This window comes from Sinohyriopsis cumingii, chromosome 17 (assembly GCF_028554795.1).
Source record: "Sinohyriopsis cumingii isolate HCF-2022 chromosome 17, ASM2855479v2, whole genome shotgun sequence".
In the NCBI taxonomy this organism is placed as follows: domain Eukaryota; kingdom Metazoa; phylum Mollusca; class Bivalvia; order Unionida; family Unionidae; genus Sinohyriopsis; species Sinohyriopsis cumingii.
The window spans coordinates 13543112-13757936 of NC_142977.1; the positions used below are offsets into that span (position 1 = coordinate 13543112).

Here is a 214825-nt window from a genome sequence, read left to right on the forward strand (position 1 = left end):
GCAAAAAGTAAGGGAACGACGTTCCCACCGCACTACACCTCTGGTAATTGTTATAGCTATATTAGGTTAAGAATTTTCCGGTTTAGACATATATGCGTTTTTTTATATATATAAAAAAACGTCATTTTATCCATATTCACTGGGTGGGGGTTGGGTGAATGGGAACGAGCCCCCTGCCCCCACCTTATCTAAAGCAGGGATACATTAACATACATTGATAAAGATACATGCGTATCTTATCTAAAGCATAGATACATTATCATGTATTGATACATACATATCATGCACAAAGCATATATACATTATCAGAAACTGATACATTATCATAATAGATACATTATCATACATTGATACATATCATACATATTTAAACGATTTAAACTGTTATCATACATACATACACGGGGCCCCGAGTGGTCTAAAGCGCTGTCCGTTACGGATCACTGCCATCTCACCTCTGACTGCGTGGGTTCGAGTCTCGGATTCGGCAAATGTGGGTGTGTGAGAAAGCTTGCCAGTAGCTTCTCGTGGGTCGATGCTTCTTTCCGGGGATTTCCCGGGTTCTTCCTCCACCATTAATACTGGCCGCCATGTCTAGCCTATCGTGTGCTGAAAAATGGCGTTAAACCCTACAACAACAACATACATACATACATACATACTTGTAATAACACAGGAAACACACATACATATGTACATACTCATGAGGAAAATATATTATTTGTTTTTAAATTACTGCGTCGACATGGATCCGACGCACATTTTAGCCTCACAGAAATAGCTTAAGTAGTTCGAATGAGTTTGAGGACTTTAGTTGTGGAAATGGTCTCATTGATGACAGGGAGTTCAAGTAGTCACAGGTGTGTCCGCTCTAGGCTGATCTCCGGACCTTCAGTGATGCACCCCAACTGTGTGATGATCGTATGTCTCATAATTCGCCAGGAAATTTAGGGTCTTTTTCCATTTTCGTGCTTGCTTGTGTAGCGTTCAGGTAACTGCTGTGCTAAATAATTCATTAAAATCATCATTTTTATTCTTTTTTATTATCTTTTTATTTTTTCCTGCAATTTATTTTTATTTGTGTAAGCAGCTGATCTTTCAGAGTCATGTTATAGAAATCTGCAATAACTTTCTTTATCATTCATTTATTGGTAATATTTTAAATATTCCTTTTAAGTAGCTCTGCTTCACATTTCCCACCATTTTTTTTAAACCTATGATGTCTTAACCTCTGCTCCTAAACTCACTCACGGTTGGATTACGCTGAGAATAGCTATATTTTTACCTCCTGTATTTTAGCATTAAACTTTTAAATTTGTGACACCTGTCACCTTGTTCCCCTCTTCCATTGTCCCAGAATATGTCATCGTCTTACGATGCTCTCTGATAATCCCAAACAAAAAATAGCTTTCACAAGTCTATAATTGGTCCCTGTTCAGTTTTTCGTGAGCGTGTGCTCTTAATCATAGTATCTCATCCATTAGACAACGAACCCAGTTTAAGACTGTTTAAATATATATATATATATATATATATATATATATATATATATATATATATATATATATATATATATATATATATATATATATATAATTGCAACTATTATAAATTTCTGTAATTTGATAATTACCGACCAAATTAATTGATAATTAATTGATAATTACCGACCAAATAAGAATAGCATAATTCTTCGTATTATGCAAGTGGCACTGTGCGCATTTCTTGTAAGAACTATTTGTAGATAATGGAGAATGCTGGCTGATCCGGCCCATGGCCAATTCGGCCCAAATAAATGGCCGATTCGGCCCAAATTACAGGCTGATTTGTTCCAATGCCAGGCAGATTCAGACTATGTGAAATATTAACAGAAAACAATAGAAAACACATGAATGATTTATTTTAGTAGCTGTTATTGTTTTCGCAATCATAGCAAGAGAATGAAAAAGGTTGATTTTCATCTTTTAAATTTACTTGACAGCTGTTAGAAAATTTCAAGCAGAAATCAGAACAAAATAGATATGGGCTATCGCAGTTAAACTTTTTAATCAAACTAATTTTTCAATGCTTCAGTAAAGAAAATATGTAATGCTAACTTTTCATAAATCAGGCCAGAATCCACGCTATGAAATAGTAATGCATACAGACTGACCCAATGTATTTATTAATTTCTCATGCAAATCGTGTTCACCTCGTATTAAGTTTTTAAAAAAATTACAAAGAGTTATTGATGAGTAAATCCACAGTATAACGAACTTCGCTGTTATCTTTCTATCTACTTTTATTGTTATATTGTTGTCTTTTGAGTAAAATCTCTAACCAGTAAACAAAAGTATTTTCATTTAAACTTTTGAAACCTTTGAAAATATTTAATTTAAAGCATATACTAAATAAAAATAAATATTAATTTCTGAATATATATATATATATATATATATATATATATATATATATATATATATATATATATATATATATATATATATATATTTCTGCATATTAATACACACATTCATAATATAATACCACTTCAATGTAACTGATGATCGCAAAGTTATTTCAAGTCAACGTTATATTTTGGTGTTCTAGAATTGTACTACAAATTCATTAAAATGGCAATTGATCTGAAAAATGCTTTAAATATAACAGTAGCCTTTTATAAGGGGCTTCTAGCCCAAACCTATTTTTCGTATTCGACAACAACACCCCCCCCCCATGGCTCCCTCAAGTTAGTCTAAACAAATACGAAAACAATTTTGTTGAGACAACAAAATTTATTTCCTAATCGTTTACCCGTCGAGGACACATTATTGAATTGTCACCGTCGTCAAACAAAATAGGGTTTTGATCCAGAAACCCCTTTTATGTAAGATTACTTATATATTTCACACAAAATTGCTAGAGAATATTATCTGATATTTCACACAAAATTGCTAGAGATTGGTAGCGATTCACTACAGCAACCAATCTACAAAAATCCACTGTACTAAAATTAACATATTTTTTTTTATATCCCAACGCTAAAATGTTGTTGCCATCAGAACAGTATCGCTCATCATATAAATTGCAGACCAGATTTTATTATGACCTCCGTCTTAATTTTGTGACAATTTTATTTTATTGCCATCATCTCAGCATGACCACTAAACCCATCTAACGCAGACTCATAATTATCAAATCCTACTACCTTATCAGTAGTAAATAGGGCCACTATAGCCTCAATGGGAATTAGCATTACAGACCCCTCCTGGGCCACTATAGCCTCAATGGAAATTTAACATGGAGAAAAATCGTGGGCCATTATAGCCTCAAGGGAATTGAACATAGAAAATAGTCTTGGGCTACTCTAGCCTCAAGGGGAATTGAACATGGGAAAAAGTCTTGGGCCACTCTAGCCTCAAAGGGAATTGAACATGGGGGAATAAAGTGTGGGTCTATCTAGGGACAAGGGGAATTGAACATATGGAAATTGAACATGGTGGGTCTGTATAGCGTCAAGGGGAATTGAACATGGTGGGATTGTCTAGGGACAATGATGGTAGAGGGTCAAACACAACAGAGACAGAGACATACATACAGTAGTACAAGCGTGAGATTTATATATAAAGCATTACCAAGACCTGAAATCTTGATGGGGTGTTCAAAAATTTGCATAATTGTAATGATGCTATAAATAGCTATAATCAAGGAAATGCTCAACGACAAAATGGATGTGACTAAAAGTAACGCTAAAATGACGAAATTGTCCCAGAATTTAAAGGAAAATAAACATATCCCCGAAAATTAAGTTACAACGGTTTAGAATAAAATGGATAAAATTAGTAACTACTTACAAAATCAACTTGTGTGACGATCGTCGATAAACACCCATGTATCTATTTATAGCTATAATCAGCTAAAATTCCTATGAAATTCCACTATCTATTTATAGCTCCAACTTGTGGGTTATTCCTTTGGAAAATCCCATTATCTTTTCATAGCCTCAGCTTGAGTGACGTTCCTGTTTATGAACTCTAGTACATATGTATAGCTACAACCTGTGGAAATCCCCAAGTCCATATTTATAGTCTCGAAATTTCCAGCGTCAGTGACGTCACTGTACTGAACACTAGGGGATAAGTGTCAACAGTGTTGCAAGTGGCTGACCTGAATACGCGCTACTGTAGGTAGGTAGGTAGAATGTATTTGATAGGGATAAAGGGAGTTTTATACGGACAAACAGAGACCAATAGACACACACACACACACACACACACACACAACGTACGCGCGCAGACATACGCACACACACACACACATACACACACAGAGAGAAGAGGAAAAAACAAACCCCAAATATACTATCAACACAGAAGGGAGATAATACAAACCCCAAATAAAACTATCCACACAAACGTACGCGAACGCATACAAACCCCAAATATACTATCAACACAGAGTGAAGAAGAAAACGTTTTTTGAAAGCACCTAAGCCCTCACCTGCAATGACCAACTCTGCCAAATACCTACACCCCACCCCCCACTCCCAACACTACAAAACCCATTTAACCCGTTATTTTATGGCATCAGTGTGTGATTTAGGAAACACCAAGACACAAAATGATGGATGAATAGACTGACTATTGTTTACGGACTTGCATGCCTAAAGAGCGTGCGTGAAGGAAAACGTCCTTCCATTTCAATTCTAACTAAAACGTGATCCAGAGGGAAAGAGAGAGGTGAAAGAGAACAATTTCATAAAGTGTGAGTAAAAACAAAACACGCCATCCTTATTATACAATGTCAAGACCAAGAGACACTTACGTTTTCTTTCTGGTCTATTCTCTTTTAGAAGGTAGTATGAAATTTCACATCAGGGCCACATTGTCAATTTTTCCATTTCCATGTCTTTACTGGCACAAGTTCTTCATCATCTTCAATTTCTTCTTCTTCTGAATCCCTCTTCTCTGTTTCATCTTGTTTCTGTTTCTTCTCTTTTCTCGTAGGGCACTCTGAATTCCAGTGTCCTTTCTCCTGACAACGATATTAGGTATCTTGACTTTTGTCTCTCTTTCTTAGACGAAGCAGGTATTCTGGAGACAAATACCCATTTACCTTTGCAGATATAGCAAACTTCATTAGCACACACTTTCGTATGACGCTCATCAAATCAACGACCAAAAGAGTAAGTTTTGTTGCCACTTTCGCATGTGAATTATGCTTTCGTATGACTTTTAGCAAATATTTGACCAGCAGGTCGATCTGTGCTGACTCTTCCATCTTCTTGATCGTTTGAGAGTGGAATGAATACTCTGACGCTAAGACACTCTCCTTATATACAGGGACCTGCTGCGTATGAAACCTAGTCAAATGTAATTTTGCAACAAGATGAAACGATTTCATTGAGGAAGTAAAAGGCAATGATGTACCGTATCGCCTCACACAAAACCTGAAGTGTTAGCTCAGATCCGTGTCAGCGATTTCGAAGACGACATAACTGAGCTTTCATCATTGCTCTCCATTTATGTCACAAAACCACGAGTCCTTATTCACGCCAAAAGAAATTTCGTTCGGTCCATAAAAAATAGTATCACATCTGAGAAACGCAAAAACGAACTTCCAGAAAACTGAGAACGACGGCTTACACCTACAACGTGAAATGTATGAGTTCAAGTAGTGCGTAAAACTTAGTCAAATTAAATTTTTATAGTCAAGACGAAACGATCTCTTTTCGAAGAAGAAAGCAGACACCAAGCGACAATGGCGATCCGTGTCACACAACACTTTTCAAAATGTATATGATCAGAGGTTTGTTCTAGCGATCTGCACGGTTAAATTAAATGTTGATGTATTTTGCAATAAGACGGACACAATTTCCATGGGATCGCCCATGGAACCATTGTTCGTGCATTAGTTTAATTTTTTAAAATATTTTTTTATATAAATCGCCTATAGGATAGACCCAGTAAAGCATGGCCATTCTCGTCACTGTGTGAATAGCTACTCAAGTCAATTCGAAGTGAACGCGGTAAGAAAATAAGTATAGCCAATGAAATGGCTTACAACGGGTGATGCTTTGTTTTGTTCTAGGACTGTGTGGCATAACAGTCCCTATGTTCTTGCGTTGTTACCATTACAGTGCAGACAGACTGAAATGTGAACTTACAAGCCCTCTTTGTGTGTGTTGTACCATTTCTTCTTACCACATCAAAATACTGAGCGTCACAGTATTGGTTCACGTTTTCAAGCTGACCATTTTTTTTTATATCTCACTTAAACATTTTAACATAACCGCTCACACTCACATCGGTAGAGTCAGAACAGACGTGTTACAGTATTGAGGGGCATGTTATCTTTTTTTTTTTCAAACTAATGAATTTGGGGTTTGTATCTTCATTGTAAAGAACCGAAAGTACAGTGAAACTCAAGGATGATGACCCAATCTGTCTGTTTATTGATGCGTGTATTTACTTAAGAAGAAATATGACCTCTAAAACACAAAGAGATACGGCAAGCATGATTAGAATGAACATAACGATGTTTTCCTTCACGCCCGTGTAATTTAGAGTTTCAATCCTCTTTGAAGACAAACTTGGTCTCCTTTTGTAGGGCTTGAAATAATAAAAAACCTGAAAAAATCTTAAGCACTTTGCTATAGATAATTTCATCAACAGACTAAACAACATAAATACCGTTACAACACTAGAAAGCCTTAAATCTTCTATCAAAAAGAAATGCATCAAAAAATTAAAGATTAACGATAACTAACCAATGAAACCGAATTTAACAAAGGCAGTGACATGTGAAGAAATGTCTCTCAGTTTGGAAAGGTAGGCGAATGTACTCTGTCATGCACCATCAACTTGAAAAAAAATTATAAACAGAGAGAAACCTGAATTCAAAATTCAGTTGTTGTTTTCTTCAAAATTGTTTCGTTTCTTTTTTCTTTTTTTGGAACAAATCTAAGCACTAATATAGAGTGGAAAAGGGAAAATGCACATACAAGCTTTGATATTTCTGAAAAAATGAGGGGATATTCCTAACGTTCATAACGACCTATGGACTTGGACTTGTCTGTGACTTATCCACAAAACAAGATGTACATATTTCTGGTCAAGCTGCAAGTGTGTGCGTGTTTTTGAAAATGGTAAAAATGGGATATACAGTTTTCTCGTGACACTTATAAAGTGAAGAGTCTGTGCAAGTGTCAAAAGCCAAAGTCATATAAGTTTTGTATTTTGTACGGCTTGTAAAGATTTCCACTTTAGAAAATGTGAAGTATCACAAGTTATTATCACAAACAGAAGTGGAACATAGGGGCTTGCAAGAAAGAAAATAACCCAGACAGTTGGTGTCATCAAGAGTGCTAGAGACGGTACCCGAACTTGCTTGCTTGCTTACTTGAATTAAAGTGATTTTCGCTCTAATGGAGCATATATCACTGGTTTAATAACGCACCGCGTGATTTTTAATTACTCCTGGGGAAGGAAAGAGAGCCTCATCTCCCAGGCTTTTATGTACTCACAGACTACTTTTAAATTTAGCCACTCAGGTGTAGGACTAACTAGTCCTTAACAACCTGACTAAAAGGCTTTAAACATGAGTGGGAATAGTCTCACCACACACTCATTTTTCTGTCCGAGCGTGGTAAAGGAGGAAAAAGGTGCTCAAAAAGACAGCCATGGGTGTTAAGTACTCAACAAAACGCTAGCCCGTACTTATTTCAAATCACGTCGTGTCACCAAAAAAGACGACGTGTATGACATCAAAGGCATTGTCAAACGCAGAAACCGTAAAGTGGGCAAACGACGTGTCAAAGAAGTCAAAGTACGTTGGAAAGGATATCCACCCAGTTTTCATTCTTGCATCGACGCTTCGCACTATAAAAAGAAGTGACCATCATGCCCTTTCACACAGATTTAGCTCCTTCACCCAATTCTTCTCTGCAAGATTTACAAACACAACCCTTGTGGGTGTGGTATGGAAAACGTGTGCCTAAAACGCAAATCGTCTTTTTCTGCCAAACCTTCGTGGTGTATTGTGTCATCGGTGCAGCCATTACCAATTTGAGTTTGCAACAAGGAGACAAACACTTGTGGACCATTGTATTGAGCAGTTACATCGGTTACCTGCTTCCTAATCCCTCCCTGAAATTCTCCTCGAACGGGAACAACGAGAACCTTGTGTCCAGTGTCAGTGCCAGTCACCACTCCAACAACAACCCCATTTTGGACGGAGACACTCCTCTAACTTCCAGTATCGCCTCGGAGAGCCACAAAACTCTGGAATTATGAGCAATAATAACCAATTTTACTTAACCTTACCCAGTGACAGTTCCATGGAGGTGTTTCCCAAGAACACGTTGTGCTGTTACACGGTCAAATTACCTCAGACCATCCAGTTAGATCACGAAGCCCATTGGGAAGTGGCTTCAGTGGAAATCATTCACCCAACACAAATCAAAAACATCACCGAAAAGCAAAACACTTTCGAGGTGGAAATCCTGAATGCCCAATTGGAGGAAGAAATCAACAAAATCGGGTTTTTAGGGGACACAAGACCAGCCAGAAATCCAGCCTTCATTATCTACACCTTGAAAATTCCTTCAGGTTATTATTTTAGTGGTGAACATTTAGTGGACACTATTGCGGACAGGTTCAACTTAGCCTTTGGCAAAGCACTGAACAGAGCCAAAAAAAGTGTGAAGATTGAGTACCATAAAGTGGCTCATCGTCTCGTGATCAAATTTCAAGATACGGACACATTGTCCCTCAGGTTCAATGGTAGTTTGTTTGAAATTTTGGGTGGACATGCAGAAATGGTCGCAAACAATATGAGCCCCAAGATCAAAAGTAATATGGATTTTTACAGAGCTTTTGGAAACCCGGTAGAACTGAACCAAGGACTTAATTTGATCTTTTGTGTATTCAGATGTGGTGGAGTACAACGTGGTGAGACACACCTCTGTTCCGTTACTGCGTGTCATTCCTTTCAAAGTGGATAGTACCACAAACAATGACCAGGAAGGTGCAAACACCTATCACGTACACCGTGAATTTGTACATCCTCACTATTTTCCCGTCAGTAAGTCGTATTTAGACACTGTCAACATTGCTATAAAAGGAGATCTGGGACAAAATATTCCATTCTCCAAAGGGAAAGTTACAGTGAAACTCCATTTTCGAAAACGGTTCTCTAACGAATTGTAAGTCAAGACAGCGAGGAGGGACATTTTCACCCTATAAAATCCGGCCAGATGCGTGTGGAATTTCAGTTTGCAGAAAATCTACGCGCAGATAATACGGTGAACGTCATCCTGTATGCTGAATTGGACAATACGATATAAACCAACAGTTTGAGAGAAGTCATTCTAGACTATTAGAAGTCATGGAAGACTTTTATCAATGTTTGTATAGTAGGGATTCTTTGGACATGGAATGTGAAGATCCTGAGGAAGGAGAACCCCAAGACAAAGACGAAGAAGTCATCATGATGAAGTCTAGAACAAGAATTACATTTAGTTTTCTGTTATGCTATAGTCTTGACAGAAAAAAAATTAAGGAATTGATGAAGAAAGATTGCTATGGATGTCATAACGATCATCCCAGTCAAATTCAACACGATAAATGCCTGATGCTGAGTCAAGAAGAAAAATTGGACGAGTATCTGGACGATGCTTGGAGTCTCATCTCGGACGAAGACGTGTTGCATCAGTGGTATAAAGACTTGCGTGAACATTCTTGTCCACCATTAACCACTCAAGAGATCGATCGTATCGAAGCTCTCCTGAATCACAGTGAGGAGACGAAACGAAGAAACGGTTATTTGTCAGACATTTTCAAGCAAAAAGTCAGGATCGAATTGATGACTTATTATTACCTGTGAAGAAGAAGAAGAAAACACACAAAACAATGGATACCTGGGAACTTTATTACCTTTTGAACCACAGTTCGTACACGGCTTCTTGGAATTCTGTCATCTGTGCTAAAGATGAACTCCCTCATTGCACACCTCAAAACCATCAAGCTTATGTGATCAACACGGACGACAGTCATCTCCCAGGAACCCACTGGGTAGCCGTCTACTTTCCTCAAGAAGGATGTGTGGAATATTTTGTTTCCTATGGACTGCCCCCTTTGGAAGACGATATCATTGACTTTATGAGAAGAAATGCTCAGACCACACGATTCAATAATGTGAAATAACAAGGCACATATTCCTTGGTGTGTGGACAGTACTGTGTGTATTTTCTGCATCATCGCAGCCTGGGCTATTCTTTAGAACATTTAGTGACTCATTTTGATGCTCGTCATTCTTCTAGAAACGATGTGAAAGTACATCGATGGTTTTGTGACCAGTATGCTTATCTTTTGTCTCTAACTAGGAAACGTAGTGTCCATCAATGGCCTAATGACTTCCGACAGTGGAAATCACAATTTCATTCACAACGCTGTCAGCCCTGTTTAAAGTAGAGTGTGAATTGAAAAAAGTGTTTGGTATTTGAAAAAAATGTTTGATGTTATAGTGTTGGATTATTGTTAAAAAAAATGTTAGAGTTGTTTGTTAGTATGAATAAAAAAATGTTGTGTTTTGAAGAAAAAAAATGCCTTTGTGGTTTGTTTGGCTATAGGAATGTTTGATTCATGCTCTTTGACTTCTCTCTATCCCTCCCATAACACTATTTGAACGTTCCGGCTCGAAAACCGTGTAGTAATGTTTTCCTTCACGTCCGCGCTTTGACCATAAAAACGGGTCAGTCTCCAGTCTGCCCATCCATTGTTAACTCATCCTCCTACGAAGATGTGCTCAAGATTAGCCAAGTTGAACGAGGCCTATGTGAATTTGCATAGGGTCATGACAAGTCTGATACCGAGACCTGAAGAGATAGACAATATCATAATGTTGAAAGTCACTGAAGACCTGAAAGAAGAGCTCTTCAAGGAGGAATTCAAGAAGGAGAAAGAAGAATGGATGGAGAAGTACAGACTTTATAAACAGCAGAGAGAGCAGCAACAGCAGCAGCATGAACCTGACAGAGGCTTTGTCAACAGTTGTATCGACACCAAAGAGTTCTTCTTCTCTTTTCCGAAGAAGCAGACCTTATCCTGTGAGAAAGCCTGTCGTCAGAGGAGGCCGCCATCTTATAACCTAAGCGATCGCCATAGCTTCAAGTTCCAAAATCAAATTCAGGGCTACCCCATACTCTCGAAAAGAAATAACATTCCATTGCCTATGATATGTTAGTCAGTTAGAAGAAAAAATACAGAAGTGAGTCTATCATCACATGATTTCTTTATCTTGGTTAGAAAGTGCGACTCTAAGTCCTTCGTTTCCGTCGCTTATCAAAATTTTAAAAATAGTAATGTTCTGTAAAAAAAGTGAGTAAGTGTTTCTTTTAGGTTTGTGCGTTTTTTTTTTGTTGGTGATAATATGGATATTGTAAGTTCGGGTACAACGAAATTAAAAGAATTAGGCCCAGAACTCGGTGTGGAGGGAAGAAATATACGCAACAGTAGCGGGAGCAAGAAATGCAGACCTAGCCAGTTAGCACTCCACCCACCTCGAGAACACAAATAACATCTAGTCAACAGCCGACTATACCTAACAAACAACCTGCCCCGGAAAGAGTGGTGGCAAAACAAAGGGCCAATTATGTTAGACAAACGGTATGGCAAACTCAGATGTAATTATCGGAGGCACTACGTTCTTTTCTGGGGCCCCGAGTGGCCGAGTGGTCTAAAGCGCTCTCCGTTACGGATCACTGTCATCTCACCTTTGTCTGCGTGGGTTCGAGTCTCGGATTCGGCTAATGTGGGTATGTGAGAAAGCTTGCCAGTAGCTTCTCGTGGGTCGGTGGTTCTTTCCGGGTTTTTCCCGGGTTCTTCCTCCACCATTAATACTGGCCACCATGTATAGCCTATCGCGTGCTGAAAAATGGCGTTAAACCCTACAACAACAACAACAACAACGTTCTTTTCTCACTCCGATACTACAGGCAATCTCAGCTGAAAGAACAACCACAACAACAATAAAAGCGACAGACACCATAGCAGGGGATTTGAAACTATCTACATCAATTAAAGAATTAGTATCAGAACCAGAAGAGGAAATTGAGGCGGTTGAGGAGGAAGAGGGGGACGCTGACCCTCGTTGAGAAGTACACCGAAATGGGACTAGATCAAGCATTGTATGACGTCAACAAAGCAGGGCAGTTTATTAGAGCCATACAATACGTTGCCTACAAATCTCTAGACACTTTTAAACCAAGACCTTCGCAATGGGGATTAGGGTCAGAGTTCTTCCCCAATTCTACAGACAAATCTACACTGGATACCCCCTCAGTCAACTGGTAGAAGCCGCTGCTTACATTGCCGCCCATCATGGCTACGCATTTCCTGATATCAAGAATCATGAGACTAGGAGTGCGGGAAAGAACGTGAAAGCAAAAGAGAGACGTGTTACCTTCTAATAGAAAAAACAACCTTTTTTAGGGCTCCAAAAGATTGCTTTTTATTAAATAGGGAACCATATTTGGCTTGGTATCCCTCCTTGACTAAACTCTTCTCGAAACAAACTTGACCCATTGGAACACCGCAACAAACTTAACTTTTTAAACCTAACAGTGACCAAACTGGTATATGTCTCTTAGACATAATAATTTAAATAAGATCAGTATGGCTATTGTTATGTACACTAAGTACTAATATTAGATAGATATGTTAGGAAGTAGGAAATTTAACAGACTCGTTAGATTTGAACTAATTGCACAAGTGGTTAACACATTATTGGTACTTTTTACTGTCCATTAGCAAAAAACGGGACTTGATTTGAAATAAGTACGGGCTAGCATTTTGTTGAGTACTTAACACCCATGGCTGTCTTTTTGAGCACCTTTTTTCCTCCTTTACCACGCTCGGACAGAAAAATGAGTGTGTGGTGAGACTATTCCCACTCATGTTTAAAGCCTTTCAGTCAGGTTGTTAAGGACTAGTTAGTCCTACACCTGAGTGGCTAAATTTAAAAGTAGTCTGTGAGTACATAAAAGCCTGGGAGATGAGGCTCTCTTTCCTTCCCCAGGAGTAATTAAAAATCACGCGGTGCGTTATTAAACCAGTGATATATGCTCCATTAGAGCGAAAATCACTTTAATTCAAGTAAGCAAGCAAGCAAGTTCGGATACCGTCTCTAGCACTCTTGATGACACCAACTGTCTGGGTTATTTTCTTTCTTGCAAGCCCCTATGTTCCACTTCTGTTTGTGATAATAACTTGTGATACTTCACATTTTCTAAAGTGGAAATCTTTACAAGCCGTACAAAATACAAAACTTATATGACTTTGGCTTTTGACACTTGCACAGACTCTTCACTTTATAAGTGTCACGAGAAAACTGTATATCCCATTTTTACCATTTTCAAAAACACGCACACACTTGCAGCTTGACCAGAAATATGTACATCTTGTTTTGTGGATAAGTCACAGACAAGTCCAAGTCCATAGGTCGTTATGAACGTTAGGAATATCCCCTCATTTTTTCAGAAATATCAAAGCTTGTATGTGCATTTTCCCTTTTCCACTCTATATTAGTGCTTAGATTTGTTCCAAAAAAAGAAAAAAGAAACGAAACAATTTTGAAGAAAACCACAACTGAATTTTGAATTCAGGTTTCTCTCTGTTTATAATTTTTTTTCAAGTTGATGGTGCATGACAGAGTACATTCGCCTACCTTTCCAAACTGAGAGACATTTCTTCACATGTCACTGCCTTTGTTAAATTCGGTTTCATTGGTTAGTTATCGTTAATCTTTAATTTTTTGATGCATTTCTTTTTGATAGAAGATTTAAGGCTTTCTAGTGTTGTAACGGTATTTATGTTGTTTAGTCTGTTGATGAAATTATCTATAGCAAAGTGTTTAAGATTTTTTCAGGTTTTTTATTATTTCAAGCCCTACAAAAGGAGACCAAGTTTGTCTTCAAAGAGGATTGAAACTCTAAATTACACGGGCGTGAAGGAAAACATCGTTATGTTCATTCTAATCATGCTTGCCGTATCTCTTTGTGTTTTAGAGGTCATATTTCTTCTTAAGTAAATACACGCATCAATAAACAGACAGATTGGGTCATCATCCTTGAGTTTCACTGTACTTTCGGTTCTTTACAATGAAGATACAAACCCCAAATTCATTAGTTTGAAAAAAAAAAAGATAACATGCCCCTCAATACTGTAACACGTCTGTTCTGACTCTACCGATGTGAGTGTGAGCGGTTATGTTAAAATGTTTAAGTGAGATATAAAAAAAAATGGTCAGCTTGAAAACGCGAACCAATACTGTGACGCTCAGTATTTTGATGTGGTAAGAAGAAATGGTACAACACACACAAAGAGGGCTTGTAAGTTCACATTTCAGTCTGTCTGCACTGTAATGGTAACAACGCAAGAACATAGGGACTGTTATGCCACACAGTCCTAGAACAAAACAAAGCATCACCCGTTGTAAGCCATTTCATTGGCTATACTTATTTTCTTACCGCGTTCACTTCGAATTGACTTGAGTAGCTATTCACACAGTGACGAGAATGGCCATGCTTTACTGGGTCTATCCTATAGGCGATTTATATAAAAAAATGTTTTAAAAAATTAAACTAATGCACGAACAATGGTTCCATGGGCGATCCCATGGAAATTGTGTCCGTCTTATTGCAAAATACATCAACATTTAATTTAACCGTGCAGATCGCTAGAACAAACCTCTGATCATATACATTTTGAAAAGTGTTGTGTGACACGGATCGCCATTGTCGCTTGGTGTCTGCTTTCTTCTTCGAAAAGAGATCGTTTCGTCTTGACTATAAAAATTTAATTTGACTAAGTTTTACGCACTACTTGAACTCATACATTTCACGTTGTAGGTGTAAGCCGTCGTTCTCAGTTTTCTGGAAGTTCGTTTTTGCGTTTCTCAGATGTGATACTATTTTTTATGGACCGAACGAAATTTCTTTTGGCGTGAATAAGGACTCGTGGTTTTGTGACATAAATGGAGAGCAATGATGAAAGCTCAGTTATGTCGTCTTCGAAATCGCTGACACGGATCTGAGCTAACACTTCAGGTTTTGTGTGAGGCGATACGGTACATCATTGCCTTTTACTTCCTCAATGAAATCGTTTCATCTTGTTGCAAAATTACATTTGACTAGGTTTCATACGCAGCAGGTCCCTGTATATAAGGAGAGTGTCTTAGCGTCAGAGTATTCATTCCACTCTCAAACGATCAAGAAGATGGAAGAGTCAGCACAGATCGACCTGCTGGTCAAATATTTGCTAAAAGTCATACGAAAGCATAATTCACATGCGAAAGTGGCAACAAAACTTACTCTTTTGGTCGTTGATTTGATGAGCGTCATACGAAAGTGTGTGCTAATGAAGTTTGCTATATCTGCAAAGGTAAATGGGTATTTGTCTCCAGAATACCTGCTTCGTCTAAGAAAGAGAGACAAAAGTCAAGATACCTAATATCGTTGTCAGGAGAAAGGACACTAGAATTCAGAGTGCCATACGAGAAAAGAGAAGAAACAGAAACAAGACGAAACAGAGAAGAGGGATTCAGAAGAAGAAGAAATTGAAGATGATGAAGAACTTGTGCCAGTAAAGACATGGAAATGGAAAAATTGACAATGTGGCCCTGATGTGAAATTTCATACTACCTTCTAAAAGAGAATAGACCAGAAAGAAAACGTAAGTGTCTCTTGGTCTTGACATTGTATAATAAGGATGGCGTGTTTTGTTTTTACTCACACTTTATGAAATTGTTCTCTTTCACCTCTCTCTTTCCCTCTGGATCACGTTTTAGTTAGAATTGAAATGGAAGGACGTTTTCCTTCACGCACGCTCTTTAGGCATGCAAGTCCGTAAACAATAGTCAGTCTATTCATCCATCATTTTGTGTCTTGGTGTTTCCTAAATCACACACTGATGCCATAAAATAACGGGTTAAATGGGTTTTGTAGTGTTGGGAGTGGGGGGTGGGGTGTAGGTATTTGGCAGAGTTGGTCATTGCAGGTGAGGGCTTAGGTGCTTTCAAAAAACGTTTTCTTCTTCACTCTGTGTTGATAGTATATTTGGGGTTTGTATGCGTTCGCGTACGTTTGTGTGGATAGTTTTATTTGGGGTTTGTATTATCTCCCTTCTGTGTTGATAGTATATTTGGGGTTTGTTTTTTCCTCTTCTCTCTGTGTGTGTATGTGTGTGTGTGTGTGCGTATGTCTGCGCGCGTACGTTGTGTGTGTGTGTGTGTGTCTATTGGTCTCTGTTTGTCCGTATAAAACTCCCTTTATCCCTATCAAATACATTCTACCTACCTACCTACAGTAGCGCGTATTCAGGTCAGCCACTTGCAACACTGTTGACACTTATCCCCTAGTGTTCAGTACAGTGACGTCACTGACGCTGGAAATTTCGAGACTATAAATATGGACTTGGGGATTTCCACAGGTTGTAGCTATACATATGTACTAGAGTTCATAAACAGGAACGTCACTCAAGCTGAGGCTATAAAAAGATAATGGGATTTTCCAAAGGAATAACCCACAAGTTGGAGCTATAAATAGATAGTGGAATTTCATAGGAATTTTAGCTGATTATAGCTATAAATAGATACATGGGTGTTTATCGACGATCGTCACACAAGTTGATTTTGTAAGTAGTTACTAATTTTATCCATTTTATTCTAAACCGTTGTAACTTAATTTTCGGGGATATGTTTATTTTCCTTTAAATTCTGGGACAATTTCGTCATTTTAGCGTTACTTTTAGTCACATCCATTTTGTCGTTGAGCATTTCCTTGATTATAGCTATTTATAGCATCATTACAATTATGCAAACTTTTGAACACCCCATCAAGATTTCAGGTCTTGGTAATGCTTTATATATAAATCTCACGCTTGTACTACTGTATGTATGTCTCTGTCTCTGTTGTGTTTGACCCTCTACCATCATTGTCCCTAGACAATCCCACCATGTTCAATTCCCCTTGACGCTATACAGACCCACCATGTTCAATTTCCATATGTTCAATTCCTCTTGTCCCTAGATAGACCCACACTTTATTCCCCCATGTTCAATTCCCCTTGAGGCTAGAGTGGCCCAAGACTTTTTCCCATGTTCAATTCCCCTTGAGGCTAGAGTAGCCCAAGACTATTTCCCATGTTAAATTCCCCTTGAGGCTATAGTGGCCCACGATTTTTCTCCATGTTAAATTTCCATTGAGGCTATAGTGGCCGGTGGGGGGGGGGGTCTGTAATGCTAATTCCCATTGAGGCTATAGTGGCCCTATTTACTACTCTTATCTACCACATTTCTTTTTATTCTCTTGGCTCGTTTCTTAGCCTTATTATCTGATAATTTTAGACAGTACATTTTACTACGCAATCCGACGAACTCCATTATAATTTTCATAGCAACTTCATCTTAAAACTTTCCTATTACTTTTTTTTATTATAATCACAGTGAAATCGACTATTTGTTGGATAATCTGAAAGATCAAATAGATCCCGGTGTTCGTAAAATTCTTTGTAAATACCGTTAGATTTTATGTTGTACATCAACGTATCAATAAATAGCAATTCCGCATCAGGCATCATTATGAAACTGGTACATTAACGTCTTTGATATCTCAAGCACTTCCATACCGACATAAACTGGTTTATTCAACTTTAAGTTTGTTTTCCTCTTGTGTATCACGATAAGATTTTCATTAAAAAAATATTCATACTAACAAAATTATCAGAAGCTACAAGTTTATAAAGACGTTCAGCGTTTTTAACAATCTCGATTCTATTGTTTTCCCTGGTCTTTCCGAAGACACCATTTTTTATGAGCTTGAAGAAGTTTTTCTCATGTAGTATTAGAGTCGATACAATCTTCCATCCAACAAGATTGAATTAAACTTTAACACACGATGAACTTTCTTAGTATCAGACCATGATCAAGTGTCTGTTTCAGATTTTTATAATGCAAAATATAGCTCCGTTTGTCAAGAAGATTTGGAACTAGTTTTCGAACAACAGATTTACTACTAGTGCTAGACGAATAATTTTGCTGTTTTTCTGATAACAAACTATAATAAATTAGCATTGATTCTGGACTAAATGGATAATCGTTATGTGCGTCATGAAGATCAGCGGGATAGTCAAGATCAACTTTAATAAAGTAACCAATATCATCAGGTAGAGTTTTGTCCGTTTCTTTGTAAAACTGATCCGGACTGATCCATCTGAAACCATCATGCGACATCGGCTCAGACATTGGATAGCCATAAAGACTATTAATGTTCAAATGAACTATGAAAAACGACGTCAATGCCTTATCATAGTTGCTCATGTACTTGTTATTAGCTTTTGCATAGTTTTTGTTGTGACGCTTATTCCATCTCTGATTCCACATCCTATGAAACAAAACATGTCAGGATCTGTCAGCATTTCCAGTTTTATTTTGCTATGCTTGAGTAATGAGTCCCAAACTTAATCCCGGTGCTGAGTAATACCAGGCTAGGTCAAGTCCATAGGTATCAGCGCTGACTTTTCTGAAATTTTCAAATATATCTGCGATCAGATACAGTTCATGATAATCACCGAAGGTTTTAAAATGAAATTTATTCCACATTTGCTTAGTGTACGCATAGTCGTTATCGTTGACACTTTCAAGATTTAATCGAGATAAAACTTTCCTAGTCAGGTAAACTTGTTTCATTTAATCTATTCCAGTTGTAAAGATACACGTTAGGAAAGATACCATGTCTTGTAGGTAAACAGGCATTTGTTTCACCAAAATGCTCTGTCAAATTATCAAACTTTCCACAAACTTTCACAAGCTCGTCTAACGATGCCACCATCAACTGAAGACTATCAATAAATCTTAACTTGCCGAGTGTCACTGACATATACTTTTCCGTTTTATTTGCGATGCATTTTATTGTATCGTTGTTATTGATTTTTAGGCGGTTAATTATATCTTTGTCGCCGAACGTCTCAGCGATAATATGAGAATCGAATCAACGGAAATTACGACCAACAACAGGAACGAAATCTGGTGCTGAATATTTAAGATTGCATTTGTCATGAGCTGGACCGCGATATTTACAGGTTATATGACAATGAGATTTTACTCTGTCTTGGTCAAGCTCATACATTCAATTTCAACATTCAATTTCGACCACACATCGTTTGAATTAGTCCACACAACACTCACACTGGAGCAATGGTCAGTCCATTTTTTCTGCCTATACCGCCCTCCTCCTAGTAGGAAAAACAAGCTGACTGAATCTCTCTTTTTGGAGCAGATTCCGAATCTCCTAGAATATGGAAATTCGATAGGTGGCAACCTGATTATTCTTGGAGATTTCAACTTTCACTTTGACTGTCCCGGAAACCCAAACACATCAAAATTCCTAGATTCTATTAATGTTTTCAACCTCAATCAGTCAGTTCACCAACCCACCTATAAACATGTCACATTTTAGACTGGATTCTTCATAGACCTGATAATAACATTCTACGGTCCTCCCTGGTATCCCATGAACTTCCATCAGACCACCTCTGTATTATATGCGATCTTGACATATCAGTCCCTAACCCTCCACCTTTATCTGCTACTAAGAGCAACGTCCGTATGATAAATAGAACCAAACTAATGCATGACATCCAAGCAAACCTAACAACTTGCTTACCTCCTACAGCAGAACAACTCGATAACTGCCTGCGTTCATTGCTCGACAAACATGCCCCAGCTACCAAGTGCAAAGTATCAATTCAAAAGTGTTCTCCATGGTACAGCAGTGTTAGGGACCAGCTTCGCACTGCTAAAAGAGACCGCCGTAAAGCTGAGAGGTTTTGACTTTCCACCAGACTCACTATTCATAAGCAAATCTATGAAGCCGCTAAAAAGAATGTCACAGATATAGTCCATGCAGTGAAATCAGCCCACTACACTACTAAGATCATGGAAAGTTACAGCTGCAAAGAGCTCTTAGAGATTACAAACAAGCTAATGTCAAGGAACCAATGTACACGACTTCCAATTACCTTCTCTCCAGTCGACCTTCCGGACATGTTTGCAAATTTCTTCCGTGACCAAGTACAAACCATTAGAGATAAGTTTGACACCACAATTTCAATTGATTCGTCGTCACCATATAGTTGGGATACAGAATTTCAGCGGCAACCATTAGCAGCATTTGAACCTGTCTCTATGTATTTCGTACGTACAATCGGGATGATGAGTGCACCAAAGTCATGTGAACTTGATCCAATTCCAACATCACTGCTGCTTGAGTGCTTAGATCCAGTATTGCCTTCACTAACTGATGTTATTAATACCTCTCTCTTCAAAAATGCCGTTGTAAAGCCTCTGCTGAATAAACCAACACTAGACCATAACGATTTAAAGAACTACCGCCCAGTTTCTATTCTCCCATTCATATAAAAACATCTTAGAAAATGTTGTTCTATCCCAGCTTGTATCTCATCTGAATTCAAACAGTCTTTTTAGCAATGTACAATCTGCATATCGCCCTTGCCACAGTACTGAAACCACTCTCATAAAAGTAGTTAATGACATTCTCTCTGCTTTGGATAGCGGAAAGGTTACAGTCCTCACCCTCCTTGATTTGTCTGCAGCATTTGACACAGTAGACCATGATATATTACTTCACCCCATCTCCAACATCTATTTGGCATTCATGATACAGCCTTACTGTGGTTCAAGTCCTACTTGATCAACAGGACACAAATTGTGTCTGCAAATGGAATACACTCCAGCACAGTTAATCTATATTGTGGTGTTCCACAGGGGTCTGTTCTTGGACCTGTTCTCTTCATTCTATTCACTCAGCCGCTCTCAAGTGTCATATATCATCATCCAGTGTCTCACTCACTCATTCCAAGTATGAAAACAAAGTCATATGGACAACGTTCTTTTGCATACCAGGGTCCAGCAACGTGGAATGAATTGTCCACTGAACGTAGACACAAAAGACACAGTGATCCCATCCAAGAGTGCTCTTAAAACTCACTTACTTCGACTGCAAGAACAAACTTAAAGACCTAATAATGTTTCCTACCTTAAATATTTTCAGTATGTTTTTATGTTTTCTAATTTCATGGTGTTTGTATTTTGTAATCATATCATTATATATGTTTTTTATGTTATAGGTGTTGTTTAATGTTGCAAAGCGCTTAGAGCTTCTAAAGATTAGGCGCTATACAAAGTTCTCATTATTATTATTATTGTTATTATTATTATTATTATTATTATTATTATACGTAAACGCCTGCTCGCAGATGTGATATGTTTTTGCTTAAATTCTATTTCTTGTTTTACGTTTAGAGAGTTCATTTTCGTTGTTCTACCGAGCTACATCATGATGACATCAACTTCGTTAATGAGATTTTTAATCAGCCACAAAGCAGGACTTTCTTCCAATGTTGACATGGTGGTAAAGTTTTTTAAAAAAGGTTTTGATATACGTTTATCAACAGCACATACAATTTTATATACGACCCCACATGGAACATCTTCTTGTACTTTTCTTGTTGGGGATTTATCAGGGTTATTTTGTGATCCTTGCACCAGAAACAGAATCGACTCAGAATCGTAATATATTATGACAGGAACTTTCATATTGTGTCTGTAGTTCGTAAACTGTAATATATTTTCATCTTTACCTGGCATAGATATCCGCTGTACGTTAGAACAATACTCGAGATGACTATCTAATATCAGCTGAGATTTGCATCCATGTAAACATCTTACGTAGAAATATTTCTTTTCTTTATGCTTGTTGTACTGCCCACCAACCAACCTGTTAAAGTTTTTGATCCAGACATAGTGGTTTTACAGAACATCAAGTTTATTGTTGCTTGTTCGGATTTCGCGAGATCTGATGTGGCTTGATCGCTGATATATCTTGGATAAATCTTTTGTGTATCATCTACTCCAAAAACATTAATACCTCCTGGTGAAAGTAAAATGTTTTGTTTCTCAAATTTTGGAATTTGATATTCAGAAACGGGAAATACAATTCCGGAATAGTTTAGATTGTTAGAATGATAAATTTAATTTGATACTCTGTCGGCGTACTTATCAACCGGGAACAACGCTGATAATAACGCCCACTGGAAACATTTGTTGTCTTTGTTCTTGACATTGATACAACATTGTTAGTTTTTAATTTTATTTGGCAGATCGACATATAAACTACCTCGCAATGGATTATGTTTCATATTGTGAAATAAAATTTCTGTTATTTTTTCGAATCTTCAATCCGATCCAGATGTTGTATATTCTTCTGTTTTTCTGTTTCTCTTGAAATATATCATTTGACAATGACATCAAATTTGTTTCGATCAAAACTCGGCGAGATAGCGATGTAATGTAATGATCAGCAAGTTCTTCGAATTGCTGTTGAGATGACTGTATCTGATCAGATTGCCGATCCAATGATATACTCATCTTTGAAAAACGAACACGAAGTTGCACAATAATTTTTAATCCGCTATGCTTTGCAAGTTCAGATTTTACTTTTGGTTGAAGTAGATTAAATAGATTTGTTGATGAGAAATTTGTTAGTAAAAGTTGATTATCAAATATAAAGCTGTTGTTAAATCCATCAACTGTTGTTGCATATATTTGTGGCTGATATCTTGTCACGAACAAACTTCGTTTTGTGATATCTGCAAGTTTCAACATCATATAATATAATGTTTTATATTTCTCAAATAGTAGGATACGAAATTGCCAATTAGAGATTTGAAATATATATAGTTTATCAAGGAAAATTTATATAAAAAACCTATCATCGTTAACGGTCTTGACAGGTGCCAGAAAATATTAGGGTGTCATCCAAATATAACTTGTTTGCCGTAAATGAACTTGGTGTTGATTTAAATCTCAGAATGAAAACTGCAATCGGGATTATAACATCAGAAGGATATAAGCTGTAAGTAAAAGTAGAAGATGATATTGAATATAATGATATGTTTTTGTGTGATTTTATCTGGACATTGTTCAATGACGATATTCCGACTGGAATGAAAAATGATCATATCAATGATCAGGTAACCTACAATAACGTTGCTAATTTGTCTTTGAAAGAGGAGTTTAAATCTCATCCAATATATGATCTTTACAAGGCTAACACAAATGATGTTGTCAGAAACATCAGAACAAAAAAATATTGGTAATATCAGTAATATGGGTTATTTAAAATAATGATCAGATGAAAAAATACTAATTTTATTTGTTATCTCTCACACCGTTTCGTTTATGAGGTATTTCATGGACCTTTTCCCCACGGTCTTGTAATTGATCACATCAACGGTATTAGGACAGATAATCATCTCGAAAATATTGATATTGTTATTTCTAAAGAAAATAATATGAGAGGACGATTCAATTTTTTTAAAAAAATCTCTCAAGATCTGTTATAGCAACAAACTCTGCCACAGGAGAAGAAATATTATTTCTGTCAATGATATCAGCTGCAAAACACTTTAACATTAATACTCGATCAATCAAATTTGTAGCAGATGGTACCACAAAATCCGCTTTCTCAAAAACAACTTTTGATAGAATCTTCTTTCGATATTCACTTACCGTTTAAGATATTTGCAACAACTCTGCCAAACAGCAATTAACATATTTATCTAGCGCTTCTCTGTCGCACTCAATCCAGACCTTACCGTATTGCAGCACATGATCTTGTTCAATCTTGCTGAGCAAATTTAAATTATTTTTTCTCGTTCTACTTCAAAATGGGCCAATGCATTAACATCACCGCGAAACATATAGCCTCTTCAAGTTGATATTTGTTTACAACATTAGCTAGAGTGACAAACCGTTCCGTGTTATTCAACTATTTGACACAAAATTAGAGTGTTTCACACTCCACTCACTGATCGACCTTTTGAATATCCCTACAATTTTCTCTGGTAAGGCAACAATGTGTCCATTTCACGACAGTTTTCCTGTTATATCTAACAAATATTTGTATATATATCATTTTCAAGTTCCAATACTTCAGAATCTGTTAACAGTACCTCAACTACCGAATAAGGATCGTATCCAACGATAAGATTAACATATTTGTGTTCTGTTTTAATTATTGCTCATGAAAACTGTAACCGCGTGAAACAGCAGGTTCATATTTAAGATTTTAGCTCTGACAATACTTCTTACTTCATCTCGCATTTTTATTATTCATTTTAGATATAAAACAATTATGTGTAATGTCGCTGATAAAGTATAGGTTTCAACAATTGTCTGATCTTCGAGCTGATATTGATAAAATTGAAGATTGTAACCGACTGATAATAACACATCAACATGTAGAACAATCACAAGTTTATCTCGAAACATATGTTTCCTGTACCAGATGATCAACTTACAGGTAAAACAGGTATTATACCTAAACATGAACAAGTTTATGTTGCAACGCAATCACCATTTAATGTCAAATATCATCTTGCCAAAAAGATTGAAAAATTGATTTTAATGTCATAGAGTATCAGATATTTTGGGAGATGCTGAAGCCGTTTATGTGTGTTGGACAACTTTAAATTTATGGTCATCAAAAATATATAAAATTCGATTTTATTTTTGCAAAGATTTTTAAACTTCTTGACAGATTTAACAGAAGAACGAATACAGTATCTGATTTCGTTGTGTAGACCTGTCAAATGCAAATCTATTCTTCTAAAATACGAGAATATCTACAAGAATCTAATCGGATCGCAAGCAATCTAGTCAAAGATCTTTGACTGAACTAGTTGAAATCCAGCTGTTAAAACTATCTCCGTAACCATTTGACCAAACTTCGTTTACCACGTCTTTTTATCACTCGTTCGATAACAAATATCTTGTGATGTTCACTAAGTTCTTGCTCGTAGAAATTTTATGACATCTTCATTCGCAAGATCTCTTAGCTTGTGCGTTACAGGTATTGTTGTTAAAATATTGTCAACGACAAATACTTCCTCAGACCAGTTCGAGGTAAAACCTTCTTCAAATTTTAAAAAAAATGAAATTCTGACACGATCACCAACGCTAAACTTGCGTCTGCGATATATGTTCTCGTTTGCATTAATATGATTTTTTTATAGCAACATTCGGTGACATACTTGATCAGCGTGCGGATAATGTCGTATAATAGCATCATAGTAATCTGATATCATCGCTGGCTGATCACCAATATACATGTATCTGCTGGTGTTGTTTGCTGTAAGATATTTGTAAATATTTGTAAATCGTACGATTTTCGCGCTCGACGATAACACTATTTCCTTCATAACCGGTAACATATTTTTTATGTCGTTTTGTTTCAGAAACTGATCCAACCGCTTGGTAAAAAGCTCTGATCTATGGTCAGTTCAGATTTTATTTGGTTTTCGCTCCGTCTTATCAATAATATCTTCTAATGCATTTTTATCTTTGATCCAGTTTTATCAACAACAGGAAAGTAAAAACATATTTGCTAATGACATCAAACAGATACCTCTTGTTATCGTTGTACTGTGCAATGTTCTGCATATATGCGAGATCTATAGCCCAGATATCATCAACTGCGCTTGCGACGACATTCCGTCATAGAAACGTTTTTTTTAGGTCTGTGAAGTTCATGAACCAAAACACTATGTGTTCCACTGTTGATGATGCATCAGAGAGCTTTTCACTCCGACGCCAAGTTTATATTTTGTACAATGAAACCCTGTACTAATTTTCTGTCGAACCATTCTTGCATAATATCCGGTTTCATCTCTTGTAGTTCGTCTAGAATTACACGATCACAATCAAGTTTATCGTCAACATGATCACTTGTAACAAATATCATGACACATCGCAATTGCATCAACTGCATTATAAAGTTCTTGTCCCGGGAACGGATTGTCATCTCCATCGAGTTGCTGATCGAATTGATTTCATGGTCCGATTTATTTATGTCCTGGCAATGTCCAACCACCACTAGGTTTCGGTAATTTGCCAATAAATGTATGTATATCCAGCTATCCAATCGTGATCCAATTGCCACTCGATGATTATTTTGTTCCAGGCATAGATCTTTTTTTCACATCATCGCAATTACATTTCATTATTTTTAGTCGCTTACTAAAATAACTTCATCGTCGGACGTCATTGTTGGAGTTCTAGCACTTCTGGTTTGTATTGCACAACCACCGTTACCGGTTATTCCATCACCGGATTTAACTTGCTTAAGAAACATATTCTTTTTCTTACCACCGACAACACAGACACTTTTCAACATTTTTCTGCTCTTGAAAGTTGTTTCTGTTGTTTCATTTGTGTTATCGGTTTTAGTTCTGCATTTGAGACAATATGTTTTTATTTTTTATACTTAATATCAGATAAAATTAATACTTGATCGCTTTATGATCATTGCTGACACTAGGAAACGGGTTAAATTGCAGAATAAATTTTAAAAAGTTAACTGGTTCGCCATCAGACTTGGACATCTGCAAGATAAACATAACGCAAAAATAACCACAAACTCAAGTTCCAATTGGCTGAGGCTGATTAGAGTTATAGTTTATTTTTTATTTTTTTTAAGATGTACTTTTTGATAGCATCACTCGGTGGAAGACCAAACGAGTCAAAGTAGCTGTTGTTGTAAAGAGCTATCCAATGCGTTCCAGATTCGTCTTTGATATTTTGTATATTGATGACACAACTTTGATTAGTTTCTGTTGATCTATTTGCTAACTCATCTTTTGAAAATACTCCGATAAATCCGCTTAAATCATTAAGTTTATCAGCAATCTCAAACTTATTTAACGCGGACGATTTCATCTTCTGGTTCCCGGTAGCATCATTCCTCGGCTACGACATCCACGAGTCCGTCTTCGCATTGGGTATACCTGCATTTGGCGTCTTTGCACTCCACGTCCTATCCCTAACAGCTTTGGTAATAGACTTTCAGCTCTCCATGCTAGCAGTGGGCCTAGAAATCCGCCCCTGACCTCCTTGCGGTTAGTTCTTGTGGTTCTCCTTTTCTTCTCATAGGAGTTTTTCGTGCTCGTGTTGTCAGGATTGTTTATAATCATTGATCAGATAAAATTGAATTGTAATCCATTTATAGTAATTGTTTTATACCGTCTCCGGATACAGCTTTATTTTGTCGCTCCTGATATTGCATCTGCCGCTTCCGCTATACCTAACGTTCCAGGAACAGGTAATATCTTTGGCAATAATGTTTGTACTAAAGTAGCTATCGTTGTTCTGATTGATCCACCAAGGATCCCTTTAAATCTGGCAAATGCTTTTATTTGTGCCACCGACAAATCAAATATAAAAGGTTTACCATTTAACATTTTGTTTATCTGTCGTTGTGTAATAAATAATTTTGTTAATATTCCTGGAACTCACCGAGTTTTGAAATCTATTTTTAATGAAACAGGTTTTGTTTTAGCTATAGCTCGTGCTAGATTTGTATTTGACCTTGTGACATGTTAATGTCGTGCAAAATATATTTCATTATGAATTTTATCAGATAAAATTTAATGTTCTTGGACTCTACACTTCGACAGTCATCCTGTCCCGTATAGCGTCAAGTATTATGAATCTGTCAGATGTTCCAAGCACATAAGCGTAATAATTATAAACTGGAGCCTCTCCTAACGTCCATGTAACTTCTATATCAGCGGCTGATCAAATAGCTCGTTTGCTGTGCTCGCTAACTTCATCATGAAATATCTGGTAAAGAGATCGAAACTCTTCAACATATGTACGAGATCCACTGTCAACGTCCTGATACTTTGTATCGCCTTCATCAGATACATATCAACACGAGATAAAAATGGTTTTTGCATCATCTCCAAAATTGCATTCGATCGCTCGTTCAGGATATTGCCTAGAGTTTATTCTGACAAATATTGGTCTGACGTCAGCGTTATCAAAAAGGGAGCAATTTTGTTGTTGATTATTACGTCGTTGCTGTAGTTGAAATACAGAAAATATATGTCTTGGTAACAGTTCGCTTGGCGCTGTTGCTATTCGCCATGTGTTATCGGTCGAACTTGTTACAGCTATTTGGTAAACCTTATGCTGTTCGAAATATATTTTTCTGCTGTAAGCGGCTAACATTGTTTCAAGTTCTGTTGGTTTTGAGATGGATACAACAACTCGTGGCATCCATAACGCCAATCTTGAAATCACAAACTGACAATTATTAGCAGGATCACCAGCAGCAGCAGTAGTTCTCATTCGACAAACGCTTTGATCTGTCAAGTATAAGCGTATGTTTTATTCCACGAAATACCTTGTTATAGTTGAGGAAAACCCCATATATTGTGCTCATTTATAACATCTTCGTGATTTTATTTGGTTCCGTTAGAACACGCTTTTCGTTTAGGGTAACCTTCGTTGCATGTTCGATTTTTGATAGTGGTGTTATTTATAATACGATTTGCCACCACTAACATTGCAGTTCCATCATCTGCAGCTGCAGGTGGAGTAATTTCAAGAAAATTACAAAGATTTGTAAGCGATGTCCTTATTGCATTTTCATCAACAGTTACAGCTGGTTCATCAATTACAAATGTAGCCTTTGCTCTTAGAAAATCTGTTACCATAACTAATCGAATAGCAGTATCAGCTTCAGCACCAAGTGCATCAAAATAAGCAGATTTGTTTGAAAATGCATTTCCACTTCCAGTATCTTTGAACCACGTCATGTTTGTTGAAATATATCTCGATTAATCATCGCTGAATGACACAATGTTAAGAATAGTGCTTGGAACTGGCAAGTGCATATAAATATCTTCTACTGTTTGATTAGCAAGTTGATATCGTGCGCTTTTAAACAAGCTCCGTCCGTTATTAGCAACTTATGCATTGACACCAACATCACCATTTACATTTGTTTTTATTCTACCTTGAACTTTAAGTGCGGCTTTGTGAGCGAGCAGAAAAACATCTTCGTCTCCTGTATTATATATTCTGATGCCCATCTCGTTAGTCTCATTAGAATTCTCGCTGAGATATTCAATATTCTCAAACTCCGTTGCAGATTCGTCTATGGTTATCTCATCGACAAGGCCAAGATAATTTGTATAGACATTTTTAATGTAATCCTCAGACAAAATCGTGATTATTTTACAACCACCTAAAACGCAGCTACATCAGGTTTTGGTCTAGCTCGTGTTAATAACTTTCTAATAATATTTTCTCCCGCCGGAGACAACAAATTTGTTGTTGTTGTTAGCATTGCACGTGCTGTTTCTGATGATGGTGCTATTTCAGAAATAACCTGTTTTATATCCGGACCGCTTAGTGTCCTTTGATTTTATCAGCAATCTCGTACTGATAAATACCAACTTTGATAACTTCGATTAAAAAAAATGAAATGTTTGCGCTGTTCGATGTTATCTGAGATGAGTCGAGTAACAGCGTCATCGACGATATATTATTTTGTTATTCGCAGATAAAAAAAATAATAACGTGTTTGCGTCAGCAAATTAATTCACTACATCGATTATATGATAATCGATTATACCGCAATACGGGTAGCTACATCCGGAGACACAGTGACTAGCAAGCTAAACATTGGATCAAATAAAATGACAACACCATAGTATCCTGAATCTCCATTTGATCTGACAAATAAATCTTACGTCGACGTGGCAGCAAATAATGCAGTTGCTGTTGCAGGTACATCCGCTGATGCTCTTTACGTTAAGCGAACTGGATTGTACCAATCACAGGAGCCATCGACACGGTAGCAAATAAAATAACAATATACGTTGCTGTTGCTGTATCAGATCTTGTAAATAAACTGTACGTTGATAGTGTTGTTGTCGGCAGCACAAAACGAGCTAGCAGTAATATTGGTTATATTCCATATCTTGCTGATTTGACATAAAATTGTTGGGGTTTTGTTGCAAAGGCATCAACACAATATCCTGGAAATAATCCTAATTATGCTTTCGCGTTTAACAGCGTCATATCTGGAGGTCCCGAGTGGACGACCGACGGAGAAACAAGGAATTTTTTGATCAAAATTCAGTGCCCGGTAGCTGTTGTCGTATGGAAATTTCAGCTTCGAGGACGACTAAATGTTAGTATTGGCCGCATGTACAACTGGAGATTTGAGGGATCGACATATAATACAACATCGACAACGTTATACAACGCAACAGGTGTTTATATCTCAACCAGTTTACAGTTTACTATAGCTGATGATAACACGGTTAACAAGTATCCTTAGTTTCGGATATATAGCGTCAACGCAGAAACTAGTTACCCTGGTCTGACAATGTTTCAGTGGTACGTGATCGACGACCTAGCATAGGTCGTTGTGATTTAGTGTAGATGTAATTTATAAATGTATGTTGATCTTCCGTCGATCAGAATTGCAAAAGAGTTTTACGACGTTATATTTGATCCTGAAACAGAAATGTTGGTGGTAGCCAATATTGATCAACCAGACCCAGAGATTGCAAATGAGGCACGAGCAGCAAGTATAATTGCTAAACTGAAATATTTAACGTTAGAATCACCCGATTTAATAGATAACTAGAATAATTTTGTCAGAGTTGCAAGTATGAGATGTCCACATCTTTAAAAAAAAGCTATCCGAGAATTTGATATTATCAGTAAATATTGTCATCCAAACGACTGTGAGGAGCATTGACTAAAAGTTGAGTCGCTGTTGACAAAGACGTTGCTCGAAATTAACACACAAAAATTTTATAACTATTAACAGATCTAACCGTGTAAAAGCAAACCCTCACGGCGGATAATAATCCAGAACAAGATCGGATACAAAAGGTTCACGATGAACTTAACGAACTATCTGAAATATATATATATATAAAAATACATTAACAAAAAATCGCAGGATAAGTGACAGTTTTGTTAAATGCAGAATATTTCGCGAGAATGGTATGGACTATCCTAATAAAAAAAAGAAACATTACTCGAGGTAGCAGATTATTATGATAAACTTGCTATGATCGTAAAAGAGCTCGTTAAAGCTATTGACAAACTTTATAATCCAATATCGCAAAATAAATACCCAAAAATTACAGTAGAAGATGAGCTAAAAAATGTTACGTTAATAAGTCAATATTTTCTCATGGAAACTTTATCAAAATGTTAGAACCTGATTCTCTTAACAGCGGTAAAATTAATTTGTATTTGTTTTGTCATGACGATGAGAGTTATATTATTGCAAAAGCTAAAACGTTAAAAATATCTCGAGAAATCTCCAGCAATTTTGTGTAAAATATCAGATATATAAATTGCTAGCAATTACATATTCTCTAGCAATTTTGTATGAAATGTATCAGTAGTCTTATATAAGGGGTGTTTCTGGATCAAACCATATTTGTTTGACGACGGCGACGATTCAATAACATATCATCGACAGGTAAACGATTATGAAATAAATTGTGTTGCCTCAACAAAGTTGTTTTTATATTTGTTAAGACTAACTTGAGGGGGCATGGAGGGGGGAGTATTATGATGTCGTCCAATACAAAATAGGGTTTTGGGTCAGAAACGCCCTTATAAAAGACTACTATACCGGCGTTGGTCAAAAGGGTTTTGCCGATTCATGGTCAGATTATCCCACTAATAGTGTTTGCAGTTAAATTAATCAAGGACACATTGATTAAACTAAGTAATAAACAAACGGTGATAATTTAAGTTAAGATGGTATCCGAGGATAAACTAAGGAGATGCCAGCTGAAAAAGACGAGGACGTGCCAGGGGGGATTGATTGCCCTGTGGAAATCCTACACTGAGAAACGGACCTCCATCAGTCAGCTGCTGAAGTCACGTGCCAGCATTTATGGATCATAGTTTCTCCATTGCTATATTATGTCAAATTATTTAAAATAATAATATGCTATTTTTTTATATCTCTACTCTTGTATAGCATCCATTTTCAATAATAACATGCATACATTTAAATATTACATAATGACTATTCAGCTAATGAAAATCACTTACGGCGCTCATTTTCTTTATATATAGGGTTTATGATGCATACGTAAATAGTCTACATAAATCTATTTTTAAAGGCATTAAAATACTCAGACCTGTATTAATATATTCAGACCTGTATTAATAACATATTCAGACCTGTATTAACATACTTAGACCTGTATTAACGAGGTCCACAATATTATCAGAATATAGACGTCTGATATTGTATCGAGTTAAATCTCAACTTTACCAAGACCACAGTTTAATTGTTAGCATATATGTGTTATCTAGCACTAATAGTATATAGTACAGTGCACAAAACATATTAATGTTGTTGTTGTTGAGTTTAATTATAGTGGCGTGCGCACAGTTGTGCATGTGCCAATTTTTTCTGACTGCACCGCAGCCTGTTAGTTGTTCCTGAGAAAGGGAATGGTGCCACCTCCCCCAGGCTTTTATGGGTTCAAGCAACCCTGATAGTTTGGCCTCAATCTGTGGGTCCATAAAGGTCTCTTACAGTTAAATGGTTGGCTGTCATTAGTGGGAGGGAGAGCTCGGGAACGGTTCTCGTTGCTGTTCGCATCGCTGGTTTCTTATTGCATTTGCCTATTGACATATTAATTCTAAATAAATGTAACATATTCAGTCCAATACGTATAGACACATTTTGAAAAATCACTGCACGAGCTTGGATTTTATAACTTTTGTTTATGTTTGTAATTGTATTATTTCTCAATTAAAAAACGATTTAAATTTTGCAGAAATGTGAATGAGCTGCTTTAAAAATATTTTGCTATTAAAAAATTTAAATTCACAATGCAAGATAAACAGTCTTATGTTATTTCATTTCATTATATATAACAACCCCACCATCGTTTTTTTTTTTTTTCTTCTCCTTAAATGCAGATTTGAACTGCTCAACGTATCTGGGAATAATGAGAAATATCGTAATTCAAACATACGTAAATTTAATTTTAAATCCCAGACGAAACTTAATAATATTTCAAATGGTCCGAATCAGCCCGCCATTAGGTCTCAAATCATAGTTCGACTCAGCCAGTAATGTTGGCCGAATAAGCCTGGTCCAAATCATCGTGGTCCGAATCACCCTGTTACTAATATTCGAATAGTATGTACCTAATTTTTGGTACATAATTATTATTTGAAAATTTAAAATGAATTTTATTTTTTAGCAAAAAGGGCATGATTTAGGTATCTCTAAAAAAAAAATGTTATCAACAATACCATGACCAAAGTTGATGTCTGGATGTCTGGCTTCGGCATCGTTCTTCTGTTGGCTCATTATATACACCAAGCATTTTACAGACATATTGCAGTGATGTAAGCGACCCAACAAAGTGCGGTTAGTAATTTAAACATATCACACATTATCGCACCGACACTTCTTCGTGTTCTTTTATTAGATCAAGAAAAAGAAGCATATCTCTTAAAATTGTCACCACTCAATTAAAAATAAATATATATTTTTTCATGCTCAAATGCACAGACATCAAAAATTAGGTAAGAAAATTTTGCTTTCATTACGTCATCTTGAGCTGTAGGAACCTTTTTTCGGCCTAATGTGGTGCTTTGTTTGTATTCGTAATTCAGATACGCATGCCACCGGCACAAGCTTATATCAGTAATAAAAAAAGGGGGAAACTCGTGATAGCACTCTTCTCGACTTTAGATTATAGTATTTGCACACGCTGGTTTATTTGTACACCCAACCGATTTAGAAAACTGAAAGCCTAAAAGAGACAACAAATGCACAAAATTTAGTCATTTCATTCATCAATTTATAATTTCTGACCTTATTGTCTCCAGGGGGTCCATAACACTGTCAAGCTATTGGCGGAAAGATAAGTTCAGAACGACCTAACTTATAACATTCAGCAAACGATATAAAGTGAAGAAATGGATAATTTTAATGTGGTATGGTAAATAAACAAAGGGCAGGATAAAGCCTGGAACGCTGTATCATCATGGTACTAAACGGTACTTATTAAATCTGTTCTAGGGTCGCCGCTAGGCTTCGCATATAAAGAATTTTGAAAGTGGCGCAATTTTTTTTTACTGACTGGCGAAAGTTGCTGGGTGATTTACCTAGCAACGTTTACTTTACACCCAGCTACTTTATATTTGGATTGTGGTCGTACTGCAAACATGATCTTAAACTTTAAGAAGGGTAAATACCAAATTTTCACCTCAGCTGAATGTGCCATTAGTTCAGGAACTCTATAAATCCATTCAGTAAGACGAGTACATGAAAATTCTTCTTGGCTATAATAAACTAATAAAGTTGTACTCGGCCAGGTAGAAATATAAAAGCTGACAATGTTAGATAAAATGTTTACATTTAAGAACTTAACTAATTTACTGCCACAGAATAACTCATTTGTGGGTTGTTTCAAATTGTGGAAAAGTTAAAAAGAATTTTTGAATTTTGTGTTCATTTTAGCCATTTGAGCATTTATTAGCTGCAGTTTCTTATGCGTTCTTTATACTTATATAGCTTGGCTATCACTGCAGGTACCAATATCGGGGCCACGAGTGGCCGAGTGGTCTAAAGCGCTCTCCATTACGGATCACTACCATCTCACCTCTGTCTGCGTGAGTTCGAGTCTCGGATTTGGCCAATGTGGGTATGTGAGAAAGCTTGCCAGTAGCTTCTCGAGTGTCGGTGGTTCTTTCCGGGGATTTCCCAGGTTCTTCCTCCACCATTAATACTGGCCGCCATGTATAGCCTATCATGTGCTGAAAAATGGCGTTAAATCCAACAACAACAACAACCAGGTACCAATATCAGGTGCTGAGGCAGTGATCCCATTGTCATTGTCACTAATTTTAGTTTGTCTATTTTCTACTGGCACTTAATACATAGAAATTACATTAATATTGACCATTGGTCATTTTTACCTTCATTGACCAAAGTATTTAGCACGACAAAGTCCATTCTTCTTTATTTCTTTAATTATCACATCCGCAGAGTTAGTTCAAAACATGAGATAATCTTGATCATTTAGAACCTTGACATATGATTTGGGTGTTAAAATGAAGCATCCATGAAGACTTGGAGGACTTGACCAATTGTTGACACTAAGCACAAACTTGCATACACTTATGTTTTTTAACACTTATTACAGCACATTGCAGAAGTTTCACTTGACTCTTCTGACATTAGTTATGGGCTGTTTGCAACAGTGAATGAATTTCTGTAGGTCTGCATATATGTAATTGTATGTGTATATGCTTTTTCTATTAAGTTTACATGGAATGTTATTAAGTCCAAATTATTTACTAATTCCAAATATGAATAACATAGAAAACATAATCATACGACTACAGAATTGTTGCTAAAAGGAGGAAAACTTAATAATATACTCTTTGTACCTGAATTAGTTTATCAGTGATTGCTGGGAAATAAATTGTAAAACAAGACAACCTTCAAATGTGCAGCTTTATGGTCTGTTGCATGTATAAAAGAATGTGATTACATACTTCTCTTGAAGCATCATGCTTGAAAACTAATAATATTAGTTTAGGTACATTGGGCAAGAGGCCTTCATCAGGAAAAGGGTAAAAGCACACAGCCATAAAGGAAAGAAAAAAAGAGATGGTACCCATGTCTGCTGGGTACAATAAGGTATCAGATATTGAAATTACAAACTTCAAAATAATTTCAGCAAAGCTCTTGATAAGAATTTAGAAGTAAATTGTGCAAGTAACTGAACAACTCGAAATATACACTTACCATACTGGACTGAATTTTAATGATGAAGACATTTGTCATGGCTGCATCAGTCTTAGTGACCAAGATTAATTCCATGCGTATGTGATTATATGGCTCTGTTTTCATTTCAGTCTGGCACAGATTATTCAAACTGCCCTGATAGCTTAGTTCAAATTGATAAAATGCACGAGCATAACAAAATTGGCTTTTCCTATGGCATGAGCAACATGCTGGCAACTTTGGAATCAATACTTTAAATGAAATTATTTTGCAAAATTTTAATGCATGTAAAATATTTTCTCTTTGTGTTGTTGGTCAGTTTGTTTGCATTAAATGTGCAGATTATCTAGAACAATTTTGGTGTTTGTATTTGCAGAACATACAGACAGGAAAATTTCATTAAATAAAGAAGAACAGAGCTCCCTCATTATAAGACTATCCATGGGAGCCATAGACTTTATCACCTTATAGTGAGATCATCTTATAATGAAATAGTGTTCCCTCATTATAATGTTGTTCATGGGAGTTATAGAGTTTATTACTTTATAGTGTGACTGCCTTAAAATGAAGTATATGTACATACTATTATTGGGCCCCGAGTGGTCTAAAGCGCCCTTCATTACGAATCACTGCCATCTCATCTGTCTGCGGCGGTTCAAGTCTAAGATTCAGCCAATGTGAGAAAGCTTGCCAGTAGCTTCTGATGGGTCGGTAGTTCTTTCCGGGGTTTTCCTGGGTTCTTCCTCTACCATTAATACTGGCCGCCATGTATAGCCTATCGTGTGCTGAAAAATGGTGTTAAACCCCCACAACAACAACAACAATATACTAGTGAGATTGCTTTATAATGAAATACAGTTCTCCCATATAATGCTGTCTGTGGGAGCTGTAGAGTACATTGCCTTATAGTGAGACTTATAATGAAGTGCATTATTCACCTAATTATAGCACTGTTCATGGGAACCATAGAGTATACCACCTTATAGTTAGTTTTAGAGTATACTACCTTATTGTGATATTGCCTTATAATGAAGTACTGTACTCTTAATGCTGTCATTGCGAGTCTTAGAATTTATCACCTTATAGTAAGACCACTTTATGATGAAGTATATGATAGATACAATTTTACTAGTGCTGCTTAAATAACTGTGTCAGTACTCCTTACTAACCTTATTACATTGACAGTGTTATAACAAAGAGCCTTATAGTGAGGGAGTATGGTAGTATTCAGTGCTGTAAAAATAATAGTTACACACTGCACAATCCGCTTTGATTGAACACTTGTGTATTTAGAAAGATAAAAATAACATTTCATGGGGATCTGAGGAGAAGGTTAAGTTGGGACTGTTTGAAGATACATAAACAGGAGTTGCTACTGTACAAGCAGAATCAAATATTTGGATATAACCCTAATTAAATAGTTCAGAAAGGACAAAAGCAAAAGTGGTAAAATGTTTTATTTTAATAAATGTGCATGTTCTATATAATAAAACTATTTTTTTTATTTATTTAGAGTATGTTGCTTGAGATATTAATTGCCTATGACAGTACAGTATGGGTCACTCTTGCTCTGATTTAGCAGGATGGCTATTACTAATTAAACCTCATCTAAAACTTGTCTGAAAGGTAGAATTGCGAGGTAGTAGTATTTCTCCTCAGGCATTATGATTGGGTAAGTATTCTTGAAGAAACATACTCTATTAGAAAAATTGGTTTTCCATATAGGAATTTCAGGTGTACCTGCTGTTTGCCATGTTCTTTACTAAACTTTTAGTAATAGATCTGATCTTGTTGACAACTTAGAATGTTCTAGAAATGAACTTTTGATCCTTGTCCTGGTCATCTTATAGTATCTTAGGGTTTTATATTATGGTCGTTTATATTAGAATTACTCATTCCTACTTGAACATCTGACTAGTGGATACTGTTTTTCTAGTTTTAGTCAGTTTCAATTTGAGAGGTTTTATTTGTTTATTTAAATTATTCACTGGCATTACAAAGTGCTCAATAGTTTGGCACTAATTGAGTATTTTGGAATTATTGTGAATTGATTTAGACACATTTTTGGAGTATATCATTGTGATACATCGAGACAGTTTGCACATCAATCAACGCTGTTAAGGTTATTGGTACATCAGCACATTCAATATGGGAATTTATTCAGAGTACTCCATACTTTTGGACTTAATTTCATTCACAGGACTCTCAGTTCTTTCCAAATGTTCACTTTATATTCAAGGGAAAAAATTTATTTGTTGAATTTTACAAAAGGTGTTACTTTTCAATCTTTTCTGTTCCTTAGTTAAAACCATAAAGTCATAACAACACATGCAGTGCAGGATTTTATAGTGACATTACAAATATGCACGTGGATGGACAGGATCTTATGGTAACATTACATACATACACATGCAGTGGGCAGGATCATATGCATGGACCAGATCTCATGGTGGCATTACACACATGCACATTGATGGATCAGATCTTCTCATGTCTCACCTAGCATGAGAAATTCAGTGTAGTATTATATCAGTTTAATATTCATTTGTCTTTCCTTCCCTGCAGATTTTGCACTGTTGTTGATGTGAAACTGAGATACGAGATGACATACTGAATTCGCTTTCGAACCAAAACCTCCAAGAGGATGGCAGAAAACCGTGATGATGATGAACTTAGCATTCCTCGTGCTGCACTGAATAAAATGATCAAAGAACTGATTCCAAATGTGAGAGTGGCAAATGATGCAAGAGAACTGATCTTGAACTGCTGCACAGAATTTATTCATCTTGTCTCCTCAGAGGCAAATGACATTTGCAACAAGCTGAACAAGAAAACTATCTCACCTGATCATGTGTTGGCAGGTAACATGTACTCTTAATTGACAATTTTGATATACCCACCATAAGGTAGAATATGTTATGATGTTATCTGTTCATCCATCTGTATGAAAACAATTTCGTTGCTGTAAATTGTCCACAATCTACTTTTACCAGGCTTTGTGAATGGCCTGCACTTGGGGTAAGTAAGAATCGTATTCATTTTGGAGTTGAAAGGTCATTATGACTGAATGCAGAAACAATGGTTTCTGTACATTAACCTTTGTTCTCCACAGACTAAACTTTTCAAAATTTGTGGATGGCTTGGTCTTGGGATAAGAAAAACCCAATCAGTTTTGGGTACAAAGTTCAAGGTCACAGTGATAAAAAGAAGACAAATGGTTTCTGCATAAGAACTTCTGTTCTATTGCACAGACCTAGATTAAACTTGTGGATGTCTTGCACTTGCAGTAACAAAGAACCTGATTCATTTTGGAGTAAAAAGGTCAGAGGTCATTGTCACAATGAAAGAAGGAATATTTTGTTCTACATGACTAACCTTGACCAAAGCTCATGGAGGACATATCAGTAAGGTATGGAGATGTCCATTTGTTCTGGGACAAAATGGTCTAAGGTCATGGGCAATGTGGTGTAAACAAAAAGGTCTTTTACAGAAAAACATTTATTCATGAGTAAATTCCTCAAACAAACTTTTTGGACAGCTCCATTGGTCTGTTGGGTAGGGCATCTGCCCCAGATGCAGGAGGTTGTGGGTTCGAACCCTGGCCGAGTCATACCAAAGACTTATAAAAATGGTACTAACAGCTGCCTTGCTAGGCGCTCAGCATTAAGAGGTTAGTGTTAGGACTGGTTGACCTGGTGTCAGGATAATTTGACTGGGTGGGACATCATGCTACATGTCTGTGGCATGATGCCCCTGTACTTGACATCACTGTAAACTGCGACACTGCACACATCGTAGCGATATGACTGGAAAATTGTTAAAGCTATGTTTAAAATCTAAATCACACAAATCACACACTTTTTGGATGTCTGGTACCCTGTGTAATAAAGCAGCCTATACATTCTGGAATCTGTAGGTCATAGGTCATGGTCAGGTTAATTCAGATAAGAAAATGATTGTTCCTGCACATCAACCTTCATTCAAGACAGCATGCCAAAATCAAAGATCCCAGTCAACAAGACCCATTGGGTCTCTGGAGTCAACCACACTGTACTAGCTTCTTCATAGAGAACATGAGGGGAACATATAAGTTACTGTTCCTTGTACTTCTGCATATTGACAACTTTCAAGGGACCGAGGTTATCTTTCTTTTCTTTACTTTTCAGTGTAATGATCCTTACTTAGTGATGGATGGTTAACAAAAAATTTTGCATGAATTTTTACCTTAATTTTGTATTGCATTGACCCTTAATTATGTAATATTATACATTTTTCATAACAGTAAAATCTCTATTATCTCATAAACAGTATCCTTAAAATTCTTAATATTGCAAATAGTATGACGTGGTTCTTACATCATTGAAAAATCTTGAGTTGCCATGAAAATTCTTGAGAATTTTGAAAACGTTGATTTTATTATTTAATTTGTTGAACAACTCTTTTCATTTTTCCAAAACTTACTTATTTCAGGGAATACAGATTTTTGAAAATGAATAAAGTATTTCACTTTTTTAAATTAAGAGCTATTTGTGCCGTTTGAAAAATAACGTAAAAATAAATAAGTGATCTCACATAAAACACTGTTTTGTTTATTAGATGTGTATGGTTAAGAATCCCATTATACTATAAATAATAATGTGCTTGCCGTTACTTATCACTGCCATCTCACCTCTGTCTGCTTGGGTTTGAGTCTCGGGATTGGCCACTTGGGTATGTGAGAAAGCTGCCAGTAGCTTCCAGTGGTTCTTTCTCCACATGTTATATTGGCCACCATTGGCCTATCTTGGGCGGAGAAATGGTGTTAAACTCAAAACAACAACAACAAACCATGTACCCTGTATAAGGTGACCTCATATATAACACGGTCCCTTTTAATGGTGTATATGGTAATGAATGCCATTAAACTATCAACAATGTACCCAGTATAAGGTGACCTCATATATAACACGGTTCCTTTTAATGGTATATATGGTAATGAATGCCATTAAACTATCAACAATGTACCCAGTATAAGGTGTCCTCATATATAACACGGTTCCTTTTAATGGTATATATGGTAATGAATGCCATTAAACTTTCAACAATGTACCCAGTATAAGGTGACCTCATATATAACACGGTCCCTTTAAATGGTGTATATGGTAATGATTGCCATTAAACTTTCAACAATGTACCCAGTATACGGTGACTTCATATATAACACGGTTCCTTTTAATGGTGGATATGGTAATGAATGCCATTAAACTATCAACAATGTACCCAGTATAAGGTGTCCTCATATATAACACGGTTCCTTTTAATGGTGTATATGGTAATGATTGCCATTAAACTTTCAACAATGTACCCAGTATAAGGTGACCTCATATATAACACGGTTCCTTTTAATGGTGTATATGGTAATGATTGCCATTAAACTTTCAACAGTGTACCCAGTATAAGGTGTCCTAATATTTAATGTGGTTCATTTTAAAGGTGTATATGGTAATGAATGCCGTTATGCAGTGTATAATATGCCCAGTCTAAGGTGACCTGACATATATCACAGCTCCTTTTATATGTATGTGGTACTGTAACTGAAGGATTAATGGAAACCATTACTGTGTTACGTGCAAGGTTGTCTTATACAGAGTATATTGTATGTATTGCATACACCATTATTACGTAAATTGTCTCAACCATGTAGGAACAGTGTTCAAATTTAAACAATTTTACTTGGATGCAGTGGCTTGCCGCTTCTCTCTGGTGTTCAGAACTGGCCTAACAATATTGTCCAAGACAGTTTCAAAGCTTGTTTCTTCAAACTCTCCTATATGATTTAAAGCCCTTCAACTCACTATGATCCAAATAATAATCTGTGTTTACTTAAGCTACCCATGATCTACGAAGTAAGGAAAAGCCCTTCATTTGTGTCTAAATTTAACCTATCAAGTAAGGAAAAGTCCTTCCTTTGTGTCTAAATTTAGCCTATCATGTTGCATGGTAGTAGGGTTACAGAGCTATTTTATCGATGTTGCATGTATATGGTAGCTGAGTGATTAATGGAAGCCATTACTGTTATTTACTTAGTATAAGACAGCCTTTCAAATAACACCATTCCTTTTATATGGTGGGTATGGTAAATGATCCCATTAAATTATATTACATACGGCAATCTTGTACATAACATGTACGCTGTTATGGTTCCCTGAACAGTGTTATAATGTTATAATATTTCTCTCTTCCTTTTTCTGGTAAAGCACTGGACAGCCTTGGATTTGGAGCCTACAAGGAAGACGCTATGGCAGTGTTGGAAGAGACAAAAGCAGTGGTAGCAAAACGGAGGCGAGGAAGTGCGCGTCTAGCAAACCTGGGAATACCAGAAGAAGAATTAATACGACAACAAGAGGAACTTTTTGCAAAAGTATGACAAGACAGTATGAAACTAATCTAATAATTAAATTTAATTATTGCAGGGAGCTGCGGCATCTCCTCTAGCCAAGGTTCCAATATGATAACCCTATTTAATTTTAGGAAAGTGGTAACAATGCCAGACCACATGAGCCAAAGGTCACAAGTACCCCGATCAGCCCTGCTGTGGTGTGCCTCAGGGCAGAGTACTTCATTCTAATTGCCTCATATTGTATAGCCTTGCATGTGTTGATATGTTGATCCCCTACCCCCCCCCCCCCCCCCAACCAACCAATCACAGTGAACATAATTATAGCATCATGCGCATATTTCTAGTCAAAAGGTGTTGAGGATAGGAAAGGATGTGGTCAGAGTGAAAATTTCATCTTTCATCATGGCAGAATAACATAAGTCAAAATTAAATTTCTAAACTTATGGTTATTTTAGATCAGAGAATGAATGTTTGAAACCTATTTTTCTTTCTCAGTATAGATGGTGTGGGCAATGATAGTTACGTTGGTAGAATGTTAGGCTTACAATCCAAGGATTGAGGGTTTGATACCTGCCCATACAAGTCCTGGTCAGCTGCCTCATTGTGTCATTGGGAAAGACAATTGGCTCCTATTTCATCTGTACGATATAGTCAATATTGTGTTAGGAGTGCCTTTAGAAGCAATGAAAACAAAGTCTCTGTAAAGGGACATTAAATAATGAAGATTATTAGATACAAATCATTAAAACTTAGCATAACAATAAACTATAATTAAATACAACTTTGCATAACAACGTACAGCGCTTAAATATAACTTTGCATAACAACAGACTGTACTTAAATACAACTTTGCATAACAGTGTACTGCACTTAAATATAATGGTGCTTAACAATAGATTGCACATAAATATAACTTCATTTTACAATGGACTGCAGTCAAATCTTCTGATTTTGCAGGCAAGACAAGAACAAGCTCAGCTAGAACAACAGGAGTGGTTAAAAGTACAAGAAGCTCTGCAACAACAACAGTTACAACAACAACAGCAGCTGCTGCTGCAACAACAGCAACAACAAAAACAAGGAGAGGATGATGATGATTATTCTTAAGGAATGGCGTTGCTGAGATTTAAAACTATTGACGTGCAGATTCTCATTTGTACATAGTACATGCTGTTGTTACAGAAATGGTAGCGTAGCAAACCTCCATTGGTACATGCAGATAGGCACAAGGTGGAGTACTGATAAAAGGAAAAACTGATTTTGGCCTCAAGTACAAATCAGAATTGTTCTTTAGCGAGTCTAAAAGATCACCAGTCAACTGAAAGTACAAGTATGCCAGACAAGCAGTCTATTTTTTTACTTTTTTTTAACTACAGGACTATGATTTTGTTATGTTTGTAAATACAATGGAATGTTTTGTGTACCATTCATGTACCAGATGCAGAATACGTACTTAATTATAAATTCGGTCCAGCGGCAGACTGCACAGACTCAGATCTGCCAGTGCATTATGCACTTACAAGCAAGTATAAGTATTACTTATTCAGATTAAGATGAAATCTCTTAGGCTTTTTCAATCTTTCAGTGATTTTTCAGATCGAAATGCTGGTGAAAGTAACCTTGACTGTCTTCAGAAATGTTTTCCATTCACATGAACAAATTGTCACTCCTTTTCAGTTCATGGTTTAAGAGATTAGAATTTATTAGTTGTTGTGCTTCATGCAATGGTTCAAGTATTTTAGTGATGTTGTTCATTGGGATTAAGCCTACTGCATAAAATGAGACATGTCTTCGCAAAGATTAAATATTTTTGAAAACACATCTCACTTGAATGAAGAATCAGTTTGAATAAGTATTGAATCTTGTTTGTATATTCTAGTGTCAGTTATTATTCACTCCTTTATTTTCATTAATGCCAGTGTTTTAATACTCTGTGCTTTTTCTCATTTCTCTCTATCCATATGACACTACTTATTGATCTAAGGCAGTAAGTGGAAATTACTGCTACCTGATACAGTATTGATATGTGTGCATTGAAATAATAAAAATCGCATTATAATTATTTTTTAAACAAGGTAAAATAAAACAAACACTTGTAAAAATTGATATTTTATCACTGGATTACAGAAATTACATTGATTTGTCAAACAACTTTGTTGATCTCTAGGAATATAACACAATAAGAAAGGTGGGGGGGGGCTTTATCATGTCGCAAATTTATTATTGGGTAACATTTAAATTTATGGATACACCAGCAATAAAATCCATGAAAATTGGTATCCCATGAAAATTAGTAATACTACAGTAAAAGGTGATCTCAATGTGGGGGTAATCACATTAAGTAATACACCGATCTGATCAGAAATGACAGGTGATCTCTCAAAATCAGCTGTCTTTCGAGGCACTTTTTTAAAACTATTAAATGGGATGAAGATTTTGTTATGGGCATGGCATTTTTATTTGGTGCATAATATGCATAAAATATAGCAGTCCATGCATAAATGGATAGCATTTGCTATTGGCCATGGTTTTAAAAAAAAAACTTACTCTTGTAAATTAGACATGTCTCATTCCTTGTGGTACATGCTGACAAAAAAAATATAAAAAATATAAAAAATCCATTTTTTATTTTAAAAAATGACAAAAATGGAACAAAGATAACGCACTTCTGAATGTATTATATTTTGTTAGGTATGTTTGCTTTTATTGTATTTTTGAAGAAGGATATTCTTTCAGAGTATGGCTTTTCACAAATATTACATATTGAATTATTATGTGCACAGTCCATTCATGCTTAATTATTATGTGCACAGTTTCTCTTCTGTTTTGGATGAATTGAATTGAAACTTGGCATTCATTGTAGTCATGACCTACAAATTGTCACATCTTTCATTTATTTTTTCTCAAGAGTTGATAAGAGTACTGAGGTTATATTCTCTAATTACAAATAATAAAAATATTTAATAAACTGCCACTAGAACAAGCAATTTAATTTTTGTTCGTTTCCTAAATTTCACCAAAAATTTACAGTACAGTGATTGACATTCCATTTTGAATTAACCATGTAATGTCAACATTACCTGCCACTAGCTTCAGTTTCTATTTGGTTTAAATACATGTCAACTCTGGTGTAAAGACATCTATACATGTTCATTCATGTGCTTTTATGAAGGTTATTTCAAAATAGTTGTAAAAAAAAATTCACTTATTTTTTAGTGAAGCTTTGCATATTTACAATTCATTTGGGGGGCCCCGAGTGGTCTAAAGTGCTCTTCGTTACGGATCACTGCCATCTCACCTCTGTCTGCGGCGGCTCGAGTCTCGGATTCAGCCAATATGGGTATGTGAGAAAGCTTGCCAGTAGCTTCTCGTGGGTCAGTGGTTCTTTCCGGGGTTTTCCTGGGTTCTTCCTCCACCATTAATATTGGCTGCCATGTATAGCCTATCGTGTGCTGAAAAATGGCGTTAAACCCCACAACAACAAAAACAACAACAACAATTCATTTGCTTGTTCTAGTGTCAGTTGATTAAAAAAATGTAATCTTTGTACTCCTATCAACAACAATTAATTACAATATCTAGTTTGTGCTGTCTTCATTTGAAGTCATGTGGCTTGGATATATGGTGCGGTGGTCACAATGGTCACATACTTCTTAAGAACAATGATTCCAGCAGACATAAAAACAACATTAATCGCTGGTTTTTATCAACTCATTATAGTACCTCTATTTTGACTTTTTATTTTATTGTTTGATGTCTTTTATGCCGTATCATTGACAGTATATATGTTTGAATTTATGTATGTACTTATGTACATAGTTTAAAATAACATCATCACAATACTGGCCAGTGAAAGCTAAAATGTTTACTTTTAATTTAGTTTGAATGCTAAAATGTAAAGATAAACAAGGGACCCAGTGGACACAAGGTCACTCACCTGGCAGACATCTGCCCAATAACCAATAATGAGCATTCGGGTAAGAAATGCTTTGTTTTCCAATGCTGTTGATTGCATAAAAACAAGTGTTTCAAGGTTTCTCTAGTTTATCCTTAGCGACATTTAATGGCACATCGACAGCGTTGTACAGTATAGAAAGGACCGTATACTAGGATGATTTGACAACATTGTGTGTCCAGTATTGAAAGACCTGTATGCCAGGATGATTTGTGTCCACGTTGGTAGAACTTGGTTCGGAAGTTTGTTTGTTTTTTAAAATAAAGTTAAGTACATGTTATATGTTTAATGGTGAAATGGCATCATTTGTACAAAACATAACACCATTTATGCAAGGATGTTTTCTGTATAAATTTGGTCTAATTTTGTTTGATAGATTTAAAAAATTTGTTTGAAATGTTTTCTATTCACAGTATTTGGATGAGAGACAACATCTCCAAGCTAAAAAACTGCATCCTCAACCAAAATCACACATTTTGAGCAAATATGTAAACAAAAACTTTTACAAATACCTTATGTAAAATTTCAGAATTTCATATATGAACTTGTTCTTTCTCCCTTGGATTTTTTCTATTCATCCTTCCTTTTAGATTGACATGGAAGAGAATTTGTGTTACTGTGCTAAAATTTTAAGGGTTTCCCACAAATAACCTAGCTTTTCATATTTACAAAGAGTGGATAACCAGTCTACTTTTGTTACTCCAAATCTTTCAAAGGCTTATTGCCTGATTGGATAGTACATAAAATCCATTTCTGTAATGAGGATCAACTCAAACAAAAACTGGCCTTTGATATATTTTAGGGGGATTATCCATTGGATAGTTAAAAGCAAACTATTTTTCACCAACATCAAGAGAACAGTAGTGAAGCAGATTACATCATTTTGGTTCCATACGATTCTTCAAATATAGGAATTCCAAACAGTTATGTTTTGAAGATTGAAACATAAGTTACCAATTTATGCACAAAAAACAATCAAAAAATACTTCCTACTGAAATACAGTCGTATTTAACATTTTTTTTATAACAGTTGTGCAACATCTAGGTTCTCGCAATAAATGTTCAGTGACCTTTGACAATTTATGTTTAATTTTATTTCATTGTTTACTTTTTTCTTTCCCTTTCTCTCTCTGTGTATTTAGGGTTAACCTGAATTTGCTATAGCGTGTCAGTAAGGATAATGGATGATTTAATGAGAATGAATTGCCATGCATTAAGGGACCCAGTTAAAAGAAGTGATATTTTTATACATCAAGATACACATTTTATAAAAAGACTGGAGATTAACTTGTGGTTGCAAATGTATCTTCAATTCCTTTACATAAATTCAACTCAAAATTACAGGTTTACACTTATGTGGGTATGTGAGAAAGCTTGCCTATGTCTTTGAAAAAATGTTACTGTAGGGGTAGAAAAGTAGGAGTAGGTGGGCTCCTTGTGCAGGTAAAAAGTTGTAAAGATGCTAAAAGAAGGGAAAGCTTGGAAATGCAGGAAATAGGGTCTTTTTTCTAGATTGCTCTAGAAAAAGCATAACCCTCTTTAGTTTGTTTTGCGCATAATCATGACCATCAGATACCAATTGGTGTGAATACTTTGAACAGATAAAATTTTAGGTAAAGAAATGGAAATGTACATTCTAGATGATTTAAATATAGACCTGAATGATCAAAAAAGAAAGAATTGATATTTATTGCTTCTTTCCGTACAGAACAATTAGTAAATGAACTTCTAGATTACCGTCTACCTTTACAACACTTACAGACCATAATTACACCAATACAAAAGAAAATGTTCTGGAAGCAATGTTCCAAAGATTGGTTCATGTGACCACTATTCTGTTTTTCTACAATACAAACTTAAGTCAATAAGAAAACCAAGAAAAATAATATCTATTAATCCATTACTTATAGCTCTTTCCAAGACTTGGATACCATTCAGCTCCATGGAGTACAGTCCAAATCTTTGAAAATATTGATGGTGTTTTAGGTATTTGACTGAATCTTTTGATGGAAGCAGCAAACAAACATGTCTTTTTAAAACAAAAATGATAAATAAAGACCACCAGCCATGTTTTGACCTTCCCAGAAATTTGAGATGCAGTGACCATTTAAAATCTTTTGGAAATCGAACCAGATATAAAATTTGGAGGAATAAAATTAATAAAATGAGTACACAAGAGATTTTACAGAGTTTGGCAAATAATAAAATGTTACACCGCAATCACGAGGGCATTGATACCAATGGTCCAATTAATATCTCAAATATTTTTATTCAAACTGCTGATAAAATTGAAGAACTTCAAATTTCCTCTGATAATCACAGTTCTCTTCTGAATAACTCCTGAATGATAAAAAGTTTAGAATGTCCAAAATTAGCCCCGAGTTTGTCCAAAAATATATTTAAAAATGGATGGTTATACACCAACAGGAATTAGTATAAGCAAAGCCTGAAATGTGGGTCACAATAACTTACTTTTATTATATAGGTGTTGTACTCATCAATATGCATCCAATCACGAAATTTCATATATCAAGGTATGAAAGTGTATATACAGATTGCAAAGAACTTGAACAGTGAGCTAATATATATATATATATATATATATATATATATATATATATATATATATATATATATATATATATATATATATCTGTGTGTGTATGGTTTTTATTCTTATTTGAATTATGCCCTCTATTTCCAAGTATGCATATTTTCATTTAACATTGGTTTTAAGCAATACTTTATCTTCAGGTAGTAAATTTTCTGAGTTCTATCTATATTATAAACATTTTTGGTGCATGTTTTAAAACTATCATATTTATATGCAGTGTATTTTGGCAATATTACTTAAAAGGAGAACAACGGTAGCTATACATTGTAATGAATTTTAAGTAACTAGATTACAGTATTGTAATTGCATGTTAGTACAAATTCTGAATCAACTACCCTTAATCAAGAATTTTTCTTTTTACTTTCTGAAAGTTCACCCCCAAAAATGGTATTTGAAAAGATTTCTAACTTGTTTGAAACAATGCCTGTACCATGTACATGAGAGCAAATGCACGTGTTTCAGGTTACTGTTAATCCTAATTTCTTTGTTGCCGATGAAACTTTATTGTAACTGTTTATAGACGACACACTGACGAATTAAAGTCAGTATATGAATGAACTGATCCCTATTTTTCTCAACTGAATCGACACAGCCAACATGCAAATGCATCTATTTTTCTAACGAGGGGTTTTCTTAATGTAACCACTCACTTTATAGCTTCATTACAACAGTCCATTGATAGGATTGCAAATATAAGGTTTTATTTATTTGTCTACATACTTTGTGTATTGTTAGGCATTGGTTAAATAGCATTTGCTTCAAAGATTTTTTTCTTTGTATATTTTCACACAAAGGAGTGAACTCAGAATACAACCTTGACTCAAACTCCACATTGTCCTGTACATTTCTGACCTACATAATTGTATTTTAAAGCTAAATCTTCAGTAACATAATATTTAGACTCTGCTTTCTATGAATTGTATATTTTCGTGAACATATTTGCCCAATGGTTTATGGAAAGAGGGAATAACATAGAGCTTCCCAGACACAGTGATGTCTGTCATGATTTCCCCATAACAGGTCCACTTATGGTTCCAAACTGATTTTTATGAAGAAAATAATGTACATGCAGCAGTTAAAATATTCATGTTACCGAATATATTCTTAAAACAAAAATTGCTATTTACACAATATCACGTTTCAAAACACAAATTTGCATGTTTTTATCATCAAAGGATAACTTGCGGAAATCGGGCAGTGATAGTTGCTAACTTATGCAGGAAAGGGTTAATGGTTAATCAGCTGTTAAAACATGCCTGCGAATGTGCAAGAGTTTGTCGGCACAATTGATATCAATACCAACTATCTGATTGCTTGAAGCCTACATTTCACCTTGGGCTGTAACATAACACTTGAACTAACCTGGCTAAGGCGAGGGAGCATCTAAAAAAGGACATTTATTCAATGTGCTTGAAAAAAAATCACAGGGCGAAGTCATTTTAGATTATCTAACAGAAGAAGGCGAGGTTTACATATTTTAGGCAACTTAGTCGCCCATTTTGCCTGGTAGCATTATCCCTTCTTCAGAAATGAAGCTAAACCCCAAAATTTAACCGGTCGGTGAAGCATACAAGTGAAAGCATTTTGTAAGAAGAATGTAGTGCTTAAGATGCATCCTATTGCCAAAGTTTCATGATTTTAGGTACAGAAAAAATTATAATGTGTGCCAAACCCTACCCCCACCCCAGCTAATTTGCAAAATCACCACCAAGAATCTACAAAATTGTACACTTATGTACAAAATTAAGCCCTTAAGCCCCATATCCTTGTGGTGGGGGGTGGGTGCCATTGAATCTACTCACAACAGTTGCCTAGGACCTTGAAAGAAAGAATGGCTGATATTTAGTGAGGGTGTATATATATGCAAATGTTTTCATCTGCACAGACAACAATGCTGACATGGGGGCGGGGGGGTTACACTAGTTGATCAATTCATCATAGGGGTGAGCTAAAATAAAAAAATGTAGAAAAAAAGCTGGGCCTGTTACACCATTAGACATAAAACAACAAATTTAAGTTGATGTATCTTTTTTATTTTAAGCAAAACCATGCAAAGATAAATATACAATGTGCTGCATCACTGGTACAGTAAAACCTGTCTTGAAAGACCACTGCTATGTGAGACCACCTGTCTTGACCATATTCTCAATGCACAGATTTACTGATTATATAGCATTGTGACCTGATGTGAGAGACCACCTGTCTTCAGAGACCATACTTTTTTGGCACATGAGAAGGTCTTTCAAGACAGGTTCTACTGTAATAACTGTTTTCTTCAGAAAACTAATCTCCTGAAAATTGTATGATGTGCAGCATCCAATCCAAAGATCACTACTGTACGAAATAAATTATACAATGAATCTAAGACAGGGCTTGTGTTCTGAGGAGCGTGATCACTTTTGCGCTATGTTGCATTCCTGAAATTGCTTCCAGGAGAGTCTCCCCAATCTTATTGTTCAAAACAAAGATTTTCAGATGTTTTCTCAGTGAATTTCACAATTTTTGTCCCAGATTTCATGGCAATCACCTTTCACAAATACTGACATATTTACAGGTTCTACCATTTTAATAAATGATGCTATATTCCGTAAACAATGTTGTAAATATTTGAAGAGAGTGAATAACTGTCCTCAACTTTACTGTTCACAGCTCTCCTGCATTTTATAAAAAACAAGCATTGCTTAGATCACTTCAGTATCACATAAAGTATCCAATCTAAGATCAATATCCAGTCTAGATCACAACTCTGACATATTGTATCCGATCTAAGATCACTGTTGTGTGATGTATCCAGTTTGAGTCGCTACTGTATGACATGCAGTATCCAATCTAAGATCAATTCTGAATGCTGTACAGTATCTAATATAAAATTGCTGTTTAATGACCTATACTATCCAATCCAAGATCACTATTGTATTACATACAGTATCCAATCCAAGATCACTGTTGTGTGACTACAGTATCCAATCATGACAAAGTATCCAGTCTATATCACTACTATATGTACAGTATCCAACCACTATTGCAAGCAATAAAGTATCTAGTCTAGATCACTATTGCAAGATGTACAGTAACCAATCAAAGATCACTATTGTATGATGTACAGTAGCCAGTCTAAGATCACTACTGTATGATGTAATCAATCTAAGATCACTACTGTATGATGTACAGTAATCAATCTAAGATCACAACAGTCTGATGTACAGTAACCAATCAAAAATCACTATTGTATGATGCTCAGCATCCAATATAAGAATATTATATGATGTACAGTAACCAATCAAAGATCACCATTGTATGATGTACAGTAACCAAACACAGATCGCCAATGCATAATTTACAGGATCCTATTTAAGATCACCACTGTATGGTGTACTGTATCTAATCTAAAACCACTGTATGGTGTACTGTATCTAATCTAAAACCACTGTATGGTGTACTGTATCTAATCTAAAACCACTGTATGGTGTACTGTATCTAATCTAAAACCACTTCAAATCTGGCTACAATTTAATACCTTGTCTGGACGTAACTAAAACAAGATGATTTAGATATCCTCATGACCGACATTAATCAAGGTTTTAATAAATTTGTAAACACTCCAATCATCTTGATGCATTCTCCAACCTGACTGTTAAGTAATGATCAAAATATTATAGAGGATTCATGTCACGAAATTTATTCAATGACTAAAGCTAAGGCTGTAATAAATTGTCAACCTTCAAGACTTGAGAATCCCATATAGGACGACAATAAATTCTTACATTTACAAATATAATTATAAAAACAATAATGAAACTGTAAATAACATAAGTATATTTTTACCACTGATTACCAATATTCTCCTTTGAATATAAATATGCGAATCAATACATCTTTATAGGACTACATTGAATCCAGGAAGGTTAATGTGTAAATTAAATACATCATTTTGAAGATCTTTAAACCAACGTTCTACATTAACGTTCCCATGTATTTAGCTGAGCAAAATAGGATCATTAAATTTTGTGCGGCATACAAGCTAAATACTGATACCTAGAAAACCCATATTGAAATAATGTACTTACTATGTGGTATTATGATTTAATAGCATCCAGTTTTTGGTGTCACTTAATGCAGTTTTAACCAAGTCAAATGCTTGTTGCAAAGACTAATGCAAAATGAATTATTATCAAGTAAATCAATTTCACAACTGATAATGATGTCAAAGGTGGCTGACCAATTAAACGTGGATTTTATAAATCTCACTGGATTATGATACAGAGGGCTGGTGCAAGTTGTGTTCTGCAGCCTGCTTGCACAGGGAGTCATTTTCAAATGGTTTCCTAACTGGAGAAGAAAAGGGATGCAAAATCAGACAAGGGAGCTGATACAGAACAAAATTTTTTTTTCTTCTTTATATTAAAACTTTTTTGTTTGGTCATAACTTGCATCAATTTCTTACAAGGTTTCTTACAGATGGGGGGGGGGGGCGCACCAAATGTCTGAGTCACACAGGGGATTGTTTTGCCTTGTGCCAGCTCTGATGATACATCAATCTTGCCAAACTTAAAAATACTCTTTAACCATACCATTTAGTCTATTTACATATGTCACCCATACTTGAATAATGCTTGAATAATATTTTGCCAAACCCTATCACTTTGTCTTGTTCTTGGGAACGCGTCCCATAAGATAAAATTCCTTGTTTGGTTTCATGTTTGTAAGATATGCCATTCTGTTTGATAATGCAAAAAGGGAAACAACTGCACCAATATCCCAAGCATCCTCACGACTCAGACCATGCTTCTCAAGGTTCTGGAATTTTTCCTCACTGAGTGGTTGACAGTGACAAAGATCTATTGCAAAATCCAAAATGCTTCGCTGACGGTCATCTACATCTGCTGTTCTCCAGTTAGCAGCTAACTGCAAAATAAATGTTGAAGCTTCAATCATTCCACTGAATGTAACATTCACTCCACCCCCATCAACCCCAAATGGGTTTAATCCCAGACCTTGTGATTCTAGATAAATCAGACCATTTAAGTGAAACTACTTTCTCATTTCTTGGCAGAATTCAGATGTAGACTAAAGAAACAGTTATTCTAAAAACCTTTAGCCATATGTATGTTGACATGGTTGTAGATAAGATACATCTATATGCATTACATCTTTCACAATGATCACCCAATTGATACTAAAATAATATTTACTACGTAGGTAAAAAACCAAAATATTAGAATACTTTATGTATAGCTGAATGCAAAATGTTTTACACAACTGACAGATGGCATCACAATATCCAAATACTTAAGATCAACCATTTTGGAATTATTCCCACAATATCCAGATACTAGAAATCACTAAAGATTCATTCCCACAATATCCAGATACTAGAAATCACTAAAGATTCATTCCCACAATATCTGAATACTAGAAATCAATCAAGATTCAATCCCACAAAATCCAGATACTATAAATCAATAAAGATTCATTCCCACAATATCCAGATACTAGAAATCACGAAAGATTCATTCCCACAATAACCAGATACTAGAAATCACTAAAGATTTATTCCCACAATATCCAGATACTAGAAATCACTAAAGATTCATTTCCACAATAACCAGATACTAGAAATCATTAAAGATTAATTCCCACAATATCCAGATACTAGAAATCATTAAAGATTCATTCCCACAATATCCAGATACTAGAAATCGCTAAAGATTTATTCCCACAATATCTAAATACTAGAAATCAATCAAGATTCATTCCCACAATATCCAGATACTAGAAATTACTAAAGATTCATTCCCACAATAACCAGATACTAGAAATCACTAAAGATTTATTCCCACAATATCCAGGTACTAGAAATCACTAAAGATTTATTCACACAATATCCAGATACTAGAAATCATTAAGATTAATTCCCACAATATCCAGATACTAGAAATCACTAAAGATTTATTCCCACAATATCCAGATACTAGAAATCACTAAAGATTCATTCCCACAATATCCAGATACTAGAAATCACTAAAGATTCATTTCCACAACATCCAAATATTATAAATCAATAAAGATTCATTCCCACAATATCCAAATACCAGAAATCAAGATTCATTCCCACAATATCCAAATATCAGAAATTAATTAAGATTCATTCCTACAATATCCAAATACTAGAAATCAATTAAGATTCATTTCAACAATATTCAGATAGTACAAATCAATTAAGATTAATTCCCAAAATATCCAAATGCTAGAAATAATACATTCATTCCACAATATCCAAACTGTAGAAATCAACCAAGATTAATTCCTAAAACATCCAAATACAGTAGCAAAAATCAATTAAGATTCATTCCCACAACATCAATATATTATAAATCAACGAAGATTCTTTCACACAATAGCCAAATAGTTGTTGTTGGGTTTAACGCCATTTTTCTGCACATAATAGGCTAAACCAAATGGTAGAAATCACTCATGATTAATTCCCACAATATACAAAAACCAAGCAAGGTTCAGTTCCCAAATATCCAAATAGTAGAAATCAACCAAGGTTCATTTCCACAATATCCAAAAACTAGACATCAAACAAGATTCATTCTCATTCCCACAATATTCAAATACTAAAACTCAACTAAAATATTCATTCCCACAATATCCACTTAGCAGAAATCAACCAAGATTCATATTCACACAATATCCAAATATTAGAAATCAATCAGATTTATTCCCACAAATTCCAAATAGTAGAAATCAAACAAGATTCATTCCCACAATATCCAAATACTAGAAATCAACCAAGAGTCATAGTCACATTATGTCCAAAAACTAGAAATCAACCAAATTCATTACCACAAAATCCGAATAGTAAAAATCAACAAAGATTATTTTGCACAATATCCAAATATTAGAAATCAAACAAGATTTATTCCCACAATATCCTGATAGTAGAAATCAATCAAGAGTCCTATTCACATTATATCCAAAAACTAGAAATCAACCAAGATTCCTTTCCAAAATATCCAAAAACTAGAAATTAACCAAGATTCCTTTCCAAAATATCCAAATAGTAGAAATCAACAAAGATTATTTCCCACAATATCCAAAAAGTAGAAATCAACAAAGATTCACTCCCATAATATCCAAGTAGAAGAAATCAAAGTAGAAATCAACCAAGATTCATTCCCATAATATCCAAGTAGAAAAATATTAATGAAGATTCTTCATCACAATATCCAAAAAGTAGAAATCAACCAAGATTCATTCCCACAATATCCAGCTTGTAGAAATCAATGAAGATTCTTCATCACATTATCCAAATAGTAGAAATCAACCAAGATTCATTCCAACAATATTCAAATACAAGAAACCAAGATTCATTTCCAAAATATCCAAATGGTAACGATCAACCAAAATTCATTCCTACAATAACCAGATACTAGAAATCAACCAAAATGAATTCACACAATATTCAATCAAGAAAAGTCAACCTGAATATAACTGACTTGAAAGTTTGATTTATGAAGACACAGAGCAAGAGAGTCAAAAAAGAAGAATAAAAATCAAATTCATGTCTTTGCCAATATAATGAAACAGCTTTGTGAAGAAAGACAAACAAATCTGCATAATTGAGCATATTTTTTTCAAAGATCAGAAACATAATTTTATAATTTTAATGAGCCATACCCTACACTATGCAAACAATTATATATCAAAAGCATGTGTGTCAATTCTGTTTGAATAATTAATTTGAAGCATTTCACCAACTTATTAACATAAAATTTTGTCAGGAAGGCTTTGACTTGATCAAGAATTATACATTCTGAATGAATGAGATTTCATTTACAAAGTAGTGTGTCAGGTGTCATAAAACATCAGTGTTGAGTAAAAACTCATTTTGCAAATGATTATCTGAAAACAGAAAATGTATGCATGAAACCTGTTTTTTAATTCAGTTGGTTATTTTGAAGTTTCATATGAACATAATCTCTTTTAACCAATAAGAAATAGCCCTTTAAATGTAAACATACAAATCTTGAGACTTTCAGCCAATCAGAAATGGTCTTTTAAATGTAAACAAACAAATCTTGACTTTCAGGCAATCAGAAATGGTCTTTCAAATGTAATACACAAAAAATCTCAAGAGTTTATATGAAGATACTGCTTTCAGCCAATCAGAATTAGGATCTTAAATGCAGCATAGGACCCAGTAGTAACTTGTTATTGCACTTCAGCACAATAGTGGCTGTATTGTGCCAACAATAGGTAAAGTTTTAAAAAAATGAAAAAATGAATAGTTTCATGTAGATTTTGAGTAAGATAAACCCTTCCAAATAAATGCAAGCATGAAACAAAAGATAAAATATATAACAGAAAGATGATAAAATTATATAAAATGAAAGATACCAATTTTTGGAATAAAATATTTCTTTGATATATACCTGATCATATTATCTCAAAAGTATTACCACTACATCACAAATGTAGCCCTCCCCCTGCCTAAAAGTTTAAGCTTTAAAAGCTAAAATGATTCCACCCACATAGGTGCCAAATCCTATGAATACTTCAGTTACTAATGGAGTGGGGGCCCCGAGTGGCCGAGTGGTCTAAAGCGGTCTCTGTTACGGATCACTACCATCTCACCTCTGTCTGCATATGTTCGAGTCTCGGATTCGGCTAATGTGGGTATGTGAGAAAGCTTGCCAGTAGCTTCTCGAGGGTCGGTGGTTCTTTCCGGGGATTTTCTGGGTTCTTCCTCAACCATTAATACTGGCTGCCATGCATAGCCTATCATGTGCTGAAAAATGGCGTTAAACCCTACAACAACAACAACAACAACAACAACTAATGGAGTGGAGTGCATGCTCTGTTATAGAATGTAACTGGTGGGAAGAAGTGAGAGTGTATTAGTATTAAAATTGGGTAAGTGTTGTCCAAGAAACATTTTACTCCAAAATTTGTTTCTTCTTCAAATAAATAACAGAAAGGAAGTGAAACCAACAATTTAAGTGAAATCAACAAGTTACTTAGTTACAAAGTAAACATTTAAGACTGAAACATTTACAGTACTGTGAATTAAATCCCAAATAATCCTAAATGTCCCATCACAAGTCCAAAAGTATAGAATATTTGGAATGAATTTAAATAGTCTTGAATGTCCTGATGTACCAATAGTCCTGAATGAACTGATGTATCACAATGAAGCAATCCAGACTGTTTCATCACAAAATATAATATTAATCCAGTCAACAAGCACACAGTAGTTCTAATGAATGATTTGAATAAATAATTCCTCTCAAATTAAATCTGAATATAACTGCAAACTCTAATCATATATTTCCAAAGACTGATATAAACAAGAATTATAAATTTGTTTATATTCAGTGGTAAGAATAGATGGGTTCATTCCACGCAGCTACCACTTACGAAATCTCACTGGATCCTATAGACAATATTGAGTGGGGCCCCAAATGGCCAATTGGTCTAAAGCGTTCTCCGTTACGGACCATGGCCATCTCACCTATGTCTGTGTGGGTTCGAGTCTCAGATTCAGCCAATGTGAGTATGTGAGAAAGCTTGCCAGTAGCTTCTCATGGGTCGGTGGTTCTTTCTGAGGTTTTCCTGGGTTCTTCCTCCACCATTAATACTGGCTGCCATGTATAGCCCATCGTGTGCTGAAAAATGGCATTGAACCTTAAAACAACAACAACAATATTGAGTTGAAGGGTCCAGCCTAAAATGAGGTTTACCATAAAAGTCTAACTGCCAAAGAGCAGGAACCTGTTTTTGGTAATGAAAGCTGTGGCTACCATGCATGACAATGATTTACTACAAGTAGGAAGCAGGTCTTATAGGTGAACCAATGAAGCTCTTGAAAGCAGTTATAATAGTGTTTTATTCAGCCAGGTTAGACCCCAAAGCAGGGGCCCCGAGTGGCCGAGTGGTCTAAAGTGCTCTCCATTATGGATCACTGCCATCTCACCTCTGTCTGGGTGGGTTTGAGTCTCAGATTCGGCCAATGTGGGTATGTGAGAAAGCCTGCCAGTAGCTTCTCGAGGGTCAGTGGTTCTTTCCGGGGATTTCCAGGTTCTTCCTCCACCATTAATAATGGCCGCCATGTATAGCCTATCGTGTGCTGAAAAATGGCATTAAACCCAACAATAACAACAACAACAAAGACCCCAAAGCAAATTCTACATTGGGCACAGATCCAACACCTTCATGTGTGTGAGATCTAAATTTTACAGATGATCGGATAGTCTATTTTTAAGTACTATATCCTCTCTTCTGTGATGACACATCATTTTAGAGACTTGAGGAATGGTGGCTTTTGATCATGATTGGATCTAACTGTTTCTCTTCACAGCTTCAAAGTAGGAAATTAGCAGATGCTTAAAGTGGAGAAACATGTTCACCCTCACATCACTGTGAAAAAGTTCTCCATTTTTCCTCATGTGCTTACAAAGTGGAGGGAGTTCTCAACCAAGCAATCCTCTGCACCACTTGTTGTAAGAACTGTTTGCTCTGGAGGACTTGTTTAATATGATCCAGGTTCAACAGTTCTAGATTCAGATGAAATAACTGTTATGGTGGTTGCTTGAGAAGATGAATAAATATCTCAAAGTTTCCTTAGGATTTTTACTACCTGATTTATTAAGTCAGCTATCCATGATATTTCCCACTTGAGATCAATAATCAGGATGAGTCGACACCCTTAATTCTCTTGGTCTTTTTTGTAGTTTCTTTGGAAGCAGAGGGTTTTTGTTGTTGTGGGGTTTAACACCATTTTTCAGCACACAATAGGCTATACATGGTGGCCAGTATTAATGGTGGAGGAAGAACCCAGGAAAACCCTGGAAAGAACCACCGACCCATGAGAAGCTACCGGCAAGCTTTCTCACATACCCACACTAGCTGAATCCGAGACTCAAACCAGTGCAGACAGAGGTGAGAAGGCAGTGATCTGTAACGAAGAGCACTTTAGACTACTCAGCCAATGGGGGCCCCAGGAAGCAGAGGGACTTGTAGGTAATGATACACATCAACTGTCCAGGGTTTTAGAACTGGAACTGGTGAGGAAAAGGTTGCGAGTTTCACATTCCACCCTGTCACAGATAGATCCACTCGTCGATCCCACCAAGCACATATACTACTTAAAATCAAGCAATCTCCATGTCTGTATTAGTTTATTCTTTTAGGACATAATGTCAACATGTGAAGTGTGCCCACGATATGACGAACTTGTACAAGGATCTGTCACTGATGACACCACCTTAGAAAATTCCAAACAAGAACTAAATGTTTTTGGGAATTTGGTTCCCCCTTGCCTTCTGAAATAATTTATCACACTGGAGCTGTCAGAGAGAATGAGAATTTCCTTTCCTTGTAGCTTCTCCTCCCATTAATGAAAGGCTTTTGGTATTGTATTCATTTCTAGGATATTGAGGATGTTGAGTGGACCACTGGCATCCTGGAATAATGAAGGACATGTGCACCTTGCTAGCATCTGTATAAATTAACTGTCAATTCCGGAGGTTGTTCCTGCAAAGGGGGAAATATTATATGCCAAGTCAAGTTCTACCATTTTCTGAGATGGACCTCATGGGTGGACAAAGTGGACACTATAGCTATAAACTAGCTATAGAAAACTTTTCTGTATGTATACAACTGAAGTAGAAATTTGCTGATCACTGCCATCTCACCTCTGTCCATATGGGTTCAAATCTCTGGCTCAGCCAATGTGGTTATGTGAAAAAGCTTCCCATGGGTCAGTGGTTCTTACCAGGGTATTCCCGGGTTCTTCCTCCACCAGTTATACTGGTGACCATGTAGAGCCTATCTCATGCTCTGAAACGCTAAAGAACAACAGAAATTGTACAGTAATACACATGCACCATTGACTAAACCACTACCACCCTGAGTTTTCTACAGCACAAAATTTACCTGCACAACAAAATAAAGTATGTTTGTGGGATCTGGCCAACAAAAAAAGAAAATCCCTGTATCAAGGGGAGATGACTCTGACTACCAACTATGTTGTTAGACAACAGTTTGCTTCATTGCTACAGATATTAGCCAGAAAGGACTGGATTTACGAGGCAGTGGTAGTGCTAATATGGCAATATCATCAACAAAAAAAAAAAAATAGTAAATATCAATGATGCAAATTATAATGTTCACAGTATCATACTAAATTTCAATGATGCTTATTATAATATTTAATGTATCATTAGAGCTTAATGATTTACATAATAATTCACAAAGTATCAACACAGATTATAATGCTCAATGTATCACACTAAATTTCAATGATGTAGATTATAATGCTAAATCTTAATCATGCAGATCATATAGCTCAAATTACCATACTAAATTTCAATGGTGTAGATTATAATGCTCAAATTACCATATTAAATTTCAATGGTGCAAATTATAATGCTCAATTTACCAAATTAAATTTCAATGGTACAAATTATAATGCTCAATTTACCACATTAAATTTCAATGGTACAAACTATAATGCGCAAATTGCCATATTAAATTTTAATGGTGTAGATTATAATGCTCAAATTAACACACTACATTTCAAGGTGTAATTCTGGTGGCCTAAGTGGTTAGAGCATTCACATCAGATATGGGAGGTTGTGGGTTCAAATCCCAGCTGAATCATACCAAAGATGAATGAAAATGGTACTAGCAGCCGCCTTGCTTGGTGCTCAGCGTTGAGAGGTTAGTGTTAAGATTGTCGGTTTGGTGTCAGAATAATGTGACTGGGTGGGACATGATGCTACATGTCTCAGCATGATGCCCCAGCGCTAAACATCACTATAAACTGGCACACTGCTTGGCACTCAGCATTAAGAGGTATGGACTGGTCAGCCTGGTGTCAGGATAATGTGACTGGGTCGGACACGGTGCTACATGTATGCAGCATGATGTCCCAGCGCTAAACATCACTATAAACTGGCACACTGCGGACATTGTATCAATATGACTGACAAACTGTTAAAGCTACATTAAAAATCCAAATCACATACAGAGAGAAATTACCACATTAAACTTCAATAGATTAGATTATAATACCTGATTGGACGGAAAATGAATCTCAGACTCAAAATTGAGGCCTGAAGATCATCAAGGTGTGAGAATTTACTTTTGCAGGCAGAATATAAGAAACAAACATTAAAAACAAATAAAAGAAAAGCTCCAGCTCATGAATGTTCATCATTTCCAGACTTGGGATTTCAACTTTTAACATCTTTCATCATAATTCAGTTAGAATCAAGTAACCTTCAAGTTCATATTGATTTTAGTCATCTCGACTAGATTTCAAAAATTTCAATGATATTGATTTACTCCCTTTTTTGTTTTGATACAAAGTTCATTCCTGTTCTTAATCGTTTGGCCTTCACTGCAAACATACATACATACCTGGTCTGCTAGGTGTGGATTCTTGGAGAATATCCTTTGAAGTGCTCCATGAGCAATGATGCAATATTGGCATTTATTTTCTGCTGATGTGGCTACTATTATCATCTCCTTGTCTGCTTTTGTCAGTGAACCTGTCAGTAGTTTGAGAAAATAATAAATAAATAAATTTAAAAATCATTCATGCTTTTTTAAGAGGACATAATTAGTTCATCCAGCCTACTTGTGTGCAAGCATATAAAACTCAAAAACTTGTTAATAAAGGACACTCCGAAGGCCATTAAATGTTCCCTTTGTTGCCAGAAATTTTATATATATATATATATATATATATGTGTGTGTGTGTGTGTATTTGTGACATATATTGGAGAACTGACCTTTATGAGTAGAGTTGCAGGTGTCCTTTATATGAAGTGTCTGCTTAGGCAGTTTCCAATGTATTTATTTGTTTGTCCATTCAATATTGATTGTGCATGTCTGTCCTTGCATCCAAGAATATCTTATTATCTTTAAATACTTTGACTATTGCGTGTCTAGAAATGAAAGTGTTTACAATGTTCTTTTTATATCTGTCTCCAAAAACTTAAACAATAATATAAAATTCAAATATAGCTAATGAAAATTATTTCCTATACTATCTATCATATATACTATATGCTGATAAAAAATTCTTATATTAAGATTAATATACACAGTTCTTGCTCATAAGTCATCACAGTGATATCAATCAGTTGCAAGATGTAATTATTAATAGGTGTGGTTCCTGCTTACTTTTTAAACTGCCAAAACTTGTGATGACATAAACACATATTCCAATTTTGGAATACGGCATACATTTTGAAGGTCAAATCAGGGACTTTCAGAGTGGTAATAAGCTCAGCCAATCATATGCAAGATTGCTTCACAAATATGCATAGCTCTTGCTCATTAATGACAGTCCAAGATCCCAATGATATAAACATACAATCAGATCACAGATAAGGCATCCAGAGTGGAAACAACTTCAGCCTAGATTATATCTTTAATATATGTAGATCTCGCTCATCACTCAACTGATCCTAGACCTTGAGGACACAAAACTACATTAATTTTTTAAGTCTGATAAAAATTGGATCAGAAATATGGTTACCAGAGGGGCAACATGCTCATCCAATCAAAGTCATCACATTAAAATGTATGCATCTTGGTCATTATCAAACAAGTATGAGATCTTGATGATATAAGCAATATATTCAATGACTGATCAAAACTGAATCCAAAATTATGACAAACAAGTGTACATAAACATAAACAAGACCTTGATGATGTATGCAATATATTTAATGACTGATCAAAATTGAATCAAAAATTATGACAAACAATTGTATGCTTCTGTATGCATTTCTCTTCTGTTTTACGTACACTGGCATGAATTTATACCTCCCCAATTTTCAGGTCTTGTGTCTATCAGTGACCTATATAGAAAACTACTTGTTTCTCATTGCAGTTTGTTTTCGATTTACTGAAGTAAATTTTACAATCGTCTTACTTCGTTTATTGTAACGGAAATAAATGTTTCACACACAATGAACTTCTGACATCAAGGAATAAATAAACACATTCAAGACTACCAATCATCCATTTAACAGAAAGCCTAAATTTTTAATTTAAATTTAATTTTAATTTAAATTGAAATTTTTCACTCACAGATATGAATCATCCTGTCAACAGGAGCATATGCTGAGTGGCTGACAACATAAAAACAAAAATCTGAAAATATACGAGTAACTCAAGCAAGAACATGATATCTTTGTGATTCATCCAAGTTCCGTACTTTTTCATCTTGTCTGTCAGCGGATTAAAGACATGACAAATGCTGTGCTCACAATGTTTGAGAAAATAAAACATTAGTGGTTGTCAATCCCATATTTCCAATGTTTACAAAGGTTACACTTGGTCTTACCCATGGTTGAAATCTGCAAGAAAAACTAGAGCAGACAAAATATAAAGGTGTTGCCCAACAGGCGCGCAGCTTTATGAACTCCCAGAGTGTACATGCAGAGCAACACACTATGACAATTTATCTGTAAAACTGTCAATGTGGCAGTTGATACTATTTATTATTTGGACACAAAAATATCATTTCTAGTAAAAGTTACCTGTAAAAAAGAACAGTAGACTGCTATACAGGTAATATCACCAAAGAATTTCTTACATTAACAACAAAGTATGTGCTTAGAGGTCTAAACAATGTTCACATAACTTATCAGTAAGGATCTGACTGTGGCAAAAAGTAAACAGCATTATTATATGCTCATTTTTTTCTCTGTTGACTTTATATTGTCAGAATCGTGCAGTATTTTTTTTATTGAACTTGCGTGCAATTCATACTGAACTCACATAAATAAAGAAACTACTTTCTATTTTAAAAAAATAATGGACGCAGATGCCAGCACTTTTGATTTATTTTATTTGTCTGTGGATGAACCAACTGAATGAACTAAAGCAGATGTTTCATGGACTGCCACATACAAACTGCTTTGCCACATTCCACATTAACTTTTTTGATACAATGTTTCGGATTTAGGCTAGCTATAGACGCCAGAGAGGGTCCTTACAAATAACATGCAAGTGACAAGGCATAAACTGTCTTCTTTAGCTGGTAATAAGAATGGCAAAAAATATACTTAGTTTTATATCCTGAATTTACTCAAAATGCACTTTCTTAGTTCTGCAAATCTGAATTACATGAGCTATGTCATGAGTTCTCAAACTTGATTACACATTTCGAAACTGTACTGTAATTTTGACTATATTCCAAGTGCAATTACATCCTCTTTACTGCACTCAAACTGAAATAAACATTACATTCCATAGTGTTGATAATTGCAATTGAAAGACTTCCTATTTTTCCCACATTATGATTTCAAACATTCAATGACAGAACAGAAACACACTTGCAGATGTCAACACTGTTGAAATCCGATGTACTTCATGTAGAATTGGCACAGAGAAATCCAGTCCTTAATCATGAAATTTTTTAGAATTAACAAAAACACCAAAATTTATTCATTCCAGATCAAATGGAACAATTGTTGCAGTGCGCATTCATTCACATTTTGACTCCAAATTTCAATTTTAAGTAGACCAAAACGACATTTTCTTTTGAAAGTTATGTCTAGAGCGTGACTAAGTTCAAATTTATCTGGGCGGAGTTATGTGCACATTAATAATGTTGTTGTTGTATAATGATAATCTGTGCTTGTGTATTTGGTTTGGAATATGGCATACATTCAGTTACTTTGTTTCTTGTAGAGTATTTAGTTTGGAATACGGCATACATTCAGTTGCTTTGTTTCTTGTAGTGTATTTACTTTGGAATAAGGCATACAGTCAGTTACTTTGTTTCTTGTAGTGTATTTAGTTTGGAATACGGCATACAGTCAGTTATTTTGTTTCTTGTAGTGTATTTAGTTTGGAATATGGCATACAGTCAGTTACTTTGTTTCTTGTAGTGTATTTAGTTTGGAATACAGCATACATTCAGTTACTTTGTTTCTCGGGGCCCCGAATGGCCAAGTGGTCTAAAGCACTCTCCGTTACGGATCACTGCCATCTCACCTATGTCTGCGCCGGTTCGAGTCTCAGCCAATGTAGGTATGTGAGAAAGCTTGCCAGTAGCTTCTCGTGGGTCGGTGGTTCTTTCCAGGGTTTTCCCGGGTTCTTCCTCCACCATTAATACTGGCTGCCATGTATAGCCTATCGTGCGCTGAAAAATGGCGTTAAGGACAACTTTGTTTCTTGTAGTGTATTTTTGTTTATATAATTAAGCCTTAGGTAAAATAAAAAAATGAGCATATAATAAAAAGGTTACTGCATTTGTATGGGAAAATATGAACTCGATTTGTCAGATGGATATACTGCACTCCCAAGGTCGTGAGTATATCATCCAAAAAACTTGTTCATATTTTCCCATACAAATGCAGTAACCTATAAATGTAATTGAATTTTCTATAACACACACAATACCTGCACATAAAATAAGTTACAGCAATGTGAGGGGATGCATTAGAGACTGATGCAGATACATACCAAGAATGCCTAAGTGTGCTAGAACAACAAGGTTACAATTCTAAAGAAAGACTGAGAACTTTTGGAAAATTGATATGGAGTATACTCCTCTTTGAAGAGAACAGTCCTCTAAATTGCTTTATGGTAGAAAACTCCCAGAATACTTTTATGTGAATTGCAAGGCCTCTGTCTGTAGAAAGCATGCTACTTGGCACTAGCGGAAGTAGTAACTGAAATATTCATGGGATCTGGTGCCAATCCCTTTATTAAATAGAGATTACTCTGTCTAAATGCCACATATGTAACATTTAGATTATCAGCAAAATTGTTCAGCTTGGGAGGGTTGGAGTTGCAAAGTAGTACTAGTTCTCCTAAGTTATTATGATTGGGAAATGTATTTTTTGAAGAAACTACCACAATTTTAACTTTAAAACATCTTTGCCAATTTTTGTGTAAATTATTATGAAGTTTCAACAACATTCAAACTAAATTTTAACAAATGATAATATGGTCTGAATTGTTTTCATCTTTGATATATACATAGCAATATTTTTTAAAAAAGAAGAAAGAAAAATAAATTTATGGGAATGAGTATTAGGCTAAACTTACGCTACAAATTGAGTAAAACAGCCTCTAACCTCTTTCTGCCATCACAATGTCATAATAGCTGATGAAAGCACGGAGTTCATCAGGACGGTGTGACATGGCTTTGAATACATTTGGCAAAAAGCCAGTCTGAAATGGAAAGAAGTCTTTGCTTAACATAATTCCTTATTAAGTTAAAAATATACAGTCATATATGAGAATGTAACAAGCTTTCTGGCTGGCTGAAATTAAAAATATATGAGATACATCTTGAAACTTGGATGCTAGTGGGTATTTTTTATGACTCTAACCATTACACAGCACTACAAACAATTACATTTACAAATAAAATTTATTATACTGTACAATTATATTGTTCACACTGTAATAATGTAGCCAACAATATTTGCAACATATTCACATCATTGCAACATTGTAACCATCGGTGTTGACAACATATTCACACCATTGTAACACTGTAGCCATCGGTACTGACAACACATGCACATCATTGTAACACTGTAGCCAAAAACATTTACAACACATTCACATTATTATAACACTGTAGCCATCAACATTTACAACACATTCACATCATTATAACACTGTAGCCATCAACATTTACAACACATTCATATTATTATAACACTTTAGCCATCAACAGTTACAACACATTCATATTATTATAACACTGTAGCCATCAACAATTACAACACATTCACATTATTATAACACTGTAGCAATCAACATTTACAACACATTCACATCACTGTAACACTGTAGCCATCAACATTTACAACACATTCACATCACTGTAACACTGTAGCCATCAACATTTACAACACATTCACATTATTATAACACTGTAGCCATCAACATTTACAACACATTCACATCACTGTAACACTGTAGCCATCAACATTTACAACACATTCACATTATTATAACACTGTAGCCATCAACATTTACAACACATTCACATCACTGTAACACTGTAGCCATCAACATTTACAACACATTCACATGATTATAACACTGTAGCCATCAACATTTACAACACATTCACATTATTATAACACTGTAGCCATCAACATTTACAACACATTCACATCATTGTAACACTGTAGCCATCAACATTTACAACATATTCACATCATTGTAACACTGTAGCCATCAACATTTACAACACATTCACATTATTATAACACTGTAGCCATCAACATTTACAACACATTCACATTATTATAACACTGTAGCCATCAACATTTACAACATATTCACATTATTATAACACTGTAGCCATCAACATTCACAACACATTCACATTTGTACTTAGTAAGACATGGGCATGTGTTGGATTGAATATGGTAAATTTGTGCTGAGGTGACACTCTACAATTTCATATTTTGCATAGGGATAGAATTTTAAAGAAACAGAATTTCCCCAGCTTTCCTCACTAGTTATACTGACTATTTATAATAGACCATGTATATCTTAGGTATAATTCAAAGAACCTTTAATTCCCTTTATTTTGGTGTATGATTGATGGGTGTAATATAGGTTATAGAGTATACAGTTTGGCCTTACTCCAGATGTGCACCTTTCAAAAAAGTGCTAGCTCCACTTGGTCATTTTCACTTCCTGAACTTCAGAGGTCAATTGTATAAAAAAGAGCAGATAACATTTTTACATATTATATATTTGGTAATTCATTCATTGCACTTTCAGAAGCTGGTATTGTCTAGTCTGGCAAAATTCATTTTCCCTATTTTAACAGATGTTATGGATAGTGTACTTTAGACTAAGTCTGGCTGACTTTTTAACACAAGGGAGCAGACATTTTAGTTAGCAGTGTGCTTAGATCATGTACAATTTCCAAAAGTACAATATCCAAAGAAATATCATCCACATTACATTAATGTAGCATATAGGTATGCCAACATTCTCTCCATTGTGCATGTTTTAAATGCAAACAGCTTCACCTTACATACGTCACTCTCTCAAAAGTACATAATAACTGGTGAGTGCCCCCTTACTAAGCAACCACCTACCATATTCAAGACAACACATGCCCATGCTTTACTTAGCTCCCATTTATCATGTTCAAGACAACACATGCCCATGCCTTACATAGCAACCATTTACCATATTCAAGACAACACAATCCCATGACTTACTAAGCTCCCATTTACCATATTCAAGACAAGACATGCCCATGCCTTACTAAACACTTATCTACCATATTCAACACAACACATGCAACTTACTAAGCTCCCATTTACCATATTCAACAGAACACATGCCCATGCCTTACTAAGCACCTATTTACCATATTCAAGACAACACAATCCCATTACTTACTAAGCTCCCATTTACCATATTCAAAACACATGCCCATGCCTTACTAAACACTTATCTACCATATTCAACACAACACATGCCTTACTAAGCTCCCACTTACCATATTCAAGACAACACATGCCCATGCCTTACTAAGCACCCATTTACCATATTCAAGACAACACATGCCCATGCCTTACTAAGCACCCATTTACAAAATCTGAACTCACAAAGAAAGAGACGAGCATTGAGACTGATCTGTAAAGGCAAGCACCATTGACCAAACAGCTAATCTGGGACCCAAAAAGCAAATAAAAAAGAAACAAAAACAAAATCTAAAAGATATACATTCATCTATGAGATATTAGCCTACACTGTTTTTTTCATTACATGTAAGGAGTTTTCTATCTTAACATTATAAGGATCAAGATTTACTGATCCAGCTTCACTAATTAATTACATTTCCCTGGTTCAGCTTCACTAATTACCTTTCCCTGGTTCAGATTCATTAATTACCTTTCCCTGGTTCAGCTTCTTTAATTAATTACCTTTCCCTGGTTCATAGTCATTAATTACCTTTTCCTCTACTGGTTTCAAGTATGACTGTAAATCATCTGGGAGACTGTTCAGGGGTGTTGGGGGAAAGCGGAATACATCATCTGACTGTCTTTTGCTGGATGTGTGAATTCCAGCATATAAGAGTCTGCCCTTGACACATTTCATCAAATCCTGAAAAATGTATATTGATAAGCATCTTTTTACAAACATTTGTAAGTAATCTTGAGTCTGCATGGAGCATTGACAAACTGTAAAGCCCACCATGAATATGATGTCAAGGTTAAACCTGATCAAAGCCAGTGAGGTTTTAAAAATGGGGCAGAGTGACTTGCTTGTGGTGGAATATTTTATTTGCCTAAATTCATCAATACACAAACTTTCATGATTCACTGGTCATTAATGTCTGAGAATCTGACCTAAATGATATTAAATCATCTTGTTTTGGTGGGATACAGTTGAACTCGCCAAAACTCATTAACAGTAACCTTATTTTGGTGGAATGCAGATGAACTCAGCAAATGTTACTAACACATAAATGTGCATGGCTCCACAACCATGTCCATGAAACTGACTTAACTACATTACAACTTAGCTACATTACAACCTAGCTACATTACAACTTAGCAACATTACAACTTGGCTACATTACAACTTAGCTTCTTACAACTTAGATTCAACTGCAAACTGCACAGACCCAGATCTGCTGTCAAATGTATTGGCAGATCTGGATGTGTATTGGTTGTTAGAACTAATCAGCAGATATTGATATAGGTGAAAACAGTGGAGGACAGACAGGAAAATAATGGGTATGTCATCTGTGGCAAGGCATACAATGATTCATCGATTATCTGGATGGGCAGTTATTACTCTGCCTTTCCTTTATACCTTCCCAACATTTCATTCAGAAGACCAGTGGAAACATTTAATTTAAGTATTAAACATATGTCGGCATTTTGTCTATCCCTTTATTTTTCTCCTACATGGTGATGTTTAACTGTAACTCGCGGAAAATGGTGACGTATTTCAGAAACAACAGTGTCCAGTTGCTTTCAAATTATTGTCACAAAAAAAAATGAAGGAAAATTCCAAAGCAGGCCAAAGCCTTGGCATTTTTTTTATTGGTATGTGGTGTAAACATGCTACTAAATGGATGAAAATCGAGAAAATAGTTTTTAACAGCAAGTCAAAACCCCTCACAATACATGAACCATTAGCTAAGTATAGAGTCTCATCATCATCATCAGTCTCCTGACCTAGTGTGGTCGTCGAAGCGCTGTGCTGCTGAACATCTGACCAGTTCCCTCCACTTGTCTCGATCATGTGCCAATGCCTGTGTCTCTGCAAAACTTTTCCGGTCCATTCTTTTTTCTCTGTCTACCTCTCCTTCTGCCACCCTGGACGCTGCCCTGCAGGACTGTTGTGGATAGACTGTTGGCTCTAGTGACATGGCCATAGCATTTCAGCTTTCTCTTTTTGACAGTGGTGAGGAGGTTCTCATATTGGCCTACTTCGCGCCTGATGGTGTTACGCACTTCCTCATTTGTGATGTGGTCCATGTAAGAGATGCCAAGGATGGTTCTGTAGCATCTCATTTCAAGTGACTGGATTCTTCGTTGTAATTCTGCTGTCAGGGCCCATGCCTCACACGAGTACAAAAAGACTGAGATGACTAGAGCTCGCAGTAGTAGAGTGTATAGACTGTAATTATAGACTGTATACATTTATCTATGGGGAATGCATTATAGGTGTTTTTAATCCACTATCTTCACTCTTAAGATACTACTGTCATTTCTGTATCAGCATTGCGTCAAGTACATAAAGTAAGTTCTGAAGGTGTGCACCCCTTTGAAGGTCGCATTTACTCAGTTTTGCGGAAACAATATCCTGAACATAATTATCGAAGTCTTCTATTATTAGTTACGTATTACATCTTACCAAGCAATTCCGGTCTTGAAAAATGCTCTTGAAAAGAAGCGTACTAACGTTTCGAAGCATTATTTATGCTTATCTTTTGTATTTCTCAACTCCTCTAAAGACACCGATACAGCTATAGCAACCTCCCTAAACGTCACGATGGAACTAGCCATTGGTAGCGACCATTGCATTTTGAGGGGGTAACAGGATGCCTTTCTAGTGTATCTGGTTCTAAAGGTTCTTGTTATTGTGCAATGACCGGATTAGGTCACGCGCGCGCGCGCGCGCGCGTGTGTGTGTGTGTGTGTGTGTGTGTGTGTACAAAATTTCAAAAGGGTTCTGATTTTCCTCGAAAGGGCACCAAAGCAAATGTATGCCTTTCTTGTGTGTCTGGTTCTAACATTTCTTGAATTAGTGCAGCGCCTGGATCAGGTCATGTGTGTGTGTATGTGTATGTGTGTGTGTGTGTGTGTGTGTGTGTGTATCTATGAAGTACAAATTAACTTGGGCCAGAGAACAATTAATTAGAATTATGGGGACAGGCGCGTATCAAATCGCCATACTGCCGTGATCGGTAATGTCTTTTCGAGGGGAGAATTTTATTCTTAATTAAGCATTCGTTTATTTAGCCAACAGAAGACTAGTGGAGACAAAAGCTAACTTCGATTCCATAGTGTAAATGTCAGAATTTAAAGATTGCAGAACACTGTTACTCAAACTACAAGGTCAAATTGGCCCCAGATTTGGCGTCTAGTAATAAAAAGGGAGCAAATATATTTAATCCTGACTGGTTACGCTAACTAAGGAGGCGTGTTTCCCACACAACATTTCCTAGTTTTAATATCGCCACATCGAAAATTTTAATTAGTCAAAGCTTTTCTGCAAGAGAAAATAAGTGTAAGAAAACCCCGAGACTAAATTGGGGAGAAATTCTCTCGTAAAACTGTTGTCCAAAAGGTCTGTTGTCGGGGAAAACCGACGAACAAATTTGGCGGTAAAAGAGAGGAACGCTGAAAGCTCAAAGGTATTTGTGACAATTGCATGTAATTTATTGATGCCCATATATAACGCTTTGCTGAAGTTATTTACTTATAGTTGCATGAATCTATTTGCCTCATATGTATATCAATTTGCTTTATGAAATATAACTGTGTTGAGTTTATGCATAGGAAGTCGTACATTAATCTTTAGACAAGTTTGACGAATTGTTTGAATTTATCGTCTTGTTTGCATAAGAATTAGGTTCTAAGAATTTCACGCATTACTTTAGTTAATATGATTTACGAGAATCCGTGTGAATTCACCGAATTTAGAAGATTTCACGTATGATTAAGGTTGAGTGTGTATTGACTGAAATAACGTAGTAAACTATTTAATGTATCTCATTCATTCACTTGTGTAAATAAACGCTGGCTTGGAACCGTTATGCCTCGTGTGGTGTTAATGTGTGGTGTTAATGCGTGATGAATTAGCTATTAGACTAACTAGGGTCATTATAGGACATGTGGAACCGACTGATAGCCTTATCATCTCTTTAGCACCGATAGTAAGATCTGATAACGAGAGGGGGATAAAGCAAGCCCTGTTATCATAAACAATAAAAAATTTAGGTTGTCTCTATTTTTTTTTTAATGGAGAAAATAGCTCCTGTGACGTATTATCTCTGAGACGTATCATGTGACGTATTATCTCTGAGACGTATTCTGAGACGTATCCTGAGACGTATAGTGAGACATATTATCCTGAGATCCAGATATCTGTGAATCTACGTACCACACACAGGTTGAGGACCGAAAGAGGCAAGACAGAGGGAAGTCGAAGGAACAACTACAGTGGAAGTGGAGTGAACCGGAGAAGCAGGTTATGCAATTGTACAAGGCATTGACTTCGATTGTTCACTCGATCATATGATGAACTAATTCTATCAGTAAAACAGATCGGCTACTTTATTTAAATATATTTGTGTTGTGTAATTCGGTGAAAGTTTTATTTCTAGAAGCAGAGTATATTCCTGATGTAATGAATTCTCACAGGTATTTTATGTAATTGATTAAATTGTTGTTTACTTGTACGGGGGCTCGTGTTGGTCTGTTCTATATATCTGCTCAGATCTCTATCTATTCCACCTATAAGTTTCACCACTTATATTTATATTTACCCGAACCGGGCAATAACATCGAGGGTGGTCAACCTCTAGATAACGAGAACCAAGGTACAATCCGCCAACCCACAAACCTCTTGCAAGAAAAGGGGACTTTGTGTAAGGTTTCTACAAGGTGGACCGTGGGTCGCGTACAGTGTGTTTGTGTGTGTGTGTGTGAAGGATTTAATTTCAAAAGGGCCCTGACTTTCCTCCAAAGGACACCAAAGCAAAAGTCTGAGTCTATTTACCCAAAATGTGCATGCCCCCATCCCTAGCCGGCCCTGTATTGTATCCCACACACACCGCAGGTTTTAATTTATTCATTTCTTTCTTCTTGTTTTTCCTCTCCTCATCCTCCTCTTCTTCTTTTTCACAAAATGGACCTTGGCAATCCAAAATGGACTCTCTATGTAGGTTTTGAGATCTATGAAATTGTCACTGCACGTCCTTCTCTTACACAAGAGAGTGCGTATACTTCAGCGACCTTCCCACACATCTTACTCGGACCTTCCTGGTATTAAGAATGTATTAACTTTGCAACGTTTTTACACTGGGACTAATATACACGCGAGTGTATAGTCCAGAGCTGTCCAACCCGCGGGCCGCGAGTTGATTTTAAATGGCCTGCCAGAGCTCGAGCAGCTGTATAGTCGATGCTTTTCAGTTTCCTGCTGCGGCCCTCGGCTTTAAGAAAAACATTTTTCAGTGGCCAATGGCGTCAAAAAGGTTGGACAGCACTGGTGTAGTCCATGGCCACGAACAGGGTAGAACAACTAGGACAAATTCCGCAACGGTCAGGGGGCCCACTGGCGTCATAATGTGTAATTCATACGGCCTACTGAATAATTTTTCCCAGGGCTTACAAATCCTGTGCGCCGCCCCGGTACGGTCTCGGCTTTATGCTTAAAAAGTAATTCCGATTGACCCCTTTCATATTCGTCTGAACAACTGATACTGAGGCTGAAAACTTTGCAAAATGATTGGGACAAAATTAGTCTATATATTTGAACATTCAAAAAAGAGAACACTCCAGAGAGTGAGTGTATCTGTTTCATTATCTATAGAGAAAAAGGAGGACATGTCCAGGAAAAAGAGGATATACGACAACCATAAACAACTAGAAAAATCGGAATTGACAGAACTATTTGGACAGAACCTTGTAGTTTCGCTTTTACATTGAGATGATTTTTTCCCAATGTCTATGATGGATACAGTAAGTAGTTTTTATCATGTTATGTATATTTGTTTTTTTTTGTTGTTTTTTTTTTTGTTTTTTTTTTTAAATCATTATATGCAGTAGATAATTGTATTTTGTACTTGACCTTGTCCAAAATCAACTTCACTGTGTTCCGGACTAGCGACACCGATCTTGTTTTCATTTTGGTAAACAAACAATACATAGCATATTATGACCATTATCTTGGTCTGAGTCAAGGGCATTATCTTTACCATGTTGTTTTATTATAATTTTACTGAGTTAAGGGCATTGTGTTTACCATGTTGTTTTATTATAATTTTACTGAGTCAAGAGCATTGTGTTTACCATGTTGTTTTATTATAATTTTACTGAGTCAAGGGCAGTATGTTTACCATGTTGTTTTATTATAATTTTACTGAGTCAAGGGTATTACGTTTACCATGTTGTTTCATTATAAATTTACTGAGTCAAGGGCATTACGTTTGCCATGTTGTTTCATTATAATTTTACTGAGTCAAGGGCATTACGTTTACCATATTGTTTTATTATAATTTTACTGAATCAAGGGTATTACGTTTACCATGTTGTTTCATTATAAATTTACTGAGTCAAGGGCATTACGTTTGCCATGTTGTTTCATTATAATTTTACTGAGTCAAGGGCATTACGTTTACCATATTGTTTAATTATAATTTTACTGAATCAAGGGCATTACGTTTACCATATTGTTTTATTATAATTTTACTGAGTCAAGGGCAGTATGTTTATCATGTTGTTTTATTATAATTTTACTGAGTCAAGGGCATTGTGTTTACCATGTTGTTTTATTATAATTTTACTGAGACAAGGGCAGTATGTTTACCATGTTGTTTTATTATAATTTTACTGAGTCAAGGGCATTACGTTTATCATGTTGCTTTATTATAATTTTACTAACTGAGTCAAGGGCATTATGTTTACCATGTTGTTTTATTATAATTTTACTAACTGGGTCTTCTAGAATGGAATTTCCCATTAAGTAACAGGTTTTTGTTTTGTTTTGTTTTGTTTTTTTTTAAAATAGAAAATTATAATTGTGACCCAGCTCAAGTAGACGGCTTTATAATCTCGTTTATCTAGAAATCATTTATTCGTGCTGTAAGATCTTGAAGCAAAGTCAGCCTTATTTTTGGTTTCAGTATTTGGTTTGGGCTAGAATTATTTATTCAAATTATTGTTCTCTTGAATTACATAGGGCTCAGTAATATTCTTTGATAGAGACATTAATTTGGAATGACAGTGAATTCAAACAAGTACATCTTGGATTATATTATTATGATTGATCAAGAGGCTGTTGGCACAGCATCACACATCAGGTCATTATTACATTAGTACATTCGATACAACATGTACATCAACATCTTCAGTGTTTGGAATACCACTGGAGTTTAATTAGGACTGGTGATAAAACGTTTTGTAATAATTATTAAATTAGAACAATAATAATTTTAAAGTTATTACCTACATGAAAATCGGTCCCTTATAGAAACTGACCACAGTATACATTCATAAAGAATTCTCGGCTTTAAAAATATGTCTGAAAACATCCGCTTCGATAAAATGAATTATATTTCCAGGATCTTTCAGACCGTATACTGGGGTTGATTTTTATATTTATTTCTTCCGATTTGAAACAAAGAACTGTTTTTTTTTAATTTATTATATCTGGCGCAGCCACTCAAAATTTATAAAGGTAAAATTATATATATTCGTGTATACTCAAAATCTATAAAGGTAAAATTATATATATTCGTGTATACTAAAAATCTGTAAAGGTAAAATTATTTATATTCGTGTATACTCAAAATCTATAAAGGTAAAATTATTTATATTCGTGTATAATCAAAATCTATAAAGGTAAAATGACATATATTCGTGTACACTACAAATCTATAGAGGTCAAATTATTTATATTCGTGTATAATCAAAATCTGTAAAGGTAAAAACATATATTCGTGTACACTAAAAATCTATAAAGGTAAAATCATGTACACAAAATAAACTGAGGAGAGCTATATTGATATGAATTTCTACTCGTCGCTATGTCCGAAGTTTCCAAGGCAATACTGAATACTGTCAACGCAGCAATTTGGCAAAATCTTTTTAATTTCCCAGTTTGTGAATAACTGAATCGGCAGGTTTATTGGAGAGAGAGAGAGAGAGAGAGAGAGAGAGAGAGAGAGAGAGAGAGAGAATGTGTGTTTGTATGTGTGTGTGTGTGTGTGTGTGTGTAAGTGTTTGTAAGTGTGTGAAACAGTGTGTGTGTGTGTGTGTGTCTGTGTGCGCGCGCGACTATCTTATTCCTACTTTAAAAAACAAATATAACACTTACGTTTTATTGCATATATTTCCTTGGAATAGAATTGCAATGAAATTTAAAAGAAAATCCCCAAAATATATTTTTTTGTGATGTTTTGCGTCAGTTAAAGTTCTCCAAGAAATCCATGAAGAAGTTAATGAAGACAATGCTTTTACTATTCAATACACACATAATATGAATCCATTTGTAATCTCATATGATTTATACTATTCAATACACACATAATATGAAATCCATTTGTAATCTCATATGATTTATACTATTCAATACACACATAATAGGAATCCATTTGTAATCTCATATGATTTATACTATTCACTATACACAGAATATGAATCCATTTGTAATCTCATATGATTTATACTATTCAATACACACATAATATGAATCCATTTGTAATCTCATGTGATTAAATTGAGAAGAACTTGCATTTCTTCTTATACTCGAAGATATCGTCTTTCAAGGGAAGTCAGCCATAGGAATCGAAATATTCGTTTTTTTGTCATGCATAGTTAATTTTTTTGGTCACTTTCCCTTCTGTGTATGCTACGACAAGTGCACCATTTTGGTCCTTTAACAAAACGCGACATTCATATAAAAGATAATCAGGGCAGACGGTGGGGGGGGGGGGGGCAACCGGGGATATATCGCCGGGGCCCTTGTCCGTAAGGGGGACTGGGCCGAACAACACATAAATTTATCAAAGAAATATTTTTGTAACAAGAACTAGAGGAGGTACGGAAGTTTCTTACCCCCAGGGCCCGTGATCGCAATCCATGGCCCTGATGGTAGTTGTATCGTTATGAAACGAACGCATTCCTTAAAAGATTTTATAATTTCTGAAAATTTAATTTTTCTCCGGGATTGTGAGTAAGAGATTTTGTCTTACCCTTGACGTTTTGTGTCATTTTGTTTACTATGATAGGTTGTTTTAATTGAAGAACATGCTTCTCTTTCGTCTTCCAAATCCCACACAATTAAAAACATTTTGAAAATGGAGGGTGGCAGTGTTCAGTTTCTTTGATTTCTAAATATGTAATAAGAAGCTGGATGCACTTATTCATTCTTGTGTCCAATGATGTTTGACTCGCTCTTTTGTAACAAGATGGTTGTAATTGGAACCCATCAACGTTTTTAATGATATCAGAGTCCGTCTTCTTGTAATAAGAAAGTGCGGGTGGTAATTAAAATCCATCAACCTTTCTAATGCCGTCGAAATCCACTGCACAATATAGTTTATAACCTAAGCCCTGGGTTGTGTTTAAATACACTGGTATATATTCCTGTAAATACTAGTTACGATTACATATCAAAAAGGCATCCCCAAAGTCCTTTTTTTTGCGATATATTCTAGTACACTGTTGTGACATACACACATAGGAAACATGGTAAAATCTCACAGGTTTTGATTACGCTGATGTATTGATAACGCTTAAATGTAATAGTTTGCGTCAGTGAATGTTCTAATACACAATTGTGACATGTAAAACGTTACGACTCTATGGTCATACACAAAGTAACTGAAGAAACAAAAACCAACAAATTTTGAAAAGACTCAAAAATTCATGCAAGAACAAATTTACATTTAAAAACTGAAAGTTTAAGTTTTCTTTCTTTTATTGCACATTTTACACACGACGTCTGCCACCACTTGGTATGAAAGGCATTCACATGTATTTACAAAATCGTTTGAAACAGTGGCATCGTGCTTCATTATTTACATATTTTAGAAGTATTTATTTATTTTGTTATTTTTTTTTTAAATTTATATATATATATATATATATATATATATATATATATATATATATATATATATATATATATGTATTACTTCAAACAATGTCATGGAACAAGCAGACCACTCTGACTAGATAAATGGTACTTATTTGTTTACTCGAATGGCTCCATTTTGTTTATCTGTAGATGATGATTACCAGTAAACTTTATCTAACCAATGATTCGTAAATGGCGATGATTAAAAAAGAAGGTAAATATTAGATCTTATTATATTGTAATTGTATTTACAATATAGAAAATAATTCCCGGTTGATAGATTATCCTGCTTGAATAGGTGTGTGATTTATATGACATATATGAATAAATAAATAAATAAATAAATAGTTTTGGTATTAAAAGTTTAATTTATTTTAATCCTGTATTTGCTATTTTTGTACACATACATACATACATACAGCACAAATCACACTCGTCACGTAGGCATTCCACACCGACTATTTCAGTAATGGGTGTATTTTTTTTTTTTTTTTTAAGAATTTGATTCTACATTCTTTTAAGTGGCAAGCTTTCACTTCATTTGGATTCGTATACATGGCCACCATTGTTGAAGTAATTAGCGATAGGTAATTTTCGTCTGGAAGTTTCTTGGTGACATTCAATAATCAGGACTGAATAGACTTTGGTTATATAAAATTAGCTTTAAATTTTAAAAGAACAATTTATTTAAAATGAATTATCGCAAATACATGACCCATGCGACTTGTACACACACACACACACACACACGATTGCTACCTAAAGAATTATAACTATTTGTCTGGTTTCTTAACGTTCTATAAATCAGGTTCCATAACTCTTTTTTGTTTTGATTCGAACGGAGTTGTTATTTTTGTCACAATGGCCGGGTACACAACTATTTTATTAATTTAACAATTTTTAATACCACTTACTTTAATACAGCCCAAGAAAGGAAATTCGGAACTACCTCAGCTTTTTCTGCCAAACAATTACAAAAAAATAAATACATGTAGTACTGAGTATGGTGCAACATATAAACAAGTTCTTGGACGGTAAGACACATAAGGCTTAGTAGTATAAATTTATCTTTATATTGATTAAATTTGTGAGTTATACAGTACTACAGTGGCGAACATTTTAAATTCCGCAAACAAATGTACCCTGTAAGAGTACCGTGTTCCAAAAAAGTAGCTGTCAGCACTGTCACTACTGTAGGGTTAGTCCTACATGTAAGACCTGGATGCTGTGATTTATGTTTTGGGCGTCAGCACTAAAACATAAATAACACGTGATACGTCTTACATGTAGGACTTGGTCCGAGTTTCCTCTGACCCTTGCCACCCCATTTTTGATATTTTGACGTTTATGTTGGGGTGTACTGTAGGGTCAGAGTCAATTCCCCATCGAAAAGTTGGAATTCGCCGACACCATTTGGTGTCGGCATGGGGTAGCCGCTTACTAGCCGGCCTAGCAAACTTTAACGAACTTTCACCGAGACATACATACATGAAATTGATAGGAATATTATTTATTTTCTCAGATATTGCGAGTAGAGCATTTGTTATATCTTTAATCAGCTGACAGACAAGTCTGAACAATAGCGTTGATGAAATTTGAACTGGAACTCGCCGTTTGTATTCCTAGTCACATGACTACACAAATCTAGCAACCTACATGTCATTGACATCAGAGGTCCAATAATCAACGCTGTAGTTACATCTCGTCTTTGAGCAGATTAAAGATATAACGAATGTTATATTCGATATTTTTGAGAAAATAATCCTATTCCTATCAATTTCATGCAGGTATATCTCGATGAACGGTCGTTTTAGCTTGCTAGACCAGCTAGTAAGCGGCTACCCTATGCTGACACCAAATGGTGTTGGTGAATTCCGACTTTTCAATAGGGAATTGATTCTGGCCATACACCCCAACATAAATATCCAAATATCAAAAAAAGGTGTGGCAAGGGTTAGAGGAAACTCAGACTAGTAGGACTAAGCAGCTTTCAGAGGACAAAAAATGAGTGCCAGTAAACACTAACCCAGCAATGCCGCATTGGTATTTTACACTTAGAATCTTGTAGATTGAACTCATGCTGTGCACAGGAGCTTGTATCTTTCCTTACAATTTACCTGTCATACATGTACTATATAATAACTACAAGGGAGGGCACTTCTGTCTTTCTCACATGACCCATTTAAGACTAAACACTGTTATTTCAAGCTACGTGTTGTGTAGCATAATAAATTTGGTACCAATGTTTAGCTCAAGCATTCGACTTTGTATGCATATCCAAAGTTTGGCTTACTATCATACGTTTAAGGAATGCCAGACCATTTTCCCAAGATACTGCTCAACATGGCTGTGATCGTGCCCACTTAATATGCAAGTGAAATCCAGCTGAATGGAATGCTGTCCTCTCATTGGTTAAAAGAAAATGAAGTCCTGCATTTATTTATAACTTATTTTCAGTTGGCCAATGAGAAGGTAGTATTCCATTCAGTGCATTGTTCATGCATATTAAACAGGCATGATCAGGGCCATGTAAAGCAAATTAAATATTCATTATTTTTCTACAGTTTATTACTAATATAGATTAAGCAGAGTCTGTAATTATTGAATGTCCTGCACCTTTAGTGTCATAAAAACCAAACACAAAAGAACCAAGCAAAATATCCAGATGAAAGTTATTGATTGCTATGGACTTTTACAGTGGTTGCCAGGTACTAAACTGGGTCAAGAGAAGAGGCTGTTTGGGTTGTTATAGCAGGTAACAGGGTAGTGTGTTTTCCATTAAACATACAGAATATTCTTTGTGACATCAAAATGTGGGACGTTTGATAAGGTTTGTACAGGATTAGACCTTTAGGTGGATATCATCCATAAATGCCCACATACTTTAATATTGATTTTCGCTGTATCAGAATAGTCAATTCTGAAAGTCTACATGACTTTTGCTGTAGGATCATATATATCAGTGCAAAAAAAAATCAGATAGCCTGAGGCCTGGGGCTCCTCTGATTTTAGATCGGGCCTGTCCTGTATTCTAAGTGAGGTGCCCATCGGGCTTGTAGAAAAAAATTTAATTTGTCTGAGGAAACATTAATCACGCTGATTAAATGTGTAAATGTATTTTCAAGATGTTGACCTACCCATAAAACAGTGCAATGTAAATAAGATCACCACTATGATACATGAAATTGAGATCCAGTTTTAATCAAATTGAAGCATGGCATGTCATGCTAAAAATATGAGTTTGTACTCCCAAACCCCAGTCATGGTCGTGTTTCGAGAAAACACAATTTATAAAAAAAAAGTACCCCCCCCAACCACCACCTTCATTATATGCCCAATACATGTAGCATGTGTAAATGGTAAACAGTTATGATTGGAGCTGATGTAAAACTATCTATTGGGCAGTTTAAATAGCAGCAATTAAAGGCAAAGAGGTCAGGTATCAGAAGTCTTGGAAACGCTTTATCACATGTATTTGGATGCAAATTTGTCATCTGAGATGCTGAAAATCTCTTACGCAGGAGTCCTCTGTATGCATGCAATAGCTGAGCAGCAAATTCAAAGGCTTGCCAGTCTTGCTTCGACTACCTGCAGAGTGGGTAAATGTGATGATCAGGTGGTCATTTTAGGTGTGCTTATATCAACATTGACAAAACTCAGTGGATGAAATACCCTCAGAAGTACATATTGTCGTTATAAGAGTACATCATAAGAACATGACGCAGTAGTTGGGAGGCAGGTTCAAAAACTTTGACTAGCTACTGACTGGTGGGAAAATGTGTTGAATTCAGAGACAAAGACCCAGAGATGTACATGTGGTCATTATAAGAGTACATCAAATGAACAACTTTATTTCTTGTTATTGTGTTCGTTTCTTAGTGTAGCTGAGTAAGTGCACGTGACCTAAAAAAATTAAGACATGATGAGATTTAGGCAAAATGCCATTTGCAAATTTGGATTAGTAGTTTGTGGTTAAATGGCAGATTGACAAAGATTGTAAAGAGACTCAGAAGAGTGATAAAGTTGCTTGAACTGATGGTTAGTTTGGAACAGTAGTTGAGTATAAGAAAGTGTGCAATGCGTGGCATGGAATAAGGCCTTTTATTGGATTGACAAAATTCAGTCTCAGTCTAATGGACAGACAAGAGCTCTATGTTAGTAGTGTACAGAATATGGAAAATTAAACTCGGTGACAACTACTGGTTCTTCTCATCTGGACATTTAGCAACTTCAGGTATGACCAATATGCGTATTAGAGGGGACTGCAACTTTTGCTGGTTGGACTCCTAGTTTTAAAGGCCCAGCGAGACCTCTGGTATAAACCACCATTTGACTTATTACATGTACCTAATTGGCTGACAATAGCTAGTGAGATGTGTTTGAAGGCTACAGTGGGTGAGCCCATTGTACTAGTTTGCATAGGTAGGATCAGGATGTTGAACAACCCATTATAGGTAAATCAAAGAGATGCTAGATATGTGTACATGTAAAAAGGTTATTACATATTATTGCCTTGATTGAGAATGTTTAAGCCATATATATTATATGTTTGACAAGTTTGTGAACAGCAGCAGTGTTTCTTTGAAGTTAGATTTTACTGGATATATAGAATGCAAAGCACGATCATTTCAGTTGTCAGAGTAGTGTTCAGGTGTAATTAATTTTTAAAGTCGATTTAGGAAGCAATTAGCCATTAGCAAAGCCCAACAAAAATAAATATCAGAACTATTGGTTTATGGAGTTTTACTTTGTGAAGCACACCAGCGTAAAAAGACAGAAAGAGAGGTGTGTGTGTGTGTGTGGGCTACTAATTTTTTGCACATAATGCAAACAACATATTGACATATGTCAACTTATTTCTGACCAGGATTCACTCAGAGAATCCAGCAGAGAAGTTTGAACACCATGACCATCCAATCCCTAGTGAGTGTAGGGGTGAACACTAATGACACTCACATTACTTTCAAACCCCTTTGAAGCATGTTGAATTTATATTAGAACTGTAGCTAATGCAATGTTGTGTGACAGTATTTAAAAGGGGACATTTTGGTCATGTGGAAATTGGAGTCTGGGCTTCTGGAATTTCAGTCAGGGCTTGTGGGTTTATTTAAGTCACCAACCCAGGGTCTCACCTCTGTCTGCGTGGGTTCGAGTCCAAGGCTCGGCTAGCGTGGGTACGTGGGAAAGCCTGCCAGTAGCTTCTCGTGGGTCGGTGGTTCTTACCTGGGTTTTCCAGGGTTCTTCCTCCACCATTAATACTGGCTGCCATGTATAGCCTATCTTGTGCTGAAAAATGGCGTTAAACCCTAGAACAACAAGAACAACCAACCCAGGGCTTGTCTCTAAATAAAAATTCATTGAGCACTGCTTATGTTGGGTAAGTTCAGTAAAAAATTGAAATGTGTTAAAATACTTGATTTTGCTAATATAATTTTATGAGATTTTTAATGCCTTTAGATAACTCACTTACCTTCATTTGCATCAAATGCTTCTCACTTGTCAAAGCAAAGATAAATTTAGAAAAATAGAACACATGCATGTTAGAATATGCTGATGTATTTTCAATGTAAAGGAGCAAAAAATGGTAATAAATATTACCAGGGGACTTGACAATAATCTATTTTTCTTAATATGTTTTTAGTTTACCTATGCATCCAAAAATTGTAAGTCTGTTAATGATAAGCCTGAGGTACCTGTTCAAAGGGCAGTAAGAATTATGGTGTGCAGATGAAACTGCATTTTTTTATCCATCCAAGTTGGAATTACTACCCTATAATTGGGTCATTTTGTTCGCTAAAATATTTGTTTTTACTGTTGGAAAAATGAATCAAAAGTTCATATTCCTAAAAAATCTTGATTTGATCTACATAACTCCATGCTCCATTATGGAATTCATTTATCTGATCTTCCATTATGGAATTCATTTATCTCCAGCTTCATTATGGAATTCATGCATCATATCTCCCATTATGAATTCATTATTCTCTTCTCCGATGGAATTAATTTATCTCACCTCCAATTATAGAATTCATTTATCAAATCTTCCTTTATGGAATTCATTTGTTTCACCTGCCATTATGGAATTCATTTATACCAAACACCATTATGAAATTAATTTATGTCATCTTCCATCATGGAATTTGTTTATCTCATCTTCCATTGTGAAATTCATTTATCACATCTTCCATCATGGAATTCAGTTATCTCATCTCCCGTTATAGAATTCATTTATAGCAGATTCCATTATTGAATTCATTTATATCATCATCCTTTTATGGAATTCATTTATCTCATATCCCATTATGAAATTTGTTTATCTCCTCTTCCATTGTGGAATTCATTTATCATGTATTTTATTATAGAATTCATTTATCTCATTTCCCTTTATGGAATTCATTTATCTTAAGTTATCTCCCATTGTGGAATTCACTTATATCCCATTATGGAATTCATTTACATGTATATCATCTCCCACAATGGAATTCATTTATCTCATCTTCCATTATGAAATTCATTTATCTCCAGCTCCATTATGAAATTCATATATCTCATCTCCCATTATGGAATTAATTTATCTCATCTCGCATTATGGAATTCATTTTTCTCATGTCCAGTTATGGAATTCATTTTTCTCACCTCTTTTACAAAAATGATGATAATATTTATAGTGGCTGCTTGAAATTAGTAAAAGTTAGGTGAGTATAGAAAGATGAAGGATGTATATTGAAGTGCTTTCCTTATGGTGGTTATCTTATGTATTGTGCCCCTGTAATTTCAATTGGTGTATTTTGTAATTTTCATCCGTAATTCCAGTTGGTGTATTTTGTATTGTGCCCCTGTAATTCCAGTTGGTGTAAGTATTTTGAAAGATGTTTTGAACTAAAGTATTCAGAGTTGTTGAATTATTTTTCAGAATCCAGATGAACTAAAGATTTACCTTGCTTCACATTCTGGCATGAATCACTCAGTTTTCAGAATTCAGATGAATTATAAATTCACTTTGCTGTTTGTTCTGCCATGAAACTGCAGCAATGGCACGACCAAGAGAGAAAACATCACTGCAGCAGACAAGTGCTGTATTCCAGCATAAGTGCAGTGCAGAGCAAGAAAAACTTAAACAGCTTTTAGCTGTGCAGCTGAGAAAAGATCTTAGCAGGTACATTCACTTACATGCCATCATAATTTTTAGCAGTATTTACTTCCAACAGGCAAATAAATTGCAGATTTTTACTTTACCATTTAGTTTTAGATTTTCCATATGTGTGGTACAGAATTGGAAATCATAGAATTCCTGTTGATCTGGAAGTTTCCAAAATTGTCACAGTTGCACATATAGATTAATGGGATATAATGGGATATATTAATGGGATATAATGGGATATATTAATGGGATATAGATTAATGGCAATTGATTTGCATATGCATGCAGATAAGCTCATCTTAGATAAGCAGCATTCACAATATCAAATTGATTTTGTTATGGTGTGATAATGCTTTAGGCTTTTTGATTGCTGGCGATGTAACTGGACACCATATTTGCTTTTTGATTGCTTGGAAATGTAATTGGACATCATGTTTGCTTTTTTAACTGAAGATTATATAAAATAGTCTCCAAATGAATAATCCTCTACTTTAAAGATTTATATTTGCGTAATCTTTTTTTCTGTTGGGTTAATCTTAACTGAAATAATTTAAAATTTGTGCATCCTTTATTACATCCATGGCAAAGATTTTTCCATTTGGGGATTGGTACTATGGTAGCACCCACTGTCTTATTACATAATTTCTGTAAGACAGTTAATGTAATCTGGGTCATTTCTAACCATTTTCTGTTATTCTTACAGATGAATCATTACAATTCACATATTTTTTCACAAAAATGATTTCAAACCCATTTACAGTTTATCAGCATGTGGAAAGGGGACAATCTTCTACTTGTTACATCAAGAATCGGGTATGACTTCCTTTGCTGTGTTTGACCCTAATTGTATAAAAAATTTGGTCAGATTGTTGAACATTGTGTGTGTGTGTGTGTGTGTGTGTGTGTTTGTATGTGTGTGTGTGTATTATGCATAAGTATGCTTAGCATAGGGGGTCATTATATTGAAGGTTCATTAAATAAACTTATTAAAGCAAGTGTCTTGAACATGCTTTAAAAATAAATGTATCATTTAGTGTCTTCTGTATGCACCTGGCAAATCATCTGTAAATGTACTGGTAAGCAAATTGAAAATTAATCTCTACATTTTTCCTTGTTTATTTCAGATTGTTTGAAGAAGAAATTTACACAGATCTTATGTTCCATATTAAGGGACAGGACATAAAAGCCCATAAGTTTATACTTAAGGCTCGGTAAGATAGGAAAAATAGTATATAATGGCTTATATATATATATATATATATATATATATATATATATATATATATAGGTATATTGTACTGTTTAATAGTTTATTGGTGGTTCTCCATGATTATATGTTATGTCTATCTATTTAATGTGATTGGCCTTGGTCAGTAATTGAGTTAAGGGTCTTCCTGACTAGTGACATTTATTTTGTACACATAGATAATATTTCTTCATGATTATTTATTAAATATTCAGGTCGTTATTAATGGACATAACATGTATACTTGAGTTTGAATGTTGGACATTGGTGTTCCCCTTGGAAATTCCTAGTGTGCCTGCTGTTTTATATGTTCTTTGCTAACTATTTAGTAACAAACCTGACCTTGTTTACAACTTAGAATATTCTGGAGATGAATTTGATGGGAAAATGATGCTAATTCTTCATGTCTTAGGTTTTTATATTAGGTTGATTATATTAGAATTGCTCATTCCTGCCTTAACATCCAAAGTGGAATCAGTCATATTTCTTTGTACAGTTTTCAATTTGTGATGATTTATTTATTTAAATTGTTCACTGGAATCACAAAGTGCTCATTAATAAATCTTGGACTAAATCATATTTTTTGGAATTATTGTGAATTCATTCAAGGACAGTTTGGATTATATCATTGTGATACAGCAAGAGTGTTGGCACATTAGCATATTTTAGGCTATTGGCATATTCTTTATTTGAATTTATTCTGTACACCACTGGAATTCATTCACATTACTGTAAGTACTTTTGAAATGTTCATTTTGTATTCTAGGGAAATAAATTATTTGCAAGACTTGTTGCATTGATAGTTTTTCTGTAATAATACACATCTCGATGGAAGAGGTGGAAAATCGATACAAAACGACACCTACCATATGCAGGTTATTTTAATCTTCAGCAGCCATCATTGATTATTAGTTGTTTGCCTTCTTGTTCTTTAAATTAAAAACTCATCTAAGACAGCTGCTGCAGGCGAAGGGACTTATTTTTGTTAGTAAAAAAAAAAAATACTTGATAACAACACTAACTCACCTTTGAAAACATTTTTAACACAAAGTGTTGTAGATCATGTATTGTATACAGAAGGTTTAATGTATTCTCTATTTCAGGTCTAGACAGATGTATGAAAAGCTTGTCAAATTGTCCTCCTGTCCAAATGACAGTGTTTTAACATTGGATGGACTAGATCCTACTACTGTCCGAGACTTTCTCAGGTGTGTTAATACATGAAAATGTTTATGTAATCTTTGCTATCAAGTGACCTTTTTATTTGCTGCTTTCGATCCTCACATCTGTATTCCTGTCTGTCTTTTTGCATATCCTTTATGACCATTACGGTGGCCTAGTGGTTAGAGTATCTGCCTCTGATGCGGGAGGTCACAGGATCGAACCCCGACCAAGTCATACCAAAGACTTATAAAAATGTTACTCACAGCTGCCTCGCTAGATGCTCAGCATTAGGAGGTTAGTGTTAGAACTGGTCGGCCTGATGTCAGGATAATGTAACTGGGTGGGACATGATGCTCCATGTCTGCGGCATGATGCCCCAGTGCTAGACATCACTATAAACTGCCACACTGCAGACATCGTAGTGATATGACTGAATTGTTAAAGCTACATTAAAAATCCAAATCACACACTCACATATCCTTTAAAATTAGCAACAATTTTTTAACTTGATTGCACAGTTTTTGTTTGTGTCCTCTGTAAATCACAACCAGTTTTAGGGCCAGGCAAATCTTCATGCATTTTCTGCATGTACTTGGACAGCAAATGTAATAAAAAAATTTTTTTGTTTTAAACATTCCACAATATTCCATTCAGTGTTGGAAAGCAAATGAATAGCAGGTTACATGTATGATTTAAATTGTGAAAAATTGGGAATACCGTTTCACTGTTCATTAGCTCATTGACACTAATATAACTAATAGTGTTTGTTTAAAATATATTACTCTCATGCAGATAAAAAACATGGCAATGGTATAAAGTTAAATCTCAGAAGTTTTATTTAAATCTCCATTGTGGATAAGAAGAAAACTTGCACACAGTCACATACAGGCCAATGTGCTGATCCCAGTTTTTGTAGTCAGGTACCAGAACTTTTGTAAGACTAATAGGAAACTAAATAACATTTCAGTACTTAAATGTTGCAGAACATATAAAAAAACAAATAAAGAATCTGTTTTGTGCTGGGTTATATTTTTTTAATACATAATTATGCACTTAAAACTGATCCCCAAGTTGATTCCCAGGGATGTATCTAGGACATGCGATCATGAAAATTTCCCCCTAAAACGAAAGATTTCTTCCCACAAAATTTTCAGTTCTGTGCAGGCAAAGTCATGAAAAAAAGAAAGAATTATGCACATTTTTTCATGAAGAATATGGTATTTGCTTTTTATTCTTTAAATATTAGTGTGAAAATTCTGATTGTCACTCAGCAGATTTGTTCTAGTGTAGTTGTGAAACACGTCACATATTTCCTGTATGTCACATGCTGGTATTTGACAGGTTACTAAAAATATTTATGGACAGCACATGTTTGATGCTGAGACTAGCTTGGCAGGACAATGCATTAAAAGGGAAAACCAATCAAAACTTGTGAACCTTTTTTACTTTAACAATGATACTTCTAATAACAGTAGAGTGCAGATGTTTCCATCAATAGGCACAGTGACGGTGAACAATTAAATTCTCAGTCTAATCACATACCAGATGATGCTAGTGATGCTGTGCCTAAAGACGGCAGTGCTGAAACTAAGGTTCAGTCAAATGTCAGAAAACTAAACAATGCTCGTTCAATTCAGACTAAGAAAAATTAACCATGGTTGGAACGAATGAAAAAATTGAGATAATTTGCAGTTGGTATGTAAAAACTGGCAAAGAAAGTTTATTCACACTTAATTGGACAGACATGTTGAATTAATAGCTCACAAACAGGTGATTTGTGTTTCAAAGTGAAAATTTTAAAATTACTTGCATGACAGCTATGATTTGACGTGCAGGAAATACCCGACACTGTTTTATGAGCTATAAGAACAGACAGAAGGGTGACTCAATTTGCAGCCCATGGTTTGACACTTTAATGGTACATGTGAAGAGAAAATATTATTAGATGACACATGACATGTATTTAGTCTTATAGTGTAATGTACAGAATATGTGACATGTATTTAGTGTTATTTTGATATGTACAGAACATGTGACATGTATTTAGTGTTATAGTGAAAAAATGTACAGAACACTTGACCTGTGTTTAGTTTTATTGTGAAATGTACAGAACACGTGACGTATTTAGTGTTATTGTGGAATGTACAGTACATGATATGTATTTAGTGTTATTGTAAAATCGACAGAACACGACATGTGTTTAGTATTATTGTAAAATAGACAGAACACATGACATGTATTTAGTGTTATTGTAAAATAGACAGAACACATGACATGTATTTAGTGTTATTGTGAAATGTACAGTATACGTGACATGTATTTACTGTTATAGTGAAAGGTACAGTATACGTGACATGTATTTACTGTTATAGTGAAAGAGACAGAATATGTGACATGTATTTAGTGATATAGTGAAATGTACAGTACATGTGACATGTATTTAGAGTTATTGTGAAATAGAACATGTGACATGTATTTAGTGTTTTAGTGAATTAGACAGAACACATGACATGTATTTAGTGTTATTGTGAAATGTACAGTACATGTGACATGTATTTAGTGTTATGGTGACTTAGACAGAACACATGACATTTACTATGTTGACCCCGATTTTAATATTCAATGGTGGCAGATGCCCACATTTACCTAATTCTAGATGCAAAACCCTGGATTCCTATATATGCAACTGGTAAATGTTAATGGTGCCCTTAAGTTTTGAGGAAAGACTTTCACTTTAATGGTTTTATTTTTAATAAAGGGTGGCATAGTCTGCCAATGCTTGTATGATATTTTTTATCGACAGGTGAGTAATATAGTTTATCAGCAGGTAAGTAATAGAGTTTATGAGCAGGTGAGTAATATAGTTTATCAATGGGTGAGTAATATAGTTTATCAACAGGTGAGTAATATAGTTTTAAGTTATCAACAGGTGAGTAATATAGTTTATGAGCAGGTGAGTAATATAGTTTATCAACAGGTGAGTAATATAGTTTGAGCAGGTGATTAATATATTTTATGAGCAGGTGAGTAATATAGTTTATCAACAGGGGAGTAATATAGTTTATCAGCAGTTGAGTAATATAGTTTGAGCAGGTGAGTAATATAGTTTATCAACAGGTGAGTAATATAGTTTATGAGCAGGTGATTAATATATTTTTTGAGCAGATGAGTAATACAGTTTATCAACAGGTGAGTAATATAGTTTATCAACAGGTGAGTAATATAGTTTATTATTATATCAGTGTGAAACTACATCTGTGTCCAAAATACACAAATATAATTCTTTTAAAACAATGTCTTACTCTTGCAATGCATGAAAAATATTTGGCAAAATGCATGCTTCCTGGGATTATATTTAAAGTGATCTTTTGAACTATTTAAAGAAATCCTTTCCAGAAAAGCTGCCGTCAGTGGAATAGGTCAAATATAATAGAAACATTTTCTGTTTAGAGAAAACTTTATCAAGCAGATAATGTAAACCAGTTTCCATTACAGATAAATGTATTCAACCGATTATGTAAACTGTTTCCATTACAGACAGATGTATACAACATATTATGTAAACCTGTTTCCATTACAAATCTGTTTTCATTACAGACAGCTGTATACAAAGATAACATAAACCTGTTTCCATTACAGAGTGCCATATGCAATAGATAATGTAAACCTGTTTCTATTACATATAGCTGTATACAACAGATAACGTAAGCCTGTTTCCATTACAAAGCTGTATGCAACAGATAATGTAAACCTGTTTCCATTACAGACAGCAATATAAAACAGATAATGTAAACCTGTTTCCATTACCAATAGCTTTATACAACAGATAATGTCAACTTGTTTCCATTTACAGAAAGCTGTATACAACAGATAATGCTGCTACTGCTGTGGAGGAATTCGATGAACATTTAAACAGAGTTATGATGCCAGGATTGGAGTCATGTCAGAATAATAGTGGTCTCTTAATGGGTTCTTGCAGTACAAAAATTGAAGAAATTCAAAGGAACCATAAACCTGGACAAGAATCTCATGTGGTTGGAGATGATGGATTTGGTTCTGTGATAGATGAATGTAAATCTCAGGAAAATGCTATTAGTGAGAACAAGTTGTCTCAGGATTTGGGATCAAGTAATAGATATATGGACCAGGCTACAGTCTGTGATAATGATCTCCCATCAAGAGAAGACATTAGTCTCATGAGAAATGTTAATGACAAAGTTAACATTGTGAACATTGTTGAGATAGATACTGATGAAACAAAGAGGGATGTTGCTGGAGATTTGCAAACTGTAACACACCAGAAATCTAGACAGAACTCAGATGGTGAGACAAGTACAGTAGAGTTGATTTTGAAAGGAATGAAAAGTGAATCACCTGATATTCAAAATTTGGAACAGTCACAGAATTGTTTAAAACTATTACATGAAACTGTTGACACTGCTGAAATGCCTGCTGACTCACTAAAAAGACCCGACAATGTCGTTAATGTTTCTTCTGTGACCGATAAGATAAAAATTCCCAAGAAAGAATGGAAAGAAAATTCAGAGGGGAAAAATACCTTACATGCAGAGGAGAACCAGGACATATCAGATGGAGGCAAATCGTCTTTGTCAGAGATAATTAAGCTTTCATACAACATCAAAGTGCCCTATGATGTGTGTAGTCAACTTGGAGAAGATCTGCTCAGAGCATTTCTGCAAGAGGTTGACTGTGATTGTAATGTGTCTGTTATGAGACAAGAATTTCTTACACACAGGTAAGTTGTTATACTCTATTATGAGACAAGAATTTCTTACAGGTAAGTTGTTATACTGTATCTTTTATGAGACAGGAATTTCTTACACACAGGTCAATTATTATACTGTATCTATTATGAGACAAACATTTCTTACAGGTAAATTATTATATTGTATCTTTTATGAGACAAGAATTTCTTACACACAGGTAAGTTATACAGTATCTGTTATAAAACAAGAATTTCTTACACACATGTAAGTGTTATACTGTATTATGACACAAGAATTTCTTACACACAGTTAAGTTGTTATACTGAATCTGTTATGAGACCAGAATGTCTTGCACACAGGTAAGTTGTTATACTGTATCTGTTATGAGACAAGAATTTCTTACAGGTAAATTATTATATTGTATCTGTTATGAGACAAGAATTTCTTACAAGTAAGTTGTTATACTGTATCTATTATGAGACAAAAGTTTCTTGCACACAGGTAAATTATTATACTGTATCTTTTATGAGACAAGCATTTCTTGCACACACATTATTGTAAATTATTGTATTGTATCTGTTACGAGGCAAGAATTCCTTACAGGTAATTTATATTCTATTTGAGTTTGAAGACAATTTAGTAAACAAGCATATTTTCATCAAATTACATCATGCAGTCTGCACTTAGTTCCTTTGTTGACATCCATTGATTCATACAAAATATTTTCAAATGTACCTGTAACCCTTGAAAGTGTGGGGTGTAAAGCGAAATGGCACAGATACTGTAAATTCATTTATTTTTATGGATATTATTGTTTGTGATTTTGTGAAAAATGAAATTTTTGATGGTGCTTACATTTTTGGACTTGGGAAGATCATTGTTTATTGAGCTTTTCTGGACTGGGAAAGATGTCCTATTCTTTCCCAAGTAAGATCATTGTTTATTGGGTCTTTCTGGATTGGGAAAAGTGTCTTGTTCTTTCCCAAGAAAGATCATTGTTATTGGGTGTTTCTGGACTGGGAAAGATACCCTATTCTTTCCCAAGAATGATCATTGTTTTTGACTGTTTCTGGACTGGGAAAGATGTTCTATTCTTTCCCAAGAAAGATCATTGTTTATTCAAATTATTGGGTCTTTAAATTCATGGCTTGTAGAACCCATACAATACACCAGAATTTTTACCCTCCAAAGAAGAGTAAATTCTCAATATTCGGTTATGTTTAGGTGTACTCTGTAAACTCACCATTAATTGGTCTCAGTTTACTTTTTGTTTGCAACTGAACGATGTAAATTCCCAATATTTAGTTATGTTTCTGTGCAGTTCATATTAAAAACTGAACAGAAACAATGTTGGATCACTTCTGTATCTTTCAGATGTATACTGGCTGCTAGATCAACCTACTTTCAGGCCATGCTGGGTGGAGGCTGGATAGAAAGTGATGCTGGTTCAATCACTTTAGAGGGGTAATGATGTAGTAACCAATTGTTCTCAAATTTCCATTGTTTTTGTCTTGAATAAGACATGAAACAAATGTTCAGTTTTATGACCTAACTAATATGTTATGTTCGTAATGTTTAATACAGGAAAACAAAGTTCTCATTAATAAAATACAGGGCCTAGTTGTTTTTGTGTAAGTTTTTCATAATTGTTTTAATGACTTTTCATGATGGAATTATAAAACAAGACTGTAATCAAACATAGGGTCTATGCTAGAACTGAAATTTAGTCTGCAAATTGCCCTATTTATTTGATTACAAGGGAAATTTTCGGAATATGCCAGGAATTTTATTTCTCCTTTGAAATTGATCCCCAGTCATATTACATTAGGAATATTAGCCTGCTACCTCACGAATCCAGCCCTACTAAAAGACGAAAATTGTCTTTAATTGTCTATCTCATATGGACCAAGGGCAATAACTGATGCCCATTACCTCGCCTTGCCACCACCAGGTGTTGCCTGTTTTTAGCTTCGCTGCAATTTTAGTAACATCATACAGTTTATCCTCTGACAAGCCAAGCCATTTTTGTGCTCAAATTGAATTTTCCAACATTACTTTTGGATTTATTGTGTAAATTAATCATTCTGCTGCTTGGTTGTGTACTTTCTTTTATACAATTTCTGCTAATTTGAATGATTTTGTCATTTTTAGGGACTTGGTCCATTTAAGACCATGTCACATTATGCTATTGTTGACCTCTGCAAGGTTGTTAGCATGACTTTGACTTTTTTGCTTGATCTTTTTGTAATGGAGTTGGTGTTTAGCAAGTTTTTTACATGCTGCAATGCTAATTTAGGCTTTCTTTTTCCCTTCTGTGTGTCATTTCAGGATGAAGGTCAAATAAATACTGGCATGCATAAATTCAAAGCATTGTCTATAAGTTTCAAATGTAATTTAAAGTTTGAATGTGGCACTGATTTTTTGGATCACTTCATTAGTAATGGGGAATATATTTATTATAGGGAGTTAGTAACATGATGAATTACTAATTTATGCTTTGCTTTCTCTTTTTGTGTCATTTTAGCAGAAGGTTATCTAAATGCTTTAATGTGTGGAAGTCTACCATAATGGTTGCATTGTATATGCTAAGTGTACATCATCTGTGACATGCAGCATGTGGTCAGTGGAGTCCAGTCTACCATGACTCTTGCTTTGTATATGCTAAGTGTACATCATCTGTGACATGCAGCATGTGGTCAGTGGAAGCCCTGGCTACCATGACTCTTGCTTTGTATATGCTAAGTGTACATCATCTGTGACATGCAACATGTGGTCAGTGGAAGTCCAGTCTACCATGATTCTTGCTTTGTATATGCTAAGTGTACATCATCTGTGACATGCAGCATGTGGTCAGTGGAAGCCCTGGCTACCATGACTCTTGCTTTGTATATGCTAAGTGTACATCATCTGTGACATGCAACATGTGGTCAGTGGAAGTCCAGTCTACCATGATTCTTGCTTTGTATATGCTAAGTGTACATCATCTGTGACATGCAACATGTGGTCAGTGGAAGTCCAGTCTACCATGACTCTTGCTTTGTATATGCTAAGTGTACATCGTCTGTGACATACAGTATGTGGTCAGAGGAAGCCCTGGCTACCATGACTCTTGCTTTGTATATGCTAAGTGTACATTGCCTTTGACATGCAACATGTGGTCAGTGGAAGTCCAGTCTATCATGACTCTTGCTTTGTATATGCTAAGTGTACATTGTCTGTGACATGCAGCATGTGGTCAGTGGAAGTCCAGGCTACCATGACTCTTGCTTTGTATATGCTAAGTGTACATCATATGTGACATGCAACATGTGGTCAGTATAAGTCCTGGCTACCATGACTCTTGCTTTGTATATGCTAAGTGCACATCATCTGTGACATGCAGCATGTGGTCAGTGGAAGCCCTGGCTACCATGACTCGTGCTTTGTATATGCTAAGTGTACATTGTCTGTGACATGCAGCATGTGATCGTTGGAAGTCCAGTCTACCATGATTCTTGCTTTGTATATGCTAAATGTACATCGTCTGTGACATGCAGCATGTGGTCAGTGGAAGCCCTGGCTACCATGACTCGTGCTTTGTATATGCTAAGTGTACACTGTCTGTGACATGCAGCATGTGGTCAGTGGAAGTCCAGCTACCATGACTCTTGCTTTATATATGCTAAGTATACAATGTCTGTGACATGCAGAATGTGGTCAGTGGAAGTCTAGGCTACCATGACTCTTGCTTTCTATATGCTAAGTGTACTTTGTGAGATGCAGCATGTGGTCAGTGGAAGTCCAGGATACAGTATTAGCTAGTTAGTCACATACTAATTTGCTAATCTATGTTTTGTTTTTGCTTCTTGAGTCATTTAAGGAAAATGTCTACTAAATTCATGAAATGCATATTCAAAGCAGTATTCCAGGGGTTGACAACCTACGGCATGCATGCCACAAGGTGGCACATCAAGAGTTTTTGTGTGGCATGTAAAGGGCAGCCAAAAATCTCAATTTTAGCAGTGTTATTCTCATACAGGTGGCACATGATCATTCATTTTATAATTAATCCAGAAAAAGTGGCACACTATGTAAAATAGGTTGCCGTCCCATGCAGTAGTCCATTCTGAATTGAAGGGAAGGACAGATGGAATAAGTCAAGGAAAACAACCTACAATTCATTGTTGGCTGTACCGATTCATTGGGTAATGTTACCCAATTTTAGGCAACCCAGTGGGCGTAAATACCTTCAGGCCTGTAAGTCAGGGTGCATGGTGTTATACAGGATCAATTTGATCCACCTCCTTATACCACTGCACAGCCACTGTTACCAGTTGCCCTGCTGTAACTGACCATCTAACTCAGGAGATCTTTTAAGAAGACAGCCCAGCCATCTAGTTTGTCACTTGCATTTCCAACTCATATGGGGGAGTGTTCTCCAAATTTAGGCAACTCAGTGGGTGTAAATCTTCCCTCATGTCTGAGCAAGGTATGTGGAACTATAGGGAATGTACTGGATCAGTTGAATCCAATATATAATAAAATCGCACTGTTGCCATCCATCCAGTTGTCACCGGCCAGCCATCCATTCCAACACAGGGACCTTTTCATTGAATCAGTCCAGCCAGCAAAGTGTGATGGTGATCCTAGTGAGCTGCATGCACTGTCTGTCAACCCAAACTCTCTTCAACTCAGATTGGATGGTTCCATATGATACAACTGAGAATAGGTTACTGTCCATCAATAACTAAACAGTCATCAATTGCTGGCTCTCTTCCATAGATAGGACAAGAATGGCAGCCATGCTATTCACATTCTAAAGCACTACTTGACACATACAGAGACAAGTAGTGACATGTGCAAATACCTTTTCCTTCTGGTGTAAGCTGGTACACAGGATATCACCCCTCAAGCCCTTGTTTCATGGCTGAAGTGGGTTCGCTTGGTGTACTCTGATGACTCACCAGATGATAGTCGCCTCATGAAGATTACAGCTCAGAAGCTTTGAGTCATCTCTGCGAGCCTCGTGTTTGAATGTAATGTTTTGGTCCGAGATATAATAGAAGCTGTTGGCTGGCATGCAGAGTCAACCTTCTCGAGTTTTTCTCTCAGAGATTTAGCGTCATAGAGGGAAACCTTACATCTGATTGACCCAGTGGTGGCAGCACAATTGGCCACCAGACCCAACTAGATCAATCAACACAGCCTGTTAGCTTTTGCTAAAGTCATCGTGAAATTTTGTAGGTAAGAAGATTTCATTATCCAGCCTCTTAACTGGATGTAAGGGTCACAGGGCAAGTGACCCCAGGATGTGTTGCTTAAAGTAATTAGGAGAATGGTTTATTGTTCACCTGGGGAATCCAGCTTTTCTTCCCCAGGATACTGGATGCTCAGCATCCCCTCCTCCTATTACTTATTCTCATAACATAATGTGATTGGGGAACATATTCAAAGGAGAAAGCAAATTTTTAAGTAAATAATGTGTCTCTGAGAATACTTACCCAATCACACTAGATCAATCAACACAGCCTGTTAGCTTTTGCTAAAGTCATCGTGAAATTTTGTAGGTAAGAAGATTTCATTATTCAGCTTCTTAACTGGATGTAAGGGTCACGGGGCAAGTGACCCCAAGATGTGTTGCTTAAAGTAATTAGGAGAATGGTTTATTGTTCACCTGGGGAATCCAGCTTTTCTTTCCCATGATACTGGATGCTGAGCATCCCCTCCTCCTATTACTTATTCTCGTAACATAATGTGATTGGGGAACATATTCAAAGGAGAAAGCAAATTTTAAAGTAAATAATGTGTCTCTGAGAATACTTACCCAATCACATTACTTAAAAACCATCTCAACCACCCTGTCGTGTGAGCATCTTTGTTAGAATATTGCTCAGCTAAAAACTAGCAACACCTGGTGGTAGCAAGGGGAGGTAATTTGCAAGAGTTAATGCCATTTGTCTATATGAGAGGGACAAGAAAAGGAAATTTTCATCTTTTAGTATGGCTGGATTCGCAAGGTAGGAGGCTAATATTCCTAACATAATGTGATTGGGTAAGTATTCTTGGAGAAACATAATAAGTATTCTCGGAGAAACATAGTTTACTTGAAAATTTAAGTGAAATAATCATAAGGCTTGCAATATAATGCGATTTTCATAATTAAGTTGAATTTTCGGCATGATTTTTTAAAGATTAATGTAAATTCTGCAAGTACACATAATAGAATAAACCTTGAAATGGTTTCAGAATTACCCCTGGTGTCATGGAACAATCCTTACTATACCTATACGGCGGGGTGTCTGAAGTCAGCGAGTCATGCACACTTGGGGAGCTCATCATGATGGCTGACATGTATGGGATGGAGGGACTCAAGGAGATTGTCAGTTTCAACCTCAGAATGGAATACTGTCATTTTTTCCACAGAGTAATTGCATTTTTCTTGTACTAAAAAATTTGAAGACATTTTAAGTTTCTTTATGACTTCCAAACTTTAAAGTAGGAAAATGTTCATGGCAGAAGGGTTTAATGAAGTATTTCAGTGAAAAGAGTGCAGTCTGGATAGTAAAATGGTATTATGCGTTTGCCTTGCGCAGCTTTAGTTCCAGGTATTATCCCAGCGTTGTGGCCTATTGGTTAGAGCATCAGCCTTGGATGCAGGAGGTCATGAGTTTGAATCCTGGCCGAGTCATACAAAAGACTTATAAAAGTGTTACTAGCAGCTGCCTCGTTTGACATTCAGCATTAAGAGGTTAGTGCTAGGATGATAAGGTCAAGTAAGTTTGACATAACCATAGTGTGTTGTGTGTCATCCATCATACTTATAGTAACATTTAATTGTTACCACTTTAAAGTCCCTGTTTTTTGTTTGACTTTGATCGTACTTGGAATATTGGGTTTGATAATGAATGAGATCCACTCATATTAATAAGGTGATCTTGCATCTGATTCTCTGACCTTCAGGAGGTCATATTTCTAATTTTTGATTTGATTTTTGAAATTTTGGAATACAGGTAAAACATGTTAAAACATGATTCTGCTTATAACGTGATGGCAGCATGGCTCCTATTTTTTCATTTAAATTGACCTCACTTTTTAACATCCTAAATACATGCGCTCGGAAAAGCAGATTATTCGTCTTCCTAGCAGTTTATATGATCAAGAGGTTAGATAAAACTGATGACATTGAAATTGCAATGCACATTTTCTACAGGTAAGTTTTTCAAAATATTTGTTAACGCGATCCCACTTATATCGCGATGTTATTCTTTGGACCACAAGCATTGCGTTGTAACAGGTTTTAGCTGTATATGCTTATATCATAAAGATTTGGATGAGTTCAATAATGATTGAGCTACACATGTGATGATGAGGTTATCTTGATGCTGACTGACTGAACCTCTTACCACTCTGGAAGCCATAGTTTCTTACCACTCTGGAAGCCATAGTTTCTTACCAGTCTGGAAGCCATAGTTTCTTACCACTCTGGAAGCCATAGTTGTGTTCTGATGTGAATAAGTGAAATCTTACCACTCTGGAAGCCATAGTTGTGTTCTGATGTGAATAAGTGAAATCTTACCACTCTGGAAGCCATAGTTGTGTTCTGATGTGAATAAGTGAAATCTTACCACTCTGGAAGCCATAGTTGTGTTCTGATCTGAATAAGTGAAATCTTACCACTCTGGAAGCCATAGTTGTGTTCTGATCTGAATAAGTGAAATCTATGCATTATAATGAAATGATCTTGTTCAGGTTGGAAGTGGCATGTGACCACTCTTGAGACTATTTCTGATTTGACTTTAATCCGAGTCCAAATATATGTTTATAACTTCAAGATCTCGGACAGATTTATAAGATCTTGGACAAGTTGGATAAAGAGTAAAAGCCACACATATTAATGAAATGATCTTGCATCAGAGTTGCTGAGCTTTTTATTTTTTATCGTTAAATGTGGGCTTATGTGATCAAGATCAAGAATGAGTTTATAATGAGTGAGATTCGTACACATTAATGAAATGATCTTGCATCTGATCATCTGAATTTGTTACTGCAATGGTGGTCATGTTTTTGACCAGGGCCCTGGGTGGCTGATTACTCTAAGGTACACATATTTACAGATCACTCACACATCACCTGTGTCAGTGTTTTTAGTCTCAGCTTGTGGGTGCATGAGAAATCTTACCAATAACTTCCTGTGGGTTGGTGGTTCTCTCCAGGGTCTTTCTTTATTCTTCCTCTGCCAAATATACTGGTTGCCATACATAGCCTGTGCTGAAAAATGGCCTTAAACACCAAACAATACCCCCAAAAAATCTCTCTCACAGATTAAAGATTGTACTCTAAAGGGTACCAGACTAACACTAGTTGATCATGTGACAAGCTTACTTTGTAAACAGTGGGCATCTCTAGTAAAAACTACAAATTGCCAGAATATGTTCTTGCAAAATGTCAGATATTCTCAGTTTAAATGGAAGTGTGAAAGCAATTTGATGTCCGACAGATTCAAATAAACATGGAAGTGTGAAAGCAATTTGAACAAATGAAAAGAGGGAGAGTCCTTTGATCACTACTTAGGAATTTGATGTCCGACAGATTCAAATAAACATGGAAGTGTGAAAGCAATTTGAACAAATGAAAAGAGGGAGAGTCCTTTGATCACTACTTAGGAATTTGATGTCCGACAGATTCAAATAAACATGGAAGTGTGAAAGCAGTTTGAACAAATGAAAAGAGGGAGAGTCCTTTGATCACTACTTAGGAATTTGATGTCTGACAGATTCAAATAAACATGGTCAATTTACATTCTCCTGCAGTAGTAAAAACAGAATTGATGGACATTTAATGATTGTCACCGAGTGATATTTACAGCGAGATACTTGTACCAGCCAATGTATTGACTATTAATAATCATCTTAAATAACATCAATACAAGTTTTATTTAATTAATTCCATAACATTCCTGTGATTTGTAATGAAAATATTAAAATTTAAAATTATTTACACCTTTCTTACTTTAAATGTTGTTATTATTCACAGAAGAGAAAGGTCACCCTCATTAGATTGCCACTTTTCTGCTGCTGAACAGGTGGTCTTATAAGAGGGGGACCACTGTAATTTGGATTTTCTTGTCCATGTGTCTGTCTATCCATCTATCTATCGTTCATGCTTTTGTTTTTGCTTTACAACAGAACTGTCCAGGATATCTGTATGAAACTTGGCATGTGAGTTGACTAGTGATCCAGGTGTGCCATTTTCTATTCACAATTTTTCAGTTTCATTATTTTTATTCATTTGTCCATCTTTCACTTTTGTTTCCAGATTAAAACTTGTGATGCTTTTCACTTCCCTGTAGTCTTTGTAAATACGAACTTCCTGTATATGGTCTCTGACAAATTTTTATACTTCCAAACTGATATTTTCGCAGGATTGGGTGTCTGAGATATAGATACCTCTGTATTTTTCATTATATTTCAAAATATTGCCAAAAAATGTGTTGTCCCTGTGGAACTAAGTCTCTAATTAAGGACTTTTTTTTTCCACAGCCCTGTACTGGATGTATAGCTGGAGTCCCTGAGGCCTTGACCTTGGCCATGATGTACAATCTAGAGGACCTGAATCAGAAGTGTGTAAAGTGGATCAGTAAACACATGGCTAAAGTTTGGCCTACAAAAAACTTTGCTTACCTGCCACAGGAAGTGCTGGAATATTGCTGCAGTCATGCTATTCTTGAGCTGGTAATTATTGAAATAAAAATCTGGTTTTAGCATCCTTGCACAAAAGTGCAATATAGTTTAATAGTAAGTTTTTGGTCTTTGATACAGCTTATGGTACACTGTCATGTTGTATACAGCTTATGGTCCACCTGTGGTGTTGTAGGCAGTTTATGGTACATGTGTGGTGTATGCAGCTTATGGCATGCCTGTGGTGTTGTGTACAGCTTATGGTACACCTGTGGTGTTGTGTGCAGGTTACGGTACATAATTTGTATGGATGCAGCTTATGGTATGCCTGTGGTGTTGTATGCAGCTTATGGTATGCATGTGGTGTTGTAGGCAGTTTATGGTATGCCTGTTTTGTTGGAGGCAGTTTATGGTATGCCTGTGTTGTTGTAGGCAGCTTACAGATTGCCTGTGGTGTTGTAGGCAGTTTATGGTATACATATGGACTTGTATGCAGCTAATGGTATGCCTGTGGTGTTGTAGGCAGTTTATGGTATGCCTGTGGTGTTGTAGGCAGCTTATGGTATGCATGTGGTGTTGTAGACAGCTTATGGTTTGCCTGTAGTGTTGTAGGCAGTTTATGGTATGCCTGTGGTGTTGTAGCCAATTTATGGTATGCCTGTGGTTTTGTATGCAGCTTATGATATGCCTGTGGTGTTGTATCCAGCTTATGGTATGCCTGTAGTGTTGTAGCCAGTGTATGGTATGCCTGTGGTGTTGTATGCAGCTTATGATATGCATGTGGTGTTGTATGCAGCTTATGGTATGCCTGTGGTGTTGTAGACAGTTTATGGTATGCCTTTGGTGTTGTATGCAGCTTATGGTTTGCCTGTCATGTTGTAGACAGTTTATGGAATGCCTGTGGTGGTGTAGACAGTTTATGGTATGCCTGTGGTGTTGTATGCAGCTTATGGTATGCCTGTTGTGTTGTATGCAGCTTATGGTATGCCTGTAGTGTTGTAGGCAGTTTATGGTATGCCTGTGGTGTTGTATGCAGCTTATGGTATGCCTTTGGTATTGGATGCAGCTTATGGTATGCCTGTGGTTTTGTATGCAGCTTATGGTATGCCTGTGGTGTTGTAGGCAGTTTATGGTATGCCTGTGGTGTTGTATGCAGCTTATGGTATGTCTGTGTTGTTGTATGCAGCTTACGGTACACACACATACAAACACACACACTTGTTTTCTCTACTTATATACTAATACATGGTTGACATGAAACAACACATTTTCATCCCAAGGTCTAGTTACATTTATGACAAAAATGGTGCTGCTAGGATATCCACTATGGCTGCCACAGCAGTCATCATAAAAACTTGTTACCATTACTCCTCCAGGTAAGGTCTAGTTACTTCTGTATAAATGGTGCTGCTAGGATATCCAGTATGGCTGCCACAGCAGTCATCGTGAAAATCTTGTTACCATTACTCCTCCAGGTCATATTTAGATATGGCTTTTACCAAAAGACTTATTATGATATCTGTTGCTGGTATGACATCAAGTATGGCCACCATCATGAAAATTTTATCACACTTCTTCAAACAGAAAGGCATGTCAACATGTTGTTTTCACCAAAACAAATCTTATGTCTAGTTGGTCCTAACTAATAATGTTATCAATCCAAAATCCTTTATGGCTGCTATGGCCACCATCTTGACATGGGTGTTTTCACCAGACATGTTTAGTTGGTTCAGAATGAAATGATGTTAATCTGACATCCGATATCACCAGTGGCAGCCGTCTTGAAATCTTATTGCTTCTCTTCCTGAATAGATTTCCATATTGAAATTGAGTTTCCAAAAATGAGACCTCTTACTTAGACTTAACAGAATGGTACTAATCTTACATGAGGCTTTTTCAATGGCTACTTTAAAAATCCTTGTATCCCTACTCCACCTGAATCAGTGGTCATATTGACATGGAATTTTCACCCAAAGATGTCTTACAGTGTCTAGTTGGTCCTAAATAACAGTGGCACTGTTCTTACATCCAGCACATTAACATTCTTGAAAATCTTGTTTTTGCTCAAGAATGTCAGAGATGGTGTTGGCATTCAACAGTTGCAAAAAATGAGTCTTATCTTGTATCATGGATTCCTGGATTATGTAATGTCCAGTCTTTGGCTAATTACTGGATGTAAATTGTGTGTGGTCTTAAGTGGTTAGGTATGGATCTAATCAAGCAGATCAGGACAGTAACACAAAGATCTGGTTAAAGATTCCATTTGCCAAATCGGATGAATTAGTACTTTTATGCAAAATGTCATGTAGATACATTTTGATCTTAATAAATTAAATGAAAGTTAAAGTAAGAAACAACATGGGTAGAGATTAATAATGTTTGTACTGCAAAATAATATATTTTGTTTTTATTAATGCAGGCAGTGTAGGTAGAATATAGTAACATTTCACAGGCAGTATAGGGAGAATATAGTGACATTTCACAGGCAGTATAGGGAGAATATAGTGACATTTCACAGGCAGAATAGGGAGAATATAGAGACATTTCACAGGCAGTATAGGGAGAATATAGTGATATTTCACAGGCAGTATAGGGAGAATATAGTGACATTTCACAGGCAGAATAGGGAGAATATAGTGACATTTCATAGGCAGTATAGGGAGAATATAGTGACATTTCACAGGCAGTATAGGGAGAATATATTGACATTTCACAGGCAGAATAGGGAGAATATAGTGACATTTCACAGGCAGTATAGGGAGAATATAGTGACATTTCACAGGCAGTATAGGGAGAATATAGTGACATTTCATAGGCAGTATAGGGAGAATATAGTAACATTTCATAGGCAGTATAGGGAGAATATAGTGACATTTCATAGGCAGTATAGGGAGAATATAGTGACATTTCACAGGCAGTATAGGGAGAATATATTGACATTTCACAGGCAGAATAGGGAGAATATAGTGACATTTCACAGGCAGTATAGGGAGAATATAGTGACATTTCACAGGCAGTATAGGGAGAATATAGTGACATTTCACAGGCAGTATAGGGAGAATATAGTGACATTTCATAGGCAGTATAGGGAGAATATAGTGACATTTCACAGGCAGTATAGGGAGAATATAGTGACATTTCACAGGCAGTATAGGGAGAATATAGTAACATTTCATAGGCAGTATAGGGAGAATATAGTGACATTTCATAGGCAGTATAGGGAGAATATAGTGACATTTCATAGGCAGTATAGGGAGAATATAGTGACATTTCACAGGGAGTATAGGGAGAATATAGTGATATTTCACAGGCAGTATAGGGAGAATATAGTGACATTTCACAGGCAGAATAGGGAGAATATAGTGACATTTCATAGGCAGTATAGGGAGAATATAGTGACATTTCACAGGCAGTATAGGGAGAATATAGTGACATTTTCACAGGCAGTATAGGGAGAATATAGTGACATTTCACAGGCAGTATAGGGAGAATATAGTGACATTTCACAGGCAGTATAGGGAGAATATAGTAACATTTCATAGGCATTCACTCATTAATGAATGTCTGGATGAGGATAGTATTAGTATTATCATCGCTTTTAAAAAGCATGGGTATAATTAAGATACATTTCTTTCTTTTCAGTCTGTGGACAATGTAATAGAAGTCATGTTGGACTGTAGAATACTGAATGACAAGACTCCACACCTGAAGTGGACTGAGACAATATTTGACATGATAATAAGATTAATGGATGCCACCATTGAGTTTTCTAGTCAACATTTCTTAGACATCATAACCAGCAAGATGTTTAGAGATATTGACAAGGTACAGCTGATCTTTATATTGTATGTTCTATTATTGCCTTTTCCTGTGGAAACTGTTTGCAAATCATACACTGTGGGAATCTAGATATTGATATATGCATTATCACAAAATCTCACTTTGAGTATAGTGCAAAGTGCAGCTTCAGTTATAATTGCTGTAACAGATTTACATGTGGTTGTGTTTAGTTTATCCATCTTAGCTATTTTGAGTAAGTACTTTTCCCACTTGTATCCTGACCTGAATATTACTCCTTAGTTTGGCTCCATGAATTTACAGTTTTTCATCCACAAGTTACCAATCATTATATATATATATATATATATATATATATATATATATATATATATATATATATATATATATATATATATGTGGCCACAATTGAGCAAAATTTACAGTCCCAGAATTTGATACTATATCTTTGCTTTCCTGCTCTTATTTCAGATCTCGTCACTGGCCAGGATACACGGTGGGGCCCCTCTTATGGAGTTGTGCATTCCCACTTCAGTTTACCCATCACTGGCCAAAACGCTTGGGTGGGGTCACACACCCTTTCCTTGCACATCAAATCCTCCTTCACCAGCCAAAATGCTCAGCGAGGACTATGGGATCACACCCCCCTCCTGCCTTCCTGCCTCGTCTACTTCTATCTCTGACTCACTGCTTTATATTCTAAAAACACATATGTATATGTATGACAGTTTGCTTTCCACGCAGCAGGGGTATCTTGCAGTAACACATGCTTTTCCTTAAAATTGCAACATCAGTATAGCTCAATGAGTATATCTTTTGTTCACCCTTGGTAATATCTTACTCTCAGACTGTTGATCTGACAGGTTATTGTGACAGCATTCTGACATTTTCATTTCTTACCTTGACTTTTCTTGTGATGTGCAGAATTCTTCTTAACCATCTCAGATGTACTGCCTACAATGTCACTGAACAATTTTTTTCCTTTGCTATGTCTCAACCTGGTTCATTTGTCTCACAGTCGGACACACATACCACTAGACTACAAGGTCTGGATCAGTTAGGCAGGTTGGTAAGCTTTATATATCTAGAGTGCTATAATAATAACAGTAATAATAATAACAATAATAAAAATATAAGATCATCATCATCATCGCTACACTCCCAGACCCTCATTCATCCTTAAATGTCATTCAGACTTGTCTATCGGAGCAGTCAAACCCCATTTCCAAAGTGGCCACCATCTACTGAAAACAGTAAGAGACCCCCAAATGTAACAGGAGGGGAGACAAATTCTAGCTATTCTGGTCGGGAATTGAACCCGGTTCATCTGTCTGACAGTACTGTGCACCTGCCACTAGACTAATTGGTCTGGACCAGATAGTGTAGTTAGTAAGTGGCTTCATATACCTAGATCACCACAGCACCATACAGAAACATTGAGAGGACCAGAGCAGGGATTTACAACTTTATAAAAGTATTCTTGACAACGGCATGTTGACTGAAAAATTGAACTTGCGATTGCAAGATTTCTGATTGCCCCAAACATAATATCCCAACATGAGCAAACAAAAAAGATTATATATGGGATATTTTAAGGAAATCGCATTATATGTTTTAACTTTTGTTTTCTTTTTATCTTTGATGGTTCCTTAAAACTATATGCTGATAAGTAAAGTTATAAAATATATACATGTAAATAATACATATTTGTATAATATATATATATATATATATATATATATATATATATATATATATATATATATATATATATAAGAAAGGGTTAGAATGCAGATAAAGCTAGAAGAGCAAATTAAAATAGATATGCACATTTGTGTATAGATGGGCAAATGGATAGGTAAAGAAAGGATTTGGAAATAGTTATATTTTTGAGAGAGAGAGAGAGAGAGAGATATGATAAGTAAAAAGACCTTGAACTGATCTTTTAGCCAGGGAGACCCATTAATATGCCATGATTGGAACTTTCTTGCATAGCATCATGCTGTTATTTTTCTTTAATTCAAGCTAAAGTTTTGCCTTTATAAGACTCATCTCGTGAACTATATCAACAGTAATAAAAACTATACTGTTTGTAATGATTTACTTTTGCTCCCAACTGATGCATTTGTTAACTTTTTTAAAATTTATTTCTTAACAAGTATCTTCTAGTCACCTTTGTTATGTATATTTTTTTAATGGTTATATGTTATGTTTATCTGTATTTTGTACTTGACCTTTGTCCAAAATCAAGTTAATGGTGTACCTGACCAGTGCTATTTATTTTGCAAACAACATAATATATAGCTAATATTTCTCAATGAGTATGGATTACATATTGAGATCATTATTAGCAGTAAACATGTTGACTTCAGTTAAAGATTCAGTCTTGATTCTGATATTAGAAAGTTTGGGAAAAGAAATTTTCCATTAGGTTGAGAGAGCATTTTCCGAAAATGGTAATTGTGACCTTGGTCTGGTGGAGAGGTATATACACTTGTTTACTAAAAAATGACTCTACCTTACCTTAACATCTGAAGCAGAACCAGTCTTTATGTTGTATTCAGTTTTTAATTTGGGTGGAATTATTGATTCAAATTATTATTCACTGGAATTACAAAGTGCTCAGTAATATTCTTGGACTTAAATATTATTTTGGAATTATGGAGAATTCATTCAAGAACATTTTGAATTATATTGTTGTGACACACCATAAGACTCTTAGCACATCACCATTTTCCCGGCTACTGGCACTTTAACAAATTCAAGACTACAGGCACATCAACACATTTGATATTGGAATTTATCTGGAACACAACTGGAAATCAATTGGAAATTCATATTTGTACTTGTAATGGAATTTTTAGGACTATTAGGGATTTTGTTCACAATACTGTAAGTTCTTTTTAGATTTTCACTTTTTCTTCAAGGGAAATATATTATTTGTAGAATTTTAAAAGAAACTTGTTGTTTTTCACTCTTTACTGCTACTTAGTTGAAGACAAGAGTCATCCCGGATCACTGCCATCTCACCTCTGTCTGTGTGGGTTCGAGTCCAAGGCTCGGCTAGCGTGGGTACGTGGGAAAGCCTGCCAGTAGCTTCTCATGGGTCGGTGGTTCTTCCCTGGGTTTTCCAGGGTTCTTCCTCCACCAGTTATACTGGCCGCCATGTATAGCCTATCTTGTGCTGAAAAATGGCGTTAAACCCTAGATCAACAACAACAACAACAAGAGTCATCATACCTTGAAACCAGTGTCATGCTTCCACATATTTTACAAGGCACCTATTGAGAATGAGAACACTTATTTTTATCTATTTAATTGTTTACCAAACAGAAAGTATCATGAATCGGTAACAATCATGTAAAACATAATAGTACTGAACAAATAACTCATGTGCTTGTGGAACAAATGTGAATAAAACAGCAATGAATATCGAGCAGTATGTAATATGGAAGAATGAGATTTGGTAAAAACTGAATGAAGCAAAATCTGCATCTAATATTTTTGGAAAAAAACATGGATGTACTTAATGCTGAGCATGGTTTGCACCGTGTAAGTTCTGTACACTGTTTGTGCAGGTCTCCAAATAAATTACAAAAGGCCCATGAATTATGATGTCTTTATTTACCTTTATTTTGATTTATGTTGGAAAAATAAAAAAAATATGACCATGCAAAATAATAAAATAAAACCAGTCATAGTTTAGAGCAGTTTATTGACATGGTTGTTGCACAAGAGCTGGTCACTTCTGTGTGACATATGGTGATTTTTCTCAAATTTGTCTTTACATTTTTTGTGTTGCTAAGTGTTGGGACACCTACAATATTATATTTTTTATTCATATATATATCTTGGGACATGAAACAATATTTTAAGAACAATTATTTCTATATGCAAATAGAAAAATTTCTATTTTATTATCAAATATCTTTTATGCCTTGTCATATGGAGCAACATTTTGTTGTCAGGATCACTTTAATTTTAAAATTATTTTCCATGATATTTAATGTTTACATTGGAGGTAAAAGTATTCTAGAGGCAATTTCAGTAACCATTGATTACATCTTGGTTATAATTGAGACAGCATTCATTTGAAAAACAAATTTATATTTTGTAATGGATACAAAGGTTAGCAAGGTATTTTAAGGACAGCATAAGAAAAACTTATCACATATATCCAATATTACGGGAGAAACAGTTTCATTGGTAGAGCATTGGACTCTTAATCCAAGGCTCTTGGGTTTGATACCTGCTCAGGTCGGCTGCCCTTATGAAAGGCACTTAGCTCCCATCACCTTGGCATGATGCCGCCAGTGATGTGATAAAAGTGCTGTTAAAACCAAACCAAAGAAATAATAAGCCAACACATGTTTTGGTCATCCAGATTCTCATATGACTCCGAGTTGTCTTTGTGACCTAGAGTCTAGTAAAGGTCAATACATTTAATTGTTGTTGAAAAGTGTAGGTCATATTCTTTTCTTTCTTGTTTCAATTGTTAAAAAAGATGCATCATCTTCAGTTAGCACTATATAAACATAATAATTTACTTTACAAGTGATAAAAAGTAATGATTTAGTGTCACAGTCTGACAGTTTGCACAATTTAAAAGTGTTTGAATGTAATGAGTTAGTGACACAGTCCAAAATTTAAACGCATATTTTCAGTCTGTTGACCAATTAATTAGACTGGCTTCCAGGTCATATTACAAAATAAACAAACTAAACATTCCAAATCCCTTGCCAAAAAAGTACTTTCATAGCAGATATTTTGGAGGTTCCTTAATTTTGTGTTTCCAATATTGCTGAGAGTGATTGTAGCTCAGGTGGTAGAACATCATGCTCATAATCCAAGGAGAGTCAACTACTGCAATGTATCCTTTGAAAAGGCACTTACCTCCCATTTCATCAACATGATATGCTTAAGATATTGTACTGGCGAAGAAGGTTTAAGTTGACACATTATGGTTCATTTAGACTTTGAAGCTGTGGTTTGTAGCAGCCACAGAGTCTGCTAACATTGGAACCCACATATAATAAACCATTCTCTTTCCTTACAGCAAGGCATGGCCTGTAATCTGGGTATCCTAGAGGATATCTTTGGCTCAGTGATAAGGTCCCTGTCTCCAGAAGTCGCCTGCAAGACATATCTGTCTCTACACAGATGGCAGGAAGCCTTCAGAAGTCATGATGGGAATGGGGAGAAACAGCCACAACTTTATAGTGAGGTAGGTACAGTAGCAATATTTTTGTTTCCTTTTGTTAAAATTTATAATTTTATATATTGTAATTCTGCTTTTCCATCTGTCATGCTGAAATTGAGCATTTTTATTTTGTAATTTTGCCCATCCATCTGTCATGCTAAAATTTAGCATTGCGTATATTGTCATTCTGTTCTTCCATCTGTGTGTATATAGTAATTCTGTTCATCTGTCTGTCATGCTAAAATTTAGCATTATGTATATTGTAACTCTGTTCATCTATCTGTCATGCTAAAAGTTAGCATTATGCATATTGTAATTTTGTTCATCCATCTGTCATGCTAAAATTTAGCATCATGTATATTGTAATTCTGTTAATCTGTCATGCTAAAATTTAGCATTGTCGCAATTCTGTTCGTCCATCTGTGTGTATATAGTAATTCTGTTCATCCATCTGTCATGCTAAAATTTAGCATTGTGTGTATTATAATTCTATACATCCATTACTCCACAACATTACTGACTTTTTTATATAAAATGTTTGGGACAGAACATTAAAAATGCAGTACAGTAGGAGAATAAACTTAATGAACTCTTGTTTAGCAGTTCACCAGGAGGGTGAGATATATAATTAAAACTATGTCATTGTGAGCAATGGAATTAACTGAGGTTTAAAGCCCCAATACCTCTTTTTTATAATTAATTTCACCATTCTTTCAATCTAACTAAAGTTTGGAATGAAGGAAATGATTTGTTAAAAAGTGTTCTGACATAAACCTGACCTTTCTTTTAAATAATCAAAAAGTTATCTTTAAACAACACTTAGATATTCAGTTCAGAAGTAAGACATGCAACCCCTTAATTCAGTCACTAAAGTTGATTATAATTCTGTTCTCTTTATGAGAATGCTTCAGTAATGATGTGATACACTTGACAAATTCTGTTGGTGACTAATAGCAACAATGTTCACATGTGACAGACAAATTGATTCAAGAGGGAATGAAGAGCTTGTTTTAATGATAACCTACACTGTCTGAAATAGCATGGTGTTGGCTTCTTATGTTTACAATGGTTACATCATCAAAAATCTTGTGTTCCAGCTTTCAACTGAAATCAGCAGACCCACAGATGTCACTGATCAACATCAGATTAATTCATACACGTGAAAGATAGCTGGGTTTCTTAGTTGGAGGGAGAAACTACATGGCTACAGCAATGTTATTACTTGTTTTTATTGGAAACCAACAATGTTTAGGACAAGTATCTTTCAAGATTCAGTACTATTCAGAAGATTTGGCATACATGACATTTTACACATAATGTTGGCATTATGGCTTTAAAGGATCTTTTAGGGTTACATGTACATAAAAGGAATGCAGTGCATTGGGTACAGTGTTTGCACATGATACAATTACAGAGCATGGACGAAACCCATTAGTGCTCAGAGGGGTGGAAAGTTTGTTGGTTTCAGCTGGTCTGATCTCATATTTGATTCATTGTCTCCAAGTTATGTCAGTTCTTAAGAGTTTAAATCATTCATTTGGAACTTTCAAAAGTGGAAATCTAAATGTTTACTGCAAGTATGTTGGCGTTATTTGGTACCAAATGGGTGAACATCCCCATTTCTGTCATACAGTTATCCTACTTGGTAAGCATGCAGTGGTGTTCTGAGCACTAAATATTCTCAGTCAAGTACCTTCCCACAAAGATAGGTGTAGGCCCTGTAAAAGCCTTGACAAGAATGGTGAACTTTACCATCTATTCTTGAATGAAGTAGATGCAATATTTAAGACCATTACATCTAACTGCACATCATGACTTTGTTAATAGGGGATAGCTCTGGCTTATAGGTGTAGAGTTGTATGGGTTTAACTGAGGAGCTGATCTGTCTACCAGTGCATGGCAGTGTCCATCTGTCCTCTACTAGCTAATTGACACAAGGTTATATTGGTTTAATTGAGCATCAGATCTTTGTACTTTTGTATGACAGTGTCTGTCTGTCTGTCCCTTTATTTTGAATTTAACATTTTTAGAAACAGTGTGTTATGTTTAACCAGCTAGGTACATTAGACGTTTTAATTGTAAGTATAACATGCCAAGTTTGGTTGCATTCTTTTGGTGACTTACTGGGTCTAAATTGAAACTGTTAAAGTTTTAACAGTGTCCTCCAATCCCAACGTAGGAGATAGATACCAGTATGACCCCTCATGATAGTAGGGAGCCATACCTTTTATTGTTTTCTGTTATCTGTAATGTTTTTCTGTCTTTCTGTTATCATTTAGATAAGCTATGGCCCAGATTGCCTCTCCTTATGCAATCATTTAGAAGAATTATAGCCCAGATTGACTGTCCTTCATTTATCATTTAGAGGAGCTATGGCCCAGATTGACTGTCCTTCTGTTATCATTTAGAGGAGCTATGGCCCAGATTGCCTGTCCTTCTGTTATCATTTAGAAGAATTATGGCCCAGATTGCCTGTCCTTATGTTATCATTTAGAAGAATTATGGCCCAGATTGCCTGTCCTTCTGTTATTATTTAGAGGAGCTTTGGCCCAGATTGCCTGTCCTTATGTTATTGTTTAGAAGAATTATAGCCCAGATTGCCTGTCCTTCTGTTATCATTTAGAAGAATTATAGCCCAGATTGACTGTCCTTCTGTTATCATTTAGGAGTTATGGCCCAGATTGCCTGTCCTTCTGTTATCATCTAGAAGAATTATGGCCCAGATTGCCTGTCCTTATGTTATCATTTAGAAGAATTATAGCCCAGATTGACTGTCCTTCTGTTATCATTTAGGAGTTATGGCCCAGATTGCCTGTCCTTCTGTTATCATCTAGAAGAATTATGGCCCAGATTGCCTGTCCTTATGTTATCATTTAGAAGAATTATGGCCCATATTCCCTGTCCTTCTGTTATTATTTAGAGGAGCTATGGCCCAGATTGCCTGTCCTATTGTTATTGTTTAGAAGAATTATAGCCCAGATTGCCTGTCCTTCTGTTATCATTTAGAAGAATTATAGCCCAGATTGACTGTCCTTCTGTTATCATTTAGGAGTTATGGCCCAGATTGCCTGTCCTTCTGTTATCATTTAGGAGTTATGGCCCAGATTGCCTGTCCTTCTGTTATCATCTAGAAGAATTATGGCCCAGATTGCCTGTCCTTATGTTATCATTTAGAAGAATTATAGCCCAGATTGCCTGTCCTTCTGTTATCATTTAGAGGAGTTATGGCCCAGATTGCCTGTCCTTCTGTTATCATTTATAAGAATTCTGGCCCAGATTACCTGTCCTTCTGTTATCATTTAGAGGCACTATGGCCCAGATTGCCTGACCTTCTGTTATCATTTAGAGGAGCTATGGCCCAGATTGCCTGTCCTTATGCTATCATTTAGAGGAGATATGGCCCAGATTGCCTGTCCTTATGCTATCATTTAGAAGAATTATGGCCCAGATTGCCTGTCCTTCTGGTTTTTATTTCTGCAGCTTTACTTTACTATGGATTGTTAAACTTAAAGCAAATCCAACATTCATTGGTGGGACCTTAAATGAGTCAGACTTCCAGCATTCCACATCGTTTTTCCAAGCAGTTATGGCCCCTGAATGCACCGTGTTCTAACTTCATTTTGCACACAGTTCTTCTGAAGCTCCTGCTGAACATATTGTAGCAGACATGACCCTTTGTCCTGCACCTATCACCAGTAGCTTGAGTGTGATATTATATTTATGAAACTCCACACAAAATGTCAATCTTTTTAACACAAATGCATGCAGACATAGAAAAATAGAAACCTTTATTAATGTTGATACAAAATGATCATCTATTTAAATTTTTCTATACCATGAAGGACTTTGAGAAGTTTGTGAGAGCATTATTTGCAAGATGTGAGAGTCACCTGAAGCTGTATATCCACCAGGCAGCCCACACAGCTGAGTGGGACCTATTGACAAAGGATATGCAGACCAGTCTCATGAAAGGTAACTTATTTCATTTAACTTCACTTGATGTAATAATTTAAATTAGCTTTAGCTAGTGTGTGAAGCAATTGCCTTTGATCAACATTTGAAACACACATTTGCATACATTTTAAAAAGAAGGCTTAGCTGTAGTGCATAATTTGATGGTGATATTTTTCAAGATGTGTTCATGTTCGTTTCTGCTGGAGACACTTAACAAATTTCCTGATATCAAAACGTACTACTGTTAAAACATCTGCTGCATTGTCCAATATTGGTTCCCTGTAGGTATATGCAGATTCCAATGACTACCTTCCAGTCCTGCATGCTTTCTGTAGCATTTGCCTAAATTATTATTTTTTTGGTTATAAGTTTTTTATTTCATAAAGGCTCTGTTATTTATTACCAATTGGGAATGAGAATTTCCCAGTTATGATGTAGAGGACAACTAGCACATGATCAATCAATAGAAGCTTACCTCGGATGGGTTATATAAACATCCAGCCAATGCTACACAGAGCCACAAATTTTCATAAACATTTTTTTGAAGATAAATTAAAGGCACACTGTTGGCATAAACAGTGAAATACAATAAACAGTGGAATACACAATATGAAGCCCTTAGAAATGGAACCCTTTTTAACTATTTTTCAGTCTGTTTGAATATATTTTTTATACAGCAGCAGATATAATTTGCAATACCATTTGAAAGTAACTATAAGAAGGCTTTTTAATAATTGGTATGCTTTATACAAAGCAACACTGCGATGGAATATGCTTATGTGTATTCAGATTGCGATGGAATATGCTTATGTGTATTCAAATTGTGATGGAATATGTTATGTGTATTCAAATTGTGATGGAATATGTTATGTGTATTCAGATTGTGATGGAATATGCTTATGTGTATTCAAATTTTGATGGAATATGCTTATGTGTATTCAAATTGTGATTGAATATGCTTATGTGTATTCAAATTGTGATGGAATATACTTATGTGTATTCAAATTGTGATGGAATATGCTTATGTGTATTTAAATTGTGATAGAATATGCTTATGTGTATTTAAATTGTGATAGAATATGCTTATGTGTATTCAAATTGTGATGGAATATGCTTATGTGTATTCAAATTGTGATTGAATATGCTTATGTGTATTCAGATTGTGATGGAATATACTTATGTGTATTCAAATTGTGATAGAATATGCTTATGTGTATTCAGATTGTGATGGAATATACTTATGTGTATTCAAATTGTGATGGAATATGCTTATGTGTATTTAAATTGTGATAGAATATGCTTATGTGTATTCAAATTGTGATGGAATATGCTTATGTGTATTCAGATTGTGATGGAATATACTTATGTGTATTTAAATTGTGATAGAATATGCTTATGTGTATTTAAATTGTGATAGAATATGCTTATGTGTATTTAAATTGTGATAGAATATGCTTATGTGTATTCAAATTGTGATGGAATATGCATATGTGTATTCAAATTGTGATGGAATATGCTTATGTGTATTCAAATTGTGATGGAATATGCTTATGTGTATTCATATTGTAATAAGTTTTAGTGAGCAAGGAACTACCACTGAGCAAAAAAATGAAGCAGCAGTTTCAGCTAAATTTCACATACTATAATGTGATGTATAAGCACACTAGTGTTACCTCAGGGACCATGGTATAGTGAGGAACCACTCAGCTTGGTTATAACAAAGTTCTCCACATGTATGATGTAATCTATATAACTACCAGTGTTACATCAGGGACCATCTTATCTTAAGGCATATGAGAGACCATGGAATTTGATTATAACAAATTTTCACCACATGTATAATGTGATATATACCCATAATTGGTGTTATATCAGGGACCATGTTACACTAAGCATGCTGTATTAAGGGCCAGCCCTGCTTGGTTATAAAAAGTTCTCACCACATGTGTAATATAATTTAATACCATATGCATGTTTTGTCAGGAACCATGTTGTATTGGGGGACTACTGCACTTGGTTACAACCAGATATTCTCACCACACATATAATGTTATCTGTAACCATACCTGTGTTATATCAGGAAACATGTTATATTGAGTCATGTTATATTGAGGGACTACTGCACTTGGTTACAACCAGATATTCTCACCACATAATACCATTCCTATTGAGTTCAAAGTCATTTACTGTAGTAAGGGGCAATTGTAAGATGCAATGTCTATTGGCATGTTTCAGAATTATTATTCTAGTGTTGTTTTGTTATTATAATGAGGGATGATTGTAAGATGCCATGTCTGTTGCTAGGTTTTAGAATTATTATCTGAGTGTTGTTTTGTTTAGTAAGAGATGATTGTAAGATGCCATGTTTATTGCTTGGTTTCAGAATTATTATCGGAGTGTTGTTTTGTTATAGTAAGAGATGATTGTAAGATGCTATGTCTATTGCTAGGTTTCAGAATTATTATCCTAGTATTGTTTTGTTACTATAGTGAGGGATGATTGTAAGGTGCCTTGTCTTTCAGTAGTTTTTTTGGATTGTCTTGTCCTGTCTGTTGCTTCTGGATTCTGTTATGCTAGTTTTGTGATTATATTGAGGGGGGATGAATGTTGTCAGTCATTGGTTTTAAAATTCTGTTATTATTATTATAGTGTTGGGTGATTGTAAAGTGTCATGTCTGTCTATCAGTTTTGATTCCATCGTCCTGCCTGCAGATTACGTTTTCCTTTTGTTGTTATTGTAATGAGAGATGATTCTAAGGTGTCATGTCAGTTAGTGGGTTTTGAATTCTGTTATCCTGTTGGTAGATTTCAGATTATGTTATCATGTTAGTAGGTTTTTAATTGTGTTATCCTCTTGGTAGTTCTTAGATTGTGATATGATGTTGATAGGTTTCAGATTCTGTTACCCTTTTGGTTGGTGTTTAATTCTATTATCCAGTTGGTAGGTTGTGGATTCTGTTATTCTGTTAGTAAATTTCAGATTCTGTTACCCTGCTGAATGGTGTTAAATTCTGTTGTACAGTTGGTAGGTTTTGGATTCTGTTATTTTGTTAGTAAGTTTCGGATTCTGTTATCCTGTTGGTAGGCTTCAGATTTTATTATCCTAGCCTTATTATTATAGTGAGGGATGATTCTGACAATTCATGCTTTTTGGGAGGTTTTACATTTTAACCTATTATTATTATTATAGTGAGGGGCCTGGATGGTCTAAAAACACTCGCCCTTACCAATCAGTGCCATCTCACTTCTGCCCATGTGGGTTTGAGTTCAGGATCACCCAGTGCTTGTATGTAAGAAAGCTGCCAATAGCTTTCTGTGGTCAGTGGTTATTACTGGGGTTTTCCCTGGTTCTTCCTCCAACAAGTTATACTGGCTGCCATATATAGCCTATCTTGCCAGAGAAATGGTGTATAACCCCAAACAATAAGATCAGAATTATTATAGTGAGGGATAATTCTGTGGCGCCATGTCTGTTGGAAGGTTTCACATTTTATCCTAGTGTTGAGATAATCCTAATCATCTTATTGATGTTGATAAAATTAGATTTTGTTTTACATTTTGTTGACAACAGTTACTCTTAATTCCCTTATAATTTAAGTTATTATGAATAAAGATAATGTTTGAATTGGTAAAAACTCATTGATCTGATAACATAATCAGTAAAGAGCAGTTTCATCAGTTCATCATCATCATCATCATCAATCCCTTAACCCAAGAGGTCACTGGGGCACCACAGTTGACTTTACAACCAATTCCCTCCATCTTTCCCGGTTCTCTACTGCCCTATGGGAATCTCCAAATACCATGCCTGTCCACTCGGTAATGTTGTCTTCCCAGCTCTTTTTCTGTCTTCCTCTTCTTCTGCACCCTTGCACTGTGCCTTGCTAGATTGGTTTTGCCAGTCCAGATGATCTTGAGACATGACCATACCACTTCAGTTTATGCTTTTTTACGGTGTCAAGAGGTCTTCATAGGATCCTATGGCTGATTGGATCCTGTTGAGGTCTTCTTCTTTGGTTACTTGGTATATGTATCAGATGCCCAAGATCTTGCTGTAGCATCTCATTTCAAAGGTTTGAATCCTTTGTAGATCTGATGTGAGTGTCCATGTTTCACAAGCATATAGACAGATGGATATGACAATCAAGTGCATCAGCCTTATTTTGGAACCAAAAGCAATGTTGGAATCTTTCCATCATCAGTTCAGTTTGCATTTATTTTAAATGAAATTACATATCTTTTCAGCTGCCAATTATGTGTGCATTGACAATACAAATCGAGGAAGAGTGGCTCCCCCTAAACTCTCCAGCATGCAGAAGGTAAAATAGTATTAACATTGTTTTAGTGCTCTATATCGAATTACTGCAGAATCTTGGTAATAAGCATATACCAATAAATTAGCAAATATAACTTTCATCCAAGTATAACATGCACTCACATGCTATCCGCAATGTATCTATTGTGTGTAGGAAATATCTTAGATTACCCATGGATGTACATAACTGACAGGTTTTTGTAAAGAATAATAAAATGACAAAAATCTGTGTTGGCTTTTTTCATTATAAACACTGTATATAATAATAGGGTATGGTGAATGATCCTTTATGTTTACCATTGAAACCCTAAACTGTCTAAATTTAAATCCATGTGCTCTGCTTTATAAAAGGACATTGTAGCAGAGCTGTTTCAACCTAGCTCAGTCAATTCAGAATTAGTTTCCTCACCTTGAGACATCTCAATATTCCATGATGACATCATGTTTTCTTTGTTAAATTCAGGAAAAAAGCCACGCCTATCCATTAATTCAAAATCAACAAAATAACCACCTATCTGTAAACAGCCAAAAATATTGGGTTTTTTTTGTTGGTGTTATGGCTATATCATGCAGAGGAAATTGGAACTAAATGCATTTCCTAAGGACACAGAGGCAGTCTTCACAGGCTGGCTGTTGTGTTATGACCCTTTGGTCGAAAAACTTGGTTTTTTTTTAATTAAGTGACTTATAAAGTGAAAATGTAAAAGAAACTCACAGTATTGTGAATTAAATCCCTAATAATCCTAAAAGTTCTATCACAAGTCCAAAAGTTTAAAGTGCTCCAAATGAATTCCAATCTTGAACTGCTGATGTACCAATAGCCTTGAATGTGCCAGTGTGCTAAGTCTTGATGTATCAAAATGATATAATCCAGAATGTCTTTGAATGAATTCATTAATTCCAAAATAGTATTTTAGTCAATGAGTACTGTAATTCCAGTGAATAATTTAGATAAATAATTCCTCATACTATTATCTGAACACAACTAACAATAATTTTGCAGACTAAAACTAAACTTGGAATGAATAATCTCGTTGATCTTGACCTTATTTATAACCACACTTGACCTTATTTATAACCACACTTGACCTTATTTATAACCACACTTGACCTTATGTTGCAATAGCATTTTGTGAAAATCTCAATCATCTTAATGCTAAATTACTACATACTGCAAAACAGTTTGTTTCTAGAAACTTCTAAGGTCATAATCAAGGCTGGGTCTTGAACTTAAATCCAAGGAAACATCTTTATAATTTGCAAAAAAGACAAAACCTTAGAGTAGTCAGGTAGGCCTCTTCCCACAATTACAGAAAAAGGTCAAGCACACAGTGCAAACTAAATGTACCTAACCATTGACTCTTTTATTACGAGTCTGATGCTTTAACAACTAAGCTACCATGTCTCCTTAATTAATATGACTCAAAAAATAATAATAAATTTGCATTGCATGTAATTTAGTTAACCTACTGACAGTGTACGTTCATTGTGACACTTCTGCCAACTGTCTTTCTCACCCATTCCCTTTGTACATTGCATTTATTGTTATTAATTCTCATTTGTTTTTTCCAGTACACAAAGTCCTGTGATGTCTTGGTACAAAACTTTGCTTTGTGGGAAAGTAATCCCATGAATAACATTATATTTCATCCTCTGCCAATTTGAAATCCTAATAGTTTTGTCTAGCATGTGAATGAAATCCTAATCACTTTTATATGGCTGGTGAATAGGAAAACATAGTTAACATTTTCTGTTAGGGGTGTTCCATTCAAACATACATGATACCCAAGGAAGGCCATTTTTAAAAAAATCAATATTTGCCAGAATATTCTGAATTTTTAAAGAATTTAGATGATAATGATACAAAATTCTAAATTGAGTCCAAGGGTGAATACTCTGCATTCAGAGTGCCTTTTCTGACTTACATTTATGTTTTACCGGAACATCCCGTAGCAATGGCTGTTTTTTTTCTTTTTTCGAAAGGAACTTACTTTGTGAATTCATTACATTTCATTTTTTTTTAAAATAAACATTTTTATATTTGTGGATTGGGGAAGGGGTTTAATTATTTCCTTGAAAAATTATTGCTATTCAGGTCTTTGAATTTGGATTGGGGAAGGGGTTTTATTGTTTCTACAGTAAAATATTGCTATTCAGGTCTATGAATTTGGATTGGGGAAGGGGTTTTATTGTTTCTACAGTAAAATATTGCTATTCAGGTCTTTGAATTTGGATTGGGGAAGGGGTTTTATTGTTTCCAAAATAAAATGTAGCTTTTTGGGTCTTCATGTGATTTTTTGTAACCATGGAATCCATTAAAATGTTTACCTCACAAACAACTGTGAATCTGCAGTATTAGATACGTTAGTGGATAGAATGGTTAAATATTACTGCCCGAAGTTTATACATTGATCTGCTATGAGTTCCTGCGTCTCCCATATATCCCATAATGCAGTTCACAGGTGTGATACCATGCTTTGATGAATACTTTGTTGTTTTTATAAGTTTTCTTTTGGGATATTAAGGGAAACTATACATGTCTGTCCCATGTGCATGTTCCAGGAAGTCAGACCATTCAGTTTTTTTTATTTTTACCAGGAAAGAAAGCATCAGATTTTACTATTTTGGTTTCCTTAACACCACCTGGGTGGGGGGGATGGAGTAAAAAAAAAGATTCTTAGCAATCTGCATTCCGTGTCTTTTAAACAGTTTAAAACTGCCATCATTAGAGTTTAAAACTGCCATCATTAGAGTTTAGAAATTCATCCATAAAAGATCTTTTTGTCAGACCATCAGTAGTAAAAGTCATGTCTTGAAATCACAAGACAATAAATCTTTTGGAATATTGACATTGTTCTTGTGTAAAATAATAATTCATCTTTCTTTCAGTACTTTATTTTAAACATTTGAAGTGTACTGCTTTCAAGTTTACATGTAGAGTTATTGAAACTTATTTCGTATTTCATTTGTTCTTAAAATATTTTTGTACTGATTATGCAAGTTCTAACTAACAAAGAATAATGTGACAGAGCCTTAAAGTACAGTATTATGAATGAAAAAGTGTACAGTATTCATAGGACTATTCAAAAGCTAATATTTGAGCAGCTGTCATTCTCTATTTTCAGCGAATTTCTGCTACATCCCTGCTGTCTTTGAAGGAATACTTTGATCAACATTTTTTTCGCAAGGATACTTATATTAAGAAGAAATTCAAAGCAGCAATCAATCAAGATGCCAAAACTGAAGAAAAATCATTTGGTTCTCAAGCTTATTCTATTGAGAGAAAACAGAGTTCTCATATCAAGGGAAAGTCAACTCATCCCAAATCTTCTGCAGCAAGACCAAAAACTGCAGAGACTGTTTCACTGGTTCATAAAAAACAAGAATCTGTAGCTTCTTCTGACAAACAGAGACAGCTCGTAAAGTCAGGAAACCAGTCTCAGAACTCACCCACAGCAAGCTTGACTCAAACAAAAGCAAAACAGCAGAGACAAGTAGGGAATGATACCAAAACAGGAAGATTGTCAGCAGAGGGACAAACTAAACAATATTTTAGAGAAACAAAACCAAGAAACACGGGTAAAGGAATAGAGAACCAAACAAGGTTTGCATCTGACTCTGAACTTTCAAAGAAAAATTTGGTAAAATCAAAACAAGATGATTTTCCAAGTAATGAATCAACAGGAAAGATTGGTGATGTTCAAGGTAATGATTTTGAGGATGATGAGAAAAGTCCAATACATCGGAAAAGAAGTTTATCAGTAGATGCAGCCACATTTGTTCAGCCAGTCTCTAGTGAGATAAGAATATCTGGGAGCATGAATAATAACTTTACAAATGGAAACCAGTCTAGTAGTACTTTACCCAAATTGTTACCAATATTTGATATTCAATTTAGTGTTCCCCAAGAACATTGTGAAGATTTCTAAATGTATAAAAGTGCAAGAAACCATCACTGGGGAGACCAGAGTCAGTGGTATTATTTGTAACCAAAGAATGGTAGATTGACTAGAGATACTACTGTTATACCCATAATGCATTTCACAGGAAATTACAAGAAGTTTGTTTGTAAATGAAAAATACTTACAAATTACAAGTACTGCAGACAAATAACAATACAGATGTCCAACTAATATGTATCTAGTTTTTTTTATTGATTGGGAGGTCTGACAATTTTTTTAACTCTGGTGATAGTCTGGTAGGCTGCCAGAAAAAGATAACCTAGAAGCTCACAGAAGTTAATATAGTCAGACTGTTGCACACTGTAAGTCATGGTGGATAATTCCAGCATGTTATGCATTTACACTGTCAGACTAATGCACACTGTATGTCAAGGTGGATAATTCCAGCATGTTATTCATTTATACTGTCAGACTAATGCACACTGTTTGTCAACATGGATAATTCCAGCATGTTATTCATTTATACTGTCAGACTAATGTACACTGTATGTCAACATTGATAATTCCAGCATGTTATTCATTTATACTGTCAGACTAATGCACACTGTATGTCAACATGGATAATTCCAGCATGTTATTCATTTATACTGTCAGACTGTTGCACACTGTACATAAAGTTGGATAATTTCAGCATGCGAGTCATTTGTATTGTCAGTATCTATGTAAAATTGATCAAAGAATATATTACAACTAGAATATTTTAGATGATTTGGTGTCAAGTGTGCAATATTTGCAAACCAATCATTACCCTCACCCTCTCATAAAAGAGGGGTGATATTTTCGTCTTAATCTTTGGCTATATTTAGGCTGTCATACATCACCTCATATCAATTTTGATGTAAAAATTTTTAAGGAATCAATTAGAGAAGGGATATTTTAGATGACACTGTGTAAAATGTGTAATATTAACAAAATATCATTGTGTGTATCCTTTTTCCTTCATCTTCTCCTACTAGTAAAAATATTTGTAAAAATAATTATATGACCGAATTGATGGTTAAGCTTGAACACATGATAAAGACTGCTTTAGTTCAGATCGAAAGTATTAGTAAAGTTCACATTGTGTCATTAAGAAAGAGAATATTAAAGGAATAAATGTGCCATGGTTAGATGAACTAGATCTCTCCATATGATGCCATTTGTTTTGATCATGTGACAGTATGGCTTCAGTGTTTACCTGACTTCTCTATAGTGGAGTGCAATACAGGGACAGTATGAAGTAGGGAACCAGACTAGAATGGATCATATGTGTGCACGAGAAGGGTTGTGTTTAGATGATGCTGCAGTGGATTAAAGAGTTTTCTCTCAAGCACAGTTTTATATTTTTTAAAATAAAATTTCAGTTGGAGTGCATTTTCCTACATGTAATTTTTAAATGATTTATAAGGTGTCCCACAGCTTATGACTTGAAACAAAAGATGTGTCCCAGGACATATAGTGCACAAAAAAATTACTTAAAAAATTAATATATGGTGTCCCAGCAAATATAATATCCCAACATATATGGTAAATACGGTATCCAGCCACATTTCTATTAATTCCTCCTGTCCCAACCCACAATACAAGCATCCTATTTCAGACAGTGCTCAAGTTAAATCTGATGATATCTGGTACATGGAATGCCACCTTGTGGGGTAAGGGTTGTAATCTGTAAGGGTTACTTCCCTTTGTCTATAGAGTGTAAAGTGATTTTAAAAGTCTTCAGGAGGGCTGGATTCTGGTGGTAGCATAATTCTTAACATTAATCTGATTGGGTAAGTGGTTTCGGAGAAGCATAATTTACCTTAAATTTTCTTTTTTGGATATGAACTTATCTAAGAGAGTAAATGTTTAAAAGGATCAAAATGGCCTATTTTTCCTTTTGAACAAATGTCTGGGCTTTACATGGCCTTTAAATGTGAATAAAATTGCCCACAAAATGTTTGTGATTTAAAAAATGGTAGGAGATTGCCCAAAGCATGTAAAGTAAAGAAAATGAAGGAAATTGCCCAAAAGTCTGTAATTTAAAGAAAATGATGGAAATTGCCAACATGGTCTGTAATTTAAATAAAATTAAATTTGGCCAAAGCTTGTGATTTACATAAAATGAAAGAGATTGCCCAAAGTTTGTGATTTAAATAAAATGAAAGAGATTGCCCAAAGCTGTGATTTAAATAAAATGAAAGAGATTGCCCAAAGCTTTTGATTTACATAAAATGAAAGAGATTGCCCAAAATGTGTGATTTAAATAAAATGAAAGAGATTGCCCAAAGCTGTGATTTAAATAAAATGAAAGAGATTGCCCAAAGCTTGTGATTTAATGAAAACTTGTTGACTTTGATTATTACAACAGAAAAGTAACTGCATTGTCAGTCTTACAATGAAATAAAAGCAGAACTGCATGTCTTGTCTGTGTCTTCTGTTGTGGTTGTTTTGGGTTTAACACAATTTCTCAGCATAAGGTTGGCTATACATGGCAGTGTCATGACTTTTATATAGAGGACTAAATCATATCTCCACTAGACGAGAATATATCATTTACTTAGATTTGTATTGTTTGTCTCACATTTAATTTGCCAGTGCCAACAAGAAGAAAATAATTAAATATTCATATGCCATTTATCATACATTTTGTCTTAACACAATATAAAAGGTGTAACAATCAAGGAATTCCCACTTCATAAACATGCCAAATATTTGTATCGTAATTATAAAAAATAACATTTTTCTAAATGATTGTACCCCCTCCCATGTAGCTGAGAACCCAACACACACACACACACACACACACACATATATATATATATATATATATATATATATATATATATATATATATATATATATATATATATATATGTTATTTGTAGATAAATCAAGATAGAGTAAAATGTTGCCTTATGACCACTCACAAAATGAGACTGCTCCCCAACTGAGACCATTTAATTCACAGTCCTTGGTTTGTTATTCCTTTATTTATCATTTAATTCACTCTGTTGCAACCAACACCCAAAATCAAAACTGCAACTGTAGTCTTCAGTCACGATCAGTTTGACCACTCCCGAATTACATAAATTGAGCCATTATATGAAAAGTTTGCAGTAGTTTGGTAATAGGTGTGCAGCTGTTCATTGATATGGAGGTAATCCCTCTGTGTGTGATGATATTTTTAATCAAAGGAAGGCCAATGAAAAGTAATTGAAATAGCATTTGATGTGTCTGGGGATGAGTGCCTGTTAATCAAGATGGATGTATACTCTTTAACCAGTTTATAAAATTCCATATGCCATTCACCTCAGGCCAAAGGTATTAACATTTTAAGGCCTTGGCCTGGATGGAATCACCCATGCATTAAGACCACTTTCCTCAGTCCCAAGGCTGATTTCAGATTTACCTATACTTTAAATAGATGGTTGTTTCTTGAATATCACTGTTGAAGTCACTTTTGTGGATGACCCGTTCTTGTGGATTTCATGGTTGATGTAAGGACAACTCGGTCCAGTTGTGAAAAATAAGCAGATGTAAACCAGGTTTGTCCAACTGCATGTGGCCCTGTAGGCAGTCTTTTTAAATACACACATTTTAATTAATTTGCATAATTAGTGATAAGGAACTATGGCTCATGACCTTAAGTATTTTATCTGTTTTGGCCCCAACCAGAAAGGATGGATACCTCATATATAACCATTAAATTAAAGACTTGATAAACAACAATTCTTCTTTGGAAATAAATTTTGGTACAGGTGAACATGTACCAGTAATTGCTTGTAAAACCATGAAAATAAAATAACAAGTACAGTGTAAATATGATATTCCATCTCCAATACAAGTACAGTGTAAATATTATATACCATCTCCAATACAAGTACAGTGTAAATATGATATGCCATCTCCTATACAAGTACAGTGTAAATATTATATACTGTCTCCTATACAAGTACAGTGTAAATATTATATACCGTCTCCAATACAAGTGCAGTGTAAATATGATATTATATATAGTACAGTATTGTTATGACTCCAAGTCTTACAGTACCAGAAAAGAGCAAAAGCCAAATAGTTAAAAATTCAACAAATAATGTCATCCCCTAGAATAAAAAATGAAAATGTAAAAAGATAGCTTATGTTATTGTGAATTAAATACCAAATAATCATAGAATTTATAACAAGTCCCAATGGTTGATGTTCTGATTACACTTTTGTGGTATTTCAAAATAAATCCAAGGCTGGAAGTGTTGAAGTGCCTGTGATTTTTCTGTGTCATGGCAATGTGCCAACATTCTTTTGTTGGATCCTTATATGAATTTCACTATAAATCAAAGTCTCTATGTCCAATAAAATGATTTTTGAACACTTTGTATTTCCAGAGAACAATAATCAGAATTAAATAAATTCACTCAAATCAAAATACTGCATAAAAATAATACAACTTGATTCTGCTCAGGTGTTATTGCATGAACGATTGATTTTCCAGTAAACAAGATTTTCATATAAAAAATACAAAGACCTAAAAAGAAAAAGTTCATTGTTCTAGAAGAATCTAATTATAATAGAGCATCTGTTACCAAAACATTAACAAAGCATGTGACAGTTGTCATGTAGACCAGGTCTGTTACCAAAACATTAACAAAGCATGTGACAGTCGTCATGTAGACCAGGTCTGTTAGCAAAACATTAACAAAGCATGTGACAGTTGTCATGTAGACCAGGTCTGTTACCAAAACATTAACAAAGCATGTGACAGTCGTCATGTAGACCAGGTCTGTTACCAAAACATTAACAAAGCATGTGAAAGTTGTCATGTAGACCAGGTCTGTTACCAAAACATTAACAAAGCATGTGACAGTCGTTATGTAGACCAGGTCTGTTACCAAAACATTAACAAAACATGTGAAAGTCGTCATGTAGACCAGGTCTGTTACCAAAACATTAACAAAGCATGTGACCGTCATCATGTAGACCAGGTCTGTTACCAAAACATTAACAAAGCATGTGACAATTGTCATGTAGACCAGGTCAAGATATGTACTTGCCTCAATGTAAGATAATAAGCCTAATATTTATCTTTCAGTCAGAAAAAGGTAAACAGTGTTGTGTACAAAACTGTCACTGATTTTGGAGGTCAGTTACTGGATACAATTTTACAGAACCCACAGCATATCATGAAATAAATATTTTTTAAAAAGTTACTAACAAAGAATGTAAATTAAATATACATAACAGTATATTATTATAGACAGTCTTAACCAGTACAATATAAATATGATCCAATGGTACATTGTATGTATGTATATATATATATATATATATATATATATATATATATATATATATATATATATATGGTACATGGTACAATGTAAATATGATACATAGTACAGTGCATGAATGGCTTTTGGGGGTGGCAAGTGGGGTGACCGCCCCAGGCCCCGCTCTTGAGGGGGCCCTGCGCTTTAGGCCTAAGGTCGTCCTTCAACAGAATTTTTTTTAATGAATAATGAAAAAACTAAATTTGTGTGCCAAATCGCAAAAGTTGATCTAGTCTAGATATAATCAGTGTTTGCAGTAGCATACCAATCAAGATACTGATACTCTGGCCCCGCATACTCCTAACGCTGCCTCTGGTACAGTGTATATATGATATATGGTACAATGTGTATATATGATACTTGGTACATTGTAAATATGATCCATGGTACAATGTAAATAGGATGTACAGCCCCCTACACCCATACAGTGTAAATATGATATAAAGTCAAGAGCATAGTGGATTTGTGTTTATTAGATTCAGTTTCCTTTTAATCACATGGAGTACTTGTTTTTCTTGCATATCATTCATTATATTTGGTATGAATTGATGCTCAACCTTCTCTCAGAAACCATTAGTATTTTTTCACTGATTTCCTAAGTCTTTTTTAATGATAACTTGGCTGAAAGTTACTGGTCGAAATGTATATTAATTAAAAAATCGCATTAAAATTAAAATTCAAATAGTTTTGAGACATGGGTCTCATTGAAACAAAATTCTCTTTTTTAAAAATGAAAGAAAAGGAAACATTGAAATAGTGAATTTAAAAAAACTTCCATCATCCTTCATGTTTGTTAGTGTGGAGAAAATTCTTGCATGACCATTTTCTTTTGTATTGTAATAATTGTTCTAGTTTGTGAGTCCCATTATGGAAGACCACACACACACACATTATTGTCTTGGTGTCCCAGTACAGATGACCATATACACATCCACACTGAATATCATCATGTCCCAGTATGGAACAGTACACACATACTGAGTATGGTTTTGGTGTCCCAGTATGGAACTGTTCATATACATACTTGGTATCATCTAGATGTCCCAGTATGGAACTGTACACACATACTGAATATGGTTTTGGTGTCCCAGTATGGAAATGTACATACACATAATGAGTATCATACGTCCCATTATGGAACTGTATATACACATGCTGAGTATTGTCTTGGAGTCACAGTATGGAACTGTACACACACATATTGAGTATCATCTGTATGTCCCAGTATGGAACTGTACACACATGATGAGTAAGGTTTTGGTGTCCCAGTTTGGAACTGCACACACACACACACACACATATTATCTAGATGTCCCAGTATGGAACTATACACACATACTGAGTATTGTCTTGATGTCACAGTATGGAACTGTACACACACATACTGAGTATCATCTAGATGTTCGAGTATGGAACTGTACACACACATGCTGAAAATGGTTTTGGTGCCCCAGTATGGAACATTACAGACATACATGTACTGAGTATCATCTAGATGTCCAAGTATGGAACTGTACACACACATACTGAGTATCATCTATATGTCCCAGTATGGAACTGTGCAACACACATACTGAGTATGGTTTTGGTGTCCTAGTATGGAACTGTACACACACATACTGAGTATCATCTATATGTCCCAGTATGGAACTGTGCAACACACATGCTGAAAATGGTTTTGGTGTCCCAGTATGGAACTGTACACACACATACTGAGTATCATCTATATGTCCCAGTATGGAGCTGTATGCACACATACTGAGTATCATCTATATGTCCCAGTATGGAGCTGTATGCACACATACTAAGTATCATCTAGATGTCCAAGTATGGAGCTGTGCAACACATGTACTGAGTATGGTTTTTGGTGTCATAGTATGGAACTGTACACACACATACTGAGTATCTTCTTAGTATAGTCTAATTTCCCCAGGTATATATTATGGAGATGAAATTTACACAGAAAGAAACAATCATCAATATATCTTTTTCACTATATTCTTATTAGTACTAATATTAGTACCCTTACTTCTACCTCCTACGCTGTGGGAGTCAGAAATTCTGCGCATTAAAAGTAAATACGGTTTATCGGCAACTTTGAAATTCCACCTAGAAGCGATTATTTGCCACTTGATTGATAATAACATAGTGTAGAATATCCAAATATGATCTGGCAAGCCTTCCATAGAAAAGGGGTCAAGGCGAGAGTCTCGCATTATCTGTCATGGAGGACAGGGTGAGGTTAGTGTAACCATGCCAGTTTGTTTTATCGTGTAAGGGCTTAATAAATTCAAAAAAAGCCAAACTTCTTTCACAGCATGATTATACTTATGTAGTAGGTTTCTACATTGTTTGTTTTTCTGACTTTAGTGATGATTTTTTTGCTCCATTACATGATATGGGATCAGTTCGTAGCCTCAACCACAATAAATCAAGTTGAGGCTATGGCATCGTAGCTATATTCTTATCTACCTGGCAGAAATTGTGTGTGAGCTATAATCATATCTACCTGGCAGAGGAATTGTGTGTGTCAGCCATAGTCTACCTGGCCAGAATTGTGTCAGCTATAGTTGTGTCTATCTGGCAGGAATTTTGTGTGTCAGCTATAGTTGTATCTATCTGGCAGAGGAATTCTGTGTGTCAGCTATAGTCTACCTGGCCAGAATTGTGTCAGCTATAGTTGTATCTACCTGGCAGGAATTTTGTGTGTCAGCTATAGTTGTATCTACCTGGCAGGAATTTTGTGTGTCAGCTATAGTTGTATCTACGGGAATTGTGTGTCAACTATTAACACATTAACCCCTGGTGACGAGTTAATGTGGCAGGAGGTAGTAGCCTACTGCCGAGCTCTGAAGCATTAAGGTCATGCATGATACACTAAAGATGGTTGTATTACAGAAAGGTAGACAGATGTAGCTCTACAATGATACCAAATAATCTGGAAGTTCTAGTTGCACTATAAAATACAGAGGGAAAAACCTCATTTTGTTTACCCTATTTTTTTCCACCCAAAATTCACCTGTGGTCGGAATCCAATTTTGTGTCCAGTTTTTAGACTTTTTGGTCTCAGATCTAAGGCAGACCGGTATGAACTGCAAACAGACAGATGAACCTTTGTAAAAAGTAAGATAAGATGGGCATTTGGAATAGAGAGTGGCCTCGATATGAAAAGAATGGGAGGAGAGGGAGAAAATTTTGATGCTAAACGAGTCATAACCAGAATACAATCAGACTTCCACGACATCAGAAATACAGGTATAATTTAATTTTAAATACAGCTGTGTTATTCTGCTCTTATACAATTGGAGGACTTTAGATACAATCATCAATCCAATATCATTTGATGTTGGAAATGTACATTACTCAGACCTACAGATGCCAAAGTTTTTTTGACTGCACAATGTGGTCATAGAGTGATACTTTGTTATTTATCATGACTTGACTCAGTTTTTTTGACATACTAAAATCTGTTATCCGTGGAAAGTCTGTGAAGTTAAAACAATCTTTTGTCCATTTTGAAATGCATTTTCGGTAGTGATTGATAACAGCAAGATCCTTGGGAATAACTCTCCTGAAAAAGAAAGCAAATAAATGTCATATGTTGTGCCAGTTAAAGAAAATTGGATATTTGCTGATGTAATGTTGTTTTTTTCCAGTCCATAATTTTTATGATTTATTGTTCTTATCTATTAAAATAGCTATCTTTATATACACCTGCCATAATGCAGACCATGTTATGTTTCGATATTATCCAATCATTCAATGACTCATCCATCCATCTGTTACCGGTGACTCCAGTTATCCACCATCTACAGTTAAAGAACTTTGTACATGGCTTTAACTTGGGGTAATGCACAACCACACCTTTTTCAAGGTTGAAAGCTTAAACATGGTTACAAGCTTAAACGGGGTCCCGAGTGGCAGAGTGGTCTAATGCACTCACTGTTTTGGATCGCTGCTATCTCACCTCTGTCTATGTGGGTTCAAGTCTTGGGCTTGGCCAATGTGGGTATTTGAGAAAGCTAATGTTATCCAGATATTGCAAACAGTAACATGAATATCATTACGATACCACACGCCATTGAGGCTCCCCGAGTGGCCGAGTGGTCTAAAGCGCTCTCCGTTACGGCTCACTGCCATCTCACCTCTGCCTGCGTGGGTTCTAGCCTCGGATTCGGCAAATGTGGGTATGTGAGAAAGCTTGCCAATAGCTTTTCATGGGTCGGTGGTTCTTTCTAGGGTTTTCCCGGTTTTTTCCGCCACCATTTATACTGGCCACCACGTATAGCCTATCTTGTGCTGAAAAATGGCGTTAACCCTATAACAACAGCAAGAAGAAGAAGAAGAAGCTTAAACATCAAGGTCACAGACTGAAAGAATAAAAATGGTTTCCACACAATAACTCCTGTTCTCCAAAATTTACACATTTGTGGACGGCTTGCACTTGGGTAAGGGACAACCTTATACATTTTACAGGTATCAAACTTTGTGGATGGCTTGCACTTGGGTAAGGAACAACCTTATACATTTTAGTGGAAAGCCTAGTGGTCAAGAGAACTGTGACTGAAAGAAAAGAAATGGTTTCAGCTACAATAACTCTAGTTGTCCACAATTTACAGTTATGACATTGTGTGAATTGCTAGCACTTGAAGTAAGGAAGAACTGTATCAGTTTGGAGTCAAATATTGAAAATGTCAAGTACACTGTAACTGACAGAAGAACTGTATCAATTTTGTAGTCAAATGTTCAGATGTCACGTATAATGTGACTGACAGAAGAACCATGTCAGCTTTGGAGTCAAACATTTAAATGTCAGGTATACTGTGACTGATGGAAGAACCATATCAACTTTGGAGTAAAATGTTCATATGTCAAGTATACTGTGACTGATCGAAGAACCTTATCAGCTTTGGATTCAGATTTTCAAATGTCAAGTACACTATGACTAAATGATGTAAAAATAGTTTCCACATAATAACCTGAGTTCTTCATTATGTCGTCAATATGAATGAAAGAAAAATGGGTTCCACATATAGTAACATATATTGTACAGCATAGACCTGGCTTACGCTGCATAATGATTTTGGGATCGTAGGTCAGGGTCACTGTAACTGAATTGGTTTCTGCACCAACAAAAAGAGATTCATTTATCTGCTTAGAGGAGTATTTAAACAAAAGGCAGTTCAAGGTAGGCTTGTTTCATCTTTTGCTTTCTATTATATTTTCAATGGATATAGACATGCACCATATATGAATGGCCTGTAGGTTGGTGTTTGGTTTGCAGTAAAAGAATTGTGTATATTTAGAAACTCCATACCTAATGATCATGAGGATTGATATTTCACTCCAGAGTTTTCCATGTTATTTCTACAATTAGTTCCCCCATTAAGCTGGTTATTTTTATGTTTTTAATGGTACTTAATTAAAAGTCCCCATTATGTATTAAGAACTAACTTCCCCATTATGTGTTCAACACTAAGTTCCCCATTATGTGTTCAACACTAAGTTCCCCATTATGTGTTCAACACTAAGGTCCCCATTATGTGTTCAACACTAAGGTCCCCATTATGTGTTCAATACTAAGGTCCCCATTATGTGTTCAACACTAAGGTCCCCATTATGTGTTCAATACTAAGGTCCCCATTATGTGTTCAACACTAAGGTCCCCATTATGTGTTCAACACTAAGGTCCCTATTATGTGTTCAACACTAAGTTCCCCATTATGTGTTCAATACTAAGGTCCCCATTATGTGTTCAACACTAAGGTCCCCATTATGTGTTCAACACTAAGGTCCCTATTATGTGTTCACAACTAAAGGTCCCTAGTATGTGTTCACAACTAAAGGTCTTCATTATGCATTCAATACCAAGGTCCCCATTACATGTTCAAAAACTAAAGGTCCCCATTATGTGTTCAAAACTAAGGTCCACATTATATGTTCCGACTGTATGCAGCGAGTTTTGTCTAGCATGCACAAGTATGGTCAGAAAGTATTCACATACTTTCCCATTTGTTTGTGCTGTCTTACTGATCTCGAAAACATACGGCATCTAGGTTATGAAAAATGCACAAACCTTAGTCATTTAATTCGTCAATTTGACTTGTTAGATTTAGTGAGGAGCTCTTGTTTTTCTTGTCTGATTTGGCTTGGAATTCCTGTCTTCTCCTGTTGGATTTGGCTTGCAGTTCCTGTCTTGTCTGATTTAGCTAGGAGTTCCTGTCTTGTCAGATTTAGCTTGGAATTCCTGTGTCTTTGTTCTTGGATTTAGCTAGAAGTTCCTGTCTGTTTTGTCTTCTCTGATTTAGCTTGGAATTATTTTTTGTCTTGTCTGATTTAACTAGGATTTCCTATCTTGTCTAACTGAGCTAGGAGTTGCTGTCTTTCTTGTCTTGTCAGATTAAGCTGAAAGCTTGGTTCATTATTGTGAAAAGTGAATGTTTTCTGTTCACATTTTTGAAAGTTCAAAATCTTCTACATCTTTTGCTGCACTCAGCTGAAACTTTTATATAATATTACAATAGATCTAAAGTTTTTTTTTATATGCTGACTTGCTATGAGTTCCTGTCTTTCCCATCTCACCTGCTTAAGCAGAAAAGCATGTCTCATCACTGTAAACAAATGCCAATGTTTTGAGCTATAATTTTTTTAATTCACATATCTTCAACATCAATTGATGTATTCAAGTGAAATATTAGGATAATACACTGAAATGTTAGGAGTTCCTGTCTTGCCTGTTTTGTTTACTTTGTTGGTAATACTGTAACAAAGTTTTGTGTGAAACTTTATGAACGTCAGGTGCTGGGAATTGGGGCAACTCAAACCAATGACAACTTACCTAAGACAGTTAAGTCCAGGTTTGATATATCGTGGTCCTAAGCCCAGTTGAACATGGTCTTGTGCACTTTGATAAACGATTACTCAGGCCAGTTGTGAAAAATAAGTTGAACGAATTTTTCAGCCGACTCTGACAAAAAAGATAGTGAGACCTAGTTATGAGACAACTCTTTCACGTTTTCAGTATTAGTCTATTCCGTAATGTTATTCGACACATCTCAGATATAACTAAATAAAGGCAAGTACTAACAATGCTAATCAAGCTGACCTTCGGCCAAGAAAAAATACTTTTTGTCCACATGCTGTCATAGCATGAGCATGCCCACTAAATAATAAAAGTTAAGTCCCCTTTTATGATAATAAAAAAACAACTTGTCCAACTTGTCCAACTTGTCCCTAACAATTAGTCTAAGTTGGTCTTTATCAAAGTGAAATGAGCCATGTTGAATTGGGGTTGGGTCCAGGGTCTGGTTTTGTGAGTTGAAAAGCTTAGACCTAATTCTGTAATTAACTGATATTATAAAAGTACTCGCCTTCATCATCTAGATCTCAGTTTGGCCTAATGAATTAAAAAGGACATTAATTCTGGAATCAGCAGGTTTTCAAGTCACTTTATGTAGTTCGATCTCGTTTTGGACCCATGATTTGAAACAGAGCAGGCTCTGTTCTCAGGAATCAACAGGTTTAAGCAAATGCCTTGTGCCAGATATGTTTTGCTTGACGATTTGATGAAAACCATGTTTCTATTTGATCTGGAATTAGCAGAATTTATAAAGGACTAGCTTTATGTAGCAATATCTCAGTCATGGCTCGCTTCTATTCTTTATGGAATCAGCCGGTTTTATCAGGGACTTTCTTTCTGAAGCAATAGTTAGGTTGCACCCCGGGAGCTGGTGCATAGTCCGGTATTATTCTCTCTTGAAGCAGTATTATTTATCAAGGAATCGCCTTCTATACCCATGTCTCGGCTTTTCTCCTTGAGCTGATGCATAGCCCAGTTCTATTCTCTCTGGATCCAGTGGGTTTTACAAAGGACTCACCATCTGTATTAGATTTTGGTTTTGCTTCATGAGTCTATAAATCAATTCTCTATTTTCTGTTTTATCAGTAGATTTTACAAAGTACTCAACCTCTAAAGCCAGAACTCAGTTTGGCTCCAAGGGTCGACATAAATTCCGGCTTTATTCTCCAAGGAATCTGACGATTTTACAAGGGATTTGCCCTGTGTAGTCAGATCTTTTTATTTTTTGCCTCATGAATTGTCACATACCCTGTCTATATTTTCTTTGGAATCAACAGATGACGAATTACTGACCGTCTGAAGTCAGAAATCGGTTTGGCACCATCGGTCGATATAGAATGTGGCTTTATTTCTCTATGGAACCAGAAGATTTTACATCCCCTATCCATATTCTAATCCGGAGCTTTTTGAAACGTACTAACTCTCTGTAGCCATACTGCGGTTTTAATTGATACATATCATGGATGTACGTTCTCTAGAATTGGCATATTCTGCAAAGTAGTCACCCTCTGCAGTCGTATCTCGGCTCGACTGTATACTGAGTTGATACAGATAATTTTTCAGTTCTCTTGGGAAATAGCAGATTTTACAAAGTTTTGGCCCTCATCATAAAATGATATAGATCCCGGTTGTATTCTCTTTGTACTTGGCAGGTTTTACAGAAGATTCACCATGAAATGGAACCTAATTGTATTGTTGTTGGGATTAGCAGGTTTTACAAAGGACGCGCCTTCAGCAACCAGATCATGGTTTGGCCTCATGAGTTGATATAGAGACCGTACTGTTCTATCTGGAGTCGGTAGATTCTATGTAAGACCTTTCATAGTACGCACAACCTTGAAAAATCCTTGAATTTGAGGGACTGCCTTGAAATCTTGATTTTTGAAAAGTTGGTTTAATTGCTGAAAGCCTTGTTAAATTTGTTGAAAAAGTTCTTGATATTTCCCCAAATCCCTTGAATTTTCCTGAGATTATTTTTAAAAAATATATATTATGTTGTATATTCAGAATGGTATTTACATATTTTCCGCAAATAATGTATAAATAACGAAATATTATGGGATACAACTGGGGAACAACAATTAAATGGCACGTAATGCTGGTGGTAACTAGAATGGCCTTCCTTTGCACAATTTTCTTATGTTGATTGTTCTTCTACTTTTGTACCCATTTTTGCAGTGATAAAGAAAGAAAAATTGAGAAATAGTTAAATTTGCATATTATAAAACCATGAAAATTTTTGGAGGTGACAGAATACGGCTTGAACAGTTCTTGTAGAAAACAACTCTCTGGGTTAGTATGAAAGATGCCTTCTGCAGCCAGATCTTTCTTTTGCTCCATGGGTTTTGTTCTCTAAGGAATCAACATATTGTACAAATTATTTATCCCTCTGTAGCCATGCAGGAGTTTTGGTTCCACGTTTTGCTACACATTCTTGCTCTACTCTCCCAAGAATCGGCAGATTTTACAAAGAACTTACACTTTATAGTCAAGTGAGTTGATATAGAATGTGGACTATTCTCTGTGGAATCACGATTTTACCAAGTACTCACCTCTGTAGCCAGAACCCGGTTTTGTTCCTAGAGTTGATGCAGATTCTGACTTTGTTCTTTATAGAATCAGTCGATATTACTAAGTATACATCCTATGTATCCTGGACCGTTCCGGTGGCCTAGTGGTTAGAGCGTCCGCCTCGAATGTGGGAGGTCGTGGGTTCGACCCCCGACCGAGTCAAACCAAAGACTTACAAAAATGGTACTAACAGCTGCCTCACATCCTATGTATCCATGCACTGTTTGGCTCCACGAGATTGATGCTGACACTGGCTATATACTCTCCTGATTCAACAGACTTTACAAAGGATCCGCCTTTCAGAATCAGCTCGGATCCATGGATTGATGCTTTTCCTTACTCTTTTTCTATGTAGAATGAACAGGTTTATCAAAATTACTCGTCCTCTGTAGCCAGGACACGGTTTGGCTGTATGAGAGGATACAAATCCCGGCTCTGTTCGCTCCATTTCGGTATATTCTAGAAAGTACTCAGCCTCCACAGTTAGATATCGGTTTGGCTCCATGTGTCGATAACGATCCTTGCTCTCTTATCTTTCTTAAAAGCAATTTGTAAAAAGAACTCTCCTTCTGTACCTAGGTTTAGTTTTGTCACGTGAGTTGATACGTGGCTTAATTGTATTGTCTCTAGAATCAGTATAATTTTAAAGGACTTAGCTTATGTTGCCAGATCGGGGTCTGGAACGACAAGTTTGATACGGAGTATAGTTATATTTTCTCTGGATTCAGCAACATTGATAAAATAATCACCTTATGTAGTCTTAGCTAGGTTAAAGCCAGGTGTTGAAACAGAATGTGTCTATGTTCTGTGTGGAATTACCACATTTTACAAATTACTCACCCTTTGTAGCCAGAACTCGTTCTAGCCGTGTGGGTTGATACAGCTCCTGGCTCAATTCTCTGTGGAATCAGCATATTTTTCACTCGATCCATCATCGCCTCGGTCCTATTGGAGTACTGAGTTAGAATGAGCTCGCTATTCTCGTTCATTTTACCCCAGCTTGTTATGTAAATCTCGGTCTTAAAGGTGAAAACACCAGCATCCGGATATACCCTGCTCAGGTAAACCTGTGAAAGATTTTCCTGTTGTCAGTATATCTTTAACATGGTGGACACTATGCAAAAGTATTTTCCTGCTCTCTCAGAGATGATACACACCATTTAAAATGATTTACTTGTCGTAAATATATCTTTAAAATGATGGGCACTATACAAAATGAAAAAAATATTGGTTCTATTTCCGTACTAAGAGAATACAGAGTCAGGATAATCACGTGATTTAAATTCTGGCTTAAACATAGTATTATGAATATATTCAGTAGAAACACAAGCGAAAAAACCCATTTAAATGCAGATTAATAAAATTACTAGATTTCTTGTAAAAATGAAATTTAAAGTTCCGGAATAGTTAAATTTTTTATTGGATGTACACAAAACTACATAAATGCTTTGCTCCCAATGGACGGAAAGAACGAGTTTGCTATGGCATAGGGATGCGTAAAGGCTGTTAAGTCGAGATGTATTCATACGCTTTATCCAATGATTATTTCTCTACTCCGATAAAGAGCCACTAATATGGGTTCTATTTACTGCTTGTCCTCTTATGCTTTCCAAATAGTCGTTGCTATGCTGTATGCATAGGATTCAAGTAGACTGGAATTTATAAGTTTGATTTGGTGCAACTAAGAATTTCGAAAGGCGGTCCTAAGTGGAAAACCAAAATAGTTCCAATCTGTGGGAGTAGTAAAGGGGGGCACCCTACGGACAATGGGAATTAGCATTAAAAACACCCCTGGGGCACTCTACGGACAATGGAAATTTAACATGGCGAAAAATCGTGGGTCACTCTACGGACAAGGGGAATTTAACATGGGAATAAATCGTGGGTCACTCTACGGACAAGGGGAATTTAACATGGGAATAAATCGTGGGTCACTCTACGGACAAGGGGAATTTAACATGGCAATAAATCGTGGGTCACTCTACGGACAAGGGGAATTTAACATAGGATTTTTTTTTAAATTTAAAAAAAATTTTTTTTTAAAAAATGGGGTAGGCAATGGAAAGGCTATCTCTTTTCGAGAAATATGGCTGGCCCTGAAAAGGGCCTTTGGGTTTTCTTCTTCTAATTTCTTCTTTTCCTCCACCAAGTTCTTATCTTATCTCCTACACTCTTCTTCTCTTTCTTTTTTTTCTTCTCCTCCTCTTCTTTCTTTTTCTCTTCCTCTTCTTCTTTCTTCTTCTTTTCATTTTCCTCTTCTTTTTCAATTTTTTCGTTCCATGTTCTTATTCTTATCTTTTCCTCTTCATCCTCCTTCTCCTCCTTTATTTCCTTCATCACACCACTAATCTTGTCCTTTGCTTTTCTTAAATTGTTAATTTCCATCTTTACACGATGGGGACTATAGGAATAATGGTCTTCAACGAGTCTTATTAGCATCTGTTCCATTATTCCTAAGTTGTCTAAAACGTCTTGCAAGGTTTGTATTTTGTCCATTTGGTTTGACGCCATCTTCTTTTTATTCTTTGCAGAATGGTTTGAACGACGAATACTGTGGGTTCTTATACGAAAAGCGCGAACGTGAAGGAAAACATCCCCCTAAAACATAAAATGGATCTTACCTAGATCATGACCCAACAACGCGCGGACGTGAAGGAAAACATCCCCCTACTTTTTTCATATAATATAACCCTAACTATACTCTTCACATACGCTAAGAAACCCATAATCTACTATTCACACAAACTTACTTCACCATTTACAAACACAAACACACAAACACACACTCACACACTTCCACTATTAATAAAGAGTTAGTGTTTATATTCACACTACTCTACCTACACACATTGGCAAATTAATAGTTATTTCTTTTCTAGAGTATTGGGTAGCCCTGAAAAGGGCTGTTTTGTTTGGAACTTCATGGACACCTGGTTAATGGTGGCACCTTCCAGGCCTGGCGCCACATACACATCTTATCCCCCAGTTACTTTTTACCTTTTGGGGGGAGAGAGCAGAGGCAGGATATGTCGCTTCAGAATCCCAATTTTCACTCTCTGGGATTCTGAAATTTTTTCTTCTCTCCTTTTCCTCCTCCTCTTCTTTATATCTTCTCTCCTCCTCTTCTTTTTTTCTTCTTTCCTCCTCTCTTATCCTTCCCTCCTCGACAATGGCTTCAGCGGCCAGTTCATTTAATATGCGCCTGGCATATTCCAGATGCACATGAAGTTCCAACAGTTTCTCCAGTCTCGTGTTCATTTTTGGTGTTGATCAATCAACAAGGGTAGCTGGACTGCCGAACGAGTTTCAATTTATACTGAAAGCGCGGACGTGAAGGAAAACATCCCCCTAATAACATAAAATTCATCTTACCTAGATCATGAACTAAACAACAACAACAACGCGCGGACCTAAAAGAAACACTCACTCACTTTTTTATGCTACCCATCACTATTCTAAAATTTTTATAAATCACTTCAATAGACTATCCACATACGCAAAGCAATCCAATCTAACCCCAAAATATATACCTCTAACAGCCAAAAAAACTAACATCATTTTAATCTACTATCCACACCAACCTATTTTTTCACTTACAAACACAATCACACAAACACACAAACACATACCCTCACATTTTTTTGAAAAAGAGTTAGTGTTTATTTTCACACTACTCTACCTACACACATTGGCAAATTGATGGTTATTTCTTTTCTAGAGTATTGGTTAGCCCTGAAAAGGGCTGTTTTTTGTTTTGCTATGGCATTCTTTTTCAGTTTCTAAGAATGCGATGTCCTCTGAGGATAGACTTTCTGGCGATAGGTCTGCTTCTTCGGAAAGAGAAGAAGAATTCTTTGGTGTCGATACGACAATCGACAAAGCCTCTGTCAGCTTCAGGTTGCTGCTGCTGCTGTTGTTGCTGCTGTTGCTGCTGTCTCTGAAGTCTGTACTTCTCTGTCCATTCTTCTTTCTCCCTGTTCATTTCTTCTCTGAAGAGCTCTTCTATCAGGTCTTCAGTGATTTTTAACATTCTCACATTCTCTATTTCTTCTGGTTTCGGTATCAGACTGTGTCTGACCCTATGCAGATTCACGTAGGCTTCGTTGAGCTTAGCTAGTTTGGAGCACATCTTCTTAGGAGGATGAGTCGACAATGGATGGCTAGACTGGGAACAACCCGGTTCTTAAAGTTAAAGCGCGGACGTGAAGGAAAACATCCCCACACGGTTTTCGAGCCGCAACGTTCATGAGAGGGATAGTAAGAAATGAAAGAGCATCAATCCAACATTCTTATAGCTAAACAAAAGACAAAGGCATTTTTTTCTAAACACAACATTTTTTATTCAAAAATCACTTAACACTAAACAACAACATTTTTAACAATAATCCAACACTTTAACATCAAACAATTTTTTTCAAATCACAAACATTTTTTCTCAATGCACAATCTACTTTAAACAAGGCTGACAACGTTGTGAATGAAATTGTGATTTCCACTGTTGGAAATCATTAGGCCATTGATGGACACTACGTTTCCTAGCTTGAGACAAAAGATAAGCATAATGGTCACAAAACCATCGATCTACTTTCACATCGTTTCTAGCAGAAGAACGAGGATCAAAATGAGTCACTAAATGTTCTAAGGAATAGCCCAGGCTGCGATGATGCAGAAAATACACACAGTATTGTCCACACACCAAGGAATCTGTGCCTTGTAATTTCACGTTATTGAATCGGGTGGTTTGAGCATTTCTTCTCATAAAGTCGATGATATCGTCTTCCAAAGGGGGCAATCCGTACGAATCGAAATATTCCACACATCCTTCTTGAGGAAAGTAAACGGCTACCCAGTGGGTTCCTGGGAGATGACTGTCGTCCGTGTTGATCACGTAAGCTTGATGGTCTTTAGGTTTGCGATGAGGGAGTTCATCTTTAGCACAGACGACAGGATTCCAAGAAGACGTATACGAACTGTGGTTCAAAAGGTAATAAAGTTCCCAGGTATCCATTGTTTTGTGTTGTTTTCTTCTTCTTCACAGGTAATAATAAGTCGTCAATTCGATCCTGACTTTTTGCTTGAAAATGTCTGACGAATAAACGGTTATTCGTTCTGTTTCCTCACTCTGATTCAGGAGAGCTTCGATACGATGGATCTCTTGAGTGGTTAATGGTGGACAAGAATGTTCACGCAAGTCTTTATACCACTGGTGCAACACGTCTTTGTTCGAGATGAGACTCCAAGCTTCGTCCAGATACTCGTCCAGTTTTTCTTCTTGACTCAACATCAGGCATTTATCGTGTTGAATTTGACTGGGATGATCGTTTTGACATCCATAGCAATTTTTCTTGATTAATTCCGTCATTTTGTCGACCAAGTGTTTGGCAAAACAGGAGACTAAATGGGCTTCTTGTTCTGGCCATCTCGACTTCATCATGATCACTTCTTCTTCCACAGTCTCCTCACATTTCATGTCCAAAGTTTCTCCACTAGGTAAAGAGGGATAACAGTCTTCCATGGCTTCTAGTAATCTAGGATGACTTCTCTTAAACTGTTGATTTCTATCGTATTATCAAATTCTGCATACAGGATGACGTTCACTGTGTTCCCTGCTTCCAGTGCACTCGCAAACTGAATTTCCACTCGAATCTGGCCAGATTTTATAGGGTGGAAATGTCCCTCGTCGCTGCCTTGGTCTGGAGTGAAATCGAAAGCCCACAAAGCATAGCCTCCGTCATAATCGTCGTACGTAATGCCGTGACTGGTGTTGGTTCCTAACTGACCGGTGGCTTCGTACAGGGACAAGTACGATCTCAAGTAATTCTTCTGGGCAAAGTTAGGCTCGAAAGGTCGGGTACACAAGGTCTTGCCATCGCGACTGACTTCGATCTTGGACACATTGTAATGCTTAAACTCAAAAGGATTTTCGTTGTGGACTCCGTTGAAGGCTGTATTCTTGACGATACCAACAATCAAACGCTTGGGTAACTGTCCTTGGAACAGATGATCTTCGATCATGGATCGCTGTCCAGCAGGAATGGTGAACGTTTTCACTTCTACGCGTCGTATGGGATACTTGGCAGTTGTTCTGCTTAACGTTTGACTGATATCGTTTCCCACTTTAGGTAACACTTCTACGCGACGCACGTAGAGCTTGGCTTCTTGGATAACAGTTTTGTATTCATTGGCATGGGTCATCAAATGGAAAGCGGCACTGCTACGATTCAGTCTCAGGCGGATATCCACACCGTTCAGCAAATACTTTTCTTGTAACCACATGTCCAAATGCAAACGATCCATCAGTTCTAAACTTCGCCCTTGCAGAATTTTAGTTCTACGTGTGTTAAACCCCACATTGTGAAGATTGTCATCTGCTGTCAGGGCTGTATCGCTAAACGTGTTCTCACCTGCCGTGTCAGGTTTCCATACCACGCAAGCATCCAGATGAGTGTTCTTGGCTTCTTTTCCGTACGTCAAGAGATTTTCCAAGTAGGCGCGATACGGGTAAGTATCCATGCTGCTACTGACCAGTTTGTTATTCAAGTACAAGTCCACTTCGCTGAACAAGGAATGCATGAAATTGTTGACGGGCGCTACCCTATCATTGGCTCCAGGATTGGTGTTGTCAGTTTTGATCACTTTGACTTTCAAATACAGGTAACTGCTATTCAGATCGATGTAATCTTCGGGCTGTCCTTTGATTTCAAACTCGATGGGAGCGGAATCGGTCAATGAGGAGACCGGGTGAAATTCCACCCACTGGGATTCTTGCATCGTCATCATGGTGGGGGGCATGGCAAACATATCCAGTTCCGTCTTGGAACAAGCACAAGACTCTCGGTGCATCATTTTTTTGTTCTTCCTCAATAATCGAAAACGTCTAAGTCTCGAACGGTTCTTCTTTTCTTGGCCTTTCTCGCTTGAAGTCTGGTGAAAGGGTGTTTTCTGCGTCGTCTCTTTCTGCCTTGTCCTTGCTGAATGCCTGATTCGGTAGCGTGCAGGGCATTTATAGGTGTGTCTCGTCGGCCTAAAATGTCTTTACCCGTTTGCAGCAAGACATTTTTGCCTGCCCTCATGAAGGCTTCTTTAGGGTTTTGTTTGTCGATGATGACATTTTGGAGAAATTCTTTGCCTTGTGTCAGTGCCGCATCTTTCAAGGCGTGCAATCCTCGTGTCACCATCGGTTTCAAGACTGGAGCGACCGAACGAAAGGCCGATTTTAACATGTCTCCTAAACCGTGTCCTCGCTGTCGAGCAACCCCTCGGTACACTGGATACATGACTTACTTACTTACGAATCGTGAAAGAACCGTTTTCGAAAATGGAGTTTCACCGTGACTTTTCCTTTGGTGAATGGAATATTTTGTCCCAAATCTCCTTTTATAGTAATGTTGACCGTGTCTAAATACGACTTGCTGACCGGCAAATAGTGAGGATGGACAAATTCGCGGTGGACGTGGTAAGTGTTTCCACCTTCCTCGTCAGCGATTGTGGCAGAGTCCACTTTGAAAGGAATGACACGCAGTAACGGTACGGAGGTGTGTCCCACCACGTTGTATTCCACCACATCGGAATACACAAAGATCAAATTCAGTCCTTGGTTCAGTTCTACCGGGAAACGAAAATACCTCGCAAAAATATCGTTGTCGGAAATGACTGGCAATTCGTTTTTCTTCATCATGACCATTCTCATCTCCGTGTCACCGCCCAATATGTCAAACAATTCAGGACAAAATAAGAAAGACATGAATTTTTTGGACCCCTCAGAAAATTTCATCAGAAAGCGACGAGCTATTTTGTGGTATTCCAGGGTGACACTTTTTTGGACATTACTCAAAGCTTTATGGAACACGCCATTAAACCTGGAGGCTATGGCGCTGACCAAATGATGACCACTGAAATAATAGCCTGGGAGAATGAACAAGTTGTAGGTGGTCGTTTTAGTTTTGTCATCATAGGTTTTATTGGTAGATGTGCCAATCTTATCCAACTCCTCTTGCAATTGTTTGTCATGAACTTCCACCTTAAACCAATTTTGCTGGGCAGTGATATTGTGGACTTGGGTCGGGTGAATCATTTCTACTAAAGCCACTTCCCAATGGGCTTCGTGATCTAACTGGATGGCTTGAGGTAATTTGGCCGTGTAACAGCACAACGTGTTGTTGGGAAACACCTCCATGGAACTGTCACTGGGTAAGGTTAAGTAAAATTGGTTTTGGTGACTCATAATTCCAGAGTTCTGTGGCTGTCCGAGGGGATATTACTGGATGTCAGAGGCGTGTCTCCGCCCAAAATGGGGTTCTGGTTGTGGTTGTTGGAGTGGTGACTGGCACTGACACTGGCACTGGACACAACGTTCCCGTTCGAGGAGAATTTCAGGGAGGGATTGGGAAGCAGGTAACCGATGCAACTGCTCAATAAAATGGTCCACAATTGTTTGTCTCCTTGTTGCAAACTCAAATTGGCGATGGCTGCCCCGATGACACAATACACCACGAAGATTTGGCAGAAAAAGACGATTTGCGTTTTAGGCACACGTTCTCCACACCACACCCACAAGGGTTGTTTTTGTAAATCTTGCACAGAAGAACTAGGTGAAGGAGGAGTGGTCGACGTAGCTGCGTCTGCTGTGTGAAAGGGCATGATGGTCACTTCTTCTTTTTATAGTCGATGACTTGCGAAGCGTCGATCCAAGAATCGAAACTGGGTGGATATCCTTTCCAACGTACTTTGACTTCTTTGACACGTCGTTTGCCCACTTTACGGGTTCTGCGTTCGAGAATGCTTTCGATGTCGTACACGTCGTCTTCTTTTTTGGTGACACGTTGTAACTCGGGCAAATAAAACGTTCCTTTGAGTACTTCTCCGTTCATGTCTTCCAATTTATAGACGGCAGGATGACGGCCATGCACTGGTCCAGTGACGCGAAACAATTCGGTCGTCCAGTTAGGTAAGTAACCTTTGTCGAAAGTGCGTTTGGTTTTGCCAATGCGCACCCAATCTCCTACGGTCAACTCTCCACTTTTCTTGGGGACAGCCCTCGTCGGGGACGTACCAAACAGACGCTCAAACACCAGCACTTCGTTGTCGGGAGTCACGTCTTGCGGGGCACGTCCGATGCTTCGATGGTAAGATTGGTTGTACGCTTGCACCAGGTGCGGTAAGATGTCGATGTACTTCAGAGTGTGGTGATGCGTAAAATATTTCCACATGCGTTCTTTCAAAGTGCGTTGAAAACGTTCCACGATGGTGGCTTTGGTTTCGGGATTCTCGGTGGTAAAAAAATGAATGTCACGTTTCTTTAATTCTTTTTGGAAAGCTTGGTTCAGAAATTCGGTGCCTTTGTCCGTTTGCCATCGAAGAGGGCGACGACCGCTTTGTTTCAACACCCGTTGCAGGGCTCGCACTAACTCGCTGCTCGATTTGGAAGTCAAGGGCACGACCCAGGCAAATTTGGAAAAGACGTCGATGACACAAAACAAATATTTGTAACCACGATTGTAGCTGGCCAAATGAGAGACATCGGCTAAATCGGCTTGCCATTGATGATCGATGCCTTCCACTCGGGTGCGACTTCTGGCAAACTTGCGTCGAATGGGTTTGTGCAAAGTGTAGGTAGCTTGTTCTTGTAACCATCGTTGTACTTGAGGTAAACGGAGACTTTTCAGTCGCGTTTTGGCAGCACGATACAATTTTTGAACTCCTGCGTAACCTGCAGGATGGGAGGGATCGTAGTAAATGCTAGCTAAGACTTTTTCCATTTTTTGTGTTGATTGGTGTCTTAATAAGGCACCCACTCTTGGAAGAGGCTACTCTTTTTCTCTTGGGGTATTTTCTTGGATTGCAAGGCTTTGCGTGTGCGGCCAGCAATAGGTGTCGAAGAGGAGGAGGATGTCTGAGCGGGGGATATCGGTTCTTGTTTCACTTCTGTCTTCACTTCTGTCTTCACCTTCTTTTTCTCTTGTGAGGAAGAAGGGGTGGCCATCATCTTTTTAATCCATCCAATTCTGGAGGTAGGTGGTGTTGTTAACTTGCGTACTTTTTCTGGTGGAGTTTGAAACCCTTCTTCTTCTTCTTCTTTTCCTTTTTCTGTCTTGGTCACTGGTACTGGTGGTACTGGTACTGGTACTGGTACTGGTGATGGTGCTGGACTTTTCATCAAGGTCTTAAAATCTTTCAAAGTGGGTAGAGCTGTTTCGTCTAAAGCTTTCTGGTGAAAGAGTTGCAGTCTTTGCAAGAGTTGACCGTACTTTTGCGATTTTTCTGTTTCGGACAAATCTTGGCGATCCAGCGAGGACTGCAATTCGTGTTGTAACTGGGACATCTCGCTCAAATTGGGATTGGGAGGTAAATGCGGGGTGCGTTGTTCTTGCCACCGATGGTATTCCATCCATCGTTTGTAAGGCACTAAAGCTAGTTTTCGTCCTTCCATGGGGTTGTCAGCGGTCGATTCTGAGATCTTGGGACTTCCGAAGGCCTTTTTATCTTGCTCCTATCAGTCCTCCCAACATGGTTCCCAAGACTCCTTTCAGTATGGGGCCTAACAAGAGAGGTAAAATGCCTCCACGTTGGACCAACATCTTCTTTTTTTGACGAATGGGAATTTTCTTTTGAACCATTTTCCGAAGAACGTGACGATGTTTGCCTAAGCATTGTTTCTGGTGTTTGGACAAAGGGATCGTGCCTTTCAGAACGTTCAAACAACATTCGCACACGGTATCGATGACCTCTTTGGAAGCCGTTTGAATGAGTTTTTTTCGTAGGGGTGGAGAAGCTTTGGACAGGACAGATAACAGGTCCCCATGTTTGGCTAAACGTGGTGGTAGTCCTTTCCTTTTCTTTCCTTGGGGTTTTCTGGAGGGTGACATCTTTGAGTCTTTAGGAGCACCTAAAAACACTGATACCCTACTCGGTCACAGGCCTTTTTTATACTGGAACGCGTCGCCACTGATTGTCTTTACGTTTTATCAGTTTGAGGACAGGCATGACACGTCGTACAGGGGTACGTAACGGACTAAATCGAGCCAGTTCTTGCTTGGACAAATCCAGTAAACTTTGTAACATGCCCGATCTTTCATGGACTTTGATTTTGGGAGAAGGTACTTTGTGAGCAGCAGCCACTGCCGCTAAATTGGAAGGTCCTGCCACTGGGGAAGTTCTTTTGGGGGTCATCAACGGAGAAGTTCTTGGTGTGATCAACGTCTCCAAGTACTCTTCAGTTCCTGGTGACATCAACGGAGAAGTGGACAAACGTGAGGCTGCCGGAGACGCTGTGGCAGGTCGTGGCTTGCGAGTGTAAGGTTGCGTCCTGGCCGAAGTGCCTCTCTTGCGACTAGTTTTCTTCTTCTGTGGACTTTTCTTTTTCTGGGGACTTTTTCTCTGTTTCTTTTTCTTGGGGCTTCTTTTCTTTTTCCGGGGTGGTGTCTGGTAAGAGGAGGGTCCCGCCACTGGAGAAGTTATTCTTCTTGGGGACCTGGTCTTTTTCTTTTTCTTCTTGGGGCTTCGTTGAACTTTTGTCTTGGGGATAACTTTGGGGGCATTAGGATCCCATCTTAAGAGTGAGCGAATGATGACCCCTCCTAGAGTACCGCTCCCTCCAGGTTTCAAAATGATTTGTTTTTTGGTTTGAGTGTCGATGCGGGGATCGGCCAGTTGGACCAAAGCGACTTTGTTTCGATCGAAAAAGCGTTGGGTTTGATGAGGAATCTGAATGATTCCTTGGAGTAATTGACGTGCCGTCACCGTGAACCATCGTAAGACTTCTTTGAGACTAGCTTCTAAGACACGGGCTCGTGTTTGTGGATCTTTTTCTCGACTGATGCCATACAAGGCACGAATCAATTTGACGGGAAGATGCGACTGAAGGGACGTCATGTTCACACTGTGTGAGACAGACGAAAAAGGGTCTGAGGTTTTTATAGATTTTTTTCATGGGGAGTGAAATGAAGTCGAGGACGGAGACGTGTACAGGACAGGCCCTCCGTCTTGGCACCAGTGGTGAAACAAGTGGGTACGAAATCGCAAATCCTCGGGGGTCGTAGGTTTCAAATCGACGAGTAAATAGGCGTGTGGCGTTTGAGTGGCATCGTCGTACGCCTGAGTCAGCCAAGGCGTTCCTAACTGTTTGGCTAAGACTTGCACTTGCGATTTATCTCGAGGGCTTTTAAACAAGACCACGTAATGCGCATTGAGACTGATGGTGCGATGGGCTTTACTTTGTTGAAACAAATTTTGGGTGATGTAAACGACACTGGCATTACGGTGATGCCCTTTGCGCGTGAACCACAATTTAATTTCTTCTTCGTCTTCTCCTAACATGTCGTCGAAAATGACCAAATGGGTTAGACGGGAGTCAGAGACGATGCCGTCGTCTTCTTTAGGAATGCCTTCCACAAACACGATGGAATCGCCTTGACTTTCTCGCAAGAGGCTGTACGCCGATTGCCACTCTTTGTAACACCACACGATCCGTTGAGGGGGCCGATCGATCAAATGATGTTTATGTTCGATCAAACGTTTGACGAATTCGGTTTTGCCTGAACCGCTAGGTCCAGCAATGAGCATGTTAAAGGGATGGCGAAGATACAAAGCCTCCCAACTGGCACGATCTAAGTGTTCGTCGATGACTTTGACAGTAGAGGAAGAGGGAGCAGAGACAGCAGAGGTAGCCATGGTGTGAGAAATGTCACTTGTGACACGAAAAACAAACAAGACAAGAGTTTATATACTTTTTTCAGAACACGTTTATTGAATGTTTCAAATATGAACACGAAAGACAAAAATACATACAACCCAAATAGTGATGTACAGGAATATAAAACACAGCAAAGCGATCAAAGTGGAATATAAACAAGTGTCTGTACAACATGTTTTGGGTAACCAAGATGTCCTAGGGACAGTGTGTAATGTTCTTACAGTCTCTACATGAGGTATTGTCACACAAGTGTCCTCCCGGAATGACCTTTCAGGAATGTCCATGACAGTTCTGTCCTGAAGCGAGTGGTTGTTCTCGGTGACGGGTTCTTCTGGCACCGTCACTAACACAGGTTGAAAAGTAACTTTTTTCCTTGAACAACTCTTGTGCATACTGGGCCACTTCTTGGGTCCAAGCCTCAAAACCCCCTTTTTTCCAGTCACGAACATCTGTCCAATGAGGGTGTAAGTCACAAGCTACACACACATCGTCATACACGTCTTGGGTAGCTAAAAGTTGACGAATCTTTTTTTCCTGTTGAGGTCGAGAAGTATCCAGATGAAACCGCAAGGCTTTGAGCAAAAGGAGTTTTTCGTGACCATTTAAGGCCATGGAGGTGGTAAGTACTGATCGTAAAGAGTCCACAAAGAATCGGCTGGTAAACGAAATCCCAGAAAACAAGTCACTAAGACACACACCACTTGTCGTCCCAAATTGAATGGATAAAGTTCTTGTAATAATTGATGGTAATGATCCACGGTTTGAATATGGTCATTGAGTTCCTTCCACGGAATCTGTTGAATGATATGTGACATAATCCGTGGCATGGCAACTTGATTTTATAGTGTCTTTGTTTCGGAAGCAATAAAGGTAATTTCTAACCAAACACGTTCGTTCTCCAGTAGGGAATTTAAATGTTACATACTGTAACTGAAACGTCAGAGTTTGTCTAGATGTTTCGTCTTTTTCTAAGCAGATTCCATGTAACAAATGTTGGTAATCCTTTAACTCGTCTTCCTCAATACGTTGCAGTAAGTGAATCTCCAAGTAACCAAAATTACGAACGTCTAGCCCATCATCATCATTCATATACTGAAAGTATTCAACAAGGTCTGACCAGTGAAAAAATTTCTGACGAATCAGTCCTCTTATACCATTCAGGTACCAGTGGTTAAAGATCTGGTGACGTAACGGATGCAATTGTTCTTTACGTTTGACTTGTATTTTGACTAGCTCTCGGTAAATCCTTTCTCTCAACTCCTCAGGCAAGCCCAAAATGTACTCTTGTAAAGTATCCATAAGTATATACACTGTTTTTGGAATCGCTGGGTGGTAGCCAATAGCCTCGTTTAACTTTGTGCCTAATGTAATATCCACTCATAATCAGTCTTCTTGTACTTTGGAACAGAGCATAATTTAAAAACGGATGAATCACTTTGAGTTTGCGTTTCACTTGTATTTTGATCAGTTCTCGGTAAATGCGTTCTCTCAACTCCACAGGCAAAGCACGAATGTTCTCTAGCAAAGTATCCATGAATAGGTCATACTAAATCCTCTTTGGTCTGACACAAGAAATGTACTCTTTGCACAAACATGGTTTCACTTCAGTGTCGAATTTAAATCGTTGAGTCACTAATCTACACATTACAATTCGTTCAGAAGTTTCCTCTTTCACCAAGTTGACATTGTGTTCAAGATGTTGGTAATTCGTTAACTCTTCCTCTGGAATTCGATGCAGTACGTTTACAATGATGTAACTACAATCGTCCATACCAAACCAATCCTTTTTAAAACTAGAGGATCGTTGATCAATGTCTGTCCGATGGAACACTTTCAATTGAATCAGTCCTTGTATAGCCTTCAGGTACCAGTGGTTCAAACACCGGTGACGTAACGGATGCAATTGTTCTTTACGTTTCACTTGTATTTTGACCAGCTCTCGATAAATGCGTTCTCTCAACTCCACAGGCAAAGCACGAATGTTCTCTTGTAAAGTATCCATGAACAGATTATTATGGTAAGAAGTTACTTCAATGTCTCGGTCCCACTAAGGGTAAGTAATGACAATTCGGTGACCATCGAGCATGTTCTACGTAGGCCGAATCTTGCGGTTCCCAGTGGTGAAGTGACACACTGCAACTGAAGCACTTGACTTTATCTCCTTCGCCCAAGTAGAAAAATCCGGCTCTGGCTAATTCTTCAGGGGTCGGTCCTCCCAGATACTTAGGCCATTTTCCTTTGAACGATTGAAGACGATTTTCAAAGTCGCAGTATTCCGACAAACGCACAGGAAACGAATATTCGTTTTTCACAGGTTCGTTTCGATGAGGGTTGAGTGAAATGGGTAGGGGTTTGCTCAGGGCTGGATGACATCCGTAGGGAGGTAAACGTGAAGGTCGACATTCCCCTTTAAAACGAAACCCAGTAAAATGTCCAAGAGGACGAGCAGCATCGCTTTCGCATCCCACAGGTTTGACACGCACAGCATCACTTTCCATGATAGGGGTAGGGGCACTAAAGTTCCCATGATGCTTTACGGCATCGCTCAGGTCACAAGGTACAGCATCGGTCCCATCGCAAGGCTCACAATCGCACTCGTCTGCAAACTCCGTTACGCAATTACAATGGTAACCACATGGACAATCGCAGTTTCCTTCCGGACATTTTCCGTCGCAATGCCTGGGTCTTATCCATCCAATATTAGTCACACTAGAGGAAGATACAACTTTTTTACAATCCCCAAACTGGAACGATGTCTCTTTCAAAGTATTCATCTTGTTTGCTCGGTCTTGGTAGTCACAATGAACTATCGATCTTGTCTAGGGTTCCTTTTTATATACAAACCAATACCGACGTGACCGTACGGTAAGGTGAAATGATTGGGAAGTCTCACTCGCTTCTGGTACACGATTTGATAGACTTTTTCCAAGGGTCGACTGACGATGTGGTGAGTGGGTAAACGTACAATCTTGTTCGGTTGGTAGGTGGTCACTTTAAAGTTTCCATCCTCTCCCGATTGCAAGGCTTCTTTCAATACCCCAAAGTTGACCACACGACTGGTACGATAATTCAGAGTCAGTCCTTTCACTTTGCACATCGTGTGCACTTCTCCTTGTTTGTCACGGTATTCGTAGCCGTAATTTTTGGGACCGCCACTGACAAAACTTAGAATCTTGTCGTCGGGATGCTCGTCTGTCCAGGCTCCTAAACGGTCTCCTTCGATGTTAGGGTGATGTTGAATCGGGTGATGGATGTAAATGCAACTGTCCGTGTCAAAGTACAGGACGCGTTCTTCTAACAGTTCTAAAGCTTCGTACAATTTTAAGCGAGCATGGGCTGTCACGTAAGCCGCAATGATGACATTTCCAAAAGGGTCGTCTTGTACAAAGTCCAGATCTTCTTCGTAATTGACCAAGATCAAATTCTCTCGAACGACGTCCACGTGTTTCATGTATTTGGTTTTGTCGTGAATCATCTGGAAGTAGCGGGAAGGTTCTGTCAAATATTCCGTCTTGGGTAAACACGGTCGTTGTGCCATTTTACCCCACAAGCAATTTAACATCACTTTGGCAAACGATCGCCTGCCTTCGTTTTTCTCGATGTGGTCTAAAGTGATGCCTTCTTGTTCGTAATATTTCTCTTTGAATTGTATTTGGTCTTCGGGAGTGTGACACCAGGAAGGATAGCCGCTGGCTTCTTGCTTCAGTTTCAAAAAGGCATCCACGTAGTCGGCGAAAATGCCTTTCTGCGTGGGGTCACCCTTGCGGTACTGTTGTGTCTTGGGAAAGTGGCAAATTTCGTACACTTCTAACAGTTGGTATCCCATGTCCAGAGCTTTGAACAATTCTACGCTGACCCAGGTTCCCGTCAAGGCCCGTTCTTCCTGGCTGTGATGACAAGGCTGGTCTTGGTTGCACGTTTCGGCACAAGTACGGCACAAGGGAAACATCAGTTTGCCTTGACAATGGTGAGGTAAGACGGGATGGTATAGGTTCGTGGGAGGCAAAACTTTACACTTGATCAAGCCTTCGTATTGTCGAATGTTTTTCAGGTCGATGTGTTCCGTCAGCAATTGCGGGTGCCCTACAGGAAAGCGACAATATTTACACACGTAGGGATACAGCGAACACACGTCCAAGTATTTGATTTCTTCTCCTTTCTCTTCGTCGGCTTGGTACAGCAAACAGGTGGCATTGGTCCTTCCTCCGTACAAACTATCCCTCGGGTTCAGCGGGTCCATGAACTGGTAACTTTCCACGAGGCGTTTAAACTCGGGATCGGTTTTCATACGGTGATCGTACTCGTGTTCCCACATTTCCACCACTTGGTATCCTTGCTGTTCTAACTTTAGGCGTCGCTGACAAGTGTCCTGGTACAAGTCTTCCATGGTTCGTTGCAAAAACTGATTTTTAGTGTCACGGTCAGGGTAACAGACGGGACATCCGTGAAATAAGCAACCGTTAAACTCGTACACGATCTTGGGGTTTTCTAAGTCCCAACCATCGACCGAATACGTTCCGATGGTCTTTTCGCCTCCTCCGTTGCGGGCATGCTGAATCCACTTGTCTTCTTTGTCGCACAAGTAATGTAACCAACGTAGGGCTTTGACCGAGTATTGACGTTTGACAAAGTGGGTCGTTTGAGAACTGATGACAGCCACGGTGTTTTCAGGCATGAATCGTTGTCGATACACTAAGGAACACGCTTTGGCAATGGTGCAAGCTTCTTTCAAAGGATCGACCCCTCCGTGTTCCATGAACAGTTCTCGAAATTTTCCACAGCAACGCCGTAAAATGTCCACGTCGGAACGACAATACTTTAACATTTCTTCCTGAAAGTCGAAGGGGTCAGAGGCGTGAGCCTGATACCAAGCGTAGAAAGCTTCTCGTTGTTCGGTACGCATGTTGTCGGGGTCGTAATAGTGAGCCTCAGGTAAATGGGGTAGAACGGCGTGTTGATTGGCTTCCGTATTGAAAAAGTGTGGAAAGTACCCTTTAGCCATTTCTGTCATTCCAAACGTTTTAGGCATTCGACTCAAAGGCATGGCCAAATAGCTCATCGAATCTTTAAACTGTACTTGTCCCACTTGCATGAAAATGATTTTGGCTCCGTTCAAAGTCACTTTAGGACACTCGGTGCCTTGTTCCGTATAGTACCTCAAAAGAAACTGTCCATCGTATCCGGAGAAATTGTGAGCCATCACCGTGGCATGACGATGACAATCTCCGTAACGTTCGATGTCCTCTTGGCTCCACGTCTTGTCGACGGGGTCTAAGACCCATTGGGCAAAATCGGCTAACGTGTTTGGTCCCCGAAAGATTTTTTCACGCCCTCCGGGTATCTTGCTGCAGTGAGGGCAATGACTGAAGATAGGTTCTTGAATGCACTTCTCGCACGCTCGATGAGCCACGCAGAAATTAGGAATGTGAATGCCGGTTTCTTGCATGCATTCGAAATCGAAAAAGATGAAATTGCCTTTCTTCTTGTGACCGTCCTCTTTCTCTGGTGGGGGTTGGTATTTTTGCACGTAACATTGGTGTTCCAAGTCCACGATGTGGTGACAAATGTGACATTTTTTCTTTCCTGAACATACGTGTGCCTTGGTATTATTGGTACGTATGACTTGTTCACACGTAGAGCACAATCTCAGCAGTTGACAAGCACATTTCTTCTGTGAACCTTGCGTTTTCAGATGTTGTTGGTAACAAGTAGGGCTGACAAACGTGCGCAGACAAGTTGAACAAGGCACTGGTTCTTCGCTCAGACAGGGTGAAGAGGCCAAACATCCTGTGCATTTCGATCCACAATGCTTGTGTTGCTCTCGATTGTTATAACCATGGTCACATTTCTCACAGTAATAACTGTATTTCAGGAATCCGGTGATACTGGTAATGGTATCGAAATGTTCATCGTGATGATAAAGGTGAATGTATTTTCCGTCCTTAAAGTCTTGGCCTCGAAACAACAGAGGTCCTCGCACTTCTTGAGGGTGCACTTTCAAGGTGTAGCGTGGAGCTAGGGTATCTTGCAATTTTTGCATCTCAGGAATGCCACAGGGTGCGTCTTTGGACAGTCCGGCTTATTGTAACAGGAGTTCTGCTTCGTTTCGTTGTTTGGCTCGGTCGGAACGTTGAATAGTGTCCCAGGTTCTTTTCCATTCTACCGTGTCGTTCTTGTTGGCATAGGTTCGTCCCACCACGATGGCACGGGCTAAACACATCTGGTCATGAAGGTTCTTAATTCGGACGAGACTTGTTTTGGTGTTGCGAAGGTCGTCCACCAATAACATCTTTTTGCGTCCAGTCCCTTGAGGAGGAGAGACGTGGGTCATGTCCAGTGTGGCTTTACCATCGGTGATGTCAAACTGATCATTAGATTGTTGTACGTGTTGAATCTTGTCCATGACTTTGGAAGCAGTTAATTCTGCAGGGGTGCTAAACTCGATCCAAACAGGGGATTTCAAACCGTCGTGTTGTATGGAAAGTCTCAAGCGATCGTCTTCTTTGGGTTGACATTGTCGCTTGAGTGCAGTGAGCAAAGAATCCCACACCTCAGTGATGAACACTTCTGCTTTCTCTAACGGCACTTCAGCCTTGAAATCTTTAAACTTCACCGTGTATTTGTAAGCCGTGGTTCTAAATTTTCTAGAGGAGCGCTTTTCCGTCTCTCGAATGGAATAGTAATTTTCAGGGTTAACTAAGGGTGATGAACTTGGTTTAGAGGGTTCGGATTCTGGTTCACTCATGTCCTCTTCAAAATCACTGGCATGAATTTGTGCCAAGATTTCAGCCCTGGTACGAGGCGATAGATCACGTTTCTGCCTCTTACTTTCTTCTTCTTTCTTCTCGAATGAATGGGATCGTTTCATCTTGAAAGCAAAAAGTCAAATGACTCAAGTTCAAACACCATAAACTACTTTATAGTCATAGCAGACCGGCGTATATAAAAGGGTGTGTGTCTTGTCCTTTCACTATTCATTTCACTCTCAAGCCGAGCACAACGATGGAAGAGACTAACCAGATGGAACGTTTCGTCAGAGCTTTGCGAGGGGTCATTAGAAAATTCTCTTCAGACCAGCCTACGGACTACTCTCCTTCCTTTAGAGATAAAAGTCAAGATACTTGCTATATCTGTCAGAAGAAAGGGCATTGGTCTTCAGAGTGTCCAGACCGTCAAAAAAGAAAAAAAACAGGGGATAAAAAAGACAAAAGTCAAGATACCTGTTATTATTGTAAAGAAAAAGGACATTGGTCTCCAGATTGCCCAAAAAAGAAACAAGAGGAGTCAGAAGAAAAGAGGAATTCTTCAGAAGAAGAGAGGGATTCTTCAGAGGAAGAGAGGGATTCTTCTGAGGAAGAGAGGGATTCTTCTGAGGAAGAAAGAAGACAGGTGAAGAAAAAGAAACAGGAGAAAAAAAGAAGAAGGGAAGAAAGCGAGGAGGAAAAAGAGGAAAAGAGTGTGACGGTGAAGAAATTCAAAAAACAGAGAGACTAAAAAAGGAGAAAAGAAGAAATTAATGAACTTTTTATTAAAGTGTTGTGTTAAAAATTGTGAATTGGATTGTAAAAAATGGAGAAAAGAATAAATGAATGATATAAGGTAAGTGTCTTTGAGTTGTGATTTTAAAATAAGAAGCTACACTCACGCGCTCATACACAGACACGTACTAAAAGGGTAACATGGGTGAGTTTTTTTTTGAGTTATTGGCAAATTGAAATTGTATTTCTTTTCGAGAAATGTGGGTGGCCCTGAAAAGGGCCTTTTTTCTTCATGGTGTAGGGGTGAGTTTAAGCAATCAATTTTAACTGCCTTAAGCCTTTGCCACGGCCAAGGCCTACTTCTGGACTGCGTAATGTTGATGATGATAATGATTGGGTTGAAATCACTAAGGGTGGTACGGTAGGCTTAGTCACAGGGTTGACATGTTTGGCTCGGGAAGGTCGTATTCTCTTCGGTCGTGATAAAGAAGTCTGATACATTTGTTTCAGACTTCTTAACTCCGCTAAAATGTCCAACAGTACCGTGACCGTTTGATTTTCACCCTCTTGTTTCTTTGCTGCTACTTCTTCTTGCTGTTGTTGCTGTTGTTTTTTTCTTACCTCTTCTTCTTGTTGCTGTTGCTGTAGGAGAAAAGCCTGTTCCGCTTCCTTTTGTCGTTGTATAAATTTCTCCAATTCTTCTTTCTGTCTCTGTCTAAAATTCTCCACTTGCGGTAATGAAGAAAGTAACGAAGGTTCCGGAACAAATTCTTGCGAGGAGAGAAAATCCACAAAATCCCAATTCACCTCTTCTGAAAGTAAGTCCGGGTTCCCTTGGGCAGTCTCCCCTGCTGGTGCACCCCACTGGATCGTTTTCTGAGTTTCCGTCATGTTGAATCACTGTCGCATAGATTGACTGCACACAAGCGCTAGCGAATCTATATTGACTACGTGACGTCACAGACTGCTCTCTTCGGATTGGATGCGAGCTGACTGAATTCTGTAACGCGTGTTCGGATTGGTAAATGAACTCAATCCGTTTCAATCCTTCCTCCGCCTATAAATAAGCGCCGTTGAATGCATTGATTCACCTGTTCTCGTCGCTTCAAGATGTGGACTACAGTTGAGTCATCCACCCTTGTGTCTTCCATGATGTTTCGGACAGACTTGCTCATGTATGTCCGATCGAAGTGGACCGTTGTCCACAGGACAAACACCAGCCTGTGGATACGTAGGATCTACGTCGAAAGACAAGGATGCCTGAAAAGAGTGCTGATGTACGGACCAACAGTAAGACGCAGCCTAAGGACAAGAAGAAGACCAATGCGGTGCCATTTATGTTAATGAATACATTAACATAAAACCCAAAGGCCCTTTTCAGGGCCAGCCATATTTCTCGAAAAGAGATAGCCTTTCCATTGCCTACCCCTTTTTTTTAAAAAAAATTTTTTTTAAATTTAAAAAAAAATCCCATGTTAAATTCCCCTTGTCCGTAGAGTGACCCACGATTTATTGCCATGTTAAATTCCCCTTGTCCGTAGAGTGACCCACGATTTATTCCCATGTTAAATTCCCCTTGTCCGTAGAGTGACCCACGATTTATTCCCATGTTAAATTCCCCTTGTTCGTAGAGTGACCCACGATTTTTCGCCATGTTAAATTTCCATTGTCCGTAGAGTGCCCCAGGGGTGTTTTTAATGCTAATTCCCATTGTCCGTAGGGTGCCCCCCTTTACTACTTGTGGGTATTATACTAAGTACAAACTGTAGTACGTTTATATATATATATATATATATATATATATATATATATATATATATATATATATATATATATATATATATATATATATATATATATATATATATATATATATATATATATATATAATATATATACTTATTTGATTATATACAGTAATATAAATACACACTTTCACATGTGATTAATATAGCAAACTCAACATGTAAAGTTATCGAAGGTAACAAACGATCATAAGGAGTATCATACAGCCTAGTGTGTTTAAACGATTTATTTATAAATGATACGCGCCACCAAGCGACTTGTTTCGTATGACAGACTATTTACTGCATAGAGTAATACGTGTAACGTTACCCATGAGATTCCCGAGATAAATCAGCAGTAAATTTTATTCTTAAACGGTTTTCAATTTAATTTCTATATAACACTTTTCTTAATTGTAGATTCGATGCTTGTTTATAGCGTATTGAACATCTTAGATTTTTAACAAAAATGTTTACATTTCCTATATTTAGCCAGGATCTTTTGCAAATGTTTGTGTTTTCCTGTGTCGAATCTGTGTTTGGAGATATGAAACACAAATATTGCCACATGATTAACCAATGACACCTTTCACGCTCAAAGATACATTAAACTTCAAACTGAAAGTATATGCACAGTTAATTACTGTAATAACTTAGCACCTCTTTTTCGATTCTGTTGACAATTGGTTTCTTTCCTTATTTAATGTTCTACATTTTGGACGTAATCATTAGGGCTTGTATAGAGAATTGCAAAGACCGTATACACGTCAAATTACATTTTGGACGTAATCATTAGGGCTTGTATAGAGAATTGCAAAGACCGTGTACACGTCAAATTACATTTTGGACGTAATCATTAGGGCTTGTATAGAGAATTGCAAAGACCGTATACACGTCAAATTACATTTTGGACGTAATCATTAGGGCATATAGAGAATTGCAAAGACCGTGTACACATCAAATTACATTTTGGACGTAATCATTAGGGCTTGTATAGAGAATTGCAAAGACCGTATACACGTCAAATTACATTTTGGACGTAATCATTAGGGCATATAGAGAATTGCAAAGACCGTGTACACGTCAAATTACATTTTGGACGTAATCATTAGGGCATATAGAGAATTGCAAAGACCGTATACACGTCAAATTACATTTTGGACGTAATCATTAGGGCTTGTATAGAGAATTGCAAAGACCGTATACACGTCAAATTACATTTTGGACGTAATCATTAGGGCATATAGAGAATTGCAAAGACCGTATACACGTCAAATTACATTTTGGACGTAATCATTAGGGCATATAGAGAATTGCAAAGACCGTATACACGTCAAATTACATTTTGGACGTAATCATTAGGGCATATAGAGAATTGCAAAGACCGTGTACACATCAAATTACATTTTAGACGTAATCATTAGGGCTTGTATAGAGAATTGCAAAGACCGTGTACACGTCAAATTACATTTTTGAATTTTTCTGACAATTTAAATATGATTCTAATGAGTGACTTGACTGGACTTGATGATTTTCTTTCTTGTGGCAATATTCTGATGGTTAATTTTAGTTTTTATATTTTCTTTGAATAAAAGAAACAATGACACAAAAGCCAAATTTTGTTCGATTTTATTGCCAAATTGTTTAGGAATGTTTTAACCAAAAAAAAACTCCATTGTATTCCAGTTCCTTTCCTTTAATGATTCATGAGAGCTTAAGGCCAATCAAAATTATTTTCTCCAATGAAATCATGTTAGCTAAATGTTTGTTAATAATTTCTTTCTTTGGCAATTTGTGATACTTCCAGAATTATTGTTTTCTTTTACAATTTTCATTTGGACTTAGTGTTTCTTTTTCAAATCGTCAACCATACGAATATCACACTTTTAAAATTTTACTAATTTTAGTCTTAATTTTGCAATTATCTCTGCAAACTGATGCAAATTCAGTGCTAAAATGGAACGAAATTTTTATTTTGTTTTCTTATATTTGCAAAAGGTAGAGGAAATCTTGTCCGTGCATGATTCATTTATTAATATACTGGACGTTTAGTCACATGATGTATGTAATTTGAAGGTTGAAATAGACAAATTAGTTGTCGCTTATAAGTCGAGTCCAGCTGCAACCAACATAAACCGTGATCTGTCATCGCATGATGCACCGGAAGGTCAGGATCTCTGCTGTTTTGTAGCAGCAGGGAGGGTGAACAGACTAGTTTTTGGAGCAAGTCTTCGTTGAAAGTAAAGCTTCATACGAAACAAATACAAATACAAGGTCAATAACGTTAAACTGAAGCCTCTAACCGACCGAGATTTTCTCTAATTGGGTTAGCTCATTTTGTTACTTTATCTTTGTCGATCGTGTTTTCAAATTTGTATGTGTGTTTGTTTAACCGTCTGACACTATTGTTGGTCGTCACCCTCCCTGCTGCTGTTTCTTAACCAAAATATTTATCAACACCTACACGATATCGCGACCGAGGATCATGTAACCCCCACAAGTAAATTAACAACAATAATAACAAATAAATAAAAAGCGTGCCCTTACAAGCAAGTGTGTAAAATGTGGTACAAGCAAATACAGATTTATTTCGTCTCGTACGAAGACAGGTGGTGATATCGCTGCTTTACTTGGAAAATTACCTGGAGCTCCATGGGCTAAGTATCCAGGAGAAACACATATTCCTGGATATAATTATTGTGGTCCTGGAACCCGACTTGATATCCGACTTGACGAGCGAGATCAACCAAGACCTGGAGAGTATCCAATAAATGCTTTTGATCAAGCATGTCACGTTCATGATGTAGCATATAAAAATATGGATTTACAACAACGACATATTGCAGATGTGAAGTTGATTCACTCGTTAAATTTCATAAAAAATAAATCTCTCTGAGAAAACTTGCTGGCTTCCTAGTAAGATCTGCCATGAAAATTAAGCTAGCGCTACGGGCCAGTAATTAATCAACCGATTATTTTTTTTATAATGGAATCGATTTATTATAGCCCAAGGGGATATTGGAGGGGTAGAGCAGCGATTAGTAAACTCGCTGATGCAGCAAATGTCACACGTTATGTTGCTGCAAAATGGTTAGCATAACAGGTAGTATGGCAAATTTTATCTACCACCACCTAAAAAATTTCAATACGCACATTTTGAGGTCAGCACTCTCAATGAAGTTCATCAAGCAGATATTTTGTTTTTATCACATGATACAATTAAAATACGTAGACGTCAATCGCGCACATACAACTACGCGTTGACTGTCGTTGACGTTGCAAGTAGGTATAAAGAAGTAGAGCCACTATAAACTAAAGCAGCAACCGAAGTCGCTTCTGCGTTTGAACGAATTTATCAACTAGGTTCCGGAGTGGTCTAAGATGGCCACAGTTGCTACAGGTTGATCCTGGCAAGGAATTTCTTGGTGCTGTATCATCTCTGATGGAAAAAAAAACATGACATCAAAATCATACGAGGACATACCACAATTCATCGTGATCAGGCAATTGTTGAAGATTTAATCGAAAACTTGCTGAGCGGTTATTTGGATATCAATATGCGAAGGAAATAAGTCAGAAAGATATATCTCGTGAATGGGTTGCAAGACCAACAAGTGTAATAGCTGCGTTGAATAATGAAATTGTTTGTGCAATTTCTATGAAATCTATCAATGCAATCACAAAAAAACATATACCAATACAACGACATGACTCCTTTTCAAAACAACCAATACTAGGTAATGTGACTGTCAGATATTTATATGAACCTGGTGAACTCGAAGGTGGTATAAAAGAGCAACTGATCATTTTTGGAATGTGACGACTCATAATATTTTCAGCGTGGTAAGATCCACGGGTAGACCTGCAATCTTCAGATTAGATTGAACTGCTCCTCAGCGTGGATTTGTACGTGAACAATTACCAGTAATTCCTGAAGACACACAATTACCACCGCATTCACTTTTGTGAACTAGTGCCTCGACGTCGATTACATTCAAAACAGACCAGCATCACATTTTCGCGTGTATGACCACTACTACTATAAATTCTATCGACGGTAAACTGTCTTGGATTATTATTTGAATACTGCCACAGCATTACTGTGTAACAGCTCGCACAATGATTATTCTGTCGTTGTTTCAATGTCATGATAAATTCAGCATCGAGATCAAAGTCGCGCTTATTTTGTTTATCACACTGTTTATAGCAAGCTATTTTTTTACTACATGATCGCGATTGCTAGCAGTTTGATTATTATTTTCTGTGAGGTCTAGGATAACCCTTAGCAGCTGAGATAGTCTTCTGACTTGAGATACTGCGAGATAAACTAAATTTGACCACTCAATACGATCATCAACAATCCAAATATTAGTATCAGAAATAGTTAATCCTTGTGATGAATGAATCGTTATAGCATATCCTAGCGTCTATGAAGTTTTGTCCATCGTTAAAATCTCTCTCAGCAACACACGCAGGAACTAAAACAATATCATTTAACACAAGATTTTGTTTACTACTGCAACCTGAAATTTCAACGTCGATATTTTGCTGTCGAGTATCTGCTGGGCGATAACACAATGGTACAGGTAGATTTGAAAACTTTACTTTTTGTAACAGAAATAATTGTTGTTAAAGTCTATTACGAACCGTCTTTCTACTTGCAACTATATGGTCTCCATATATTCCAAAAATCATTCATAGGAGTTTCTGAAATTACTTCACGCATTATTTCACACTGAATTTTATTTGGTTGTAGTCTGATTAATTTCTTAAGCGCTCTTAATTCTGGATCAATCACTCTATGATCATCAGTTATTTCCTCATAATAATCTACAAACCTTTTTAACCATACATGCTGAGGCAATCAAACAAAAGGAGGCGGTCGACTTTGATCACCACACATTATCACAGCAGTATTTTTTGTCAACAACCATGAAATATATGTAATGTCTTCAGCGACACTGTACATATTTCATCCCAGATAATAATCTTTGGAATATATATTTCACCCATTCGATCAGGGGTCCATATATCTCCCATTCGATCAGGGGTCCATATATCTCCCATTCGATCAGGGGTCCATATATCTCCCATTCTATCAGGGGTCCATATATCTCCCATTCGATCAGGGGTCCATATATCTCCCATTCGATCAGGGGTCCATATATCTCCCATTCGATCAGGGGTCCATATATCTCCCATTCGATCAGGGGTCCATATATCTCCCATTCGATCAGGAGTCCATATATCTCCCTTCCATCGGAAAAAGCTGTGATAAGCATAAGGTTTAACACCTTCGTTCATTTATCAGGCGAGTCTATGTGTACGCGTTAACACAATTATATCAAGTCCTCGAAATAATTCGATCACACGTGTTGTTTTACCAGAACTCCCGGTCCACTGAGATGAACAGTCTTATGTCTGATCACAGGATCATATGCCGATGGTGCAGATGACAATATTGATATTTTATTATTTTTGTAATAAAATATCTTTGATTTCAACGTCGCCAGATTCAGAATAACTAAGTATCTTTTCTTGTTTTATACTCCATTCGCCCCATGATGCATCAGAGCCGATACGTAGTAGTTTCAGCAATCCTGTATTTTTATTGATATAAAATGAATCTGTGGCGAGTCTAACAGCGACATTAGGAAATCTGTTTATCATAAATAATAAATTTATTGAAACGTACGCGAGCTTTGAAGATCTTAAATGAGTAAACTCCGGTGACTCACCATCAGTGTAACTCACTGGTGTATCTAATTTAGTTCCGTCTGATAAGTTAACATTACTTCGATTTATAAATGTATTTCTCTCCGTTGTATCAACAATTAAAAAATCAAGTTCAGCATCATATATAATTAATATTGTACAATGTCGTTTATAATCATATGATTCTCCTTGAGTAAATTTACCAATTATTTTTCTGCCAAGATCTTTTGCGAGATTATTCTCAAAATCATTTATATCAGGATTTTCATCATAGGAATATTTTTGTTGTTGTGGTAACCAAACTTGTTTTTGCGGACAATATGATATAATTGCTTCACTTGCAAATCAACGATATCAATATTTTTACATCAAGCATATATCGTAATAAAACTATTGGAGCCCAACCGCATTCTCTAAAATGTCTTCCAAACCAAACAGCTACAATCGGATGAAGGTTTTTCGTGCAAATTAAAATGACTCGATACAAGCGAATTCAGTCAGGTCAAAATCTGGTAAGGGTCCGTTTATCGCAACTCTGCTCATCTCGTGTGTTAGATGTCCAAATCTCTTAAAGTATTTAGAATACTCTCGCATTCCAAGAAAATGCCCATGGTAACATGCAACCATATCAACCGAGATAACATCCTTATAATCGTATCTGTTATTCCATAATCCACCGTGTCCGTATTAAATACAACTGCGTTGTATTTCTTGAAGAAAATCAAACCGTGTTGGTTTCAATAAATTTTCCTTCTGAGCAAATTGAGCAGAAACTGACGGAACGGTAAAACAATTGGCTACAAGGAATTTTATTCTTAAAAATATCTCCGATTGTCTAGATAATTAATAATCGTCGCCTCTTGTTGGTCATTTATTGTAGCATCGACAACACTTTCGGTGTCGCGCATATTCTAAATGTTGACTACACATGAGCTGCACTATCGTCGCGAAATTCTTTCTTGGCGTCACAAACACTTTTAATCAGTTTCAGTCGGATCAACCAGAGCTCGCCTCCGCAAGTCAGGTTTTTGTCTGTCAAGATCGAATCTAGCTTTAGAAGGTGCGACTGTTGATAATCCCTCAAACTCTTCCATATCATAATTAAGGCAAATATATATTTAAGTTGAAGTATAATTATATAATAATTCAAACATAAAATGACTATTAATGGTTAATGATAGGTTATACAACTCCCTGCAAGAAAGCCTGCGTAAACCAATTTTGTGGACTTCACCTACAAACCGTACGAAGAGGGAATCTAGTAAATAAACCGTGTTTGAAGTGTGATTTTGAGGTTAGAGTAGAAACGCAGTTGTATGTGCAATGTGATGGTAAAAAATTAGGGAGAGCTGAAACGATATTATGAAACAAATTAACGCCGGCAATGACAAAGTTATAAAAAAGATTTTAAAAATAATTATTTAGAGAAATAATATTATATAAATGGAGCAAAATGAATTTGTAAGACATCCCTTCGTGAAGAATTGTGAAGAATTTCGTGATGTTGTCATCAGGAATTTTCGATTAAAAAACCAGTCGGTTTTGTCATCAATACTGTTCATCTCATGTTCAGCGCTGTGGGGAATAAAAATTATTACTCGCATAGGTCTATTTACGAGTGTTTCCACGGACTAATTGAAGACGGTCTTGTGATCGATAATATTGATTAAGACCCGAAAGATAATTCCTGGGTTATATGCGAGCTATTACACATATTCAAAATTGCAAATTTGGTATGACTGGCTGAAATGATAAGAGCGCAAAATTAGTTAACTCTGTGAACGTGGAGACTAGCGAAGAAATAATATTTCAACCAATGAAAGTAGCTGGACCATTTTGATATTCACCGTGCGCCGGTAAGACATATCGCGGATAAAATGTACAAATCAGCATTTTCGAAGAAATATAAACAAAAAATAACATTTCAGTATTACACACAGCAAGAGATCTGAAGGGAGAGAAGTCTGTCAAGCAAATATATCTCCGGTTGAGTAATTAAACAGTTACCCCGCTTGTTACTGCGTAATGATCTCAGCATTATCTTTTTTTATCATCGTAACTATTATACAGAAATAACTACCTATGTGGAAATTAGCTTTCAGTGGAGTGGCGTATTTTGTAATAGTTCAAATTACTAGAAGGATATTTGCTCCTTTTAACTTTGTCATCGTCAAAATCAAGGCAGAAAAACAGTAAATCATACACGCCCCGTTTATGTGTACAATACAGCTAAGTCATTTTTAGATCTCTATACAAAGTACTTGTCTCTTAACTCGTCAGAAATATATGTGCCTTTATATAATACGGTGTGTTTTGGAAAATCGACAAAATCCACGCTGCAGTTTACAATAATTATGATTTACTCAGTATATGATCTGTATGAATCCAACATAGGTAACTTCATAATAATTTATGAAACATATATCATCATGGATGGTCAGTTGTTACAGTGTTAGCATGGTTGATTCTCATATTCGAGGTCTGGCATTCCAATCGCGTGACTGACAAATTGTCGACGGTGGCGTGCAATTTTTCATTAATAAGTGGGAGCTCAATCCCCAAAGAGATTTCACGTACACCTCCTCACTACATCGAACAATGTGGTGAGTGCATTTTGCATGTTCCCCGGGGTTTGATATTGAGCATGAAATTAAAAGGCCTAGACAACCCTCTGAATCTCTAAAATTTCTTTTCGGTTGGGTATTCACTGGGTGTCTATTTGTCTTGTGGAGCCTCCATAAATAAACAGTAGCGTGATGTGAGCTCTAAATCTCACTGAAGGATACACCACACAAGAACATTCAAAAAGAATGTCAACCAAGAAGAACATAAGAAATGTCTCACAAGGACCCTATGTTTATTTGTTGTTATTTTTATAATGAATGTTGAAAATATTAATATTATTTATTTAAAAATTACAACATGACGATATAAAAACATCTGATAAACTTAATCATGACAAATATTTTTTGAAACATTACAACAACGAAAATTTGAACGAAATTAACAGCAGAATACCGATTCATTAAGCTGATTCGGTCAAAGATACAAAGTTGAAAAATTCGTTTCTCTCACGATTGAAAAAATAGGTCAGAATTATCTCACGAATACGAAACAAAAGAGATTCTGAATACACGCGTAAGGCAGGCGAGAAAGATTATGTCAGATCGTGAAACGAGTCATTGTAAAAGTGAAAATGAAACAGCTGTTATTAGAACTTGATAATTGTTACCAGTGAAAGTAGTAAAAATGTCACTAAAGGAGATTGTGAATGTAAAAGTTATGGCAACAGCGAGTGCTTCAGCTTTGTCTGTGGTAACGAAAACATGAAAATGAAAACAATGACACTAGTGATTGTGAGAGTGAAAGTGTTAACAAAAAATAAAACATGTACTATTTATTCTGACTATAATATTTATTCTGATTCAGATTTATTTATTTTTTGATAATAATTATTTTTATTCAGAAATATTTGATTTTAGTGTGTGAAATTGTTATTATCATTATTTAACTTTTTATTTGTTCTGTTTTCAGCTGGATTTTCGTTATTTTGGGTATTATTTACCCCAGCAAATTATGAAATCAGTCCTATAATTATTTTTTAAAGTATCATTTAACTTGACAAATTATGAAATGTGATCGATGATCACAATTTTGAATACCATTTACCCCAGCAAATTCAATAATCAGTGAAGAAGAAGATTTTTTATTAGGATAATACTATTTATCCAGATTATATTTATTCAGATTATGATATTTATTTGATAATAATATGCATTCTGATAATAATAATTATTAAAATTATAATATTTATTGCGATTATAATGTTTATTTGGATAACAATTTTTATTCTGATAGTAATATTTATTCATATTATAATGTTTATTTGGATAACAATTTTTATTCTGATAATAATATTTATTCAGATTCAGATTTATTTTTATTTAGATTATAATATTTATTATTTAATTGTATGTATCAGTATGATTTTCACAATTTTGAGTAACATTTATCTCATCAAATTATAAAATCTGACTACCTTGACTTTGTTAAGGTTGAGCATCATTTAGCCCATCAAATTATAAAATATAACTGCCTTGACTTTACCAACATTGAGAATCATTAACCTGATTAAATTATACAATTGAAATGTCTTGACTTTGTCAACGATGAGTAACACTTACCACATCAAATTGTAAAATCTAACTACCTTTATTTTTTCAAGGTTAAGCACCATTTACCTGAAATCTTAAAGAGAATCAGTAAAAATAAATTCTGTTATAATATATTTATATTTGTTATTTGTGAAATAATTAAGTGAGTATTTATCTTTTCTGTTTTCAATGAGATTTTCATTATTTTGAGTACTATGTTAATTTGATGAAATCGTTTGATGATCTGGTTTAACTGGGTTATTATACCCGTCAAATCTGTGAAATTAACCATTAATCTGAAATAATATTAATAACGATAAAATCTTTCTAAAATCAATGATAAAATCGTTTAATATAAATTTGTAAATGAATTTGACCAATAATCTGATTTAATTTGGGTAATATACCCATCAATTTTATGAAATTGTTTGATAATCTGAACAGTTATGAGAAATATACCCATCGATTTGATTAAATTCGGTTTTTATTCTGAACCAGACTCAATGATTATATCATTGATATTTATTTTGATCCTGCCTTGACTTTGTCAAGGATAATATTTATTCAGATCAGATTATATATTTTTAAGCAAGAATGTGTACAATTCAGAACCTGTTCTCTATCGCACATAATCGAAATAATATGTTATTGCTGCAGCTCATTTAATTGTTCCTCCGTTAACAAAATTTTTTCATCGCCGCATTCACCAATAATCATTAACTTTTTTCTGCTTGACTTTGTCAAGTGTGGATAGTGTCAACATTGTTCTGACGGCGCTTTCAAGTATCTCTTTGTTGTATATAAAAAAAATCTCACGTGTTGCTACATATATGATGCCCCTTTGATTAAATCATGAAATAATTATTTATAAAAGGCAAACTTCGACTCAGAAATAAATTTGACAAAATCCTCTACGAACCTGAAGATCTACGAAAAGATCTTTCTGATCTTACATACAGATTTATATTTAGATCTTCCTATCGCAAATCAAGCAAGTGTCCGCTTTGGTTAGTAAGTCTGAAATGTATTCTTGATAATAGCGGATTATGACATCGCAGATTAACCGGATTAATGGGTTCTTGTACGATCAAACATCCAGGAGGTACTTGAGGTGTAAATGTAAATAAAAGGTTTCCCTGTTGAGCCTGACTGGAGTTTTCAAGATTTACTTGATAGCTGCCATTAACTGCATCACATACAAGATTGACTGAAATCGTTGATGTTAATTCCTGGTGAAATATGACGACCTCCATCGTATGGATCATTGTTTTACTTGAGAATAGTTGCTGGTGGGGCTATTTTTCTCCACGAATCAAGTATTTTTTGAAAATATTCACTGACGAGATCGTCGGCTGACTTTTTTAGCTCGTGGGTGTTAAATATTGGTATTTTATATGCTGGTAATTTTCTTTCGGTTATTTTATAATGATTGAGAAACAACTGTTTAAGGGTCTTTGTACGGGGTTGTGTATATTGATCATGAATTCATCACTTAGGCGAATCATATTTCTAATGATAGCTTTATTGCTATAATTATGGTCTGATCTATAACTTGGTTTAGATGTTGTATTGTTTGAATGATCTGTTGTTTTAGATCATCATTGTAGGGTTTGTTTAACGCTGAAAAGTATATTTCGTCGTTTGCTGATTGATTGTTCAAACTCGGAATTAATGGGGTTGGAAACTGATTAAATACATTTTTCATCGACGGTCGGATTCATTTTATCATCATGGGTATATAACTGTCCCACTATTTCAGGAAGTAATTCACTATCAGAAGCAGTTACACGAGAACTTGTTCTCCACAGATAATTTCCTCGATATTCTGGAAGCTTCAAATATAAATTCTTGTCCGTGGAGAAATCGACACTTTTAGGTTCTGTTCGTCCTTGATAAACAGGTGGTATTTCTAGCCATCCTAATACAGCTGGTATCGATGATGGACGGAGTAATCTTAAGAATTTATTTCTATCGCGGCTGATAATGTTGGTTCGTGAACAGTAATAGCTATTTTAGATTCTTTTTCTGTCATAGATTTAATTCTGCGCTGGATTTCATCTTTTATTGTTCAATGTGATAATCGCGTGTGAGAATATCAACAACTTGCCAATCGAGAGTTCCATATTGGTTTATTTTTATGTGCATATACCTCTGAATTATTTGCTTGCAACCCACCGAATGAATTTGATCTAATATTTGGCCAACTATGATATATTCGTAATTGTGCTAGTGCTATTTCTTTCGCTGAAATTGGCAGTTGGAAAGTTGACGCTGAACTCAGGACTGGTCGAGCTTGATTATATCATCATTGTTTTTGACGGAGTTGTATTAGCGACGATATGTTGCAATAATTCTTGCGACGACGACATTATTTATAACTCCTGATTTTAAATCAAGATTTTAAATCCCGATTTTCTAAATCGGATGTAGATTCTGACACAGTCATTACCTCGTTGTAAGTCTTAATTATTTCTGTGAACTCAGTATCTCATATTGTTCCATCGCTAAAGCCTGATGATATCAACGAAGATAATTTGGAGTGTGCTAGCGTCGCTGCATGCAATTTTATTGTATACTCATGTAGTTCATTTTCGCTAAACTTAGATATTTTTTTTGCGATGATATTAAGAATACCAGCTGAAGCACAAATTGTTACAAGTTCTGGTGATGTCATTTTTATTGTTGATAGCAATACATCGGGTCCACCGATAATAGCGGACGCCGAATACACAATTATGTCAACGACAGCGACACGTCTGAGATATTTGTTAACTTTACTGTATACTCGTCAACGATATTTTCAGTTTGGTTTGCCACTCACATACTTGATTGTATCTATAATGTTGAACATTGATTGAGGAGCTCATTATGTTTTAAGTTTGTGGTAGTTTAGCAACTAATTCAAGGCACCAATAGTACAACACTGGAATGCGTTTTTCTTTAGGTTCCACCACGAATGTTCCCTCGTTGTTTTGATCCAACATAACTAACACAGATCCAGTAAACTCGTTAATTGGATAACTCCGTGGTATTGTGGTGGATATTGGAAGTGTTGTAACGACGAGTACTGAGAATCTGTATAACCCGGTATCCTCAGCGCGATGTTTAATGGATTTATTCAGTGGTGACCATAACGTTGATCCAGATGCTACCGTATATACTACACTGTCGCTAAATAGTTATATGTCAGAGAGCTTAATGTCGATGACTGATGGAGTCCCAAAAAATTCATTAATGGTTCTATTTATGTTTCTACGAAAATTTAAAAACATTTGTACATGACGTATTTCTTCGTTGCAGCGTCATCGCATGATTCTGGTTCTCCAAGACCAGTAATTTTATTATTAGTCATATTGAGAGAAACAGTAATTTTATCACCTGCAGTTAGTAAACGATCACAGATCTTAGTTCTGATCGTGTTGTTGTTGCTGTCTACATATCATTTTGTTACCACAGCATCGTCTGATTTTGGTTCTCTTACATTAATAATTGTATTTTTACTCATGTTGAGATCGCCATACATAATATCTCCAATTCTTCTGATGCGTCCAGCAATTTATCCCATGAGTGTTAAGAATGATTACTCTGATTTTTAAAAAATACCATTTTAGCAACACCACTAAGTTATCTTCTGTTGCATCTGGAACCCGCAGAATAATATCTTGCAACGAGATATTACTCGTCTTTAATCGTCCTTGTTTATTTTGTAAAACGACTTCATTTTGGTCCACATTTGCAAGACTCAAAAGATTAGCGAGTTCATCTTTGACCTCGTCAAGGGTTGCATATTTAGATAAGTTGCCTTGCTGAGTTTCACTCAGGCGAGAAGATCTTCCGTACATATTTACCATTATACTTTAAGAGCTTTTTAAAACGGCGGCAGATGGCTATACCATCCACTTGTATACTCGTGCACGACTTTATGAGGTGGTGTCCCTGACGATGTAAGGAACCTTGACACAGAGTAGAGTACAGCAATTACTTCACGACCTCATATTGGCGGTTCGGTTATTGTCTGGGTTGGTAATGTTGAATACCAGACGGGAGCGTTTTGAAGATGAGTTCTTTGCACTCTGCCGACATATTCTAAAAATTATTTTGGTCACGCCAACCCATGCTTATCAAAATAAACAACTCCACGTGGATCAATCGCGTATGCAACCCAATGAGTATCTGGACCAGAACTTCCATCGAGATTAATGATACCGGTTTCAACACGGTTTCGTTGTTTTGGTAATTCATCACGAATAAAAAATACCTCTGAAGTTTATGATGTTTAAATTTTTAATTTTTAAATCAAAATTGGACATAGGAAGAATCAGCGAAGTGTCCCGGGAAGTCTCAGACCTTTTCCGTACCACGAATAGGGAGTTCTTAGACCCCTTCCTTTCTTGGAAGGCCCTTTTTTTGGATGTCTTTATTCCGTAACCTGTTGCTTTCTTCAGTGCCATCCAGCAGCAGTTCCAACAGCACCAAATGCAGCTGCTTTTGCAACAGCTGGGGCTGCAGCGGCTATTAATGCTGGTATAGCTGCAAGAAGTGGAAATGTACTACCCGTCTTGCTGCGTCGTTAATGGCACTCGCAGAAAGATTAAGTCTAACGTTGGTTTTTTATTCTTTTGCTTTATTAAAGTGTTTGTGTTGACGTTCTGACAATAATAGTTTATTTGGACCACGTGCGATTTGTTCTTTTTTAGTGATATTTTTATTCAATAGTTCTCTTTTGATATTGATTGTAGTTTTTTAAATTGACCAGGAGTCTGACTGACACTAACATGATGACATGATATTATATTATCATGAGCGGTATTAATTACATGTTTTCCACTGGGACATCAATGACTCTCATTCGTCCACCAACACTTTCAAGCAATATTGTTTTGTCTGAGAGTATAACAGCGATTGCTCTGTAATTAGCTATTGCTTCTATTATCACACGAGCTCGAAAATGTATATCAACCACAGTTTGTCTAAATAAATCCAGGTGTTTCAGTGAAAAGTAATAAATCGGATACAGCGTTGTAAAATCTAGTTGTAATATTTGTAGACCAGAATCAATATTTTCATCACGTTCCATGAATGGCATCAAACGATGACATGCACTTGCTACATGATTATTCTCAAAATTCAATAATATATCTTCGGATGGTTCTTGATGTCCATTTATTCTCAGTGAAACTTAAGTAATACTAAGTTTGTCAAATATCATTATACTGTGTGTCTGTGAGTTTACTCGTTCAGCATCTTGGAAAGCAACAAATAGATGTCGCGGTGAAGAAACACCTTGCTGTGATGCTATCTGCCATATGAATACACCATTAGTGTTACTTTGAACACTATCTGTGGTCATCGTCAACCATTATCAATAATGTTGATTCACCAACTGTGTCCATAAAGGAGAGCAACCGTTGTTTTTCAGCGAGTGATGGTATCATTGTTGGCATCCACAACGAAAGTTTTGTCAGCATTACTTTACCATCATCACAGAGAGTGCGCCAGATTGCATCATCGTCAGTAGCCTTTCTTACAAGCACAGCTATATGCTTGGCTCCAAAATTAACTTTTCTAACATTTCTGCAAAATCCAAAGCTGTGGGACAGTGGAATTGCGCATGAAAATCTTCTGCGACCATCTTTCAGCATTAATCGACGCACTGCGAATCCTAAGTTGAATTCTTAATTAGCAACATGAACCACCGGAAACACATCAGCGTCAGCGTCGTCGGCAGCGTTTGCTGGTCGTCTTATATTATGATGTATGTTATTATGGTGGTCAGAAGTGCCTTTGGCAAACATCATTGACGAACCAGCTGATCTTGAAAAATCATTGAAATATCTTGCTAGACCCAATATCGTAGTGGCAACGTCGACGTTGTTCTAGCATATTTCAATGTTTTTTTCCATCAATCATGTATGTAGCACTGTTGAATAACGCAATATTACCATTATTAACAAAACCAACTCTAACATCAGCTCCACATTCAGTATCATCTGTTTTTAAAATTTCGCCTTCTACTTCAATAAACGCTTCAGCGGGTAAGAAATATCTGCCTGTATCCTGAACTTGAAGTTCGATTCGTCTACGCTGATTTGGCTCTCGTGAGTCATAACTATAGTAATGATAATCGCGCACAGATTCATATTTGAGAACTGGTGAATCCATGTCAAATGCAGGATCAGGTACACGTTTGAACATTTTATTAGAAATGTTATCGTCTTACACGAAGACCACTTCCTGCTATCAGACTAGCAGTTATATTTTTTTTTCTGATAGTGGTACGCCAGACACCTCTGCTAGTTTTTTTTTTTTAATTTGCAGCTTGATTGATTATTTTACTAACATTTGCAGGCATAGGTTTAGTGCTGGGTAATTTTACTGGCTGCAGCTTTCGTCGTATTAATCGTGCTAGTCTACCCTTGGTTGCTGAGAATGCTTTACTAGCAACATCACCAATACCTGTATCACGAACAACGTCAATAGCTTTCATTCTTAATTGTTTGAATCGGTATTCGTTTTGGGGCTATCATTCTGAATAGACCCTGAACAACATCGCCGAGTCCATCTCCGTAGGTAACTTTATATGTTGGTAATCGTGAATTTATCACCCTGACCATTACAGGTCCACGTTGAGCATTATGTATGATCATCTTATTTTAGTCATTGTATCTAATTGCATACCCTCAATCACTGCTGTAATCATCAATGATTTTATCGATGAGGGACCGATAAACATTAATGTCCATGATACCGCTTGTAAATAATCGTTGACAAATATCAGCTGCTTCATTAATAATTTCAGGGGAATTATTACCGGCTCGTTTTCCTCCAATGAGGATTTCAAGTCTGTCCACGTCGGCAAGGACGTTATTGGGGCATGGGGTAACAAGACAACTTCCTTGAATGACAATACCACTTCCAGTGGCGCTGGGGCTAGGATCTATGCCTGTTGTTTTTTTTTTCTCAACTTTTTTCTTACTTGTTGCTGAGCGTAATATCCATTTTTGTTTAGTTTCTTTAGGTTGCAACTTCATTTGATCTTATTTCTTGTCTTACTTGTTGAATATATTCATTTACTGTCTGGTTAAAAAGACTAACATTCTTAATATCTTCCTTAGATCTGATCTGCGGAGTATCAGTAACGACGCGGTATACATGCTTGGCCCAATCGGCAGCTTTTAGACTTTTAATATATTCGAGTTTTACATACCTATTTCTATCACGAAATCCAAACGTGGCAATATTAATTAAATGATCTGAGTCAAGGATAGCGGCAATACCTTCCGGCGTAAATTTATCCATACTGTTAGTTCTAACTATTGGAGGAGGTTGAACTTCAGGTTGTAGTTGAAGAGGTTACTGGGGTGGTGGTTGAGCTGCTTGAAGACGGCCAGCAATATGAACAGGCAAAGTTTCATGAGCTTTTTGAGCCGCCTCAGTTGCTGTAACAATATTCTTTGTTGGTTCGACAATTGGTTTAAATACGTGTTCTGTATCTTCTGCAAATTCCACCTGAGACTCCTGACGCTCTTGTAATTTTTGCTTGACAGAATCACGGACTGGAATATATTTTTTAATTGCATCTAATATCGCTCTCGAGCTAATCTATCCATGCGAGATTCCATTATTGATATAATAATGATTTAATTACTCACACACTACAGCAGCAGGGAGGTTGACGACCAACAATGAGTGTCAGACAGGTAAACAAACACACATACAAATTTGAAAACACGAGCGACAAAGATAAAGTAGCAAAATGAGCTAACCCAGTTAGAGAAAATCTCGGTCGGTTAGACGTTATTGACCTTGTATTTTCATTTTTTTCCAATTTATTTTATTTTCAAATAAACCTTGCTCCAAAACTGGCCTATTCACCCTCCCTGCTGCTTCTGTTGATAATTCCTAAAAAGCTTTATGGACCCAGACCTGCTTGGGCATAATGCGACAACAGAGCTTCATCTGTGCAGTTTGTAGTTGAACTCGACCTCTAGGCGAGTACAGACGGTACTTTAAGAAAAGGGCACTAAGGGGTAAGAGTTTCATATGTGAGGAAAATAAATGGTAATGTTATTGTCAGAAAATGAGATGCTTGGGCACTAGAATGGATACCTACAATGATAAATACAACATTAATGTTCTCAAATATTGAAAACGCAAGACACAAGTCTGTTGACATAAACATTTTCTTCAAATCATATTGTGAATGAATGCGCCTTGCAACAACTTTTCCATTTGATCTAGAATTAATAGATTTTGGTATTTTTGTCAATTCTACGAAATTTCGAAATTTCGTGATTATGGACTGGATTATCAGTGCTAATTCTACATGAAATACATCGGAATCAAGCAGCGAGAGAGAAGCGTGTCAACTACTGCAAGTGCGTTTCTGTTCTTGTTCTGCCATTGAATTGTTGAATGGTTAAAATCATAAGGTGGGAAAAATATGAAGTCTTTCAAATGCAATTATCAAAAAGACGCTATGGAATATGTTTATTTCATTTTGAGTGCAGTAAGGAGGATGTTATTGCACTTGGAATATAGTCAAAATTACGTACAATTTTGAAATGTGTAATCAAGCTTGAGAACCCATGACATGACTAATGTAATTTGGATTTGCAGAACTAAGAAAGTGCATTTGGAGGAAATTCAGGATGTAAAACTGTAAGTATTTTATTTTTTGCCATTCTTATTACCAGCTAAAGAAGACACATTTATGCCTTATCACTTGCATGTTATTGGTAAGGACCCTGTCTGGCGTCTATAGCTAGCCTAAATCCGAAACATTTATCAAAAAAGTTAACGCGGAATGTGCCAAAGCAGCTGGTATGTGGCAGTCCACGAAACATCTGCTTTAGTTCATTCAGAAACAAATTTAATCAATTAAAACGTAAAGCGTCTACTACGATAGTGTACATAATTTGTTTACAAAGTAGTTCCTAATACACTACTGGGCACACTAGAGTTCAATATGAAGTCGAACGTGAGTTCAATATCGTAAAATATTGCATGATTCTGACAATGTTAAGTTAACGGAGGGAAAAAAAGAGCATATAATAAAATTGTCCTTGCCGTTATGTAAGACTTAACGTCTTGACGTTAAAATGACGTCAAAATTATCGACGGTTTACATGTTTAAGTTATTAACTAAGTACTAAAATTGTTGGGCCTGATGTCATGCGGCACCGGATCCCCGAACTTCCGAGCATTCTGCGCCGCATGAACGGGGGCCAAACTGTTTTGAACACTCGGTCAATAATCTTTTTATTATATACTTGAAACAAATATTTTTATTACTGTGTTGACCACTCCGGTGGAATAAGTGGTTGGATCGTCCGCCTTGGATGTAGGAGGTTGCGGATTCTAACCCCAGCCGAGTAATACCAAAGACATAAAAATGGTACTAGCAGCATTAAGAGGTTGGTGTTATGACTGGTTAGCCTGGTGTCAGGTTAATTTGAATGGGTGGGACATGATGTTACATGCAGACAGCATGACGTCCCAGTGATAGACATAAAGTGCAACACTGTAGATATCTTAGCTATATGGCTAAAACTATTAAAGATACGTAAAAAATCTCTCTTTCTGTCTCTCTCTCACCCACCTACCCACCCACCCACTTAATTATGTGTTGTGTTGTGTCATAATAATAATAATAATAATAATAATAAAGCAAAAGGATCGGAATAGTGAATTTTATATTTCATATGTTTCAATACGCATGTCTGTTTGGGAAAGCAAAGAGTATATGAAAAGTATGAGTCATCAATTACCTCATGCAAGTAATAAACAACAAATAAAGATACAAAGAAAAAAGTGAACTGCTTAGAGTCCATTAAATGCTTAGAGTCCATTAAATGCGAAGAGTCCATTTAATGCAGATTGTTAAAACAGTCGAATAATGAAACAATGGAAACAACGGCAAAGAAATATATAAAACGATTAAAGCATGGAAATAAATAAAGAAATGCAAAGTACAAATGCAATGAATAGTATCAAAACAGCGGATCAGTAAAGACTACCACAAATTTAATCACTAACCATTAGTTGTTTTATATCCGCGTGCTTTCTGGGAAATATAAATTCATCGAAATCGGCAACTGCAACGAAAGAATATCCTGCAAGTTGATCCTCACAGTAGTGGATAGCCGCCAGGTTGTCGGAGTATGTTAATGCAATCTTTGATCCAGGTATGCGAGGAATGATATCTGTATTGTTGAATAAAAGAACTTGTCTTATCTTATCTTATCTATCTTATCTTATCTATCTTATCTTATCTTATCTTATCTATCTTATCTTATATATCTTATCTTATCTTATCTATCTTATCTTATCTTATTATCTTATCTTATCTATCTTATCTTATTATCTTATCTTATCTTATCTTATCTTATCTTATCTATCTTATCTTATCTTATCTATCTTATCTTATTATCTTATCTTATCTTATCTATATTAGCTTATCTTGTCTTGTCTTGTCTAGTCCTGTTGTGATTAGTGGTATCGAACAAATTATCCATCGTCTACTAATTTTATTAAATAGATACTAAAGAACCTGTAGGAATTTATTTTGGCCACTGCTTTCTTTAATTTTTCCAGTATTCAAAAGAGTATCTGTTGTGATTATTGGTTTTATTTCTGATGTGAATCACGTAGCGAGAACCTAATTTAATTGTCGACATCAATTTGGTGGTATCGAAAACCTCGATTAATTATCGACCTCGATTTGGTGGTAGCGATAACCTTGTTCAGTTGTCGACCTCAACCTGATTGTAGCGAAAACCTAGTTCAGTTGTCGACCTCAATTTGGTGGTAGCAAGAACCTTCTTTAATTGTCGACCTCAATTTGGTGGCAGCGAGAACTTTAATTGTCGTCCTCGATTTGGTGGTAGCGAGAGACTAGTTTAATTGTCGATCTCATCTTGGTGGAATCTCAACGTATCGATCACTTCTGGATATGTGTCCGTCAGTCCTTACACCTGTATGTCCATCAGTAAGTACACACATCAATTTCCCAGATTAACCTTGATATTAAAGTTCTTATATGTGGCTAGGTTTTAAAGTACAGTTTCGTACATAGTCGTGATATTTGGTATGTAAATACATCTTGATGTGTGCAACACAAATTTAAGATATGCTTCGGAGCAGTCTCGACATGTATGTATGTATGTATGTATGTATGTATGCGTGGGTATATAGGTCGGTTGGTGCTTGTTTTATGCTTTAAACTCTTGGATAATATGCAACATCGCCACGACGACGCCTAAGTGGTTGCATAATTGTGGTGATATCACATCTAAATCTGTGTATTATAGTGTGGCAAGTCTCTGAAAAACAAACTTTCTAAAAACAGTGTCTGAATATTTGTAACCATTAAGTATATATTAGAAAAACAGAATAATGAAAGAATAATTATAAAATAGTTGAACGCCGGTTTGGCTCTATTTCACAATACATTATGCTACGTCCGAGAGCAGCAACGGTTTTGGTAGACCGCTGGCGTATTGGGATCGGGCGTTTAGGCAGGGCTCTGGTAGTCACAGGTGACTAACAACAACACGTTAATTAAAGCACGATGATCATAGTTACTTTCACTAGCTAACAAATCCATGATTATCTCTAAGGAGCGGTATCCTCCTACCAGCACGGCCTGGTGGACAAGCTGAGAGGTCGCTACACAGGATGCACAAAGCAGGAACCCAACCTGCTGAAAAGGAAAGATACATCATTCACTATCGAAACATACGACTCTACACTAGCCTTGGCATCTGCATCACCAAGATTTATAAGGAGCTAGAGTTTGACTGGAGACAGTGGATGGCACCCTGTATTCACAAGAACAAAAACCTGCGTGCTAAGGCCACAAATTGTTTTGTCAAGGATTACTTTTAGCTGTTCAACAATTCCGTCATTTTGGCAAGATCTTGGAAAATCTGCAGAAGCGCATCCACGTCGATCTGGTGAGACGCGAGGTTCAAGGGGACAAGCTGCGACGCCAGATAGCCATCTCAGCCTTTCGGACTAAATATTTGATGCATGACGTTTGTTGCAAATACATAAAGACGCGTTACGGTGTTAAGACCCATCTCGCATACATCGATACCAAGATCCTCTTGCTGAAGACAGGAACGGAAGACATATAGCGACGTGGCAGAGGACGTTATGATACGAGTGATTTTTTTGGGAAGGTCATCCCTTTCATAGCAACGCTAACAAGAAGGTAGTTGAAAAGTTTAAGGATGAATATAATGGAGTTGTTATCGTTGAGTTCATAGGCATATACTCCAAGATGTGCTCTGTTCTGTGAGCATTTAGTGTAGAGTCTCAAATGGTCAAGGATGGTGCGAGGCTGACGGTCAAGGCTGACATCCAGCATAAGTTATAATTCGAATGCTTCGCACAGAGAAGGGAGTTTAGTCACATCCAAGCAGCCATACGTAGCAACCCCCAAAGGGGTATATAACCTGATATAGAGGGGCCTGTCCCCGGTGGACATAAAAAATGGACGCACTTAATGGGATAACTACCCGAGCCAATGATAGGTGGAGGCTGACACAATGTTTGAAGAGTTTATGAACTCTCTACCACAGAATTACGCATCTGCAGATGACATGCCAGAACAATGAGCCGTGACAAAGCCGGTTAGCAGGCGCTGCACTATCGTTGGAGGAAGGTTCATTTCCTTCATCGCCCTGCAAAGGGGAGAACACTAGATCATCATCATGCAGGGTAGTGTCGTTTTACACGTCCAAGCCACATACACCGCAGGGAGCCCCGTATGGTATATAGACCCGATGTCCGCGAACTAATCATTCGACAGGTACACGGAAGACATTGTGTAAAGTTTGAGACCACTAGCTTGACTCAGCGAACTTTTCACTAATTGAGAATACCACTGGACTATTCCTCTACGGCCAGGTGGCATTTGACTTGTTGATTCAGTGATTTCTCATCGGTCGAGTATAACCTACAACGATAATATTGGATCAATAGTTCAGCGGGTACCACCCTCCAGTTCGCCAGGTGTATACCTGTAGTGCACCAGAATTAGCTTATTCATTGGCTTTCCCTGGTGCGCCGTATGTGTCCAAAGCGGGGAGGTGATGACATCAGCTGACCTTGCGCCAAAAAGCCGAATCATCTCTCCAGTCGCCGAACCCATTTCACACTGCTGCATCCACCCCATTTTCACAAAGCAGTAGTTCCTAGGAATACTGGCGCACAAACAGCCGCTCGGCTAGAGTTCCGTTAACTCGATGCACAAAACCCTGGGTCGGTTGGGCGCCAGTGGACACCAGCCTTCTCACGTCGCACGCGAACGGCCTCTACTCCTGCCTAGGGGCTACGACACAGCGCCCCTTTTATTCTGCCTGTGGTCGACCTTCAACATCTTAGGACACTTGAGAGATCCACTCTTGTACAGCACCAGCATTGAGGCAACCTCCGAAGCCTTTTAATTGGAAATGGGCTCGTCCGCCTTTTAGCGGCTGACAACGTCTACCACTGTCAGCATACTTGCATACCCACGGGCCAACCTTGTGATAAAACAGAAACAATACATCGGCCAGGTGCACCTCATTGCGAACTGAAGTTGACAATTTTAGTCGGTGCTGGTCGCTGACTCTACCACACGACCAGATTTTTCAAACACACAGGGACGCTCTGTATTGGGGCCCTTTTCGGCGGATGGTACCCTCTTATCCGTCGCCCCTCCATTCCTTGAGGCTATTATAGACAGACTAACTTCCAAAGCTCCAACCTATTCGAACCATCTTTTGATGTCAGTGCGCCCACCTGCCTTCATTTGCTCGTAACAAGCCTGTGACTAATCTCATCGCTGACTGCAGTCTTTGCAAAACTTCCTAGCGTCATTTACTAGCCTTGACGGCATCCTATGGCCAACCCATTGCAAGGCTTGTCGAACACGGCCAGAGTGGGTGCATCGCTAGATGACGTGCACAAAAATGAATACAGGCTGAAACTACAACAATTTTTAAAAAGGTCATCAGTGTAAGCTGGTACATCCCACTGACTAGGTATTAGCCAGGCGTACACCTGCAACTTGACCAGTGGAGGAATTTGGGCGCAACCAAGAGCGACGCAGCAGGTGCTGAAACTTGATCCTTATCCAGCACCACAAGCTGCTCTGTACCAAATTACCCTGTCACAGCCGCGGCAGTGGCCATACCCACCTAATGATGCAATCAGTTGAAGAAGGTCATATCCTCTATCAATGTGCACTAATCCGAATCAATCTCTACTGATGACTAATACGCAGATGCTAATGTTGAAGCTCTGACGTCAGAGTTTAAGGAGTGGTTCTTAAAATGACTGAAGGGTATCCAGGACACATGAACAGTGCAGGGCAAAAAGGTATCATATTTACAAGGTGAACATAAAACGCGAACTAAGACAAAAGCAGAACAGGAAAACAATAGGACATAGGCCGACCTGGGACTGCAGCGTGGATGCCGACAATGTGTGAGAATTTTCCAGCCGTATAGAATATACTCTAGCTGATCAACTAGGCTAGTGCCATTTTTCAGCGGCTGTTCCAAGCTAACTCCATGAACAGGCCCACGAGCCTGTTGTTATTTGGAGAGACATTTGATGATGTTTATGGTCTTTCTAAAGTGGCGACATGGAGGCACTCGCGCACGCTATCCAGACTCGATTAAAATGTATAAGCCAAGACCGTTCCACGTACCACCCTAATGGTCTATGCGAGATCTGCGCAGATGGCATTTGACCTGGTGTTTGAGGCCCCCCAGGGGGTTGCGACCTAGAGATCGCTATGATATCGAAGTCGGTATGTTACATCTGGTTTACGTCCTGGCTGAGTCGATGGGGGGCGGGGGGGGGGGCCTCTCTGCTAACATCCGACAAATATTTTCTTCCAGCATCATCGCGACCTTGAAGGCTGTCTGGCTGCTGTCGGGTGCCTACGAGATCGATACCATTAAGAGTTCAAGCATCAGATCACGGTTCGGGGAGTGGCGCCAACATCGGCGTTAACTACTGGACCCTGTTCGCAACTATAGAAGTTGCTTTAGTATCTACGGACGTTGCTGAAATGACGCGATGATGTCGATTCCGCGGCCTCTACTATAAGCTTGGGCTGCCACATCATTCCAGGCATCGTGTAGATCACGTCCACCATCTCAGCTTGAATAGCTAGTGACACTGGAAGCGTATCACTCGTGGACTCCAACAAAAGCAAAACTAGTCAGCCAAGCTTACGTGATGTACAGCATCGCACTTGACGTGAGTCTGAGTGAGCTCCTGACCTGCGCCACTGCTGTTCGATATCTGCGCTGCCTCTCGGGTAAAATGATGCAGCTCGAGGGTTCTGTGGAACGAAAAAGGGTAGGTGATGCCCCGCCAGAACACACAAATTATATCTCAAGCATTTGCACACATACACGCGATGACACACGAACGACAAAGTGTGTCCCTCACCAAGGGTCACCTGGATAAGCTCGCTACAACCTCCGGATCCGCCGCAGTGTTATTTTGATGTTGTGTACTGGAGAGGGGCGAAGGCATCATCCTATTATGGTAATGGCTGCCCAGGCCAAGCACCTCGGAGCAGCCCGCAAGACCAATCGGATTATGGACTTAAACCTATTTGTCGGGGCCCTGAAGTGTTGCATAAGTAAGTTGTCATCTTTTCACTGTTAGCCTTCTTTCCTTACCTTGCGACTGCTGACAATGCGATGGCGATCCTAGCCTTCTCGGCCCCTGGCAAAGCGGTTTGTTCTTGGCGTGGTTGCCTCGGATGCCCAAAAACCTTTTGGAGGTGCAGTCGGCCACCAGTCGAAAAAGGTCGAGTCCTCAGATTAGCGCAGTAGCCGTGAGGGCCTTCTCCAGCTTTGACCTCCTTTGGCGGTCCGGGCCACTGAAGCTCTTCACGGGTTTCTAAATGCTAATTTTAATATAAACGTCATTGACCATTCAGAACCCAACTTCGTATTTTATGTCAGACTGCTACAAATCCCAGTAAGATCTTCGTTTCTCGTTATGGTTAAACTGCACCTAAAGGTGATAGCTAAAACGATTTAAGCACGTCTACGCAATAGCAAATCAGGAGGTTTTCCAAGTGTAACACCTAAAAGAGAGTCATCATAACGATCGCCTGAAGAAGATAGTGAAGTCCATCTTAACGCTACGATTGAGCAGGAACACCACTTTGCAAACGTTATGGACGGGCTATCAATATTGTTGACGGTATGCTTCTAGCTTGCTATACAGTTTATAGTCCGATGCCTCCGATGGAAGGCTCAAAAGAAAGATCAGATTCAGATCCTCACGGAAGATAGACTGAACTCCATTGAGGACTTAGTCTCGCGTGCTTTCTGCAATGGTTCCTGGTCCGAGGTTGAGTTTACTTTTATTCTGAACACACTGGACAATTATACGACAATTAAGAATTGCATTCGTGCAGCTGCATGAATGGCACATGCAACATAAGTCATCAGAAAATAACGGCGCTCTTAGTCCAGTGTGGGTCATAGGTCCGCGTCGATCCTATCAAAATTATAGCTGATGTTGTAGCTTATGCTGTGTCATTATATATTCTTTCTCTACCTTGACCGAAATCTCAGAGGTAATTCAGAGTGCTCCTCTGGAATATGTGCCTTAGCTGGCAAGGTCGACGGCTTAGGTGAGCTGGCCCATTTCTTACGGGTCCTCGAGTACATCTACATGCTTCATAAATTCTTCTTTCAGGCAGTCGAAGAGAGTTCGCACAAAATAGCTAGGGAAGGAGGAGGGTTGGAACATCCCTATCGTTCATGGTAATGGCCTTAGGTCCAATTGTATGCAGTGAGGTCATTTATTCCAGGACAAGTCAGTTAAATGTTGACTTCCACTGGAAGCATCGTCTCCAATGTGTTGATTAATGGTATGTAGTCGTCAACCTCCACTTCAGGTTAATTGTCACATCAACGGTATTGCCTTCATAGCTAGAAGACTTTTTTTCTACGCTGTCTTATCGTTTATGCTTCAGGCTGTCCATGGCTACAGATGGTATTCCATAAACTCCTTTGGTATCTGATTTGGTGTCTGTGAAAGTCATCTACTTGCTGAATATGCTATCATGACCATCATATTCTGCCTAGACCCACCCTCCAACGATGCCCGGATTTTCACAAAAACGTTGCTGCACCTCACCTTAACATATTTTGCTTTAAGATGTGCCAGACTACGGTTTTCCAGCATTGCTGCTCCGTGACTTAGCAGATTTTTCGCGGTGGTGCCTAACTGTCCTCATAATCCTTGGTGCTCCTTGAATTAGGAAAACGTTATTGCTCTGCGATATATCAAAATGATGCAAGGTAGGCCAAACTGGCATTTAAGACTACTCAGTAAAGTTTCCGGTATTGATTGAGTTTGGATAAGGTGCAAGTAAAGGCCTGACCTTTAATTTCCAGGGAGGGATAAACATTCTAACTCTGATTTATTGCAAAATGAAGAACATATTAGTTGATGAAAAATTAATCAGATAAAAAAATGGCTGAAAAGAAAATTCAAGTCACCGCCCCTTTCCCGGAAAACTAAATGATCATACTCTAAGGCTAATCTCATTTCCATTTACCAGAAACATGAATTTACTCCATATGTCAAATGTCAAATTATTGTTATTATATATTCATTGTTTTTCTCCGTTAACTTTACATTGTCAGAGTTGTGCAGTTATTTTCCATACTGCACTGCTTCATACTGCACAACCAACACGCGTTAAAACTAGTACCGTGTATTATGAACTACTTTGTAAACAAACAATGTACGCATGTAGTAGACGTTTAGCTTTTGATTTATTTGATCTGTTTGTTGATGAAGTAAACAAGCTGTTTCGTCTATTTGAAAGCAGCGATGATCAAATGAACGATGTGGATGAGTTCACTGAGTCACAAATGAAATTTTCAAACAAACGAATGAATGTGATATCGCAACGTCAACAACAAACGTGAGAGACACATTAATTGAAGATACTATTCCAATCATTTTAAAAAAGTTATTTAGGACAAATATTCGTAACTTTTCTCAAATGCAATGTTTCAGACTATGACAGTGCTCTTTAGGGTCTATAAAGATAGCATACAAAAGCATCTTTCAACAAAGTCAGTGACGTACCATTTTATTAGCCTGTCAAAACACTAAATTCGAGAGAAGAAGTGCAACTGATTGTTTCAAAGGAAACTAAGGGCATTAGAGTCAATAAGCCAAGACGACGAAACAGTCTTATTTCCACTGGTTAAATGGAGAGTTACACAGCAGCTGCTTTGCAATTTTCCCCGTTTAACTATTTTGATATAATGTTAGGCAAGCGATAGAAGCCACTGGTCATAGATGCGGTCTCTCCGACAGCGAGCATGCAACTGGCAGGTCATAAACATGTCATTGATGATAACCATGGTAATAAATATGCTTACATTTATGCATCTTTAATTTCCTCGCAATGTTCTTTCTTGAATATCCTCAGAATGTACTTTCTTGATAATTTCAATTAAAAGAATTCATATTTTAGCCACATTATAATTCCTGATAATCAATGACAGAGCATAAACACAGGTAGCGTTGATTGAACTGCTCATATCTCATGCACATCGTACGGAATTGACGCAATAATTCCAGTCCATCCAAAGCAGTAAAGAAGAATTGAGTTGGGTCAATAGAAAAACAAAAATTCACCCATTCCAGGCCAACTGGAAAATTGTTTCAATGCGCATTCATTCACAGTAAGATTCTTAATTTAAATTATAAGGAAACCAAAACGAGAATTTTTTAAAACTAATGTCGAGTGCGCGACGAAGTTCAAAGATCCCTGAACGGTGATCTGTGCGCATTAATATTGTTCCTGTGTATTAATGAATCCACGGTTGTGTATTTCTTTCGAAATGCAGCATAAAGTCACTTTGTTTCTTGTAGTGTAATTTTTTTACAATCAATCCTTGGGTAGAAAAACAAAATGAACATATAATAAAAAGGTTACTGCATTTTTATGGGAAAATATGAACTCATTATATGATTAATACTACGTTGCCAAGATCGTGCAGTGTTACTCAGAAAAACTCATTTATAGTTTCCCATACAAACGCAGTAACCTATAAATATCCCGTTAAATATTTAGTTTTTTCCGTTTGAGGTAAATTGTGATGCGATAGGATTCCCATCTTGCAATTATATCATTGGTAAAAAAAGAATAAAAATACTTACCACGCATCGGGATATCATACGGTATGATGTCAACAAACCCCCTTTTTTGATAGTACCTCAGAATCTCTGATGTGTTTTGATTTAAATTGCTGGCATCGACAAATGTGATAACCTTGTCAACTCCCATATTTCTGTTGTATTCTAGCCATTCCACGACTAAACCTGGATTGAGATTTCCATATGCCTGCTTGGTACACAGCGCTATCGTGACGTTCCCATGCGGACGTAACGGATACAAAGGTTTGACGTAGGTTGTGATATTAGACGAGCAGACAAATCCAGACACTGCAAGCGTCATTCCGATGGGTTTGGATCCTGGAATCGGGTTGGCACATTGGAATCGAATTACATATATTTTTGGTTTCAAGAACGTAGAATATCTACAAACGGTCATTGTTCGCACAACACCGTCGCTATACAGAAAGCAGCAAGATGCATTGGGGTTTACTCCAGAATGTATCCACGCCGTAACCCCAAACTCGTCCCAAGGTGTTGACATATTTCGTGCAATGGCAGCATAAATGAATAACTTTGTATGTTCCACTTGAGTGTATATACGTGTCTTAAAATGCACCAAGGCATCAACGGTGTCTGTAGTATGAACAACACGCTTTATTCCAATATCAGATTCCTCATCGTTGGAAGGCCTAGCTGCCCTTGCACGTGCCATACTCGCCAGTATACGAATTGAACAAATATTATATCTATATCTATCTATCTATCTATCTATCTATCTATCTATCTATCTATATATATATATATATATATATATATATATATATATATATATATATATATATATATATATATATATATATATATATATATATATATATATATACGAGTCGCTGAAAGGGCTTTATAAAACTAGCTTTTTTGAGCATGTTGCCTTTATATGCAAGCAAATCATATTGTATTTATCAATGAATGGGATATAGTGAACGAGATCGTAATAGATAAATAGCTGCTTCAAAAGACGAAAGCTGGAGCAGGTATGGCTCTTTCCAACTTTCTTTTTATCTGTCTACTCCTATAAGAATAATATTAATAAATCTTTAACTTTTTGATCATCAATGGTTGAAAGGATGACAAATAAAGCTCAAAATAAAGACCACAGACTGAATTAAGTTTTTTCCTTGACTGGAGCTGAAGACAATTGCATAAAATTTCACATGCTACACTGCCTGTGTTAATTCGTCTGTCGACATGTTTTAATAACATCTGACATATATAAAGAACACTACACCCTGAAGACAAGCTTTTTATGTATATGGTTAACGCCGTTTTACTGTTATTTTCCTCCACAAAAGAGTTCATTTTTTAAACCAAATATTACAACTCCCTATTCAGGTTTTCATTTGAAATAAGATGAAATTATAGATTCGGGAATCAATAACCAATCTGGTCACGTGCTGCCTGTCAGTATAAAAAACAAGTTGTCTCCTACTGAACCCCTGTACCTTGTCAATCGTCTTACATGTTTATTGTCAGAGCAATCGTAAAATATTCAGGTTTGATTCAAACAGGCTGGTCTGGGGCGTTATTTGTATACTTTCTTGAATGTTCAAGTCTAGCCACGTTTATCTCATTAAATATTCTTAAGAATTTTGAGTGATTTTGCTTTGGTCAAGTCATGGATAGAAAAGACTGAGTTTTTGGTAAAAGCATGAGTTATTTACTTGGGGGAGGGGTGTGTGTGAGGTGTGGGCCTGACGTCCCGCTCGCCAAAAGAAAGTGAAGCGTCTCTCACAGCCTCTTCTTTCCAGGTGTAGTGATCGCCGCGGGACCATTGTCTGGCTCTGCTGGGCAGGAGTTTACTTGAATATGGCCTCTCCTACACTATTGTGTCCACAGCAGCACCTTCTTGCGGTGCCCCCTGTTTTCACAGATCCTGCTGTGTGGCGCGACCGAGTGCCCGGCAGTATAACTGGGTGGGCAGACTGGGCTTGTTAGCCTTGGTAGTCAGCCAGTCTAACAGTAGAAAACCTCTGACTCCTAACCCGGGCAGATGGAGCTCGTTAGCCTTGTCAGGCAGTTCGTCTAGGAGAAGGAAACTCTGATTACAAACCCACCAAGTCCCAGCCATTGGATGATGAGTCCGCTGACTTCTGGATATTTTCGGGAGAAATAAAGGCTACGGGAGGAAACCCAGACAGAAAATCCGGAGTGGAGCCCATAAGACTGCTGTGTGTCAATTGTGACTTCCTTTCGGCAGCTCCTTCATCCGAACTGGTGCCAATGTCATGCTCAGCAATCCCTTGGACCCCACCAGCAAGGAGGAGAGTGGGATCATGTCGTCTGGCCACTCCAGCCTCGCTCATGAGTGAGGAAACAACACGGAAGCTATGAATCTACGGGATATAAGTCTTACCCGACTGGTGTAGGGAAGGGGCGCCACGGGTCAGCTTCGACGGTGGGAGGGAACATCGGGACTGCCGCCCGCCTCAAGCCGGGCAGCCCTCGGTCAGTAAGGTGTTGACCCGCCATTGTCTGTCTGCTCCAGTGGGTGTCTGGAGCTCAGTGTGTTGCTTAGCATGATCAGCAGACGGAAATTCCACACCAGAAAAAAGAAAAAAGAAACCAACAAAGAAGACTCCAGCTCTTCGTTTCGCAAGCTAGAACGTGCGCACCGTGTGCACAGGCATCTCTGACGACCTCAGGGAGGTGGACGACACCAGGAAGACTGTCATCATCGACAGACAGCTCACCAGACTAAATGTCAGCATAGTTGCCCTTTAGAAAACCAGGCTCGCCTCCAGCGGCTCCCTCAGAGAGGAAAACTACACTTTATTCTGGAAGGGTCGAAAACCTGAGGAACTCCGCCAGCACGGAGTGCGCTTTACCAGCAAGAACACCCTCCTGGCTTCGGGTAAGCCTCCCTCAGGGGGCACTGAGCATATATTGTCCTTCCGCCTTGCCACTGCTTGTCAACATCCTCAGTGTCCACGCATCCACCCTCACGTTTTCAGAAGACAAAGAAGATCAGTTCTATGGGCAGCTGGAGGAACGGATCAAAGGATGCCCCAAAGACGAGCCACTATTCCTCCTCCGTGACTTTAATGTTAGCATAGATGCGGACCACGAGTTATGGCCTACCTGCCTCGGACATAATGGCACTGGAAAGACCAACGAAAATGGTCAGAGACTGCTAAAGATGTGCACCCACCATGACCTGTGCGTTACTAACACCTTCTTCAAGTGCAAACCACAACACATGGTGTCATGGAAACACCCTAGGTCTCATCGATGGCACGAACTCGACTTGGTCATCACCAGGCGCTCTACCAGAACCTGCCAGAGCACGATGTCACAGCCAAGTCGAATGCCATGAAGGGAGTCATCTACAGCACAACCATGTCCACGTTTGGCAAAAAGGAACGGCCCAGCCAGGTCTGGTTTAACGCACACCTTTCAACGATCGAACCAATGATAGAAGACAAACAGAAAGCTTTCATAGCTTAAAAAACAAATGGCCCAATGAACGGATGCTTGCTGCCCTCAGAGGTGCCCTAAGTATCACCCAACGCATCGCTAGAGAGTGCGCGAACAGTACTGTCAGCAACTGTGTGAAGGAATCCAGTGCAGTGCCGAGTCTGAAAACATACAAGGTATGTACAGTGGCATCAAGAAGTCTCTAAGCCCTACAGTGAAAGGGGTTAGCCCCTTGAAATCTCGGATGGGAGAGAAAATCACAGACCGTGAGAAGCAGATGGCCAGATAGGTGGAGCACTACTCAGAGCTGTACTCCCGAGAAACGTCAGTCAGCGATGTGGACCTTAGCCGCATACAGAAACTGCCCACCATGGAGGTGCTCGACAAAGTGCCTACCTTAGAGGAAACCAGCAAAGCAATCGACTTCCTCCCAAACAACAAAGCACCAGGTATCAATAGCATCTCGCCTGAATCTATCAAACGTGGGAAACCAACATTGCTTCAACCGCTGCATGAGTTACTCTGCCTCTGTTAGGAGGAATGAGCAGTCCCCCAAGACATTTGCGACGCCACAAATGGGACCCATTACAAAAACAAGTGCTACCGGAGTGACTGTAACGATTACAGAGGGATCTCGCTCCTGAGCATCGTTAGCAAAGTGTACGTCCGCATCATCCTCAAAAGGCTGCATCTACTGGCGGACCGTGTGTATCCGGAATCCCAGTGCGGCTTCAGAGCAGGCAGGTCGACAACAGGCATGATCTGCTCCCTCCGACAACTCCAAGAGAAGAGCAGAGAGCACGGTCAGCCACTCTAATGATGTTCATCGACCTCATCAAGGCCTTCAATCTTGTCAGCGAGAAGGGCCTATTTGAACTTCTCAGTAGGATCTCTTTCCATGCCGATATTAAGGGAGCAGTCCTGTATAATGGATTGTCCTCCGGCTCCTTCCTTATCATCAGCAGCGCGAAGCAGAGCTGCGTGCTGACCCCGACACTTTTTGGGATCTTCTTCTCCATGCTCCTTCCCTTCTCCTTGGACTTCTGCACTGAAGGCGTATATCTGTACATCAGGTTTGACGGGAGACTGTTCAACCTGGCACGACTGCGCTTGAAGACCAAAGTGAGGTCGGTGCTTATCAGGGAGATGCTATTTGCGGATGACGTGGCTCTTGTGACTAACACCGATGATGCCCTCCAGAGACTGAGAGACCGTTTCGTTGATGTCTGCAAGCAGTTCGGGCTCACCATCAGCATGGAAAAGACAAACGTCAGCATACAATATACCACCATTGCCCCTTCCATGAAAATCGACGGTGTCACCCTGGAAGCAGTCAGCAACTTTACTTACCTTGGGTCGACCAACAGTAACACTCTCTCAATCGATGTGGAGCTCGACAAAAGGCTTGGAAAGGCAAACACCATCATGGCATGACAAAAAAAGAGGGTGTGGGAAAGCAACGCGCTGACAGAACACACCAAGATCCAAGCCTACCAGGTATGCGTTCTCAGCGACCTTCTATATGGAAGTGAGACCTGGAGCACCTACATGAGGCAATAGCGCCGGCTGAACTCCTTCCTTATACGGTGCCTAAAACGCATCCTGAAATCAGCTGGCAAGACCATGTCCCACACAGTGAGATCCTGCAGCGTGCAAGTATCCCCAGCATGTACTACCTGGTGAGTATACGCCGCCTTCGATGGCTGAGACACGTCCGACGCATGAAGGATGTGAGGCTGCCGAAGGACATCCTATATGGACAGCTGGCCACTGGCACCAGCAGAAGAGGACGCCCCTCACTCCGTTTCAAGTATGAGTGCAAGAGGGACATGAAGGCATGCGACATTTCACACGACAGCTAGGAAGTGCAGGCCGAGGACCGAGGCACTTGGAGACTGACGGTCCGGAAGGGCATAGCAGTTGCCGATGTGAGGAGAGGCCAGCAGGGAAACGTGAGAGAAAGAAGAGAGCGGCAGAAGCCTCAGCAACTCAGACTTCCCAGTACGTCTGAACCAACTGCAATAGGACCGCTCCGGTGGCCTAGTGGTTAGAGCGTCCGCCTCGGATGCGGCAGGTCGTGGGTTCGATCCCCGAACGTGTCATACCAGAGACTTACAAAAATGGTACTAACAGCTGCCTCGCTTGGCGTTCAGCATTAAGAGGTTAGTGTTAGGACTGGTCGGCCTGGTGTCAGGATAATGTGACTGGGTGGGACATCATGCTACATGTCTGCGGCATGATGCCCCAGTGCTAGACATCGCTATAAACTGCCACATTGCAGACATCGTAGCGATATGACTGAAGCATTGTCAAAGCTACGTAAAAAATCAACATCACATCACATCACCAACTGCAATAGGGACTGTTACTCGCGCATAGGCCTGCACAGCCACAGCAGACGATGACAACATCCCAGAGACAGACGACACTCCAAGGGCACTATTGGCATGGTCTCTTGATACTGAGCCGCCAAAGATGATTTATTTGAAATAGACAATAGCCCTTGATTATACATATTTATTTATCGAGTTCATATCATTTGATATTAAAAGAGAACTATTTTAATATTATGCTTATCACACAAGACTGTGGCCTTTGTAATACTCCATTATGTTGCTAAGTATTACGTCACAATATAGAGATATTCTTTATTCTTTATAACATGGAAGTATGAGACAGATGAAGACGTTTGCTATGTGATATTGTTATGAATTCCATGACAAATCGCTGCCTGAACTGCTTTGCCGTTTATTGTTATGAATTCCGTGACGAATCGCTGACTGAACTGCGTTACCATTTACTCATTTATCTGTTTGAAATCGATTATTTTCAATCAACAAACATAACATTCAGTACCTAAGTTACAGTATTTTCTTCATTCAAATGGCTACAGTTTAAATATTCACATATGACCTTTCTTACATTGTTGTAAAATAAAGTGACGCATAATTATAGGTCAGCTTACTAATATACAATTACTGATGCAATGAAGTTACGTTCATCCTCATTTTAAATATATGCAAAATATGTGCAAGAAATGGAGTAGAAGCTTGCGCACAATGTATACATATCTATAAATAAATAAACAAATAAATAAATAAATGTAAAAAACATCCTTACTTGTTGGTGACGTATCTGCCTGTGAAGCAGTAGAAATATGAACACCGTGATGCATATGCAGAAATATCCTTTTCTATTATCCATTCTTCTGCTCCATAAGTGAAATATTCTTGTACATCCCATAGTTGGCCTTTTTTTCCTGATATCTGGAAGAGAAATAAAACTGACGATTAATATTCGTTCGTAAATAGTTTGTTTTGTTGAATATAGCAGAGTGACTCAACAAGGCAGAGTGGGATTGGACGGACCACTCTTTTAAAAAAAAGTGGAAATGGTTGTGAAATTAGCTGAAAGTTTTGGACTCCACCATTTCCCAGAGAGGCTTTGACTCCCTATTACAGACATATGCTTTGACTATAAATACCCTTTGTTAGTAAGGCTGGAATTAAGCCCACAAGAAAGAATGTTTACGATTATTCAGCGGGAAGGATTTCTCTATTTATATTATGAGAAGATCTTTCTCATAACCTTCTTCTCATTTCTTGCTTTGAGAAGGAAATACGATCCGCCAATGGCGCAATAATACGAATATATAAACATTCTTTCAACCGCAGGCCTATAGATCAATGATTAATTTCTACTGATTCATTATCATACATGAAATATGAAAATAACGATAAAAAGTAATAATAGTCCCTGTTTTCGAAATAGTATTAAAATGGTACACAATTTCATCGGAATCCTTTCTTTTTTCCATTCCCCTCTGGTGCGTAAATGACAATGAGAGAGAAATACATATTGCGCATGGGCAAGCCTCGTTTCCTTTTAATGAAACATTTATACATCTCGTGGTATATTATTAATACAGCGTACATACTATAAAATTATTATAGCCAAAGAATATGAAATTCAATAGTTGCGATTAATGCAACAATCATTTTGACGAAATGCATTTTACTAAATTTAAAATACAATACTAATTTGGAATAGGCTACTAAAACATTATTCTTTATTACTTAAAGAATATTTCATTTCCAAACTAAATTTTACTAAACATGAAGTTGGTAGCGAATTCGTTTTCTCCAGTAATAAATGCTATAAATCAGAATGAATATAAATTCTTTTAAACAATTAAACATTACTTTACATTATAGTATAAAATAGAAAGAACTCACATAAATGTTGCAAAAATATCGAGTCAAGACTGAACTTTACCATGAAAATCTCAAACATTAAAAAGTCTCTATACTTTTAAGAAGTCTACGAACACAGACGATTCTTACTTTTAAGGAAAGACAGTGTCTTATGATTCTCGATGAATGTATTGATTTTGCGCAAGCTTGCTCTCAGTTTATACGCAGTTTTGGACGTATTGTCAAGGTCAAATATGTACATTAGTCTAGGTACTTTCGTTTCGTGTCATTCATTTCGAATCAGAACGAGGCTCCCATCTTACAGAAACTGTCTGCGTCTGTGTACGTCATGAGACAGACAATTCTGCTGCATAGACTTATTCGTTTTTAAGAAACGTGTGAATCTTCTAGCTTACTCATCCAAAGGGAATTCGTCTGTTCGGAATAACTTACAGCCGAGACTAAAATTTGCTGACTTTTGGATGCAAGAGAATTGTATTTCATAGTATAAAAAGTTTTGCACTTGCTCGTAAAAGCGTAATCTTTATTAAAATTGTATACAGTTGTAGTACAAATATAAATAAAATCAATCTTAATATATTTTATTTGAAAATTACTTTCAACATAATTTGATGAAAAATTACTTTTAATACAATTTAGAGAAATTTCAATCTTAATACTTTTACTCACAAGTTATGTCCTAATACTTATAAAGAAAGTTGTTTATTATTATTATTATTATTATTATTATTATTATTAGTATTCCTCTGTTTTTACAATCTGCCGACTGGTATAGAAGATATTTTTTTAACTTAAAGATGCAAAACAATCCGCAAGTAATCCTGCATTGTTTCGTTTTGTAAATTTCATGTTTATGGATCATCAGGTGTGTATAATTCATATTATATACCTGCATCCCATCTTATTAGTTTAATAAGATAATTACAAATGATGATTACCTCATCTGGAGTAAAGGAATGCTTTTGCTTGAGTGATTTGAGAAATGCTGTCATCTATAACTATCGAAAAACCATATGCATGTTATTCAAAATAGTCCCATTTAGTTCTGGCAATTGTTTCTAATCGTCACAATTATGGCGGATATAAATAAGAACTCTTGCTTCTTCGAGTCATCTCCGGATCCTCTATTTACTGGCGTTTGCTTCTCCGCATAATACAGCACCAATTCCAACTGGAATAATGGCTTTAATTGCATTGTCCAACATTTGCCTCACAAAACATTTCGGATTCTTCTGCCTTACTCACTCTGTTTGCTATTTTATATAATCGGATCAGTTCCAAGTTGATTAATGACTTTTATTTCAAACGATTGATTTGTCAAACATTCGCTTCGCAAGCATCATCAAATTTTCTAGCATCCTAACTCTGTGGGTTATCTTATATAATCGGATCGGTTTCAACAGGATCAAAGAATGCAATTTAGTGATAGCAGCCTGTGCTAAAATCAGGAATTACATACGTGTCGTTTGAACATCACTCAAGACCCAACGAACTTGGATTTGAAACTGATTCAGGAAGACTCGCGATTATACACTCTTTCTTGAAATAAATGCTTCAGATACTCCGAGCTTTATTTCCAGGTTTAAAATCTCGTTTGCCCCTGCACACCTTATATCCTTAAGTACATAATCTCATGTATTATACCGAACACCTTCCGTGGCCAAATGGTCACTTCTCACGTCTAAGCTACAGTCGCTAGATTCTCATTAAAAAAGCCCACTCTTTGTTCCATTACTCTTAAATATTGCGTCATCATTAGTAGCCTTTCTTACAAGTTCAACTGTATGTCTAACTCCAAAGATAACTTTTCTAACATTTCTGCAAAATCCATAAATATGTGACAGTGGAATTGCGCATGAAAATCTTTTACGAACATCTTTCAGCATTGATCGTCGTGATAAAAGTCCTAAGTTGTAATCTTGATTAACACCATGAGACACCGGCCACACAAGAGCATCAGCGTTGTCATCATGGTTTCTTGGTCGTCGTATATTATGCAGTCTGTGGTCAGTACCGTCTTTGGCGAACATCATTGACGGACCAGCTGATCTTGTATAATCATCAGAATATCTTGCTAGACCTATTATCGTTGTGGCAACGTCGACGTCCTTCTGAATCGATAAAATATTTCTTTCGTCGATGATATACGTGGTACTGTCAAACAATGCCATGATACTGTTGTTGACAAAACCAAGTCTAACATCAGCTGCGTATTCAGTATCATCTGCTATAATAATACTGCCAGTAAACAATCTTCGACAAATATCAAATATTTCATTAGTGATTTCAGGCGAATTATTTCCTGCACGATTTCCGCCGATCAGAACTTCTAATCTATCTACATCAGAAAGAACACTGTCAGGACAAGCAATAACACCGCTTCCTTGAGTAGAAAAACCACCTCCAGTAGCGCATGGGCTATATAAGTTACGAAATTCTTCTTCTTCTTGTCTCTTATTTTAGCTCTATATTACGTTTAAAATCCCTAAAATACGGGTCATCATCTTCTGCAGGTCTATTACTATATATGGAATATACAACCTTAATCCAATCATCACCATTATTCCAATGAAGAAGATATTCAGATTTTACATATTTTTCTAGTTGACGATTTCCACGTGCAGCAATATCTACTACTTTTTCACGTAGCAAATTTGTGATAAGGCTAATACCTTTAGACGTAAATTTATTCCTAGCATCAATTAGTTCTGGTAATTGTTGTTGAGGAGGTTGTAGTTTTTGTGGCCGAGGAATTAGTGAAGGAGATTGTCGTTGTTTTTGTCGTTCTATTTGTTGCTGCGGTAGAGGAAGTTGATGGGAAGGTTCTTGCTGGAGAGACTGTGGTTGTTGTTCTTGAAGTTGTGACTCCAAATAAAATTGATTTATGTCGTTAATGTATTTATTATATACTTTATCATTACTTCTAGTCTAGGGTCTTTTATAATTCACACGATATAACCATTTAAAATAACTATCAGTATTTATGTTAGCATACTTAGGTTATAAAAGTTCAGACCTTCGAGAATAACTATCAAATGCAACACGAGAAAAATCTTCCTCTTCAATTTTTTAAGTTCTTCAGTAACACCTTTTTTAAATTTTTTTCATTAATTCAAAATTTTCTTTCCTTACTTCAGGTTTAGGTGCAAGATCTTTTCTTACATCGGCTATTTCAGTACGAACTTCAAGTATTTCTTCCTCCATGGGGGGAGGTTGAGGAGTAGCTATTCCAGCTGGAAGAGCTTTCAAAATATATCTTATTTGTTTAGTTCTTTTTGCTATCTTTGCAGTTTGCTCACCAGTTTTTTTTTCTTCAGAAATCTTTGTAATAGGCTTAAATAATTGTTCTGTATCCTCTGCAAATTCAACTTGTGATTCTTGACGTTCTTCAAGTTTTTGTCTAAGAGAATCACGAACAGGTACAAACCTTTTGATTGCTTCTAATCTTTCTCGAGCTAATCCAGCTGTGTAAGTTTCAGCACCAGGTGCCATTATTGATATTATAATGATCTAATTATAGCAGCAGAGGATGCACGACCTCAGTGAGACGTCATATGGGTAAACGACAACATATATACTTTTAAAAAAACGCTAAAGACAAAAATAAAGTAAAAAAAAATAACCCCCAAGAGAGACTCTTGGAAAGAAACTCTTGGAGAGAAACTCTCGGTAAAGTTAGAGAATTTGGTTTAGCGTCGGTGACCCCCTTTTTTATTTTTTTCGTATGCGGTTTTTAGTTTTCAAAGTTGCGTATCAGCAAAAGGTCTGTTCGCCCTCTCTGCTGCTCCTTCTCATCGGGCAGTTTTCAAGCAATCGCTAAGTATTTATTTCAAAATGGAAGAGCAAATGCTGATGTGCAATTTTTATCATCAGACGAATCTTTGAAAATGAAATGAGACCCATGGACTAATTGATGCTGAAGGGCAGGAAAGTAGCATTTACACAGTATATGATGCTATATCAGTGAACAACATACTACAGTCGTAAGAAGACTGAGCAGGAAAAATTCAACTAGCGAGACTGAATGAACTGAGATATGGACATTTAAGACACACCAAATTATTATGCCGCTATCTTGTATAGTGTCAGTGAAGACATTAATGCCAAGCGACCTGTATTTGCTCCATTTACTTTGATGCCTCAGTCTGATTAAAATCAGATCTCCACTTTTATACACGAAGCTCTGACGGCGATCGCTGAGGGGTCATGTTCTGGTAACCTATGTCATTACCATAATTGCTAATTTTATCAACCAATCCGATGAACTCTTATATTTTCGTGTTTGGAGACTGAGCAGCGTGGATGAAGAGCATGAGTGTCTACCGAACAATTTGATTCACTTTCAGATTTTTGAAAGCTGCATTTCCATTGGCTAATTCAAAGGTCACCAAAACATGACCCTTAAGTGGGCGTCGTCAGATCTTCATGTAGGACAGCGGAGATCTGATTTTAATCAGATTGTTGATGTCTCAAACTATAATAAAAAGATCAGGGGGAACCACTCCAACGTTGTGATGGAACCCAATTTGTGGCATACATTGAATTAATAACGATTAATGGTCATGGTTTAGTCAAATATAAAAACTTTCAGTAGTTAATGAGTGCTCTACAGGTATAAACTTTGAGTGACACTTGTAAAGTGAAGTTGTTTGTGTATCTGCAACATGCACAATGGTGAGATTGCTGGCATACGGCTCCTGTACTTTAATTTACTGTGGCTGAACTTTCTTTGGACTTGTGGAAACTGTACATGAACTAAGCACACAACTAACCAAAATGCCCTCTCCCATGCGCTCGAAAACTCCGTCTGAATTAGTCTAAAGCACACTATCATTAGCAGTTATTACAACAGAGAAAATAAGTTTTGCCAGACTCGACAATACCAGTTTCTGAAAGTGCAATAAGTGAATTACCAAATATATAAATGGAAAACAAAGTTAATGGCTCCGTGTTTTAAGATTGACCCTGAAGTCCAGGAAGTGAAAATGACCAAGAAAAGCTAAATGTCTTTTGATAGATGCACCTCTGAAGTAAGGTCAAGCTGTATACTCTATGATTCATATTGCAGCCATCAAACATGCCTTAAAAGGGAATTAAAAGTTCTTTTAACAATACTTAAGATACAGAAGGTCTTTCTGAAATAGCCAGTATAATCAATGAGAAAAATCGGGGAAATTCGTATTCTTTAGAAATCTAACCCTATCAAAATACAAACTGTATAGCGCCTAATGAAAATAAATATGAAAATTTTGTGCAATTATTTTTCTTATTTTCGTATCATTTTGTATGATGTTCTTAACAAAACGGTACATTAACGTTGATGGTATGCATTCAAATAAGCTAATTATGAGAGTTTTTGTTCTTGCTGTGATAATGTCGGATGATTGGTAAATAGACTGTGACTATGTCGAATGATTGGCAAATAGACAGTGACAATGTCGAACGATTGGCAAATAGACAGTGACAATGTCTAATAAATGGCAAATAGAATGTGACAATGTCGAATGATTGTCAAATAGACTGTGACATTGTTGGATGATTGGCAAATAGACGAACAATGTCGAAGGATTGGCAAATAGGCTGTGACAATGTCTAATGGATTAACTTTCACCCCCCAATATAATCATATGTACATAACTCAAAAGATTTGGTTTATAAACCGAGCGCACAGACAAATACGAAATATCTTGACTTTTGCATAGGCATAAAAAAAATCTTCATTCAACACTCGTCGTCTCAGTGTCATCAGTACTCGTCAAATCTCCTTCTATTAGTGTGCGGAACGGATGACCGAACCTTTCAGATTGTTAATATAGATGTTTCTCATGGTGGGGGAAAAAGGTTCCAAAGAGAAATATACTATGTTTCCAAGGACACGCAGATAGCGGGAAAACTTGTGGATACAGACCCTTACTCCAATGAAAGAACTGGCATGGTTTGTGACTGAAGAGTCTGAGGGCTTCCTTTTCGACGACATACCAACAACAAAAAAACTGACATCAATGTGAATGGTCATGGCGTATTAGTCATTTACTAACTAATATTTACTAACAAATATACAACATATGGTTTCCCTCATTCGACTGGATTGTTTCAGCATTCAAGCCCGCTTACCCATACATCTTAGATGTAAAACTCTGTGATAAATGGAAAGATATTATGACCGGTGACTCTCTAAAGGTCAGTATCAAATATCAGCCCTCTCTATTTATTAGTAGGACTTAGATGCTCGTGACTTTAAATGAGTATTTTTGCAAACCTACCGAGGAGAGAGAGAGAGAGAGAGAGAGAGAGAGAGAGAGAACCTTTATTGGCTAGATGATGTGCCCACTATGACCGGAAGTAGTCCAAGTGCCTTTCGAGGTTAGGACAAAGGAAAGGAGATGCTCCAGCTAATCTAATTTCTTTTCCAGATCGAATTAAATAACATTAAAGATTTTGCTAAAGAACATGGTATCCCTCATTCGACTGGATTGTTTCAAACCCGCTTTCCTATAGGTTGTACATTTGTCATTCCAAAGGCCAAAATGGCGTCGCTTTAGTATCCTTTTCATCAGAGAAAGAATTATATAGATGTACTGGTGTCCCAGGTTGAAGCAGGAAACAAATTTGTGCGTAAAGCTGCTTTCATTTATGACACGCAGCCGAGAGAGGATGATGTGGACACATTCAACACAGACCTATAAATTGGTGGAAATTCTAAAGAAAAAAAAAAAAAGAAACCTTCAACGTAGAAGGCAGCTTATATGCATGGTCGCCAAACTAAGAGTTCATCAACGCTATGAGTTACGATTCAAGTCTCACAATTACAGACGATAAAGATTTATATTTGAATGAATTTGTCCTCAATAATATGCAATTTCCATGAATGAATATTGTGTTTCCAATATTAATTTTATGTCCACTTTATATGAGATCTTTATTACTCATTATTGATCTATTAGTATTAGTAATTTGAGTTATTTATATGGACTATGTACTAACCATATACATATTCGTTGATTACATGATAGATTCAGCTTGAAGTTGGTGACACAAGAGGAACTGCTAACAGTACAGCCGGTGAGCATGTAGAGTGTGTTCCCATAGGCAATACTCGATAATGACGTCACGTCTTACGGCCTTTATTATGCGTACCCCTTCTAGGCGCCATTTTCTTGGCATACGTACTGAATCTGTGGGCGCCGTTTTGAGAGGGGGTATTCATAATAAAGGCTACTTGGAAATATTTCTTTTCTCCAGTACTGTCATTTCATGAGGCTCTTTCGCCAGCCTCATGTGTATCTCTAAGAGAAGTACAAAATATGTGATGTGATGTGATGTGATTTTTGATTTTTAACGTAGCTTTAACAATTTTTCAGTCATATCGCTACGATGTCTGCAATGTGGCAGTTTATAGTGATGTCTAGCGCTGGGGCATCATGCCGCAGACATGTAGCATGATGTCCCACCCAGTCACATTATCCTGACACCAGGCCGGCCAGTCCTAACACTAACCTCATAATGCTGAACGCCAAGCGAGGCAGCTGTTAGTACCATTTTTTAAGCCTCTGGTATGACTCGGCCGGGGATCGAACCCACGACCTCCCGCATCCGAGGCGGACGCTCTAACCACTAGGCCACCGGAGCGGTTAGTACAAAATAAGTGATGCTTATACCAACTATGAAAGATGCAGACTGATGCTATTTATAACGTATCTAGCTTTGTAAAGTATTTTATCACGACATCAACTAGATTAATAATAAATAAAACAAAGGTGTTTCAAAATCAATAATTTCTATTGACATCCAAATTTTAATAGCTGAAAGAAAAATAATGCAGTCAAATCCAGTCCAATTTCAATCAAAGAAAATTAAACACTAACTGGTTCAAAGTCGAACACCTTATTCTCTTCAGTCCACAAGTTTCGACAAATCGTCATTTTCTCTCATTCTGCAGTTTTGTGTTGCTCTTTAAGAAATAGTTACAATCAAATAGCCACTTCTTCAAAAGAATCTAACTTTCAACTTCTTTTGATTTATCAAGTCTGTAGTTTGCTTTGTGAGATCTTCCCTTATGTCTATCTGCGATCCTTCAAAATTTTCCTCTTCCTCAAATGAGTATTCCTTTATGACCATCCGTGATCACTTCAATTGTTTCCTTTCCTTCAAATCATCTGGCCTCTTCATTTTCGAGACGAATGTATACATGACGAGTCTATTGACATTCTTGTCAAATCTGCCAGTTCGATGGACTATATTGATGTAATATCTTTTGAAGTCCATCCCACGTGCACTATTCAGTAGATTATCCACTCTTTGACCACACTGGCCAGTAGCCTACCTTTTGCCTCGGTCATCCACATCATGAAGTTTTACTGAATCATTTTAGGTGCATTGTTTTAACTCATTCAAATTGTCTTTCATCTTCGTGACAAGAGCTTTCTTTTGGCGAGACAAATTCGGATATACTTTTGTCTCGTTGCACTGCGTCTTTAGATCGCAAACTAGGGGCAGAATGTTTTACATTGATTGTTTCGACCTTTGTTTCAGTACCTTCGTTTCGCATATTATTTGTGTCCAGTTTCACATTTAATCACTCGTTTATATTTTTATAGCATATTCCAAACGTTTAAGAGCAAAGAAATTGTCAAATGCGAATTGTTTCTCAAGCTCTAATTGATAAATAGAGTTTTATAAGAATCAAACATTTTCTGATGTTACTTTGTTGTATTCATTTGCTTGGCTTCCACACTGTTTCCTACTTTCAAAATAAGGATGATGCATTGTGCAAGAAATTTCTCACATTTGTTAATCCCGTCAAAATTAAAACAAAAATAACACAGGGTATTCGATCCGATCAGTTTGAGTATCTTCCACACAAAAAAGAAGGAATAAGTACTTTAATTTGCTTTTAACGGCAATTTTAACAAATTATTGATATATCATGCAAATGAAATGGGGACTAAGCAATACAGTAGACATACTGTCGTGGAGTAAAGTGCTGAAACTAAACTTATTATGTTAAGTAGCAATTGATGATAAATAATGGTTTTATGATTAAATTACAGAAAATGTGGTACGTACCTGTCTCGCAGCAGATGAACTGGGTTGACAGAACTCAAAATGGTATAGCACGTTCGTTTTATCCTCTTTTTTTTAAAAAAAAGAATAGCTTAACTGACTCAACAGATGCTGATTGCGCTTGAATCACGTCACATTAAAAGCTTTCTCTGTTTACCAAGACAAGCATTTTCATTTTTATATTGGTACCAACGTGATTCAAATGAAGCAGTTGGTGTGACATCTTGAAATATATACTAATACATTGATTTCAATTTAGTCACGTGGTGTTGATTGTTGTTCGGAATCAGCTTTGATCTTTTTTCATTCGAAGTAGATTTATGATCTCGGATTTTTTCCACAAAGTAACAGCTGGGCACATAGATTGTGGTTAAATTTATCGTAAATGAATAGCAGCTGAGAACTTCATAACTAACCCAAGCTCATGGATTGGCTTGTATGGCATAAAAGAATTATAGCTTTGAAATATATATATATATATATATATATATATATATATATATATATATATATATATATATATATATATATATATATATATGATGTGATTTGGATTTTTAACGTAGCTTTAACAATTTTTCAGTCATATCGCTACGATGTTTGCAATGTGGCAGCTTATAGTGATGTCTAGCACTGGGGCATCATGCCGCAGGCATGTAGCATGATGCCCCACCCAGTCATATTTTCCTGACACCGGGCCAACCAGTCCTAACACTAACCTCTTAATGCTGAGCGCCAAGCGAGGGAGCTGTTAGTATCGTTTTTGTAAGTCTTTGATATGACTCGGCCGGGGATCGAACCCACGACCTCCCTAAGCACTAATCATTTAAAACAAACATTTGGATACGAAACAAACCTATTTACAATTTATTTAGTTATTGGTTCTAGTATACTGCTTTTTAAAATTCAAGGATTAAAGCGTCATTGGCTACCAACCAGTGAGAACACGAGGTCACCTTCTAGAAGCAGACCTCTCCAACTACTCATTGGTATGACCCCTGTTATGTAAATCTGCATTGTGTACTTAACGTTTGCCCATAATTGTATATATTGGTTATGTGTAGCATCTTTACATAGTTAACTTTTGTCTTTGATTGGAATTCAAGATCAGTCTTGTTTACAGTTAGGTTAGGTTTTTCTGTTGGAAAGTTACATTATAGGTAAAGAGAAAATCTGTATAAACAGGCACTTGATAAAAAATATTTCATTCCTACTTTAAGATTAATATACACGAATCCTTTCCAATTGTATTTGTGATTCGAGAATAATTATATATCGAAATTATTCATTGGAATTTATAAGTGCTCATTTACTTTGTATTACACGTTAGTTTGGACTTCTTGTGAATACATTCAAAGATATTCTGCATTGCGTCATTGTGGTACATCAGGACATTCAAGACTACTGGAAGTAATTGGGAGCATTCAATTCTTTTAGACTTGTGATAAAACGTTTAGGATTATTTAGGTTTATTCCACAATACTGTTAGTTTATTTTACAAGTTCGCTTTGTAAATTAAAGAAATACATTTTTTGTTGTTTTACTTAAATTGTTAGTTTAGTTTTCTTTTCATACTTATGTAATACATAGCGTCGTAACACCCCCTATTTAATAAGTATTCTTACACGGGCGATTGGAAGGAAGAGTGTCAAGTTTATCCTTAGTGTTTAGGTCAAGCCTGATTATCGATCAGACGAGCAGATGTGGCACTGTTGGGTGATTACCTCAGTGAGCTCATCCTTAAGACCATATCTAGGACTGAAGTGTGACTGAGAAAGTTTACCAACAAAGACTCGGGTGATACCAATTGCTTCGTGAAAAAGGACATATATCTAAGAGGACCGTCATCAACGCAGAAAATCACTACACGCGATGATTTGAATGGGTCATTCTTTCCGCCCTTGCCCCTGTCGAAAAAAATACCATTCATGTCAGCAATCACGGTAAGTATCTGGGAACACTACGATTTGAAGCTTAAAGTTTCGATGAAGGTCTCTGACACTACCTCAATCTCACCATTGCCGTCAGCGTCTTTGGATAAAGCTTTGAATAAAACTGTCAGCTATCGGACGATGCCAATCAGCGCTACGTATGGATAAAAGAACTTACCCGGTTAGTGTGTGGCAATTACATGCATAAAGATAGAAAGTATGTCTGCTTCCGATGCCTCTATGTTTGACCTTCTGTTTGTCCGATCTGACATTCTCGACAGCCACACCAAATACTGGATAGACGCAAGGCCACATGAGATCTCCTTGCCAGAACACGGAGAGAATAAGCTTTACCTTAAACACCACTTACATCAGATGACAGTATATTATGTTATCTATACTGATCTCGAGGCACTTAGTAATCGTCAGAAACCATTTAACATCACACGTCGATATACCGCATAGAATGTTGCCATTCTGACTGCCAAGGGTGTCAATCGGGAAACATATATGAACGTGTGGGATCATATTGATAAGAATCATCTATCCCCACCCATTGAAACGTTTCGCAGCACCATCAGTTGTACGTGTATATCTTTGGATGACTATCAGCATTCCCAGAAAGTATGGGGTATCTTTGGCTGTAAGACGACGGGATACTATCATAACCTTTACATCAAGACAGACGATCTTGCCGATATCTTTAAGGCATCTCGAGTCACCTCTATGAAGACACTTGTCATCAACCTCCCCACTACTTAAGTACATCAAAGATCAGCTGGGGAGCTCTGCTCAAAACCACAGGCGCAGACCTGGAGCTACTGATATATGTCGACATAAGCCTCTTTGTTGTAGGTCAGCGTTAGCAATCTCAATAGACTTCTTGCAGGATAAGGGATCGGCCGCCTTGCAGCTGCTGCCGACGTCGACCACTTGCATACTTGTATACGCACCTGACAACTTTGTCGTTCACCAGAAGCAAGTCGTGGTGGAGCTTTTCTTTGGGAGTCGTGACCTTAAGGCACGAGATGACGATTCTACGCAGTGCTGGTCAATAGATCAGCGACACAGCCCGTTTACGCAACCACTTACTAGAAGTGAATATCGGGACAATGGCGCCTATCCTTTATAGAGCCTCCGTCGCTCCAACCTACTGTTCTCATGTTCAGATAGCTGCATGCCCAACAGACGTAAGCGGGGCCTTCATTCCATCAGTAATGAATGTACACCTGAGCCGCTTTCCGCATGCATATCCCAGGATGGCTTATCGTTGTGGATCATGTCAAAGTTGACCTTGTTATGGTTGATCATGTTGTTTCTGGGGTAGTAGCACGCTGAGTCCATGCGGCAGATAGGCTCCTTGCCTGGCTTGCGATTGTTGGCGGCACCTAGCCGAATATCTAGAACGGTCCAGGACTCGCAATAATTGTTGTTTTTCGCTGTGATACTTGATCCATGGCAGCCTGGTAGTTTTTCCAAGATGGCAGTAACGTCGCTGGTATTGTTTATGCTGGATACCCCAAGAGTTTGGACATTTTCACACCGCACGCTCTACAGACACCAAGAGTGCTCGAGTACCATACTCCAGCACTAACATAAAGCGGTCATCAATGCTTCCGGTCTTTCCGCGACAGTGTAGGTGCAGTCCTCCACCAGTTATACTGGTCGCAATGTAAATCCTAGAATGTGCTGAAATAAATGGAGTTAATCTGACATCAACAAGAACAAAAACAACCAGATATATAAACTCGCGTTGACCCGGAGAGCTCTCCTCCATGCTAAGCCGCTACTGCAAAGCGAAGAGTGGTGTTGGATTTAATGTTTCTGTCTCAGCTCTGAAGGCCAGGAAAAAGAGGGTGGCTTTCTTTCAGTGCTGGCTCTCCTTCCCTCCCTTGCCAGTGCTGCCAAGGGAGAGCGATCCAAGCCTATGCGAACGATGACAAGGTAGCGGTCCTCTGAGCAGTCGATACTGATGCGTAAAAGGCTATGTGAGCTGCAGTCCATTGCTGGTCAAAAAAGTAAAGATACCTCGTCTAATGGCGGAGGTGATGAGGGACCTCTATAGATTTGACCTTCTGCTGCTCGCCAGGCCCACGAAACACTCAAACATTTACGTACTAGATGAGCTGGAGAGCCTGTCGAAGTGTAGAGGGCATAAGGCCGGCATCGCTAACTTCGAAACGTATCAGATCCGCGGTAGTCATTCGGTGGCGTTACGGGCAAAGCCTAATCGCTTACTCTGCTTCGACTAATATCGTCTCGCGTCGCCGCCAGATCCCGTTGCGTTCCTGCGTCAGGCTAGTATTAGCGACCCACTGACCCTTCTACTCACCTACTAGATCCTTTATGTTAAAAATGGCGACAGTCCAATCAAAGGTCACACATCCATCGAAGTGCTAAAGTCACTTAATCGCGCTGCTAGGTACGGTGCTGTCGCTGAGCCGCTGGTTGGTTTAGACACAAGGCAGATATAGAAATATGTACAATGCCAACAGACCTCTTCCGGTGGTAGTAGAAAGACAAAGCTATACTCGTGGCTCGCGCGATCTTATTTAGTAAGCAACGAAGACCTATCTAGCGGTGGCCTACATAAACTGCGTCAGAGAATCCGATTCTAATGGCCTGGTTTTATTCGCTGAAAACGTTTAAACCTAAAGATATCTGGCTTAGACCTTTCATCGTTGTTGACCCGCACGGCCTGTCTAGGGGTGCCAGGCGACCTCGCCATCGTCTTGGCCGATTGTATCTTGGGCATAGTCCGCGAGGCGTTCCGTTTCGTAATTAGGTTGTCCCCATTTGACCAGAAAATGCTGTCACAAAGCGGTGTTTAGAACCCTATGATAAAGACGAAAAACAGTACACCGATGAAGTCACAGAGGTAAAAAAATATATATATTAGTGAGTATAAGGCGGCTGCGAAAATGTATACTGATGACACAGGTGTGGATCGAATACTAGACCCTCGCGATATGATCGCGTTATGTTGTAAATTAGTTTCAGCAAATTACATTAAGAAGCATGTCGCCTTCCGTGTGGCAAATGCGCGTGTTAACCTAGCGGGACACTTGAAATGAAACTGCATCTATAGCAGCCCTTTCAGCCTCTCAAAACGCTGCGATAAAATATTATGTTAACAATTCCACCAACAATTAGGCAACACTCATTCTTGGCCTTCTGAAAACGAATGCGAATAAAATCTAGCGGTTAGAGACGGAGCAAGCAAAGACTATGCTGATACAAAAGACTGCGAACTGCAGGACTGTAGGTCGAAATTTTAACATTACATTTTTCTTTGTCCCTATAAACTGTCGACCCTTTTTTTTTCATTCACCGTTTCAACATTGCATCTTCTATTGTCCCTATAATCTGTCTACCCATTTCCCCCTCACATTTTAACAATAATTTTTTTCCTTTATCCTTATGTACACTTTTGTCCCTATTATATCTGTAAACATATTGATTAATCTAACATGGTATTTTCATTTGTCCGTTTTATCCCCATCTCCCGTCCGCATACAAGTCCATGGACCAATTTAACATAGGATTTCCATTGTCATTCGCGTGTTAATCTATGGGCTAATGTTCTGATCCGTATGCCCCCAAGTGACCCATACAACTAGTGTTATTACTCAAGCCAGCCAGACTGAGACTGAATGTTTTTTTTTTGTTTCGTTTTGTAAACTAATTACTGCAGTATACTTCACAACTATTTAGTGACTACATTTAATACATTTCCACCCTTTTACTCCAGATTGCCATTGTTATGTCATATTTCACTTATGCCCCAGACTGTTATTACCGCGTTCAATTTGCGTTTGTGTGTAAAGTGACATTCCATTGTTAAATTCTACTTTGGATTAAGAAACGTTTGCACTGTTTAACACGGAAGTCCCTATTGGATGTAGAATGGCTTCCTACACTGCCCTGGTGGGACTGGGGATGCGGTTAGTACGCTCCTCTCTGGCCATGTCCACTCCTGTAATGCTTTGTTTTCCATAGTAACGGGCATGTGGAAGGATAAGATGCTCGTTTTAAAGTATATACTTCACATCAATAACTGTAAATTGTAACTAGTAGTTACTGGCATGTCTTAACATGCGTTTTTTTTTTTAAATGCGCTATTTTTATTAATGATATACCATAAATGATGAAGCACATTTGGTCGTAGTTAGCCGGACAGGAAAGGGCCAGGCCGGGGAATTTAAAGATGTAGGGACAAGGTCTTTCGTCGACCAGGATATAGTAAACATTTTAACTGAATATATATCGTCTCTCGTCATTTCGCACTGTTCGTTTCTCTCTCTCTCTCTCTCTCTCTCTCTCTCTCTCTCTCGATTGATCGATCGATCGATCTTGACAGAGTAACAAAGCGCGACCACGACCATGTCGGCGACACAGCTGACTATCCTGCGACCAACTCTGCGACCTAGTCATCAACCAGGTCGGCGACTCTGAGACCAAGTTTATGACCCAGTCGGAGACTCTGCGACCTATTCAGCGACTCTGCGACCAATTAAGCGACACAGTTGACGACTCTGTGATCCAGTCGGCTACCCAGTTGACGATTCTGCTCCCAAGTCTACGACTCAGTCGGCGATACTACGACCAAGTCTGCGACACGGCCGGCGATCCAGACGACGATCCAGTGGACGACCCAGGGACCGAGTCGACCACCCAGTCGGCGACAACAGGACACCCAATCGACGACAAAGTGACTCGGTCGGCGATATAGTCGGCGACCACAGGACACTCAGTTGACGACTCGGCGACCCAGCAATTCAGTCGGCGATAATAAGCCAGGAATAAGACAGTATCACGCTGGGGTAGAAATCTGTCGCACTCTGGAGCACCAGTCTCCGTATAAATTCAACAGGGTACCACTCCAAATACAAAGACATATCCTAAATAATCTTAGATAGCGAGACTTGGAGTAGAGCAGCCGAAGAAGATACCGCTACAACACGCTCATCCCCTCCCACCAGAGCACCGTGGAACGCCTCTCTTGCCCCTAATCCCCTTCCGCCTTAATCCGGCCTTTAGCCAAATGCAAGTGTTTTCGCTCCGACGGATTTTGTGTGTGTGTACAGAATATGCTTTAGCACACTAAATCTAAATAAATACTGTATGTCTAAATTTAAAAAAAAGAACAAAACAGGAATTTTAAATGCAGTTATAAGCTCCCAAGCTGGCTCTCGATGAAGGCTAACCGAGGTGTTGGCAAAACAACCTTTATGCATCTATTAAGAACATACATTTGAATTTATCAGTGTGTCATTTTGCAATTTAAGTTTCATACATAGTAGGCGAATGACAAAAATATCTTTATACTTTTAAGTTAAAATTTACAAAAGGCCTCAGAAATCACTTGCTATTTTTACTCTCGTCGGTATACCGGGCTAATCTAGTTTACTCAGTACAATCGCGGTATCACGTCGAATCTGTTCTATGCGGTTCACGTCAGGAATAGTTGATTCTTCATCAAGAATGCTGGCTGTTTCGGACTATGGCTGATTGGAACCCAAATTACGGGCTGATTGCCGGTGTAGTGTTAAATTTTGACCCTCGTTGAATTCTGACCCTCCGGGTCTGCTTTTAACGTTGAAAGTTGACCCAGGGTCAGTTCTTAACGTTGAATTTTGATTTTTACAGTCGTTGAAAACTGATCGCATCGTTGAATTTTGATCAGATTTCCGGGTCATTTTTTAACTGATATTGTTTTAAGTTATGCATACATGAGTCTATGAATCGTCAATAAGGAAATGCTTAGTATGCATAAAATCAACAAAAGCAATGTAATGCAGTACATGTAGTAATGAAATTATGAATATAGTTATCTTCCATATTTGAAATGGATATAATGTAGTTTTATTTGTACTTCGCCTGCTGCGTTCCATCAAACAATCAATGATCCTCTTCGAGCCTTAACCAAACAAAATCAACCATGGGAATGGAGTGAAAAACGATAAAGCGTTTGAAAAACTCAAACAGAATTTAATAAAATAACGCAATAATAGCGTAATTCGATCCTAATAAGAAAACGCAATTACTTGTACATGCAATTCCTGTCGGTCTAGGCACATTATTAACTAATAATGGAAAGATTATTGCCTACGTCTGTAGAGTACTTTCAGATGTAGACCAACATTTAAAGAAAGACATCAGAGTAGTATAGTGGGACGATAGGGCGATAATGGGAATTAGCATTACAAACCACCCTGGGACGATATGGCGACAAGAGTTATAGCGACAATGGGAATTACCATTACA

The 214825-nt window shown here is 37.1% G+C and overlaps 4 protein-coding genes across 7 annotated transcripts; 2 read left to right on the top strand and 2 right to left on the bottom strand.

The window, feature by feature from the left end:
* The first annotated feature begins 33272 nt into the window (after positions 1 to 33272).
* LOC149777779 (protein Dr1-like) lies at positions 33273 to 47117 on the top strand. 3 transcript variants are annotated; one of them, XM_089938817.1, is made up of 4 exons: positions 33273 to 33334; positions 38270 to 38565; positions 41941 to 42104; positions 43041 to 47117. In XM_089938817.1, the coding sequence occupies exons 2-4, from the start codon at positions 38349 to 38351 to the stop codon at positions 43188 to 43190; spliced, it is 531 nt and encodes a 176-aa protein (XP_089794943.1). In that variant the 5' UTR covers positions 33273 to 33334; positions 38270 to 38348; the 3' UTR covers positions 43191 to 47117. The 3 variants fall into 3 exon arrangements, with proteins under 3 accessions (XP_089794943.1, XP_089794944.1, XP_089794945.1); XM_089938818.1 differs by lacking the exon at positions 33273 to 33334 and adding an exon at positions 33343 to 33492; XM_089938819.1 differs by lacking the exon at positions 33273 to 33334 and adding an exon at positions 33949 to 33969.
* Positions 47118 to 50669: 3552 nt separating this feature from the next.
* LOC149777780 (uncharacterized) lies at positions 50670 to 71702 on the bottom strand. Of its 2 annotated transcripts, none has more exons than XM_089938814.1 (5): positions 71546 to 71702; positions 69629 to 69781; positions 66766 to 66862; positions 62081 to 62211; positions 50670 to 53557 (listed from the first exon to the last, which is right to left on the bottom strand). In XM_089938814.1, exons 1-5 carry the CDS (start codon positions 71603 to 71605, stop codon positions 53291 to 53293), a joined length of 708 nt encoding a protein of 235 aa, XP_089794940.1. In that variant the 5' UTR covers positions 71606 to 71702; the 3' UTR covers positions 50670 to 53290. The 2 variants fall into 2 exon arrangements, with proteins under 2 accessions (XP_089794940.1, XP_089794942.1); XM_089938816.1 differs by lacking the exon at positions 71546 to 71702 and adding an exon at positions 70864 to 71090.
* Positions 71703 to 79910: 8208 nt separating this feature from the next.
* LOC149777781 (uncharacterized) lies at positions 79911 to 126544 on the top strand. Its single transcript, XM_089938820.1, has 13 exons — positions 79911 to 80034; positions 85914 to 86156; positions 87266 to 87352; positions 88491 to 88595; positions 92405 to 93307; positions 94653 to 94742; positions 99504 to 99681; positions 102797 to 102988; positions 106577 to 106759; positions 111789 to 111956; positions 115775 to 115904; positions 120132 to 120205; positions 123327 to 126544. Exons 2-13 carry the CDS (start codon positions 86032 to 86034, stop codon positions 124128 to 124130), a joined length of 3039 nt encoding a protein of 1012 aa, XP_089794946.1. The 5' UTR covers positions 79911 to 80034; positions 85914 to 86031; the 3' UTR covers positions 124131 to 126544.
* A 554-nt stretch (positions 126545 to 127098) lies between these two features.
* On the bottom strand, positions 127099 to 190588 carry LOC149777782 (uncharacterized). The gene is made up of 4 exons (XM_089938821.1): positions 189919 to 190588; positions 180742 to 180908; positions 139722 to 139948; positions 127099 to 133022 (listed from the first exon to the last, which is right to left on the bottom strand). The coding sequence occupies exons 1-4, from the start codon at positions 190586 to 190588 to the stop codon at positions 132821 to 132823; spliced, it is 1266 nt and encodes a 421-aa protein (XP_089794947.1). The 3' UTR covers positions 127099 to 132820.
* Positions 190589 to 214825: the final 24237 nt, after the last annotated feature.

Bases quoted from the DNA above. Each gene is read 5' to 3' on its own strand.
- LOC149777781 (XM_089938820.1), top strand. From the start codon at position 86,032: ATGGCACGACCAAGAGAGAAAACATCACTGCAGCAGACAAGTGCTGTA. The intron at 111,957-115,774 runs GTAGGTACAGTA...TATACCATGAAG, and splicing joins AGCCACAACTTTATAGTGAG to GACTTTGAGAAGTTTGTGAG. The intron at 120,206-123,326 runs GTAAAATAGTAT...CTCTATTTTCAG, and splicing joins AACTCTCCAGCATGCAGAAG to CGAATTTCTGCTACATCCCT.
- LOC149777779 (XM_089938817.1), top strand. From the start codon at position 38,349: ATGGCAGAAAACCGTGATGATGATGAACTTAGCATTCCTCGTGCTGCA. The intron at 38,566-41,940 runs GTAACATGTACT...TTTCTGGTAAAG, and splicing joins ACCTGATCATGTGTTGGCAG to CACTGGACAGCCTTGGATTT. The intron at 42,105-43,040 runs GTATGACAAGAC...CTGATTTTGCAG, and splicing joins AAGAGGAACTTTTTGCAAAA to GCAAGACAAGAACAAGCTCA.
- LOC149777780 (XM_089938814.1), bottom strand. From the start codon at position 71,605: ATGCTTCGAAACGTTAGTACGCTTCTTTTCAAGAGCATTTTTCAAGAC. The intron at 66,863-69,628 runs GTAATTAATGAC...TTTCCATTTCAG, and splicing joins TGAAACCAGTAGAGGAAAAG to ACTGGCTTTTTGCCAAATGT. The intron at 53,558-62,080 runs GTATGTATGTAT...TTTATTTTGCAG, and splicing joins ATCCACACCTAGCAGACCAG to TTAGCTGCTAACTGGAGAAC.
- LOC149777782 (XM_089938821.1), bottom strand. From the start codon at position 190,588: ATGGCACGTGCAAGGGCAGCTAGGCCTTCCAACGATGAGGAATCTGAT. The intron at 180,909-189,918 runs GTAAGTATTTTT...TCAACAATACAG, and splicing joins GTATGATATCCCGATGCGTG to ATATCATTCCTCGCATACCT. The intron at 133,023-139,721 runs GTGAGTAATTTG...TTTCTTTTTCAG, and splicing joins ACGAGTTCTGGCTACAAAGG to GAGAGTTATTCCCAAGGATC.